Below are 288,358 nucleotides of genomic sequence, written 5' to 3'. Positions count from 1 at the left end.
CTGAAGTGTGGCGGGGCGGAGCGTGGTCCTGTTGGCCTCCCGGCTATTTCTTCTCCTGCGGCGACGTGGCTTCTGTGTCCTCTCTCCTCTCCTGGGGCGGCGACGTAGCTTCCGTGTTCTCCCGCTGTACGCCGAAGTCCTCCCGAGGCTCACTGGACGCTTCCTCCTCTCCTGTGCCGGTCGCGGCGTTCTCCTCAGGACGTTGCGTTATCAGTGCCTCCGTTGCTCCCGATTGGAGGAACAAGGATGACATCACCGGCGGAGCTCCCTCCTCCGGGTAAGCCCAGGCTGCCTTAAAGGGAGCGTATCCGTCCTGTGTATACCGAGGTGGAAAGGAATAGGGGTTAATGTCGGTACCGAACTCGTGGCAGGCAGGGACCCCCTGACACATCCCTCCCCCAGGATTTCCCCGATCGTGGGAAAGAGGAAATCGGGACAGAAAGTCAGCGTTCCCCTGTTCCAGACCTTTGCAATGACGGACCTCAATTTGGAAGGGTTGTAGAGCCAAAAACCACCTGAGGATACGGTCATTGTGACCACAGCTCCGTTGAAGCCACGTCAGTGGGGCATGGTCCATATATAAAACAAAGTGCCTTCCCTCCAGATAGTACCTGAGTTTGTCTACACTCCAGCGGACCGCCAAACACTCCTTCTCTATGGTAGAGTAGGCCAGTTCTCTGGGGAACAATTTACGGCTGATAAAAAGAACCGGTCTTTCCAACCCGTCTGAGTCCTCCTGGGAAAGGACTGCCCAAATACCAACCCCTGAGGCATCAGTCTAGAGGATGAAGGGTTTTGTGAAGTCCTGAGAAGTCAAGACAGGTGACGTGGTAAGGACGGTTTGTAGTGTCTGGAAAGCATTGGTTTCTTTGGGAGTAGGGGCTGGTAATCTCGGAGATGACTGTTTTTTTTAACAAGTCTGTAAGAGGTCCAGCCATGTCCACGAACTGTGGAATAAACCTCCTATAGTATCCCACCAGGCTCAGGAATGCTCTCAGATCTCCTTTGGTCTTGGGATAGGGGACTTCTAGGATAGCCTTCACTTTCTCTGTTTGTGGTTGTATCATTCCATTACCTAGGACATAACCTAGATATTTCACCTTTCTGAAGGCTACTGTGGTCTTTTTTGGCATTTATATGAAACCCTGTTGCCCTTAGACTAGCGAGGACCTTTTCAAGATGTTTTGTATGGTCATCCCACGTTTTCTGTAGATTACAATATCGTCCAAGTAAGCAGAGGAATATTGTTGGTGGGAAGACAAGACTGTGTCCATTGCCCTTTGGAACGTTGCCGGAGCGCTGTGCAGACCAAACGGAAGAACGGTGAAATGATAGTGGCCTGAGGGGGTAGAGAAAGCTGTTTTCTCTTGGTCTGCAGGGTTTAGCGGAATCTGCCAATACCCCTTGGTGAGGTCTATAGTTGTGATATACCGAGCTTCACCAAGGCGTTCTAGCAGTTTGTCCACGCGAGGCAGTGGATAAGCATCTTGTTTGGAGACCCTATTTACTGCTCTGAAGTCTATACAAAAACAAATACTGCCATCCGGTTTGCTGTGTGAAGGTACAATTACCCCGGAGCGCAACATCTGGTTGATCTCGTCTTGGAAGGCACTTCTTATAGCTTCAGGGACACGATAGGGCTTTTGTTTAACTACAGTCCCGGGAGTAGTAGGTATGGTATGCATCGCTATGTTTGTTTTTCCTGGTTGGTCTGAGAAGACGTCTGAGTAACGGAGGAGAAGAGATACAACTTCTTCTCGCTGTCCTTCTGTTATGTCTGGATTTATAGGAGTGTCATGAACAGTATGAGGGGCAGTCGTGAGGGTATGGACCGCTTGAGGGGGTTTCCCCAGCCACTTTTTAAACAAATTTATGTGGTACATTTGTGTCTTATTCCCCGTAACTCGCAGGATGTAAGTGGTTTTACCAATTTTCCGGAGAACCTCAAAAGGTCCTTGCCATTCTTTTCTGAGTTTGTGCGTAGAGGAAGGTAACAACACCAAAGACCAGTCACCAACATCAAGTTCCCTCCATTTTTTTCCTTTGTCATAAAACGTCTTTTGTTTGTTCTGGGCTATGGCGAGATGATCATGGGCCAAAGTCCTAAGTTTATGAAGTCTAGTCTGGAGTTGTCGTGTGTAGTCTAGTAAGGCCTCTGCCTCGTGTGCTCCTTCCTTTTCCCAACTGTCTTTGGTGATTTCTAAAAGGGTTCTTGGGGTCCGACCAAACAGCAACTCAAAAGGAGAGGTGCCTAAACTGGCTTGTTTTTGGCTCCGTAGGACAAAAAGAGCCAAGGGTAGCAACTGATCCCAGTTCTTACCATCACCAGACAAAAGTTTTTTCATGGTGAGCTTTAGGCTACCGTTATATCGCTCGACCAACCCATCTGTCTCGGGATGGTAGACAGACGTTTTAATGTGTGTGATTCCTAGTTGTTTACAAACCTGGGCCATTAAGCGCGAAACAAAAGGTGTTCCTTGGTCTGTAATGATTTCGCGAAGAAATCCCATTCTAGAGAAAACCTCAACGAGCTTTTGAGCAATGGCTGAAGAAGTAGCTGCCCGGAAGGGATATGCCTCGCGGTAGCGAGTGGCATAGTCAACTAAAACCAAGGCATATAGATGACCTCTCGCAGATTTAGGCAACGGGCCTATAAGGTCCATTCCTAATCTATCAAACGGTTTCCTTATGATGGGTAACGGATTCAGAGGAACCGCAGGGGGAATATAGGGATTTCGCCATTGACAGATCTGGCATTCCTGACAATAGCGTTGTATTTGTGCATACACTCCCGGCCAGAAGAAGTGCTGTAAAATGGCCTGCCCTGTCTTTTCTGCACCTGAATGTCCTGCAAGTAAATGTGCGTGTGCAAAAAAGAGTATTTGGTCCCTAAAGGCAACAGGTACCAACAGCTGGGGAACTGCATCAGGTTTAGCCAGCCTGTAATCAGGCGTCGTAGCACACCCGGGACATACTAGGTGTCACTGGGTGGGCCCGATGATGAAGCATACCACCAACTAGGTTGGTGGGTGAGGGCTTCATGAATACACCAACAAGGTGCCCGTGACAGAACTAATTTGAGTACTGTAACACTTTGGTCAACTTAAGCTAGTCCTCTTTGTTTAATCACATATAAACCCTCGGGGACTCGGACTAGCTAACTAGTCCTCTCTCTCCCTCTTGTTACACGCAGCTAATGGATACTCCCTAACGTCCCCATGGACGCACCTTATGTGAACACTTTTCCCTGGCATTAGGCAGGAGGAAGGAACCAATTCTTGTCTTACTACCGAATGCCTACATCCAGAATCTAGTAAAGCATTAACCACCTTCCCATAAAGGCTCACACTCACACAGAACACTGGTCCTGTCTCCTGGGTGAATAGAAGAGAATTTGGGGTGTAGCTAAAGTCCATAGGTTCTTCTTCTTTCTCCTTTTGTTTTTTTCTGCAATACCTTGCTATATGGCCGCATTCACCACAGTCATAACATTGAGGACCAGGGTTGGGCTGAAAGTCTGGTTTGGGTAAACGTGGTCGTGGAGGTTCTAGCAGTGGTTTTGGGTATTTCTTCTCGAGCTTTCCGGGTATACTTTTACTAGGTTTCTCTGGTTCTCTTACAGGGGGGCGTCCTTGGGCCCGGGCATAGGAAGTAGCCATTTCAATGGCGTGTTCAAGAGTCAGGCCTGCATGTTGCTTCAGCCAACGCTGTGTGCCATAGGGTACCGCCTCCAAAAACTGTTCAAGATAGATTTTATTCATCACCTCTTCCATATTCCCTTCCTGTGGCTTAAGCCAAAGGTCAGCAGCAGCTTTTAACTTATAAAAAAGGGTCTTAGGAAGGTCTCCTGGGATTCCACGTTCCTGTCGGAATTTAAGTCTGTGGGTATCTTCATCCACACCCAGACAGTCGAGGATATATTGTTTAACCACAGCATAAACAGAGGTGCCGTCCTTATTGACCATCTGATAGGTGGCTTGGGCCTCTCCTGTTAAAAGAGGGGTGAGGTAAAAAAGGCCACCCATCACCAGGCCAAGCACTGGCCCTAGCAGCCCTCTCGAAATTCAAAAAGAAGGCCAAAGGATCGTCCCCTGGCGTGAACTTTTGTAGAGGGACTACCGTTCCTGGGGGTGGGGCATTCGTTCTTCCTTGTCCCAATACCGCCATGAGTTGGTTTTTACCTTCGGCCAACTTCAAAAGACTGTCTGACTGAGCCTGTATGGCACTGGTAAACGCCGTGCTGTCCACTTCAGCCTGAGTGGAAGTTTGTCCAATGGCCCACTCAAGTTTATCCTGGCCCTCCTTCATTTGTTGAATGAGGGCTTCCATCTTGTATCAGAGGATAGTTTGGCTCCTATCTGGCTCGCCACTAGTAAAGGATGTACTCGGGGGGAGGGGGGGCAACCCGTAGAGTGAAAGGAGGGTCACCCAGAGAGAGTTCATGTGGTGCAAACGTTTTTTTATTGGGTTGTACTTCAGGGGTTAAGAAAACAACAAGAGTCTTGTGTTTCAAGATAGCAAAAAAAGTCTTGTTAGGTCTGGAGGCTATTTATATCCGGACAGCTTTAGGTCCTCCACTGTAGGCTCCCAGGGTGTAATCCAACAAAAAGGCTTCAGGCTCCGAAGGCACTCGAAAGAAGGAAAGAAAGAATACCCTAGGTTACTGGCGTGACCGATACTCTGGTTATGACAGAAGGGGGGCGGGGAGTGAAGGGGATCACCAGGGACCGTAACCGACTTGTGCAATGCAGCGTTCGTATACATTCGGTGAAGTGACACGATACAACCTGAGAGAAAGGTTGCTTAAAGACAATTAAAATCTGTGTGTTTTATAATTTTGCCTTTTGTTCGAAAAAAGAGAAACATTCCTTCTCCATTATCCATCAAGTTGCCGGGTCACAATAGGAGTCTTAAGCTGTGACCTGAATAGTGACTAGGTCAACAAGACTTGCAGTGTCATAGGACGGCTAACAATCACAGCTAATTGATTAAGGAAGATTATCGTGAGCAACGCCTTTAGAGTAATGGATAGCGCAGGAAAAGAGAATGATGTTAAGATAATGAAAATAAATCATTATAAGAAATTATTATTCAGTCGTTGTGGCGTAGCATTATGTATTTCAGTATGTTTATGCAGTTTATTAGCATGTGTAGGATGGATCGTACACAGTATGCAGCCGACACCTGTCCCTACTTCGACTTTGATTTCCTCTACTACTATTTCTCCGCATACATTTTACGCACTCCCAGACCATGAGCAGATGAGAAGAATGGAGTATTTCAACAATTCATTTATTCTATTGTTACATCAACATTAATTGGTAGTGAATACTACTGATTGTTGGGTTTGTGGGCTTATACCACACAACACGGAGAGAGGGATGCCGTATTTAGTCCTTCCATTTACGTATGAAGGTTCTGCTTGGGCTTATCTGGCTATGTTTTCTAATGCATACCAGAACCTACTCCGATATTCTCCTGGTGGGTCCTATAATGTGGAGTGGATTTCAGTCATAGCTCTTTGATAAAGGGAATAGTGACCATGGCAAAAATCGCTGATATTATTAAAATTCAAAAAGATGAAAAGAGAGCATACGATGGATGGAATGTGACTCGGTATGTCACTAGTCTCACTGACAAGGTTAAACAGAAGAGATTTGCACCAATTTAGGTTTTACCCCAGAGAGGTAACTTGTGTTTACAAATAAATGGCCAGAATACCAAAATTAAGCAAGAAAGGATTAATTGTTCTCACATATATGTCTATACACCCTTGACTCCTTCACCGTTAGTGCCATCTCAGTGTACATACTTTATCTGTCATTACAAAGCTTATACATGGCTTCCCACACATTTCTCGGAAACATGTTATATAGCTTTTCTTCTTCCTCCGACATATACTTCTCCTGCAGATCACCATAGAAAGAGATTTGGTAGAGGGGTTATTGATGCAGAAGACACAGCCGGACAAGAGGTAGGAGATTTTTTGAAAGGGTTTCTTCCTTTTTGGGGTCCAATGATAAATAGTAGAAACGTCAGACGCCTAGTTTGTGTGGTCGATGCTACCATAAATATAACTTCTGGAGCATTGAATAATCTGACAGCTGAACTTCAGGTGGATCGCCTTATGACTTTGCAGAACCGAATGGTTCTAGACAATGTCCTTGCAGATAGAGGGGGAGTCTGTAAACTGATTGGGTCAAGTTGCTGCGTTTACGTTCCGGATAATGCCCCTACAGTATACCAAGCCATTTCTAAGCTACATGTCATCTCCGAGTCCATTCATCAGGACACTGGAGACTGGTCTGTAATGGGATGGTTTTGGGGACTACTGTCCACATGGGGATGGAAAGTGTTAACTTTCCTTGGAGCGATTCTAGCGATCATCTTTTCTTCTTGTCTTTGTTTACAGTGTGGTCCAGTTATTTGCAGACTTTGTGCCACTGTGTGTGTTTCTAAGCCAGTAACACAGGAAACAGAGAACATTAGAATGATGTTGCAGCAACACCTCAATGACCTCATGACCATCGATATCGACTCAGACTAACATGAGTCTTTCGTGCTTTGCCTGAGTATGGCAAAAGGAGGGTCTGAGGTTACGCGGTTTTCGACTTCGCTTCGTATCTAGCCGCCATTTTGTATTTAACCGCCATTTTGTGTTGCTTCACTCAGGCAGCACGGTGGACGTGGTGAACGCGATGTTTTTGCTTTTTCAGCTGCTACGTGTCCTTCCCGTTAAAGAGTAACTCCTGCCCATGTTTATGAAACTGATGTCAGGGTCTCCCGAGTTTTGTAAATCCATGTCTAGACTGATTAATCCATGTCTTACTCCACTGTTTGGGTCCCACCATTCTTCTTGACTTTATCTTGTTTAACTGACCTTCGCTATTCTCTTCGTGTGTTCTCCTGTTACATAGACTGTTCTTTGAAGCATTCAAACATGTTCTACCACCTGCAAATTGAATTACGGGCACTAGTGTTGATTAACTTGAGGGGAGGAGAGCACACAGGGTCTGAAAGGAGGGTGTGTTTTAGACATTTGATAACTTGTTTTCAAACTATTCCTATTTGTCAGTTTTGGAGTTGGCATTGTAAACCTGTATAGTATAATAGACCACCACGGAATAAAGTGGCAGTCTCTTGATAACCTACCAGTTGGTGTACTTACAGGACTACTGTGCTTAGCTGCAGCTAATAAATCTGCTTTTCTACGCCTAACAGAGTGTCACGTGTCTCTGTCTGCCAAAGCAGGTGAACCCGGAGATCTTAGGCGTGCCCTGCGCCGCCTGGCCGATAAGGTCAGGTTCTCCAATCCACCGTCAACAGCACAGCTGGTATTTTGGCCAACAACACTGGGGAGCTCCAAGCGGTATGCCTCGTCACTCTACAAAACTGCATGGTCCTTGATGTCATCCTAGATGACCGCGGAGGAGCATGCTGCATCATCGGCGTCAGCTGTTGCGTGTACGTTCCGGCTATTTTCACGCTTCATCAAATCGCCTCTGATCTCCATCAAGAAACCGGCCCCATGGTCCCTTGGTTACTAGATATGGCAACTTCTACTGACATGGGGATGGAAGGTCCTAATGATTATCCTAATACCTCTTGCATTGATCTTCTTTTGCTGTCTTTGCCTTCAATGTGGTCCCCCACTCTGCGGCCTATGCGCAAATACTATCAAGCCAGTCCCAGTAAATGCACATGTCGAGAACGACAAAATAATGATTGAAAGCGAGACACAGCTATTGATGAACATTGTAATTGACTAAAAATGGTTTCGCTAATGGCAAAAGGAGGAAATGTGGAAAAGTATGTCTGTTATCCTGCCATTCGCTCCATCATTTTGTGCTTCACCCTTCATCACTGACCTTCTCTCTGTATCACAAATGCTCTGGGGCTTTACTCTTGACTTGCCTCATTCCTGCACCGATACCCACACCCTGTTCGTGCCCTGGGCTGCCAAAAAATGACCAATTCATGCTCATCCAGTCGGACAGGGAGTTTCCCAGATTTCACCCTGTGCACTACACCCTGCAGGCATCCAACAGCTACCATCTGCGGACTTTCGGATTGACCTCTACTTGTTGTGTAATTATGCTTTTCGCCTATGCCCTGCAGGGGCCCCACAGCTACCTTCTGCGGACTTATCAGATTGACTCTGCGTGTTGTCTAATCATGGTTTTCGCCTATACCCTGCAGGGGCACAACAGCTATCACGTGCTGATTTTATCAGACTAACCACTGCTTGTTTTGTAAATTATTGGTTTTTGTTATTGTTATCCTTGCACGCACAGGGTAGGGATGAAGGGTATATAAGATGCGGAACCAAAGTACTCAGCAGATTGACTCCTCAGACATCTATGGGTGTCTGCTGCAGATGCTCTCTCTCTCATGAGATTGCAATAAATATCTTTTCTCTCCGTGCTCCAGTGTTGGTCTCATTTTGTATTCCGGACCCGTGGACCTTTGGGTGGTCTTCCAAGGAAACCCCCAAATCCACACACCCAGACCAGTCCTGTGGGATGCCGGGTCGGCAAATCACAGACAGTCTAGCCCTGGTTCCACACAATTGAGTATGTCAAGGGTTGCAAAGTTCCGACAGGCTTGGTCAGCCTGGACCTAGAAAAGGTGTTTCCGACCGCATTTGCCATGACCTCATCTACCGGACACTCAGAGAACTGGGGCTGGGAGACTTCTTCTCTGATGTGGTGACCACAATGTATTGAGATATCTCTAGCACGGCATTGGTCCTGTCAGGCTTCAGTCAGTGAGAAATGTACAAATTTTCCACTTGCAACAGTCATTTCCTTGTTGGGCAGAATTAAAATGTCATCCTGGAAAGCCAAGGCACCAGTTACATCCTGAACAATGAACTCATTAGTTTCTGGGAAATACTGGAAGAAAATGCAAATGCTAAACAAAATGGTATGCGCCAACAGGTCTTATGAATGTTGTTAGAATTTGGGACTCCTTAGCCAGTAGACCTTGGTGATCAGTAGCTTCTAAGTCTATGGTTGTAAAGTATTATGCCTTTCCTAACTTGGCCAGCATCTCATTGATTTTTGACAGAAGGTAACATTCAAAGACAATATTTTTATTTCATGATCTTAAATCTTCACATAATCTTACCTGGCCGGCATTTTTGTGCTATAACTGATATAATCAACTTGCTAAAAGATACATTCACTGCACAATTTCTCCATCTACCTTCTCATGTCATCCCTGACACTTAAAGAATTACTTCTTACTTTGTGTCCAATATGTATAGCATTTTTCTTTAGTATGATTTTATGTTCATAACCAGAAAATAAGTTTTTCCAATAAACAATTCAATTCTTCAGGTATGTGTTGTGTTCGCTCAATCAAACATCTGGGCATGCTGGTGCCGGGTCTTACATACCAAACTTACCTTGATTTCTTTTTTTAACAAACTTTATTGCGATTTTCTTGTCAACACAGACATACAGTGTGTTAAAGTTTGTTACACAATACTTCCCAGTGGAGTCGATGTTACAATCATGTATTGCAGAGTCATGCAAAATGAAGTCTACTATGCATGGCATTAGACCTCCCTCTCAGTTTTCAAGGCAAAAGTGGAGAAGTGATAAGGACAAAATCTCCTATCTATTACAATCCCGTGGTGCTTGTCTCAATATGGCTTCAAATCATATCTCTAACTAAACTCCCTAACCTCCCCACACCCATCCTTCCCCCCTAGGCATGTCACTTTCAGCTCTGCATAGGTCGTGCAGCACCCATCTGTTACACATGGGCTTTACCAACCTTCCAGGGATATCAGTGTACCTAGTTACGCACTGCTGCTGTTTGCTCATATGTCATGGTGTTACTAGGGGTATTAGTTCAGCGTCACCTGGGTGTGATCGGTCTAATCTCCTATCACTGGCACAACAATCTCAGAGTCTTCATCATTGTCAGTGTCTGGGTCCTTTAATATTCCCACTAACATTTCCCATGCGTTTGCCACCTCTAGCGCCTTTTCGCTAATGGCTTTCTTTGCCAACTGCGATCGCACTGTCCCATCACACTCCATCCATTTAATGAACTCCTTCTTTCATCTAGTTATGCTGGGGCCCCTCTGTGCTTTCCAATGCATCGTGATTTCCCTTTTGGCTAGCAAAACACCCATATCTAGGACTTTACTAGTGACCTTGTTTTTAGCCGTATGGGGAAACCAATGCAGCATACACGGCCCTATTGCCAGTTCCAACTCTCTGTCCATAAATGCATTCAACAAGGTCACTACTTCAATACAATAAGTGTCTAGTTGTGGGCACTCCCAGAACATGTGATGGAAGTCCGATCCTTTCCCCTGGCAACGCGGGCACTCATCTGAGCCAGTATCGAAGCAGGTTTTAATTTACGCTGTGCAGTATATAAAAGTGAACTAACTGCAAGCGGGCGTTCCTGGTGTGCTTCCATGCTCTTTCTACTATGTCAGCCCAGGCCTAGTCTGGTATTTCTTCCCTTACATCCTCCTCCCACTTGCGCTGCAATACACTCAGGGGCAACAGCTTCTCCTGCGTCATACGCCTGTACAGGCATGTGACCGCCTTAAATTGTCCCGCCACTATCACTATGTATTGACATCCGAATGAGGTTTTTGGTTCAACGAGGCCCTCCTTTCAGTGTTTACAGATAGCTGCAGTGAGCGCCGCATGGAGCAAAATGTCCCCCCCTCGTAAATCGATAAGTCATTAAAAGGTAGCATGTTGCCATCTTCATAAAGATCCCCTATGGTAGTCACACCTTTCTCGCCCCAGTCTGCTAAATCCCTCCACGTACCTCTGTGAGCAATGCCTCACACATTGATAGTGGTATATCAGGGGCATATGGCAACGCAATTCTTGCCCTTTTTAAACTACGTTTCCAACACTGCCTTGCCGCTTTAAGGTCCCCTGGGAGGGTACCAGTGCGGATGGGAAGATCCAGTACAATTTGAGAAAGTACTCTCAGAGCCGGAGTTCTATCTCTCACCTCGTCGGACCCACGCAGCTGTGCTGCTATGCTTTGCGTAACCCATTGCAGTTGAGCTGCTAGGTAATAAGTTTCGAAATCAGAAACTGACCATTCCCCCTCTGCTCTTGGATGCAGCAACACAGTCGAGCAAACCCTCCGCCTACCGGTACCCTGTAGGAAACCTGTGATCATGGATGTAAGCTGTTTAACCCCTTCGCTGCTAGGCATTTCCCCCGCTGAGCTAAGCCTTTATTTGGCTATTTAGAGTAGTGCACGCTTAGGCGCCTGTAACTTTTTGACCACATAAGGTATCCATGCCAAATTTGCGTCCTTTTCTTCCAACATCATGGAAATTCTAAAGGTACCCAGGGTTTGTGGATTCCCCTGGAGGGGTCCCAGAAATTAGCCAAAATACAGCAAAACATTTTTTTTTTAATGGGAATAACGGGCGGCAAATGAAAGCGTTGGGTTTTTCCCTGCAAATGTTATTAAAAAGTGTTTGTGGGCTGAAATCACCATTTTCCAGATTTTAGGAAATGACAGACTTTTATCAAAAAATCAACATTTATTACACAGTTTTGGCATTTTTCTGGGACATAGCCTATTTTTGCTATTTTTTATGCTTTCAACCTCCTTTCAGGTAATGGTAGAAATAGGTGTGAAGGCGATAATGGATCCTGGAAAGCTATACATTTTAGAAAAGTATACAAAATTCTGAATTTAGCAAAGGGTCATTTATGCACATCCATCAACGTTTCTCTATAGAAACTAACTGTTAAATATAGGAAAAATTGAAAATTAGTTGAAAAAGACAGCCTTTTGTGTCAACGTTTTCACCTGTAACTTCTTGTAATTAGGACAGCTCTTTGAAAACAATATACTGTTACATCCGTTGGACTTTCCTGGTTGTTGGGAAATATTGTACTTGTAGGTTCACCAAGAACCAGACAAACCCAGAGTCAAATACTGAGCAGCAATTTGCAATGGCTTTTTATTATGTACCGGGTAGATAGCAATTATGGTAAACAGACAAAATATCGACTAGAAAATATCGAATGGACATAATATCGAGTACAAGATATAGGCTGGACAGAATATGGAATGGACAGAATATAGACATGAAAAATATCGTTTTGAAGGTAAGTAATGTAATATCAAATTTTAAAATGTAGATAGTCAAAATATCGAAGTACATAATATAGGTTAATAGAAATATCGAACATTTAATAATATCAACATTTTTATAGTGTATTTTTTGTGTTAAAAGTGTTTATTTCTGTTATAATGTAATTTAATTAATGATTTTAATAATATTTAAATTTTGCGTAATTTAATTCTGTAGTGGGTTGTGGGTTTATAGGGGAATAGGGTGGGAAGTAATTTAATTATAATTAATTAAATATGTAAATTTATTTATTGGTATTTGTTCTGAAGTGGGAATAGTCATTTTTACCTCTACACTGTCCAACGCTTTCCCTACTGTTGCACTCTCTTGAGTGGGAATAGTAATTTGTACCCCTACGCTATCCAACCCTTTCCCTACTGTCGCACTCTCTGGAGTGGGAATAGAAATTTTTACCTCTACGCTATCCAACGCCTTACCTACTGTTGCACTTTCTGGAGTGGGAATAGTAATTTTTACCCCTACGCTATCCAACGCTGTCCCTACTGTTGCACTCTTTGGAGTGGGAATAGTAATTTTTACCCCTACGCTATCCAACGCTTTCCCTACTGTTGCACTCTCTGGAGTGGGAATAGTAATTTTTACCCCTACGCTATCCAATGCTTTCCCTACTGTTGCACTCTCTGGAGTGGGAATATTAATGTGTATCCCTGCGCTATCCAACGCTTTCCCTACTGTTGCACTCTCTGGAGTGGGAATAGTAATTTTTACCTCTACGCTATCCAACGCCTTATGTACTGTTACACTCTCTGGAGTGGGAATAGTAATTTTTACACTTCCACTATCCTACGGTAATAATATTGGATATTTTTAAATTACATTATGTTACTATATATATATGTTTTAACAAATATGATTGTAAAAAATGTTTTTATAACTTTAATTAATTATTTAATTATTATAAGGTAATTTAAGTATTTTTTTTTCTCTTTTTTTTTTTAAAGAATTATCTTTATTATTTTCACCTGGTATTAAGTTACAAAAACATTCAAATATTATTTCAGATTAAACAAGTTTGTCACATACAGACATGATCTGCTCCCAAAAAAAATAATAATAAATAAATTTAAAAAAATGGAAAACAAAAATTTAAGTATTTTTAAGTATATTTTAGTAATTAATTTTTTATATTAATTTAATTTAACATTGTTTTTAATAAAGTCGATATTTTTATAAACTATATTTTTGTAAACGATATTCTTTACTCGATATTTTTGTACTTACCTGTTTGTAGATACAAAGTCGATATTTTTGCTAGTCGATATTATGTCCCTCGATATTATGTCAGTGATCCAGCAATTACTGTGGGGAAATGTATACATGGAAAAATCGGTATGAAAGACACCTATGTATTTCTAAAATGGGAACAGATTATAGAGTTTAGAAACAGTACATATTTGCACATTTTCGAAATTGGGAATACTCATACTAGCATGAGAATTATCGGTCATTTGGGGGCGCTAGAGGGCGCACACGCGGAATGGCTGCTTAACACTGCTGCTCCCGCACCTTGGCCATCGATCCTTAATTATCCTTTGCCACAGATGTCCGACATCGCCCCTGACCCCGCCACTTGCAGCATAACACCGCTCTCTGCACTCGTCCCGGAGCCCGTTTAATTATCTTCACCGGAGGCGGAGATCTGGCCGGGTGAAATCTGACCGGCAGGAGCCCTGGTTGCTGCAGGGCGAGGAGACCGGCTGTGAGGTCCCACGTGAGGTCAGTGCTCGCCATGCGGCCCTAGGCCTCGCCTACCCTGGTGCTCGCGATCCCTGTGTGCACCCCATCTGATCCTTGGTCTGCTGTGCGACCTGGGGGCCCACTAGTTCCCCACTGCGGACGGGTGCTGGGTGTGCCTGCGTCGGACAATTGGATGGTGGACACCCCCGAGGAGCTGCTCGGCCTGGCGGAGCGGAGGCCCACTACTAACGACTGCCAGAGACTGCCGCTGCAGTCCCGAGCTCGGTGAGTGGCACTTCACCTGTGAATCCTACCTCCCGCGATTGCCCCACGCCTACTGCCTGCTGCAGCCGGAGCGGATCGTGGGGTCCCGCGTCGCTTCTGGGCTGGTCTGCTCAAGCCTCAGTGCCTGCCGGCCCGCCTGGTCTCCCAGGGCGCTTGTGGGGGCCCCTGGACACCTGCAGCCTCATCGCCACACGAACCCTACTGCTGCTGCCTGCTCGCCCAGCCTGGTTTGCCTGCTGCCTACGCTACAACGCCCCGCATCCCTCTGCAGGCCTGCGGGCCGTGTATACTACCCTACGTACTGTCCTAGCACCGGGCCCACCTCCCCGGGGAGCCCTCGTGCTGCTGCGGCCCTGCCTGCACCCGCTGGTGCTACTACTTCATCAGACCCGCGAGGCGGACAGCCTGGACCTCCGGCCTGGACCCTCCCGCTTGCCACCACTGGGACCACGTGTACTGCATTGCCTTCCTGCGCTGTGGCTGGACACCCCTGCTCAAAGTTGTTTGTGGCGGACTTCTCCACGTGCTTAGCCCTGCCTACTTGGCTGGTCCCGGCCTGGACCCTTCTGCTTGCCACCACTGGGCCCACGTGTACCGCATTGCCTTCCTGCGCTGTGGCTGGACACCCCTGTTCAAAGCTGTCTGTGGCAGATTTCTCCACGCGCTTAGACCTGCCTATTTGACTGGTCCCGGCCTGGACCATCCTGCCTGCCACTACTGGGAACACGTGTACCGCATTGCCTTCCTGCGCTGTGGCTGGACACCCCTGTTCAAAGTTGTTTGCGGCGGATTTCTCCACGCGCTTAGACCGACCTATTTGACTGATCCCGGCCTAGACCCTCCTGCCTGCCACCATAAGGAGCACGTGGACCGCATTGCCTTCTTGCGCTGTGGCTGGACACCCCTGCTCAAAGTTGTCAGTGGCAGACTTCTCCACGTGCTTAAACCTGCCTATTCGACTGGTCCCGGCTGGTGCTGTGCTGGTGCGGCCTGGGCGGGCGGCGGCGCCGATCTGAGAAGCCAAGATGGTACGCCCTGAGAACCGCCAAACGAAAATCAGCTTCGACGGCACCAAGAAACCCACGAAGGCGGTCCCTGCTGACCCTAACTCCGGCGCCGCTTCCACCTCCACTCTTCCCTCCCCTGCCAAGGAGCTCGACCTACACCATCTCTTTCAAGAGATGCGACAGGGATTCGCCACCGTGGTGGAGAAGGTGGATGGTGTAACCGCTAGACTTGACGCTCTGGCCCACAAGGTGGATCGGCATGAGGAACGACTCACGGCCACGGAGCAACGTATCTCCGATGCAGACGATGTTGCTTCCACTCATACCAATCAATTAGCCCGCATGGACAACCTTCTTAGGATTATAGCGGCAAAGAATGAAGATTTGGAAGCCCGTAGCCGACGCAACAACATCCGCGTCACGGGTGTTCCGGAGTCCACCAACACGGGCAGGATGGAGCTCTACGTCGAGAAGATCCTCAAGGGATCCATAGGCGAGGATGCCTTCTCTCCGCAGTTCATTGTTGAGCGAGCACACCGGTCACTAGCTCCTGTCCCGAAACCTGGCCTGCCACCTAGGCCAATCATCGCTAAACTGTTAAACTACCGTGACCGCGATGTGGCACTGAGAGCTGCTCGCACTCAATGATCCCTTCAGTACGATGGCGTCACTTTTTCTACCTATCCGGATTTCACCCCCATGGTACAGGAGGAACGGCGTAAATTTCTCCCTGTGAAGAAGAAATTACGCGAAGCGCAACTGGATTATGCCCTACTCTACCCAGCGAAGCTACGGATCACTCATCAGGGGAAGCAACGTTTCTTCACAAATCCCCAAAAAGCCGAAGACTACTTGAAATCACTCCGCAGGGCCAGAGGAAGTGACCATGCTGCTGCTGCTGACTCAGGGGATGATGATCCTTCTGCTGCGGGGAACGAACACTGACCATGAACGGTTACCTGAACTAAACCTTTGACTATCCAGAACAGGCATGCTGCCTATTTGCCCCACGTGCTCTGAAGTGACTGCCTCTTCAACATGACATGGCGGTGTCTGGCTGTATCTGTGGTAATGTATACCAAGTTCCGCTTGCCTAGCCCTGGCCTCCACCGAGGGCGGTATAGTTTTGGAGGCCATCGGCGGTTAGAGCGGCTGTGCGCCCTTGATGTCGTTACCCCATCGGGTGTACCCCATGACTGTTAATGTGTTAGAATTGGATGTTGGGGGTGGGGGTGGGGGTGAGGGTCTGAGGGCGGGAATGGATGGCTGCAGACAAGTTTGGGGCGCTGTAGTGGGTGGGGGAGGGGGTTCGTTGGGGGGGGAGGCCTACACACCGAAAGTTGTTTTGGACTATGTCATTTCATATTGCTCACATGGATTCGAGTCAGTTAAGTACGGCTGCCTTACTCTGCTCGAGAAGCGATGTTCCAATATACTACACTAAATGGCGGTCTTAGGGTCTGCAACACAGCTACACTGTATGTCGTGGAATGTCCGTGGGCTCAATAATGCAAGGAAATGTTGTGATGTTCTCGCATACCTCACCAGGCATAATGTACATGTTGCCATGCTCCAGGAAACACACATGTCACCACAAGGGCGGGCTACCTTTGCATGTAAATGGGCTAACACTCGCACCTTCTCCTCCTATTCCACGTATGCCAGGGGGGTTGCTATCCTACTCCGGGGCACTGTCCCGTTTCACAAATGCGAGGAGCTGACAGATGGAGGAGGTCGTTACACTTTACTTTGGGGGAGAATGGGTCACGACACTGTCACCTTTGTTAATTGCTATGCACCTAACGTGGACACACCCACCTTCTTCACTACTTTTTGGGGTAAAATCCTTGACGTGGGTTTCCGCCATATCATCTGGGGCGGGGACTTCAATTTGGCATTAGTACCCAACATGGACAGAGCAGATGGGGCTGCCCACTATAAACCCAAGGCAAGGGAGGCCCTCGAGGGTATCATCACGGAGGGGGCTCTGGTAGACATATGTCGGTCCTTACAGCCGGTAAGACAGGAGGGAACTCACTTCACCTCCCAGACTGGCACTTGGGCACGACTAGACTACTTCCTTGTCACCCCTGGAGTCGTACCTGGAGTATCGACAGTCACACACCTACCGAGGATGTACTCTGATCATAGCCCTGTCCTGCTGCACACTAGACTACCTGGATGGGATTGCCCTAGACCTCATTGGCACCTACAGCCGGCAGCCCTGTTGGATGCCTTGTTCCGCTCTGAGCTGGGGGAGGAAATAACGGATTTCTTTCCGAGGAACAAGGGGTCGGTCGAGTCGGTGGAACATATCTGGGAGGCTTTTAAGGTAACTGTCAGGGGATATTGTATAGCTAAGAGTTTCGGGGTCCTCCGGGACATACGGGCCACTATCCGTAAACTTCATGGGGAGTTGCGAGCGTTGGAGAATCGTATGGTCGACGAGGCTGATCCTACATTACATGCTGAGTTCAGGGTCACATTGACCAAATATGAAGAGGAAGCTGACAGGGAGGCGAAATTCAAGGGAAAGCACTGGCAGGCTCGGAGATATTGTGAGGGGGACCACCTGGGTAAGGCTCTGGCGGCCTTGACACGGGTCCCCCGTGATCGCAATGCCATTCTAGAGCTCACTGATGACCAGGGTCACACGGTCAGGGATTCGGAGGCACTACTTGCCACCTTCACCTCACATTACCACAATCTGTACACCACCAAGGCTTCGGCGGAGATGCCCTACGCCGACTATCTGAGTGAGGTGGCTCTTTGCTGGCTTAGTGATGGCGACAGGGCTTTCTTGGCGGCTCCGTTCGAACTGGACGAAATTAAGGAAGCCATTATGTCCCTTAAAAATGGTAAGGCGCCTGGGCTGGATGGCATACCGGCCGAATTTTATAAAACATATATGGACATCATGGCCCCGGTCCTCCGTGATGTGTACGAGGAATCGCTTGCTGATGGCATCCTCCCAGGCTCTATGCGCGAAGTAGTTATCACCTCCCTCCTTAAACCTGGCAAAGACCCTGGATCCTGTGGATCCTACCGTCCCCTTTCCCTCCCGAATTGCGACGTAAAGATACTAGCCAAGGTTCTGGCTACTAGGCTGTCCTTGCTCATGACCAGGATTGTACTGCCAGACCAGTCGGGGTTTGTTCCCGGTCGCTCCACATCTCATAACCTACGCACCTTATTTTCGCTCCTCCGCACGGTTCATCCTGACCTCCCACTCGCTGCTGTCTTTTTAGATGCTTCCAAAGCATTTGATTCGGTCGAATGGCCCTACTTATCTTCAGTACTGTCGAGTATGGGTTTCCCCAAGCTATTTCTTTCCTGGATTCAGCTCCTCTACACACGACCGACGGCGAGAGTTCTCATCAATGGTCGTCTTTCCCAATCGATAGCCATCACAAGAGGTACACGTCAGGGGTGCCCTTTGTCCCCCCTCCTTTTTGCGATTGCTGTTGAGCCTCTGGCGTGCCGCTCAGACCTTCGGTACCTAGGCATACAAATCACGCGGGATCGGGAAGAGACCCTTCGCTCCAATTACGGAATGGCAATCACGTCCCTTGCTGCCACGGTCGACCGTTGGGTCACGCTGCCACTCTCCATGGCTGGTAGGGCCTCCCTCATTAAGATGGTTGTGTTGCCCCGTTTCCTCTACCTCTTTCTCAACGTCCCGAATTACCCGGGTGCTTTCTTCTTCAAGACCCTGAAGTCGGAACTCTGTCACCTGTTCTGGGGGGGCAAGGCCCCGCGGTTGAAATGGTCTACACTGATACTGCCTTACGAGGCCGGAGGATTCGATGTCCCTGACCTTGAAGCCTACTACCTCTGCGCGCAAGCCCACTATGCATTTCATTGGATGGTTCCCACGCCCTTCATGCTGCAACTCGCGGTGGAAGACTGGATAGTGCATCCCATACCGCTCAATGGCTTACTTCATTGTCCGGAGTCGATGATCCAGACTCCGAACACGTCAGTCTCCTGCACCCTGGACGCTTGGCGCCGCCTGGTCAGGAGACTCTCCTGCACCTTCCCTTACTCTCCCCTTCTTCCCCTGACATTTCACCCCTCGCTCGCGCTCTTACAACAACGTGGTTTCCAGCTGCTCTGTGACCGGTTACATATTGTCACCTGGGGTGATCTCTTCGCGAATAAAGTTATCAAATCCATGGAAAGCTTCTTTGCCACTCAAGACCACTCCCCACTCGACGTCTTTTACTACCTTTGCCTCCGACAGGGGATGAAGGATATCCTTCCAGATTATCCCCGTGAGCCGGAACTCCTGTGCCCTCTACACTTTCTGCTTAGCTCGCAAGATGGGGCGCATTTAGTCTCTGGCTTGTACCGCCGGCTCCGGTCAGACATTAACCCTCTTGAGACAGGTGCCAGGGCGTCCTGGAATGCTGAGTTGCTTATCACACTCACTGATGAACAGTGGCAATACTGCTGCGCACTCACAGCCAGGATATCAGCTAGTAGCAGGCTTAAGATGATCCACTGCAGGTTCCTCCAACGGCTCTATTATACTCCGGTCAAAAAACTCAGGTTCCAACTTGCCGATACTGACAAATGTGAACGCTGCCGCGCTGATCATGCAGGTTTCTTGCACCTTGCCTGGGAGTGCCCGGCTGTTCGGACATACTGGCAGCAGGTGACCGAGGCTCTCACCGCGATGACCAAGATCACTGTGGAAGCGGAACCGCTTAACACTCTGCTGGGGCACACGCCGCATTTCCCAAAACCCAGCAGGAAATTCATAGACACAGCTTTGCTCCTGGCTAAACGACGAGTGGCATGTCGTTGGGGCCGTGGCAGGGCGCCGAAGTTTAAGGACTGGCTCTCGGATATGACTCACTGTCAGGTCCAACACGTCACTTATTCAGAACTCCTACCGCTCCCAAGCAGGCCCAAAGACATCTGGGATCCACTGGTTTCCTACCTGCTGCGTCAGGGTGATGAAGACACAACCTCGAATTGACAGCTGGGGGGATATCCGACCGGGCTATCTACCCTGGTACCTAAGAGACCTGAGTTCCTAACGCTCGCATATCCTGAATCCTTCATCTCCCATATGTCCCCCTCTCGCCTCACTACTTGTGCCGATACAACATACAGCGTGACTAGCTGATTCTCCACATTTCAATACGCACCACGCTCCCATCTTTTTCCTTAAGAATATCACTTCACTGGGATACACCACACGACCCTGACCTTATTATTTTCCATGCCCATCAGATGCCATGACCACCACCATAATCCTGTGTTGCGACCTATGACTGTTATTCCGTGAGCAACCATATTGCATTGTACTTTTTCTCTTCACTCAGACATGTGTACAAAGCCTTTCTTATCTCTTTTTTTTTCTTTTTTTTCTTTTTTATTCTTTCTTGTTACCTGTTCCGGGTTGTTAAGAACTGGGGAGAAAACAATGAAAAATGTGTTCTGCTGCTGTAAATCCTGAATTGCACATGCCTCTTTTCCCCCTCCCTCCTCCCCGTCAACCTCCCCCTTCTCTCTTTTCTAGCCCTCCTCTTCTTTCCTCCTGTCTACCCTCTCTTTCCCCCCCCCCCTGTCTACTCCCTTGCCTTTCCCTCCCTTACCAAATGTCCTTTCCTTTCCTTTTATCTTAGCATGGTTTATCGCCACCGGGCCTCCGGGATGCCGGTACTAAGGCTGTTTCTACCACTGTCGCTATTATATACTGTGTCGTTTTAACTCTGTAGCTGCCGGCCCCCGGGTTGTGGGCATACACAGCAGTGTAATTCCCTAATTATGCAATAAAGCAGTTTGAACACCAAAAGAAAAAGAAAAAAAAAAGAATTATCGGTCATTTTTCAAAATGACTTCTTTTTTACACAATGTCTTTCATTTGGAAGGCGGAAATGCACCAAAAATCAATAGGTAATAACAGTTGCTTTACAAATCTGAATTTCCCTAAGTCTCCTGATAAAAATGATACCTCAGTTGTGTGGGTAGGCATAGTGCCCATGGCAGGAAATGGATCAAAACCCAACGTGAATACACCACATTTTCACAATGCACAATGGAAATGTACCCCTTTTCTTCAAAGTGTCTAGCTGTAGTTTTTGAACACTAGCTCTGCCGGTACCTAGGGAAAACATGCAAACCTATACATTTTTGAAAACTAGACACCCAGGGAAATCCAGGATGGGGTGACTTAGCTGCCTCCCACCAGGTTCTGTTACCCAGAATCCCTTGCAAACCTAAAACATTGTAAAAAAAACAAATTTTCCCCACATTTCTGTGGTGGAAAGTTCTGGAATATAAGTGGATTCTCACATTTCCACCCACCCCGCGTTCCCCCAAAGTCTTACGAGAAAAATGGTACCTCACTTGTGTGGGTCGGCCTAGTGCCTGCAACAGGAAACGGCACAAAATGCAACATGGTCACACCTCAATTTCGCAATGAAAAATTACCCTTCTTTGGCAAAGTGCCTAGCTGTCGTTTTTGAACCCTAGCTCTGCCAGCACCTTGGGAAACCTAGCAAACCTATACATTTTTAGGTCTCTGCCTGATCCAGCGCATGCGCTGGTCTCGGCCGAGACATTTAGTAGGTCTCTGAGAAATGCTACTTTGCCGGCGATCAGCTTGCTAGAACGCGCACAAGAGCGCGAGCACATGCGCATTATAGCAAGCTGATCGCCGGCAAGGTAGCATTTGCGGTGACGCACATGCACACCACGCGCATCACCACTCTCAATTTTTTGTTTGTTTTTTGCGATCACGCTAGGCGCATTTGCTACGCGTGCACACAACTCCCGCTTCTCTCCCTCCACCACCTCGTGCGCGGCCATTGCTTGTTTCAGATGCTAGATGACATCTCTTTCATAACAGAATTATTTTGCAGCAATGTGGTTTGTACGCCACGAAAAATAACACATTCCGAGAGAAAAGGGCAGTTTATACTTCATTAAGCCATGCTCTAAAGCTGCTGCAGCTGTAATTTCCTTCCATGCAAAAGTGAGGTTTGACCGTGAGAGGGGAGGGAAATTAACCGCCATTAATGCCAACAAGCTGCACTCAGTAAATCAATCAAGACGAGCTTCTTCCAATCATTCTGTTATCGCACCGTCTCATTATTTTCTCAAAATAGTTTACCATTCCAGTCTTAGATTTCTATTTTGGAATGGAAAATAATATTGCTTTCAGGGTTGCTGACTAATAAATCCTCAAGCATTCCTAATTTTTGAACTGTTTTCCCAGTGCAAGTTCCTCCAACTGAAAACTGGACTGAAATGCGCTGGAAATACCCCTGGATTGAAGCCCAACTTGTTGAAAACTAGACACCAAGGGGAATCCAGGATGGGGTGACTTGACTGTCTCCCACCAGGTTCTGTTACCCAGAATCCCTTGCAAACCTAAAAAAAATTCCAAAAAAAACCCACATTTCCCCACATTTCTGTGGAGGAAAGTTCTGAAATCTGCGTGGATGCACAAATTTCCACACACCCCCCGTTCCCCAAAGTGACCCCCTTGCAAAACCAGGTGGTTTTGAGATAGGCAATTTTGATGTTGCCTCACTACGTTTTGGGCCCTTGCCTGTCGCGGGTACTTGGGCCACCCACACAAGTGAGGCACCATTTTTATTGGGAGACCTGGGGTAACGCTGGGTGGTCGGAAATTTGTGTGAGCCCGGTGATTCCTCACTTTCCCACACACTGTTTGATTCTATGAAAAAAAACGTTGGGGGATCCACCGAAGCTATACCTTCCTGGAAGCCCCAGGTTGTCTACTTTGCAGAAATGTGTGGGTTTGGTAGATTTCCCAAAATGGCCACCGAGCACGGGGCCAAAAATCCAGGTGACCCCCCTTGCAAAACCAGGTGGTTTTGAAATAGGCAATTTTAATGTCGCCTCACTACGTTTTGGGCCCTTGCCTGTTGCAGGTACTTGGGCCTTGTGGTATTCTTTCATACCTGCAATATATAGTTGAGTTATTAATGTTCTTTCTTTCATTGGAATGTTGGTAGTTCAATCTAGAATGTTTCAGATGAGTTGCTTAGAGCTTGGTCAGTTGATGCTGGATGTCCTGTGGATGGGACCTTGTATTACCTGTTACCAGAATAAAGACGACTATACTACTACTACTACCAGAGTATGTACTTCTTGACACTGGCGACGATGCGCGGATGACTGAATTCAAGTTTGGGACCATCTTCAAGGCACGGGTGACAAAAAGAAAAATCAAGGTCCTAACACAACCTGACCGTTCCTCAAGGTATTTTCTACTCTGAACTTTCTTGGGATAAACTTCCTCTAAAATCTCTCATGGATTCCTGTCTTTCTTCAGCTGGAAACTAAATATTAAATCTATTTCAGAAGGGCAACTTGTTGTGCGTGCATAAGATACTGCCATTAACTGATCTTGCATATCTCTTTATATGGGCTTTTCATCGACCGTTTTCTACTGTTGAAAGTCACTGTATACCGACATAGTAGCTTGTGGCCCTCGAACATCGACTATTTTCTGCTTTTACAAATCACTGTGTGCCAGCAAAGTAACTTGTGCGTCTCAAGCATCTTTTAATAGATTAAACGAGGAGATTTGTGTGCACCCGGTGTTGCCACACTTTCCCACACCAAAATGTGTAAAAAAGTGATTTTTTTCAATTAAAATTGAGGTTTGCAGGGGATTCTGGGTAAGGAAAAGTTGGGGGATCCATGCAAGCCATACCTTCCTGGAAGCCCCACGGTATCTAGTTTTCATAAATGTATGGGTTTGGTAGGTTTTCCTAGATGGCCGACGAGCAAAGGACTAAAAACCCAGGTGACCCCCTTGTAAAACCAAATAGTTTTGACATAATTATGTGTTTATTTCTGCAGCGTGAGAATTTTGGCACAATATTGCAAGGAAAATGTGGCAGACATTTTTAAGTTTGCAGGACATTGTGGATAAAATAACTTGTTGGAATTCACAAGAGAGACATCACCATGTACTCCCATGGGTTAACGACAATATCTACAGTTGGTAGGTTAGTCTTAGATGGAATGTACACCTTGGCAGAGAGACTAAAAAGACAAAGATTCCTGCACAGCCATCTATTTCTCAAACTCACACACATACTGGTTGGATTTGGCCCGAGGGTGAGTGATGGTTCAGTATATAAAATGTTATTAACAAGAGATTTCACAAAAATGAAATGCACTGTCAATAATGAAGTGCACAAAAAACCGAACCAGTGACTCACAGCTCGTGAGCTGTAAAGCCACGGCAAGGCACCAACCGTTTTACAGGCCATTCACACACCTTTCATATGTGATACTCACAAGACCATTCATACCAACAGGCACAAAACCAACACATCCAAACATTCACAAAAAGGGAGAAGGTACTCCCTACTTCAGAAAGACAAAAAAGACAAATATTACTGCACAGCCATCTAATCCTCAAGCACACACGCATACTGGTTGGATTTGGCACTAGGGTGAGTGATGGTTCAGTACATACAATTGTATTAGCAAGTAATTTCACAAAAATGAAATGCACTGTTAATAATTGAAAGGAAGAGAAACTGAAGCATTGACTCACAGCTTGTGAGCTGTAAAGCCACGACAAGGCACCAACTTCTTTACAGGCCATTCATACACCTTTCATACGTGTGACACATACAAAACATTCACACCGCCAGCTGGGGGCCCATCCCATTACAACACTCACACCAGCAGACAGTGCCATTCAAGGGCCCATCACTTTCACACGCCCACATTCCTGACACAGCAACTACACAAACTGATGGATTGCGTGGAGTGGTGCTCAGCTAGCAGTGTGTGTAGTGACCAGCAGCAGGTCACTACTCACACACCGCCAGCCGAGTGCCAGTCCACGCACACCACCGGCCAAGCACCAGTCCATGCACACCGCCAGCCAAGCGCCAGTCCACATACACTGCCAGCCAAGCGCCAGTCCACACACACTGCCAGCCAAGCACCAATCCAACCATTCCGCAAGCCAAGCGCCAGTCCACGCACATGCCACCAAGTGTAAGTCCACGCACAACACCACCCAAGCGCCAATCCACGCACACCACCAGCCAAGCGCCAGTCATCGCATACCGACAGCCAAGCACCGGTCCGCGCACACCGCCAGCCAAGCACCAGTCCACGCACAGCGCCAGACAAGCGCCAGCCTACACACACCGCCATCACATTTAGGATTTTTTAAACAAAAAAAAACACAAACAAATTGCAAATAGATACAAATCTACTAACATAAAATCTGAAACTAAATACATTGCAGTAATGCCAACCTTGACACCGAATACACATTTTTAAACAATACAGACCAATCAGTTCACTTTACCACTCATGGATGCACCCAAAAATTATTTTGCGTGTGGTATGCTCTAAAACAAACAGGCACACACAGCCCAGGGTTAGAAGGACACCAGGGTCAGAAAAGACGATTCTCCTTCCGCAAACCTCTTCGCCAACAGACTCTATATATCCTAGTGGAAAAGTCTTTTGAAGATGTGGGAGGAATGTAATTAGGAAAGTGGCGATCTTTCAATCGAGCCACATCCTCCACCACTCCAAATCTAGGAACACTTGCCTGTTCCACAACAACAAGGCTAGCTATCACAGAGTGCTGAAACTGAAGAAATGCCAGCTTTGATGCAGGAGAACACTCCTTGAACACAATAAAAGCATTTAAAGTTGCTAAGTTGAAGAAATGGATGGCCAACTTCTCATACCAAACATAAGCCTCCTGTATAGCGGTGTAAGGTTCCAACCTCTGATCTACTCTGTCAACACCACCCATGTGCTTATTGTAGTCTAGAATGCACATAGGTTTGCGCACTTCAGGAACCTGACCCCAAACAGGCACAGGTGAAGTACTCTCATCGTAGATGGTAGTCAGCATGTACACATCCCTCCTGTCCACAAATTTCACAGCTAGAAGTTCATCACTAGGCAAGGAACAGCACTGACCCCTCTGAAGTTTTTGGCAAACAAGCTCTTTTGGATAACCTTTGAGGTTAGAGCGGATTGTGCAACATGCAAAAGTGTCCACTTTAAACAATTCCTTAAATAATTGTGCAGCAGTGTAGAAGTTATCAAGGTACAAATGGCGGCCTCTGTTAAACAATCACCTAGCAAGAGTCCACACAATTTTTCTGAAACTCCAAAAGTGGACGGACAACCTGGGGGGTCAATGGTGGAATCTCTAACAGTGTACACACGTATATTAACCCCTTCACTGCGGCGGCTATTCCGTCGCGGTGCTAAGGGGGCGGGGCGGAAGAGCGGCAGGAGCATGCTGGTGATGGATCCGCTCCGTCACCAGCATCGGTTGCGCTGTGCTTAAGACGGAGCGGGTCCATCATGGCCCTGCCCACTCAATAGAAAGCCCAGCGCAGGCGCGGAATTCGCGCCGCGCAGGCGCGTCGGGCGGGCCATGACGGAACCGCTCCGTCATCAGCACAGCGTCACCGCGGCTGATGACGGAGCGGTTCCATCATCAGCAGGGGAGGGGTTAAAAACATATCCTGTCCTACTCTCAGACAACATATACAGCTTAATTGCATAGTGTGCCCTCTTGCTAGGGATGTACTGCCTAAAAACCAAATGACCCTTGAACAAGACCAAAGTCTCATCAATAGATATTTCTTTCCCTGGAGTATAGATCTCTGAAAATTGATCCACAAAGTGATCAAGAATCATTATAAAGAAGGTCACAGTCAGGGTGAATAAGTGGCAACGCCAAAGAATTATCGACAAAATGCAGCATACGAAGCAAAAGTAAATACTGATCACAAGTCATAACTGCAAGAAATATGGCTGTTGTCATCAAGGGGCTGGTAGACCAATATGAAGCCAGGTTCGGCTTCCTTATGAAACCCATCAATAAAGTCAAACCCAAAAACTTCTTAATCTCTTCCACATTTGTGGGAGTCCACCGGGTAGCTCTAGAGTAGGGCCTAATTTTGTCACTGTTGTCCCTCAAAAACTGTTCACCATACAAATTAGTCTGCTCAACAATCTCACCCAAAAATATATCATCAATAAACAACTGAAAAAACAGTATAGGCAAAGAATGTTCACAATCTACTCTGCACCCTGCATCACCGCTAAAGGCAGGCAACGCCGGATGCACCATGTTTGGATCAACCCAGAGTCCAGCACTTCCAGTAGGAAGCCTAGCAGCCTCAGGCTGCAATCCAGATGCCTCTTGCACCATCGGCACAGCAGTATCTTCCTCTAAAACAGGCACTTCATCTGCACTGAAAGAACCTTCATCATCCGATGATTTCATGTGGAAATAAAATCATTGCCAGAATCTTCCCCTCCCTCCTCTCCCACAGACGCACTGTCAGTCTCATAATCCGGCTCAAAGGAAGATTCAAGAAGAATACCAACCACCTGCTGAGCAGTCATTCTACGGCTAGCCATAATGATTACTAATAAAGGTAACTTGTCAAACAAGTCAACAACAGCAAACACTTTGTAAAATAATGAATAAACAAAATGCACCTTTATCAGAAATACCTATACACTCCAAAACGATACCACTCACTTGCCAGAAGCAGCTAAACTCACCACCACCTACTCTGCACAGACACATTATGGTTCAACAATATCCCACTAAAAAGGAAAGAGAAAAGAAAATTACACATAAGACAATGCAAATCACATCACAAAGATTTTCATGCTCAAAACTCTAACTAAATATGCAGCCATTATGATACCACTTACAAAAAAAATTCATTCATATATTACAATATTACTCATTTGGAGTAAATACAACAAAAATGTTTTTCTTTCCAAAAAAATGCAACTACGCAAAACTGCAGAACAACCACTGTCGAAACCGCAAACAGGAATCAAAAGCTTTACACTAGATTAAAAAGGAGAAAAATCATTACAATCACATATGCAAATAATGCACAAGTCCACCAGCCAAACTAAGGTGTAGGTGGGCCTAAGTGTATAAATTAAATATTCACCCCCGTAAAAGGGGAGCAACCATTGCCCTTGAGGCCACTCCCCAAAGCAAAAATTTTAAAAACTCTGGTGTCTAGTGGCTTCTGCTCCCCTTGGGGGCTGATGGGCCTAAAAACATACTGCTATTCTGCCACCCAAAGAGGGCAGAAATAGCCACATAAAGGAGAGCAACCCAACATTAAAAAAACCCTGGTGGCCTAGTGGCCATACAAAAAAAAAAAGATCAGCCGATCTGCCCCTCAGGGTGATACCAAAGCGGATGATGGATGGAGCGCTTGAGCAAATCAAACACCCATCCTCAGTCAACTGATCTGGGTTTAATCCATCATCATTCTTTAACTCACTCCACCACCCCAGTTCAGACATGGCCATATGCAAATCAGTCTGACCCTGTGCCTCATGGAAACAGTCCAGCCCGAACTGCCAAGCCATGTCTTCCCCACGCCGGAAACAAGCATCCTGGGACCGGTTTCGGGTTCATAAACCTCATCAGCTAGCCTATCTTGAATCCAGTGGCAAAGTGAGCAAGGGACTAACGTCTGGGCATACCCTGCCTACTTAGGGTGAACAAAGCGACGATGGACGGAGCGTTTGAGCAAATCAAACACTCACCCCCAGTCAACTGATCTTGGTTTAATCAATCATCATTCTTTAGCTCACTCCACCACCCCAGTTCAGACATGGCCATATGCAAATCAGTCTGACCCTGTGCGCTTTGATCGCCCTAAGTTGGCAGGGTATGCCCAGACGTGGGTCCCTTGTTCACTTTGCCACTGGACCCAAGCTAGCCTGGCTGATAATGGCTGATTAGCCAGAAACCGGTCCCAGGATGGTTGTTTCAGGACCAGGGAAGACATGACTTGGCAGTTCGGGCTGGACTGTTCTCATGAGGCACAGGGTCACACTGATTTGCATATGGCCAAGTCTGAAATGGGGATCACTGACAGAAGATCGACAGACAAAATATCGAGAGGACAAAATATCGAGGTCAAAATATCGACTATAAAAATATCGACTTCCTATCTTCAAACAGGTAAGTACAAAAATATCGACTCCAAAATATTGAGTGTAAAAAATATAGACTGTCAAAATATTGAATTTTTTAAATGTCTTAAAAGTAAATTAAAAGTAATATAATAATAAATTTAATTAATTTAAACATATTTAAAATACTTAAATAAATGTAAAATTGAGAAATAATTAATGTAACTTTAAAAAAAACTATTTTAATACATATATATATAAATATATGTGTGTATATATATATATATATATATATATATATATATATATATATATATATATATATATATATATATATATATATATATATATATATATATATATACATATTATTTACAAAACATATACAATATTTTTACCGTAGGATAGCGAAAGGGTTACATTTACAGTAACGACTCCAGTGAGCGCAACAGTTGGGAAAGCATTGGATAGCGTAGGGGAAAAAATTACTATTCCCACTCCAGAGAGTGCAACAGTAGGGAAAGCGTGGGATAGCTTAGGGGTGAAAAATACTATTCCCACTCCAGAGAGTGCAACAGTAGGGAAAGCGTTGGATAGCGTAGGAGTAAAATATACTATTCCCACTCCAGAGAGTGCAACAGTAGGGAAAGCGTTGGATAGCGTAGGGGTAAAAATTACTATTCCCGCTCCAGAGAGTGCAATAGTAGGTAAAGTGTTGGACAGGGTAGGTGTAAAACGTACTATTCCCACTCCAGAGAGTGCAACAAAAGGGAAAGTATTGGATAGCGTAGGGGTTACAACTACTATTCCAACTCCAGTGAGTGCAACAGTAGGGAATGCGTTGGATAGTGTAGGGGTAAAAATTACTATTCCCACTCCAGCGAGTGCAACAGTAGGGAAAACATTGGATAGCGTAGGGGTAAAAATTACTATTACCACTCCAGAGAGTGCAACAGTAGGGAAAGCGTTGGATAGCGTAGTGGTAAAAATTACTATTCCCACTCCAGTGAGTGCAACAGTAGGGAAAGCCTTGGATAGCGTAGGGGTAAAATTTACTATTCCCACTCCAGTGAGTGCAACAGTAGGGAAAGCGTTGGATAGCGTAGGGGTAAAAATTACTATTCCCACTCCAGAGAGTGCAATAGTAGGTAAAGTGTTGGATAGGGTAGGTGTAAAAATTACTATTCCCACTCCAGAGAGTGCAACAAAAGGGAAAATATTGGATAGCGTAGGGGTTAAAATTACTATTCCAACTCCAGTGAGTGCAACAGTAGGGAAAGCATTGGATAGCGTAGGGGTAAAAATTACTATTCCCACTCCAGCGAGTGCAACAGTAGGGAAAACATTGGATAGCGTAGGGGTAAAAATTACAATTACCACTCCAGAGAGTGCAACAGTAGGGAAAGCGTTGGATAGCGTAGAGGTAAAAATTACTATTCCCACTCCAGTGAGTGCAACAGTAGGGAAAGCGTTGGATAGCGTAGGGGTAAAATTTACTATTCCCACTCCAGTGAGTTCAACAGTAGGGAAAGCGTTGGATAGCGTAGGGGTAAAAATTACTATTCCCACTCCAGTGAGTGCAACAGTAGGGAAAGTGTTGGATAGCGTAGGGGTTAAAATTACTATTCCCACTCCAGTGAGTGCAACAGTAGGGAAAGCGTTGGATAGCGTAGGGGTAAAAATTACTATTCCAACTACAGTAAATGCAATAGTTGAGCAAATAAATACTTCTTATTTAAATATAAATAATATAAATAGTAACACCAATTTAAAATTAATTAAAATATTTTACAATTGTGTAAAATATATTAAATAATCAATTAAAAAAACAAATAAAAATTATTTAATAATAAAAATTACCTACTAATAATAATTATTTACCTATTTAAAAAAAACAATTAACAATTTAAAAGTATTTTTAAAAATTAACTCAATAAATTATTTATTACAAAATGTAATTACTTACAATTAAATTACTTCACAAACTATTCCCCTAAAAACACACAACCCACTACAGAAATTAATTTAATAAAAGTAACATAATTATCAATTAATCAATTACAATAAATTTCTCAATATATTTTAATTAATTACAAATTAATAATTAATTTACGAATAATTCTAAATAAATACCAATAATTAAATGAACATATTTAAATATTTATAATTAAATTACTTCCCACCTTATTCACCTATAAACTCACAACCTGCTACAGAAAAGAAATTACTAAAATGAACATATTTATCAATTAATCAGTTAAAATTAATTACCAATTATATTTTCATTAATTTCCAATTAATAATTAATTAACAATTTATTCTAAAAAAATACCCAGAAATTAAATTACATATTTAATTAATTATAATAAAATTACTTCCCACCATATTCCCCTATAAACCCACAACCCGCTACAGAAAATAAATTACTAAAATTAACATATTTATCAATTAATCAATTAAAATTATTTACCAATTATATTTAAATTAATTACCAATTAAGAATTAATTAACAATTAATTCTAAATAAATAAAATAACATATTTAATTAATTATAATTAAATTACTTCCCACCCTATTCCCCTATACACCCACAACCTGCTACAGAATTATATTACACAAAACATAAAAATTAATATTAACTTACCTTAAATTCGATATTTTTGTTGTCCATATTATGTCTAGTCGATATTATGTCCATTCTATATTTTTGATTCGATATTATGTCCATTCTATTCGATATTAAAATTTTATAGTCAATATTTTGGTAGTCTATATTATGTCTAGTCGATATTATGTCCATTCTATATTTTTTACTCGATATTATGTCTAGTCGATATTAAAAACTCGATATTTTGACTCTACACCCTGAAATGGGGTAGTGGAGTGAGCTAAAGCATGATGATGGATTAAACCCAGATCAGTTGACTAGGGGTGAGTGTACATTTATTCTATTGGCCCAGTGGGCCGATTTTATTTGAAAACATTTAAATCTGCCCCCATAGGAGGCAGACAAAGCCCCCAAAAGGGCAGCGATCCTTGCCTAAGGGGCCGCTCCCCCAAACAAAACTTAAATACATAGGCTTTCTAAAATGGCTCCCAAAGGGGAGTGACCTTACCCAAGGGATCACTCTCCACTACATTTATTCCATTGGCCCAGTGGGCCGAATTTATTTTTAAAAAAAAAATCTGCCCCCCGGGGGCAGACAAAGCCAAAATGTATGCCCCCAAAAGGGGGGTGACCCTTGCCCAAGGGGCAAATCCCCACTACATTTATTCTATTGGCCCAATGGGTCAAATACTTTTTTATAACATTTAATCTGCCCCCTTAGGGGGGCAGTCAAAGGAAAAATGTTTGCCCCCAAAAGGGGAGCAACCCTTGCCTAAGTGGTCGCTCCCCCAAACAAAACCTAACATCATAGGCATACTAAAATGGCCTCCATAAGGGAGTGACCCTTGCCAAGGGGCCACTCCCCAGTACATTTATTACATTGGCCCAGTGGGCCGCTACAAACACCCGTATCGACTGCCCACGGGGGGAGCGCCAGCGATTCCCCCGTTGGTGGGTGTCATGACGCGCTGGACTCGTCATGAGCACACAGCGACTGTGCGCCATGATGAGTCCAGCTCGTCAAGAGGACACAAAGGGTCAAAAACTCTCGCTAGGATCTAAACCGGCAAGGTCCCAAAGTAATAGATTAGCCTTGGGAGGGCCACCATTTTGAGTAAAGCCACTCGTCCAGCCACTGACAGTGGGAGCGTCCCCCAGAATTCAAAGCTGCTCGCCAGGCCTCTCACTGCCCTGCCAATATTACCCTCCAGCATATCCGCTTGCGTATGATATATCTTTGCCCCTAAATATGGTAGACACCTGCATTCCCATTGCACCCCGGCTATATCTTGCGGTCCTTCTTTATCTCCTATAGTTGGGAACAAGCAGGACTTTGCCCAATTCACTCTAAGTCCAGCCACCACGCCCAGCTCCTGCAATAATTCCTTCGAACCTTGGAGCGCCTTTCCAGAGTCTACTAAAAACATTAAAAAATCGTCTGCATATAGAGCTTTATGGTGAATCTGCCCATGCACTTGTAGGCCTTGGTAGTGTTGTCCCGTCCTGGCCTTAGCCGCCAACGGCTCCATTGCCAACGCAAACAGGAGAAGGGACAGCGGACATCCCTGTCTCATGCCCCGGGTTACGTCGCAGGCATCAGATATCAATCCATTTCTAATTTACTTTGATCCACCCAACCGATGACAAAACCTCGTTTAGCTGCATATATCTTAGTGTATTTTGAGTGATCAATAAAAGTTAACTTTGACATTCAGTATCCCGGGGTTGTTATGTTATGTTATGTTATGTTATGTTATGTTATGTTATGTTATGTTATGTTATGTTATGTTATGCTATGCTCCAAGATCCACTGCATTTATATCAGAGACAATTAAATCAACTTCCTTCCAGCCTGTGTTATAGTTATACTCAAGTAACAATACTGGAGCGTTTTACATTAGCACTAGTTTTATTCCCAAGGTCACGTTCTTTTTTTAGGTATGGCATACATGCTAAGATTGCAGAAGTTTTAAAGTGGGAAATAAAAAAAATAAAAAAGAATCAGGAGAAAGTATTTCCCCCATTGACCTCTATTGAAGCAGAGGCAATTTCAGAAAGGAGACTGCCAAAATAAAGCACTTTTTGACTTCAAAACTGGGATTCCCCCACCTGAATCAGGTCTATTGGCATGTATGGTCTGAGAAGATTAAGTGAGCCGCCCGGAATCACAGGATGTTGACTCGATGGCAAGACTCCAACAGGTCCAGCTCCAGAGGGTGCACCAGATTCACCCAAAGGACAGCCCTGGCCCACCCAAAGCCATCCAGAACAGGAAAACCAGCTTTTGTTCATTTTTTTCCTAATGTTTCACAGGGCCTGCAGCTCTTCAGGCTCTGCCTAATCTTTTCATTGTAATGATTAACACAATTGCTTTTGGGCTACTTCCAGCCCTGGGGACAGGTTTGAATTAAAGTTTGAAGTTATCAGAGTTGGTAACTGCTATATCATTCACAAATGAGTAAGAACCCTTACACTTTCGTTGCAACGTCAGAAAGAGGCTGCAGGCTCCCAATCCAAGGTAAGTTGGAGTTGAAAACTGCGATTAAACAGAAAGGCTCTGCAAACGAGTTTGCCCTTCCTAGAAAAGTAAATGAAAACGTTTATTTTCTTTCTGCTCTGAGACCATTCAGTTGAATTCAAGTTTATTGTAATAATTACTTATAACATTACAAAACACATAAAACAGATAATACAAAATGGAACAAGTACACAATAGTGGGGGAGGAAAAAAGCCTCAAAGGTGCTGTTCCTCTTCAAAAGTGGATATAACTGACAATATATAAAATATTGTGCAAGAATAAAACAGAGTATCTTACTGTAAAAGACACTTCCGTTTTTTTTTAAACCGTAAAAGCACTAAATTGCATACAGTACAAAGTGGTTTCTAAAGTGCGAAAAAGTCATGCCGCTGTAAACAGATACCATCCCAAAAGTGTGCAATTATACCATAAAATGATTTGTTGAAGGGTAAATACAACCAATGGCAGGGCAGGGAAGGATCAGGTTAGGCATGGCTAACTCTCAAGTAGTAAAGAAGAGGGGGCTGCATAGCCCCAAAACCAAATGCACAGATCCGTGCCGCTATTTAGCGTGTACTTTTATTCAAACTCTTTTATCCTTTGTTTTTAATTCTCCAACTTTTAACCATCTTTTAACTCATATTTTCCACATGTTATTTCAATCATTTATCAAAAGGTCCAACAATCGGGATGTGGTGCCAATTTTCAGCTTTCTTGCATTCAGACAGTGCCAATCCAGGCCTCTTTGAAAGAATACGAATAGTGCAAAAAGTCCCTCACAAGCAGTCTTTTATTTTTCATGTTAAAAACCCAATGCATTTCGGGCCACCACGTGCCCTTCTTCGGGGGTCACTACAAGTAAATAACAACATAAATACATTATTAGCACTTCTCATCCTGGATAAATGAAGTTGCAACATGCTTTCATTAATTCACTCGCTTCAACATTTTCAAAGCAATACCCCATGGTGCATAGTCCCACTTAGTCTAACACCCTTTTTGCTAAACCATCATACATCAAATCCTACGTGCTCAGGGTGTAAACCAACATTTCCAATGTTGCTAGTGTGCAGTCATGTGATCCCTGTATTCCTCCTTCCCTTCCATTGTAACCGCACACTGACCCTCTAATCACATCGCTCTACCTTTAGAACATAAACGCTGTTTAAATCCGATCAACGAGCTTCTAAACATTTGCGGCACTGCATTAATCACTCTCTGTCATTATTACGTTTAGAGCTCCCTCCCACGCTTTTTCTAAACTCCATGAAAGCCTAGTTTCACCGTCATACCGCATACCTGCTTTGTTGGTTAACAAACGTCTAACGTCCTCGCCATGATTACTCCAAACTCTCAAGTAGATCATAGATTTTAATGTGCGTATTAACAGGCCGTGGTTGTAAACTGCAAAGATAGATCACGAACAATATGTACGATATTACAATGCATCGGTTTGAACACAAGTCTGAGACCCACTTGGTTTATGGCTTTTAAAGTTCAAGTAAGTTTGTGAATGGGATCTCTAACTCCAGGGCGTGCTGCACTCCACTGGAGTCTGATCACTTTTGCTGCTGAGTCTGTTGGGAATTCACATTATTTTATGCATTATTAATTTACCAAATATTGCCATTTCAGTCGCTGTTTTCAGGCAGTATAGAAGGGCGACAGCCTCCTTGCTAGAGCGGGTTCCATGCCATAAGAAGATGGGTCTCATAAGTGTTTGACAGACATGTCCTAAAGCTGGGCAGCAAAGTGATATATGTGCTAAGAATTCCCTTCTATAATCACACAATCTAACCACATAATGCTTTCAGGGGATTTCTATGATGGATTCAGTTCGCTGATTGGAAGCGGAGCCAATCTTGCATATAAATTCTGTTTGAGAGCGAGTTGTCCCACTGGAGATGTGGTTTTGCTGTGTAATTCAGTTGTGACGCTGTAAAAAAACACTCATGCAGGGCTTTTGCTTGTAATGCTTCTATGTCCAACTTCCGTGACCGGTTGTACAGCAGTTTTCTTATTTCAGATTTGATACTGGTGTAAATCATCGTGTTTGTATCCCATTTTTCTTTTTAAAGATGCAGGCGTTCTTGGGCTACCGCAAGCGTTGTGGACCAGGGGTTTTTGAAACTTGTCGGAATTCTTTTTATTATGGCCTTCATGGTGTTAGGAGGAGCAGCTGTTACCTGATAATGGAATTATGCAAGTGCTGCCAAGCTTTACTGTACATTCCCAAATTCGGATCTGATCAGGGTGTTATTCATGTGAGCGGGAAGATTAAATATCTTCTTGTAAGCTGAACAGTGGATCTTTTCTAAAGCAGTGCTGACCATTCCTGGAAATGCCTGTTGGGCATAATTGAGCGCAGGGAGTAACTTGCCACAAGCGAAACTGCAAATAGCAATGGTCATTGAACTGTGAAGCGTGTTGTTTAACTTGCATAAGGCGTATGTGACAATTTTGCGGAGTTAGTCCACCAGATTCGCATATTCAGGCACCCAGGTGGTTGTAATGTTGAACACAGTCAGGCAGGGCTGGCTTTAGTACTGGTGGCGCTGTGAGCAACAATGTTTGTTGGTGCCCCCCATAACCACCTTCGCCATGGATTCCCTCACTACCACCATTCAACAGTGCCCCTTAAGTCTCCACAAACACTCTATTGCACAGATGCATTTAATTAGGTTTATAGCGCTACTCACACCAGTGTTGGGTGTCTGAGCCCTTTATATCACATGTGTATAATCGAAAAGAATTGGCTCGTAGTTAAAGACTCAAGTTTTTGCTTCAGTGGGAAACTGTTAGAACTGGGGGTCTCTAGTTGGCAGAGGTAGGTACCACTGTCCAAACAGGGACCCTTGCTTCTAGTCAGGGTAAGGAGGATACACTCTTTAGATAACCCCTGCTCACCCCCTTGGTAGCTTGGCACGAGCAGTCAAGGCTTATCAAAGGCAATGTGTAAAGTGTTTGTACCTGCAAAACACACAAGATGATGGACGGAATGTTGCACAAAGGTATTTAATCTAAACTACACAAGACCAAAACGACAAAAATCCAACATACACAGTTGAAGAATATGGTTGCAAAAAGAGTTCTTAAGGTTGCGATAAAATAATCCACAGTTGCATGAAAAGTTAACAGTTGCGTCACGTTTAGCCAACAGTACCTTTAAATGCGACAAAGTTCCAAAGCAGAAGCTGGTGCGGTGGAAAACAAGCGATGCGTTGCTCCTGAGACCATGGGGAGGTGTCGGCGACAGCCCCGCTGCAGCAGCGGGTGTGTTGCGACGAATCCGGTCTGTATGGGGAGGAAGGCGATGACTTGTATGAATTCCTGTGCGTAGGTTCCCTAGAAGGTTTTCGCTCGCAAAGGTACGATGCGATGATCTGTAGGTGCTGCGACGATCTCAGGGGCAACGATGCGCGATCCAGCAGCGATCTTCCTCTCGCAGCTCCTCGATGCGATGGCTCTGCGACGGCTCTCGCAGTGACTTGATGCGGTCTGCAAGCAAGCGGTGCAGCGATCTCACTCGGCGATAACAGGCTCTGTGACGATGCTCGCGGCGATGGTAATCTTCCCGCAAACGAAGGGCGAGATGTCTCAGGCAGCGGCAAAAGGCGCTGCGACGATCTCGACCTCCGTAGCGGCGGAAATTTCCTCGCACTGTCGGGGATGCGCTCCGCAAACGAGCAATGCGATAACTTTCTGTAGCAAAGTCTCTCAAATGTTGGTTTCCAGCTTCCCAACACAGGTACAACTTTCAGAGGCACCACAACTGGCCAAGCACTCTAGGGCGGATGCTCTCAGCAGAGTTCAGGGAAGCTGGGGGTGAAGTCCTTTTGTTCCTGGGACTTTTTAACAGGGAGCCAGCTCCTCTCAGACCATTGGAGATTCCTTCGAGCAAGTGGACACAGCACAAAGCAAAGTCCTTCCCCTCTCCTTGGAAGCAAAACACCAGCAATTCAGTCCAGCAGAGCAACAGTCTTCCTTCTTCAGTTTCAGCTTTCTCCTTGGCAGAGGTTAGTTCTTGATTCCAGGATGATCTAATTTTCTGTAGTCAGGGGTCCTGTACTTATACCCCTAAAAGTCTTTGACCCCTTTGTGCAGGAGGGCTCTGAACCCGGTCTGAACCAGTTCTGGGTGTTCCTTGAGCACTTTGTTTTCCTGGCCTCTACTTTCCTTTCAGGGAGAGGGGCAGGGTCGTCAGCCGCCCAGCAGGAGGTGGAGCCGGCATTGTGGGAGGCAGGCACAGCCCTATTGCTATCCCCTACCACCACTCAAGATGCAGATGCAGTCATTCAGCCTAGGGATGACTCAGCCAGCCTCCTGGGGGCTCCCAGCCTCTGTCACTCTCAAACCAGACAGCCAATAAACAAACAGGCCGAGAGACACAAGAAGGTCAGACAAGAGAACAGCAACTTCCTAAAAGTGCTGTCCTCAAACACAGGATTTAAAAACAACCTTTCCTAAAAGATGTGTTATTAAATTCTGAGTTCAGGGATACCAGACTTTTATGTCCTATCTTGCTCCTATGGGAAGATATGCTGGTAGCCACTGTAGCCAGCATCCCCCATGATAGCCTATGGGCGTTGTTTACACTGCATGACCTTTACCACTCTGCCATTACAACTCAAGTCATTACTACGACTTGCGATGGCTGGCGCTGTTGGTTAAGGAATATTGTGATTTTCTATTCCAACACCTTCCCTACTGTTACGTGGGCTGGTGTTGGAATAGAAATTTATAATAATCCTCAATCTGCGCCCTCCAACGCAAGTCGTTGTAACGATAGGGGGAAACCACGCCAAAGATGCCAGGTCTAACAAAAACTGTTAGGTTTCTTAAGAAAACCCTCACCCACCAACCTAGTTGGTGGCATGCTTCATCATCGAGTCCTACCCGAGTTGCTGAGTGCACACTGGATATGCTACGATGCCTGAACTACAGCTGAATGGGTTTTTAGGTGTTGTGTGGTGCAGTGATTGTGATGCTAAAACTATCTATAGGCTCCCTTTTACTAATTAATTTTAACAGTGAGCCCTATGACAGGGTTAAAAATGAAGAGATGCGGATATGTGTAGAGTTTTAGGTTTAGACTCAACTATCCTAAGAGTAGGTCTACATGTTTCAGCCAGACTATTCCATATGCTGGCTTTCCTCAGGACCAGTTTGAAAATGTGTACACCAGTTAAGGTTAAGTCTTCCAGGCCGGATTGCAAAAAAGGGACTCGCCCTAAGGTGCGGTTAAAAAGTGGAGAGAAACTAGTTTTTCCTCCTATTACTTCTTGGATTGGTAGTGCCAAAGTGATCTGAATAGGAATTAAAGACAAAACACAAACAGAAATACATAAAACATTTAGTTATTTGAACATGAGACGTGCATGCACTCATGTGTGCCACACGCAGTGTCAGACTTGATCTGTAGTCGATCTATACGGTGGTGACAAAATGTTACAACCATGCGTGCATCGCAGTTTTTTATCCGGTTGTATGTGCTGCATTGAAAATTCTGCAGCTGCTAATATGCGGCTAGGTGTATGGCTTCAGAGTTTAATAAAATAATGCTTACTATGGTAGTTTAGTCATTAACAATATGAATCCAGCAAGGGGGCAGTGCCTGTAGTCACACGCTGAAATCAGAAAGTATAGGGTTACTTGGCGAGTTTCCAGTTGCTGTTCTCTGCATGTCGCAGTTCCCAGTGTGTGAGCTTGGGCTCTCTACTTACTTCGTCACGGTCCACTGCCCCCTGCTAGTACCTATTGCTGCCTTCATCTGGGATTCTATGGCAGGACCGGAGGCTTCTGATTATGCTTTCTCATTTCTTTACTGCACAAAACAGCAGCCAATGAAAGTGAAACTACAAATGTAAAAAACAACATTTCCCATGAGGCTTTGAACCACACCTCTCTTACAACAACCAATCACAATGGCAATAAGCATATAAAGTATAGAGACACTAATCTGGCCTTCTCTTTCTTTGCGCGAACAGTCTCTTTACATTGAACAAAAGTCTTAACTCTCAACGGAGAGAAACAGTTCCATTTTTGCTGCTCTGCAGCCCAGATAAGTGCTCTATACTTTATATACTTTTACTAGCTGACTCATGGCCTATGCCTAATGTATCGCCTTGGCGCGTTGTAATACAATGTGATTGCCTGTTTACATGCTTTTGTTACTTGCATTGTTTTATGATTGCCTGATGCACTGTGCCGCGATCGCGGACTGTTTACCGAGTCAGTTTACTGTTTTCTTGCCCCGTCTGACCTTTTAGCTTTGGGACCGAAGTTTCCCCGATCGGCGTCCCGACTCCTTTGGCGGCGCGTGTTGCGCCCGTAGGCCCCCGCTCTCTCCCTCTGTCTCGCTGCTTCCAGCGGCCGCTTGGCTTGCGGTTCGCGCTGTTGAGGGGTTTAGCCCCCCCCTCAGGGAGGGAGGCGCACGCCAAAGCCCGGGGAGGCCCTGCGTGCGTCTCTGAGGTCTTGCGCGCATTGGTGTGCGCGCACAGATCTCTGAAGGTGCCTGCTTGACGCTCTGCCCCCGGCTGAAGTGGGGATCTACGCAACATTGGCCAGGAGCCGAGGGCGATTTCTAAAAACTATTAGCAGTGTTCTTCCACCGCTTTGTGAACCGGAGCTTCCCAGCAATTAACCCTTTGCCTCCCAGTGAGTGAGGAGGCAAATCATAATTTTTGGAAACCCCTTTCTGGACTTCAGAAAGGGTTACTCCCTCCATTAGTCCTAGATTTGGGCTTTATACTTCATTCTTACCTGGTATTACCGGCTCCTGCGCCTGGCACTCCCCACTATCGACGCCCTCGCCTGGGCTGGTACCTGAGCTTCCCTCGGGGACTGGAGTTGGAATTGCTGATTCCTTGTAAATATGGCAGATACTGAGTACTGCGATGAGGAGGGTGCTGCGTGTGACTACCAGGGCGATGAGGAATTCTATGAAGAAGAATCCATGGAAGATATTATTGATAAAAAATTGGACGCTAAATTGGACAAAGCCCTTTCCTCCTTTCCTTGGCCAAGAAATTGGAACTATTAGTCCCTGGTAAGCCTCTTTCCCTTCCCAACAAGGAATCTTCTCGCCCCCCCCTCCCCTAAGAAGGTGGCACTTGACCCGGCCTGGCCCCATGCCCAGTCTTATGAAAAGATTTATAAATCTAAAGAATCCTCTTCTGCTGACAAAGCTTTGTCCTCCCACCCTCCTCCCTCCCCCCCTCCTAATGACACCACTACTGATACTGGCACCGATACAGATTCTTCGGATGCCGCTCCCCGCAAACGCACCAAGAAGCGTAAGCATGCCTCTCCGGTCACTTCCTCTCCCTTCTCTTTTGACCCAACTGACATTGTCCACCCTAGGTCCTCAGATTGGGTCCCTCCCCTGCTGTGGCGGAATACCTGGAGGCCCACCTCCGTAAAGGGTTTGATAAAGAAGTAAGATCCCGCCTTAAGTCCGAGTGCCCCCGTCCCGATTTACCTCACAAGGTGGCAGTTACCCCGGACATCGACCCCTCCATGACCACTTTTCTAAAGAAATATAAGAAAGACCCCAAAAAAGGGATTGATCGCGCGCTCAGAGAATGCCAAGATAAGGTCCTTGACCTTTCAGGACCTTTGGCCAAGATCCTTGAGTTGGCCCTTCAGGCCCAAGAGACTGGGGATGCCATCCACCCGGAAGTCTTAGCGGGTTGGGCTCAACAAGCCATTTGCATGCTGGGAAACGCAAACTGCGCTCTTGCCTTGGAAAGACGGAAATCAGACCAGCTCCGGATCGATCCTCAATTGGTAGAGTTGGCTTCCTCAGAGCCGGGTCCTTTGGTGGAAGGACAGTTGTTTGGGGACAACTTTGTGAAGGACATTGCAAAATTTGTCAATACGTTTGCATCCCTGGATAAGTCTCAAGCCTCCTTGAAGAGGATGTTGCATCAGGTCTCTAATAGGGCCGGACGTGGCAGAGGACGCTCGACCGGCCGCTATTCAAATTCCAGTCCTCAAAGAGGGTACGCCCCTAGACGTGGCAGAGGGTACACGCAGGAACCAGACCAAGCCGGTTTATACCCGTCAAGATCCCGCGGCTTCAGGGGCCGCTATAATCGAGGGGTCAACAGAGGCTACAAAAATTTCGATAATCAGTCCTCTGGTAAGTCACTTGTTTCCTTTGGTCCCGCTAGGGGGAAGGTTGCGTCATTTTGTCATGAACTGGACGAACCTCACTGCAGATGCTTGGGTCCTTCAGACCGTCCGGGGCTACGAGATAGAGATGGTGGACTGCCCCTTGCAGCCTTTTCCCCCGCAACCTCTCCTTTTTTCCCGTCTCGAACAGAGTTTTATAGACTCAGAGCTAGACGAACTTTTGACAAAACAGGCCATTGCTGTAGGACCCTTCATTCCAGAGGGCTTCTGCAGCAACGTCTTTCTTGTGCAAAAGAAGGGAGGCGGTCAACGCCTTGTCTTAAATCTGAGGGACTTCAACCCCTTTGTTACTTATCGCCACTTCAAGATGGAGGGTATCCATCTTTTACGAGACCTTCTGTTGGAGAACGACTGGATGGTCCGATTAGACCTAAAAGATGCCTATCTGACAGTCCCCATCTGTCCATCTCATCAAAGATTTTTGCAATTCCCTTGGAAAGGGCGTTGGTTTCGCTACAAAGTGCTTCCCTTCAGTCTGACTTCAGCCCCTTGGGTGTTCACCAAACTTCTCAAGCCTGTGATCTCTCGCCTTCGGGAGATGGGAGAGCGTCTCATTGTCTACCTAGATGACATGCTCATCTTGGCCCAGGACCGGTCCCTTCTTCTCACTCACCTGGAGTGGACGACGTCCTTGCTGCAGAATCTGGGATTCGTGATCAATACCAAGAAATCGGTGATGATACCGAATCAGCAGATGGAATTCCTGGGTTTCCTGATAGACTCTGTTCCAGCTCAACTGCTCCTTCCCCTTCACAAGATCAGGTCCATCAAGAGAGAGATAAAATCCACCTTGACCAAGGAGAAGATTTCCTTGCGGGTGCTGGCGCGGATTGTGGGCCTTCTGGCCTCGTCGATCCAAGCCATCTTTCCCGGTCCCTTACACTACAGGGCCCTGCAGAGACTGAAAATCTTTAATCTTCAGAGGAATTTTCACTACGATCACTTAATCCCTCTTTCCCCCGAGCCTCGGGAGGAACTTCAGTGGTGGCCGGATCAAATGCAGCCTGGAATGGCCGAGCAATCTTCGGCGCAGCCCCAGATGTGGTAGTCGAATCGGACGCCAGTCAATGGGGCTGGGGCGCTCGCTGTGGAGAATATACCACAGGAGGACGGTGGTCAGCAGACGAACTCTCACTACACATCAACTGTCTAGAGTTGTTGGCAGGGTCTTTTGCCATCAGGTCTGTCTCACTGCTGAAGAGCAATTGTTGTATACTCCTTCGGATGGACAATGTCTCCGCGATGAGATACATCAACCGATTAGGGGGAACGAAGTCCCGAATGCTGGTCCGCATTGCGAAGGAATTTTGGCACTTCTGCCTGGATCGCAAGATCTCTGTGGTGGCGGAATACCTTCCGGGGAAATTCAATCAGGTGGCGGATTGGAATTCCCGATTTCTCCGAGACTTCAGCGATTGACGACATGCTCATCTTGGCCCAGGACCGGTCCCTTCTTCTCACTCACCTGGAGTGGACGACGTCCTTGCTGCAGAATCTGGGATTCGTGATCAATACCAAGAAATCGGTGATGATACCGAATCAGCAGATGGAATTCCTGGGTTTCCTGATAGACTCTGTTTCAGCTCAACTGCTCCTTCCCCTTCACAAGATCAGGTCCATCAAGAGAGAGATAAAATCCACCTTGACCAAGGAGAAGATTTCCTTGCGGGTGCTGGCGCGGATTGTGGGCCTTCTGGCTCGTCGATCCAAGCCATCTTTCCCGGTCCCTTACACTACAGGGCCCTGCAGAGACTGAAAATCTTTAATCTTCAGAGGAATTTTCACTACGATCACTTAATCCCTCTTTCCCCCGAGCCTCGGGAGGAACTTCAGTGGTGGCCGGATCAAATGCAGCCTGGAATGGCCGAGCAATCTTCGGCGCAGCCCCAGATGTGGTAGTCGAATCGGACGCCAGTCAATGGGGCTGGGGCGCTCGCTGTGGAGAATATACCACAGGAGGACGGTGGTCAGCAGACGAACTCTCACTACACATCAACTGTCTAGAGTTGTTGGCAGGGTCTTTTGCCATCAGGTCTGTCTCACTGCTGAAGAGCAATTGTTGTATACTCCTTCGGATGGACAATGTCTCCGCGATGAGATACATCAACCGATTAGGGGGAACGAAGTCCCGAATGCTGGTCCGCATTGCGAAGGAATTTTGGCACTTCTGCCTGGATCGCAAGATCTCTGTGGTGGCGGAATACCTTCCGTGGAAATTCAATCAGGTGGCGATTGGAATTCCCGATTTCTCCGAGACTTCAGCGATTGGAGACTCCATCCATCGCTATTCTCTCAGATCATGACTATGCGAGGCCCATGCCAGATAGACCTGTTTGCCTCTCGCCTCAATGCCCATCTCCCCCTATTTTACAGGTGGAGACCGGACCCAATGGCGATGGGAACGGACGCTTTCCTTCACCATTGGGGGCAACAGAGGAATTATGCGTTTCCACCATTTGCGCTGATTCCGAGAGTGGCGGCGTTGATACGCCGGCAGATGGCGACAGTAGTGTTGGTGACCCCATTCTGGTCGACTCAGTCGTGGTTTCCCACACTGTTGGAGTTATCAGTAGATCTCCCCTTCCGGCTCCCAGACTTCCCAAAGCTTCTGCAGGACCCAGTGGGAGCTTGCCATTCATTGGTCCTGCAGAACCAATTGACTTTGATGGTGTGGACGCTCTCCGGAGACATGAATGCCTTGCAGGCCTTTCACGAGAAGCTTCCAGCTTTATGCAGCAAGCGTGGGCTCCTTCCACCCGGAAACAATACTCTGCATCTTTGAAGAAGTGGGTGGGTTGGTGCCTTTCAAAGCAGGTGGATCCCGTGGGATCAAATGTGACGGATGTACTATATTTTCTGTCTGAACGTGCAGCTTCAGGCCTGGCTTACAATTTCAGGTCTGCAATTTCTGCTGGTCACGACCACATCGACGGTAAGCCTGTGGGGATGCATCCCTTGGTTTGTAAGTTGCTTAAAGGTGTGCACGTGGCCAACCCTCCTCGCCCCAGGTATTCCACAATGTGGGATGTTACTAAGGTGCTTAATTTGTTGGAATCCTGGCCCAATAATGGTGATTTGTCTTTAAAACAGCTCTCTGCCAAGCTCACTATGCTGTTGTGCCTCATTTCATGTCGCAGGGTTTCAGATGTTAGGGCTTTAGATTTGGCTGGTAGGATGTTTTCTCCTCAGGATGTTTCCTTTGTCATTACACGGCGCACTAAGACCATGTCACGTTCAATAGAGTACCCAGCCTTTCCACACAACAGCAAGCTATGTGTGTTGCAGTGTCTCAAATGTTATGAAGAGCGTACTATTGCACACAGGATTGATCCTTTGGGGCAGTTGTTGATCTCTGTTCAAAAACCCTTCAAGCCAGTCGCTGCGGCTACTTTAGCCAGATGGGTTAGATGGATCATGTCGGAAGCCGGCATTGATATTTCTGCTTATGGTGCTCATTCAGCTAGAGGTGCGATGGCTTCTAAAGCCTATTTACTAGGTTTCCGCTTAGAGGATATCCTGAAAGCGGCTGATTAGTCTTCGGATTCGATGTTTAGAGTGTTTTATTATAAACCTATTCCTCATGTTTCTGATGCTGTGATTGATGAGCTTTAATTGTTGAGCTTTGAACCAGCATAATCAGAAGCCTCCGGTCCTGCCATAGAATACAAAATTTTCTAGCTATCGCAACAAGAATTTTAGATTCTATTAAGGACACGGAGGCGAGGATTATCCCACCCGTTGGGACAGTTATATAACTGTTTTGTTGTTGTGAAATGATGTTGTTTAACAACTTTGTACCCACCCTCTGAAAAATATTGTTTGTGGGCTTCTTTTCTCAAACTTCCTTTTCTGTTTCAGGAAACGACTCCAACAAGAGTTAATTGCCTCCTGTGGATTTGGCTGCTGTCCCTTCCTGTTGGAGGATGATTCCTTATGGTTCTGGATTTCTCCGTTGAGAATTGCTGATGGAACTGTTTCTCTCCGTTGAGAGTTAAGACTTTTGTTCAATGTAAAGAGACTGTTCGCGCAAAGAAAGAGGAGGCCAGATTAGTGTCTCTATACTTTATATGCTTATTGCCATTGTGATTGGTTGTTGTAAGAGAGGCGTGGTTCAAAGCCTCATTGGAAATGTTTTTTACATTTGTAGTTTCACTTTCATTGCCTGCTGTTTTGTGCAGTAAAGAAATGAGAAAGCATAATCCTCGCCTCCGTGTCCTTAATAGAATCTAAAATTCTTGTCGCACTAGCTAGAAAATGTTGTTTTCCGAGGGTGTTTGGCCACTTGGGAAACCTGCAATAAATGCAGAGTCTTCCGGTGTCCGTTCTCGGTGTCCGCATAATCGCGTCATCACGCAGGGGAGTGGTTTCATAGAAATCGAGGAGAGACTATTCCGATTTTCTCAGTATTGCAAGGACATGCCCGCACCTTATGCATGATACAAAAACTGGTTTCGAAAAGTCTGTATGCAAATTGTAATTTGCTTAATGTTGCAAGATTGTCTGGCACATAAAATTAAATATTTGGTGATTTTGAAAGAATTGTATGCAAATTATATCTATTGGGAGACCTGATTGATTTTAGTTGTAAAAGAGTTTTTACGCAGACTATCAGGGATGTACAGATACCTTATTGGATCTAAGAGTGTCGGAAATCCTCAGAAAACAGGTATAGACAAACATTCTAGGTGTTTGTGTAGTATTGTTATTGTAGAATTTAATTAGATACCAGGACCATTTTAGGGATGAGGAATGCTTTTTACCCCTTTGGGAGTTACTCATTGGGGTTTTTGTGCTCAGTATTATGTGTACAGCACTTGGGTGACACCCTGTGTGGGGTGTGTTTGGGGTACTGAATTTTTGCCTCAGACTTATGTCCGTACATCTGAGTGTCCCCAGTCAGGGTGTGGAATACTGTACCACTTATAGGGTCTTGTGGCAAACCAAATATTTCCATATTCAAAAACGATGTATTATTTAGTGCATTCCATGGGATGTTATCCTTCAACCTGTTTTTATGAGTTGAAAGTCGGTAGATCCAGCGTTGTTCCTTGTGAAGTAGCAGGTTTCCCATGCCCCAGATGTGGCCTCGATCTGCTCTATGATGACCCATTGTATATCATTTGGGGTATATCCTGTTTTAATAAAGTGATCGGTCATTCTAGTGGTGTTTCTATTGCAGCGGAAATTGCTTCTGTGCTCTACGATTCAGATTTTTATTTTTCTGCTGGTCATGCCGATGTATCGGAGACCGCATGGGCACTCAATCATGTATATGACGTGTGTAATTGCAGTTGGTGTGTTTCCTCAAAGACCATGTTTTGCCTTGTTCCAATTCCAAGGTTTACGTGGTTGTCGTTAGGTGGCATATGCTGCAGTTTCCACAAAGGAAATGGCCTGTCACACTGGGAAGGCCCCACACGTTGAGAACAGAGGTGTCCCATGATTTGATGGTCTGTTTTGGGCGTGTGGTGATCAGGCGATCTCTCAGACTGTCTGCTCGTTTGAACGAAAAAAGTGCTTTCTTCCACTTTAGTTTCCCAATGTTTTAGATTTTCCAGTGTTTATTAATGATTTTAGTCATTTTGTTTGTGATGGTGTTATAAGTAATTACGCAAGTCAGTGGAATTATCGTGTCTGTTCGCTGGTTCTCTTCCAACAGCACCTCCCCGTTCTGGTTCTGTGCTCTTTTTTTGGATGTGTCTATTATTTTTTTTGGGTAACCTCTGCTTCTTCGTTTTGTGGCTAGATTTTTCGATTGTTCTTGGTAATCCTCCATGTCCTTCTAATGCACAGGAATTGGCCATATGGCAAGTTCTCCCTGAGTGATCGTGGATGGAAGCTGTCAAATTTGAGAAGAGTATTGCTGGCGGTAGGTTTATAGAAGGTTGTGGTTTTCAAAGTGAGTTTCCTTTAGTCCGCCATGCTGGTGAAGCGCAAAAAAGCCATGTTCCTCCACCTTTGTCTGCTGGTTTGATGGTGATTGAGTCATTATTTTTTAGTTTTCGCAGGGCTTCCCAATCCTCATTGTGCAGGTTGTTAAAAGTCTCATTTTCCTTGGTTTCCTCTATCTCACTGAAGATTGCCTGTTCGAAGGCGATTAGCTCCACTGGTGTGGTGGATGGTGGAGGGCAGAATGTGGATTTGATTCTGAATACTGTGCACTTGGATTCCCTGTGTTGTCAGTTAGTGTCTGATTTTCACAGAACGCCTTAAGTTTAAATTTTCTGAAAAAATCTGCTAGTTTGCAATAGAGTTGAATTTGTCCAGGCGAGCAGTTGGTACAAAGCTGAGTCCTTTGTTGAGGACTCTCTCTTCTATCAGTGTGAGGACTGTCGAGGATAGATTAAATACTAGATTTTGTTTGTGACTGGTGTTACTCATGTTCTCTGTCCACTCGGTCCCGGTTGGGACTCCTTGGACTTGCTCCTGGTATTCGCCCCCACTGGTCCTTCTTCCTCTCCCCAGTGTACCCACTGTCTGTCTCTTCTCCTGCCTCTCTCTAAAAAAGGCAGCCTTTAATTTTGTGTGAAGCTGTGCTGGGGAGCCGGGTGAAACTGGGGGTTCCATCCAAAAAATGGGTGTGGGGCGGTTGGTTGAATTGAGTGAGAAAAACCTTTGGTCTTGGCTGGGAAAAGATTCCCACTGGTGTGGCCATTGGTGGGGCATGCCCCTCCCTCATTGTCTCGGGTTGCTGCCTGTGCTTGTCCCGATGCTCATTGAGGTATTATCCCAAGAGATTTCCGACAGGGTGTCCTGTTTATTGGGTGGGGCATAGTTCCGTTCTGCATGTGGGTAGAGCTTGGAGTACGAGAATCTCTTGAGATCTTTTTGGAAGGTGGAGATTTTTGACTGTGTCAAGAATTCTTGGTACTCGTTCATCTCTTTGTTGGTCTCATCCAGCTTTATCTTGAAGGAGGTGATAGTAGTTTTAAAGTGGTTTTCTGTGGTTTGGATTTCGATAAACATGGCACCTGACAACCTTTTAGCTGTTTTGACCATTAGGACTATCCAGTCCTATAGGTCCCCTTTTACTAATACATTTTAATGGTGAGCCCTATGTCATGGTTAAAAATGAAGAGATGCGGATATGTGTAGAGTTTTAGGTTTATACTCAAATATCCTAAGAGTAGGTCTACATGTTTCAGCCAGACTATTTCAAATGCTGGCTTTCATCTTTTCTTAGAGTATCGCCCAAAAATAACTTTTGTTTTATTCATATTGGCCACAGGCTCATTCCGGAGATTGTACCTATTCAGGGCATTGAGGGCTTATTGCCGACCGTTTTTTGTGTGGTCTAGCAGCACTAGACTGTCTAAATACCGCAAAAGTGTAATCCTCTTGTCGCCAATTTTTGGGGTGACTAGAGTGGCTTCATCTAGCAGTGATGGAGCAAGGATTCGCACATAAAGCGACTTGCTCTCATTCAAGAACCTCGTCTAATGTATAATCATATTAATCCAGTTGTTCGTCATTTGTTCAGCGTTTTCCCCAATACGCGGGTGTCCCCAGGATGCTTGCTTGTGTGTCTTTTCATACTAACAAAGCTTGCACTAAAGAAATGGCCGCTTCGCTGAAATTCAGTCTGCGCATGCGTCGGTCATACCCATGTGATGTGACGCACTCGCATTCTGGAGGGAATAAGTTGCTCATGCGCACTGTTGCAAACATGGCCGCTTGTCTTTCACCACGCACTGTGCTTGCTACAGCTGCTTCAGCCTATCTGTCTTTTCGCACTAAACTGTAATGCTATAGATATTATAAAGTAAGGGATGTAGTAAAATCTACCATGGTATACAGTGTGATCAGTTTTATGTATGATTCTAATTTGTTCTCGCTTACTTTTCATGTACCGCGTCTCTGGGGCTGGGAAAATCGGGAGCGGAGCCATACTTGAGGCTCTGCTGGGCACCAACATGTGACCGGGGAAAAACTCTACTGCGCAGAAGCTGAAACAAGCCAGCTGGCTCCTGAAGCACAATGCGCCTGAGAAACTTCTCTGAGAGACCAAATCTTACCTTGGAAAGATGCAATACTGTTGCTACCTGCTATGAATTATACTGTTTTGCTGTATTCTTATGCCTGGGAACGTGAACCCAAGGGGCGGGTAGGGAAAAATTAATATGTATGATGGGAACACTGAATTTTAGGAGGTGACAATGATCACATCTCTTCTCCTGACCAATCGTAATGTGGGAAATTGTCACTTGCAACATTAGTGGGTGGTCTGAGGGACCCCAAATAGTATAATTGACCGGGTATTCCATAGAGAAATTGTCCGACTTGTCCGAGTAGCAGACCTGTCACTGACCCTACGAACTCTATAGGTGCTCAATCTGAGAGTGCTGCGGAGCACTCTGTCCATACTTTCCACAAACTCCTAAGGGGTGGAAATAATCCTAAGTGCTGGCGAAGCACTTTGCTGGGGAAATTCGAAAACCCAATCGGGGTTGCTGGCGGATTACTTGCAGGAGAGGGGTAACGCAGGCGTTGCATCCGAAGCTGTAGGTGTTGGTCGTACCCTGGGAGGCCCAGTCTTGACCCAAACCTGAGGGGTATCCTGTCCTGAACTGTCCTTGAGCTGTACCTGCTCGCATTCTGGTATTCCAATCCTTGAGGGTCCTTGTCCCCGTCTTTCCAAACTGACCCGTGGCCAGGGTTAGTCCTCACTCCTATCTAGGTAAATATAAGCTGTGGGTTTGCGTTTTCCCATAGTTCTCTCTCTTCTCTCTCTGTCCCATTCCTTACTCTCCTTTCTTAAATAAAGCAGTCTTGCCTGTGATATTGTTTCCTGAAATGCCAATCATATCTGCAATTGCTTATTAGATTTGTTCCACATCTCTCCCTTCCTTTAGAACATTGTTGAACTATCAAATTTATTAGTATGTTCCTATTTTTCCCTTCCTTTAGTATGATTGCAGTGAACTTAGCAAGAATAGCCTAAATAGTCTAGGTCAAGTACTTGTTTTAGGTCCCATTAATATCCCATGTTCTAGTATAAAGTTGCGGTGAACTAGTTCTGTTCTTAAGATTTTACCTTTAGTGTTCCCATATACTCAAATGGTACTTGCTCTAATTCACAGCTATATTGTGGTTTTGATCTTAATGATTGATGTATTACTTTGCATATCGCTTTTTGCTTTGGCATATTTTCTTTGAAATCTTTATATAAAAGTTTAAACTCATCAGGTGTCTGTGGTCATTTTACCAAAAAAGTCGTGGATAAGTATGTTCTGATTATAAAGTGTATTTTCTAGGTCCCTTGTCACCTATTCCCTGCTAGCTCCTGGTCTGTCAAGAGTAATGTGCCTGTGGTAAGTCAGGTACATGGTCAGCAGAGGCGTAAAGTTAAACTTTAATTGCTCATAGCAGCGTGTAGGATTTCACCCGGTTCACGCAAGTCATTGATTGTATGGATGCACGCCAGGGCCCAGTGCGTGTAAGAAATTGGTAACCTCGGTGACCCGGGTGAACTGCGCGCTCTATCAGTAATTTTCTGGTAACCAGAGGATGGTTAGGACTAGTTAAATTAGGTAGACAGGATAGCTGATAAATAAACCGTGAAAATAAAATGTGCTGCTGAAATTTCTATGCTGCTGATTTTTTTTTTTATTACATTGATTCAAAGACTTTGAAATGTTTTAAGGATATATATGTGTCTATGTATATGAATTTTGCATTGCTGCTATAAGTGTTGTATGCAATATTAACAAAAGTATTGTTTGTAAGTGTTCAGTGTAGTCCGAATCCCCGGGGAGGTATTATAGCTAACGGTGAACAGAATCCGGTTAGCTGCTGAAGTCACTTGTTTGAGTCATTAGTGCAGGGTTAGGAATAACTGGAAGCACTAATTAGGATCTTTTTGTATCTGAGTAAATGATAGCTACGAGTCCTTTTATAAAACTTTCATTGCGATATCACCTAGTAAGGGTCGCATACGGAAGGAGTAGTAGGGTCTCCGAGGCTTGAATGGTAAGTAAATTAGTCCGCTGGTGAAAGCCTGACTTAGTATATATCCCAGGAAGAAGTGGATGAGTCAGGGGAATAACAGGTTCTATTTTACGCGTATGAGAGGTTAGGCAAAGAAGTCTACCCCGAGTGAATGAAAAGTAGACAGAAGTGGTTTACTAGTAGCGAAAGACAATTTTTCTATCTGTTTAGAACACTCAGACACAGTGGCAAACGTTGCGTGTTGTTGACTAAGATTTGCATTCGCACTTTAGGGAAAGTAAAAAGTTTCCGTTACCTTGTGAAGGAGGGAGTCGGTCGGAAGACTGCTCTGACGTCACTACGCGCCGCGCTGGTATTGGTCAAGACCGCGGGTGTATAGTGAAGCCGAATTTGTGAAGGAGGGGTGAGTGCCGAAGCGTGAGACTCTGTCTTGCGAAAAGGCCGCGCACCCATTGGTTAAGGATTTCTTGTATTCACTGAGTTGATTGGTTACTACGAAATAGAAGTCGCGCTAGCATTGGAAGCACAAAGGTAAACAAAAATTAATCAGGCCGAGTTAGAAGCGAGTCTGGAAAGTTGTATGTGGTATCCCGATTTTATACCGAATCCAAAGTACCTAGGATTTCATAAGGATCAGATTTTACGAGATAGACCGCACATGATGTATGGAATAAAAAGGAAAATGTCATTTACTGAGAAAGTAAAATAAATTTTTAAAACAGACAAGCCCATTAGAACGAGGGAAGGCGTGCTCATTCCCCCACCAAATACTCCTGCCTCTTTCATGATGTTTGACAAAGGGTATCATACCTGTGTATGGTTAGAAAACTGGGCAAAGTATACTGCAGATGACGGAGTCCTAGCATTCCCTATTGAAGGCACATTTAATGGTCGGATCCTGTTTAACTTGAGGACCCGCATGAATGAATTACACCCCAGACCTAGATTGACCCAGTACGAAGCCCTGGAAGAATGGGAGATTGAGGCGCTAGAAAGAGATAGACCCAGGATGGACAAGGGATTAAGTAAATGGTATCCGAGGGTGCAAGCGCAAACCAAAGAGCAGAAGATGAAACAGTGGAGACAAAACATGATGACAGAGGGATTGTTTCCAATGATGGGGGTATTAGAAGAAAAGAAAGGAAAAAGTAAAGAAAAGACCCATCATATCATGCCCGTAGGGGACTCAGAGGATGAGCACCTAGAAGATTTGTTAATGAAAAACCCACCTCCCTATGTTGCAGAATCAGAACTTGTGCAATCACCAAACCCCTTTTCAAAGTATCCCAGATGTCGGAGGGATAGTGATACAGATGGAACGGGTACAGATAGTAAAACCAGTAACGGGGATGGGTTTTGCAGACCTAGATCCACGGTCCAAAATTATCAGCCGTTTGGAGAAGGTCCACCTCGATTGGTCACTCCGACTGCTCCAAGTATTTATCCTCCCTTGGTACCTCAAGTATTGCATGACAATTCCGCAGAAAAGGCTTTACGAGAAAAAGAGAAAGAAGCCCTGGCTAGACAGCGAGATGATTTAGTTCGAACCATAGCCCAGATTCATCCCCATCCAGATTCCCTGACTATTCCAGTAACTATTGGTCCTGCTATTCCCCTGTATAGGGATGGCCTGACTAGTCCTCGTCCTCCTGTTATCACCCCAATTATGCCAACTCCTAGCATTCCACTCCCGAGAAAAGAAATGCTCATAGATGATGATCAAGAAAGTGAATGCGAATCAGTGGTCCTGATGGATATGCCCATCAGGGAAACCAGAACTAGCATGTCAGGATCCAGAAGTCAGAATAAGACAAAGGAGGTTCTGATTGAAAGCACGTCTGGGGTTAGAAGTGCCACAGTAGTATCCCCAGAAGAATTAGACAGATGGACCAAAGAGCTGGAGAAAGAGATCACTCCCCAACCCAAAGCATTAGAAATATATAAATTGAGAATAGAAATAGAAGAGATGATGGCTGGAAATGTGGGAGTGGAACGCCTGAACTCCTTCAGTGAAGAAGAGTTACTGTTCATCAGTAAAAACCTTACCCGAAACTCTAGATTGCTCCATGAAAGATTAATGGACACTGCCACAGAAATGGGGATAGATATCAGTCGCTCCAAAATTCTTCAGAAACCCTACAGAGTAGACTTTTCAGACAAAGACTTAGAAAGCTTGAATGTGATGGGAAAACAGATCCAGATAAAGGAATTACTGAAACTCTTACAGAAATGGGGGGATGTAGGAAAGTGGAAGCCCCGGTGGGCAAAGAAAAAGGAAGACAGTAGAGCTAAGTCTCAGGTTTCAGAATATGTGCTAAAAGAAGTAACACCCACAGAAAAATTGTGTCCCATGAGAGAGGTCCCCGGGGGAAAATATGTCCATGTCCCCTGGTCCCGACAGGATATTGTGTCCTTTACCAATGATTTCCCTAAACTCCGAGAGAAGCCAGTCGATTGGTACCGACAGGTTGAGCGCTTCATCAAGGTTCAGAAATGTCTCCTGAAAGACCTGGATGGGTTTTTCGACATTGTAGTTCCTGTAGATTTATGGACCGATTGCAAAATTGAGATTGATTGGCCTAGTGAGGAATTTGCGAGAGACGAGAAAACAGGAGCTCCCGCACCTGAAGTAATGAGGAAGTATGAGCAAGTCATACAATACCTCAAGAAAAAGGTACCCGCAAAGGAAACAGATTGGACCCAGATAGATAGAACTACCCAAGAGCGTGATGAATCTGTCCACTCCTTTTATGAAAGGTTGCTGCAAGTGTTTAAGACTTACAGTGGAATCGATAATGTGGACATGAAGGACATGACCCATTTCAGTTACAGATTTGTGCTAGGATTAAGGCCTGAAATATCCCAATGGATTCGAGACAATAAAATCAGTTGGCAGGGAAAACCTATAGACGATGTCTTAAAATATGCCAAGTATTGCGAAGATGAAATTGAAAATAAAAAGAAAGCTCTCAAGGAAAAAGTAGTGTGGGCACAAGTAAAGTTGGCCGAACAGCAAGAAAAGCAGTTAAGTAAATTGAATTCTAATAATAATACCCAAAGTACCAATGCTGGGGGAGGAGGGAAGCCCCGAGCAAAATTGAGTCGGGAAGAGGCTATGAAGAAGTTTCCTTGCCACGGGTGCGGCCAGATAGGGCATTGGAGAGACGAGTGTCCACACCTGCAGGCCGGTAATGCCCCTGTAAATGGTTTAAATCCACAGGTGCAGAAAGAGGGGACAAGGAAGGACCAGCAACAGGTAAAATTACCTCCAGTACCTCGCGCTCCTAGACAAAATTTTAAGAATCAGGGTCAGCAGAATGAGAGGGCGGAAGTATGGGAAGTCGAGAATGAAAGAAATGCAGCCATTCCACAGTATTTGTTAAATGATTCCTTCCTCTGTGAAGATCAAGATTGACGGGGCCTGAGAGGGGAGGACCAGGAGTGCGTGCTTGGCGCCTCCTTACCGGTAGACCAGACTGGACCATACATTGAAGGAAAGGTTGAAGGAAAAGACGTCACCTTTCTGTTGGACACTGGTGCTACCAGATCCACTGTAAGAACCGTGGATGTTCCTAACCTACCCCTCTCGGGAGAAGCGATCCAAGTAGTGGGTGTCTCCAATCAAATAATAAGTACTCCAGTAACTGAACCAATGGAAATTTCTATAGGAAATTTCAAAGAAATGCACAGATTTGTGGTCTGTGATTCCAGTCCTGTGAACCTGTTAGGACGTGATTTTTTGTGTAAGATGAACTGTACCATCTATTGCACACCAAAAGGCGTCGAAATTCAGACCCCCGATGAAGATGGTTTGTACAAACTGATGTTGGTCAGACAAGATTCTGATATTAAACCCTTGTCAGTTGAGGATTTACCTGAAGAGCTCCAGTTGAGAGTAGTACCAGAAGTGTGGGATTTCACAGGAAAGGATGTAGGCTTAATGGCAAATGTGGACCCAATTAAAATAACCATAAAAACGAATGCTGTATACCCCAGAACCAGACAGTACAAAATGAGTGCAGAAGTGAAAGCAGGCGTCGCAATTGAGATTACCAGGCTGCTCGAAGCGGAAATAATAGAGGAAGTGATGAGCAGTCCCTGTAATTCACCTATCATTGGGATCAAGAAGCCTAGTGGAAAGTACCGGGTAGTGCAAGACTTGCGCAAGGTAAACCAAATTGTTGTGCCTTGCTGTCCTGTTGTGCCCAACCCTGCAGTGATACTATATCAGATTCCATGGAATGCAGAGTGGTTCACTGTCATTGACCTGTGCCATGCATTCTTTTCCATCCCATTGCATCCAGAAAGCAAGTTCCTTTTTAGTTTTGAATTTGACAGCCATATCTATGTCTGGAATCGTGTCCCCCAGGGGTACACCGAAAGTCCATCGATTTTCAACCAGATACTAAAGAAGTGCCTTGAAACTCTAGTGCTGCCGAGAGAGTCTGTTTTGGTGCAATACATAGATGACCTATTAGTGGCGTCTAAAACCCAGAAGGACTGTGTCACCGACATAATTGCCTTGCTGAATCACCTAGGAAAGGGAGGACATAAGGTGTCGCCTGACAAATTACAGTTTTGTAAGAACTCAGTGAAGTATCTGGGGCACCAGATAGAAAAAGGAATCAGGAAAGTCACTACAGAGAGGATCAAAATAATTAAAGCAATGGAATTACCCAGAACTCAGAAAGAGGTGAGAATGTTCCTAGGAGTTGTGGGTTACTGCAGGCAATGGATTGTAGGATTTGCAGCTCTAGGAAAACCTTTAATAAAAATGACCAAGAAAGGAGTGGAAGACCCTGTCAGTTGGGACAGTGAGAGCATGAACGCGTGGGTAACATTGCGAAACTGTCTATGTACCGCTCCTGCATTGGGTATGCCTGATTATTCCAAGTCCTTTGAACTATTCTGTGACACAAGAGAAAATTGTGCTCTTTCAGTCCTGACCCAGGAGCATGGACTGGTCAGACGTCCTGTGGCCTATTTTTCGGCCACCCTAGATCCGGTGGCTGCTGGATTACCTGGATGCCTGAAAGCAGTGGCTGCTACTTGCGTCAGTCTGGAACAGAGTGAGAACATTGTCATGGGACATCATGTCACTGGATATGTTCCTCATTCTGTTGTAATCCTACTGACTAGAACTAAGACCCAGTACCTCACGCCTAGTCGGCTGACTAAGTATGAGAGAATTTTGATTGGTGCTGAAAATGTAACCATTTCCCGGTGCAATGTCCTAAACCCTGCGACACTGTTACCTGTTCCTCTTGATGTAGAGATTGAAGAGGAAGGGGAACATAATTGCATCGATTTAACCGAATTCAGTACTAAGCCCCGTCCTGACATCCGCGAGATAGCTTTACTTGATGGAGATCTTACCATCTTTGTAGATGGCTCGTGTTTAAGACATGAAAGTGGAGGACTGTGTGCTGCATATGCTGTGGTCACATTGACGCACACCATAGAAGCATCTTACCTATGCGAAGTGAAGTCTGCACAAGTGGCAGAACTCATTGCGCTAACCAGAGCATGTAAGAGGGGTAAGAACAAAAGAATAACTGTTTACACCGACAGCCAGTATTGTTACGGGGTTGTTCATGACTTCGGCCAATTGTGGTTGCAAAGAGAAATCATGACTTCCTCAGGTACTCCTATCAGAAATGGAAAGGTGGTACATAACTTACTGGAAGCTATCCAATTGCCCAAAGAATTGGCTGTGGTCAAGTGTGCGGCTCACAGATCAGGAAATGATGATGTGACAGCCGGCAATAGATACGCTGACCAAATTGCCCAATTTTGTGCCCGATACCAAATGTCCCTCCAAATTGGGTTGTGGGGTGGAACCAGCTGCCAACTTATGTTGTTTGAGAATGTGTCAACTTGGGAAGAATTAAAAGATTTGCAACAGGCAACAGACAGGCAAGAAAAAGGCAGGTGGTCAGAAGATGGATGCAAATTGAGAGATGATGGTGTGGTGGTAAACTCGGCTGGGGTGCCTGTGCTGCCTGACAGCTGGATAGACCCCATGATCAGGATGATACATGAACCAACACATATGGGAAGGGACGCAATGTGTCGGATGTTTGACAAGGTGTTCTGTAATTCAAAATTCAGGAACCAAGCAGAAAGGCTTTGCCAGAGGTGCCTAGTGTGTCAGCAATTCAATGCAGGAAAAAGGACTGTAGTAGAACAGAGTACTATTGGAAAGGCAGTAGGTCCCTTTGTCAGACTGCAGGCAGACTTTATAACAATGCCCATGTGCAAAGGGTATAGGTACATCTTAGTCATAGTCTGCCTATTCTCCCGGTGGGTGGAGGCCTATCCAGCAAAGAAAAATGATGCCCTAACTACAGCCAAATTATTGCTCAGGGAGTTGATACCTAGATACGGAATTCCTGAGACAATCGAAACAGACCAAGGTGGGCATTTTGCCAACGATGTCCTAGAGGAACTCTGTGCAGCATTTAAAATGAAGCAAAGACTGCATTGTGCCTACCGTCCAGAGGCTTCTGGGGTAGTGGAGCAAATAAATGGCACCCTGAAGTCCAGATTGGCAAAAATGTGTGATTCCACAAAGATGAACTGGATAGAAGCTTTACCCCTTGTGCTGATGAGTTTGAGAAGTATCCCGAACCGAAAAACTGGCCTGAGCCCCCATGAAGTGTTAATGGGAAGTGTGATGCGGCAGGCATGGGTACCCGGACACAAACTGCTAAGCATTTTTGATGATATGGTATTAGAATACTGCAAGCAGCTGGGTGACCAAGTGCGTTCTCTCTCTCACCAGATTGGAGAGACAGCTGACGAATGGCCAAAGACTCCAGCACATAAACTGCAACCAGGAGATTGGGTGGTGCTAAAGAAACACACCCGGAAGAGTTGCCTGAAACCGAAGTGGGGAAAGCCGAGACAAGTGATCCTCGTCACTACAACTGCTGTAAAGTGTGCTGGTGTACCGAAGTGGATCCACGCCAGTCACACGAAGCGGGTAACTGGAGAAAACGCGACTGGAGCTGAAGGCAGCGCAGCTGAAGAGGCCCCCGAGGAGGAGAGCCCGGAGCTAGCTGACATCGAACTGCCGAGCACAAGTCGAGACGTTGATTGGTTCCCCGCCGACGATCAGGTTCATGATCCAATACGAACCAGAAAATATTCCTACCTAGACAGTGAGTGGGATAGTCCAGGTGAGCTAGAAATAGAAGAAGAAGGTCAGGGCGGCGAGACTCACATCACACCTGATCAGGAAATAGGCCAAGTAGGGTCAGATCAAGGCATCGAGACCCCTCCTGAAACTCCGGAGTCTGGAAAGGGACAGATAGTGATTAAAGCTGACGTTCATGCGGAAGAGAACAAAGAGATCGAAGAGCATGAACAGGAACAGATAGAAATAGACCAACGTGTTCGGGCAACAGAAATAAAGTCACCCGAAAACAAAAGGCAAGTGCGGTTCGAACCTGAACAGAATCAGATTAGGGACCAGGCAGAAGAAATAGATGAAAGACCTGGAACTAGTCAGACAGGTAGGGAAGCAGAGGTGCCACAACGAAGTGAAATAAAAAGAGTGCACGATTATAAAGTGTATTTTCTAGGTCCCTTGTCACCTATTCCCTGCTAGCTCCTGGTCTGTCAAGAGTAATGTGCCTGTGGTAAGTCAGGTACATGGTCAGCAGAGGCGTAAAGTTAAACTTTAATTGCTCATAGCAGCGTGTAGGATTTCACCCGGTTCACGCAAGTCATTGATTGTATGGATGCACGCCAGGGCCCAGTGCGTGTAAGAAATTGGTAACCTCGGTGACCCGGGTGAACTGCGCGCTCTATCAGCAGCTCCGCTGTGTAAAAGTTGAATAACATTGGGGCCGGCACACAGCCCTGTTTTAGTCCTCGGTCTGTGTTAATCTTAGCAGTTGATGTTTTCCCTGTGAGTTTTACACCTACCCAGGTTTTGGTATAAGGACATGATTGCTTGTAGCAATTTAGGACAGATGTTTTACTTCTCAAGCTTCTTCCATAAGATGTTCCGAGCAACTCCGTCAAAGGCAGCTGAGCAATCGATAAAACATGCAAACAGTGGGAGTGAGTTATGAATTGCTGCTTCCTGGGCTAGATATGAGAAGAAGACGATGTTGTCCACTGTTGATGCTCCTGCGCGGAACCCTGTTTGATATGAGGGTAGGCAGCCTGCCTCGCAAGCCCACTGTGCTAATTCCTGAAGTGATAGGCTGGCCTATGCTTTGTCCTCAATGTCTAATAGAGTAACTAAGCGATAGTTTCTTGGATCAGTATTGGGGCCCTTCTTGAAGATGGGTTGGAGGATGGATCCATTCCATGACTCCGGGACATTTCTTTGAGCCAGCATTCAGCATACAGTGTCACCAATGCAGAAGCTCAAAACTACTTGTCTTCCCAGATTAATGAGCCTGGGAGCCCATAGGCACCATGCTTTCTGATCTGTTTTAGGACTTTACAGATTAAAGGTTCCCTTGTGGGAGATAATACTTTCCTGTGTCCCCTGCATTTTGTCGCAGTAAAGTACTTTAACAGGGGGCAACCAAATCCTTGCTTGCACGGAGTTCCCCTGTTTTTGTTCTCGTAGCATATGGCCATAATGTACTGCCAAAATTGCTGATGTTTGTTTGAAGCAATCAAGTCAAAATGTGTAATCTATTTAGCCTCCTACGCATTCTTCTTGAGCTCCCACCCCAGATGTTTGTGTTCTCAACCCATGATATGTAGCTGCTCTTTTGTGCAAATGGTGTTCACATCCTGTGCGCCCTTTGTATGGCCCCTCAATGCTGCACACTTTTCTTAATTTCCATTGCCAGTCCATGTGTGTAGGCGTTTTTTAATTTTAGTGCATTCTGGGGTTTCCCTTGAAGGAATGTACATAAGTCGCAGGACAGCTTGGACCAGCCTGTAATTATCCCTGACTTTCGGGACGAGGTTGGCCACCGCGCCCAGTTTGTTTTCCAAATTTCAAACTTTCTTGTGGTCATAGCCACCCATTGAATCCTCCTCATGGTTCTGTGGCATTTTTCACTGTTAGTGATCTCTAACGGGTTCTGGCTGACATGTCTAGTCCGACCTGTAGGGCGGCATGATCATTGTTGTTACATGCTATCATATCATAGGAGGTGAGGCACTTGCTTAGACCCTGTGACAGGAAGACATAGTCAATAGTGGATTGATTGTTAAAAGAGGGGGGTGTAATGCCTGTGAAATGTTTGTAGAGGCTATCGGCTCCCCAGAGTTGAGATTGTAGGTGTGTAGGAAGGTGTTGAACATGGTTGTTTCGCTGTTGGTCCTGTAGTTTGCTGCATCCTCTCCCAGGCAATGCAGGCCTCGAAAAATTAACTCGCCCACTCGCAATTGCGAGTAAATTATTTCCAGGTGGGGCTATTTTTAACACCTCCTAATCCCATCTGGCGAGTAAACTCAGGCTGGAAAGGAACAGGTGTTCTGTTCATTCAGAAAGTGAATGAGCAATAAAGATGCCATTAAATCTTGTTTTTATCTTGATACATTTGCTGTCTGTTCAAGGAAAGATGGCAAATGTCAGTTTGTCTTTTATTCTAATTGCTGCTTGGAAAAGGAGGTTTATTTTTTCTCTCTTACTAGAGTTAGAGGATTTTGTCAAGTGAGCTGTCTGAAGATGTCAGTTCTTTTTCTCAAACACATAACATTTAAATAAATAGCCTGTAAATTAATATTACAAATATCTTAAAATATATCAGTAATTACAAAAGCACATTTTTTGTAATTAAGAAGTGTGATACAAACAAAAAGTTAAACAGGAGCAAAACAAAACAGAACACTTTACTTGGTGATGTGCAAGTGATGCATATTTACAGAAACTCTATTTCCAAACATTGCTGTTTGTACACTAAAAAGTTTTGTCAGTAAAGCTGCATGTCAGTGGGAAAGTGTGTGGCCATTTCAATGTAAAATCTTCTGATTACAAATGACAGCGTGCTACCACTTTAGTTATGTATTTATTAAACATGATTTCAGAAACATTCCTGCCCCGCCCTGATGAAAATGCTGTTGATAAACTAAGAGGCAAGTCAGGGGTCATACGTATCCTATATGTAGCTAGATTTGTATTATATATACAAAGAAAGTTTAGTCTATTAAATAAAAAAAAGAGATTTGTGTACAACAGACATGCGGAACTCGCACATTTGAAGGTGCTCTCATATGTGATAATGAAGAAAATGGCAGCTCAATGAATTAAATTATTTGCCTACGATCACATCATTTGAATCCAGTGTGTGGGTGAAGAGCATTACAAATGGATCAAGTAGATTATTCAAGTCACTAGACCGCAGGTTTAGTAAACATTTTATGATTTTTTGAGGCCTGTGATGCATATTAAAATCCCCCAGGCGCAGATATTTTGAGGATGTATACTGTATTACATTGATACTCAAAGTACGGCCCGGGGGTGCATGCGGCCCTCCCGGCATTTACATGTGGCCCCTCATGTACTGCGACCAAAGAAGGGTTTGGGCTCAATGGCAGTAAGGACAAGCCTCACTAACCTATCTGACAATATATTTACCAGTACTGCCTAACTATTCAACCTTTTGCTTAGGGGAAGAATCGTATTGAATTAAACAATGCGTTCCATAGACCTCTTTTTCCGTCAAAAATAACTTAATTATTTTAATTTGTTTTCACATCTCAAGTCACATTTTGACAAATTTCACAAAATCTACAAGTTTCACATGTGTTATTTTCAAGTATCAAAGACAAAGAAAAATTCACATCCAAATTCTAACATTCATCACATTCATTCAATCATCCATTCAATCACTATACAGTTCAATACGATTTACATAAGTTCTATACAAATAATTACAAATATTTACAAAAACAGCTATGGGAATTGTTTTAGCCTTTTTTTCTAAATTGTTTTTTTCATCGTGATGTTCCTAAAGCTGTGCGAAGAACTGGTCTACGCGTTTTAAACTCCCTTAAATAAGGGGAGTTCTCATCAGGACTACATAGCTTATTATAGTTTTTACCTCTTGTGTGGCCACCAAATGGCCGTTTTCTACATGTGCCTTGAAAGTGGGGCGATGTAAATGTCTTTCCTCGTTTTTTTTAGGCGGGTTATGTTAAAGACGTGGCTTCAATGGTGACGGGATTAATTCTTTCGGTATTTGAGCCTTCCGCATTCGGCTTCCCTTGCGCTGAAAAAAATCACGGTGGCAATGTCCGGAACTGATCATAGCGTTCAGTTCCGGACGTTGCCACCGTGATTTTTTCAGCGCAAAGCAGTACTGGTAAATACATTGTCATATAGCCCTCATGTGCTGCAGCACTCTATTGGTCTCTAGAGAAATGCTAACAATAAGAACAATGTTAAATAAACAGGCAAGCATTTATTTAAAAGTTAATTGGTTTTAAAGAAAGGAAAGTAACTATTGAGCCCTGCTCCTCTTAAATTTAGGAGCTATCAGCCTGATTCATCAATCTCCCGTTTTGCGAGGCCCTAATAGCGAATTATAGCGATTCGCTATTAAGGACTCTCAAAACGGGATTCATGTAGGATTAGCAAAATTTATTGCGATTCCTACTGATTCCTTATTTGCGATTAGCAAATTGCTAATCGCAAATAAGGAAAAACTCCCCATTCATTCCTATGGGCCAAAAGGCCCATAGGAATGAATGGGGAGTATTCCTTATTTGCGATTAGCAATTTGCTAATCGCAAATAAGATTGCGATTTGAAGGGTGCCAGGGGTGTCCAAAGGACACCCTGTAGCACCCCTCAAATGCACATTTGAACAGGTGTTGCGCACACACATGTCCAGAGGACATGTGTGTGTGTAACATGCAAAGAAAAAAATGCACTAAAGTGCTTTTTACTCTTTTTTCGCAATTTACCACCAAGTCAGACTTGGTGGTAAATTGCGACCAAATATTGCGAATTCGCTATTTCCAATTGGTTGATGAATTGGATTTAAGGAATCTCTATTAGAGATTCCTTAAATCCAATTCCTCGCAAATATGCGATTTCGGTAATAGCGATTTTTGCATTTGGGATGATGAATCCCAAATGCAAAAATCGCACTCGCAAACGGCCAGATTCTCAGAATCTGGCCATTTGCGAGCGCAATTCATGTTGATGAATATGGCCGTATATTTTTAAAGCCATCTTTCAGCAAAATTATAAAAAATATGATAGTCTCTTCAAGATTCAAAAGTGCATATCTTTTCACTTTAGTACAGAAGATAATAAAAGGGCATTGAGAATTATTTTTGTAAAGTGCAACATGTTAAGCATGAATTTTAAAACATGAATTCTTCCCCCCACCCTGACAACAATGCCAGTAGTGAACTAAAGAGGCAAGTTAGTTGTTATGTGCATTCTTTGGGTGACCTGGGTTCCTATTTTACAAGTAAAACATTATAGTTTATTAAATCAAGCACAGGAGAAGTTTTTGTACAGCGTGCATCCTGAAGTCATGTATTTCGAGGTCCTCGTATATGTGATAATGAAGAAAAAGACGGGAAAGTGAAATAAAACTATTGCCTAGGACATGGGTACTCACAAACTTTCCCTCGGGGGCCAAAATTACACTGTGGTTTGTGTCCGAGGGCCGCACCAATGGGGGCGGGGTCAGTGGGGGAGGGAGCGGGGCTACAGCAACAAACAAAAAAACTGACCATGAGGTTGATCACTGGTCCCTTCAGCCGACACCTTCGTCCACAGAGCCACCAGACCCGGCATACACACATCTCTCTCTCTCTCTCTCGTTTTCTTTCTCTCTCTGTCTCCCTCCCTCCCTCTCACTCTCCCTTACTCTGTCACCCTCCCTCTGTCTCCCTCTCTCTGTCTCCCTTTCCCTCTCTCACTCCCTCACTCTGTCTCCCTTTCCCTCTCTCACTCCCTCACTCTGTCACTCCCTGTCCCTCCCTTCCTTCCCCTCCCTCCCTTTCCCTCTCTCACTCCCTCACTCTGTCACTCACTTTCCTTCCCTCCCTTTCTCTCCCTCCCTTTCCCTCTCTCACTCCCTCATTCTGTCTCTTTCCCTACCTCACTCCCTCACTCTGTCTCCCTTTCCCTCCCTCACTCTGTCACTCCCTTTCTCTCCCTCCCTTTCCCTCCATCCCTGTCCCTCTCTCCCTTTCCCTGCATCCAGTTCCCTCTCTCACTCCCTCACTCTGTCTCCCTTTCCCTCCCTCGCTCTGTCTCCCTTTCCCTCCCTCACACCCTCCCTCGGTCTACCTTTCCCTCTCTCACTCCCTCACCCGGTCTCCCTTTCCCTCCCTCACTGTCACTCCCTTTCCCTCCCTCCCCCTCCCTTCCTCCCTCCCTTTCCCTCCTACCCTTTCCCTCTCTCACTCCCTCACCCAGTCTCCCTTTCCCTCCCTCACTCCCTCACTGTCCCTCCCTTTCCCTCCCTCACCCTCACCCTCCCTTTCCATTCCTCTCTCCCTTTCCCACCTTCCCTCTCTTACTCCCTCACCCGGTCTCCCTTTGCCTTCCCTTTGTCTCCCTTTCTTTCCCTCTCCCTCTGTCATCTCACCCTGCCTCTGTGTCAGCCCGGGCTGAGACAGCTTCGGAGCACACACACATAGCCGCACCGAGAATATTAACAGGTCTTTAAAAGACCATTAGCATGTTAATGAGGCTGTGTTGTTCACCTCTTAGCGCCCCTGCAGCTCCACTCTAACTATGGCAGGAATCGCCCGGCCGGCCCCCACAGAGCAGCAGAATCTCCGAGTCGCGCTGCTGTAACTTAGTTTGCAGACACTCTTTAAAAAAAATATATATTAAAACACTGGTATGATGTGTGCAAGGTCCTCGGGCCGCCAGGGAAGGCTTGCCGGGCCGCCAGCGGCCCGCGAGCCGTACTTTGAGTACCCCTGCTCACACAATTTGTTAAAGTGGGGAAGCTGGGATTAATCCCATCTTTTCTGGCTTCACATTGTGCAATTCAGCAACTAGATTGATATGCTTTGATTCCACTACACTGATCTTACTTACAATGCCCCCTCCCCGCCACCCCACCGTACCTCGCTGGCATCAATGCAGCCCTCGGTCACATCACAGACCACACCTTTTGGCCCCTGGAAAAATATTTGTGAGTACCCATGCTGTATTATTATGTTTTTCCAGGTGTCGTATCATCTGGTCCACTTTTCCATAGTGCCCGTGCCATGAGTATTAAAATGTTGATTATACTATGGCCAAACGGCCATCTGAACCCATTAAACCTTTTAGAATGCCTGCTTCAAACATTTCGGAGTGACTATTTATTTCTATAAAAGTCAAGTTTGCTAAATGCCTAATGTTAAGTTGAGATGCTACCCGAGGGTTTCCCAAACAGATGTCGTTTTTTTGCAGGCTTGTGAAATTCTTCATAGCCTGTTAGCAGCGTAGAGCTTAATGTCTATGTCTCCTGTAATCAAATGATTTGTGCTCGATCAAGAAGTGTGAGCGCACCCTTACTGTGTAAAATCTTGCTAATACCAGCCACATTCCATGTTATTATATTGATGTTGTTAATTTGACTTAACGTTTTGGTTCTCTTTGTGCTAGGAATAGGTTGGCTTTATTTGTGCCAAGCTTGTGGCAACCCAGTCCCAGTAGGCAGTGTAAGATGTCTGCTGGGTTGCGCTGCTAGGAATAGAGATGACCTGGCAGGCCAATTCCTGGCCATTTAGTCTGCACTGGATTTGAAAATTCTCATAGCTATTTGGTGTTAGAAATGGGGTTTCTGGTTGTTTCGGGTATGCAGCTAAGCCAGGGGAGTTACACATTCAAGATCACCCCCGGTCACCCCCTTGCTAGCTTGGCACGAGCAGTTAAGCTTAACCCAGAGGCAATGTGTAAACCGTTTGCGCAACACACGCCAGTAACACAATAAATACTTCACAAAAGAGACTCCACACAATAGTATATAAAAATACATATCTGTATTGCGTATAAACATAGACCAAAAGCACATAATATAATAATCACTCTGCCAACTAGGCAATTGTCAAACCATCACAGTTAGTGCAATAAGATAAAGAATTATAGGTACATTCTCTGCAGATCCTGTCATTGCAGGGCCTAAAACGACTTATATCATAACATCAGGGCTGGAAATACAGCAGTTAGGATAGAGGGAGGAAACACAGGAGTCACCATGTATCTTAAGTACACAAATTACTAAATCACCAGAGGTACCGACATACCCTCCATACCTCATCTACCATAAGCCCAGGTAGGCAAATGATGGGCCTACTGTAATCTGTCTGAGCCCTGTTGAGACAGAGAGTTTGCTGATGTAAACGCAGGCCGCAGAAGCATCTACAGGCCTACTATATATATAATACTATATATAATACAGTCAGTGAAGGGATTCCTTTGATGGAAGAATTCCCCAGTGCCTCAGTTGAGGTTTCACCCCATAGCATCAAAAACAATTAATATGCCCCCACAAGGTACAAGAAGTAGCTGGAGGGGGCGCATTCACACGGCCCACCTCAGTAGGGAGGAACCTCACAGGACAAGTACTCCTCAACAGCTGCCCGTGAGCAATGGTGAGCCGCTCTACGTGCAGCGTGTCCAGGCTCTCTCGGACTGCTGTTTGAAAAAGCCTGCAAATGGAGTCACCCATGAAGGTGCGGGCGGCTGTTTTCTGGAATTCCTCTCTCAACAATGGTGGCAGGTCTTGGGAGCGGAGCCTCGCTAACAGCCCACTTGCTCCCAGATGGGTCGGGCGGTAGGCCCCGGCATGGGCTAACTGACTTGTGTCACCCAAGCAACGCATCTTCGGTGCGGCAGAACTCCGCAAGAGGGGCCGTGCCAAACTGCCTTACAAGCTGCTCTGTTGGACGAGAGCTCACCACGCAGTGGGCTATGAGAACCCCCTGACCAGAGCCCACACCTTAGAGCAGACAAAACCAAAAGCTCAGTATGTACTACTCCGTAGGACCTAACCTTCCAGTTGCCCCACAGAAGTACAGACAGAAGCGGACAGCTCGGTCTGATCCCAGTGCCCAACATGCACTGATTACTGCACCACAGGCAACAAAAAGAATGGGAAAAAGAGAATAGCTCACTATGTGCTAGATGTGGAGAAAAACACTAATACACCCTGACTTCAACAAGCACTCCACATGCAATGGTTGGGAAATATTGAAACACATAGCACTCTGCACGTGCTGTATAAGAAATTCCCAACACACGCTAGTCTGAAGAATAAAGCGCTACGTCTTTAATAACAGGGCACGCCACCAAGCCATGGGAGGTAACGGGGGGCAACAATGCAGGAGTGTATGCAGCAGTCCCGCACACAGGGTTCTCTGTAGCTGAAGATGCAGTCCTTCTTAGCAGGTCAGCACAACAGAGCAAAGTTCAAGTGGTAGTTTCTCCTGACATCCCAGCAGTTCCTCCTGGCAATGTGCAGAATGTAGAGTCAGCAGTGTCTGGTTACAAGTCCCATGCAGTGTCTAAAATTATGGGGTCAAAGCCCCTGTGCTTATACTCAAAATGTCTTTGAAGTGGAGGTAACTTTAAACAAACTTTAGAAGCGCACAACACCTTCATTCATTCCCAGCCCTCGCTCCAGACACACTACGGGGGTGGAGACAGCATTGTGAGAGGATAGGCACAGTCCTGTTCAGGTGTCAGTGACAGCTCCTCCCAATACTCTAGCTCACGAAGGCCCATCAGTCGGGTGATGGGCCATCAGGATATGCAGGAAGGACACACCTCAACTCCCTATGTGTGACTGTTTAGAGTGAATGCACAAAGCAGGCCACTGTCAGTGGAAACCAGACGTTGGTTGGAGTCAGGCTACAAAGCACATAAAAACGCCCACTTTCTAAAAGTCAGGTAAAGATGCCTACAAGAGAATTCTTTTATAAACTGTTTCTTTTTAGTTCTTTGACAAACAAATTCTGAGGACCCAAAGTGGTTGCCTCAATCAAATAAATTGTTAAAGTTAATTCAAAGAAATTGTGAAGAACTAAATCAGAACAAAACAAGCAAACATGACCAAAAAAAGCCAAACAAAATAGGACAAGCGGGTGTAGTCAGGGGCAGCCAAGTGACACGAACATGTATCTCTTCTCAATGAATGAGTTTGAGCTGTTCAAATCCAAGGAAGGAGGAGAGAGAGGGTATGGGGAGACTAAACAGGGTGGGGAAAGTCAATAGGTTTCGCTTATGCAACATGACTAAAAGTAATGATTACTGTATTTATATAGTGCTCACTACCCCAGATGAGTGATGAGGCATTGAAGCGCAGTATAACTAGCAGCACGCTTTTAAGACCTTCCATTTAAAACTAGAAACTAACAATACATATTTAAAGTTATGTATACGTTCAATTGCAATAATTAAGACTGGCAAATCACCCGATTGCCCGCCTGCAGCTCCAGAGACTTTGTCAAGTTGGAAAACACTCACTTTTGAATACGTGATGAACAGTGTGTCGACCCACACTTGCAAACGCCCCACTTGTACTTCACAGCATGGTAGGGTAAAATCCGAAATATGAGGTACACCATTTCGGTGATCTTCTGCTAGTTTGTATTTCTAGGATTGAAGTAGCATAGGGTTGAAAGTGAGGCTTGGAGAACGATGAGTTCCAATCCTTGTGTAAAGAATAAAATTTACAGTGTGAGTCAAACAGAAATCACTTAAACTAATTAAAGACAAAGGATCAGATACCAAAATATATTGAACAGAAATGCCAGTACCTTAAAAATGAAAAGAAGCACAGCACAAGCACTGTGCAGACAAAATCCAACAAAAAATTGTTCCACAAATGTGGATGGAAGCAGTACTTGGTCACCGGGATACTGATAAGAGAAGCACAGGAACAGGCAACGGTAAATGCAGGACAGTGCAGGCAAGCTGAAAATAAATGGCGTCTGGATTCCTTACCAGAATACAAAACTCAATACCGAAAGCTACTTAAAGAGTATAAAGAACAAATCAATGCCAGCCAAGCCGCATATTTCTCTAAAAAAATCATCTCAGCCAAATCTAAACCTAGAGAAATCTTCCAGATCGTGAAAAGTCTCACTAAACTGCCACCTAGCCTGTGTGAGACCAAGTCCACAGAACACTGCAACAAGATGGCAGATTTCTTCCTCCAAAAAATCACTAACATCTATGAATCCTTCCCTTCCGTGCCCACCACCCCCTCTACTCAGACCAATTCTAACCCGACACCCCCTTCTTCTCAGCCTCTTCCCACACTGGACCACTTCACCCCCCTCAACCTTACGACTCTGGAATCCGTGGACCGGAAAGTCAAAACAGGGTCTCCTGACGACCCAGCCCCGCCAGACATCGTTATGTCAGCTTCCCAAATCACCCTGCCCATCATAATGGCCCTCCTAAATTCTTCCATCACTACCGGCATAGTCCCGCCGGAATGGAAACGAGCCATGGTTCGAGCCTTATTAAAGAAACCTAGCCTGGATCCCTTAGACTTCAGTAACTATCGGCCAATCTCTCTACTGCCCTGGCTGAGCAAAATCTTGGAGAGACATATCAACAGCCAGCTGGTCGACTACGTAGAAAACCATCATTTACTGGATCCCACTCAAACAGGCTTCAGACCAAAACATGGCACTGAAACCGCGCTCCTCATGGTTACCGAGGAATCCAGAACCATCCTGGATCAAGGAGGACCAGTGGCAGTGATCCTCCTTGATTTAAGCGCGGCTTTCGACACGGTCAGCCATGACATACTGCTGGACCGTATGTCGAACATCGGCATAAAAGACAAAGCATGGTTTTGGTCTAAATCCTTTTTGAAGGACAGATCCTTCCGGGTATTTGATGGAGAATCATCATCTACCAGCAGACCATTAAGATGTGGAGTACCACAAGGCTCCTCATTAAGCCCGGCGCTCTTCAACATCTATATGAGGCCACTGGCTGAGGTTGTTCGTCAGTTTGGAGTTAAGATCATTTCCTACGCTGACGACACTCAGCTGGTGGTCTCATTGGCGCAGGAAGCTAACTTGACAACGAGAGGAGGGCTCAAGAAATGTCTAGAGGAGGTTAAGAGATGGATGTCCTCCTCATCACTCAAAATGAACGGGGATAAAACAGAGCTAATGCTCCTGGGCCCTGCCGACCCCAATTCTTTCAATGCTCTATGGCCATCCTGCTTAGGTATCCCCCAAGGACAATATCAAGAGCCTTGGAGTATGACTGGACAGATCTTTGTCTTTTGGCACCCAAGCCACCAAACTCGCAGCTACCTGTTTTGGCCTCCTTAGGATGTTAAGGAAGGTTCTCCATCTTCTACCTATGGAGGCAAAACAGGTAGCCATCCAGGGCCTTATCCAGTTCCGACTGGATTTTAACAACGCCCTCTACCTTGCTGCCCCAGAATATACGCTGCGGAGGCTAGAAACTGTGCAGAATTGCGCAGCCCGCACACTACTTCAGCTCCCTCGGCGTCAATCAGCCAAAGCCGGGTTGATTAAATTACACTGGCTACCTATCCGCCAAAGAATCCAATTCAAAGCCCTATGCATCGCGCACCAGGCCTTCTGGAAAACGGGCCCCCTCATCACCCTCAACCTAGTCTCTCACTACCAACCTACCAGGAATCTCCGCTCAAACCAGGCCTATATGGCCATAACACCTAGAATAAAGAAATCCTGAACTGGCGGTAGGACCTTCGCTCGCAATGCCTCCAAGTTATTGAACACCCTGCCCCCTTCATCTGAGAGCCAACCCCAATCTCTCTTCATTTCGGAAACAGCTTAAAACATTCCTCTTCAACTCCCCTCAGTAAATCCCCTGGCACCATTCCTCGATCTGTTGGTTCTTAGCGCTTGGACGCCCCCGGGCAGCAATCGCGCTCTATAAATCCACATACAATACAATACAATTATGCCACAGCCAATAGAAATGGAGGAAAAGTAACCAATGAAAAGCAAGGAGCCGGGATATTACCCGTTTCTAAGATTTATATTAAATACATTAGATTTCACAAGCACAGCGCAAGCACTGTGCAGCCGAAACTGAAAAGGGGAGTTTCAGGCTTGGCAAGTAACTTGAAATGCCATTTTAATGTGGCACTAAACTCCACAAGCAGGCCCTGCCGTGGCAGGCCTGAGACAGGTTTGAAAGGCTACTTCTGTGGGTGGCACAAGAAGCACTGCAGGCCTACTTGCAGCATTTTATTTACAGGCCCTGGATATATCGGATACCACTGTACAAGAGACTTACAGGTCAATTACATATGCAAAACAGGTGTAGACCAATCATTTCAAGTTTAAAGAAGACAGCAGAGCACACATATACAGCACCATAGCATCAGCAGTGGTAAAGTGTCCAGGCTCCTAAAGGCAGCAATAACAGGTCAGAAAAAATACTGGAGCAAAAAAAGGCCAGGTCCAACATTTGAGGCCTCATGTCTTTTTGTTCCCTTTAACAGGCCTGGCTGCTCCCTTTAACAGGCCCGGCTTCCGGAAGATCTTAAGCAGCGCCCTTTGGATATGTGGAGATTTTTCTTCCTCCATTGGGCTGACAAGTATTCCAAATTCTGCAAACTGTGCTTTTTCCTTCTAGACCTTTCAGGAGAAGTTGATTTTCTTCCTGAATCCGTAGTAATACAAGCAAACTGAACCCAAATTATATTATTGGTAGTAATTGAACCCAAATGTGGAATATTTCTTAGCAGCATGAGAATATTTGTTCTGTTGAGAATGTCCATATTGCCTCTAGATATGTACTGTGGGGTGAGGATTGTCCCTTCATCTATGATGCCACTCATTATTTTAGGGCAAAATACAGATTTCCTTGATGGTTCCTCAAGATGGAGTCGCAAGATGCCCCAGTTCTGTGTTAGCGGAAATGCATGAGGCATTCCTTGGTTGCTTCCCTTGTTCCAGATGAAGGCTGATTCACCAGGCCTGCTCCACCTGCATCAAGGCTGGCCCCTTGTTGATTATGCTGCCTTGTTTGATCTCATATGGCGTTTGTTTCTCCTTCAATCACCGTATGGGCAAACGATGTCAGGCCTGTGTTCTTTGAAAGTGGGCCCAAGGGCGGCTCCAGGTAGCTGCTTGAAGTTGGCCTGGTACCGAAGTCCATTACTTGCGATGAATTGGCTGCTGGCGAGTAGTTCTGTTTTGAGGAGCAGATCTGAGGCCCTGGTCCCTGTGCGGAGCCTAAGCAGGGAGTCCGTAGTGACCCATGAGGGTCCTCTGCTGTCATTGGGAGTCACTGGACTGTGGGGGGAAGGGGGAGCATGCACAGCCTGAGTGTGAATCTGCTGATGTATAATTGGGGAAGGAGTACTTGAATCCTGTTCCCTGGATGTGGAGTGGGAGCCATTCTGTTGCTCGGTGGCCACTAGATTGGGTAGCCGGGCATCTATTTGGTGAGCTGTGTTCCCTTAATTTGAGGAAGTCCGAGTCTGAGCTTCTTTACAAAATATTGGATACAATCTTGGAGTCAGGCGGAAAGGTTTGGTAGTTGAGGTTCTTCCTGCGTACTATTAGTGTGAACCCCTTCCTGGGTTGTTAATGCTCCACAGTGTGATGGTGTTGTAGCTATGGGGCTTTAAAACGCTGGTGTGGGGCATCGAAATGGGAGCGGAGAGCTGGGCAGCAAGCTGCACCACCCCTAGGATGGCCGCTTCGGCCACCGACCGCTAGCTCCTTTTGACCACTAGGAACTTGTGTGGGGTCACGCTGGATTGCTCTGAGTTGCTCTGTATTGGCCGCCCCTTTAGCTGCTCTCCGCCAGTCTCACTCTTGCCTCCTGCGGCCGTGTATCACCCTATCAGTCCAGTCTGGGCCTGGTAGGGAAGACACAGGTGTGTGTGTTAGCAGCATCTTGAGGGCCCTGCTAGGGTATGCCAAGGCGGAGGGGCAGCAAGTTACAGCACGATGCTATGGAGCAGGTATGCAGGCAAGAATGAGGACGCTGTTTGGCAGACGAACAGAGGAGCAGGACTCCTGTCACAAGTCACCAGCATCACTGGGGTCCATGGAGGCAGTCGATCTGTAGCATCACTGGGGTCCATAGAGGCAGGCGATCCGTACCCATACAGGAGCTCCCAAACTGAAGGGCTGAAAGCAGCGGGGAAAAGCCAGACCAGACACCAGAGCCTGCTGTAATTGCTGTCTCACCTCCGGGGGAAGGACAGTGCAGTGACAATGGCAACTGCAGCGTCATAGCGTCTGAGGAGACGCTGATCTGGACGCCCAAAAGAAGACACCAGACAATCAGGCAGGCAAGTCGATCAGGCAGGCAGGCCAAGGCTTGAGGGCCGCTGCGGGCAGTAGTGCAGATGGCTACTACAGGCAACAACGACAGCGCTGCGGAGCCCGCTGCAGCTTATCCTGCCTCAGGAACTCGAAAACGGAACTTGGACACAACATGTGACGTCAGCCGGATCAGGAAGCTGCAACCCTGTGAGGAAATACCTAATTTTCACTATATGAAAATAAATGACTGGAAAAGCCAACAAAAGAAATGTTGCATCCTATCATTCGATTATGTAAAGAACAATCTACACATCATTCTATTAATTCACTTAACATTCATGTGTATATAGATGGTTACTTGCTACTGAATGGTGCATTGTACAGGCACCTATATATAACCTGCAGGGCACCTTTTTGATTCCCAAAGGGTTCATCTCATGATTTCATCCTTCTGAGGCTGATAACATAGATGTCACTTGGTTAACTAATAGGAACACGTTGCCTACAGTGCTACCAAATGCCAAATAATGCAGTAGCAGGTTCCACATAAAAACAAGTGATTATTTAACTATATTACGATTAAAAAAAGGTTTCAAAAGATGTTAAAGTTACATTGGCAACAGGCTACACACATAGGGGCAGAATCCAAAAATTACTGAAGCACATCAGTTAAGGTCCTTTCAAAAGGAAAATACATTAGGACACTACAAAAACACCATCATTATTCTTAAATTATGCATGAAGGTGTATCCTTTCATTGTGATGATCATTTACAATCAAATTAGTATTTTGTAAAGCGGAATTATGTTTTTTTTAATTAAGTTAAGATATTTGTCTTACAGCTCACAGTGTTCACCCATTGTAGCCTTAACTATTGTTGAAATATATATATTAAAATAGTAACTATGCAGAGATAAGTAGTGCACAGTATGGTGTTGTTTAGTCTGAGCATGTACGTTTATATGTTTGTTTAGTATAGACCATAACAATATTGGCTACCTCAATGAATAAAGCTTCTTTTATTCTAATTTCAGTTTGTACATTTTAGGACCATTTAACTAACTGCAAACCAAATTCAGGTTAGAAAACACCCAGGGTTCAAAATACTAGCACACTGTTACATCTTGTATTAAGGGGCTGATAGGAACGCTAGAAGTATACCCACTAGAGGTTAGGCTACCAGAGGCTAGAATGGCCAAAATAGCAATATTGCTGACATTTACCACCCTAATGGTCCACACACGAAAAGAAACGGACGACCTCAAAGCCAGATGGAGAAAACCATGGGCCCAACAGAAAATGGGTTGTGGTAGCAAGTATTTGCATACACAAAAGAGTTATTAACAAGATATAGTTTCAGCTTGGTCTAATTGAAAATTCTCCACAGAGTGTATGACACTTATTTCGGGGAACTAATACCGAAATGTATTTAGAAGGTTCGGACCAAGAGGGTACATTTATCCACACATTGTGGAGTTGCTGGGTTATAGAGAATCAATTGCTTAAATGAACATAACAAAATTACAAAAATATATATTTCTAAAAAAATCTTTAAACTATTAAATAGTTGATCATGGGTTATTTAACTTTGTTTGTGTAACCTCATGTACCTCCCATGATGCTATCCGAAATTTAGTAAACTTTAGTCAAGTATTTCAAATGGTTAGCCAAAAACATAATCCGAATTCTAAGGCAGGACCGGAGGCTTCTGATTATGCTTTCTCTATTTCTTTACTGCAAACACAGCAACCAATTAGAGTAAAACTATACCAATAAAAAAAACAATACCCATGAGGCTTTGAACCATGCCTCCTTTGAAACAGCCAATCACTGTAATATCAAGTATACAAAGTAGAGAGACACCAATCTGGCTTCCTCTTTCTTTGCTGCTCCGCAGCCCAGATACGTGCCTCTCTACTATGTATACTTGTCTTTATCTGAAAATGTGTGTTTAATTGATTTGGCTAAAAATCGCTGATTTTTATAAGTTATTTGCCATATTATTGTTACCTCATTTTACTGCGGGGTTTTTGTGCTGCCTGTAACGCGCTACGTGTTTTATGCCCTTCGTGACCGGAGCGAGGCCTTCAAACCTGCTCCGCTCTGGGTTTTCCTTTCCCCGCTTCTGCGCGTGTTGCGCTTTCTGCCCCAGTGTGTCTCCTCCGGCTGCCAGCACCTCTGCTCTGAGCGCGGTCCACGAGCCGGAGGGACTTGGCCCCCACCTCCGGGAGTGGTGCGCATGCCGGGCCTTCGCGGATGCCCGGCGTGTGTCTCCAGGGCTCGCGCGTGTCTATACGCACGTGCAGCCCTTCCACAGTGCCAAACATCGATGCTCCACCCCGGGCTGAACAGGGGTTTACCGCAGATGACAAATAATCACAGGGAAAGGATCACTTGTCCTGCAATAACCAGGGTATGCAGGAAAAAACGTGGGGTGTCTCAAGATAAGAGACCCTCATGCACGTGATGGTATGATCGTACTAGCGGTATATGTTGATTCTCCGCTCTTCATTCACGTGTGTGCATAATCATTGGGTCAGTATGGTTATGCAGCCTCCACCCCGAGGATCTTACCCATGGTTAAAAACAGTAGTGATCAGGTGATGTGGATAGTGCTAAGGTAAGAATTAAAATACCCGGACACCCAGATAACAATTTTATTAGGTCTGGATTTGGGTAACCCGTAAGGGAAGAATTAAAGTCGTGCGTTTCTGTGAATGTATAAGGGGTTCTAAACGCACTCAAAAATAGTGAACTAAAATCTGGCCGACATGTTTCAGCCCAGTCTGCCTGGTTAGGTCTTATAGGGCTTTCTTCAGGAACAAAAGGTGCAAAAGTGATTGTGAGTGTTTATAAAGAATACTTTTCCGTTATAAACAAGATAAGAAAAGGAAAAAATTCAACCTGTTTCTTGTTGTGGGAGGTCGCACTGAACCTGTAAAATAAAGACAACAATGTGCACACAATGAAGGGGTTGAGGGAATGGAGACACACAAAACGATACAGTACATTCATTGTATTTCAAAATCTCTTATTGATTTTGACGCATAAAATGGCAATACTTTTTGGACCTCACAGTCCATGGCAGTGTCAACTCTCTCATAATCCGTCTATTTGTGATACATGCTGGTGACGTAATACATTGCGCTATGAATCATCTATCTCACCAGTGATTCTATTCAGCATGCTGTGAGAATATAGTCGGTATAACCGCGTTTTAAAGCAGCATTTCCTCGCATGCTTGTGACTCATGTGGGTGTTGCCATGTGTCTTAGTGATATTTAGATCGTTTCATTGAGAATGCCCATCTCATTTTTATAAGAAATGTGAAGTTTGAACACTCACTCGTGGAAGATCAAGAACATCCATTCGAATCGCTCTTGCTATCAACACGTAATGCCCCGCTTATTATGCCCGTGGTGCATGCGGCTTTCATCGAAGAACTTATCTTAATTGCCGGCCTTCATAGAGACATACCTCAAGTGTTCGAATTGGACACTTCATCAGATATTGGGGAAGTGGGGCTGTAACTAAAAGAGTAACGGACAACTTTGAGTCAGCATATACTTGCGGTTCCGTTAACTTGGATGTGGGGTGTGTTTCTCTCGGTTTAACGCAGATGGCCAGGAGCCAAAATTGGGGCTTTCACACTGCCGGTGGCAGCGTTTTTCGACCGTTTGAGATGCAGACATTTTAAAATCATTAACCCATGATTTACCAGGCCTTGTGGGACATAATTTTTACTGACCCTTCTGCTGGCTGCAGATAAGGGTCTTTTTCCCTCCATTAGTCCTAGATTGGGGCTAAAGTGAATGTGAGTGACTTTTTGGTATTGTTTATTGGCTCCTGTGTCAGGCACTACTCCCAACTGACGCCCTTTTCAGGGGCTGATAATTGAGCTTCCCTCTGGGGAATTTTTGATTGGAATTTTTTCCTGTTCTGAGGATGGCAGATTTTGATTGCTATCAGGAGGAGGTTGAGACATGCGGTGAGCAGGGTGACGAGGAATATTACGAGGAAGAGTCCATGGAGGACATTATTGATAAGAAGCTTGACGCTAAATTGGATAAGGCCCTGTCTTCTGCCCTGTTACCTTTGGCTAAGAAATTGGAAATGCTTGTTCCTGCTGGTCTCAAGGTTCCCCCCCTTCTGGTTCTGCTCAGACCCCTGCCCCCCTGCCCAGCGAGCCTGCTGGATCCTCTTGGCCTCATGCCCACTCCTAGGCTAAGCTGTACAAGACCAAAGACGGGGCCAAGGACGCCGGCACGTCCCTCCCATTGCCGCAATCCTCCCCCTTTGATGTTGTGGACACTATTACCCATACTGTTACCGACACAGATTCCTCTCAGGTCTCCAAGCCGTGCAAAAGCGTAAAGAAGCGTAAACATACTGCCTCCCCGGTTATCCCTTCCCCGTTCATGTTTGACTCCTCTGACATTGTCCACCCTAGATCCTCGGATTGGGTCCCCCTCCTGCGGTGGCAGAGTACTTACAGTCCCACCTGCGCAAAGGTTTTGACAAAGAAGTCAGGGCTCGCCTGAAGTCTGAATGTCCCCGTCAAGACTTAGCCCATAAGGTGGCTCTCATTCCCGTGATTGATACATCTATGACCACCTTTCTTAAGAAGTATATGAAGGACCCCAAGAAGGGGATTGACTGCGCGCGCAGAGCGTGCCAGGATAAGGTCCTTGACCTTTCGGGCCCTTTGGCAAAGATCCTTGAATTGGCCCTCCTAGCTCAGGTGACGCCATCCATCCCGAGGTTCTGGCGGGTGGGGCGCAAAGAACTATTTGTATGTTAGGGAACGCTAACTGCGCCCTGGCTTCAGAACAAAGGAAATCTGTCCTGCTTCGGATTGATCCACAATTAGTGGAACTTGCCTCATAAGAACCGGGGCCTTTGGCAGAAGGCTAATTATTTGAAGACAAATTTGTTAAAGATATCGCCAAATTTGTTAGCTTGTTCGCTTCCCTCGACAAATCTCAGGCTTCCTTGAAAAGAGTTCTACATCAGGTCTCTGGTAGGGCCGGGCGTGTCAGAGGACGCTCGACCGGCCGCCACTCAAGCACGAGTCCTCAGAGAGGATACGCCCCAGATGTGGCAGAGGTTACACCCAAGACCCGGACAAGGCTGGTTTCTACCCGTCCAGATCATGCGGTTTCCGAGGCCGCTTCAACAGGGGTGTCAACCGAGGTTATGAGAATTTCGACAACCAATCCTCTGGTAGTCCTGTGTGCCCATTGTTCCCCTAGGGGGCAGATTGTTACATTTGGTGGTAAATTGGACAAATCTTACTTCAGATGTTTGGGTCCTTCGGACCGTACAAGGCTACCAGATAGAACTTTTACAGAGTCCCCGTCAGATTGTTCCCACTCGTCCTCTCCATATTTCCCATCTAGAACAGAGTTTTATTGACTATAACTAGAAGAGCTTTTGGCCGAACAGGCTATTGCTGTGGGAGCCTTCACCCCCAAAGGATTTTGCAGCAACGTCTTTTTGGTTCAGAAGAAAGGCGGCGGCCAGCGCCTGGTATTGAACTTGAGAGATTTCAATCCCTATGTTGTGTATCGACACTTCAAGATGGAGGGCATCCGTCTTTTAAGGGACCTCCTGTTAGAGGGGGATTGGATGGTCCGGCTGGACTTGAAGGACGCTTACTTTACTGTCCTGTTTGCCCCTCTCATCAGAACTTCCTACAATTTCCTTGGAAAAAGCGATGGTTCCGGTATCGAACTCTTCCATTTGGCCTGTCCTCAGCCCCTTGGGTGTTCACCGAGCTCCTCATACCGGTGGTTGCCCGTCTCCGAGAAATGGGGATGCGTATCATTATATACTTAGACGAAATGTTAATCCTGGCCCAGGATCGGAAACTCCTTCTCACCCATTTAGAGTGGACGATGTCCCTGTTACAGAATCTAGGTTTTGTTATCAACATCAAGAAATCTGTGATGATACTGAGTCAACGAATGGAATTTCTGGGATTCCTGATAGACTCGATCTCTGCGCAACTCCTTCCTCCAGTGAGCAAGATCAGGTCCATAAGAGGGAAATCAGATCCACATTGTCCAAGGAAATGATTTCTTTGAGTGTTCTAGCAAGAATTGTGGGTCTTCTTGCCTCATCGATTCAAGCCATTTTCCGGTTCTCTTGCATTACAGGGCCCTTCAGAGACTCAAGATATTTTATATTCAAAAGATTTTACCACTGGAGGATGGTGGTCAGCAGAAGAACTAAAGTTACACATAAATTGCCTAGAGCTGTTGGCAGAGTCCTTTGCCATCAGGTCTATCTCACCCCTGAAGAGCAATTGTTGCATCCTGCTTCGAATGGACAATGTATCAGCGGTGACATACATCAACCGTCTAGGGGGGACGGGGTCCCGTATGTTAGTCCACATAGTGAAGGAGTTCTGGCATCTCTGCCTGGATCGCAAGATCTCTGTGGTGGCAGAATATCTCCCAGGGAAGCTCAATCAAGTAGCGGATTGGAATTCCAGGTTCCTCCGAGACTCCAGCGATTGGAAGCTTCATCCCTCGCTTATTGCTCAGATCATGGATATGCGAGGTCCTTGCCAGATAGACCTGTTTGCCTCTCGCCTCAACGTCCAACTTCCCCTGTTCTTCAGTTGGAGACCGGATCCGATGGCGATGGGAGCGGATGCGTTCCTTCAACATTGGAGGCAAAAGAGGAATTATGCTTTTCCTCTGTTTGCTCTGATCCCGAGAGTAATGGCCTTTGTCCAGCGGCAGAGGAATTCTTTAGTGTTGGTGACACCGTTTTGGACGACTCAGTCGTGTTTTCCCACACTGTTGGAGTTATCGGTTGACCTGCCGTTCCAACTTCCTGTGTTTCCAACTCTACTCCAGGACCCAGTGGGGTCCAGTCATCCTCTGGTCCTGCAACATCAGTTAGTACCGATGGTGTGGCACTCTCAGGAGTCATGAGAGCATTGCAGGACTTCACAGGCGGCTGCCAGCTTTATGAAACAAGCGTGGGCTCCTTCCACCCGTAAACAATATTCAGTGTCATGGAAGAGATGGGTGGGTTGGTGCCTTCCAAGACAGGTGGATCCGTGGGATCAAATGTAACTGAGATTTTGAATTTCCTGTTGGAATGTGCAGAGTCAGGCCTTTCGTACAGATCAGTTATTAATTTCAGGTCTGCTATCTCTGATGGACTCGATCATTTTGATGGTAAGCCTGCGGGGATGCATCCCCTAGTTTGTAAGTTACTTAAGGGGGTCCGTTTGGCCAACCCTCCTCGGCCTAGGTATTCCACCTCATGGGACGTTTCTAAGGTTCTATCCCTGTTGCAATCCTGGCCAGATACTGTTGATTTGTCTTTAAAACAGCTTTCTGCCAAGCTTACTAGGTTGTTTTGCCTCATTTCATGTCGAAGAGTATCTGATGGTCGAGCTTTAGACCTGGCTGGCATGATGTTTTCTCCTCAGAGTGTCTCTTTTGTGATCACACGAAGAACCAAGACCATGTCTCGTTCAGTGGAGTATCTTTCCATTCCTCATAATAATAAGTTATGGGTTTAACAGTGTTTAAAGTGTTATGAAGAACGTACTTTGGTTCACAGGTCTGATCCTTTGGGTCAGTTGTTGATTTCTGTCCAGAAGCCATTCAAATCCATCTCTGCTGCCACCCTAGCGAGGTGGGTTAGATGGGTGATGTCGGAGGCAGGTATTGACATTTCTGTTTATCGGGCTCACTCTGCCAGAGGGGCCATGGCCTCCAAAGCTTACTTGTTAGGATCTCGTCTGGAAGACATCCTAAAAGCAGCCGACTGATCCTCTGATTCGATGTTTAAAGTGTTTTTTATTATAAACATATTCCTCATGTTTCTGATGCTGTGATTGATGAGCTTTGAACCAGCATAATCAGAAGCCTCCGGTCCTGCCATAGAATATAAAATTTTCTAGCTATTGCGACAAGAATGTTAGATTCTATTAAGGACACGGAGGCGAGGATTTTCCCACCCGTTGGGACAGTTTCTGCAACTGTAAAGTTGTTTGATGTTATAAATGTTTTAACAACTTTTGTGCTCACCCGCTGGGAAATGAAGTTGTGGGCTCCCTTTTACAACCTTGTTTTCTGTTTTAGGAAACGATTCCAACAAGAGTTGAGTGCCTACTCTGGATGGAGCTGCCTTGCCTTCCTGGAAGAAGAGGAAGTCTTTGTTTGCTATGGATTATTCTCTGTAGAGAATTCTTAAATGAACTGTTTTTTCTCTCCGTTGAGAGTTTAAGACTTTGATTTGTTTTTATTGGACTGAGTTCGCGCAAAGAAAGGAGGAAGCCAGATTGGTGTCTCTCTACTTTGTATACTTGATATTACAGTGATTGGCTGTTACAAAGGAGGCGTGGCTCAAAGCCTCATGGGTATTGTTGTTTTTTATTGGTGCAGTTTTACTCTAATTGGCTGCTGTGTTTGCAGTAAAGAAATAGAGAAAGCATAATCCTCGCCTCCGTTTCCTTAATAGAATCTAAAATTCTTGTTGCGATAGCTAGAAAATGTTGTATTCTCCTTACATTCACTACAAAAGACACAGTTAAAAGCTGAACAATGGTTCTGGCCTAAATGCGGAAAATTACTGAAATTCACCATTTATGGTTAACAATGCACACAACACACATAACACGTGCCAGTGCCCCCGCCCTGTTGTTCTCTTGATAGCTCTTTTCTTTAATTTTGTTCTGTTGGCAAATTGGTGGTTTTTGAGTGATCATATTAGTAGGAAAAAAGATAAATTAGAGCAAACTGCTTAATATGGTATTCGATAGGAGTATGCAAAATACTTACAGGGCTTAGTGCATCACATTTGTAAACATAAATTCTTTGCAAAAGCCCAACCTGGCAAAGTTTCGAAGAAAAAAAATGAAAAGCAGCAAAATGCCTTGTCTGGCTACAGGTTCTACGGCTGCTTAAGACCATGAGCAGGCTGCATGCCTTCTGCATCTTAAAGTTCTGGCAAGCAGTACTCCCTCCCTTTTTATCAAAGGAAGAAGACGCAGTGCAGGAATTCATGCGACAGGGATCACAATATAGCTCACTGGGTGGTGTGTATTGTTAAAAATGTCAACATTGGGCGGATGACAGCACATAAAATTTCAGATCGCAGAAACGCCAAGCCTGGACTCAAACATGGTTCCCCAGTTTCAAAGTCGGGCAAGAGATAACACAACGCTACTCGATTAGCCGGTGTGAGGGTCCAATTGTACTGTGCCCCAGTACAGACATACCAACCCTCCCGATTCAGGCGTGAGACTACCGATTTCAGGGCGAGTCTCCCGCCTCCCGATTCCTGCAAGCAAAAACCCGATTCCTCAGGGGTTTCAGCTGACAGGGCTCGGTATTGTGTAACGTGCTAATTCTTCCAGAAAACGTCAGATGGGCAATGCAGGGGCTAGGAGGAGTGAAAAACCAATTAAGCCTCATTAACATGCGCATGGTCTTTTAAAGACCTGTGAAGTACTCGGGGCGGCTGTGTGTGTGCCCGCGCTGTTTCAGGGGCGGCGTGGGAGGGGGTGGGGGTGGGGTGAATGCACTGCCAGCAACGTGCCAGGCAGTGTTCAACACTTGCATCACCCTTTCTCTGCCTGCCATTGCGCGCCATGCTTCGGAAAGGTAAGAAAAAGAACGTGCATTTGCGTTTGAAATGTCTGGTCCTGCAGCAGCACACTTCCAAAGCCCACACGGGACAGTAACCGGATTCAAGGCCCCATTCTCCCGATTTTTTAAAAAAAATCTCCCACTTTGCTCTTCTGAAATGTTGGCATGTATGCCAGTACACTAGTGTGATCAACTGATGTAAGGGCAGCAACTACTGACTCACCGGTCCCCTAGGAAACCGGTTGTCAACAAACTGGATAGTAAAAGCATAGACAATCTAAATAGAGGCCAGCCCTCTCTTCTACTTTGCATGAAGAGAGGTCTTATAGAACCATCTCCCGCAATGAGTAAGGGAGAGTAAATGATACAATCAGAGGGAGAACTTGTAACCCAAAATGAGTCAATGCATCTGCCGTCTTGACTGAAGTTCTTTCTGCGACGCTACGTCCCAGTCGCTGAGACTCACGTTACGTAAACAGAAACGTTGAGTCCTTTGTTTATGTCTATGGCCAATGTCAGCGGGTCGCGGTACGTCACATCTACGTGTTGCTTTCGGAGCCACAGAGAACCGTCCTCCATCTTATGCTGAGTGGTATACAGAAGTCTCTAGTATTGAAAGTTCCAAGAACAATAAAAGGTTCCAGAGTTTTGTGCGCGGCCGCCCGCCGTTGCCAGGAGAGACCAGAACAGCGCGTGCCCCCGCGCGGGCGAGGAGGAGAGCCGTCCTCGGGCCTCGAGGGGAAATAACAGCAAGGGGCTGCCGCCATCTTAGACAGCACAGGGCCGGGAGAAGCGGCAGATACCAGACCCGACATGGCGACCAACCTGGGGGATCCGCGGGGCGCAGAATGGTGAGAGGCTGGTCTTTTGTGAGGGTGTGCTGTCTGCTTCTTGGTCTGTTCGCTCGCACCCGTGCTGCTTGCTGGGTATCTTCCACTCAGCCCGGAAGTACACGGGAAGCAGCCTGGAAATCGGCCCATAGTATATCATGTACATATCATCCATTCATATAATTCATGTAAATATTCATTTTCTGAAGTACGGTGAATTAACTCTGTTAGCTAGAAAAATCCCGTTGTTAGTTACGGTAAATCTGCGCCCCCAACCTCACTGAAAATACATCCCTGGCAATCTGCCCACCACCCCCTAACCATCTATACTATCACGTATCTTGAGTTTAAAAAAAAAAAGCGCCCCGAGAAACGTCTTTGGATCTGTCTGGAAGGGATTCTGTGGGTTGTTTTGATAACAAATGTTAACAATGCGAATGAAGCCGAGAAAGCTACGTCGTATTTCTCCCCCCCCCCCCCGACTCCGCCCGAAATACGTGCTTGAACTCTTCGTCCTCGTAGAGCGTAGACAGCCGAATGACATTCTTATTTTTTGTATCGTACGTTATGCTGCCATGAGTGCTCCCAAGACAGAAAAGATTGTTACTTAACCGAAAACAATATCACGAACATAATTGATACGATGTTCCAACAGTTTTTTGCAATTACTTAGTACCCCATTGCCTTTGGTCCACCCTTTCCGTTAAGTCATTCCGTTTTACCCTTCCTTTCCCAGTCCATACAAAGTTATTTACCTACCTCTGATTGTATAGAATGACCTGGGTTTTGGCCACCACACAGAAAGGGAGTTGGTGCGAGAGGTTACCGACTCTCTGAAACTTTATTTCGATTCGTAAAAACAGAATCATAAAAGTATAGCATAGTATTGTACAATTTAAAATACCTACAATGACTTCAGACCATTATAAATTTAGTCAATACATCATTTACAGGTTGATTTAGGAAATAACATATTTTTAAAAAACAATTTTCCAATACAAATACAATGAATTAATAATAGTGCCAAACTATGAGCTAATTACATTTATGAGGGTCAATAGTCCATAACAGTAGTTAATTAATATCGGTTTCTAATACGGAGTGCTACTCTGATAAAACTAAGAACAGCATTGCATATTACTGGAGTTGATAATGAGAGTAAATGTTCATATCCTTCTTTAAAGTTTCGGGATCCAAGCGATAACAGAATTGGTCTAATAAATCTATACCTTGGAACTTTGTACAAGGAACAAAAAAGTATTAAATGAAGAGTGTTTTGAGAAACTTGATTGTTACAAGCACACATAGGTAAACTCTCACACCAACCCACCTGTTGTGGGAATGCAAATAAAAAGTGTAATGTGTTCAGACGAAACCTAGTTAAATAGAAACGCCATTGTGTCTGCCCTATATATGAAAGGTAAGGTTGCTGATACAGCCTCCCCCTATGGTAGACCGCACTCTCGCTATTTCGCAACATCCCTAAGTCTAAATGGTACGCCTCTTTGGTTACTTGCTTTGTTTCAGCGCCAATGGTCTCCACTTTCGAGAAGATATGGCCCAAGCCTATTCTAAAGAAAGTATCCCTAACATATGATAACCATGGGATCTTATCATAGTGTTCAAGGTTAAGACAATCTAGTAGAATTTCCTTAGTAAGTTTCAGGTCGTCAGAGCGCCAAACCTTGATCCAGAGCAGCAAAGGGGAAACATGGATAATGTCACTCACAAATTCCAAGCCTAATTCAGTGTGACAAAAGAGATTAGAAGTGCTTGGAGGGACACATAAGAGGCGCTTTATAAACTTATTTTCCATAACTTGGATATTATTGCAGGATTGAGTACCCCATACACCTGCACCGTATGTTACAACCGGGATGCATTTAGCTTTGTATAGGGATTTCAATTCTGCAACCGGCCTCTGCCCCAGTTTACTGGAAAAACGAAAGATGGCTTCAACAGTTTGGGTAGCATTTTGTACATGCGCGGACATTAACAGATCCCAACTTAGGGTTTTGTTGAATAAGTTCCCCAGATAGTTGAAATTATCAACTTTCTCAATAGTCGAGTCCCTGGGGTTACCGACTCGTTTGTCGAGGCCTCCTACTTCTGGAATACTACAAGCTTCCAGAGTCACAGATGAGCCTTTTGCAAGGTGTAGACGGTTCGGCCAAACAGTTGCAGCGACAGTTGTGGTGATTAGGACTAGGTTTTTCGTGTGTTTCCTCTCTCAGGGTTGCCTCGCCAGATTTCCCCTGTAATTTCTTTGCTCTTAGCCCTTCTTCAAATATTACGTTTGAGTTTGTAATGTAGCATATAAAACAGTACAGTACCCCTTTTTGTATCTGCAACAATAGGATTGACATTGTTAAGCGTGGTTCTAGTTGCAAGCGTGATATAGGCACAATAGTGACAGTCTAGCTTTTCAGGACAGCACAATCAGAAATCATTTATAGGCAAGGAAGAATCAGACATGTTTAAGTGCTTGAGATATCTAAAATGTTGCATAAATGTTAATGGTATGCTGCTCTTTTAGTGTTTCCTTTTAAGTCCTAATTCTGTGCGGTCGTCACCTACCCAGCCAGATTTGGGCAGACTTTCCTTCAACTCTGTCCTTTCCCCCTCCTACCCTTCCCCCTCTACGCTCCCTTCTTCTCTCCCTCTTTCCCTTTAATGTTTTTCTGTTGAGGCCTAGCCATTTGGCCGATGTCCGGTGGAGCTACCTGATAGTTGAAGAGGAGATGGGCCACGGATTCCCCCTCTGCCGTCACCTACCCAGCCGGATCTTGGACAAACTTTCCCTTTGCATCCCGCTGTACCTATACACTACCCCTTTTGCCCTCACACCCTTGCCTTTCCTCACCCCATTTTCCTTTTCTGGTATGCTCCCAAAAAGTTGTTTTCTGGTATCTTTTGTAACTATTTTCTCCTGATCTCTATGTCCTGTCTTAATCCTACCCCTTTATCCTATCCCCTTACCCTTCCTGCTCCATTCACCTTGTCCGCTGTGTTCTTTACATGCTTTTCTTGATCCTTATGTAACTTTTAACTGATGTAATTTGCAACATTATTGTCCCTCATGTAAAGCGCTCTGATTCTATCGGGTCGAGCCAGCGCTATATAATAACTCATTAATTAAATTTGTTCCCATTTAGTACTCTTCCGCCCTAGCTCTTAGCTCCTATCCACTCTCCCCTGAATCTCTCACCTTGCCTGCTAGTCTGCCTAGCCCCCTGTCCTTTGTGCCCTTTGACTAAGGACTCCTTCTCCCCTTGTTGGGGAAAGATCCAATATTTATAGCACGTTCTGCTCTCACTATAGCAGCCACGCCACAAAACCTTTTTAAATAAATTTTTCGCTTTGAGGGAAAACTCCCAATACGTACTTTCACTTTAATGTTAGCCATGCCTCTTTCTTTAGCCACTGTTCGCTGTAATATGCATGCGGAGAGCAGCGTCTAAAGAAAGGGGTGCAGCGCCATTAGAGTGGTCTCGCATTTGCTAGAGTTTGAGCTATTGGCATTAAAAATGACTGCCTTTTATGTATGTGTTGCATTAAAAACACAAAAGGCATGTCATTTACAATGGCAATAACTTAAACGCTCGCAAATGCAAGACCTATTGCATTGAAAATGCATGTTCCTTCAGGCTCTAATGCTCAGATCAGTCACTTAGTGTTTAAACTTAAAAAATAACCTGAAGCATTTGTCCGTGCATGGCGTTTGTTCTGTCTCTGAAATTTGACTCAATTTAACCAAATAGACACTTCCTCAGATAGCCCTCGCATCTCTGCATCCTGGAACTGTCAACTAGTATTGATAGAAGTGTGGTGCAAAGAATATCTGCTTTTGAGTTGCGTACTTGTAGCCTCAACAGAGGCTGTACCTGTAGCCTCAACAGAGGCTGTACCTGTAGCCTCAACAGAGGCTGTACCTGTAGCCTCAACAGAGGCTGTACCTGTAGCCTCAACAGAGGCTGTTGTTACTTTTCATTTTGTGAACCTCCTCAGTGCTCACCCTTTGACAGAGTAGCGGGCTAGTCATGCATTATTCATCCATTCCCCAAATACCCTTATATGTTGAACAGGTTAGGGGATGTATGTGTTGTGATTCTTGAAGGGCAGCTGACTGAGCTCTTCGTCCCTCTTTTGAGCCCCAGTGCCATCTTTATAACTGGTTCGCTGTAGCGGACATCTCTTTTTTAGGTTTCGACCTGTGGCTGGAGCACGCAGTGCTCCGCCCAGGCGAAAGCTTTTGTTTCCTACAGTTTGAGCTTAGTCCCGCCTCTGTCTTTCATTGGCTAGCTCCATAAATGGAGGCTAGCCATTGGAAGACATTGGCTGTCAATCATTCTTTCCCCTCGGAACGCGATTCGGGGGCGTTTCCGTGACTTTTTTTAAGTCCCGCCGCTTTTTCGTCATGGCATTCGGTGGGCGTTTCATCTGGCAGCTTCCAGCCCTCACCTCAGGTCAATTTTTAATTGTATTCACAGTTGACAAATGTAGACAATTCGGAGCCATCTTTGATTAATTCATTAACTTGCTATAGAAACATAAAACGTTTTGTTGATGTTACTTAAATGTTCAGCAAACCGAAAAGCAAAAATCTTAAAAAAATACTACGTTTACGTTTGTATGGCTCAATTTTTAAACGTTGTTTAATTAAATGACTTATGCGAGAAATATTGTTGGCCCGTAGCAAAAGGAATATTTTCCTTCATGTGACTCGGGCTGCGGCATTTCACAGTAGCTGTTGAACTCAGTATGAAAACGCATAAATAAAGTATCACAGTGTTTCGCTCTGTGCAGGAGTCCTTTCACTATGTCTATGAAAGCCAGTTTCTATTGCCCTGGGGAGAAGTAGAGGAAGCCAACATCTCGCCATCGCTACTAACCGGAGGTGCACGCGGATTCGGCAAAAGTGACTTTTCAAACCTAGGAGGCAGGCGCGAGGTTTCATGTTTGAGTTCGTTTACTTACTGAAGAAAGGGGTTTAGAGGACGACCGTGCGGGGCTGGATGTGAGAACAGGGGAGCGAGCGAGCCGGCTGCAGAAACGGACACCTGACCCGGTGCTCCTGGGGAGGGGGGGGGGTGAGTTGTGTGTGAAGCCTCGGAAGATTGTACTACATGTTGGGTTTTTGAATTAAACTGTGTTGTGGCGAGCTGCGGGAGGAGGGGCGATATGACATTCACAGATTCAAATTAGGGAAGCTGCGTTCCCTCGGACTCCTTTGAGTCAGCTGTGGCTTCTGTTAAAGAATCCAGTAGAACAGCCTGCAGTTTATGATTTATTTCAGGGTGGGAGGGAGGTTGGGTGTTCAACTGAACTACTGATCCCATAATGCATTGTTCGAGAGTAACAGAACCAGCATAGCTCCCATTGCTCCTTGTTAGCAGCAGGGATGTCCCCAGCCCCCCAACTGTGCATTACCGCCAGTCACTGAGGCATCACTCACACTGGAGAGACTTGGCAAGATCGCTAAATCGGTCATCGATGAATCCAAAGGGACAGTCCCCATACTACTGTCCTCGTCATGACTGGGAGCCGAGACTTGGGCTGGTACTGGTGAACATACAGGTAATCCCTCCCCCTCCTTCACAAGACGGTGTTTAATCACTTTCAATGGATCAGCCAGCTTCTCTCCCACTCGGATACCACTGACCTCGGGGGGGCACTTTCCCTTTCAAAGACCGCCAACGTAACAGCTGCGGGACAGTCCGCTTGCCTTTCAAAGAAACCGCAGAAACAGGCTTTGTAGTGCCGATAGGCACCGCGACCTTCTCAGCACCCCCGCTGGCAGCTGACGGCTCCTTTCCATCGGAATCACCGGGACCGGCAATGCGTGTGATACCGCGTGTCTTCGCTGCTGCTGATGCAGTCTTAGAGGCTGTCCTTGGGGCCATATCGGGGGCAGAGCAAAATGTGAGGTCGATACACCTGAGGGAGCAGGAGCCGGAGGCGGAGCGCACGTAGACCCAGAGCGACTTGGCGGTAAATTTCGCTTGCAACTGATTAAGTCTGTGGATCATGGCCATCCAACTATGCAGCAATAGTCACCCGAGCATTGGCTGGCCAAAAGTCAAGTCTGCATACTGCCTACAGCAAACACCACAGCAGACTGAAAAGCGGACAATCGCCTGGGTAAGAGGAACAGGGGGTGGTCGAGGTAAAAGACGATAGGGGAGGAATTCACCATGGGAGCACTGACACCAGTCTATTCAGCCGAGCAAAATCCTAGATTCGTTCCCACTTAACGATGTGTTGGCTACTACATTTCGGATTGTCAACAACACTCTTAATTCGAAAGCAGAACTATGAAAATCATAATGCAGCAGTACTTAAATCAGAAACCTGTTGATGACTGGACTGCTCGTCTTTGAATAAAAAATGTATTCCTTTTATGGATATTGATTCTATCCAAGCAAGGAGCTGGGTGTGGTTACTTTTCAGTACAATGCAAAATTGTAATAAAGAAAAGGATAATGACAAACTACCAGCCGTGCCCACGTCATACGAGTCCGCTTCCCCCACGCCGCGAGGCTTACGCAGGCAGGGAGGGGTGCCTGTTTCGCGGCTTGTCCAGCCCTGACTGGCCAATGAGATGCCGAGCCCGCCTCCCTCCTACAGGTGAGCTCATTAGGCTGCTTTAAATCACTGAGCCTGACACAGCTTCTGTTTGTTGGGTCGGGAGGCGACAGGGGAAAGAGGGTAGTTTTGGCGGTGCATATTGACTCCGAGATGACTGAATGAACTAAGTTGTTTATTTTTGTGAACAGTTCGTGAGAAATCGTTTTTCTTTGTCCTCGTGAACGGGTTTACTTTAAAGCGCCATTAAATGTAATAATATGCAATTATTTAGTGGTAGGCCTTGAAAGTGTTTAGAAGTTTCGTTCTCTTTGCCCCCAAAAATGTTGCTTTTGAATAAATACTTGCTGGAAGAATAGCTCTAACTTTTCCATAGGCGAAACCGTTGCATTGTAAATGCTTGTTTAATGTTACAATTTATTTTTGATATTTTTAGATTGCTTTAAAAATGGTTGTCCATGGTTTGGTTTCCTCCAATGCCGTGTCTGTTTTAGCTTTTCCATTAATTCACATACTTCACTTTTTGGGCATGTCGTCATCCTCCATTTCCTTGTAAGACCACTGCAAAGCAGTTCTAGATATTTGACTAGTTCACCGAACTCAGAGCACAGCCAATGTTATCATGTATCTAGCAAATACCCTGTCATCATTTGTCTGTATTCTTTCATAGTCTAGCAAAGTCAGACCGTGGCCATGTGGGTTATAACTTATTCCAGTTAGGCTTTCACCCAGACTATCGGCTAGTGCTTTCATAGTGCAGCTTTTTAGGTTTTGACTGGCGATGCGTACTTCAGTACGCATGCGCCAAAAAACCTTTTGATGTGTGTGTGTGTGTGTGTGGGGTCGGGAATACGCCCTCTCCTCTCATTGGCTAGCTCCATAAATGGAGGCTAGCCATTGGGAGAGGGCTCCGTCCGTCAATCTCGGACCAGATTCGGGGGCGTTCCCGAGAATTTTTGGCTTTTGGCTACGTCAGCCGAAAGCCTGTTCTCGGGAACGCCCCCGAATCTGGTCCTGCATTGAACCGACACCTGCCTTCCTGCCGAAGGAAGCAGCCGTCGGTCTACAGCCAGGGCCGCGCTGGGATTGGCCCAGCCGGCCGAGCCTCCGCCATGTCATCGGGAGGAGGAGGAGTGGAGAGCAGGTCCCGCCTCGGCCCCGGAACGAAGTCCAGGTGAGTGCTTTGTTTGCTGGGGCTAGGGGAGGCTCCCTCCCTCTACCCGTGTGTCCGTTCCCGCCCCCGCACCCCCCCCTCTCCGTGTGTCCGTTCCATATGAGTCAGTGTTTGCTTATTTTGTTATGCTGCTGTTCTTTGGTTGCATTGATGTCACTGTGCAAGCGTGTTCCTATGCGGATCGTTATCATTCAGCAGGGCGTCCATTCCCGCCCCCGCCCGTGTGCTACAAAACCTTTACGACCATTCTGCCTTCCCGCCGTCCATTCCCGCCCCCCCCCCCCCCCCCCCCCCCCCCCCCTGTCCGTGTGCTACAAAACCTTTCCGACCATTCTGTCGCTTCAAGTTGATTCCCTCGATCCAGCTGCTGCACATGAAATTGTCTCCTTTGCTGGTTATCGGTCTGAAGTTATAAATGGCCATTAAACCTACTTTATCTGACGTTCTAGCTGTAAACGCTACCTGTGTGTCCGTTCCCGCCCCCGCACCCCCCCCCCCCCTCTCTGTGTGTCCGTTCCATATGAGTCAGTGTTTGCTTATTTTGTTATGCTGCTCTTCTTTGGTTGCATTGATGTTACTGTGCAAGCGTGTTCCTATGCGGATCGTTATCAGTCAGCAGGGCGTCCATTCCCTCCCCTCCCCCCCTGTCCGTGTGCTACAAAACCTTTACGACCATTCTGCCTTCCCGCCGTCCATTCCCGCCCCCCCCTGCTACAAAACCTTTCCGTCCGACCATTCCCTCCCGCTGTCCGTGTGCTACAAAACCTTTACGACCATTCTGCCTTCCCGCCGTCCATTCCCGCCCGCCCCCCCTGTGCGTGTGCTACAAAACCTTTCCGACCATTCTGTCGTTTCGAGTCGATTCCCTCGATCCAGCTGCTGCACATGAAATTGTCTCCTTTGCTGGTTATCGGTCTGAAGTTATAAATGGCCATTAAACCTACTTTATCTGACGTTCTAGCTGTAAACATGCTGTGCAGTATCGTACTTTGCACCAGACTGCAAACTTGTGTGTGTCACTGATGAGTTTGTTCTCTGTGACACCGACTTACATGCTTGCAGAGATAGTCCTAGCGCCACTCATCCCTCCACGCTGGCACTCATCACAATGTCAAGAGAAGAGCCCTTAACGTGGTTGTAGGTGGTAGGCAGGAAATGAGAATGTAGGAGGGTCAAAGGGCTAGTAGAGGGTATATGAGGGGGCCGGAGGCGTCTCAATTCTGTGCCAACAATCAACACGCTCTACAATATCAAATGTATAGCCTGTGTTGCCACTCTTAACAAAAAGACGTAACGGAAATTAAGTCCTAAGTAGAACTTGTACGATTTCTCCTTTGTCAGCCCACGGTAGTAGCAGTGGCGTCACTTGGGGGGTGCGGACCGTACCGGGTGACACCAATACGCTGTGTTGTCCAATGTCCAACTTTGCAGCCTCGCCTCTGCCAGGTGTACCGAGGCTTTAACAGCGAGCAGCTGGACCACGTGTACCAGAATGCACCTGTGATATGCGAAGCTGTTGCTGCCTCAGAGGTCCTGGTGCTGGGCAACAGAGGAGGGAAGATAGACAGACGCAACGTGGCCTCCTACTGAGCCTAGTGCAACGTGGGACGGGGCACAGGAGGACAGACAGTGGGCTGACCTCTTACTGAATCTCCCCAGCACGGAGGAGAAGCCGGCCCGGCGGCCGGTAACGCCCCAGTGAAGCTCAGCAGGCAGAGAGAGGGGGAAGAGGGTGATCCGCAGGGGTCAAAACTCCTGCTGGCGCTAAGAGCAGCCGGGGTAGGGCAGGCGGGTGAAGCGCGGACAGACTGATGCAGTCAACTGAACTCCCTCCACGCACTGGAATTTACCGGAGCATCTGTGCCTAGTCGAGCTCCCTCTGCTGCTCCAGGAAGAGCAGGTGAGTGTCTGTTGTTACTGCTGAGGTGTGTAATGTTCTGCTGAGTGTCTGTGATCCTGTCTTGAACCCTACGCAGCCTCCTTTACTCCGTACAGTATCAGGAACACAAGGGTGTAATTATGGTAGTATGCTGACGTTTGTGAATAACCGGTTGCTACTGATGTCGGCAGCCTTGAGGTGCTTGGATGATACTAAGGTGGGTGTACGTAGCGCACTGCGGGGCTTTGGTTCACCTCACTGTCTGTGTATTAATTGCTGTGGGCTTTACCTCGCTTCCTGCTTTTTTTAATTCCCTCGCTTTGGGCTCTGTGTATTATCTGCTTGCACAATCCATAGCGCCCCCATCGTTACCTTAGCGCTTTGTACCACTAGAAACTTGTGCATTATTTGTCCCCTGAACGCTCCATCTTGGCCAATTTCGACGTGCCCCTCGCAGCATTTGTTATTGTTGCTGCCATTTTGTCTGCTGTGACGTCCCACACCACCTTCCACACCTTGATCCCGCCCCCCAGCTGACCCTCCCACGCTCCGCCCCCTCCACCATCCATTTATGGCCAATGCCCCCACGTGCAGCGTCCACGCGCTTCGGCCGCGCCGAAGGTGCGCCAAAGGTAAGCCCGTCTACGCCCGTCCGCGCCTGGACCGCGCCCAGCGCCAGACCCCCTGCCCCTCGCGCTGCCCAGCCCTCCCGCATTACCTACGATGCCGCCACCCTCCTAGCCCTTAACCCCGGTCGCGCCCTCAACTGCGTCCAAGCCGCTCCTGGACACACCCATGGACCTTTCTCTTGCTACTCCTGCAAATTCAGCGGCACCGACAACATCTCCGCTACGACCACACCACAGATTCCCGATCCCAACCACCTACAATGCATCCTTCTCAACACCCGATCGGTCCACAGACACGCCATTGACCTATGGAATCTACTAGACACCATCTCTCCAGACGTCGCCTTCCTAACAGAAACATGGATGAACGCTTCCTCCGCCCCAGACATCACCATTGCCATCCCTGAATAATATAAGATCACACGCAAGGACCGTACCGGCCACACAGGAGGAGGAATCGCTATCGTCCATAAAAAATCAATCCACATCTCAACCAGCTCTGACGTCAACCTCGCCAACTCTGAACACCTTCACTTCCAGATCCACATCGACCCCAAGACCACACTCAGAGGCACCCTCCTCTACAGACCACCAGGACCCCGCGCAAAATTCAGTGAAGACGTCACGGACTTCATCACTCCACACGCGCTCCCCTCCAAAGATTACATCCTTCTGGGAGACCTCAACTTTCACCTTGAAAAGAACAACGACCGCAACACCACCATCCTCTTGGACAACCTCGCCAACCTCGGACTTAAACAACTGGTCACTTCCCCCACCCACATCGCAGGTCACACACTCGACCCTATCTTCACCTCCAGCAATCATGTCTCCTTCAGCCACACTACGGATCTCCTCTGGACTGACCACAGCTGCGTTCACTTCACCTACAACAAGCCGAAACCCATCAACCACCCCCAACCAACTCTGCAAAGAAACTGGAACAAAATCACCATCGACCAGATCTCCTCATCGCTCCTTCTAAACACCCCAGCCCACTCTTCTAACCCAGACCAAGCCGCCACCAACTTCACCCTATGGTTATCCAACACCGCCGACATCCTAGCACCACTGAAAAAACGTCAACGCAAACCTGGCAGCAAGAAGGCCTCCTGGTTCAACGATGACCTTAAGAAGTCCAAGAAACTCTGCCGCTCCCTCAAAGGCCTGGAAAAAAGACCCAACCACTAGCACCAAGGACGCCTTCAAAAACGCCACCCGCACACACCACCAACTAATCCGAAAGGCCAAGAAAACAGCATTCAAGGATCGACTAGACAACAACGCTCACAACAGCAAGGAACTCTTCAACATCGTCAAGGAATTCACCAATCCCTCGGCCAACTCCAATGACATCACCCCCTCTCAAGCCCTCTGCGACTCCCTGGCTTTATTCTTCCACAACAAAATTGCAGACATCCACAACAGCTTCGACAACCAACCCGGAGACCATCCCACCCAACCATATGCTGAACATTCTCCCCCCTTGAACACCCTTAACGACTGGAACCCAATCTCCACTGAGGACACCATCCGCCTGATGAACTCCATCCACTCAGGATCCCCCACAGACCCATGTCCTCACCACATCTTCAACAAAGCAGACTCCGCCATAGCACCGCACCTCCGAGACGTCATCAACTGCTCCTTCAACTCCGCCACCTTCCCGGAAAGCTGGAAACACGCTGAACTCACCGCCCTTCTGAAAAAACCCACAGCGGACCCCACCGAACTCAAAAATTACCGCCCCATCTCGCTCCTTCCTTTCCCGGCCAAAGTCATCGAGAAAGCTGTCAACAACCAGCTCGCCGCCTTCCTCGAAGCCAACAAATCCCTCGACTCCTCACAGTCTGGCTTCCGAACAAAACACAGCACTGAGACCGCCCTCATCGCAGCAACAGACGACATTCGAACTCTACTGGACAATGGAGACACAGTCGCACTCATCCTCCTCGACCTCTCTGCAGCCTTCAACACAGTCTGCCACAGCACCCTTTTACAACGCCTCAGAAACATCGGAATACAAGGAAAAGCACTTGAATGGATCACCTCGTTCCTCACCGGAAGAACCCAGCCTTCCACCATTCAAGTCCGAGGCCACTGAAGTCATCTGTGGCGTTCCACAAGGATCCTCACTCAGTCCCACCCTCTTCAACGTATACATGAGCCCCCTCGCGGCCATCGCCCGCCAACACAACCTCAACATCATCTCTTACGCGGATGACACTCAACTGATCCTTTCTCTCACCAATGACCCCAGCCCTGCCAAAACTAACCTACACGAAGGAATGAAAGAAGTTGCCGAATGGATGAAACACAGCCGTCTGAAACTGAACTCAGATAAAACAGAAGTCCTCATCTTAGGTACTTCCCCCTCTGCATGGGAAGACTCTTGGTGGCCGGAAGCCCTTGGAAAAGCACCCATCCCGACAGACCACGCACGGAACCTAGGCGTTATCCTGGATTCTTCACTTTCAATGAACAGACAAGTCAGCGCCGTATCCTCATCCTGCTTCAACATTCTTCGCATGCTCAAAAAAACATTTCGCTGGATCCCCACCGAAACCAGAAAAACAGTCACCCATGCTCTGGTCACGAGCCGACTGGACTACGGAAACACCCTCTACGCAGGTACTACCGCTAAACTCCAGAAGAAACTCCAACGAATCCAAAACGCCTCAGCCAGGATCATATTAGACATCCCGCGTAACGAACACATCTCTGGTCACCTGAAAGACCTCCACTGGCTACCCGTCAATAAGAGGATCACTTTCCGACTGCTAACCCACGCACACAAATCACTCTACGACATCGGACCAGAATGCCTCAACTCACGACTGTCCTTCTACACCCCCTCCCGCCAACTACGTTCTTCCAGCCAAGCCCTCGCCACTGTACCTCGCATCAACAAGACCACCATGGGAGGCAGATCCTTCTTATACCTGGCAGCTAAAACATGGAACTCACTCCCCACTTACCTTCGCCTTACCCAGAACCACCTAGCATTCAGAAAGCAACTTAAAACGTGGATATTTGACAAGTAATCCTCCTCCCCTCCCTAAGCGCCTTGAGACCCTCTGGGTATGTAGTGCGCTATATAAATTCTTTGACTTGACTTGACTTGACGTGTGATGGAACATCAGATGCATTCGCTACAATCTGCGTTTGCATCAATATTTTCTTAAGGTCGGTCCTGGCAGTGTGTGTTTTGAGTACTTGGGGACAGGGGGCGTAATCTCCCAACGCATGTGACCCCGCCCTGGTTAATTTGTAAAGCAAAGTGTATGGAGAGAAGATGGCCACGTGTGTCTCTTGGGCTGCTGCGTCCAGTTGGCAGAGGGGGTGGGGGAGATCCCCCTCCCTTCAACTCACGTTTAATGCCTCCTCAACACAACCAAGTGCGTCTAAAGAGGCGACAAGTGTGTGCATGCGGGTTAGATGCCCACTATTATATGCGGCGGTGCCAGTGAACCTTTTTAGCCTGTAGCATTTTCGCATTTAAATATTGACACAGTGCGATGTTAAAAGCGAAACTACAAGTCCCAACATGCAAAGTTCTGTTGACTACCATATCAGGATTGATTAAAGTTATCACACATGGACACTTTTTGACCGTGTTTCCTTCTGTCTTCCTTTGTGTCATTATAGTCCCTCTTTTCTCTAAAACTCATACATTTAAGGAATAAAAGCTCAAAGAGGGTGGAGAAGTCAGAATCGTTGAAACCTGGCTTTAGACACATGGAAGCAAACGACCCGAGAGGCAAGAAAATTAGGCAGGAAAGCTCTTACAGAAATGCTAAAATAAACATTTAGCAAATATTTTCCCAGTACTTGTATACATACGCCATTAATGTACTTTCTCTGTATGCTTGAAAACAACCGCACACTGAGCCATTTCTTCTAAACTCTGTAAAATAAGTGTAACTTTCTGTGATTGAAACAAATAACGTTTTGTCTAATGGAATTATCCCTTTCCAAGTTCCGCAGCAGCCCAATTTTGGAGGAAAGATCTATATTACAAAAATGTATGCAGCGGGGTCAATGCGCCTCGAGTGATGGAAACAGGAAATCCTTATGTGAGGCTGGGCTGCTGATTATTTTTCTGCAGCACGAATACTGTCGAGTCCTTCCGTGGCGCTTGCAATGTTAGTCAACTTAATTGAATTTGAAGTTTAACGAACTATAAAACTGGCCATACATACAGTTTGCTGCTCTTTAGAATTGTATTACGTAAAGCAAGTACCTTTGATCAGATATGCAAGAGTAGCATGTTTACGGAATTAATAACTTTTTGTTCGGGTGATATATTTTCATAACCTGACAATTTATATTTTACTTTGGAGGACATTGTGTGAAAGTTCTATTTTTCTCTGGTGAAGGATTTTGTGCATTTTTAAAACTCAAATGAGGCCGAACAAATTATGATAATTCTCGCCTTTAGTACTCTTTAAAGGAAAACTTCGGCATAATAATCCAATCTGTGCATTTTAAAATAATACATCTTCAGCTGCTGTGTATTTACCGGCGCCCGGTTGAATTTTTGGGTAAATTGACAAAAGGAATGTAACGCCCATATCCTGTTGAAAAAGGCGCAATACATTAAGGAACCGGTTGCTACCGATTTTGCGTTCTTCATGCACCCTGCAGTATGTGAATATAAATTAATCACACCATTGTATTTGGGCCCCCTCCTGTCCCCATACGTTTTTTTACATTTGCAATGCAGTGGGTGTGCCCTCGACCACCTAGGGTATTTTCTTTATCAAGAAGTTGCCTCTTTCCTTTGTTGTGCCGAAATGGTTGTGTTTGGAGGTCCATTAGCTGGGAAAATGGGAGAGCGCTTCCGCCGGTTTGTACTTAGCATGAAACAGCCTTATCTTTGGGGCAAGCAAGATTGCATCATAGTCCTCCACAGGCCGACTTTAGCCTGGGTCCCATACCCCGGCACTGATGGATTCTCAAAAGTTATAATATGCAGGAAAACATATAATGACATTTCCTAGGAGGAAGCAAATATTGGTTAGGCACGTACACCTGAAAACATTGAAAACATATGGTTAATCCCTATTTATCATATTTACCTAGATCAGGGTTCGGGAAGAACTTCAGACATGGGAACGCTCAGGTATGGGGACCAGATTCCGGGAAGGGTACGTCTACACGGGACACCACCTGGGACTGCTACTGGGACAGGACAGGGGGGCTCTGTGTGGGTGTGGGGGCTCTGTGTGGGGGGGGTCTCTGTGTGGCTGTGTGTGTGGGGGGGCTCTGTGTGGCTGTGTGTGTAGGGGGGGCTCTGTGCGTGTGGGGGGGGGCTCTCTGTGGGTGTTTGTGTGTGGCATTTGCGAGAGATTAAGCTATTGGCATTGTAAATGACAATGCCATTTATTTATGTTAAAAAAACATAAATAAAAATGTCAAGAGCAATGCCAATAGCTCTAACTTTAACAAAGGCAAAACCATTGCATTGTAAATGCTTGTTTATGGATGCTTCCACAGTACAAGAGACAGTTGGTTACCTTTGACGGCCTGCTCAACAGATTACGATCGGGTGTGTCCCAGGGGGAAATCAGTGTGTAATTGACCAAATGCAGTTTATTGGCAGAGCAGTCGTTGCATCTTGATCAACATATATTTAGTCAGAGTACCTTTTTATAGCCCCCTTCAACAAAGTATGAATACATCACTTCTCGATTGTTCATATGGGATTTGGAAACTGACGGCATGACTTTCATGCATGGAAATCTGAAACCAAGAATCTTATACAGTCCGTTTTTTAAATTAATTCTGATAGCCTGTAGAAATGGACTGTCATTGATTTTGATTATCTTGCAGTCATGTTTTCTACCCTGCTGGAATTTTCTATGGATTTCCTGGTTGTTGTTCACGATTCAACCACCACTGAACTAGGAACATCTATCGGTTATGCTGGCATTGAGTGTTTCAAGGAATAGTGGGAGACACTGGTGTTTTGCATCTCCTCCCCACAGATGCAGAACTGTGAATGTCTAGCCCCTCAGCTTTACACATGAGCTAGTTTACATGACTTGTTCATTAGAACAGAGCATTCATCTTGTTCCAGCAGATCTAGTGCAGCTTGCCCAATTTCCCTCTCTTCGGTCCTTGGAGAAAGTCCAACGAAATGAGCATATCACAAGGTCCTTGCATTCAATCGTCCTTTAGTATTGGGGCTCCTAAAATCAGTCTACCAGGCTTGTCCTTTGATCCTCATACATGTGTGTATTGGGGGCATGCGCAGAATGTTTGTAGGGTAGCCTGATCACGAGTCCTTCTCTCTTACTGCTTCCTCTAAAGTTATGAATGGGTCTGTATTTGATTATCTTAAAGTGTAAGCTTTGAGAAACGTAGACATTTCAGGCTCAAGGTTGTTCTGAAGAACCACCAGCATAAGTATGATTTGGTTTCGTATTATCCTTTACTGTGTGTGTGTGTGTGTGTGTGTGTGTGTGTGTGTGTGTGTGTGTGTGTAGATTATTCAGGTGAGTTTAGAACATGTTGAGAGTATGAGAACATGTGAATTCAAATCTAATCCGTGCACCTCATGTAATTTATGATTTAAACCAGCAGGCCCTGGTTTTACAGTAGAATCCGTATTTTTCAAATCAACGTGTGAAAGCCTAGATTCTAGTTGAAGCAGTGTATGTAAACCCTCCACTCTGTGGTTACCTCATGAAAGATTTGCTTAGTTAAGGGATGTGTAAATATTTTCAAAGGTCTGTTTTATTGGAGAAGTTTGACATTTTGATTCGTATGTTCCTAGGGATACATGAGAAATGTTGTTTTTTTGTCATCTGCATCTTATTTCTAACCCTGGATATCTGTAAAATCTGACTTCCTATTATGTGCTGACTAGGAAACTCTAATCTCCGAAGGCAATATTAATTGCCAACCCTTTACCCAATAGATGTCTGGAGTCCTGAAACACTTCATACAGGAATCCAAATTGTGGATTTTCCCTGTAACTGAGCTAAAGGCCGCTTGATGAGGGACGATCTGAAACGAGAAACGAGAGCAAGTTAATGATAGTTGGGGAAAGTTTGTGTGATGGAGTTGGTAATCTACTATTTTTTTTTCACATAAAGGCTTCAGCATTATAATTTGGGAAATGGTGCCTCCATGGAGAATGGAATGGATGCTCAGATGCAGGAGAATCCGGAATGGGAAAAAGCCCGCCAGGCTCTGGCAAACATCAGCAAAGCAAACTCTACTGCCGGTGTTAGTAACGAATCCTGTGAAGGCCAGGAGAACGTACAGGTAAAGTGGAATGTTTTTATCTTCAAGGGGTTGCTTTGCAGCGATGAGGTACACGATGGATCATTAGACCGTCTCAGCATTGAATAGCAGTAATTTTCTAAACTTGTCACTGAAACTTGCTGCAGATATGTTAATCAATACATCATCAAGGATGATTAACACAATGCAAAAATGTCTCTGGGACCACTTCAAAGAAACATTTGTATTGAAACTGAGACCGACATGACCACATCTTAATTTTTTTTTAAGGAGACCCTTTTATTGCTTGTAGAATTATATTGTTTTCATTTCATTATTTTTTATTTGTTGTATGACTTCTTGGTTTTGAGGGCTGTTGAGTTGTCTGTGGTAGTCTGATGGGTTATTTGTTAGATTATGCTGTTCTTTAGTGGGCTGAGATCCTTGAACCCCAATATATTTATTGGTGCATGAAGTTCATAATACGTTATAGCAGTTGTGAAACTGATAAGAAAGTTAGTCTCGGCCCAACTCTATTTGTATTTGGAAAATACTATGGTGTACAGGAAGGTTTTGTAACTGAACCAGTCATCACCTCAACCACAGACAATATTCATATGTAGCTGATGACTGCTATTCAGAAGTAGTGATACTAATGGATTTAATTTTCACCTTTGGCACTACATGAAAATATTCAAAAGTGATGGCTTTGCATTATTAGAAATGTAACACTTTGAACGGCTGATCTATTTGGATGCATAGCTTGCCTTAGCAGCAGGTAGTGCTCTTTCCCACAACCATACGTAAACTGTCAGCCGCAGGGCAGGGATTTGTACTCGTTTGCAGCATAATTATATTTCAAATTGCCACATAACCCATAGCATGCTGCAGATTCTAGATCAAATGGATCTAAAGTTACCAAGAACGTGGGAAAGTGTTGCAGCGCTGTGAAAGACCCATTAACATAGGTTGACCAGTCCACTTTCTGTTGCTTATTGCTGTATTTGGGTATTAAACTGAGACCAATTCGATTAAATCTTTGCCCAGCCAGTTTTAACCCGTTTAAAATTACAAAATAAGTAATACTGTCACAAAATGTGCTCTCTTTTGTTGCTGCATAATTTAGCCAAGTCTGCCACATAATTTGGTCTTCTCCTGCCCCAAAATTCCAGTGGCCCTGACCTAATTGGCATTGTAAATGACAAAGCTATTAATGTAGCTATTTTTTTTTGTTTGTATCTGCTGTTGTAAATATGCAGCGTGTTCTTCTGAAAGCTGGCGCCATGCCAGGGTCATTCTTTGGGTGCTTTTTTTATTCACTGCAAGTGTTAAAAGCCTTAAAAAAGGACTTCCCTGGCTGCTTTTAAACAGCATGTTTTTGGTGCAATATGGCGCCATGCCACGTTTATTTATTTCATGCTTTAGGCTACAGTGTGACTGTTAAAAGCTTCACAAAACAGCTCCTTCACGAAATATCTACAATTTTTTGACCAATTTAAACTATTACTCAAGAAATATTCATTGAATGTTATGACTAAAATGTTGACTATTCTCACTTATTTACTAAACTTCCTTCTTTAACTACTTGTTTGCTTTTGCAGCGCTAATATACTGCTCTTTCAACCGCATACTTCTTTAGATACCTATTCTATTCTCATGTTCTAATCAGTTATTTGTACTATCAATACATCTACATCATGTAAATACAACACATATTGCAATACAAATGCTATAGGTGTTACATTTGCACAAGTTATTACTATTGCCATTGTAAACAACAAGCTAATAATGTACCGATTTGCAAACCCAGCACATAAATAAAAAAATTGTCATTTACAGTACCAATAACTCCAACTTTTCTAATGCGGGACCTATTGCATTGCAAATGCTTGTTTTTTTTAAGCAAACCTCAGATTTCTTTGCGCCCAGCTGTGGTTGTATAATTTCGTGATATTAGATAATGGATTTTTTTCCCCTATGGTACACTTTTTTTTTTTTTTGTCTCCCCCTTTTTGATTAGTCTCAAATAATGGTGTCTTGCCGTTCAATGCAGTGTTTCATTGAAATTGGGAATATGTCCAAAGTTTAATCTATTGTGCTTTTTGCTGTTCTTCTGGTGATCCAGTGAATTTGTCTTGAATGCCTGCACTTAATATTCGGCAAGTTGCGATTGAGAAGTGTGGCTCAATGATTAGAGCGGCAGACCCTGATGCAGAGGTCTAGCCCGGGACCAGGGTTCAATTCCCCGCCTCGGCGGGTCTTGGGCTCAAAATTCCACGGACCTGATAATTCTCGCCTCGGTGCCTATTCCAATCCTGGAGTCCCACTCTACAACTCTGGGCAATAGCTTGCTTAATCTCCACAACGGCCCCCACAACGCTATGGATGCCTGGCCTCCACCTTGGGGGTGCCCAGGAGTGGACGCCTCACAGGGATAGCCAGGATGGGTTCCACAGCGGTATTCGTACAAGCGCCTTGAGGCCCTTGCGGGTGAGTAGTGCGCTATACAAGTATCAATTTACAGTTGATGGTGGTGCAGACTGGACATAATACCAATTCAGAAGCCTTGTAATAAAAGGACACTTTTCTTAGGCCTAGGAGGCTTCCTCGTTCTGTCTTCTGCAAGTCGACATATCTGAAAATGTAAGAAGATATTACTCTGTTATTATTGACCTAAAGGATTAGGTCAGTACAGTCAGTCAAGGGTTACTCTGGTCCTAGGTACTACAAATCTAAATCGTATTGATCAGTTGCTGAGTGCTGGGACTTTTTGTATCGTATTGCTGGAAGGCAGTCATAAGTCTGTCATTATTGGGGTGGGAGTCTTCAAAGCCAGCATTCAGACTGGTAGAGGAAATGGAAAATGTTGAAGAAATGAGTCCTGTGCCAAAGGCTGTCTAGTTTCTAATGGTTGTGGTGATCCAGCACGTGTAAAGGGCAGTTGCTGCAGGGTGTTACATCAAGTAGCATCCATTCACCATTTGTCTGCTGTGTAGCTGCTATTCAGACACCTAAACCTGAAGCCGAGACATCCCACAATTCTGGAGGAACCCAGACTACATACTAGTGTGATTTTCTGATCTGTGTCCATGAGAAAACGTTCCTCACAAATCGAAGGCCTGACACCCTGGTTATGGTGAAGGGACAGACCTTCAACCAGGGAAGCTAGAAGGCAGTCTCGCAACACAGTAAATGTAAACGGGCATGTTCTTTTTGACTACAGATCCCCGCTACCATTCAATGCGTAGTATGGGTTGATAGGGCAGTAGCCACCACAACTCAAGTTGATTCACTTTGGGTATCTTAACCCTTCGAGCACAACTATGAACACAATAATAAGATGGAGCACCTCCAGTGGACTTATGATTGGCACGTTCATTGAAGGGCAACACCGGCTTAATCTCCAAAATAAAGCTGAATGGCACAAACTTTCCAGGCCATTCAGAAGCGTTTAGCCCCCGTTATTTTATTTCTATCTAGCACCTCAGTTCATTAACTCCCCTGCTTTTACATACCTCCTAGTAGAAGTCAGACAAGTCCCACAGTCCCAGGATTGACAGTTGTACATGTCACAGCAACATTGTCAACGTGGCTTCTGATATGAAACTATTTAAATATAAGTGGAATGTCAAGAACTGTGGGGCAAACTTATTCAGAGCAGAGGTGCTAAAAATAGTGAAACCATCCAGGAGTGCCCACTGGCTCCACTTGTATTTAGATATGTAGGGCTCTGCATTAGGCTTTCATTTTTCATATCTTCTTTTTGGCCTGAGGTTAATGGTCCATTGTTTGTTCTTGTTAAAATCCATTAGGCTGTCGCGTGCTGCTTTCTCAGCAGGATGGGTCCTATACTCTCCATTTCACATATGTTTCGTCTTTATTGTTTTGAAATGGCTTGTGTTTTACTACATTGCCCATGGTGAGGTATTAGAATTGTATATCTGTTCTTTATTTCACCTATTTTCTTACTGTCAAAAATGTAATATCACCACTTCCTTTGCCTCCTTTTCAAAGTATCCAGTTGGAGATCCGGCAACTATGCAACAGCAACAGTATTACCAGTGGTACCAACAGTATAACTACCAGTATCCATACAACTATTACTATCCCATGGTGAGTAATTTAGTCCTTTCCAGTGGTAATATGTCTGTCTTTGTTGGTGTGTTTTGATGGAGCATTTATGTGTTGAAAACCAGTGGGCACAAATGTGACCATTGTGCCAACATCCACTGTATAGATTACTCATTTGCAAAGCTGTGCTCTCATACCCTCCACACGCCTAGTATAATACTGTTGGAAAATGTTCTCTCAAAGATGGTCCAGAGAAATTCTGAATTGGAAGCCCTGGTCATGAATATAGGCAAAACTATTGTTGTTTGTGTTGGCAGTTTTTTCTTTAAGGTAACTTTATTTAGGCAGTATGTTACTTTTGAAAATGTCAAGTTTTATATAGCGCGAACAAGATCTTTGCAGATATCAGAGCGCTTTACAGAAACAGTAGGTAGGAAAACAAACTGTTGAAAACAGTGTAATATTCGGTAGGGAGTGAGTTGCAAAGTAGGGTAGTACTCGCACAAGAGTATGCACACTAATAACAATCAAGAAGCAATAATATTGAAGCCATGCAATGACGATTCAAGTAAGATTATAGCACCCCAGAGGGTGAGTAAACACACTGTTGAGAACAGAATAATAGGCAGTAGTGAATGGATTGCAAGTTAGTAAGGCACTCAGGTCACAGTGTACAGCCCTAGTAAACAATCTGGAAACCAAATAATAAGGCATCCGTGCTATGATTTTGGTCCAGTAGCAGTCGTAGAAGAGTCTAATATAGATAAGCAATCAGGTAGCCGGTAGACTAGGAGCCCTGTACTGTCATTGATCCAGTAGCAATAGGGTTCAGGTGAACTTAGCCATAAGGATGGCTTTTACCTCTTTCTTGAAAAGTACAGAGGAGGGGATAAGCCTAGTTTCTGGCGGGAGTGCATTCCAGATCCTGGGTGCCATTCCTGAGAAGGAGCGTTTGTATGTTTTTTCCTTCCGGAATCTGCGAGGTTTCAGGAGGAGATTCTTTGTGCTTCTGTTGGATCTCGAGCCTCCTGATATAGTCAGTTTGTGAGTGAGGTAGTTGGGTGACTTGTGGTGTACGGCCGAATGTGTCATACAGGCAATTTTCAGCTGAACTCTGGCTTCAAACGGCAGCCAGTTCAGGGCTTTTAAGTCAGGGGATATGTGCGAGTGTTTTCTTGAACCAGTGATGAGCCTTGCGGCCGCGTTCAAGGAGGCTCGTAGGGGCGCCGTTGTTGTTAGGGGGAGCCCGCTGAGAGCCACAATTCCGTAGTCTATGCGAGGAATGACTAGGGCTTGTACAACAGTTCGGAAGTCCTTGGGTGGTAGGAATGGTTTGAGTTTTCTCAGCGTGTTGATTTTGAAGTTGGCACCCTTGGTTGCTTTGCTAATATGCTGCTGCATGTCGAGATTGGAGTCAAGTGTGATGCCAAGGGATTTCGCCGAGTCCACGATGGTGGGCTGGACATTTAGTGCGGTTAGATGATTGAGCCAGGTTTGGGTGATGGCCTTTTTCGCAGGAGGTGAGATCAGAAGGAACTCAGTTTTCAGAGCATTTAGTTTAAGGTGATTGTCGGCTAGCCATGCTTGAGTGTTTCTTAGTGTGGCATTCAAAAGTTTGATGTCTTCAGGGGATTGAAGTTTGAGGTAGAGCTGAGTGTCATCTGCGTACATATGATGCTTGAAGCAAGGTGGTGAGTGGTTCCATGACGAGGTTGAACAGTGTGGGGGATAGGGAGGAGCCTTGTGGGACGCCTAGTGTTACGGGCACAGGCGAGGACAATGCGTTGATCTTGAACTTCTGAGACCGGTTGTGCAGAAAGGAAGTGAACCATTTGAGAACCGTCCCAGATATGCCCATTCTGTTGTTTAACAGCTCCAGTAGATTCTCGTGTTTGACCGTATCAAATGCGGAGGAGAGGTCAAGGAGGATGAGGAGGCAGGACTCGTTGTGATCAAGGATTTGGAGGGCGTCATCAATTATGTGTGTCATAGCCGTTTCCGTGCTATGTTTTGCTCTGAATCCTGATTGGTGAGGGTTGAGGAGGTCAAACTGCTCAATGTGTTTTGTCAGTTGGAGTTGTACGCATTTTTCTAGCAATTTGGCCAGAGTGGGGATATTGGTGATAGGTCGGTAATTGTTTAGGTCGGCCGGGTCAGCTGTGGGTTTCTTGAGTATAGGCGTGACCTGCCCTATTTTGAGGGAGTCTGGGATGAGTCCTTGTTGCAAGGAACAGTTGATGATTTTAGTCCAGAGTGGGAGGATCATGGGGGTGAAGGCTTTAACAGCGTTGGCAGGTAGGGGGTCTGTGAGGTGATTGGCGGGTTTCAAGTTGCCGAGCAGCTTGTGAATTGATTCTTCAGTATAGGTGTTACTAGAGTATTTAAATAAAAAAACGCTGGTAAGGTCCTGAAATTTTTGTGTAATGTCGTAGATCCTTTTTGAGGTAGAGGTTCATAGAAATTGGTGAGCAATGCCCGTTTCAGATTTTTATATAGACAGAAGTATGTATAAGGAATACTGTCGTCCAAAACAAGTTGATATCTTCATGCCCAATCAAGGTATGCTGTTTTCATACAGAGATGGTGAATCCCAGTGACCATCAGCAATTAATCCAACTTGCCACGTGCAAAAACGTTGATTTGTAATTGGAGGAAGGCGAACAAATACCTGCTGTGGTAAAGGCATTCAAGCAGTGCATATTGGCATGGTTTGAAAGGCAAGCCATGCCTAAGACTGTACCCAGGATATAGTATTTTTTTAGGCTGAGGTTTGTGTTGCTGGTAATGTAGTAGATTATGGTGTCTTTGCATCCACGTACATTCTAGTCTGCTTAGTTGATTCAGTAAGGAACTTACCTTCAATAACATGTTACAATTGAGAAATCTTATTACTACAGTAGCGTTGCCTCAAAAGCATGTGAGATAATTTTCCCTTCCCAGGAGAGCTGTTCTCAGTGTTCAGAAACCATTCCATAATGTCCATCCACCACAGTGGGTGGGAGATATGGTGAGTGGGTAGAAATATTTTGCTATCCCTCGGTCATCACCATATCAAATTCAAAATAGGGCTATTAAAAAACTTGCCAGTCTTCTGCTGTGATCCCAGGGTTTGTTTTTTAAACAGTCCACTTTACTGCTTCCACAAGGAAACCGCACCAAAAGGTCAGGTGGTGCCATTATCCAGCTGCAACCTACTGACTTCCGAGGGCCGCCTCAAAAAGTAGCATCTGTGAGCTAGCTTGGCCTCTTGGCATTAGCATACATTCCAACTCCTGAGTAGAGGCGATGAGCAGAGCATATTGGACCATCTGCCTTAGGCTGTTCATATCAACTGTCTGCAGGGGCAGAACTGTATTAGATTTTAGCTTTAGATTTGAGGTTGGTTGGGCAGACTCTGTAAAACTCCCAATTGCGATTGCAACACCCTATGTGGCACAAAAGATATTCTTGGGCTTTGTGAGTTGGTGGTGTTGGGTTCATTGCAGTCGTATATGGACCCAGTTATACCAGGCATTGGCAAGGAGGAGCCTTAAACTATATAGTGACACAGACAACCCCTTAGAATTTTTCTAACTCTGGTAAAGGGCGTCATAAAATGAAAACCCCTCTGCCACGCTGAGCAAAAGTGTGGATGGTAGTTGTCCTGGATGGTAGCAAGAAGAATAGTGAGGCACCTCTCTTCTAGCCAGAGGTTTGTTTCCTGCCCTGTTTCCAGTGTAGTGGAAGGTCTACACTTCCCCTAGGTATATTGTTCAACCCCCTCTGCATTTCTGGTATGTTGTCTCCTCCAAGGGGCCTCCTTTACCCCGGAAGAAATCGCAAGGCATTTCCCAGTATGGGCGAGGGTACATCTTTCAGCACAACCAACTTACTTCGTGGGGAATTCCAAAACCTATTTTACTCGAGATACTTCTCCGGGAGAGGGGCCAAAGCATACTCTAGCTACTTTCTGGTAGACCGAAAGGATCTGCAGGAAAATGGAGCCCCATAGTAGATCAAATATGTCTCGGCAGGCTCATTTACCAAAATAAGCTCAAGGACAAAGGTGTCCGATCCGCAAAATGTTTTTATTATATCTATTTACATACACTGAATTCACTTGAAACCGTTAAAAAAAAAAAAAATTACATTGTTGGTATATAGCACGTAACATAACACAGAATTGCCATTCTAAACTCCTCATATAAAACGAGCCTTGCAAGGAGGAGAGACTTTTCTGGATTCGAATGAGTGACCTGCAGGTCAAATAAAAGCAGGAGGCACATTCCCTTCTAAGCGATCGTTTCAGACCTAAAGTATGGGGTGTTTTTTATTTCTGTTAGCAAAAACGTGTTTCTGGGGCATTTTTTAGTATTTGAAGTGATAATATATCACCTGTGTGCGATTCAGAAAATTGTGTTAATTGCATTAAAACAGTTGTCGGGTAAGATGCTTTTTCAAGAATTAATTTAACTTTTCATAGTTTTTAAAACCGGATGCCTTTTACATATTTTTCTTTTAGATTTGACTAAATGTGGCACCGCAGTTCTTCTAGGTTCCACTATGAATATTACATGCCTAATGGTATTACAGACCGGATGCAACTAAGCGTACTTAACTTGGGAAATACATTGCTGCCAAACAGCTGATGCATGGGCTTATTCACTAGGTCTGCCATTATTGTTTTAATGCGTTCAAACGCAGATATGCACAAATGTGCACAGATTTGTTGTATGCCTCTTTGCAACCTGTTTATAAGGCGTGGTCCTATGAGGCACAAAAGTATGGGGGTTACAGAAAGCAGGGCATATATTTGTACTTGTCTGTGTTCGTACGTGTAAGTATATTCAAGCCGGACTTGTTGGATTTGCCAGTGGTTGTTTCTGTGTGAGGTCTGTTGCTCTGGCCGTTACGTTTGTGGTGTGGACTTAAAGATATTTGCATCCAAGTGTTGAGAACTTGGAAATGTACTGTTAGGCTGCCAGGATCTCAAGTTTTCAGTGGTATGCTGCAGCTTCCTACCCAGTGCAAGTACTATGATCTCCCTGATCTATGGTGTTGTTTCTGTGGCAGGTCAAGCAGCCATGTTTTCATGTCGAAATAAATTGTTTTGGTGAGTACACATTTTGAGGTATAGAGTGCATTGTATAATTCACATGTATTTGTACTTTCTTTAGAATGTGTATCCTGGGTATGCAGCCCCAGGTCAGTACAGTTTGCCCGGATCATACCCACCTTCCCAGCAACCACAGCAACCGCCTCCGGCACATGGACAGCACCAGGGAAGTTCCAACCAGGTAAATTGGGTCTTCGCTGTGCCGACAACTTGAAATTGCTTAGTTTGTGCTCTAGTGGTTAAAGAGTGTTGGTATATACGCACAAAAAGTACAACACTTTCTTGCTACCTATTTGCTGACCTTTATAATTTTGCTGTTCTCTTCTGTCTAAACAGGCAGTACTCTTCCATAACCTTCTATTTTGTGCTCTTCTATTTTTAACTCAAGAATACTTCATTTACACTAGAATAATGGCTGCTATTTCAGTGTAAGGATATTTCCCTACCCCATAACAAATTTGTAATGAAGTTCATTTGATTAAGCTGTTTTCATCTTTGTTCTCTTGTCACTTTGTATATGCACCATTAACAGTGTCCATATACTTCACTAGAGTCAGTAAGTGGATTTGTAGGAAAGCGAGTTTATGCAGCCGTAACAGTAAATACCATGCATTTTTCTTATGCATTCATACTTTTTCAGCCCCCTGTACCTGGCATGGAGGAGGCCATGCCCTACTCTAATATTCAGCCACAGATAACTGCACCTAACCAGCCCACACAACCCTCCCAGCAACAGCATGGAAACCGCTCGAAGGCACCTACAGTTCAGCAAGGAGGAGGGTCAGGTGGGCCGCACCCTCAGAAGCAATTGCCTGCAGCCTCTTCTAACTACAACCAACACTCGTACAACGAATCGGCAAAGGCAAAAAAAGGCCAGCAAATGTGGAATCGTATGAAACGTATGTTGTCACCTTTCTGGCATTTTCTCTGTCATTCAGACACAAAACAACATAGACCTGTGCTTGGGCTAGAATGACCTTTACCAGCATCGGGGTAGGTCAACTCCTTTCCAAATGCTATGCCCTGCTCATGCTTATTAACGCAAATACACAAATGTACTTGTTAGTGTATGCCTTCCTTGCTTCCTCATTACCCCATCCCCCCCAGCTTAGACCACCAACCAGCCCTGGTATCTTAATGGATTGGCATTCTATTTTTGCCATATTTCATCTGTTTGTCATTATTTAGTCTTGTCTTCATTAGTTGAAAGAATGTGCTGTTCATGTCGCTTATTACGGAGAGTGTTTTCTGACATAAAAAGCATTTTGTTATCCATGAGCACTTAAGCTAAGCTCTGTCACTTAATTGCGGTGTCCCCTCTTTTAATTATATTAATGTCAAAACTACCAGCAACCATGACCATGGCTAATCTTTGTTTACAGAAGCTCCTGGAACTGGGGGCTTGAAGTTCAACATTCAGAAACGTCCCTTTGTCCTAGCAAGCCAGAGTTTTGGATCCTCTGAGCATCAGACTAATGAAACTGACCGTCAGCAGCATCAGCCGCAGACAGTGCACCAGCAACAGATGACAAACAGTGAGAAGCGGAATGATCACGGGTAAATATTTCTCACTGGTGTACTTCCATATCTGTAGGCTACCAGGTGCTTAACATTTGGCTATCCATTTTTGTAATAAGATTGAAGCAACATGAGTGATTTTTCATGAATAGTAAATCAGAACCCAAGAATTCTGTTCCTCTTAAGCGTTGCAGTTTTGATGTCTATCCCCTTGAATTACAATCTAAAAAATTCTGTGAATATATGGTGACCGGCGTCATCTGGAAATGTGAACTTGTGCTAATGCATCATTTTGAATGTGGCATTGTTTGGGCCGTAATTGGTTGAAGTGTGGGTGTATTCTAAAATTATAACCTTCATATTGGAAGCATCTGCTATGTGTGCAGATACTTTGTGCCAGAAAAATTGCTCTTTCTACGCTTTGATATTCACAGTTAAAATCATGCATTTTGTCCCATTGCCACTTAAGTCTTCCAAATAGATGACATCAAATGATGAGCATTCTGATGGGGTGCATATTGAGCAGTCGTGGCTTTTTAAAGAGAAATATATTTTTTTTTGTTCCATTCTTTTTAAGTCCATGGAATTAAAAAAAAATTAATAGGTTTTTTAAATACTGCAATTACTGTAGTTGGTCCTACGCCCTCTTTGACCTGCAATCAGTACGTTGTTTATGAATCTCAAAATCAAGTAGTACGACACTAGCACTGTGCCTCAGCTCTACACATCTGTGCACTTTAAAATGAATTATCCTGTTTCTTTGAGTTGTAGCCTACGAAAGAATACCTAAATGTGAAACCTGTCCCTTTCTAACTTTGATATCCAGAGTTTTTCCCTGGCTCTATTAATAGTTACAATTTTACAAACAGTTGTGAATATGGGGTCTGGGTCTATCAATCAAAACCTTGTCTGTAAAGACTTACGAGTCCTTTAAAAAAAAAAAATCTTAAAATCATTAAATCTTTTACATGTTCAAAGATTTGCATAACAATTTCTTTTTAATACTTTAAAAAATGGGTGACAATTGTTGCTTTTCCAGTTTGTAATACATATAAGTAATTGAAACCCCTCACAACTGTTCTAACAGTTCTGTCTTTAAGTTTGAAATATGTTTTCCTGTCTTGTATTAGAATGACCTCCCATCACTAAGGGCATTAATTCATTCGATCCCCTTATCACACAGTGATTCCTTCACATTTTTTTTCCTCTTCTGCTTGATTAAAAAGAGCTGGAGTCCAAGCAACATACAGTTTTTATCTTTGGACATGGTACAGCATACTATTCAGCAAACACAACAAGATGATGGACGAAGTGTTGAAACATTTCAACCACTCATGCCCCTGCAAGATATGAGTTGAGTCCATTGTTCTTTTGCTCACTTTGCCACCCCAGTTTGGACCCAGCCATATGCAAATAAGCCTTTACCCTGCTCCTCATGGAAATAAAACAGCCCGCGCTGCCATTTGCTACCTGGACCCAGAAACGGGCATCCAAGAACATTGTTCTTTGTGATGTTTCTTTTTTAGTCCTGCCTCATATTGAAGCGGTTTCAATCCATTATGAAGGAGAGGGTATTAAGAACCAAATGGAAAACTTAATTACCATAAGTATTTCACAGAGAAAATATACTTTTTGCACTGTTTTACTTCCCCATTCACTTTTAGAAATGATAGGGTCAACTAAAGAGTGGAGTACTTTTTATAATCTAGATCTGTAATGCCAGTGGGTTATTTTAATGTTTTATGCAATTGCTAAATACAGAAATAAATGATGGATTGCTAGTCTTTCACTACTATGATAATGAGGTAAAATAATGCTTAATGTTTGCCCTGCAGAGCTGAAGGCAAATTCACTTTCCTGATTGTAGTAAATAATGCTTTATTTATTTGAAAAGTTTTCTAAATCACGAACATGACCCTGCTGGGTATCGGAGCGCTGTACAGTTGAGCCCGCTTGTTAAGCTAGAGCAGGAAAACATAAGAGATAACTTCGCATATACAGCAGAAGCACATCTGAGACACAAATAGACCCAAACAGTTAACAAGATGCAGATTGCATAGTAGATAAGGGAAGACAGGATTGTAAGAGCAATTCAAATAATTTGAAATGCTGCATTACTATTAAGATAAATTATACTTCCTACGTTTTAGCGAACTTAAGCCATTTAATCCACATATTTACAGTTATACTAAAGTTTAGTTGTTCTGCTTTCTTCACCGTGAGCGAAGCTCCTCTCCTTCCACTCAGCAGTAGCAATGTCTGTGAATGTGGCTGGAAGCATGTAGGCAGGAAGCTGAATAGTGGCAGTGTTTGATGGTGAGCTGTATAAAGAGTGATGGTGACGACTACTTGGGGATGTTGAGGACTGTATGTGGAGGTGATCAAAGTAAACTTTTAACTGAGATCTTGAGTATTTCAATAGTTTAGCAGCATAAGCGTGAAATTTGATGCAGTCACATTTTCATTATCTATTTTAGAAAAGTGACTGCAGCTCGAATGTTTGTAACTAAAATATTGTTTAATGGGTAGATGTGGGTTTGATGTGGAATTTGACGACTGTTTTCATTTGTAGCAGCAGTGCATCTACAAAGACAGACGACTGGCCCCAGGCCTTAAAAGAATATGTTCAGCGCTGTTTTACAGCTTGTGAGTCAGAAGAAGACAAGGATAGGACTGAAAAACTACTAAAGGAGGTGCTGCAGGCCAGGTTACACGATGGAACTGCCTATACTATAGACTGGAACAATGAGCCACTTCCAGGGTAAGTAGAAATGACAGGTACATTTTCTGTCCAAAGTTGTACAGAAAGAGAGGGGACGAAAGCAGCAAAGAGACATGTTTTAAATGTTGTATACATACTGTATAGAGTACTGAAACAAAAGAAACCTAGCAAAATACTGGTGGTTTGTTACAACGCTTACACAAGGAGATGATGGATGGAGCAATGAAACTTTTCAGACACACACACCCAGTCACAGATCTGTGTTGAATCCATCATCGTTCATTAGCTCACTTCGCGGCCCCAGTTCAGACACAGCTATATGCAAATCAGTCTCGACCCGGTCCCCCATGGGAACCGTCCATGCGGAACTGCCAAGCCATATCTTCCCTGGACTGGAAACGAGCATCCCGGGACCGGTTTCGGGATAACCGCCCTCATCAGCCAGGCTAGCTTCAGTCCAGTGGCAGTGAGAAAGGGACCCACGTCTGGGACTACTCTGCCCACCTAGGGCGAACAAAGCAAACTAAAGGTGATAATGGATGGAGCGCTGAAACTTTTCAGACATTCACCCCCAGTCACAGATCTGGGCTGAATCCATCCTTGTTCTTTGGCTCACTTCGCCACCTCAGTTAAGACCCAGCTATATGCATATCAGTCTTGACCCTCTGTCTCCTGGGAACAATCCAGCCCGAACTGCTAAGCCACGTCTTCCATGGCACGAAACAAAGTATACTGGGACTGGTTTCGGGGGAACAGTTTCAACGCTCCGTCCATCATCTTCTTGTTTGCTTTATTACAAAGCTTACCGGACTTACGTTGGCCCGTTTGTATTTGATCACATGGCTAAGTCTGTCTGTCACAAGATGAGTAAATCACTTAAAGTTAACAAGTGTGTGTACATTCAACATTCCCAATGTTTTCTTGCACAGTGCCAGCAGAGTGTGCAGGCAAAAATCTCCCCTTTGGAGGGTGTGCAGAATGAGTCAAAGAACATAATAAAATAACAGGGTGAGTTGTTAGGCAACAGTAGCTGGGCAAGGTACTACACTTGTCAGTCATTGTGCGCACTGCATTGTCTCTAGCCTCCTAACTGCTTTTCCTGCATAATATAGTTGATCTTAGTTTGTATTGTTCTCTAGAAGCACTCCTTGGGTAATAGAAAGTGTCTGAAGTGAGTAAAACATGAAAACTTGTTGCACTTGAACCCAACCAATATGTCCTATTCTACGGCAACTGGAATTCCCCACCACTGCTCTTCTCAAATATGGATATAGAGGAGGTTAGCACTAATGATTTAAAGTAGCTTCAAGTCATAACAGAAGTATTTTTCTTCATCCCATCAGGCAATCTTTTGTTATGGATTATCTTAGTGGTCAAGGCTTTCTCCAAATCCCAGGTGGACAACAATGCTTTTTACTAGTAATGCACAATAGTTTCTAGTTTTCTTATCGCATCCTGAGAGCCATCAACGAGTTTGAATTTCAAACTGGATATTCTTTTCAAACACCATTTGGGTACGACTGTCTCACTTCTCATCTGGCTAAACGTTCTACCCTAACATTCACTGTTTACAGTTAAACAATGAGAGGCTTACGTACGGAGTAGGTGATGGAATTTTTGGAATGTGTTTTCAAAAGAGGTTTCTGTGTGGATATTTAAAGAGTACAGACACTGAATGCCTAAGTGTCAAACAACTACAGTTTTCTTCTTCATACACATTTGACACCACTTATCTTAATAGCGAGACAGTATGAGGCACATTCAAACATTGATCATGGGTGCAGGGATTCCTCTGCATAGCGCCTTTTTTTGTCTCTCCAAGGGTTGAGGTTCTGCAGGAGAATGCACCCAGATCCCCCGTTTCAGCGCTTCTTCCCTAAAAGAACATCCCCAATTGGTGCTTCTACCCTATGTAAGTCACTAGTAATTGGTTACCTGGGAGCTGAAGAGGGCCCCTAGGACCATACTTCTCAGGCAGCTATGCCACCCCCAGACCAGTGGTATGGTGCACCCTGCCTTTAGGGTGCACCATACCACTAGAGGGGTGACTTGTCTATGCCACACGCAGTTCTGGTGGGCTAGGCAACCAGGGATGGGTGCCATGTCGACTAGTCCGTTTAGTCTGCACCAGATTATGCAGCTGCAATGACCGTGTGGGGGTGTTCAGGTGAGCGGTCTCCTGAGGGTGGTATAATAAATTCTGCAGCCCTTAGATGCCCTCTCTGGTCACAAGGCCCTTTGTACCAGGGTTACCTACCTTTTACATTTAACTTGCATGTAGCCCAGAGGTGTGCCAATTGTCGGAACAAAGGTACAGTTTTGGGAAAGAACACAGGCCCTGGGAGCCTGATTGCCAGAGACCCAGGCCACACTCCAAGTTGGCATCCGGTATCGGGCAAAAAGTTAGGGGGTAACCATGCAAAAGGGGCACTTCCCAACAAGCTCTGTCCATCATCCCCTTTGTTATAACTCTGTTTGCCCTAAGTTGCAGGGTATGCCCAGACGTGGGTCCCTTGCTCACTTTGCCACTGGATTCAAGATAGCCTGGCTGATGAGGGTTATGAACCAAAAACCAGTCCCAGGATGCTTGCTTCCGGTCCAGGGAAGACATGGCTTGGCAGTTCGGGCTGGACTGTTCCCATTAGGCACATGGTCAGACTGATTTGCATATGGCCATGTCTGAACTGGTTCCAGAGTTCAATGGCGTGTCTGTGGACTGAGCGGGTGTTGAGCAGGATGCACTTTAGGTGATTAGTTTTGGAGCTCTGTTTGCAGTTTGTGGATTTGGTGTGGGTCCTGATGCAGTCGAACTTGCAGGAGAGGCAGGTGAAGGGTCCATGGTTGTGTCCTGGCGCGGCTTGGTAGCAGTTTGGGAGTCGGCCGGGGTTAAGTGCTGAGAGGGTCGCGGCATCGTATGTAATGCGGGTGGAGTGGGTTTTGCGGGGGGCAGGGGGTCTGGCGCTGGGTGCGGTCCAGGCGCGGACGGGCGTAGACGGGCTTACCTTTGGCGCGATTGCTGCGCGTGAACGCTGCGCGCTAAAGCATCTGTCATAAGTGGATAGTGGAGGGGGCGAGGGAGGAGCAGCTGGGAGGGGTGAGCGGGGTGGAGAGCCGGGCAGGGAGGCACAACAACAACAAACAACAAAATGGCAGCAAGCCAAAAGCGAAACAGGATTGGGGCACAGTCGAAATGAACGCGGTGAGAATGGCAGTGGGCACCGGCACATACAAGCACAACTGAAGTATTCAGGCAAAAGGCAGCGCAGCACAATTTAAATCTGTTGAAGGCGCACTTTGGCAATAGCGTTACAATACCAAAGTAATATGCAATCAGGCACGATTAATAGCGCTACAATAGCAATGTAAAATGAACTCAGACACTGATTATTGTGGGAGCAATGCGAGGTAGCACAGAGCAATCTGGGAGAATAGCGCTGCTGTCATAGCAAGGTCTAAAGCAAAATGGCAACATCCTCCTAGGGCTGCCCAGCCCGCTGACATACTCCTTGAAATCCCTGAGGGACCGTCTTATCGCCATTGGCCTAGGGGCAGCCACTCAGAACATACTTGCACATTGGCGCTCTCCTCAGGCTCCCCCACACTTGGGCTGGCTCCAGAGGCTGTGGAGGGTGCTGGGTATGGAGAAACTATCCCTCACACTGGCGGGTAGGGGGACCTTGCTCACAGTGGAATTCGGGTAACTGACTTGCCCTCGATACCTAAGGCTCCTCCGCCTAGCCGACATGCAGATTCCTGAAAAGCACCCATCCCGGCGGCCACGGTGACTCACATAGAGCTGGCATTAACTCTGATTTCTCCTTTTTAGCTTATGGTTTGTGGACCGGGGCGAGGGAGGGAGGGGGTGGGGTAGGGGAGGGTTTGTTGTTAAGTTCCTTTCCCCCTTTTTTTCTTCTATTTACTTGAGATTCTCTCTTGTTGACCCGCTCCCAGCATATATTCATTATTGCTATTACTGCTGACACTTGATGTCTGAACCGCATTGTCTTTATGGAGCAGGAGGTGGTCCTGTTCTTCTTGCGATGTTTGAAAACCAATAAAAATATTTAAACTTTAAAGCAAAATGGCAGGCTCTGGGCAAAGCTGTGGCAAATTCCTTCTGCTCTCATTAAGAGTACTTGATTGTGACTCACTTCGAACCACCAGGGGCCCTGGTTCCTTGTGCTGTCTGGGCACATGCAGCCATCCCTTTGGCGCAGCATGTCCACACTTGCATGCTCCTTAAGTAGCCATGGTAGGGAGGGAGCGCTAGTGCTCTGACCTCCCAAATGGTGGCCTAGGACAGGAAGTGAGTCCAGTATCTCCAGGTATCCTCCCCTTTTCGCACAATCAGATTCTGTGCGTAGGACTAAAGAGCAGGAAAGTGTAAGCTGTGCAAAGTTAACTAAGAACACACACATACTTGTGTTAAAATATGGCAAATTTCAACATTCAATGCAGAGTTTGAAAAAACTAACAAGTGTCATGTGGAGTGCCTGTACCTTCAAATTTGCTTAGTTCGAAATTATCTTTTCATAAAAGACCTTGACATATTTGTAGGGCTATTTTTATGAACGTGTCCCAGGATTCTGCGTGGGCTTTATTCTTCAATGCTCAAGACTTGACTTGAGATTTTCCCGATAGAGGAAAAGGATTACAGTCAAGCCACTATTCCTCTTATTTAAGTGACCTATGCATACAACTTAATACTTTCATTGGTTTCTTCTGTTTTTTGGAGTACACCCCAGTACTTTTTATTTATTTATGCTATTAAAAAGGTTAGATGGCGTCTAGAATCATTAGATCGCTCTGCGTCATAAAGAACTAGGAAGCAAAATTTCAAAGGTGTCTCTACTTTAGGTCTAAGTCGAAACCTGGTCTATACCTCAAGACTTGAGCCAGTGTTAATCCTTTGACTACCCTATTTGTGAATAATTATTGAACAAATTGTTTTCACTACCATTTTCCTTTCATTTAGTTTTAATATAATATAATATTTTGCAGAGATTTTTGCTTTTCAAAACTATGCAATATTCATAGTTTCTTTTAGATCAAAACAAGACCTCACATATGAGAAATGGATAAGAGTTATAAAGATTTGCAATAATAATATTAGTAAGCTGCTTTATAGTCCAATATGAACACATCCCTATCCTTCAATATTTGATTTAAACAAGTTACAATTTGGACCGGTGTGTGTGCGCACTGTCGGTGACCTGGCCAAAGATCGCATAAAAGGGCTGAAATTGGATCATTAATCCAAAGCTGTTCTGAACAGGTGCCCCAGAATTACATTTGCCCTAGGGCCCCCAAAATCCTTAAGCTGCCCTTGTGCATAATAAAGTACTTTGTGCTTTAAACAGTTGTTTAACTCCCTCATACTTATTTGTTTCAGATGTGCTAAGGAAGAAGCAAAAGAAAGCCCTAAGAAGAAGAGGTGGGAGCCACCATCTGTACAGACACAGAGGGGAACAAACCTTTCACCTCAAGGCACAATAACAGTCACCCAGTCTCAGCGAAGCATTGCTCCGAGCACAGGAGGTGGAGCCCTACGTGGCCGTGGGAGCAGCTTTCCCACCAAGTTTGGCAACCGAAATGTCTTCATGAAGGAATCCAGCTCGTCTTCAAGCACTGGGTCCAGATCCCGGTCGCGATCCCGCTCTGTTTCGAGGTCGCCACATCGCCGCTACAAACGAAGGTAATTCAAAATGTCCTATGAGCCAGAGAACTTGAAGAGCCTGTTTTGGTTCTAGACTAGCATGACTGCACAGCTTTTAACTGTGCTTTGTTGTAAACAGTTAGGTAATGCACATTTTTCAAAATGAATGCTTATCTTTTATGGCCTAAATTCATCAACCACTGCCTACCATGCCTGTTTCCCATGTGTAGGAAGAAGAGACCCTATTTTCATATATATTTGGTGTAAAGGCTGTATTCACTGATAATCCTTTGCATCATCCTAATGTCAATGAGTTTTGGAGGTGGACACGTGAAATACATTTTGTTATGTGTGATTTTTACAGGTTACTGTGAGTCTATGTAAAGACCTCATGGTCACTCATACAACTTACAGTGACCATAAAATAATAACACTCTTTATAGACGTAAATCCTCCTCCCGCGGATCATTAGTCCTTGGACAGTAATCTGGTCAGCTTTGGAGTTCAAACCGGAAGATGTTTTTTGAATTTTAAGGCTTCGGTTCAAGAGCTTTTATTAGATTTGTAAAACAAACCATACAAGCAGAACAAATACATATATTACATTAGTTCCTAAAATTTCATCAGAATGCTAAATCTAAAAACCAAAATAAACATGATATTTATAAACTCAAACTGACCAATAAAAATTAGGATTTGGATGATGCCCAGTCTGTTTCCTGATATAGACAAAGTTTATTTGTGGTGCATACAGATATACGAACAAATCCACAGACAGGAAGCCATGAATATTAACAAAACACGATCAAATGTATCAGAGAACTATGGCTTTCCTGGCAGCTGTACATTTTAGTATATATGATGCTACGAAAAAACAGATATCCAGATCCTTTAGGGAGCAAAAAAGTCTTAAAGCGTTCTTCGTAGAACGAACATTGTTTTTTAAAAAGATGGGTTTTAAATATAATACCCTGTAAGAATTATAAAATTTGCAAAATAGAAAATGCCAACAGCTCTGGCGTGAAATGTTATCGCAAGGGCATGCGGTATCAGATCTGGCTTTCATTATAGGGAATGCAGCAAGATGATGTACGATTCCCAACCTTAGCCGCGTTAGAACAAACCGATGAGAATTGCGTGTAACACCAGAAAGGTAAGGTTGGAAACCGGAAGTTAGATTGCTGTCCCGATAAAACATCACAGATTGTAGCGTTCCAGACACCCTATCGTGACACTCCTTCTTATAACTTAGAAACCTGTTTTTTATGTCTTTTTTGGGAATAGAAACAACAGATTTAGGGTTGAAGAGTATATCAAACTGGAATAAAAGATGAAACCAATAGTATATGTACTTAATCCACTTGATACGTGGGGAATGGTCCAGCCTGAGTCAATCAAGGATTATCTCCTGGGTAAATTGTATTTCAGTTTTGGCCCAGATTGAGCGCCATAACAGCAGGGGACGCAATGCAGCTAGGTCCGAGATGCGATTGATTCCGACTTCTTCGTGAATCAGTTCTACTGATGCTGAAGTCGGTACACATAGCAATTTTCTCAAAAACTTATTTTCATCTCTCTGTATGGAAGAACCAATGCAATGTCCCCACACCCCCGCACCATACAGAGCTGATGTAACTCACTTTACATTGTAAATGTTCATCATGTCCTTGATGCTCCTCACCCCAAGTTTGGAAGAAAATTAAAAAATACTATTGGTAGACCTCGTTGTTTTTAGACTAATGTTGTCAAACTCGGATTGCCACAACCCGTTACTTGCATAGGTGATGCCCAGATAACAAAAGGTTTTGACTTGAGTCATTTTAACTTTTTCAATGAAGAAGCTGGTTTTTGCTTTCTTGGCTTTCATCCTGCAAGACATTACAAAGGTTTTGGTTTTGTTTACTAATAGTCTCCTACTTTCAATAAACAACATAAAACTGTCAATAAGACGCTGTAAACCAATCTGTGTGCCGGACAACAGCACAGCGTCGTCCGCATACAATAAAATTGGGACCAGATTTCCTCCTATCAACGGTGCATCTGCGGGGATCTGGCACAGAATGGAATCAATTTGGTTGATGAAAAGAGAAAATAAAAGGGGGGCCAGTACGCAAACCTGGCGAATGCCTCTTGAAACTTTGAGGAAAGGGGTGCATTCGCCTAGGGGGCCATAACGCACCTTGCATGACAGCCTATCATAAAGCCTGGCCAAAAAATGTACAGTCTCCTTAGGTGCGCCCAGGTCTATCAGGACCTGCCATAGTATAGAGTGATCAACCAGATCAAACACGCTGCTCAGGTCCGCAAAGCAAAGAAACAAGCTACCAGTCTTGACTTCCGTATATTTGTTGATTTAGGAGCTCTAGGTTTACACATTGTTCTAGTGTCCCCATGCCTTTCCTGAATCTGTATTGGACTTTGGTTAAAATAGCCTTGTCATTTGCCCAATTTTCCAGTCTCTTCAGCAAGATACGACTCATTACCTTGACTGATGCATCCAGCAGGAAATAGGACGATAATTGCACGCTTCCGATTTACTGCCTTTCTTGAATAGCGGTATAATAACCGGCTGTCCCCAGGATGGTGGAAGGCGGCCCTCTGCTGCTGCATTAAAAACCCTCACAGGTTTTTAATGCACAGGTTAATTTCGGTTTTGAGTAAGTCTATAGGTACTCGGTCCAGACCCGGAGCCTTTCCTCCTTTACTGTTGAGCAGGCCTTCATAGACCTCATCCAAACTTATACCTAATGGTAAAGACAGCCAAACAGAATCCTTGATGACTTGGGTTTCTAGGGCCTTCCCCTCAGGATTAAAAATGTTAGAAAAGTGTTCTATCCAGGCGTTGCATGCAACGTATGAGGTTAATTCCGGAATGCCATTTGTATTTAGAAAAGGGCTATTGATGGTTTCCCAGTAAAGTTTACTGTTTAGTGTTTCAGCTGCTACGTTTAGATTGTGCCATGCTTCTTCTTGCAGAACCTTTTTCCTGTTGGAAAGAGCCACCTTGTAATTAGCACGCAATATTTTGATGTTGATGATATTGCTGGGTTTATTACTTAGTGCTTTTTTAAGTTCGCGGAGGGACGAGGTGCAAGGTTTATCAAACCAACCCATCCTAGTAACTTTGGTTTTAGGCTGGTTCTTTGTGAAGATCCCTTCGATGTTTACATTCATCCTAATCAAGCTCGAAAGTAGGGTTGTAGGATTGATGACATCTCCCAAACAATAGGAAATTTCATTTCTACACCTATCCACTACCTCCTTGTGTTTTTTTGCTGGATCAATTCCGGCCCATTTGATCTTTGGGCCGTTCGGTCTCGTGGTGGCTATATCCGTGGAGCAGGATTCTTTAGTGGGAGTCTTTGTACCCCATCCCAGTAGAATCAAGGAGATACTATTATGGTCGCTGAAGGTTTCTTCCCTAACCCACAAATTGGTATATTCACTATCATTAGACCGCAGAATGTGGTCTATATTGGTGTTGGCATTCCTAACAGTGAATGTGGGACAGGTGAGATTGAACTTATTTTTATTGCAGCAAAGCAGATCTAGGTCTAATTTGACTAACAGTTTGTTTAATATCGTGCCATAGTTACAGTGTGGAAAATGCAAACAATCCTAACTGTCTACCACACCGCCGTTACCCATCTCTTTTCTAAAACCACAGGGGTTACCCAATGCTAGAGGACATGGCTGAATATTAAAGTCGCCTGCCCATAGAATGGATGCCAGTTTACATGATGATGCCAATACCCTTTTGATTTCACTTTCCAGTGGGAATAGAATGTTTCCCCTGGAAGCGTCAAAATTGTTATTATAAAAATTTACAAGAATTAGGTCTCTACCCCTGTTAGATTCCAACCGTAACACCTGACTGTGTGTTCCTACAGTAGAATATTTTATAATTTTAAAGTTGGTCAACTCGTTGGAGATTAGTAGCAGTAGGCCCCCCTTAGCTCTGCCTGTTGGGGAATTAGAAGCATTTAAACTAAAAGATAAGTAGCCTACGTATATAGGTTCTTGACACCATGTTTCTTGGAGACAGATTATGTCATGACCGGCCCCAATAAACTCGTTCCAAAATGGGGTATTCAATTTACCTGCGATACCGGCTATATTCCAGGTAAAAAGTGTGTACCCCACAGCTACAGCTGAGGTTAAGATAACGCTTTCTCGTTGCTGGTCATCATTATATCCGGGGCTCCCAACTTGACGCCTGTAAACACTACCAAAGACTCCTGTTGGTCCACTGATAGAACTTCTTCTATATCAGATGTACTACCTTGATTTGGAGTGCCCACTGTCTGTATAGTGATGTTTAGGTCATTAGGTAGATTTGGTTCTGTGGGGGTTTCTGAAAAAGTACCCGAGGTACACCTAGGCTTCACCTCTCGCCCTGGAGCCCCATGGGTCGAGTTATTACTATAGGGGATAACTAACGGTCAATCGACCATATCCAGGCAATTGTCTCTATTGCTAACCGGAATACCTCTCCAAACCCCAGCCCCCTGCTGTATGGTGGTCACTGCTGGGGTACCGTGGATGATGTTCCCAGTCACTACTCCTGTTCCCCTGAGTATGACAGGAACCCTCATAGTTCCAAGGGCGCTCAGATGGTTGCACCCAGTTTGGAGCTAGCGGGTACTGGCGCTCAAGTGGATGCTCCCAGTTTGGAGCTATCGGGTGCTGGCGCACTGGTGGTTGCGCCCAATTTGGGGCTATCAGCTGCCGACGTTCAGATGGTTGCACCCATTTTGTGACTATCTGGTATTGGTGGCTACGCCCGTGTGGATAAAAGAAGGAAAGGTGATAGGCATCTATCCCCCCTTTCTTGTCCAAAGCAGGCCAAGAGCAAATATGGTCCACAATATCTGGGTCATCACAGGTTACAATGATGCAGTCACCCTGAATACTTTTGGGTTCAGCCCCGATCCACGAGGCTCTACGCGCTGCTGAAATACGGCTTGTATGGGTGGTTGTAGGGGCCTATTTATGCTAAGCCACTGTGAGACTTTATTCCTAAGGGACCAGGACGGCTCCTCTTTGTCTTTAGGCAATTCCGGGACCCCAGTAAGAATAACAGTGTAGGGGGATGCTTCCGGGGGTAGGTGGACAGTACGTTTGGACTTGGGACCCCTCTTTCCCTCATCCGGTCGGTTCGATGATGGGTGCTGGGGCATTGATGGGAGAGTGGGCCTTTGGTTCAGGAGCTGGGTTGATCCCTTATTAGTACTTGACTGAGTGGGTGTGGGCTAGGAAATGGTAGGCCGAGTAGAAGAATTGGTGACCGTGGTCTCGGCCGCAAACCCACTCCCAGGAATAGTTGATAAAGGGGTTTCTGGTTTTTTGGGCTTAGTTTGAATAGGTTGAGCTTTTGTCGCCTTAAAGGGTTTGGCTCCACCATCTAAAGGAGCCCCTTGTGTTCCTGCTCTGGAGGGGTTTGTTATACCTGCCCCAGGGTTGGTTTGACCCAGGCTATGTTGAATCGAGGGCTTCTGGGAAAGTGTTGCAAGTTGTTTTTCAATTGACATTATACTCCGTTCTAGCGGTTGCAAAAAGTGCTTTAATAGTTCCCTGATGTTTGCTAAAAGATGGGAATTAGCAGTACATGAACTACAAATACCACCCTCCTTACCCGTAGTTATTAGGTTTACCGAAGGATCTAATGAGTTAATAAGTGAAGTGATAGAATCACTTGGGGCACCCAACGGCAATGGAGCAGTTGCCCCCTTCTTGTTTGTAAGTATATTTTGGGGTTTTTTGATGTTGCCCTTCTTCTTGTCTTTGCCCTGTTTTGGTATAGCGCCACCCTTTGCCCCCTTAGGCAAATTCTCAAGGCATTTGTCTTCAGATAGAATTAGCTGGAGGTCTGGGGTTTTCTCAAGATTCCCCGTAGAGTCAAAATCAGAGGTAAGGTTAGTAGCTGACAAATCAACTGATTTCGGGATAGAGTGGACCTCTGCCGTAACATTTGGAAGCAATAGGACCGGAATGGGTGATACAGATTGGAGTGGGGATATTGCAAACGCTAAGGGACCCATGGAGGATCTCCTAGCAATTGCCAAGTCTTGTGACACCCTTCCTTCCAGCAGGGAAATACTTAGGTCAATAGCCTCATTAGTTTTGGTAATAAATTGATCAATTGGTCCAGTGATTAATGCAGTTTTCATTGCTGTTCTACTTCGAGACCCCCTTGTCATGATTGATTGTTAAACAGAATTCTTGGCACAAGAATTATGGGGAACAAGTAACGAAGTTTCCAAAGAAATAACAGTACCTTTAATGGGAAACTTGCCAACCGGATCGTAGAACCAAGAGGGGCGGCCCAGCCCAGCCTAGCTCGGTCTAGAACGGGCTAAAACGGGCCCGCCCTTGGCCCGGGCTTTGCTCGCGTCCCGCGAGACGGGTCTGACGCTCTTTTTATGCGCCTCCTGGCGCCAAACGCTTCCGTCGTATGCCGCTAGGGCTGCTGGGGTATGTAGTTTTTCCCAGGGCCCGCCCACGCTCCGCGGCCCTACTCCGTGAAGGCAAAGGAGTTAGGCGGCGGGAGGCGGGCAGGCAAAGACCCCAGGCGCTGCACTTCTCTCTGTGTTGCTCGGCTCACTCCTGGCAGAACAAGGTAAATGGCGAGTTTAGATTTAAGGCAATTAGAGGTATTGGGAGACTCCTAGATATCGCAGTGAATGATCTGATCAATTGGAAGGGTTCTGAGTTAATATGCTTTGCTGACTTCTTGAGCAAGGTGTTATTGGTTGCAAAAAAAACGTTAAAAAAAGCTCAAACTTAAAAACTTCCTAGTTCCCTCCGGTTGCTCAATTTAGATATAAATAACCTTGTAAGAGAACAATATCTGAGTCACTGTCCTTTAAGGTATCATAGATTGGCTCTATTAAAAAGGAGGAGAAAAAGGCTGAAAATAAAATTAAAAAAGGAAAGCGAGGACTCAGTATGGATTAAACTACGGGAGGCTGCCTTCAGCGGCCAAACTAGACTATTCTGGTCGATCATTGGGGAAGGTTGTGGTGTAAGATCTAGATCCTTACCAGTCCCGATTGAAGAACGAAAATGGGTAGAATACATCTTGAATTCGTATGCCGGAAATGGAACGGTAGTAGTTTGCGATAGAACGAAAGAGAATAATTCCGGGCTTGTCCCGCCTTCCGAAAGGATTATTGAACTGGCTATTAAGGGCATGCGCTCGTCGGGAGCTATGGGCCCGAACGAGCTACCTATCTCTGTTTTAAAACAAAATAGTGTTACCTGGAGTAAGATTCTCTTCCCTGTGTTTAAGTTTTGTTTTTTGCACAACATAATTCTTTCCTTCTGGAAGGGTAGCATACTGGTCCCCCTGTATAAAATGGGAGACAGAAATGCTCCCCAAAATTACAGTCAAATTGCCCTTTTGGATGCTATTGGCAACGTTTTTGCCAAATGCCTTTTGCAATTAATTAATGATTGGGTAGTGGAGAATAATATACTGCCCCTTGAGCAGACGGGGTTTCGGCAAAGGCATGGCACCATGGACAATCTGACTGCCTTGCAAGTTTTATTGGAGAAATACATCAGAATCCGGGGAGGGAGAATTTATGCAGCATTCATAGATTTCTCCACAGCGTTTGACAAAGTTGATCGTCCCCTGCTGTGGAGAAAACTATCGGACCTAGGTATGCCAGCTGAGCTCTTGGACATGGTCCGAGAGCTTCATTCCGATACATGGTGTAGCGTGCTTTTGGGAGGGGAAAGAGGCCTCTCTCAAGCTATCCCGTCTGCCAATGGGTTGAAACAAGGCTGCCTGTTGGCCCCATTACTGTTTTCCTTATACCTATCAGATCTTCCCCAGACTTTATCGGCAAGTGATGGTATTGCCCCAGTACTGGGGGGCAAACCGATAGTATGTCTGTTATATGCAGATGATATACTAATTTTGGACTTGATCCCTAGTGGATTGAATAATCTTTTGCAAGCACTCCACGGATTTGCAGAGACACACCATCTAAGGATAAATGTATCCAAGAGTAAAGTTATGTGCATTGTTGGAAGGAAAAAGCCAAAATATGGGAGTTTCTCCTGGAATATAGGGGGTCATGGATTAGAAGTGGTTCATTCTTCTGTTTTTCTGGGGAAAATAATTTCTAGTACGTTAAGTGACGAGGCCCATATAGCTAATAACATTCGGAAGGCAATGGCTCATTGGAAGGGTCTAAACACCCTTTATAGATCTACTGGCCAGAGACATTTTGCTTATTTGTTGGAGGTCTTTAGAGCTAAAGTCCCGGCCTCCCTACTATATGGTATAGAATTACTTGAAGTGGGGAAATAGGGTTTCCTGAACACCACGGAAGAAAAAAATGTACGGAATTTGTGCATGGTTAATACCACTTGTAATATAGCGGCTCTTAGGCTGGAATTTGGCGTACGAAGTGCTTGGGTCCAGGGCCTTGCTGGGGTAGTACGGTGGGTCTCCAGTTTGGCAAAGGGTGATGAACCAGGCACTTTAAGATATTGGATCCAAAAAGAACTTCTTGGAACCCTAAAAGAGTACTCCTTAATTATAAAGAATTTTAGATTAGCAGTTGATCTCTTGAAATTAGATGAATCTACTCTTTTTTTTCTCTATCTGTATACCAGTTAAAATCGACCCTAAAACTGGCTTCATGGAAACTAAGCTTTGTAATGGATAAGGAGGCTCTCATTGTAAAAAGAGGTCCCCTACCAGTTATTAATTCCTATCAAATTAGGATTATCCAACCTTATGTTTCCTGGAATCTTCCCCATGGGGTACATAGTTTTTTGATCCTTCTGAGGCAGGATCTACTTCCTTTAAATAATTTATTGTCAAGATGGTATGGCTCCTCGGTAATGTGCAATTTTTGTAATACCTCAAAACAGGATGTTAAACATGTATTATTTGTATGTCCGGCTTTAAAACAACACCGTCTTAAATGGCTGAGACCTGCTTTCCTAGATGCTATTTGTAATCCGCCAAATGAGAGGTTTTGTTGTACAATTTTTAACTTTTTTAAAAGTTTCTTAGATATATATTAGTTTCCTTTTCTGTATCACTTCTTCTTTTTGTAATATTTGCTGAAAATTGTATAAATTTCATTGTTTGGTGATTTTATGTGGACCTCTGTCATGAGTTCCAAAACATAAATAAATAAAAACTTGAAACTTGTGCTCTATTTGCAGCAATTCTCATTCAGATTCTGAGAGTGGCTCGATTTCTGGCAGCGAAGCTAGGCCCAGTGGGCAGCGAAGCACCCGTAAAACCCGTGACTCCGGGGCACACATGGACCGTGGGCATGGGAGAATGCAAAGGGGGAAAAGGTATAATGCTGTGCTAAGCCAGTACTTCTGTAGGCCGTATGTGTGAATGAGAGCTTGAACACCTGAAGGAATGTAGTCTTGTTGCGTTTGTCTGCAAAGTATCACATTTAGCTATGTAGTTACCAGCTCTAAAAAAACTGCAGTATAGTGGATGTAGAAAGTTTTCTTATTTATAACATGCTAAATCTATTGTCTTTCTTCAGTAGGTACGATCAGCAAGTTGTGACCAAGCAGCGCAGCCGAAAGAAAACTATTTCTCTAGACTATGAAGAGCCAGAGAGAGACTTCAAAAAGCAGAAGCGAGCTGCCCGCTTCCAGCACACACACTCCAAAAAGCTACGCGTAGAACCACTTGTCTTGCAGATAAACAGCGCAGAACCCAGTAATTCAGATTCGTTGGACTGGAACGAACTCAAAATTAGTGGCACTTGCCAAGACATTACGAAACACTACCTGCGTCTGACTTGCGCCCCAGATCCATCAACAGTCCGCAGCGTTCCGGTGAGTTACTAGCACCCTCTCCATATCCGTTTATCCCCCAAACTTTCCAGCTTCAGCTCCTGATGTAAATACTAGTGGTTTCAGTGCAATTCCTGTTTTAGAGGAACGGGATAGGACTTCTATGTCACTTAGGGCTCTGCCACCAGAATTGTTTTTTCAGTTGTATCTTTCTTTTGCTTATGTGCTACTGTGATCTATTTTCTGGTGTTGGCTGAGAAACTCTGATATGTTAATTGGAGCTACTTTGTCAACTCTGTAATGGCATACTGCAAAATCCATCTTCTCCCTACCTTTCTTGATACCTTCTTCTATTCCTTTGTTACTCAGCTTCATATTGAGCACATTTGCGATCATGTTTCTCCTTTTCATACTTTGTTTAACTTTGAATTTCTTTTTTTCTGTGCCGTTGACAAAAAATGTATTCTCTTCATGCCTACCAAAGGGTGCGGTGAGGTTTCTCTCATAATTTCTAACTTTCCTCAGAGAAACCTGCAAACGAGTTATTGGTCTAAAGGACAATACTGCCGGTTATGTCACATGACTGTCATGCAGCTGACCCGTGTCTAGTGGAATCAAGTTAGTTAACCCTTTCGGCGCTATTGACGGAACCGTTCCGTCACGCCCTCGGGTGGGCTGTGCTCATGACGGAACAGTTCCGTCATGGCCCGCTCGCCGCGCCTGCTCGGCACTGATTTCGCTCCTGCGCGGCACTGATTTCGCGCCTGCGCGGTGCGTTTCATTAAGCGGGCGGGGCCGTGACGGAACCGTTCCGTCACAAGCACAGCTCACCCGCGAGCCATGACGGAACGGTTCTGTCACCCGCGCAGGTGAGCTGCGCCCCGCCTCCCCCCCCCCCCCCCCTCCCCCTCCCTACTGCGGTATAGCCGCCGCGTCAAAGGTATTAATGCTGTTAGAAACCTGAAACCATGAGTAGTAAGGGAAATTTAATTTCTAATGCTTCTCTTCTGAGTTGGTGTTCTTTATACTTGTACTGTAGATATCAAACTCCTTGCACTTCTGAAGACTTTATCTTGTTTTGCTGTCCATCCATAGGTTCTGAAGAAGTCTCTCGTCATGGTAAAATCCCACTGGAAAGATAAACAAGACTATGCCTTCGCCTGTGAGCAGATGAAGTCCATCCGGCAGGACCTAACAGTATGTTTGTTTGGTTTATTAGTTTGGCAGGGCTTGGTTCGAATCCAGTATTTAATTCAGGTCTCTGCCATTCCCACACACAAAATGCGATTCTAGTTTGATTTATTCAGCTAATTGCTTTCCGTAGACCAGTAGCACGCCGTTCATGATGTGTGTCCTGGGATGCTAAGAAATTAATTGACAATAGCAACTGAGTGAAAAGAGAACACCGTTGAAAAAGTTATATTGGGGGCCACTTTGTTAATGGCTCTGGAAAGCGTGAGGTACGTAACCAGGGTAGAAACTGATGTAATGTCACTCAATCTTCCAGCCAAATGATCATTGCTGGTGATCTGGCTGTATTTCAAATTTGGAAATCAATTTTGAGACTACCTCTTAGTTCTCTTAATTCCGTTCTCTATTTACCACGGCCACAATAGCGGGACCTCGCCTCATTATATAATTAGTGCAGAGCTTTATGCGCTTATGGATGACTGGAGTAGTTCCCCCTTTACTTTACCAGGAAACAGGCCATGTGTGAATGTTCACCAGTTCCCATTTTCAGCTGTCTTTGTAATTAGCTCTTTGGTGCATAGGGTCAAAATTCTTTTATTTTATTCCTTTGCTCCTTTCACTGCAAATCTGTGACTTGCCACATGGTTATCTTATTTTGTAGCAGGTATTTAACATTCCCCCTGAATGTCTTGATTTGGGAATAGACCGCCTAGTAATTAATGCCTTGCTCTGTGTAGCCATGCAGGATCAATCTGACAAATTACATGACTTGTATGCAGAGCAAGGGAGACACCATATGAAAATGTTCGGCGTCATGTCGAAGTGCAAGAGTTTGCAAAGGTTTTGTTCAATTAAATTTAGTGTCCGTGAATAAGCAACCAAAACACCTTTTCCAAGGGGTACTACCTCTCACGTTTAAAAGGGCTCTCTATTGAATAATACATTAGATTACCTTTCGGTAGGTGAAAGTGTAGAAACGTGAAAAATCTCTAAAACCCAAAATCATACTCAGTCATAACCCCCAGTGAGATAAAGGAAATGTATTTAACGTGCACGGGAGCCTCAGTTGGGTGCCAAGTGCTCGAATAAGCAGAAGTAAAACATGAGCATCTATAGTCCCAATCCGCAACATTTCATTATCTGTCTGCGTAACAGCTCATGTCCCAGCAGGTGGTGAAGAAACATTTTGTGCTCTACAATCTACAGTACATCGTTAAACAAGAATAAGATGGTACGGCCCTATATGTACTTGACAAGCCCCCGTATCTAAAGCCAGACATTTAACTATTCCATTTACACCCAAAGGCAATCACAATAGTCCGCATTAGCTGATGTGACTGAATACACTTTTGGGCCCTATAGGGCCTGTTGCAAGAAGGCAGAATGCAGTAACATGGAACTGTACTGTTTGTGCAAGCCTTTGAATGTGTTGAGTTACAGGCAACTTACTAAAAGCAAAGTGTAAACTCTTTATTTAAGACTGTCACATGAGGTCAAGCAATTAATATATTGTATATAATTCCCATCATCCTTGAATTATCACAATGTCAAATTATACAAAATGGATGCAACCATTGTTATCTAACTTCACTAGATGCGCTACCCAGATGCTTTTGTGGAAGCTGTTTTCCACACCCAGCTCATCCACAATGGGAGGGAAATGCATTGTCACTTGTTCTTGTTGTATGAATGACATTGATACCAAGGCAATACTCCAGGTTTGCCTTGCATTGTTAGCAAACAGTAGGGACTCTTTATCTAGGATACTGTTTCAAAGGCATTACTTTAATTTAACCACCAATGTTACATAAGGATGCATCTGAATCCAAAGTAGGTACCCCTAAATATAGTCTAAACCAATTGCATCAAAAACGTCTATCTCAAGACCCACTATCCAAACAGGATTCACATTCACGACTGGCCATTAGGGACCACTAGGGGTCAGTTGAGGGCCAAACAATTCCCTTAAGTCTTTACGCCAGTGGGAAAGTAGAAGACCACGGTCTTTCCCACAGTTGAATTACTCGTTCAGGGCCCTGTATTTGTAGGATTTGTTTTGTCATATTTTTTCATTGGCTAGGCACGCGCATGTACCAGGGGAGCTCCCAAAGAAAAAGCTAGTCAGTGGCAATGGGTTGACCACAGCAACATCTTGGAACCTTAAGATCTAGATTGTTTGTTCACACTTTTCCAGGTTCGTGATCATCTTCTCAAACCAGTGGCACAGACACTACTCTATGGTACAGCTGGCAAAGAAGGGTAGGTAAAGGTACACCGAGGGTCAAGAAGGGTACTCAGTCTTCTCTCTTCTCAGTCAGCCATGCCTTTGCTCTCATCCCATGTTACTCCTCATGCGTGCCGTCTAGCATCTTGGCTGGTTCTGTCCTTGGGTCAAGCAGCAGTTCTGCAGGTTTTTAGATTTAGGCCCTAGTCTGAAAGGTGATTGTCTATTCTAGCTCTTCATAAATACTTGTGACAGACAAACACTGATCCTCCTCTAGTGGTCAAAGATTGCCAGACCACCACAAAGAGTATGCTCTTTTAAAGTCCAAAGACTTCTTCTGTCCCGAGGTAAACCTTTACCCTCTGTTGCTGATCAGATTTCCAGAGCTTTCAGTCCAGAATCCACACTGAAACCAGATTGGGTAGATATAGATGGGAGATGGCTATATTCCAAGATATGAAAGACAGGGGCCATGGTGATGATTCTGCAGCTTCCCCTGCAACTGTCACCTTTTGGGATTTTACTCCTGCCTTCTCACATCTGCTTGGGGAATAAATGCCACTTGAGAAACTGCTGCAGCGTAGCTGGAGCAAAGCCGTTACTACAGGACATATTATTTCAGGACACTTAGTGTGAAAGTCTGTTCTTTGCTGGCTCCTTCTCCTACTGCATGCTGAGGCTGGGCCTCTTACAGTGAAACAGACTCCTGGGCTGTTTGCAGCATAGGCTTGGCTTCTCTGAGGCCGGAAGAGCTAGGGGAGGGCACGGTCTGTAAGACTTTAGTTAAGCAGGCAGTTCTTTTTCTTAACATTGTGCAGAAGCGGTAGTTCTAGTTTGATTTATTGAATTTCTGAAGTCAGTTTAAATGTGTTTGTAGAAACGATTGTTTGTAGATTTGTTAAAGTATTTTAGAGAAGTACTCTATCAAAAAATCTAATTTTGAAAAAGGTAGTGAACTGCAAATCTGCAATAAGCCCCCAATTATATAATGGCCTCAAAGAAAACAAGCATTGGCAAAGCAAATAGATCTCTCTGTGGCAATCCGAGGGCTGTTGGTGCTGCAATGTGCGAGGGCGGCTAATGCAGGAAATATCGGCAGATACCACCACTCTTCAGCGTGGCCGCGGGGTAGCAGCGTCTGGGACCGCTGCAGGCAGCCAGTGCCCAGCTACGCCACTACTTTTAGCCATGCTGAATAGCAGCACGGCTGAAAGGCATGTAAAATGCACTGACCCAGCCTGCGCTGTATAATGCAAATAGAATGTGATGGACTATTGTGTGGGATATTCAGTTTTCAGAGACTACAGCATTGGTCTTCAAACTGTGTTATACATGGCCATCCTTGAGAAAAATGTTTTGGAGTTGGGCCCCCTAAAACCATTGAAGGGATTGATCGAGACAAGGGTAAGGGCGCTACTTAACAGAGATAGATTTATTGATAGTAAAACCTTTCAAACAGAGGTAAAAGGGGTTGGTTTGTTCAGACCTAAGCCTATGCAGGTAACTTGGCAGTAAATTGTTTGCTTCTGGGATATTTTTTTTTAATTTGTATTTTAGAGCACTTAAAGCATGTGTGCCGTCAGTGTATGATCTTGGCATCAAAACAACATTAAGTGCAAATAGTATTATGGCTTTAAAATGGAAATAGCAATGTTCGAGGCATATGAGCTGCAGATCCTACATTTAGCAATAGATCGCCACCTGGTGTTGGGCTCGGATGATTGCAGGTTGTTGTCTTCTTGGAAGAAGTCTTTTGTAGTCACGAGATAGGTGACTCCTCCCTTGGACAATACTGCGCATGGTCATAGACTCCATCCTCAGATTGTTTTTTTCCTCACTGGGTTCGGATGAAAGTTTTCCGCTCCGGCTAGAAAAATACTTTTTCTGCTCTTTCGAAGCGAGAAACTTCAAACAACCTTCTTTCGACATCGAACACACTTTCGACATCTCCAGCTACATTCCGGTGCGTCGACGCGGGCCTTTGGGCCTATCGGCGCCGTGCGGCCTACGCCTCATGGAAAGAACTCCATTCAAGAGATGAATAAAAAGTGGCTTTGGGTTGCAGACCTCTAGAAAGAGGTCTTCCAGAGCCTTATGGTAAAAGCAAAATGTAACACTTTAGCAACTTGATGAGTTTGCAATAACTCTGAATCGAAAATGCTAGTACACTATTTTTTATGTATGTACAATTAATAGTTTCAACATTCCCTTGGAAAATAGTCAAAATTCTGAGACGATGATGAAATATAATGACCTCAATTCTGATACGATAAAGATTTGTCCAGTTATTATTTGGCACTTTAATAGAGTAAAACTGGCTTTTAGCATTGCCTGGACCCTCCATTAGTCTGCAAAGGAAATTAAACAGAACTTATACAGTGACCCATTGTGAATGGCAGACCCATTCATGGAGTACGGACTTGAAATTTACACAGTCCTTTTAATGGAAATATACAAGTGCAGGTACTCTTTAGCAGAATCCCTGCTTGCTTTTGTGAAATGCTGGTTCACTCCAGTCAAAAGTATTGCACCCGTGTTAAGAAGTGCTGGTACTGTCCCACTCAAATTAAAGTGCTGGCACTCTGTACCAGCCCACTTAAAGTGCATAGCTGCCAAGTTTCACAGGCCCATGCGTGATGTAGTGCTTCAGTGCAGAGTTTATGTTCTCGCCTAGGCAGCGCTTGTGCTGTCTCTTCGAGACATGGTGTATTCATCATAAGGACACGAAGCTCTGCCCACTTTCCTTTTAATTGGCTCCGGTCCCTGCCCTTTGTAAATGGTGTTTTTTTCATTGGTCAATGTACTTTGTAGTCCCTCCTTAGTACAGCCTTTTCTGTTCTTGTAACCTCCCAGTAGGACATCCCCTGTTACATGTGCTACTCATCAGGCTCTAATTAAAGCCTCAGAACAATGTTCTTAAATAGGTTTGTCCTGCCTGCAACACAGGGAGGACACCCCCCCCCCCCCCCATGCTTTTTTTTTTAAATCCTATATCCATTGCGGCACGCCTCAGCAAGAATTATGGCAGCCACGCTCTTCTTTTGTTATATGCTGGACAAACTTTTTCTGATTTGTTTATTTTTACAATCATGGCACCAGAGCTTAAAACCTCTAATGGGCGCGGGTGCTGGAAGTGCTTTTAAAAGTAAACAAATTGGGGGGGGGGGTACACCACTTTTTTTTTTTTTTTTTTCTCAATCGCAGCACCCACCCTTAGCTTAAGACGTTCAAAGCGAAAGCGCGGGTGCCGCCATTGTAGCTAAAGTAAATAACAAAACAAAAAAATATGGCCACCATTTCTTCCTATTTATTTACTTTCATTACAATTGTGGCACCCGCGCTTTAGCTTTCAACATCTAAAGCGTGGGTGTCGTGATCGCTTCAAAATGAAAGAAATAGAAAACACCCTTTTCTTCTATTTCTTTTCAAACACTGGCGGTGCCCACGCTATAGCTTTCAACATCCTAAGCGAAAGTGTGGTGCGCGATTGCTTAAGGTCTCTCATTTGAGATAGTTTGAGCTATTGGAATTGTAAATGACCATACCTTTTTGTTTGTATTTACAAAACCTGTAAGCGGTCCTTATGTACCGCTTGCAGGTTTTTGTAAACGCATAAATCAAAGGCATTAACATTTACAATGCCAATAGCTCAAACTGGTAAATGCAAGAACTATTGCACTGCAAATGCTTATTTTTTTAATTCTGAGACTGGGTCCCATTTTATAATTAACTAAACAAGACTACAAGTTCAGAATTTATTTATTTTCAAAGTTTTATATAGCGCGAACAAGATCTTCGCAGATATCAGAGCGCTTTACATAGAAGGGTACATGAGGGAACATAGTCAAACAAGTAAATCAATAGATCACACAGTACAAATAGGTGACTGCAAAGCCAATCATGTGAGTAATAAAACAAATCATACAAATAAGTAAAGGGGTCAAACATGTAGTACAGATCGGTGCAGGGTGTTAACAGAGTTCGAGATAGTAGTTCAAGTGTATTTAGCCATGAGGATAGCTTTTACTTCTTTTTTAAAGAATGTAGTGGAAGAGATAAGCCTGGTTTCAGGCGGGAGTGAGTTCCAAATCCTAGGCGCAATTCCTGAGAAGGAGCGCTTGTATGTTTTTTCCTTCCGGAATCTTCGAGGTTTCAGCAGAAGATTGTTTGTGCCTCTCGTGTTTCTAGTTCCCCCAGAGATTGTCAATTTCTGAGCGAGGTAGCCGGGTGAGTTTAGGTGTACCGCCTTGTGTGTCATGCAGGCGATTTTCAGATGTATTCTGGCTTCAAAAGGCAGCCAATTCAGGGATTTCAAGTCAGGGGTAATGTGGGAGTGCTTTTTTGACCCAGTGATGAGTCTCGCTGCAGCATTTAGAGAAGCTTTTAGTGGTGCGGTTGTAGTTAGGGGGAGTCCGCAGAGGGCGGTGCTGCCGTATTCAATTCGTGGGATGACTAGTGCTTGTACTGCGGTTTGGAAGTCTTTGGCTGGGAGGTAGGGTTTAAGTTTCTCAGAGTATTGATCTGGAAGTTCGCTCCCTTTGTTGCCTTGCTGATATGTTGCTGCATGTTGAGATTGGTGTCGAGTGTTATGCCTAAAGATTTTGCTGAGTCCACGATGGTGGGTTGGACATTGAGTGCGGTTAGGAGTTTAAGCCAAATTTGAGTGGTGGATATCTTCGCTGGAGGTGAGATTAGAAGGAACTCTGTTTTCAGGGCATTGAGTTTGAGGTGATTATCGGCAAGCCAGGATTGGGTGCATCTGATCGTTGAGTTCAGGAGCAGGATGTCATTGGGGGATTGTAATTTGAGGTAAAGTTGGGTGTCATCGGCGTACATGTGAAAGTGTACATTGGATGCTTGTAGCAAGGTGGTGAGAGGTTCCATGACTAGGTTGAACAAAGTTGGGGATAGAGAGGATCCTTGGGGGACGCCTAGCGTTACAGGTATTGGCGAGGACATCAGGTTGTTGCTCTTGAATTTCTGCGACCTGTTGTGAAGAAAGGAAGTGAACCACTTTAGAACAGTTCCAGATAAACCCATTCTTGTGTTTAGTAGTTCTAGTAGATTCTCATGTTTAACAGTGTCGAATGCTGAAGAGAGATCAAGAAGGATGAGGAGGCAGGTGTCGATTTGGTCTAGCATTTGAAGTGCGTCGTCAATTATGTGAGTCATAGCAGTTTCTGTGCTGTGTCCTGCTCGGAAGCCTGACTGGTGAGGGTTGAGGAGATCAAATTGCTCAATGTGTTTAGTCAATTGTAGTTGTGCGCATTTCTCCAGCAGTTTGGCGAGAGTGGGGATATTGGTGATGGGACGGTAATTGTTGAGATCAGAGGGGTCGGCTGTAGGTTTCTTTAGTAGAGGTGTGACCTGACCAACTTTGAGGGAGTCGGGTATGCTTCCTTGTTGGAGAGAGCTGTTGATAATTTTAATCCAGAGAGGGAGAAGCAAAGGGGTAAAGTCTTTTACTGCGGAGGCAGGGAGGGGGTCCGTGAGGTGATTGAATGGTTCAAATTCAAAGTGAAAACCTGGACTAGAGCAGCACATAGAGGATGGACCTGGGAAACTTGGCAGGGCTGCTGACTTTACATTGTTATGCTTGTTTCTTTTTTCACTACAACTAATACTAATGGAGGAAATGCATGCATTGGCAGCTGGAAAAAACACCAAATAAGCCATACATTAATACAAAGTTGGGTAAAAATGTTTTACTTAATAAAAAATATCAGTACTTGATGGCAAACCTTAGTTACATGGCTCAATAATAGCGCTTTGTAATTAACTGTAGATGGTGACCAATATCATGATGCCAATGCCAAATGTATATTGTCTTTTTGTTAGTGGAAACCTAAGTCTGCAGAGTGCTTAAATAAAAAAAATTAATTGCAAAGTGTTTTCTGACGCACTGCTCGGTGTCCCTTCACACCCTTGCTTCCTTACTGTGCTCCCAGTGTTACTGCAGCATGGTTTACGTTGAAATAGAACATTTGGATTTGAAGCCCAACTGCCTTTAAAAAAGAGGCCACAAAATACAAAACTAAGAGAATAGATTACAAAATATGTTTTGAAAACTGCGTACACGTATGGGACTCCAGAATTACTGGTGGTGTGTGGGGCGGCATCCCCTTCTAAAGACTCTACGCACACCACCTCCCTCCCCTTTAGCCCCAAGTGGTGTGCCCTACAGTTTGAAGACCTCTGCACTAGAGACCCACCAGACTGTAAAACAAAGCTCTAATTTAAATGCATGACACTTCATGCACGTATTAAGATATAGTATATACATTTTTTAACATGGAATGATATTGTTTAACTAGCAATGGTCTTTTTACTTTTGTTGGCTACGGTGAAATCCAGCTGTTTAAGAAAGAGCCCACAGGTGGGGGGAGGGGGGGTGGGGGGGGGGGTGGAAAGGGAGCAGTTCAAAATGAAGCTCGGGTGGGCGGAGACAGAGCTTCTAAAAATACGAGCACTCTTGTGAAGTGCTCCAACACAAATTCAAAAGTTGCTACTGAAGCGGGAGTTGTAGATATACAGAAGTACTTGGTCCATGCTCTCGGGAAGGGCTAAACCGAAGAGGAGGCATGAAGCATGCATGCCACAGACCAATGATAAGAGTCCAACGATGAAGTGAGGAAATGGTAAGCCTATGAGTGGGCTAGTCCCACAGATTAAACACAAGGTCTTCGAGACCAGTCATGTGCCGTCTAGCCAAGACTTAAAAATGTAATGAAATGAGGAATAAAATAAATGAGTTTTGTGGGGTGAAGTTTGGCTTGAGAGACCGGATTCTAAATAGTTTTGCAGTGTGAATCTTTCTGGATTCACTATGCTGTGCATTATTCCGCAATCTAGTGGTTGGGTCTGGAATTGTAGTCTTTTTTTTTTTTTCATTTTTTTTTTCCCCCGTGACCCAGGTGGGCATAGACATACCACGGTTTGGTGTCCTTCATGATGTCGCTGCACTTCCTCCGGAAGCTCCCTCCTTAGGTCGCCATCTTCAGATTATTTTTTATTGTTGTCGGAGTTCCAGAGTTTTGGAAGACGAATCAACGGAAAAATAGACAAAATCTGAGACTACTAAGGAGCAGAAAATTCCGAGAGAACTCTGCATTCACACAAGAATGCACACACATGAGCGCAGGAATGGACAAAACCCCCTTAAAGTTTTGCACCAATTGCTACCACAAATACGCCCAGAAGGACCTGCATCCAGTCTGCATCCTCTGCCTGCCGCTCGACCACAACAGTGAGGACTGCAACGCGTGCTCGGCGTTCACACCCAAGACCCTCAGGGTATGCGAGGCAGAGCAGGGCAAAACACACCACACCACGCATGGGCCACCTCCATCGCTCCAAGACTTGGGCCTCTCCAGTGGAGAGGAGGACAACATTGCCAAAGGACCAGAGGACAGCACGGTCGTTGAGTCCATAAGAAAACATCAAAGGAGGTATGAGTCACACACCCCCAAACACTCGACAACACTCGAAAGAGTGAGACCAACTCCTCTAAGGGAACAGTGCAGTCGAAACACTCGACAAAAGTAACTGAACCCAAGGACAAAGAGCCTAGCGGATTCTTCAAAAAGGACTCCCAGATGGCGAAGACCCACGAAAAATCAAGGTTGTCGAAGGAAGCCCCCAAAAAAGGACTCCTCTACTCCGAGAAAGGAAGGGTCGACGACCGCGAATAGCTCAAGCCCTCGACGCTGAACAGGCTGCCGAGATGAAAAGGAGGCTCGAGGCCGAAATGGCGAGCATCGTGTAGCGGAAGAAGGACTTCATCAACAAAAAGAGTCGGTACACCATCCTGCTGAAGGCCGAGGTCGAAAGGGGCTTCGAAGACCATGAACCGCCGAACTCCTGAACCGGTCGAAGAACAGGAGGAACAGGCCCTGTATTACTTCGAGGGAGAAGCAACCCATACCCTTTGAGACCTTCACCACCAGACGATATAGGGATTACAATATGGTGGTCAAGAATGCTGCACAGACATATAGGATAACATTTGAGGGGGAGAAACTAGAGGCTTGCTTTCTCCTGGAGACTCTCTTACCCACACAAACAAGAAGTCAATTCCTGCCTGTTGGACCTGGGGTCTCCAAGTCACATAGGGTAGCTTGGCACAGAGTAGGAAGGCCTATCTCAAAGGTACATGTGTTAAGTCTGCGTCTCACCCACTCAGTAACTCAGTGTCCATCCATCCAAAAATGACACTACACCTTAATTTTTATAAAAGTAGAAAAGCTTTATACTCTCAAGGTAGTTTCTTGTCTTTCTTTTAGTCGCCTCTAGGACCACGTTTACAATTCAAACAGTGCATTTACATTACTTGTTTTACTATTCACCAAAATCATTCTTGACTCTGTGGATCACTATTTTAACTCCACTCGGGTGGTATTAAGTCCTTTCTGCTTTAGTTTTCAATCTACCCAAGCATGAACAATTTACATTTGTTAGATTGCACATTCATAGTTATCATTGGCATTAATGACACATTTGTCCCTCAGTTGTAAGGAACCCAGTGGGAATTCCCAGGCCTTTAGCTCACAATAGTTATTCTACAGATTTCCGTGAAGCAGGTAACAACTGGACAGGATGCCAGCAAGGTAGTCAATTCACGACAAAACCCTTGGGTACTGAAAGGTCAACTGGGCTGGTCACCCTATCAAATAATTTTGAATAGACAGGACAATGTGCTCTAGATAGAATTCTATACCCAGGTGAGAGATTACTAGCATCAATTACATTTGAAATGGTTAACAAATTATTCAGTAGTTATGCAGGTTTCTGATAGATACATCTGCCGTGTGGATTCCTCACCTTGTGAATATCCCCCTTGCGCCAGCAACGTTCGGAAAATTCTTCGTAGCACGCCGGCGTGGACGACGTCATAGGAGCACGGCCTCGCGCGCGACTCCGTCTGACGTCACCGACTCCATATAAGGCCCACGTCGGCGTGATGACGTCAGTTCCCTTTTTTCCGCGTCGTCGACGCTAACGGTTTCTGGGATCTTCTGCGATACTTTAGTATCTTTTCGCTGTTTAGCTGTTATAGTTTCTCTGTTGGAATTCACTTCATCGCCGAAGATGTCGTCGAGGAAGACGGGTTTCAAACAATGTCGTTCCTGTTCCCGGATGATGTCGATCACCGATCCGCATTCCGACTGTCTGTGGTGTCTTGGTTCGGGTCACGATGTTAAGAACTGTCGTTTGTAGGAGAGTAGGGTCTGCAATCCTATGATCACCCAGATTTTTTTGCTTTTGTTTCACTGGTTTACGACTTTCTCTGGCTGTGGGCCTGCCAATCAGACCCACAGCCTGGCTGTTCTCTTTCTAAATTACCTCATGTACCCTAGGTGCATCTACCAATTGGTACTGGGCCACCTTATCAGACCCTGTAACTCAGGGCATAGGTGTACCCAGGGCTGCCAGGGGCTGCAGCATGTATTATGCCACCCCTGGCTGGCCTCCTAAATTTGACACAACTGGCTGCATGACAGCTGGGGCAAAGTCGTGTAATCACCCTTTGCTGTAGGTGTAGTATACCTATACCTAACCCTAAAATGGACACACAGATTCCTATCAGTCACTCCTATGGCAGGCCTTGACAATCCTGAAGGCAGAGTGCTTGGAATCGTGTGAGATGGTGCTCTGGCATGAGCTGAGCCTGTCTGCAGCTTGCGGAACCAAGTCCTAATAGCTGTTCCATGATATCGCATACCATATACTCTTAAGTGCATTATAATCCTCGCGGTTAAATGCTAACTTTGGTATTGCTTTATCAAAACATGTCGAGTAAGGTGTCATACGAATTGGAATACTAACCCCTCGCCAATTCTGGCGACGGGGTTAGCATTCCACCCTTCTAGAGGGACACGACATGTATGTAACTGTGAACCCCGGTTAAAGTTAACTGAAGCCTCAGCTCCACAAAATGGATGCTGCCACCACAGACACGAGTCTGACCTCCTGCTGCTGGGAGTCCTTCCAGCGAGGGAGGCCTGGACAAAGGGTTTCCTGTCCGGGGCGGTGCTAGCACCGTCCCAGACATGGTTTTGTGTATCCTGGGTAGGCAGGGCTTTTCAGGAAGGTGACTGCTGAGTGGCACCCCGGTGCTCACTATGCATAGGCCAGTCAGAACCAGTTCCAGGGGCACACCAGCCCCTGGCCTGGGGAAGTCCGGCAGGGGAGAGGGGTGTAACCACCCCCCTCCTGGTCCCACCCATAGGCAGGACCTAGTCACCGGGTCAGCCCCCTTTTTTAGTATAAAGATAGGAGCGGGCCCCCTGTACAAATTAGATCATCTTTGGAATCAAGATACCACTTTCTTCGAAAGGACTTCACGATTTCTTCTTCAAGATTCTCCCTTGTGGCTAAGGAGTAGTCACCCTGCATCAAGCGGGCACCATCCTAAAGAACACTGCGGTCTGCTGCAAGTCCTTCATCACGAATCCGACGACCCAGCTCGACGAGACCCGGCTTCCCTGGCACCTCTGACCTCTACTCACCTCTACAGCAAAGCTGAGAACCGTGAGTGCGACGAGACCTCGAGGGACCGACGATCGCCAAGACTGCACGACATCTTTACTGCAAGCCCCCCGTGTCCTCCACTGGTGAGTGCTTTGGGGTCCGAGAAGCCCCGACCCTGCGCAGCTCCAGCACCCAAGGTCAGCCTCCCTGCATCTCCACGATCGGCGTGGGGCCCTTCTGCTGTTTGCTGTGCACCGCGTTGTTTGGCTACTAGCCGGCTGGCTTGTGGCCTTCCGAACGACGCCCGACAACAACTCTTCTGCTGGTCTGGTTGCTCCAGGCTGGCCCTTGCTTCCTTTTTCAAGAGAGGCACCCCGGACCCTCCTGGTCCACTCCAGACGCCATTTTAGGTCCACCGCGTGGGCTTGAATTTGCCAAGGCTTTGTTGCCCAATCCTGGGTCCAGCGACGCCGACAGCTTCTATCTTCGTGGGACAGCTCGATCCTCCATCCTGGTCGCCGACAACGCCTCCTGGTCCGTGAGATCTTCGAGCTCCAGCGTCACCCACTCACCTTGTCGAGGTGGCTACCATCCGGTGCCCTCCTGGTGCCCACTGACTACTGGCTAGTAGTCTCGAACTTGGTCCCCTCTGCTTTCAGGTGTCATCTATCTTCGAGATCCAGGCTTGGATCCAACTGAACTTTCTTCACTGGTCACCGGCCAGCATCTTTTCTTCCGGCTCCTGGTCCGTCTACGAGGATTCCCGACGTCTTTTCAGACCTATGCAGCTGCAGCCCCTGGGCTAGGTAACTTCGGCATTTCGGTGCCCCAGCATAGCCTCACTATCCAAGGGTCAGAATCTACTTTCGTTTTCTCCCTACCAGGTCGGGTTCGCCCGAGAACACTAACTTTCTATTTCCTAGCTACCATAGACTTTTGTCCGCATCTCGCGTGAGAGTGCACACACTGCACCCGAGTCCCCTAGGCCTCCTAGTCGTAATCTAACGATTCCCTAGTCAAGTCCTAGCGATTCCAAAAGCTATTAGTACTGTACTTACCTGCTAGGAATTTCACATTCCACTTTTAGAGTATATGGTTTTCCGTGCCCCTCGGGCATTTGTATATACTGTGCTAACTTAAGTATTTTGTAAGAGTTTTTGGGTTGTGCTTAGTACCCTGTCCTCATAAAGAGTACAGGGCTGTTGTGATCTTTAATAAATAACTGTTTATTTTCATAACACTTGTGTGGTGTCCTTTCACTGGGTATTCAAGGGGTATATGTGTGGTAAACAGCTGGCTTAACGCGCCCTCTCGAGTCTTTAGCCTTAGACTGCTCGTATCCATGCTACTAGGATAGCTGGTCTATAAGGTTGACTTACAACCAATCATCAATAAGGGTTGCTGGACTGATACATAGTGGGCACTAGAATAGTGACCACTGCATATCAGGCCACCTTCTCACATTGGTGGCAGCGGTGGGATTTGAGCTTGCTGTTGTTTTACCACACGTATCCTAAGAATATCTTGTTGAAAGATCACATAAGTACTGTTAGGTACATATAACTAAAGCTTAGAATACTCTGAGTTCTACTGAACCAGCTGTTGTAGCTCCTCAAGGCTTAGCACACCTTGGCTGCAACTCTAGCAAGGGATCAGTAGATAACACATAGTGTAGGTAGGTGCATCACTTACACCACACTAGAATCAGCATGTCAGACAAAGGAGGAAACACTGAGTCTCCCCTTGTGTCAGTTGACCCTCCACAGGTCATACCTTCAAGATATGCTGTGCTTAGCTTCCAGGAGTTACGACAAGTATGTACCTCTAGGAAGATTAAGCAGGGGTCTAACCCCACAACTGCTTTTCTGATTGGTCTCTTAGAGACTCATGATGCAAGAAGGGCTGGTAACCCAGACCCTTCTACTTCAGAAGGCAACATGCCCTCCCTACGGGGTCCCTTTGATAGCCAAGACCATCCCCTTCAGGAAGCAGATGATGCTGATGATGAGGATGATGACTTGGAGTCTAGGGGTGAGGCAGACCAGGGACAGGTAGAAGTCGTTAGACTAACCCGGACCAACTTAAGCAGACATGAGAGGGACTCTAGGGGAGCCCTGGGGCCACTCTCAGGTCAGCTTAACATTGGGAATGGACGAGTTAGGTCTCTATCTAGAGGCTCTAACAGATCCCTTCATACCAATGGCTCTCAACGTTCCTCTCAAAGGGGAATGACATCTCCCCAGAGGAGAGTGTATGAGGCAAAGGAAAAGGCAGCCAATCTGAGGATTGAAAGGGAAGAACTTGCCCTGGCCAAAGAAAGGCTTGCCTTTGCTAGAGAGCAACAATTGAGTGGGGCAGTCCCCACTGGTGGCAGCATTGTACCTAGCAATAGGGAAAGGAGTTTTGATACAAAACACCTTGGTAAGATAGTGCCCCCCTTTAAACAAGGGGATGACATCCACAAATGGATTACTGCTTTGGAGAGGGCCTGCACTGTGCAAGGTGTTCCCCCTAGTCAGTGGGCAGCTATCTTGTGGCTCTCCTTTGAGGGTAAAGGAAGAGACAAGCTCCTCACCACAAGGGTAGAGGATGCTAATGATTACCAAGTCTTGAAGAATGCACTGGTTGAAGGGTTTGGCCTAACCACTGAGCAGTACAGGGTGCTGTTCAGGGATACCCAGAAAACTCAGTCTCAAGATTGGGCTGACTTTGTAGATTGTGCCACTAAGGCTTTTGAGGGCTGGTTGCTGGGCAGTAAGGTTACTGATTATAAAGGATTGTACAATTTGATGATGAGAGAACAAATTTTAAACAATTGTCAGAACCAGTTGTTGCATCAGCATCTTGTCGACTCAGATCTGACCTCTCCCCAAGAATTGGGAAAGAAGGCAGACAGATGGGTTAGAACAAGAGTTAAACAGAACCAGGGCCAGAATCAAGGTGGTCAGAAGAAAGCAGACCAGAAGGGTAAGGATTCAAAAGGGGAACAAAATGACCAGAAGTCTTCGACAGGTCCCCAACAACCCAAAGAGGGTGGGGGTCAGGCTCCCCAAAAGAAGAAAGAAGGCCAATCTAAAAGGTGGTGCCAATACTGCAAAAGTAAAACTCACTGGTTTAGTGAGTGCACCAAGAAAGGAGGAGGGCAGACTCCTGCCACTGCAGCCCCTAAGGCACCTGTGCCCCCTAGTACAGCCAGCAGTGGTAGTGCACCTCCCAAGGGTTTAGTAGGGTTAACCCTGGGTTCTGAGGGGAGTGACAACTTAGTTGGCACCCTTACTCAAGCTGTCCTTGTCAGTACAGGGGATATGGATATGTCCCCTGACATCAGTCCCAATACTTTGGGCAAATACAGACAGACACCTTTTATTAATGGAAAAATGGCTCAGGCCTATAGGGACACTTGTGCCAGTGTCACAATGGTGACACCTAGCTTTGTGGACCCTGGACAGATCATGCCAGGTACAGAATTCCTGGTGACCAATGCAAGCAATGTCACTACCAATCACAGTATGGCAATTGTAGCTTTCTCCTGGGGAGGGGTAACTGTCCAAAAGAAGGTTGTAGTTAGTTCAGACCTCCCAGTGGATTGTTTGTTGGGCAATGATTTGGAGTCATCACAATGGTCAGAAGTGGAGCAGAGGACTCATCTGGAAATGTTAGGCTTGCCAGCACATGTGTTTGCTGTGACCAGGTCACAGGCCAGAAAATGCCCCACTGAACAGGTGCTGGATCCTGGAACAATGGACCAGGCACCTTCCAAGAAAAAGAGCAGTAGGGTTAAGGCTGTGCCTTCCCCCTTGCCCCAGGTTGTGGATCAAGTCTCAGAGGAGGCTGACCTACAGGAATTGAGGGAAACTGAGCCTAGGGAGTTTGAACTTGATCAAGTTGAATTCTTGGGCTCAGGGGGACCCTCAAGGGAAGACCTGGGGAAGGACCAGTTAGACTGCCCTTCTCTTGAACCCCTCAGACAGCAGGCTGCTGCTGAGGCTGCTGGGAACGCCACAGGTACCCACAAGGTATACTGGGAAGATGGACTCCTGTACACTGAGTCAAGAGACCCCAAGCCTGGCATGACCAGGAGGCTGGTTGTAACCTTGTCTCAGAGAGGTTTCCTACTTACCTTGGCCCATGAGATTCCCTTAGCAGGTCACTTAGGCCAGACAAAGACTTGGGACAGACTTGTCTCACACTTTCACTGGCCTCACATGAATGAGGATACCAAGGAGTTTTGTCGCTCCTGTGTCACTTGCCAAGCCAGTGGTAAGTCAGGTGGCACAACAAAGGCCCCCCTTATACCAATGCCTGTGGTGGGGGTGCCCTTTGAAAGAGTGGGGATTGACATTGTTGGTCCAATGGAACCCCAGACAGCATCAGGGCACAAGTTTATACTGGTGGTAGTGGATCATGCCACCAGGTATCCTGAAGCTATTCCACTTAGGACCACCACAGCACCTGTGGTGGCAAGGGCCCTAGTTGGAGTGTTCTCCAGAGTGGGCTTCCCTAAGGAGGTTGTCTCTGACAGAGGTGCAAACTTCATGTCAAGCTACTTAACTGCTATGTGGAAGGAGTGTGGTGTCAATTACAAATTCACTACACCCTATCACCCACAATGCAATGGGCTTGTTGAAAGGTTCAACAGGACCCTAAAAGGGATGATTCATGGACTACCTGAAACACTCAGGCGTAGATGGGATGTCCTGATGCCCTGCCTTCTGTTTGCTTACAGAGAGGTCCCACAAAAGGGGGTTGGCTACAGCCCTTTTGAACTTTTGTATGGGCATCCTGTGAGAGGCCCCTTGTGTTTGGTGAAGGAAGGATGGGAGAGACCTCTCAAAAAGCCTGCAACCAACATAATGGACTATGTACTTGGTCTCCGCTCCAGGATGGCTGAGTATATGGAGAAGGCATCTGAAAACCTTAAGGCCAGTCAAGAACTTCAAAAAGCTTGGCATGACCAAAAGGCTGTCCTAACTGTTTACCAGCCTGGACAGAAGGTGTGGGTGTTGGAGCCAGTGGCCCCAGCAGCACTCAAAGACAAATGGTCTGGGCCCCACACAATTCTTGAGCAAAAGGGAGAGGTCACCTACCTGGTGGACCTTGGAACTCCCAGGAGTCCCCACAGGGTACTCCATGTCAACAGGCTCAAAGCATATGTCGACAGGAAGGACATGAGCTTGCTCATGGCCATAGATGAGGGACAGGAGGAGGAGAGTGACCCTCTCCCAGACCTGCTCACTCAGAATCCTGATGATGGGTCAGTAGATGGTGTTGTCTTTTGTGGCAGCCTCTCTGAACATCAGCAGAAAGACTGTAAACAGGTTCTTCAGTCTTTCAGACGTATGTTCTCTCTGACACCCAGTCAGACCAATTGGTGCACCCATGAGGTTGACACTGGTGACAGCCTACCTGTCAAGAGTAAAATCTACAGGCAGCCTGATCATGTTAGAGACTGCATAAAAACTGAAGTGCAGAAAATGTTGGAGTTGGGAGTCATTGAACCCTCAGATAGCCCCTGGGCTAGTCCAGTAGTTCTAGTGCCAAAGCCTCACACCCAAGATGGTAAGAGAGAGATGAGGTTTTGCGTAGACTACAGGGGTCTCAATGCAGTCACTAAGACTGATGCCCACCCAATACCAAGGGCAGATGAACTTATAGATAGATTGGCTTCTGCCAACTACTTAAGTACATTTGACTTAACAGCTGGGTATTGGCAAATCAGGTTAGCTGAGGATGCCAAGCCCAAGACAGCATTTTCAACCCCTGGTGGGCATTATCAGTTTGTGGTAATGCCCTTTGGTCTGAAAAATGCACCTGCCACCTTCCAAAGGTTGGTGAATCAAGTCCTTACTGGGCTGGATGACTTCTGTGCAGCATATCTAGATGATATTGCTGTCTTTAGCTCCACCTGGGAGGATCACCTGGTCCACCTGAGGAAAGTGTTAGAGGCTCTGCAAGCAGCAGGCCTCACTATCAAGGCCACCAAGTGCCAGATAGGGCAGACACAGGTTGTATACCTGGGCCACCTTGTAGGTGGAGGCCAGGTTCAGCCACTGGAGAGCAAAATACAGTCAATCAGGTACTGGGCTCCTCCAACCACCCAGACTCAGGTTCGAGCTTTCTTGGGCCTGACTGGATACTACAGAAAGTTTGTCAGGAACTATGGTTCCATTGTGACACCATTAAATGAACTGACAAGTAAGAAAATGCCAAAAAAGGTTCAGTGGACAGCAGGCTGTCAAAAAGCATTCGATGACCTAAAGCAGGCCATGTGCACAGCACCTATCCTTAAGAGTCCAGACTACTCCAAACCATTCATTGTCCAAACAGATGCTTCTGAGTTGGGTGTGGGAGCTGTTCTTTCTCAACTGAATTTTGATGGTCAGGATCAGCCCATTGCTTTTATAAGCAGAAGGCTGACCCCCAGAGAGAAGAATTGGTCAGCTATTGAGAGGGAGGCCTTTGCTGTGGTTTGGGCCCTGAAGAAGCTGAGGCCATACTTGTTTGGCACTCACTTCAAGATTCAGACCGACCATAAGCCCCTCTTGTGGCTAAATCAGATGAAGGGTGAAAACCCCAAACTGCTTAGGTGGTCCATTTCCCTACAGGGGATGGACTTTACAGTGGAACATAGACCTGGTACTGATCATGGCAATGCCGATGGGCTCTCCAGATATTTCCACTTAGAACAAGAAGACTCACCTGGTCAAGGTTAGCTTATTGTCCCAAAGTTTGGGGGGGGGTCATGTAGGAGAGTAGGGTCTGCAATCCTATGATCACCCAGATTTTTTTGCTTTTGTTTCACTGGTTTACGACTTTCTCTGGCTGTGGGCCTGCCAATCAGACCCACAGCCTGGCTGTTCTCTTTCTAAATTACCTCATGTACCCTAGGTGCATCTACCAATTGGTACTGGGCCACCTTATCAGACCCTGTAACTCAGGGCATAGGTGTACCCAGGGCTGCCAGGGGCTGCAGCATGTATTATGCCACCCCTGGCTGGCCTCCTAAATTTGACACAACTGGCTGCATGACAGCTGGGGCAAAGTCGTGTAATCACCCTTTGCTGTAGGTGTAGTATACCTATACCTAACCCTAAAATGGACACACAGATTCCTATCAGTCACTCCTATGGCAGGCCTTGACAATCCTGAAGGCAGAGTGCTTGGAATCGTGTGAGATGGTGCTCTGGCATGAGCTGAGCCTGTCTGCAGCTTGCGGAACCAAGTCCTAATAGCTGTTCCATGATATCGCATACCATATACTCTTAAGTGCATTATAATCCTCGCGGTTAAATGCTAACTTTGGTATTGCTTTATCAAAACATGTCGAGTAAGGTGTCATACGAATTGGAATACTAACCCCTCGCCAATTCTGGCGACGGGGTTAGCATTCCACCCTTCTAGAGGGACACGACATGTATGTAACTGTGAACCCCGGTTAAAGTTAACTGAAGCCTCAGCTCCACAAAATGGATGCTGCCACCACAGACACGAGTCTGACCTCCTGCTGCTGGGAGTCCTTCCAGCGAGGGAGGCCTGGACAAAGGGTTTCCTGTCCGGGGCGGTGCTAGCACCGTCCCAGACATGGTTTTGTGTATCCTGGGTAGGCAGGGCTTTTCAGGAAGGTGACTGCTGAGTGGCACCCCGGTGCTCACTACGCATAGGCCAGTCAGAACCAGTTCCAGGGGCACACCAGCCCCTGGCCTGGGGAAGTCCGGCAGGGGAGAGGGGTGTAACCACCCCCCTCCTGGTCCCACCCATAGGCAGGACCTAGTCACCGGGTCAGCCCCCTTTTTTAGTATAAAGATAGGAGCGGGCCCCCTGTACAAATTAGATCATCTTTGGAATCAAGATACCACTTTCTTCGAAAGGACTTCACGATTTCTTCTTCAAGATTCTCCCTTGTGGCTAAGGAGTAGTCACCCTGCATCAAGCGGGCACCATCCTAAAGAACACTGCGGTCTGCTGCAAGTCCTTCATCACGAATCCGACGACCCAGCTCGACGAGACCCGGCTTCCCTGGCACCTCTGACCTCTACTCACCTCTACAGCAAAGCTGAGAACCGTGAGTGCGACGAGACCTCGAGGGACCGACGATCGCCAAGACTGCACGACATCTTTACTGCAAGCCCCCCGTGTCCTCCACTGGTGAGTGCTTTGGGGTCCGAGAAGCCCCGACCCTGCGCAGCTCCAGCACCCAAGGTCAGCCTCCCTGCATCTCCACGATCGGCGTGGGGCCCTTCTGCTGTTTGCTGTGCACCGCGTTGTTTGGCTACTAGCCGGCTGGCTTGTGGCCTTCCGAACGACGCCCGACAACAACTCTTCTGCTGGTCTGGTTGCTCCAGGCTGGCCCTTGCTTCCTTTTTCAAGAGAGGCACCCCGGACCCTCCTGGTCCACTCCAGACGCCATTTTAGGTCCACCGCGTGGGCTTGAATTTGCCAAGGCTTTGTTGCCCAATCCTGGGTCCAGCGACGCCGACAGCTTCTATCTTCGTGGGACAGCTCGATCCTCCATCCTGGTCGCCGACAACGCCTCCTGGTCCGTGAGATCTTCGAGCTCCAGCGTCACCCACTCACCTTGTCGAGGTGGCTACCATCCGGTGCCCTCCTGGTGCCCACTGACTACTGGCTAGTAGTCTCGAACTTGGTCCCCTCTGCTTTCAGGTGTCATCTATCTTCGAGATCCAGGCTTGGATCCAACTGAACTTTCTTCACTGGTCACCGGCCAGCATCTTTTCTTCCGGCTCCTGGTCCGTCTACGAGGATTCCCGACGTCTTTTCAGACCTATGCAGCTGCAGCCCCTGGGCTAGGTAACTTCGGCATTTCGGTGCCCCAGCATAGCCTCACTATCCAAGGGTCAGAATCTACTTTCGTTTTCTCCCTACCAGGTCGGGTTCGCCCGAGAACACTAACTTTCTATTTCCTAGCTACCATAGACTTTTGTCCGCATCTCGCGTGAGAGTGCACACACTGCACCCGAGTCCCCTAGGCCTCCTAGTCGTAATCTAACGATTCCCTAGTCAAGTCCTAGCGATTCCAAAAGCTATTAGTACTGTACTTACCTGCTAGGAATTTCACATTCCACTTTTAGAGTATATGGTTTTCCGTGCCCCTCGGGCATTTGTATATACTGTGCTAACTTAAGTATTTTGTAAGAGTTTTTGGGTTGTGCTTAGTACCCTGTCCTCATAAAGAGTACAGGGCTGTTGTGATCTTTAATAAATAACTGTTTATTTTCATAACACTTGTGTGGTGTCCTTTCACTGGGTATTCAAGGGGTATATGTGTGGTAAACAGCTGGCTTAACGCGCCCTCTCGAGTCTTTAGCCTTAGACTGCTCGTATCCATGCTACTAGGATAGCTGGTCTATAAGGTTGACTTACAACCAATCATCAATAAGGGTTGCTGGACTGATACATAGTGGGCACTAGAATAGTGACCACTGCATATCAGGCCACCTTCTCACATCGTTCCTGTGACAAGATGAACCCCAAAGCCTTGCGAGAGCGGGAGGCGAAGCTTCTGCTTGCAAAGGTGGAGGAAAGAGAAGCCGGAAGGTCTTCGAGGTCAGTGTCCAGGCGCTCGAAGTCGAGACAGCTGTAGCGGTCGAGGTCTGCTTCGAGGGCCAAGTCGAGGTCGAGAGAGAGATCAAGGTCCAGAGGGAGGTCGAGGTCCGGATCCAAGTCGACCTCGGGCCATGCTTTGGGCTCCTCGAGAAAGAAGCATAAGAGGAGTAAACATCACTCCAGACACCACTCTGGCAAGGAGTCTTCGGATTCAAGGAAGAAGTCACGTAAACATCACAAGGACTTTGTGTCTCCTTCTCCTGCTCGGTCTCACGTTGGTTATCCAGTTCAAGAGCCGGAACAGGATCTGGAGTCGCACCATTCATCGGTGCATGAAGAAGAGGTTCCTCGAGCACCAACTCCGGTTGTGGAGCCTGAAGAACAAGAGGGCCAGGGTGCACCTTTGCCGGATCAGCCTCCTTCGGAGCGGCCGTTGGGTTCGTACCCACCCTTTCCAGGTCCAGGTCAGGATCCCTCGCAGTTTTTAAACGCCATGTTTGGTGTTTACTCGAGGGCAATGTACCCCGCTGGTGCGCCTGTGGGTCCCATGGGTCCTTTGTCTTTCAATTTGGGTGTGCCCCAAGCTTATGCCCCGGCCCCCTTTATGCCGACGCCTTGCACTCCTTGGCTCGGTACGGCGCCGCCGAGGTCGTCGACTTCGCATGCGGCTTCGCCGACTCCGGATCGGCTTCGTGGTGATTCGGATCGTGGTGCTTCCCGTCCTCCGGCTCCTCGCTCGACGTCGGCTCCGGCGCCGTCGGAGTCGTTGCCGGATCCATCGACTTCGGTCCGTATGGAATGGTCGAGGCGCAGGGCTCAACGCCTCTTGGAGGAGAAGGAGTATATGGACTCCGAGGTTGAGGAAGGAGAGTTGCAAGATCAGGGGGATTGTTTTGAAGACCTTCAAGACGCAAGTGGCCTGGAACTTTCTCCTGAGTGGGGTTTGCCAACCGTTTCTGACACTCCATCTAAGGACTTGGCACCCTATCATGTTGTTATTAAGAAGGCTGCAGAGTTGCTAGGCTTGACTTTGCCCACAGTTGAATACAAGCCCAACATCCTTACGGAGGTTTTGCATTCGCCTTCTTCAATTGTGGAGCCTACACTTCCTTTTACAGATGCATTGACTGAACCAATAAAGGAGGTCTGGAAGAGACCTTTGTCTGCTCCTGCGGTTTCCAGGTCAGTGGCAAGGCGTTACAGGGTGGCTCCTGTTGACCCTGAATTTCTTTCCTCGCATCCTGCACCGGAGAGTCTGGTAGTGCAGGCCGCCTGTTCCAGCAGGGCTGCGGGCTCTTTTCCACAGGCGCCGGCAGACAAGGACTCTAAGAAATTGGACCAGTCTGCTAAAAAGATTTTCTCCTCGGGTAGCATGGCCTTGAAGTCCACCAATGCTACTTGCCTTTTGGGGAGGTACGTTCATGCTTTAATGGACTCTGTTAAACAGCTTTCTCCTAAGCTTCCGGAGGACGATAGGAAGAACTTTAACGAGGTGGTTGCTGATACTCAGGCTGCAGCTCGTATGGTTATACAGAGTGGTATGGACACGGTGGACTCTGTTGCCAGAATTATGGGCTCTACTGTTGCTACAAGAAGGGCCGCATGGCTTAAGTCCTCCGATTTTTCATCTGACGTTCAGTCTACTTTGTTGGACTTGCCATTTGATGGGACAGGCAGGCCTCTTTGGCAAGAAGGCTGACGTAGCTCTGGAGAGATTCAAAGACAGCCGGGCTACGGCGAAGTCTTTGGGCCTTCAGACAAGGGGCTCTGCGACTACGAAGTACAGGGGTTTTGGCAGATCCAATTTTCGTCCCTACAACCAAGGACAGCAGCAGCAGCAGCAGCGTCAGAATACTCTGTATAAAACCTACAGAGGAAAGCAAAGGGGCCGTGGTCGTGGACGCCAGGCCTCCTCCTCCTCCTCCTCCTCCTCTTCCTCTAATAATCAACCCCCTCCCCCTGCAGCAAAGCAGCCCTAGATCCGCCATTCTGGATCATGTGGCTCCGGTGGTGGGTCGGCTTACTCATTTTCTACGGGATTGGGAATTGGTTACATCAGATCTTTGGGTTCTCAATCTAGTAGAAAATGGGTATGCTCTTCCTTTCCAGGAGTTCCCTCCCAATTACCCTCCTTGCCAGGGTTTTTGTTCGGAGGACCACCTTGTTCACGTGCAGGAAGAAGTCCTGGCTTTGTTCAAAAAAGGTGCGATAGAGGTGGTTCCAGAGCAGGAAAGGGGTCAGGGGTGTTACTCCCGGTATTTCCTGATCCCCTAGAAGGATGGCAGGTTACGTCCAATCCTGGACCTCAGGATTTTGAATCTCTATCTCAAGCAGGAGAAATTCAAAATGCTCACTCTTGCGCAGGTTCTTCAAGCGCTGTTGGAAGAAGACTGGATGGTGTCGATCGACTTGCAGGATGCGTATTTTCGCATCCCGATCCTGAAGTCGCACAGGAAGGATCTCCGATTTACGGTGGGATCGCAACACTACCAGTTTGCGTTCCTTCCGTTTGGTCTTACTACTGCGCCTCGAGTTTTCACCAAGGTGATGGCAGTGGTGGCTGCACATCTCAGGAGGTCGAGGATACCTGTATTCCCGTATCTGGACGACTGGCTGATCAAAGCGGAGTCGCCCGAGAAGGTGCTTCATCACCTGCAAGAGACATCGCAGCTGTTGTTCAGGTTGGGTTTTTCGATAAATGTGCCCAAATCTCACCTGGTGCCCTCCCAGCGCAACCTGTTCATAGGTGCGGTACTGGACACTACTGTATGTCGTGCATTCCCTCCTCCGCAAAGGATTCGCGACATTCAGGAAATGATTCCTTTGTTTCACAATGGAGCGGTTGTTCCGGTCCTGAAGGTCCTTCGCCTGCTCGGTCTGATGGCTTCTTGCATTCTCCTGGTCAACCATGCACGCTGGCACATGAGGGCACTCCAGTGGTATCAACACAACGGAGATCTCGGGGAGTCAGTGAAGATCTCCAGAGAAACTGCAGCGGATCTGTCTTGGTGGGGCGTGGAAGGCAATCTGTCTCAAGGAAAGCCTTTTCAGCTTCCACCATCGGTGGCCACGGTGATAACGGATGCATCCACTCTAGGGTGGGGTGCTCATCTGGGGGATCTGGAGGTCAAGGGTCTTTGGTCTCCAGAGGAAAGGTTGCTTCACATCAACCTTCTAGAATTGCGGGCCATACGTCTGGTGCTCAAGGCATTCCTCCCTTCCCTTCGCGGTCGGTCGGTCCAGGTCCTGACAGACAACACGACCGCGATGTGGTACATCAACAAGCAGGGAGGAGTAGGGTCGCTTTGTCTTTGCAAAGAGGCTCTGCGTCTCTGGTCCTGGGTTCAGGACCACCAGATTTGTCTGATGGCGAATCATCTGGCCGGAGTCCTGAAAGTACGTGCGGACATTCTCAGTCGGCAGTTCTTTGCCGACCACGAGTGGAGGCTTCACCCGGAGGTTGTTCGCAACATCTTTCAGATGTGGGGGACTCCTCGGTGGATCTGTTCGCCACTTGCGAGAATGCTCACTGCCCGTCATTCTGCAGTCTCCAGTATCCGATGCAAGGAGCATTGGGGGATGCGTTTCAGTTGAGCTGGGGCGGTCAGCTCTTTTACGCGTTTCCTCCCATACCCTTGATTCCTCGGGTTCTGAGGAAGATTCGCCAAGACTGGGCCCAAGTCCTATTGGTCGCCCCGGATTGGCCAAGAAGGGTGTGGTACACAGATCTTCTCCACCTCTCCTCTCACCCGCCGCTCCGTCTCCCTCTCAGGGCAGACCTCCTCTCTCAGATGGAGGGGCAGGTTCTACACCCCCACCTCCAGACATTACACCTTCATGCCTGGAGATTGAACGGGGCAATCTGAATTCTTTCTCTCTCCCTCACGATGTGGTGGATGTCATACTTTCTGCCAGGCGTGACTCCACCAAGTCCATTTATTCGTATAGGTGGTCTAAGTTTGTATCTTGGTGTAGGGAGAGGGATGTTGACCCGTTAAAGGCTCATTTATCTGATATCTTGTTGTTTGCTCTTTCTCTGGCTCGGCAAGGGTTTGCTGTTGCCACTGTCGAAGGTTACCTTTCGGCCTTATCGGCATTTCTCTGTTTGCCGGATCAGCCCTCTCTTTTTAAATCTCCTGTGGTATTGAGGTTTTTGAAGGGGCTCACTAATAGGTTCCCTCCTTCTCCCTTCATTGTGCCTCATTGGGACTTGAATCTTGTGTTAACCTATCTGATGGGTTCGCCGTTTGAACCCTTACACAAGTGTCCAATGAGGCTTCTTTCTTTTAAGACGGTCTTCTTGGTTGCAATTACCTCGGCAAGGAGGGTAAGTGAGCTTCAAGCTCTTAGTTCCAAGCCCCCGTTTTTGTCCATCCATGCTGAAAGAATGGTTCTTAGGACCAGGGCTGCTTTTCTGCCTAAGGTGGTTACTCCCTTCCACCTAGGTCAATCCATTACCCTTCCTACCTTTTTATCCTCCCCCTCACCCTTCCAAGGAGGAGGAGAGGCTTCATCGCCTGGACCCGAAGAGAGCGGTTAGTTTCTATCTTGATAGGACTAAAGACTATCGAATAGACGATCAGCTCTTCGTGGGTTTTGCTGGCTGCAAGAAGGGCAGATCGGTGCACAAGCGCACACTTTCCAGATGGATTATTCTCTGCATCAAGATTTGCTACTCTCTGGCGGGTAGGGACCCTCCTGAGGGTATTAGAGCTCATTCAACTAGAGCGAAGTCTGCTACTTCTGCATTGTCTAGAGGTGTTCCTGTTGAGGACATTTGCAGGGCCGCGACTTGGGCCTCCCTCCACACTTTTGCGAAGCACTACTGCTTGGATGCTGAGGTGAGGAGGGACGGCCACTTCGCGCGCTCTGTTCTCCAAGATTTCCTGGTGTAGCGGAGTGGACACCCTCCTCCGGGAGTGGGGACTGCTGTGGGACTCTATTCACAAGGTGAGGAATCCACACAGCAGATGTATCTATCAGAAGAACAAGTTACTTACCTTCGGTAACGCTTTTTCTGGTAGATACAATATCTGCCTGTGTATTCCTCACTGACCCACCCGCCTCCCCGTTGTCCACTCTGCTATACCTGGTTTTATGTGCAAATGTATTTATGGTTTTATCTGATTTTGTATAGTTTTGCACTTTAATTGCTTTTGATTTGCATGTGCTGTGTACATTGTGTATATATATATATATATATATATATACACACACACACAATGTACTCGTTGGTCCGTCCGGGTGCCTCGAAGGCACGGAAAAAAGGGCGGAACTGACGTCATCACGCCGACGTGGGCCTTATATGGAGTCGGTGACGTCAGACGGAGTCGCGCGCGATGCCGTGCTCCTATGACGTCGTCCACACCGGCGTGCTACGAAGAATTTTCCGAACGTTGCTGGCGCAAGGGGGATATTCACAAGGTGAGGAATCCACAGGCAGATATTGTATCTACCAGAAAAAGCGTTACCGAAGGTAAGTAACTTGTTCTTTTGAGCCAGACTTCTTACTCTCCTACTCATTATCAGTACATACAGTTTCATGGGTTAACTTCTTCTAGCGAAAAGTTCCTGTTAGCATATCATTTCAGCCTCGTGCCTGAAATCAGACCCAACTCTCACTTTCAGCATGAGTCAGCAAGTATAACGCTTTGGCACATTCCTATGCGACAGACATTTACCAAAGTAGTTATTCCTTAGCTGCTAGGAACAATCTCGGTCTTGATTCACACCTTGAGAGAAGGAGGAACCGCTCCCTCATTCCATCACAAGCTTTCGCTAAAGCGCTGAATCTGTACCTCCGCTCCAGCACGGGTTCCAAGAGCCTCACCTGTGGGTTCCTTTACTCGCTAACCCGCGGCAGGCCCTCACAAGAGTAACACGTTCTCACCGGCACTGTCGCCTCACACGCTGACCTCTCCCTGGTCCCTGTGGTACTCTGAGCCAGCAGTGCGGTGGTGGAAGCTCGGCACACAAGGGCGGAAGCCTCGGTCTCAGTTTCCTGTCAGCCTGAATCACCTTCCTCTCGCGCAACCAGCGCACTCGCACCGGTATCAGGCCCCTCAGCCGCCACACCACAGAACCCTCTTCCGGCTTTCCGCTCTCTAAGTTGCTCGGGCGTCCCTGTGGTGAATGTTATGGACTGATTGTGTGGGAAAAGGGGGGAGTAAGGGTTAAGATCCCGAACTGCCTGTGTGTTTATACAGAAGGCCTTCAGAGTCCCGAGCGGAGCCCTGTGATCTTAAAGGCTGCGCCAGGGTCAGTCGGACTCTCCGTTTCTCCAGGCCACCGTAGGGCATTAAGGGTCAGTTTCCCCAGGCTATCCTCCCAGCGGGGGCAACCGCACTCACCGCCTTGGGTAATGTCCTGACTTCCCTCTCACGTCCTGATTAGTGCAAACTCCCTCCTGTGGAATGAACAGGGGGAGGGTCCGTAACTCTAATCTGAATTGGGTCAGGTCAACAGAATGAAGGGCAGCATCAGCCGGAGAAGCAGCAGCCCCTGGAGACAGTCAGCCTCTTCAGTGTAACAACCTCCTCGTCCTGCAGCCTGGACTCCAGTTCCCTTCAGTGTCCACTAACTCTACAAAATGGCCGCCCCACAGTCGGCCTTTTATAGGCTCCACTCCAAGGGTCCAGCAGGGTCCAGAAGGTTCTGGAATGTCCCTATTCTAACCTATGGGTCTTTCTCCTGAGGTGTCCGTTATGGCAGTTACTGTCCACCATTTTAGGCATCTAGGCTTTACCTCAGAAAAGGAGGGATTTCTGGGTCTGAGAGGAACCATGGGGTCAAGGAGCACCTAACCCCCTGGTCAACACCTGAAAAATTCCCAGTGGACATAAAAAAAATGAAGGTTATGAGGGGCAAAAAGGGGACAAAATAAATGATGACAGGAGGGACCACCCAAAGGGCTGACAGGTCTAACACTGCCCATACACCCTAGTGTGCTGGACCAGGGCAGAGAGGCTTTCAGGGAGTCAGCTATATGTAAATCTGTGACCCCCCCCCCCCCCAAGAGCAGAGAAGTACAAGCACTCCTCAAAGGACCCTGCATACACTCAAGGATCAGTGCCAGCCGATTCAATAATTACTGCAACGGCTAGGAAAAGGGCCAATGTGCCAACAAATGCAGGACCACCTCCTGACAAGGAGAGTAGGAGAATGGACCTCACGGGGAGGGAAGTGAACGGAGTGCGACAATCCAATGGCTCATCGCCAACTCAAACGCCCTAATCACCAGACATGCATACCAGCACTGGGAAGAAGTAGGGCAACTCCTGAAGCACCTACCCTAACAGTACCAGCAAAGGGCAACCCACCTGGTAGAGGAGGGGAAAAACATGGAAACACATGTTTAAAGTCTGCCTTGGAAGCAGCAGAGACATCCTGCAGGCAGATGATGATCAGGGTGACGGAGAGAAGACACGCTTGGCTTAGAATTTCGGGATTCAAGCCTGAGGTACAGAATAACATCCTGAACACGCCCTTCAACGGAGAACAACTTTTTGGGACACAAGTTGACAAAGTTAACTTGCCTTAAAGATAACGAAACTGCAAGGTCCATGGGAGCACTGAAGTTCAGAGGAATGAGAATGGGTACGCCCTCAGAAGGCCTAATGGTAGGGGAGGCAACCAACAAAAGTACCTCACACCAAACTTTCCAACAAGGTTATCTGGGAAACAGCCAGGGACAGCAGCAACCAGGATGTCCGCAGCAGCAGAACTGGCAGTACCAGCCACGTGGCCAGTCCTTTCCAGGTCACTCAAACGGACGAGGACAGGCACGGAGAAGAGGGCAGCTACCCACCTCCAAGTGACTTAACCAAAAGGCAGACGTCCACCCAAATAACAGCTCCAGGGGGGCATCCAAAGAGGGAAAAAAAAACCAAGAACAGGTTTCCTAAGACCAACAGTTCTCCGAACATATGACACCAGTAGCAGGCAGAATAAGGGACTTCCTCCAACAATTGAAGGTCACAACGGACAAATGGATACTAAACATAATGCAATACGGATACCGTATAGAACTAATAAAACATTCTCCAAACAAGAAGCCAAGCAACAAGTTGTACTCTGCAAAATAACTTTCACTCCTACTAGAGGCACAGGAACTGCACAGCAAGTAGGCAATGGAAATAGTACCGTACAGGGAAAGAAACCAGGGTGTTTATTCCAGCTACTACCTTGTACCAAAGGTAGACGAAACAAAAAGACCTACCTTGGACCTAAGGTTTCTAAACAAGTTCATAAGGACATAAAGATTCCAAATGACATCTCTGCAAGAAGTAATACCCCAGGTACAACTATGTGTAGGAAGGTACCTCCTGACTATGGTTGCCCCCAACTTTTTGCCCTGTGTTTTAGCTGGTTTTTGACATAGTCGACCTGGGATCCTGCCAATCAGGACCCCAGGCCTACTGCTCTCTCTTTAAAATGGATTCCATGTACCCTAGGTACATTTCCAATTGGGACTGGGCCACCTTATCAGACCCTGTAACTCGGGGCATAGGTGTACCCAGGGCCTACCAGGGGCTGCAGCATGTATTATGCCACCCCTGGCTGGCCTCCTAAATTTGACACAACTGGCTGCATGACAGCTGGGGCAAAGTCGTGTAATCACCCTTTGCTGTAGATATAGTATACCTATATCTAACCCTAAAATGGACACACAGATTCCTATCAGTCACTCCTATGGCAGGCCTTAACAATCCTGAAGGCAGAGTGCTTGGAATCGTGTGAGATGGTGCTCTGGCATGAGCTGAGCCTGTCTGCAGCTTGCGGAACCAAGTCCTAATAGCTGTTCCATGATATCGCATACCATATACTCTTCAGTGCATTATAATCCTCGCGGTTAAATGCTATCTTTGGTATTGCTTTATCAAAACATGTCGAGTAAGGTGTCATACGAATTGGAATACTAACCCCTCGCCAATTCTGGCGACGGGGTTAGCATTCCACCCTTCTAGAGGGACACGACATGTATGTAACTGTGAACCCCGGTTAAAGTTAACTAAAGCCTCAGCTCCACAAAATGGATGCTGCCACCACAGACACGAGTCTGACCCCCTGCAGCTGGGAGTCCTTCCAGCGAGGGGAGCCTGGACAAAGGGTTTCCTGTCAGGGGCGGTGCTAGCACCGTCCCAGACATGGTTTTGTGTATCCTGGGTAGGCAGGGCTTTACAGGAAGGTGACTGCTGAGTGGCACCCCGGTGCTCACTACGCATAGGCCGGTCAGAACCAGTTCCAGGGGCACACCAGCCCCTGGCCTGGGGAAAGTCCGGCATGGCAGAGGGGTGTAACCACCCCCCTCCTAGTCCCACCCATAGGCAGGACCTAGTCACCGGGTCAGCCCCTTTTCTTAGTATAAAGATGGGAGCGGGCCCCCTGTTCAAATTAGATCATCTTTGGAATCAAGACACGACTTTCTGCGAAAGACATCAAGATTTCCTTCTTCAAGATTCTCCCTTGTGGCTAAGGAGTAGTCACCCTGCATCAAGCAGGCACCATCCTAAGAACACTGCGGTCTGCTGCAAGTCCTTCCTCCGGAATCCGACGACCCAGCTCGACGAGACCCGGCTTCCCTGGCACCTCTGACCTCTACTCACCTCTACAGCAAAGCTGAGAACTGTGAGTGCGACGAGACCTCGAGGGACCGACGATCGCCAAGACTCCACGACTTCTTTGCAACAAGCCCACCGTGTGCTCCACTGGTGAGTGCTTTGGGGTCCGAGAAGCCCCAACCCTGAGCAGCTCCAGCACCGAAGATCAGCCCTCCAGCATCTCCACGATCTGCGTGGGGCCCTTCTGCTTTTGCGTGCTCACCGCGCTGTGTGGATACTAGCCGGCTGGCTTGTGGCCTTCTTCATGACGCCCAACGACATCACTGCTGCTGGTCTGGTTGCTCCAGACTGGCCCTTGCTTCCTTCTTCAAGAGAAGCACCCTGGACCCTCCTGGTCCACTCCAGACGCCATTTTGAGTCCACCGCGTGGGCTTGAATTTGCCAAGGCTTTGTTGCCCAATCCTGGGTCCAGCGACGCCGACGGCTTCATCCATCGTGGGACGGCTCGCTCCTCCATCCTGGTCGCCGACAACGCCTCCTGGTCCGTGAGATCTGCGAGCACAGCGTCACCCACTCACCTAGTCGAGGTGACTACCATCCGGTGCCCTCCTGGTGCCACCTGACTACTGGCTAGTAGTCTCGAACTTGGTCCCCTCTGCTTTCAGGTGTCATCTTCCTTCGATCCAGGCTTGGATCCATCGAACTTTCTTCACTGGTCGCCTGCCAGCAACTTCTTTCTTCCAGGCTCCTGGTCCGTCTACGAGGATTCCCGACGTCTCTTGAGACCTATGCAGCTGCAGCCCCTGGGCTAGGTAACTTCGGCATTTCGGTGCCCCAGCATAGCCTCACTACCCAAGGGTCAGGATCCACTCTCGTTTTCCTCCTACCAGGTCGGGTTCGCCCGAGAACACTAACTCTGTGAAATCTAGCTACCATAGACTTTGTCCCGCATCCCGCGTGAGAGTGCACACTCTGCACCCGAGTCCCCTAGGCCTCCTATTAGTAATCAGAAGGTTCAGTAGTCAAGACCTAGCGATTCCAAAGCCTATTAGTACTGTACTTACCTGCTAGTAATTTCGCATTCCACTTTCAGAGTATATGGTTTTCCGTGCCCCTCGGGCATTTGTATATACTGTGCTAACTTAAGTATTTTCGTAAGTTTTGTTTTGTGGTTAGTACCCTGTCCTCATAAAGAGTACAGGGCTGTTGTGATTTTTAATAAATAACTTGTTTATTTTCATAACACTTGTGTGGTGTCCTTTCACTGGGTGTTCAAGGGGTACATGTGTGGTATAACAGCTGGCTTAACACGCCCTCTCGAGTCTTTAGCCTTAGACTGCTCGTATCCACGCTACTAGGATAGCTGGTCTATAAGGTTGACTTACAACCAATCATCAATAAGGGTTGCTGGACTGATACATAGTGGTCACTAGAATAGTGAGCACTGCATATCAGGCCACCTTCTCACACTATTGTTCTGTAGTAGGGGGCTCTCTGTTATAGTCCTAATCTTGTGAAGAGATCGACGTCGAGGAAGGAAAGGTCGACGTCGAGGAGGCGTTCTAGGGCCAGGACGGTGTCCTCTGCCTCAGTAGTCAGCCTGTCTTCAGCATCGACGAGTCCCCGGTCACGGCGGCGCCGGCGCTCGGCTGACAAGAGGTCTGCCTCCAAGGTATCCTCTTCAAGACCTGCGCAGAAGAAGAGGAGAGTGATTGGGTCTTCGGAATCTGAATATTCTCGGACTTATTCGCCTTCTAGGCCCAGGACGCCTACGCCTCCACCAGTGGCTCCGCCATTGCCTCCGGGGATGCCTCCTCTGCTACCTCCTTTGCCTCCTCCTCCAACTTCTCTGCCTCTTACTCCGCTTCCACAACTGCCTCCTCCATCTCTGCCACACCTTCCGTCACCGCCTACGAGGGCTCCACAGCCTAGGACTCCGGTTCTGCCTCCGCAGCTCCCGCCTCCTGTACGGCCAGTGGATCGCCTAGGCGGTCTAGATCACGATCTAGAAGGAGACCTCTATTGCGGAGTGACCGTCTGTCTTCGACACGGTCCCGTCATCATCACCAGAGGGATAGGTCACGGTCCGGTCATACGGACTCTTCAAGTGGCCGGAAATACTCTGCCACCTTATCGGATTCCTCCCATACGAGGGTGTCACCGGTGGATGACGTTGTTACATTTCAGGAGGTGCTATTGAGAGGGGCAGCGAAGTTGGGGATCACTTTAACGGTACCCACACCTTCTACATAGGTGATATTTGAGACCTTACACAAGCGGCATTTGTCTCGCCCCTTGTTGCCAGGACTGGAGGAACCGACTATGGAGCTTTTTTGGACTCCGGCCTCAGTGAAGTCAGCTCCGTCCCAGCTGCAGAAAAGGTACAGGCGCCCGGATTCTGATCCGGCGTTCCTGAGATCAGATCCGGTTCCGGATTCTGTTATCGTAACTGTGGCCAAAAAGCAACATGCTACTACCCCGTCTTCGACGGTGCTGCCGGATAAGGCAAGTCGTCAGATGGACGGAAAGTCTGCGGGACGGCGGCAACCTCCATGAAAGCAGCGAGTGCCTCGGCGCTCTTGGGTCGCTATGACCGCTCCTTGTGGGAGTCCCTGCAGAAATTCCTGGAGCGACTCCCGAGGGATAGGAGGGAAGACTTCCAGGAGATTGGGAATGAGGGCATGATGGTCTCCAATCAGGTCATCAGCTCTGCGGCGAACGCCTCTCTCCTAGCGGCTCATGGCTACTGCCATAGTATCAATCTACGACTGCATGCCTGGTTGCGCCTTACATCTCTCAAACCAGAGGTGCAACAGAGTCGTGAATTTACCATTCTCTGGATCGACTCTCTTTGGATCACATGCGGACGAGATGGCCCGCATGCAGGCAGAGGTAGTGACACTTAAAGCCGTTGGTTTGGAGAAACCAAAAGAGCAGAAGTCCTTCCGCCCGTTCCAGAGTCGGTATGGTTCTCAAAGACGAGGACAGGGTCGTCAAGCTGGTCAACAGCAACAACAGCAGCAGTACCAGCGGCAACCATTCCAGAAGTGTCAGAGGGGCAGAGGCGGACAGCAGTCCTCGGCGAACAAGGGCCCGGCTGGGTCTAAGCCCTGAGGTGCTACTTCCCCCTTGTCCATTACCCACTCCGGTGGGGGGAAGCCTACAGAATTACTTGGCAGAGTGGAGAAAAATTATTCCGGACAAGTGGGTGCTGAATATTGTTTGCAATGGATACAGTCTTCGTTTCGTCAGCCCGCCTCCAGCGATTCCACCAGTTTGCTCGCAGTTCCAGCTGCTCGAGCTCCAAGCAGAGAGCGATACCCTGTTAAGAAAAAGGGCGATAGAAGACATTCCTTTGTCTCAAAGGGGAAAGGGTCTTTACTCTCGGTTCTTTTTGGTGCGCAAGAAGAACAAGAACGAGTTCAAGCCCATTCTGAATTTGCGACAAGCAAACAAATGGATTCGCAGGGAGAAGTTTTGCATGCTATCTCTGCAACAGATTTATCCTCCACTGCAAAGGGGAGACTGGCTTTGTGCAATAGATCTGCAAGATGCGTACTTCATGTGCCCATTGCACAGAAACATCGGAAGTTCCAGCGATTTCTGGTTGGCACAAATCCCTATCAGTACACCGTACTACCGTTTGGACTGAAGTCTGCGCCCAGGACTTTTTCAAAGCGCATGGCAGTGGTGGCGGCTCACCTGAGAAAGAACAAGGTGTTTGTCTACCCGTACCTGGACGACTGGTTGATCAAAGCCTCCACCTTCCAGGAAGCACAATTGCACTTCAACAGGACCGCTGTTGAGCCAGCTGGGGTTGCACATAAACATGTCCAAGTCTGTTCCGACTCCTGTCCAGTGCCTACAATACTTGGGAGCCTCCATCGATACTCTTTCAGCAAGGAGGAGGGACGCTTATCGATCCTTCGGAAGGCTCAGGCTCTCATGGCGGTTCCATCTACGACAGTGAGGACGCGGTGTTCTCTACTGGGGTCGATGACCTCTTGCATCTTCCTCACACCACACGCAAGCCTTCACATGAGGCCGCTGCAGGAATGTCTGGAGGATCAGTGGGACCAGAAGCGGGGGAGCTGGGACGACCGAATTAGTCTGTCCCTTCACGCTCAACAGTCCCTGAAGTGGTGGTGCTCACCAGTGAATCTCCTCAAAGGGGTTCAATTCCACAAGGACATTCCCACTCAGACTATCGTCACGGATGCTTCTCTCCAAGGCGGGGGAGTGCATTCAGAGCATCTACAGATCCAGGGAACGTGGTCCCCGGCGAAGTCCACGTATCGCATCAATTTCCTGGAACTCAGAGCTGTCCACTTGGCACTGAAGGACTTTCATCCGTCCTTCCAGACCAACTCCTTGCTTGTGCAGACGGACAATACGACCACGATGTATTACCTCAACAAGCAGGGGGCTCGAGATCGCGCACACTGTCGCAAGAAGCGCAGACGATCTGGCACTGGCTGCTAGCCAGAGGACTGACTAGAACGGCTACCCATCTGCCAGGTGTGCAGAAAGCTCAGGCGGACGCACTCCGCAGGCTGGTGCAAGAAAACCACGAGTGGGTTCTGGACGACGAAGTTCTAGGAGACATCTTCGACAGGTGGGGCACTCCAGACGTAGATCTGTTTGCCACCGCCGAAATCAGAAAATGACGAGACTTCGCCTCCAGGTATTACCAACCGGGGACTCTGGGGAACGCGCTATGGATCAGCTGGTCGAACAGCTTTCTGTACACTTTTCCACCCATTCCCCTGATTTCCGCGGCACTCATCAAGCTGTCTCAGTCCAGAGCACAGATGATCCTCATGGCTCCAGAGTGGCCCCGACAGTGGTGGGTAACGGACCTGCTTCACAGGTCTCTCCTACCTCACCTGTGGCTGCCGTGTCGGCCGGACCTTCTCACAAAGTTCGGGGGGCAGATGGTGCACCCCAACCTCTTATTGTTGAGTTTGGCGGCATGGCTCCTGAGAGAGTGCAGTACGGACACCTGAATCTGCCTGAGGATTGTATGAATATTCTCAAGGAGGCGAAGCGGCCTTCCACTAGGACGTCCTACGCCTACAAGTGGAAGAGGTTCTTCATCTGGTGCGCTTCCAAGAATTATGATACGGCTACCTGCAAGGAAGATGTCTTCCCATATCTCTTGCATTTGGCTCAGTCTGGCCTTAATTTTCATTCTATTAAGGTTCACCTCGCAGCGTTGACTGCGTACAGGAAATGTCCTTCACAGACTTACTTCTTCCAGTTCCCTGTGATTAAGGATTTTTTGGAAGGACTGTAGAAAGTGTTCCCTCCTATTCGGAGTCCTTCGCCTTCCTGAAAGTTGAATGTGTTGCTTTCCAGATTGATGAAGGAACCTTTTGAACCCATTCATAAGGCTTCACTGCAGCACTTGTCGTGGAAGGCGGCTTTCCTCATGGCCATTACATCGGCCCGCAGGGTGAGTGAGATTCAAGCATTGTGTTGTCAAGAACCTTATACGGTTGTAATGCGTACTCGCCCTAAGTTCCTTCCTAAGGTGATTTCTGATTTCCATGTCAATCAGACTATAACTTTGCCTACGTTTTTCCAAAATCCTTCAACTCCAGCGGAAAGGTCTTTACATTCCCTGGATGTCAGAAGGGTGTTGAAGTTTTACTTGGATAAGACCAAGGACATTCGTAGGTCAGACAAATTGTTTGTCAATTATGGGTCGGTCAGGACGGGTCTTGCCATCTCTAATCCGTCTATCTCGAGGTAGATTGTGTCCTGTATTCTGTTATGTTATCGGAAAGCTAACAAATCCTTAGGGGGTAAGCATAAGGCTCATTCTACCAGAGGCAAAGCAGCTACAACAGCTTTGCTTCATAATGTTCCCATTGCAGAAATCTGCATGGCTGCCACTTGGAAGTCGGTCCAAACCTTTTCTAAGCATTACGGTCTGGACTCTGACGCCAGAGCAGATGCTCAGGTTGGGCAGGCTTCATTGAGAAATCTGTTTGCACACTAGAGTTGTCTGTTTTTTCTCCACCGCCGGGTTGGTTTGTTGGGATGGGCTCGACATTCTATTCACAAGATTATGACTATACACAGAGATCCCCTACTACAGAAGGAGTAGTTTATTTTCTGTGACTCCAGTTCTGTAGTAGGGGCATCTCTGTTATGGGTCTATATTCTTTCTTTCTCTCTGCAACACATATACACATATATATATATACTTCTCTCTTCACACTACTTAATGAGTGTTAAAATAGGTAGAGTTCTTTGAGACCCTGGCATTCCTTGTGTGTTGTGCATCTCTGTTATAGGCATAAGCACCCGCCCTCCTCCCCGGTGGAGAAAATGGTACTGTAATGTGTGCTACAGGCCTTGCTTTATACACCTTCGAAAAGAACTGAAAGCAAAAGGACTTTGGCTGTGCATTCTGGGATACAGAGGGTCTCTGGAGAGTTCCTTGAAGGCACGGTATCCCTTTTCCAGACACATAATGGCAACCTATGGGGGCTTGTCTGTCCAACTCTTCATCTCTATCATTTCAAGGATCTGACATTGTTTTCACTGTTTAGATGAAGTGGTGGCCTTTGTCTTAAGTGTCTTTGCAGGACTGCAAAGAAGACATATTAAGAGATTATTTTGATTGCTCCGGGGTCCAAGCACATGAGCGGGACTATTCACAAGATTATGTCTATAACCGAGATACCCCTACTACAGAACTGGAGTTACATAAAAGAAACTACTCCATTTAAATGACGAGTACTTGCACGTCCCCATCAACAGAGGACACAAACGCCTACGAAGGTTTGTGATCAGCAACACTCGCTACCAGTTCACAGTGCTCGCATTTGGGCTTACATCAGCGCCACTGGTGATTACAAAATGCTTAGGAACAGTAGCAGTGCACCTAAGGAGACGGGGAATACATGTATACCCCTGCCTCGACGACTGGCTCGTGAAAGCAAGCTCCTACAGCCAGTGCAAACAACACATCCAGCAGGTGATACAAACACTAATCCAACTGAGTTTTTCAATCCACTAGGGAAAGTAGTCAATAGAACGGGAACAGATATCCTTAGGGCGTATATCCACACCATACAAGGCAAGGTGTTCCCCAGCACCAAGAGGATTTTGGAAATACTGAAGGAAACCAGTCTATACCGCATAGGGCAAGTTCTGACTGTGAGGAAGGTGAGCAAACTAATGGGAATGATGGCGTCTTGCAAACACCTGGTCCCAAATATTCGACTTCACATGAGGCCTTTCCAGGAATGGATACAGCAGCAATGGTCACAGGCAACAGGGAGTTAGGAAGAACTAGTTGTTGTCACACACACAGTGCATCAGGAAATAGCATGGTGGAATAAGGAAAACCTATCACAGGGAAACCATTCACACAACCAACTCAAACAGTGACCATCACAACAGACACCTCCCAGATGGGGTGGGGCGCGCACATGAACAAACTCAAGGTGAGGGCTTTATGGTCGCAGCAGATTGCGATCAGGCACATCCACTACCTAGAGCTAAAAACTGTGTTCCTAGCCTTAAAAGCCTTTCAGAAGGAGCTGTACGGAAACAGGGTGTTGATCCAAACGGATAACACAACCACCATGTTATACATCGACAAACAAGGTGTAGCACAATCAGTGGCACTATCTGGGCTTGCACAGGAAATATGGACATGGGCATTCCACTAAAAGTAGATCTAATAGCAATACATCTCCCAGGGAAGGACAATGTGTAAATGTAAATGTATAGGCATTTATATAGCGCACTACATACCCGGAGGGTCCCAAGGCGCTTCGACCGCTGCGAAACCCTTCCTGGCTTCCCTGAGAGATGGTCCCTTAATGGGTATCTCCAGGGTGAGACCAGGCATCCCCGGCGGTCTGGTGGGGCCGTTAGTGAAGATGAGGCAAGCTAATGCCCAGAGTTGCCGAGTGTGAACGCTGATCAGAGTGGGCACCGAGGCAAGAGAATTATCGAGTCCGCTGACCCTGGTCCAGAAACCTGCCGCGCCGGGAATCGAACCCTGGTCCCGGGCCGTCCTCTGCTCTCGGGTCTGCCGCCTCTAACCAGTGAGCCACACTACGTGGAAGCAGACAGACGCAGTAGGCAGATGTCAGCATCCCACGAATGGGAGATCAACCAACAAGAAATACAAAGGGTATTCCGGAAGTGGGGGACACCGCAAATAGACCTATTTGCAACACACCAAAATGCCAACACTGCGCATCCAGATAACGGGTCACAAGGGAATGCGCTATGGATAAGTTGTTCAAAGACATTTGTATACGCTTTTCCCCCGATACCACTGATACACAGGGTACTCAGCAAATGCAGGATCCGCAACATATCTCTAATACTAATAGCACCTCAGTGAGCCAGACAGTCCTGGTTTTCACAAATAGTGGAAATAGAGCAAGCACCAGCACACAGATTCCCAAGAAGCAGGGACCTGTTAACAATGCAGAACTGAAGGGTGCTACACCCAGAGAGCCTAGCTGCATGGCTCCTGAAGAACTTGAATTTGCACACCTCAGACTACCAGCAAGCACAATGGCAGCGCTCGGGGAAGCGAAAAGACCTACCACAAGAAAGTGCTACGTAGCTGTTAGAAAACGAGGCAGTATCTGTGAGGCCTGCACAAATAAAATGACTACATTTGTCCTTCACTGGAAACCAAACACCCAATTGTAGCGCCTGACTCTGAGGGTAGCGTTGCAGAGCAGTCTGAGGCTTGCTCAAGGGAGGTGGTGTGGGCTAGTAATTGCCATTTGCAGGTGCGCAAAAATAACACTCAATAATTGATTGTCCAGTCTGTACTTTGGTTTAAAAAGTGTGAGTACATTTATTAAACACACACACTACTCAATACTATGCAACAATTTACAAATATACATAAGCTGTTTGAATTACTTTGGTACATTGCATAACATCTCCACCTCTCCTGCAGGGGGGTGGGGTCTAGTACCACCACTCCCATGTATGCACATCATCTTGTCCCCAATGCAATTAGTTGAACATATCCTGGAGCGAGGGCCCTGCGCACTGGCACCATCCCAGTGGCGTCCCCCTCCCATTACCTCAACAAGCATTAAACCGGGATACACCTGCCTTGGTGACACATGACCCTGACCAAGCATCTTCTACTGACCCTAATGTATACACCTCTACATCTTAAGGGCTAACAGTCGGGGGTCTTCACCTAACCGCAGCAGCAAGACTACATGTTTACGCACACTTAAAATGACAGTACTCAGCACATTTGGATATCATTAAAAAGGCATTGCAATTACAGCCCCTAAAGGCATCACAGATGATCACAGGATTAAGTTGTAAATACCGTTAGACACCCTAGCAGGAGTGTCTAGCCACTTAAATCCACTTGTTGCGACATCACCTTACACCAGTACTTCACATTGAACATCAGTCCCTCTAAAAAAATACCCATTAATAAATGCATTTCAGTGCAATTACACCATTTCACCTCCAGGGGATGCCCTTCTCGAGACATCTCCAACTCAGCCCTTCAATCTTTGATGCACTTCTCAATGAACCCCCAGCTGTAGAACAAATGTTCCAGCCTAGAAGGTGTTGCAATCTTTGCTGAGCGTTGAGGGGTTATTCCTTTTAAATCCTCAAGAAACTTAAGGTGGGACTTAGCTTTGTGCTGGTGGCGAGACTGCGCTTCTCCAGCTGCTCCCCCTGCACCTTTTCACACTCAAGGGTGACCCCTCTCCTCTGGGGAACACCAAAAGGCCCAAAACAATCCATTCCCCATGCCTTGCAGGGCATTATTGGGGCGCTTCACGCTCCTGCTGCTTAATAATAGATGAGCGGCTGTCCCGCTGTGCCGGGGAGAGCTGCGCTGGCGCTTCGCTTCTTTCTGGGGCCTCGGTGGTGGGCCCGGTCCAACGGGTAAGGGTATGCGGCGCGGGGAGCCACCCCTGGCCACTATGTGCTATGTGCATGTCACCACCCAATTCTGCATAGGTCCTGCCACACCATTCAATTTGTACCTGCTCCTTGACTGCATGCTAGGAATCTCCCCAGTGCAGCTCTACATGTGTGCACACTCATGTACACATGTGTCTGCATGTAACCAGCCCGGTGCCCCATACTCCAGCTCTGCTGCGCAGCCGCCTGGACAAGCCAGGGGGACACCAGTAAAATCTCCATGCAGTCTCCTTCATTATGAGTCCACTGTGGATGAGTCCCAGATTAGGAGGCTCCCCCACAGTAAAAGCCCAACAATTAGGTGCTCAAAAAGCGAAAAATCTGGTCGGCCCCTCGTGTCAGAACCACCTTCTACCAGTAGCAAAGATGAAAAGATTCTCCGAATGGTGCATTAGGGAGAAACTGCAAAGGAGAATCACAAAGGCATCAACAGTACTAAGATACTTAACAAATCTACTACAAAGTAAACTAAGCTACACGTCCTTAACCCTTCGATGCTCATGACGAGCTCAGCTCGTCATGAGGTACACCTCTCGTGTGCCGATGACGAGCTGAGCTCGTCGTGTAAAAGGGCATTCTGTAAATTTAAGCACAGGAGGGGAATCTGCTTAGCAGCCCAGGGTGCCCTTAGCGGCGATAGTGGCTTACACGAGAGGAGAAACAGGGAAACGTTTCCCCACCTCCCCAAGTAGTAAAAAGATTTCTAGAAGGAGCAAAGAGAATCACAACTCCAAACAGAATGCCAGCACCAGCATGGAACCTCAACGTAGTGCTAACTGAATTGATGAAGGCACCATTTGAGTCTATTCAGAATGCCTACACTGGACATGCTCACGCTAAAGACAGCCTTCTTAGTGGCTATCAAGTCACTACGATGAGTAACTGAATTGCAAGCGCTAACACTTCAAGAGCCCTATCTGCAAATACATGAGGATAGGATTGTAATGAGAACAGACTACACTTCATGCCAAAGGTGGCGTCACGGTTCCACATCAATCAAACAATCCAAATACCTAGTTTTTTCCAAAAACCAGCCACAATCACAGAAAGGGTGCTACACACACTGGACCCCAGGAGGGCTGTAATGCACTATATGGAAAGAACAAAGGAGTGCAGAAAGACAAAGCAGTTCTTTGTTCCCTTTGCCAGCAGTTTTTTGGGATGACCAGTTACCAAAAATACCATTGCACAGTGGATTGCACAAACCATACAACTCTGCCACAAACAAGCAGGACAACTGTTACAAGGAGCAGCTCATGCTCACTCAACAAGGAAGAAAGGAGCAACTATTGTGTTTCTAGCTAACACACCAATTAAAGACATTTGCCTAGCTGCAACTTGGTCTTCAGTGCACACTTTCACTAAGCACTACTGTGTAAATATGCAAACGAACAAGGATGATCTAGTGGGACAGAAGGTCTTATCACATATTCAGTAACCAGAGCTCATCTTTCACCCGGCCACCACAAGGACAAACCGCTACAAAGTCTATGCACAGCAAAGTGAATCCAGAAGATTCACGCTGCAAAACATATAGATTTTTACCTGTCTGTGTAGTCTTGCAGCTTGAAGACTTTCTGGATTCAATAGCAAACCCACCCTCCTCTGCCAGAAAGATTAAACAGGGATTAAAACAGGAGAAAGACTTTAAAAGATTAACAAGGCAAGAAAAAAGAATCTGAAGATGGCAACCAAAGGTGGGAGCTTCCGGAGGAAGCGCGTCAGCATTACGAAGGACACCAATGGTGGCATGTCGACAGCCACCTGGGCCACGAAAAAAAAAGCAAAGACTGCAATTCGGCACCCAACCACTAGATGGCAGAATAATGCACAGCATAGTGAATCCAGAATGTCTTCAATCTGCAAAACCTATACCGACAGGTAAGAAACTATACGATCTCTCGAAATTATTTGCAAGCAAAGGAGACACTAGTAGTAAAACCTGAAAAGGTTATCCCTACTTCCAATGAGTATGAAACTAGCCAAAATCTCTTTCGGAGAATTGGGTGATAGTTGATGACATCATAGTTGATAGTGGGGAATATCTAACTCTGGGCTAAAGGATGAGCGGCATGATTATTGTTACTAGTTTAGATGAATATTTAAAAAGCTTGTCTTCACTGATGCACTCTAGGAATCATGAGTGAGCAAATCACCATTGGCGAAGACCCTGTTTTCTCTTATTATGACTGTTAGACCTGTCTGGCTTTTTGCGTAGTCCCTCCAATTTATTATTTATTTTGTCCCCTTTTTGCCCCTCATACCCTTAATAATTTTTGTCCACTAACTTTTTCTAGGTGTTGGCCAAGGGGATAGGTGTTCTTTTTCCCCTCATAGTTTTTCACCTCAGGCCCAGAGGCCTGTTCTGATAGGAAAAGTTGGAACCACAAAATGGTGGCTACCAACTGCCCTAACTGTCAAACCCAGAACTTGCCCATAGCCTAGTATAGGGCGTTCCAGAACCTTCTGGTCCTTTCTGGACCACTGAGGGTTAGCCTATATAAGGCGGAATGCGGGGCAGCCATTTTGTCTACCTGAGAGTCAGCTGGAGGACAGGCTATCTTGTAAGGTGGAGGTAGACTAGTGAGAGGGTTGATCTCCTGGACTGGGAAGCAGCCTAATTAATCCACTTCTCTACTCCTCCTTTGGGATCCTTGTCTTGTCCCCGCTGTGGAAGTTTAAGGGAGACCCTGGGCGCCTGACTGACCCCTAGCTTCAAAATAGTGGGGTGTAAACAGGAGAAGGAGACTGCGGCGCTGTGGAGCGCAGTCCTCTGCCCAGTGGTAGGAACTGAACTAAAGAGGACTCCTGTGCCCCGTTATCTGTCCAGTAAGGAGGGCTGGTGTTCTAGTGCTGAAAAAGTGCACTGTGGCTTTATCCTGAGGAAGCCCCTTTGATCCCCCCTCCCTTTTGAGGGCAAGAAGTAAGCTTTTGGCCTGGGTGGCACTGGGCACCTCTTACCTGTGTCAGGACTGGCGGTGAGCCGACACTCTACTAACTGACAAGGTGTTGGAGATTGGAGGAAGGTCCCATTAAGCCTGGGCAGTCTTGTGAGGCCATCGCCGTGAACGGGACCCCGGGGGCGCCTACCGCGCTCTGTGTCAGCGCCCGGTGGAATCAGGAGAGAGAGAGCGTAGTGCTTATGCCCGGCGCCAGCGCGCTAATTCCCCACTGAATTGGGGACTGCCTTGCAGGAGGGGCCTAGGACCGAGCAGGCCCGGTGCGGAGACACTATACCTCCGCGCATGCGCGGGAGAACCCGTGTGTGGAAATAGACGACGTCCGCCGCTGAGGAGAGCTGAGAGGAGGAGGCGGCTTCGTCGAGTGGCTGGGGACCGATTCGAGCGCCGAGGGACAGATCCTTGACGGTGAGGAGCAGCCCTGTTGAGTGGCTGTATCACCGTGTCAGCGCTTCGGTTTTGCTCCTGGGAGGGCCTCCGCTCCTCTGTGAGGGGGCGGGGAGACCGAGCAGTGGAGGAGAAGCGTCTTGAGGCACAGAGGGTGAGCGGATCAGCGGAAGATCAGCAGGGAGGAGTGAGGGGTGGCGAGGGAGAGCTGGTTAGGCCTCCTGATCGTCTGGCTTCCTCCCCACACTGTCCAACACTGAGTGAGAAGAAAGAGGGTGGAGGGCCTGGAAAACGAGGGGCATAACTTTTAAAAACTGACTGATTCAAGAAGCCTGGTTACCTGTGGGGTGCAAGTAATATAAAAGTCTCAAACCCCTGGTTCTCGACAATTAGTGTCAGCTTGCCCCCCTCTGATGGAGTAGAGTTTCTGGGGAGCAAAGCAAAGCGCAATGCATAGTTAACTGTCTTATGAAAGTAGAAGGGTTATCTACCAGACATGGTTATGGTGCATGTTTAAATGTAATGAACTATTGAAATTAATTGATAACTTGTGTAGCAGTTTAAAAGTATTATTGCTATTTCTGAGACCAACTGTAGAGTACAGGTCATATTTAAACTAGCCTATGGAAGTGTAAGTGTTACCTGCCAGACAAGGTAATGGAGCGTGACTAAATGTATGGTACTGTAATTGCTGGTTGCTAAAATGTGTTAGTAGTTTAAGAGTATAGTAATTGTTTCCAAGACAAACTGAAATGCCTAAGTTGTAAATTTTGAAACTAAAGAGCAGAGATATTATTTTTATAAACCAGTACATATTTTCCTAACAAATTGGTGTAGTGTCCTTTTTAAGTGTTATTGCGTGGATTTACTGCTGGGTGTTCTGCAACCTTCACACTTGTGCCTCTGAAATGCATGTCTTGCCCTAGGCCAGGCTACCCTAGGTGACCTGACATCCCAGGTTCCAACAATGACTAACAAAAGGATGCAGCCCATCGAAGATAATATTCAAAACATTGAAGCCAGAATCCAGAGACATGTTGAATATAGCCAGGAAGCAGGGGGTAAAAAAAGTTGTCTGGTTCCAAATCTCAAATTATACCCGCGATAAGGAAAACCATACTCGACGAACCCTAGTACAGAAGTGAGGGAGGTTAGCTCTTTTAATAACAGAGTTGTTCATAGAGGTTCTTAAGCATAGAATAAAGTCATTTTAGGGCCTTAGTGATAATTCGGGTGATACATAGATTTCTGAACGTATTGTGTGTTATACTTTCATTAGGGACTATATGGTGACCAGTGGAAGAATTCCAGATAGGAGTGAAGATTGACGCTAATGGTGGGGCAGACTATAACTGGTGGCAGCCTGTAAATTAGTATCATCATTATACCCTTTAATGGAGAATGTATATTGTAAAATATGTTTGTGTGTTGAAGGCAATGGAGACAAACGCCTGTAAAGATTAGGGTTAATAAATCTTCTTTGTTTGCATGCAGGTTCAGGGTATTCGAACAGAGTTCACGGTTGAAGTGTACGAAACACATGCACGCATTGCACTTGAAAAGGTAAGTGCCACAGATCCCTTCACCATTAAGCATTGGCAATGACAATAGGTGTGGCTTATGAGTGTCTCCTCTGTCACTAGCTTTAGTGTGTCAGTATGTCATACATGCGCCCTGCACTCTTCATTGCACCATGTATGCATTCATTCACTCACTTGACCACAATAGCGCAAAAACTCAGCTGGTAACCATATACTTGCAATAATAAATACAATTGAACATAGCAGTGAATGTCCATCTTGCATTGGTATTATGAATAGTATATTGTTTTAATGTTCAATCATGGGTACAATGTTTAGAACCCACGTGTTGGCTATCATGGAATGGTAAACAATGATACACTATGGACAATAAAATTCAATGATTGTCAACTGGTTAAGGGAAATACTGCGTGCGATGTGCACCCACTGATGAAATGAGCGATTAGCCCTCTCCGGGGAGGTGTAGTAAGTAAAAAAAAAAAAAAAAAATTAGAGATGGAAGGAATGCAAAGGAGAACATAGAAAACTAAAGGACGAGCCCTTTAGTCCTGGCACTGAGGTGCACTCATTTTCAGACAGAGGCATACCTATGATCAGAAAAATGCAGTCATAGGGCAAGTGGGCTGACTCCTTTCCCCCATCAATTCACAAAGGGGCAATATTTTCTTCACAACACCAGGCACCTACTCTTCCTCTTTCTCAAGAAGGATGGCTCCTTTGTGCCAATCCTGGTCCTCGTGCCAGTCAGAGCATTTTAAATAACCCTGCAGGTGCCACCACATGACCGAATTACTGCAAAGATACCTACTTTCATATACCCATCCAAAAAATACTACTTTTCGGGGTTACCACTTCTCCAAAGGTGTTCACAAAATGCCTGCCAGTGGTGGCCACTCTTCTGCACTCATTTCTTCCCCCTGCCGCCACGATTCCTTGATTAAGAGGCAGGAAGCCTATCCCACACTTGTTGCTATCTCCCTGCTACAGAAGCTTGGAGTTAACCATAAATGCCAACAAGTGCGACCTTCAACCCCTTCTGATTCAGCCCTCTCTAAACTCGGTCACCAGGAAAGGCTACCCCCGACCAACAGTGTTGGCATTTCAGCAGCTGCTGCACCTTTTTCAGCCCAGTTGTTGGCTTACAATCAGAACTGTAATTCGCCTCCTAGGAATGATGGCCTCCTGCATTGCCATTGCACCCCATACCTTTCAGCAGTGGTCATAAGCAGAGCCTCGCTGTAAGTGAGAGTGCTGGTAAAGGCCAGTGCTCTCACCTATCTTCAGTGGTGGAACAGCAACAATTTCTATGGAAACTCTGAGGACCAAAGCCTTAAAGAGGGTTAGAGTGCTCCACAATTTGGGCCCAAGGTGTGTAAATAAAAGGCTTCACTGTCTCCCTTAGATTGATGCAAGGAATCGCTACTATATTCTGGTTGCCAGAACTTAATTTTATTTTTATTTATTTGCAAAGTTTTATATAGCGCTGGCTAGACCCGGAGGTATCAGAACACTTTACATGAGGATCAGTGAATTACAGGTTATATAATTACATAGATAAGTATAGACATAGGAGGACAAAAAAACAGGACATTACACAATAATGTGAGTTATTAGCGCGTGTACACGTCTTATGGAGGGTGAATCGAAAGATCTTCTAACGCCCCTAGAATCGATCCCGGACGTTATGAAAGAAAGATTAGACTTTAAACAGAAGATTCTATATACTAATCTAGATACTAGACACATTTTAGCTAAAGCACCTTCCTAAAGGAAAGGCAGTTCAGAGGACACTGGTTGCAAGATTCCTCTCAAAAAAGACATGGCTACAAGACCTATTCACTCTACTTTGCCATCCCCTCCACAATCTTCAACATTACTACAACAGCCAGGCTCAGATCCACTACACATAACACCTCAGGGGTCTCCTTATACACCGCCTGATTTACAGGATGATGATGACGACGACAATGGTCATTTATTAGCAGATCCATGTGATGCCTATAATATTGACCCATCCATGGATAATGACCCAGATTTATACCCTGCAAAGCCCTCCACTCCAGATGAGTATGTAGCTTATCAAGAGCTCATTTCAAGGGCCACAGCCGATCATGGAGTTGCATTACATATTCATCGGATGAAGATTTGTTATTTGAGACATTAGGGTCTTCACATAGGACTAGTCAGTCTACCCATGTTAAAAGGAATGATGAGATATTTAAGGATCTGGTTCGTGCCCGCATTTTAATACCTTGGGTTGACAAAAAATATATAACCCTCCACCATCTGATTCTGTGTTTATTTATTAAAGGACAGCTTCGCTTAGACTCACTAGTAGTCTCGAATGTTCGTTAAAGAGCGAACTCAAAAACCTCAGCAGATGCACCGCCCCCAGACAAGGAGTCCAGTAAAAGGGTGGCCGCTTAAGCCGCTAATCACTGGCGCATTGCTAACACTCAGTGCTTACTAGCTAGGTATGACCGGGCACACTGGGACGGGATGGAAGGTCTACTTTACCACCTGCCAGAAGAGCACAAACCAAGCAGAAGAGTTGGTTCAAGAAGGCAAACTCGTATCTAATTCCTCCATTAGATGTTCTGTAGATGCAGCTGAGACTGCAGCGTGGGGAGTTATGCTTTGCTTAGAATTTCATGTTTTAATCCTGAGGTCCAGCACTCTATTTTTAATACCCCTTTTGACAAGCAGCATCTTTTCGGACCTTAAGTAGATGAGGCCTCAGAAAAGATTAAGAAAGAGACCGGCTTGGCGAAATCTTTGGGGGCGCTTCAATCCCCATCTAACAGAGGCTTCTGTCGCTGCTCATTTTATAGGTGGGGTCCAAAAGTGCCTGCTCAGACCCCAACGCTTCCTCATCTAAGTTAAACACACAATCCTCTTCCTCTAGAGCATAGGTCTTTAAACTGTGGGAGGGCACAGCATCCCTCCACGGGGGGCGCGCACTTAAGCCCACCACTTCACCTTCTGTTGTTGCTTCCAGGCGCAAGTTGTGTGTCTCTGCCCGGGCTGCTGCAGCTCCAGCTGCTGGGGGCTCGGCTGAGTGTGACTTGAGTCACATGTTTTTAAAGGCCATAGGCGCAACAGTTTTGGGGGTGGGGAGGGGGGTTAATTCTTACAGCAATAAGAAGAGTGGAAATGTAGGGGCTCTAAGAATGGGTGACAAAACAAAGCCTCTTTAACGCGTAAGGTCTTTTAAAGACCTGTGAAATACTTAAATGCGGCTGGCAGCTCCAAAACTGTCTGTGTGTGCGCGCGCCTGGGAAGCTGTCTCAGCCTGGGCTGACACACACGACGAAGCCCTTTGAGCTCTATGGGCGTTGCGCACCTGATCTGAAGGCATTTGTATCCCTCCGGTCTTAAAAGCCTCTTTATGGTGGCACCCTTATCTGGTCAAAATACACCACTGGGCCCAGCTACCTCATTCCTCTGGTCTTCTCAACTGCGTATGCCTTTGTTCCGGATTTCTCTTATCTCTGATCCTGACTTTAGGGATCCTCCTGCACCCACAGGGTGTGTCCGAATTGCGACCCTTTGCAAGTCTAAACTGGTCAGACTGGAGGTCCTGTGTTTTTTTTAAAGGCCTTTGACATGGCTGCCGCCACCAATTCAGATACTGTCAATTCTCACATGATGATAAAATCTGTGTCCATAACATAACTCACTGTTGTGTCCTGCCTCACGTACCCATGCTCTTCAGCCATGTCTACGTGGAGGTGAGTGACAACGGGGGACTACGGATTATCAGTGTTCAGCAATACAATCAGACACACAGCCCTAGCTGCTGTTGAAACTTGCAGGGAGGGCAAAGATTGAAATGGGAAAGCTCAGAGGGGAGACTGCCCACTGGAGCTCTCATCGACCCATGTGACTTATAAAACCGGAAGCGTGGCCTTCTGCTGCAAAATGTGTTGAAGCAGTGGCACCTGCGGGGGGGCGTGGCTTGGACGCCGATCGGGATGGCGGCGTGAGCTCGCAGCTCCGCGCGGAATCCCGCTAATTCTCCTGTTTTTCGGGACCCTAGGCGACCCGGAGACGACGTTCCTGCCCTCTGAAGTGTAAGGGGACAGCTGGACGTAATCGGTGAATCGCTGGGGGTCTGCTGGCCCCGAGGAGATCGAGGAAGAGGCGGCCGAGGTGTAGTCCGGGGTGTGAAGAAAATGGCGGCGAGGAGGTCGGACGGTCCCGAACTTCAGCCCTGAGTCCGGCTGTCGCCGAGCGGAGAGGGACCCTGCACCCGGCTGCCCCACGCACTGGGATTGGCGGCGCGAAGCCCTGAGACCGGGGGACGCTGCCCGATTCACCCAGGAGATCAGGGGTTCTCGTCGACCACCGCCCTACGACTCATCCTCCCCCCACAGGCCCAGTGGGGGTGACGGAACGGAGCTCGTCCGCCTGGTCATTGCTCCTGAGACCATTGGCGGTGACATAGCACTGCCCGGTGCCCGGTGACCGGCACGGACCCACGGGAGAACCCGCAGTACGGGTGGCCGGACTTGTGACGCAGCGCCCTGACATGGCGGCGATCGGAGGGCCGATGCCCGGGCGCCGCGAGGGGGACTCGGCGACATCGACCCAGCTGACTGAGAGTCCCTCCCCGGAGCTTGACCAGGAACAGAGGCTGAACCGGCGCTTGGATGCCATCCTTGAGGCGATCACCTCCACTAAGGAGGCGTTGCACAATGACATTGCCCAAGTGGCCACGGGCCTGGGGCTGCTACGCGCGGATCACGCGAAGCTGGCGGATCGGGTCAAGGATCATGACCAACTGTTGCTGGACCTGAAGCCATCGGTGGTGACCGGAACACAGGATTACAGACATTTTGGCCCGACTGGACACTCTAGAGCGGAGGGCGGAGGATGCCGAAGGCCGCAATAGGCGGAACAACGTGCGGGTCGTAGGCCTGCCGGAACGGATTGAGGGGGAGGATGCGGTGGCCTACATGGAGAACTGGTTCCGCACTGTGGTGGCGCCGGAGGGGCTTACTCCATTTTTCACTCTGGAGCGGGCTCACCGGGTGCCCGCTCGCCCGCCGGGGCTTGGCCGCCCCCCCCGACCAATGGTGGTGCGGCTCCTCCACTACAAGGACCGAGATCTCCTCATCCAGCGGGCCAGGATGTCGGGCCCTTATGAGGTGGAGAACAGCAAGGTAACGATCTTTCCGGACTATACGCAGGCGGTCCAGAAGGACAGGGCATCGTTCCTTGCTGTGAAGAAGGAGCTCAGGGAGGAAGGCATTCAGTACTCCTTGCTCTACCCGGCCAAGCTGCGGATTATCATGGATGGCACCACACACTTTTTCCAGACTCCGGACGAAGTTTGGCAATGGCTTGAGTCGTACAGAGCAGGGACGGATAGGACGCACCAGAGTCGGCGAGACCAGCCCAAGCAGCCCCTGGTGCGGCAGTCACAACGCATCAGGTCCCGCAACAGGCGCCAGCGGGAGAAGCGGGAGGCTCAAATGGCGGCGGAGAAGAGGGATGCGCTCGCGGCGACGGCGGCCATTACAGGGTCGCAACAGAACAGTGAACGGGCCGAAACGGACTCGGGCGGAGAAGGCAGCAGAACAGGAGAGGAACTCTCGGAGGCAGAGAGCCAGAAGGGGCCGACGGTGACCCCACAGACTTCGGATCATATTTTCTGCGGCTGAGATAGACTTTGGACTAGTTCGGGACTTCATGGTAGGGTGATATCCTGTTGTTGGAGGGCGGGTTGCCGGGTGGGGGAGCTGAGTGTATCAGAGGGGATGAAGGGCGGGACGCGGGCTCCGCTAGCTGGGGTTGGCGGCGACTCACCCCCCCTAGGCCCTTAAGGTCGACTGTGGTGGAGACCACAGAGTAAGTGTGCGAGAAGTTGGATCAAGGTTTGGATGGGGGCGGCCACTGGGTTCGTGTGCTCTGTCCTGGGGAGTGGGGTTTGGGGAATGTTTCAGTTTTGGGGTTGTTTGGGGGGGGCAACTGCATTGGGGGGGTCATGGACTGTTGTTGTTCGATTCGGACTGTACGGAATTGGAATGGGGACATTACCTAATTTGAAATGCCTAACGTGGAATGTCCGGGGGCTGCGGACTATGGTGAAACGTCACAAAGTACATGCATACCTGGTACGCAGGGGGGTTCAAATAGCTATGCTCCAGGAGACTCACCTCACCAAAAAAGAGTGCGCTGCCCTGCAGAAAAGATGGCGGGGCCAGGTTTTTGGCACCACTTACTCAGCGTATGCCAGGGGGGTCTTGATCTGGGTGAGGGCGGGGATACCCTTTCAAGTGCTGAATCAGGTAATAGATCCGGATGGCAGGTTTGTAGCGGTGGAGGGGAGATTGTATGGACGGGATGTGGTTTTCTGTTGTGTTTATGCACCGAACACTGACCAAGGCCGATACTTTGATAGCCTCTCGGGGTCCTTGGCCTCTTTCCTGGCGGGTCCGATAGTGCTAGGGGGAGACTTCAACTCGATTACTGATGTGGCTCTGGATAGGTCCCATCCCCCCCTAGTAGACTCTCCTGTGCGCAGGCTGGCCGCGCACAGGAAGGACTGGCAAGAACGATGGGGGTTGCTGGATGTCTGGAGGGAAAGGCACAGGGGAACCAGGGATTACTCCTTTTATTCCGCTCTCCATGATTTACATGTCAGGATTGATTCGGTGCTTTGCGGGAGCTCCCTAGCCCCATTGATTACCCATGCTGAGTACCTTGCTAGGACGATATCCGATCATAACCCCCTGTTGGTGCATGTTCAATGGCAGAGGGAGCGCTCAGTAATACCAACATGGCGGCTTCGTCCGGAGACGCTAGAGGATTCTGTGTTCGACGATGCGGTCCGGCAGGGCATTGATAGTTATTTCGGTGTGAATGAAGGAACGGCGACGAGTCGGTCTACTGAATGGGATGCGATGAAAGTGGTGGTGAGAGGGGTGTGCTTGGGCAGGTTCTCGAATGCTCGAACGACTGTGCTGAATGACTTAAGGAAAGCGGAGGAAACTTTGAGGGACCTGGAGCGCCGCAGGCCAACTAGGCCAGGTCTACAGGCCCAGTTATTGGAGGCGAAGGAAGTGGTGGCCGCGGAGACGGAACGTTTGAGATGTTATGACTATAGGCAGTACATCATCAGGGCACACGCAGAAAGGGACAAGGTGGGTACCCTCTTAGCTAGATTAGCTAGCCCGGAACTTAGGGATTGCCCGATCCTCAGCATTACTAACGCGCAGGGAGAGATGGTGTACTCCCAGGCAGCTGTATTGGACCGCTTTAGGGGTTACTATGAGGAACTGTACCGGAGTCAGTTGGGAGTGGGGGTTCGGAACATCGTGGAGTACCTGGGGGAGAGGCCGCTTCCGGTCTTGGACGAGGACGACGCGAAGGATCTGGGGAGCCCGATCACGCTTACGGAAATTCGAGTGGCTATCAAACATATGGCCCGTAACAAGACGCCCGGGGTGGACGGACTCCCAGTCGAGTTCTATCAGCACTATGTAGACGCTCTGGCGCCCAGGCTGCTGGTGGTGTATACGGAGGCCTTCGAGAAGGGGGCATTGCCTGGCTCCATGCGGGAGGCCTTGATAGTACCACTCCTCAAGCCTGGCCGGGATGCCGCGGACGTGAGGTCTTATCGCCCGCTGTCCATGCTGACGGTGGACTATAAGATCCTGAGTCGCATCCTAGCCACTAGATTGGCCCCGCACATGACGGGCCTGGTGCACAGGGATCAAGCAGGGTTTATACCCACGAGGAGCACGGCGATGAATATCCGCCGCCTGGTGGGAATAATGGACGCCATCTTGGATGGGGAGGGAACGCCGGCGGTTCTGTCCGTGGATGTCGAGAAGGCCTTCGACAGTTTGGAATGGCCTTTCTTGGATGGAGTGCTGGAACGGTTCGGCATGGGCGATGGGTTTCGAAGGTGGACGAGGGTCTTGTATACCTCGGCGACGGCGAGAGTTCGATTGGGCGGCTTGGTATCTGCCGCGTATCCGGTGGGCAGGGGAACACGACAGGGATGCTCTCTCTCCCCTCTGTTGTTTGCCCTGGCGATGGAACCCTTGGCGGTCCATGCGAGGTCAGGCGACTGATACGCGGGAATAGTGAGTGATGGGCAATGGCATTATATATCGCTCTATGCAGATGACCTGCTCCTGTACCTAGCTGATACTTCGGGGGCATTGGTTGGAGCGATGGATCTGCTGTCCAAGTTCGGCCGACTGTCGGGCCTTAAGGTCAATTGGGCAAAGACCTGCGTGTTTCCGCTGAGAGCGGGATCGCCAGCCCCTAGCAGCGACTTGGGTGTGGCATGGGAACCCTCCTGCATCACCTACTTGGGTGTCCGCATTTACCACTCGGCTGCTGACCTTTTGGAGGGTAACATTGGCCGTTGTGTCCGGTCACTGCGGGGTAGCTTGTCTTTCTGGTCGACCCTCCCGCTGACAGTCCTGGGCAGGATAGCATTGTTGAAAATGGTGGCGCTCCCTCGCTTCCTTTATTATTTCCGAACGCTACCTGTCTGGATTCCCCAGGGGGTGTTTAGGGAACTGCGGTCACTGATTATTGGCTTTCTGTGGGGGCATGGCCGTCGCAGAATAGCCTTGAGCACGCTACTTCGCCCCAAGCTGGAGGGGGGCATGGCCGTGCCCGACCTTGAGCTGTATTACCTAGCGGCGCAGTTGCAGGTCCTTACGCAAAACGTAGCCAGGGTGTTCCGGGGGCCGGAGGAAGACCGGGGTCGGGGGATACAGCGCCACGTGCTGTCGTACATCATTATGCAGCAACGGCTCGAGTTACGGGCCCTCACCATGGAGGAGCGGACGCTCCGGTTGTGCTGGCAGAGGAGCCTTCGGAGAGCGAAGGTATCGCGGCCTTATGCCCCGGAGATCCCGATAGGGATGTTGACGGCTTTGCCGCACGGAGGGGATTGGTCCCCGTTGATGGACTGGGAGGACGCGGGGTTGCAGGTGGTAGGTGACTTGTATATAGATGGGGCGTTGGCGCCGTTCGACGTGCTCCGGGACCAGTTCGGACTGCCTGAGGGGGGCTTCCTACTACACGCGGCTGTAGTGGCTGCCATGCAAAAGCACTGGAAAGAGGGGCTCCTGGAGCCCGCGACGACTATGGCATGCCAATATGTGGTGATGGCGGCTGGTACATTCAAAGCTGTGACGTGCCTCCATAATAGGATGCTGAACAAAGGGCTGGAACCACTCAGTGGGCTCAAAGCTAAATGGGAGGGGAGCGTTGGCCGGCCCATACCGGATACGGCATGGGGCCATATCCTGCGACGCACGTGGAAGGGCACCAGGAACGCGCGCTTTCAGCAGGTCCATTTTTATGTGCTCCATAGGGCCTATTTAACTCCAGAGAAACTACAGCGGCACTTTCGGGTGCCGGATGCCTGTTGCCCCCGGTGCTCGTCCCTTGGGGCGGACATGGACCACTTGTTTTGGGGGTGTCCACAACTGGGAACTTATTGGGCGGAGGTAGGGGAACTCCTGAATGAAGTGACTGACAGGGAGGTAGAATTCGACATGGCGGCGTGTCTATTGCTCTGGTTCCCGCATACTAAGCACACCAAGGTGACAAGTAAATTCATAGATCTGGGCCTGATATTGGCTCAAAGGGAAATATCGTGGCACTGGAAGGCCAGGGGGGGTCCCTCACTGCGTAGATGGAAGAATGAGTTGCTGCGATGGTCTGACTGCGAGAGCGTGCTCCGGATGAAGCAAGCAGTGAAGTTGGGGAATGAGAAAGCTCTGGATGCGGCGCGTGCATGGGAGTTAGTGGTACAGGCTCTGCGTGATGCTTTGGTTGAGGATGAGGACGGCGAGAACTAAGCCGCTGGACACCGCGGGGCGAACACAGGAGTATCTCACTACGCACTGTAGTGGAACCATCCAGTTCAGTAGAGCGCAGCACACACCTTAGCAGTTGCCAGGGGGGGGGGCGTTGGGGGGGTTAGTTGTAGAGGGGCTTGGGGAGGGCCGGAAGCCATTGGAGGGTTGCTGGTGGAGGCCTTGGAACTACTGGGACAGGGGGTATTGAGTGGCGGGCAGACTGATTGGGTGGGACGGCCTGGCACGAAGGCCCGAATAGCCTAGAGTAGGCCCCGACGGGGGCAATTACGTTGATTCCACGGAGATGGCTGACGGGAATGTTGTTGCGGGTGGGGGGGTAAAAGCAGATACGTAAAACGACCTTCCGCCAGGGTCCCAATGGGACGTACACTGTGTTGTGTTCCTCTCGAGCGATTTGATATGCCGCCCGGCCTCCGGGATGCGGGCTGAATGGCTGTGTACAATTGTGAACTGTCATTGGACGGGGGGAGCCCACAAGTGCACTGGCTGTTTACTTTTTCCTGCTGTTTATAACTCTGCAATAAAAATATAATTTAAAAAAAAAAAAAAAAAGCAGTGGCACCTGCCACAGGATCACTATAGCAAACCACAGTCGCACCCACACTGGCTCCACGTCAAAGCGGGTGTTGCACACTACCCACAATGAGATGCCAACAGATTGTATTCCAGAGTCCAAGATAAATAATAATACATTTATAGCTGAAACCTTAAACTAAGAAAATAAGGAATGGCACTTATGCTGGCTGACACAAGCAGCAAAGAAAGAGGACTAAAGAATGACGTCCCAATCTGCTTCTTTATGGATATTCATTTGTTAACTTTGATCACATTTGTGGTAACTATCACACTGGAATGCTGGGTATTGTCGTTTTTACTTGCGGCTGTGAATTCGAAGAAAGTAAAGTCTAATCTGAGCCTGTGTCAGTCATAAACTTAAGGAAAGGCTATCTAGTTAAAAAGTTGCGAATTGCGGTCAAAGTGGCATTCAAAGTTAAAAAATATTTTTCTAAAAGTAAATTGGAAAAGTTAACACAAATGATCCACACCAGAGGCGCAAGTAGAGCCAAACATATATTTGGGCGGGGTGGGGGAGGGGGGCGGGGCTAATTCAGGGGTCAACTCATTCTCTCCCTTCACTTTCACACTCACCCTGCACTCACAGGGATCACAATGTACTCACACTGATCACTATGCACTCAACCCACCCGCTCACCCTGCACTCAGTGACCACACTGCACTTATTTCATCATCATGAACTTACACCGTTCTCCCTCCACTTCCCTGAGGTCACATGAGCACACAGCACACTCTGCACTCAGTGATCACTGTGCACTCACAATGCTCTTGCACTGTTTACTCTGTACCTCACCCTGCAGTCACACGAGCACACTACTCACCCTGCTCATGCAACACTTCACTCAACGGTGCGATCATTGTTAGGGCCAGCCCTGGCTGGGAGTCTTAGTCTTACCCCCTGAAGTTGGGGTCTAGTTGCGCCCCATGTTGCTTCCCACGTCGAAAGTACATTTCACTGCAGGAATTTACAACGTTTGCATCCTTCCTGAAGATTCCATTCTCTGGCAGGTTAGCGTGAAGAGCTTTTTGTAATATTTTTTTAAAGCCTCGCTCCTATCCCCTGCGTCCCACTACTACTGGGAACATTGGATGTTTCAATAAGGAGCGGATTAATGCCATAGGTGCTAACTTTGGTTCTGGGGACCCAGGTTCGAGTCCTGGTATCGGCTCAACATCTTGTGATCTTGAGCAAAATCACTTAATTTACTAGTGACTTATGAAAAATGAGTTTGACCTTGATTAAAGTCGCTGGTGCTTGTTTAACATATTACAATCCCTAGAGCTGAGTCCACAAGCCTAATATAACAAATATTGTGGAGAAAAACATGCACTCCCACACCTGCTTTGGAGTTGATGCAGGGAATAGTTCAAATCTTCCACTCCAGGTCTTGGTTCTTTATTGAAGGCCGCAGTCCTCCCAGGTTTTGGAGGCACAACAGCTGCAGGACGCGAAGTCTTTGGTGCAGTTTCCATGAGAAACAGCAGACAGACCGGTAGGGCTGGGGCCAAGTCAGTTTCTCTTCAGTCTTCTACTTTTGTGGCTCTTCAGTGTCCTCCTTCGTAGGTCGGAAGGACAGTTTTCTCTGGTGCCAGGGGCTCCTCTAAATACTGAGTTTAGGGGAGTGTAGGGTAGTAGCCAATGGACTACCGAACCCTCGGATCACTATGCCCCCATATGACCACTTCCTATAGGAAGTGGGCATAGCCCTGTCCCAGAATTACTAAGTTTGCCATCACAAAGATGGCTACATCTGATAAGTCGTTTCCACCTATGTTTGGCGCAACGTAGGGGTGGTACTAGCCTGGAGGCAGCACGCCTGCATGACTTGTGAGTTTTCCCAACCGTCTAGGTTCCAAGGGGTGTCTGTATCCTTTCCTCTGAGGGGAGCCATAATCGCATTACGAAGGCGGCAGCTCTTTGAAGTGGGAGCGACCATGTCAAAAAGGGCTACTTTCCTACACATAATATACTTCCTCGTTCCCAAAAAGGATATCGCACTAAGGATAAGGATATAACACTAAGGCCTATTCTAGACCTCAGAACTCTTCAGAACACTTTCCTATGGTCACACTACAGAATGTAATACCATTGCTGCAGCAGGAAGATTTTATGTCGGCACTAGACCTCAGACACCTATTTCCAAATAACTATACCTCCATCACCCTGGCGCTATCTCTGCTTTCAGGTCAACAGGGAGCACTACCAATTCAAGGTGTTAACTTCAGATTAACTACAGCTTCAAGTGTATTCACCAAATTCCTTGCTGTGGTGACAGCCCATCTCAGAAGGTGGGCTTGACATACAGTGTCTACAGGACAAACGGCAAGTAACCAACCTTCTTCATAAATTAGGGTGTACACTCAACATAACCAAATCTCACCTTCAACCATTGCAAATACAGCCATTCTTAGTTGACACCTTAAAGCCTCCCCTAGTCCAGAAAGAGTGCAAAGGATCAAGCTTGCATTACCTCTTTTTCTCCCACATCACAAGTCAACGTAAAAACAGTCATGATCTTCCTTAATTAATGGCATCCTACATAGCCTTGTTTGCTATGGATATAGCCTTTGGTTCACCAGCCCGCCTCCATCAATTGCTCCGGTCAGCTCGCAGTTTCAGCTGCGCGAGCTCCAGGCGGAGGCCGATACCCTGTTAAGGAAAAGGGCGATAAAAGACGTACCTCTGTCTCAAAGAGGAAGAGGTCTGTACTCCCGGTTCTTCCTGGTTCGCAAGAAGGACAAGAACGAGTTCAGGCCCATTCTGGATTTACGACCAGCAAAAAAGTGGATTCGCAGAGAGAAGTTTCGAATGCTGTCGTTGCATCAGATTTATCCTCAGTTGCAACAGGTAGACTGGCTATGTGCTATAGACCTACAAGATGCGTACTTCCATGTGCCCATTGCACACAAACACAGGAAGTTCCTACGATTCCAAGTCGGCGCAAATCATTATCAGTACACAGTACTGCCATTCGGACTGAAGTCTGCGCCCAGAACATTCTCGAAGTGCATGGCGTGGTGGCAGCACACCTAAGGAAGAACAAGGTGTTTGTCCACCCGTACCTGGACGATTGGTTGATCAAGGCCTCCTCCTTCTCGGAAGCTCGAGCACACTTCCAGAAGACGTGCGTTCTCTTGAACAAGCTGGGGTTGCACATCAAATGTCCAAGTCTGTCCCGACTCAGGTCCAGTGCATTCAGTACTTGGGAGCCAACATCAATACGCTGTCAGCAAGCGTGTCTCCGTCGGAGGAGCGGCGATTATCACTCCTTCGGAAAGCTCAGTCTCTTAAGACCACTCCATCTACAACAGTGAGGACTGTGTCTTCTCTACTGAATCGATAGCCTCCTATATCTGCCTAACGCCACACGCACAACTGCACAAGACCGTTGCAGGAGTGCATGGAGTATCAGTGGGATCAGAGGAAAGGGTCTTGGGACGACAAGATACGACTGTCTGCATGCTCTTCAGTCTCTGAAGTGGTGGTGTTCAGCGGAGAATCTCCTTAGAGGGGTTCCCTTCCACAAGGACATTCCCACTCAGACTATCATGACGGTTGCTTCTCTCCATGTCTGGGGGGCGCATTCCGGAGACTTACAGATTCAAGGAACGTGGTCCCTGACGGAGTCCACGTATCACATCAATTTCCTGGAACTCAGAGCTGTTCACTTGGCACTGAAGGCCTTTCATCCGTCCTTCCAGACCAACTCTCTGCTTGTACAGACGCACAATACGACCACGATGTATTACCTCAACAAGCAGGGGGGCTCGAGATCACGCACTCTGTTGCAGGAGGCGCAGGCGATCTGGCGATGGCTTCTGGCCAGAGGACTGACTATAACGGCAACCCATCTACCAGGTGTGCAGAATGTTCAGGCGGACAAACTGAGCAGACTGATTCAGGGAAACGAATGGGTCATAAACGATGAAGTACTAAGAGAAGTCTTCGCCAGGTGGGGGACTCCAGCCATAGATCTGTTCGCCACCGCTAAAAACAGCAAATGCCGAGACTTCGTCTCCAGGTACTACCAGCAGGGGATGCTGGGGAATGTGCTATGGATCAACTGGTCGAACAGCTTTCTGTATGCTTTCCACCCATTCCCCTGATTCCGGCGGTGCTCATCAAGCTGTCCCAGTCCAGGGCGCGGATGATCCTGATTGCCCCAAAATGGCCCAGGCAGTGGTGGTTCACGGACCTGCTTCACTGGTCTCTACTTCCTCATATACGGCTGCCGTGCAGGCCGGACCTTCTCACGAAGTTCGGGGGGGCAGATGTTGCACCCCAACCTCTCGTCTTTGAGTTTGGCGGCATGGCTCCTGAGAGAGTGCAATATGGCCATTTGAATCTACCTGAAGATTGCATGGACATACTGAAGGAGGCTAAGCGACCTTCCACTCTGACTTCCTATGCTTACAAGTGGAAGAGGTTTTGCATCGGTTGCAATTCCAAGAATTATGACCCGACGACGTCTAAGGAAGATGTCGTCATTCCGTATCTTCTGCATCTGGCGCGATCTGGCCTTAATGTCCATTCCATTAAGTTTCATCTTGCTGCGCTGACTGCCTACAGGAAATGCCCTTCACAGACTTCCTTCTTTCAGATCCCTGTGATCAAAGATTTTTGGGAAGGCTTGAAGAAAGTGTTCCCTCCTGTCCGGCTTCCTTCGCCTTCATGGGAATTGGATGTGGTGCTGTCCAGATTGATGAAGGAGCCTGTTAAACCGATTCATAAGGCTTCGTTGCAGCACCTGTCCTGGAAGGCGGCGTTCCTCGTGGCCATCGCATCGGCCCGTTGTGTTGCCAAGAACCTTATACTGTATTTCATGCTGCTAAGGTTGTTATGCGTACTCACCCTAAATTTCGTCCCAAGGTTATCTCTGATTTTCATATCAACCAGACCATAACTTTGCCTATGTTTTTTCAGAATCCTTCTTCTCCAGCGGAAAGGTCGTAGCATTCCCTGGATGTTAGGAGGGTGTTGAAATTTTATCTGGATAAGACAAAGGATATTCGTAGGTTTTACAATTGTTTATCAATTATGGATCAGTCAGGACGGGTCTTGCCACCTCTAAACTGTCCATCTCTAGGTGGATTGTGTCCTGCATACAACTGTGTTACCAAAAGGCTAATAAGACCTTGGGGGGTGTAAACCTAAGGCTCATTCCACCAGGGGCCACAACGGCTTTGCTCCGTAATGTTCCGATTGCAGAAATCTGCAGGGCGGCCACTTGGAAGTCGGTCCATTCCTTTGCTAAGCATTACTGCCTGGACACTGATGCCAGGGCAGACGCTCAGGTTGGGCAGGTTTCGCTGCGAAATCTGTTCGCACAATAGTAGTGGTATTTCTCGTTTCTCCACCGCCGCTTGCCATTCTATTCACTAGATTATGACTATACACAGAGATCCCCTACTACAGAAGGAGTAGTTTCTGTCCTGTAACTCCAGTTCTGTAGTAGGGGTATCTCTGGTTCGAGGCATGTGGGCTGCTGACATTCATATCTGTGCATAGATCGCCGCCTAGTGTTGGGTCCAGATGATTGCACATTGTTGTCCTGGAAGAGTCTTAGGTGGCTCCTCCCCTGGACTACAGTGCGCATGGGCATCGACTCCATCCTCAGATTGTTTTTTTCCGCCATTGGGTTCGGATGCCTTTAATTCCCTCTTGTCGGAATCAATAGAAAAACTTTCTTAAGACCAAAAGGTCTTTAGTCTATACGTCTGTATTGTCTTGCGTTCGGCTTCACTTCTTCTAGCTCGGCTCCGAGCCGGTTTCTGTACTTCCGCGTGCTCTCTGCGCCGAAGGCCTAGTCGACGCTCCTGACTAATCGACCATCCATCATGGAACGAAGTCCATTCAAAAGATGTCCGGTCTGTAACTCGAAGTACCCACACATCGACGTCCACCCGGTGTACAACAAGTGTCTGTCGCCGGACCACGATGAGGCCAAGTGTATGGCCTGCTCACGATTTAGGTCTAAGAAGACACTCGAGCTCCGACGAGCTGCGCGCCTGGAGGCCCAGCAATCTGCTCCGGCGCCTACGGACCTTTTCGATGCTGGGGATGTCAAGGAAGAATATATCCAGGTCGTTTCGGAATCTAACCCCGCGTCGGACGTCGAAGAAGACTACGACGCTGATGCTGAGGTGTTCGAAAGCGAAGAAGTCGTCGAGGAGGTAGGAGGCGACGACGGTGCCCTCTGGGCCATGGAGGATAGCTCGGACGAGGAGCTCCCTCAAACAGACTCTGGGGCCGTGCCTATCTATAAGGCCCAGGTCGCGGACATTACCCAAGACCTTGATATGGGTTCCACGGCCCCGCCTTCGGGCCCGGCCACGGACATTGTTACCGAGCCACTCCCGGTCAAAACGCAACCGAAAGTGAAACCTACGGTCTCAACGCCAGATACTGCGCAGGTGCAAGTATCGAAACCGAAAGTGCGCATCGCATTGGTCGGATCAAACTTCTGAGGCCTCGGCGCCGAAGAAACCAAAGATGGCGGTTGAGCCGAAAGGGCAGGTCCAGGGCGCCGAGACAAAGTCTGCCGCGCCGAAGACTAAGGCGGAGGTGCTCGATACGGGCGCGTCGGTGCCGAGGACGTTCGACGCCGGCAAGGGCCTTGTCGACCCGAAGAAGGCTGTCGACGACCAGAAGAAGCGGCCCGATGACCCGAAGGTCCTCTCTGCCCCGCGTCCACACGACAAAGCCAAGGGTGCTGCGCCCCGAGAGTTGACTCCGAAGGTGGCCTCAAAGGACTCGACTCCTAAAGTGGCCTCAAAGGACTCCGCTAAACCAGCGCGTCCATCCGCCGCATTCACCAAAAAGGTCACGGACTCCCTGCAACGCATCAGGGACGGCACCGCGGCGGCCGAGCCGAAGGACCCTCCGCCTGCGAAGCCTGTGGAGAAACCGGTTAAGGCGTCCACGCCGATCCTCTTTACCTTGCTGCCTAAAACGGCGCCGAAGGCTTTCGCTCCTAAGCCAGGGGCTGGCGTGCCCGAGAAGGTCTCCGAAGGAGTCGTCGGTGGTCCACAGCCCGCGACCTCGACACCCTTCGGAGGATGAGCGTCAAGAACACTTCATAGACGCCGAAACGGGCAGGCTTTCCCTTCTGAAGCGGAAAATCACCCCAGAACCTCAACTGGAGTCTTACAAGATCCCTCTCAAGAAGAAGGACTCTACTTGTTCTCCTGTCTTGGTGGAACCCCTTTCACCACACTCCGATGTGGACGCTGGTGAGGGTGATGACGAGGATGAATACAGTTATCCAGTCTATACAGACCCTGAGGATACAAATGAGCCCTGGGCAGCTGGTGGTGACCCTGGGGATCCTCATTCGGGACAAGACCCTCAACTCTTTTCTGCTAAGACTTCACCTACTGAAGACTCTGCTGCTTTCAATGCCCTCATTGAACGGGCTGCTAACAATCACAATGTCCAGCTGCATGCTGACCCTGTGGATGTGGATTTCCTCTTGGACACTTTTTCAGTATCGGAAAAGACTGTGAAAACTCTGCCTATGCTAAAAGGTGTTTTAAAGCATGCTGCTGAGGTCTTTAAGGAACCTATCAGGACGAAGGTGATAAACCCTAGGATTGACAAGAAATACGATGCGGCACCTACTGATCCTACCTACATTAAAGGACAGTTGCCTCTGGACTCCCTTGTCGTCTCGAATGCCCGGAAGAGGGCCAATTCTCAGACTACGGGTGATGCTCCTCCTCCAGACAAAGAATCCAAGGTCTTTAAGGCTTCGGGGAAGAGAGTAGCTGCACAGGCAGCCAACATATGGCGCATCTCTAACACACAGGCGCTCCTAGCGCGTTGACAGGGCGCACTACGATACACTAGAGACCCTGTTGCAACACCTGCCTGATCAATACAAAGAAGGGGCTGAGATGCTAATTCAAGAGGGGAAGCTAATCTCCAACGCTTCCATTAAGTGCGCTCTGGGCGCAGCCGACACCGCTGCCAGAGCTATTAACACCAGTGTTATGCTTCGGAGAGACATGCCTGGCTGAGAATCTCTGTATTTAAGCCAGACATCCAAACCACCATCCTGAACCAAACGGTTAACCCAGATCACCTGTTTGAACCAGAGGTTGACACCACCCTAGAAAAAAATGAAAAAGGACACTGACACTGACACTGCAAAATCCATGGGTGCCTTGCGGTCGCAGCAGTTTCGGGGTGGGTCATTTCGTCGCTCCAACACTAGAGGAGTCTCAAGGGGTCAACTTTCCCAATCCACGCAATACTACAAGGGCAACACCCAGACTACTTATGCCAACAAGAGTCGAGGTGGATATCGCTGCAACAGCGCCAAGGGCAGAGGACGTGGCAACAACAGCTCCAGGTCCTCTACCGCCAGCAAACAGTGACGCCTTGTCACTGCCCCCGACCATACAACACCGGTCGGGGGGAGACTCCAGCAGTTCCTGCTCGTCTGGAAGTCCATCACCACGGACAGGTGGGTCAGAAAACGTATCCAATACGGTTATTGTCTGGAGTTAACGTCCACTCCACCCAACATGCCCCCAAAACACCGTCCTATGTCGGACGAGCACTTGCACTTATTGCAGCAGGAGGTCGCAGTCATGCTGCAAAAAGGGGCAATAGAGCTCGTGCCTGTGCAAGAAAGAGGCACAGGGGTCTACTCCCTGTACTTCCTGATACCAAAGAAGGACGGGTCTCTCAGACCCATCCTGGACCTCAGGCCACTCAACTTCTACATCCTGTCGGAGCACTTCCATATGCTGACCCTGCAGCAAGTGCTCCCGTTGCTCAGGCAGGGGGATTTTCTCACAACTTTAGACTTAAAGGATGCGTACTTTCACATTCCACACACCCTTCACACAGGAAATACCTCAGGTTCACCATCCAAAACCAGCACTACCAATTCAAGGTTTTGCCTTTCGGTGTCACCACGGCACCCAGGGTGTTCACAATGTGCCTGGCGACAGTGGTGGCGCATCTCAGGAGACAGAACATCCACGTCTACCCTTATCTGGACGACTGGCTCATCCAAGCGAAGTCAGCCCAGCAGTGTGCCGCCCACATGTCCCACACCATTCACCTCCTGCACGATCTGGGATTCTCACTGAATTACCCAAAATCCCACCTCCAGCCTGCCCACGTACGGCAGTATCTGGGTGCGACCATAGACACTCTGGCGGCCACAGCACAGCCAAATTCAGTGAGGGTCAGCAGCATTCAATCGCTGATACAGAAATTCAGACCTCAACACTTGCTTCCAGCAAGAGTGTTCATGCAGTTGATAGGCATGATGGCCTCCTGCATTTCCATAGTCCCGCACGTGAGACTACATATGCGCCCGCTTCAGGAGTGCTTAGCACGTCAGTGGACTCAGGCTCATGGGCAGTTGAAAGACCTAGTGTTGGTAAGCGGTCGGGCATACAACTCTCTGCATTGGTGGAATCCACGAAACCTTTGCAAGGGCCGGCCGTTCCAAGAGCCTGTGCCACAGATTATCCTGACGACGGACGCTTCTCTCCAGGGTTGGGGAGCGCATGTACTCCATTACACTGTGCAGGGCCTATGGACGCAACAGCAAAGGAAGATGCACATCAATGTTCTGGAACTGATGGCGATCTTCATGGCACTGAAAGCCTTCAAAGTACATCTGTGCAACAAGGTCGTGTTGATCCGGACGGACAACATGACGGCAATGTACTACATTCAAAAACAGGGAGGGACACACTCTCCGCAGTTGTCTCATCTGGCTCCGAGCATGTGGAAGTGGGCCATTCAGAGGAACATCTTCCTCATGGCAGAGCACCTCCCGGGCAAAGACAATCAGATGGCGGACCTGCTCGGCAGGCACAGCCACCAAATGCACGAGTGGGAGGTACATCCATCAGTTCTCCAACCGTACTTCGAAGGTGGGGTCATCCAGAGATCGACCTCTTCGCCACCAGGGAGAACGCAAAATGCCAAAGCTTCGCCGCCAGGTTCCCACACCCACAGTCGCAGGGCAATGCGATATGGATGAACTGGTCAGGCAAATTTGCGTACGCTTTTCCCCCAGCACCTCTGATACCGCTGGTGGCACGCAAGCTCAGGCAGCGCTCGATGACTCTCATCCTGGTTGCTCCAACGTGGGCTCGCCAACCATGGTACACCACGTTTCTGGAACTGTCCGTGGTACCGCATCAGAGGCTACGTCTCACACCCAGCCTTTTGACGCAGAGCCATGGCGACATTCAGCATCCAGATCCGCAACAGCTCAACCTGGCGATCTGGCTCCTGAGGTCCTAGAGTTTAGCTACCTGCACTTGCCTTCCGACTGTATGGACATCATTCGAGAGGCAAGGAAGCCCACCACTAGAGCATGCTATGCGGCGAAATGGAAGCGGTTTGTAATTTATTGTGTAGACCACAACATTAACCCGCTAGATGCTTCTATTCAGAATATCATCTGTTACCTTTTCCATCTGTACAAATGTAATCTGGCATATGCTTCCATTCGCATTCATCTATCTGCAATGGCTGCTTATCTCCAGAAAAGGCAGCACCTCTCCCTCTTCAGGGTGCCTGCCATTAAGGCTTTTCTGGAAGGACTCAAACGAGTCATTCCTCCGCGGACTCCACCAGCTCCGGAGTGGAACCTCAATGTGGTCCTCACCAGGCTGATGGGTCCTCCCTTTGAACCACTGCATTCCTGCGAGATTCAGTTCTTGACGTGGAAAGTGGCTTTCCTCATAGCAATTACATCGCTACGGAGGGTTAGTGAATTACAAGCCCTTACTATCCAAGAGCCATTCATTCAAATTCACTCCCAACAGGGTAGTGCTTCGCACCAACCCTAAATTTCTTCCCAAGGTTGTGTCTCAATTCCATATTAACCAAACTATTGAGTTACCTGTTTTCTTTCAAAATCCCGAGTCCTTGGCGGAGCGGATGCTCCACACCCTTGACGTCAAAAGGGCCCTAATGTACTACATCGATAGGACCAAGGATTTCAGGAAAACTAAGCAACTTTGTCGCCTTTGCACCACACCACAAAGGTGTAACCCTATTTCCAAGGCTGGTATTGCTCGGTGGATCGTTAAATGTATCCAGATCTACTATCTGAAAGCAAAACGTACCCTTACCATTCCACCAAGAGCCCACTCCACCAGAAAGTTGGGGGCCTCTGTGGCATTCCTTGGAAACATTCCTTTGGAAGACATATGTAGAGCAGCCACATGGTCTACCACACACACATTTACAAAGCATTACTGTGTTGATGTGCACTCCAAACAGCAGGCAGCTGTAGGGCAGGCTGTTCTCAAAACACTTTTCCAAACTGCTGCAGCTGGCACGGGCGGCCGCCGCTAATGGAGGGACTGCTATGTATTCTATGCACAGATATGAATTCAGCAGCCCACATGCCTCGAACCGAATATGCTACTTACCAGTATGCATCTGTTCTTGGCATGTAGGGCTGCTGACATTCATATCGCCCGCCCTCCTCCCCGGCGCCTGTAGCAGCTGCAGAATTCACATATACTTCTGGCATGGTCATCATTCACTGAGTTTCACTCCATCTTGGCCACAATGGCTAAAAACAATCTGAGGATGGAGTCGATGCCCATGCGCACTGTAGTCCAGGGGAGGAGCCACCTATCTCGTGATACTTCGAAGACTCTTCCAGGACAACAATGTGCAATCATCCGGACCCAACACTAGGCGGCGATCTATGCACAGATATGAATGTCAGCCGCCCTACATGCCAAGAACAGAGGCATACTGGTAAGTAGCATATTTGTTATAGTCATAAGCGCCCGCCCACCCTCCTCCCCGGTGGCGAGAGATATTCATGTAAGGAATGCTACAGGTCTGGCGTGTTACGCCTTCAAAAAGAACTGAAAGTAAAAGGGTCCTGCAGTGCATTCTGGGATACTGTGAAATTCTGGAAAGTACTCTTAAAGGCACAGTATCCTGTTTTGAGCTACATAATGGCAGCCTATGGGGCTTGTCTGTCCATGTCTTCCTCTCTATCATTCCAGAGGGTTTTTGCTGCTGAAGCAAGGGAAATCTGGACAGACTTTGATGTTTGTGGATTTTTGGTGGAATTTCTAGTTGAATACTGGACAGTGTAGCCTGGTTATATAGGCTGCATTATCTGTCTTTAAATTCTCTCTTAAGTGTCTGTGCAGTTCTGCATTTTTCGACACCGTAAGAGATTATTTTGGATTGCTCCGGGGTCCACGCACATGGGCGGGACTATTCACTAGATTATGACTATAACAGAGATACCCCTACTACAGAACTGGAGTTACAGGACAGAAACTACTCCTTCCACATGCTCCTCTGCCTATGTGTCCTCTTCAACACACTTTGCAATCGCAATGGTCTCCAGTGGGGGGCATCTACAAGATCTAGTGTTGGTAGGGCCAGCGACCCATCGCTCTCTGCAGTGGTGGAACAGCAACAGTCTGTTGCAGGGTCGGGGCTTCAAAGCCTTAATTCCGCAAGTCACGGTGACCACAGATGATTCCGTTCAGAGGTGGGGAGTGTACATTTGCTGGACCACATAGTCCATGGTTAACATCACAACAACTCTTCTCTTCCAGGGGATACTCATTAGTAGTCATAAGCACTGAATAATCTCCGCCCATGAACGGGAACCCGGAACACATAACTAAATACATATATATGTGTAAATATATAACAAAAGTACAAAGTACTAAGGAAATTATACACATATACACTAATAATATGCAGCCCAACCATAGCCTAAAGGCTAATAAAGCCATAATTACATATTTTCTGCAGAATGAAAATAAACCATAGAAACAATGCAAGAAAAAGGCTGGAGCCTAAAATGCATTCCACAGACTGAAAAACCTTTTATTTTCATCAAGGAAACTGTAATAAAAGGCAATTAGCCTATGTAGGCTGCATAAAAAAAAATCATCCCTGTACAGAAAATCAGACTGACACCTCGCCTTTAAAGCCTCAGAGAATCTGAACACTTTGCCTTTGAGGCCTCCAGGGGGAACTCTGCTTCCATCATGCCCCACAGGTGACAGTTAGGTCAGTTCTTTTTTTCCGGCTTGTTCTGTGAGGAACCTGGAACTTGAGCTCTGCTGAATTTGATTATTTTTCGGTCAGAATTTGTTTTTTTCCTGTCTTATTTGACAGTATCTGTTGCTGGTGATAATATTCCACCTTTTCTGACTAATTCTTCTAGTATTTTTTAGTCAGTTATGCCACCTTTATTCTACAACTGTCCTTCCTGGGGGAAGATGATGTCAAAAACAGATCCCCATTCTGTTTGTGTGGTGTCTACCTTCCACACATGATGTGGAAAAATGATATCATTGCCTCAAGCTTTCCAGAAGAACTTTAAAGAAAAGAGAGAAAATTCGACTTTTGGGACTTCTGGAGAGAGAAAGGCATCAGGAAAAGGAAGCAAGAAGTGTGTTGTCATCTGGAAGACCCCCCTCTTTGTCAAAACATCGAAGGTCTGCCTCTCCTGAGGGTAAAAGCAAGAAAGAACGACATCAGGAAGCGTCGACGTCAAAGTGAGTTCGACGTTGAAATCTAGATCGTAGTCAGGTATGTTGATGTTGAAACCAGTGGAAGTACATAGACGTCGAAGTTATCGCCGCTAAGGCACAAGTCGAGGCGTTTGGTGTTGGTTGCTGTGAGGACGACATCGAGAGGAAGAGTGAGATCGACGTCGAGAAAGTGATATCGACGTCTAGAGAGAGAGCCATGACATCGAGACCTGAAAAAAGGAGATTAAGGTCGCCGTCGAGACATGGGTCGATGTCGAGACATGCCTCAGGCTCGAGGCTTGAAAGGGCTCTGTCGACGTCGAAACAGCAAATGACGCCGAGGAAGTAGACGTCTAGGTCTCCGCCACCTGCCTCGCGGTCGGCGTCGAGACACTCTAGATCGGCCTCTCTGACCTCTCATAGGTCTTTGTCGAGGTCGGAGTCTGGGTCAATAGCTTTGGCTGACCCTCCAAGGTGTACGTCGAAAGACCTGACGTCTAGGACATCTGTGGACAGGTCTTCAGTTGTAAGAGCCTCTCTGCACAAAATCTTCTATTTGTGGTGCATTCTGGCTCGACGCCGAGAAATTCAACGTCAAGGGACAGACAATTGGTTCCCAGAGATCCGACTTCAAGATCTCCGCAGTCTATTCGGAATTCTTCCGCAGCGTCTTCTTCCTCAATGGGAATTCAGATTGTGCAAGTTACCCTGTAGGGCTCTCCGGTGCGTAGAACACCGCCTGTGAGCATGTCTCCTAGATGGCTGGAAAGCATACACCATTGAAAGATGCAGCCAGGCCTAATGACAGGCCTCTTACTTTGGCAGCTTCAAGGCCACTGGCGGTTCTCCAAGAAGATCTAGATCTCCGGTGCGAAGGCGTTCGCATTCTAGAGAGCGTAGTAGGTCTCATCGATCTCCTAGGCGAAGGCATAGATCTCCTGCCTCTTCCTCTCCATCGAAATCGTCTTACAGAGACTATTCACCCACGATCTCATCTACGCCACCTTCCAGGATCTCTCCGGTGGATGACCTGGGAACTTTCAATGAGGTATTATGCCGTGGGGCTAGCAAGTTCAATATAACTATGGCAGTGCCTCAGGTGAAGTCTTCTGTCATATTTGAAACGCTTCATCATAAATCGTCTGCTAGACCTCTTCTTCCGTTGGTGCCTGGTTTGTTGGAACCGGCAATGAAGACCTTCTTGACGCCAGCTACAGTGGGCTCCGGGCCTTCAAGAATTGCAAAAAAGTATAAAGCACAGGACCAGGATGCTCTGTTTCTGCGTACAGATCCACCTCCAGATTCGCTAATAGTGGCGGCGGCGGCCAGGAAGGCCCATTCGGCAACGTCTCTCATCTGCTCCGCCAGACAAAGACAGTAAAACATGGACTCCTTGGGGCGGAGGATGTGTAACACCGCTGGATCAGTCATGAGTGGCCAGTGCTGCGGCTTTACTGGGTCGCTATGATCGTTTCCTATGGGACTCTGTCTAGATTTGCGGGGAAGCTACCTAAGGAAGATCAGAATTACTTCCTTGAGATTGTAGGAGAAGGTGGGTTTGGTGGCAAACCAGAGTATCAGTGCGGCGGCTGATTCTACGGATCTTGCAGCGCATGGCTATGCCCACGGCATATGCTCTAGGAGGTCGGCTTGGCTGCACCTCATGGGCCTTAAGCCAGATGCCCAAAGGAAAATAGGTAATCTGCCTTTCAGTGGGTCAACATTATTTGGATCTCATGCCGATGATGAGATGGCCAAGATGAAAGCGGAGCTTGATACTCTAAAAGCGGTTGGCCTAGAGAAAAAGGAGTCCTGTCGTAGTTTTCGCCCCTACGACAAGAGGTCGTTTCAACAACGTGGGCAAACATCAAACTGGTCGACGCAAAACCAGGGGCAGTCTCATCAAAGGTCACAGTTTCAACAGAGCAGGCCTGGGCGAGGCAGAGGAGGAAATAGACAGCAGTCCTCTGCGGCGAAGCAACCTCAGAAGCAATGAGAAATAACTTCCTCCACAGCTGTGGTCCACTCCGGTAGGAGGAAGCATTGCTCTATACTTGGACGAGTGGAGAAAATTGACAAAGGACAGATGGGTCATCGACATAATCCAAAACGGTTATCTCCTCAAATTCAAATCACCTCCTCCTGCCATACGTCCAAAGAAGGTTTTTCATCAAAGTCAAAAACGTCTACAAAAAGAAGTAAACATCCTTTTGTGCAAAAAAGCCATAGAGGAAGTTCCTCTGTCACAGAGAAACCAAGGTCTGTACTCCCGCTTCTTCTTGGTGAGAAAGAAAGGTCCCAATGCAGACTTCAGACCTATACTGGATTTAAGGTTGTTGAACAGATTTATTCGAAGAGAGAAATTTCGGATGTTAGCGCGCCATCAAATATTTCCCCGTTACATCAGGGGAACTGGATGTGTTCCAATATCAGAGGCATCGCAAATTTCTCAGATTTCAAGTGTCTGTTCATCACTACCAGTATGCAGTACTTCCGTTCGGACTAAAGTCAGCTCCCTGAACATTCTCGAAGTGTATGGCGGTGGTAGCAGCATTCCTTCGAAGACAGAGGATTTTCATATAACCTTACTTGGACGATTGGCTCCTAAAAAGTCCATCCCCATCTCTTCTGGAAGATCATCTTTCAATATGCCTTCAGCTCATGCACAAGTGTGGTCTTCAAGTCAATGTCAAGAAATCGATAATGAACCCAACCACTATCTGGGAGCTCTTTTGGACACGGCAGAAGAAAACGTGTGTCCTTCGGAGGAGAGGTGGTTATCAATCGAAACGAAATGTCAGCTTCTTGTTCAAACCACGTCCCCAACAGTTCGCCAAGTATCCTCTCTTCTGGGGTCGATGGCGTCGTGCATCTTCATAGTTCCAAACGCAAGATTGCACATGCATCCTCCACAGTAGTATTAAGAGGATCAGTGGAGACAGAGGACGGGGTGTTGGAAGGATCGAATACTCCTTCATCAGTCCTCCAAAGATTCCATCCGATGGTGGATGAAGAGGTCCTACTTAATGCAAGGAGTTCCATTTCATCAAGACCCCCCGACTCAAACTCTGATCACGGACGCCTCTCTCCAGGGTTGGGGTGCTCATATGGGCCCTTGCCCTAAGCGCTATGGTCAGAATCCGAGAAGGTCTATCACATCAACCTGCTGGAACTAAGAGCGGTTCATCTGGCTCTCAAGTCCCTGTTTCCATCATTCCAGTCTCGGTCCCTCCTGGTGCAAACATCTAATACAACTACAATGTATTATTTAAACAAGCAGGGGGGTTCCAGGACTCTGTCCATGGAAGCCCAGACCATCTGGAATTGGCTACTGGCGAGGGACTTGTCAATAACAGCGGTGCATCTGCCCGGGTCCCTCAACTCGCAGGCAGATTTCCTCAGCAGGGACTTCGGCGAGGCTCACGATTGGGTCCTCAATGAGGAAGTCGCAAACAGTATTTTTCAAGCATGGGGAATTCCAGATATCGATCTGTTCGCAGACGTGGGAAACGCAAAATGCCCCGTCTTCGCGTCCTGTTTTCCCCAGGTCGGGTCTCAAGGGAATGCCCTTTTGATATACTGGTGTCAGAACTTACTGTACGCTTTTCCTCAAACCCCATTGATACCAACAGTAATCAACAGGATGTACAAAACCAAGTCCAGGATGATTCTGATTGCCCCTGAGTGGCCACGCCAATGGTGGTTTCCAGATCTCCTTCAGTTGTCGGAAGTGCCACACAGGAGGTTGCTGTGTCGCCCGGATCTTCTGTCCAAGCAAATGGGGAAGAGTGTTCCACCCCAACCTGTCCTCCCTACGCCTGGCAGCATGGCTCCTGAAGTCATCCAGTATGGACACTTGCAGTTGAATCCAGAGTGTATGCATATCCTTAAGGAGGCGAAGCGTCCTTCTACAAGGAAATCATATGGTTTTAAATGGAAACTATTCTTTCTGTGGTGTGAGAACAATGGTCTTGATCCTATACATCCTGCTCAACACCCGCTCAGTCCACAGGCACGCCATCGACCTCTGGAATCTACTAGACACCATCTCTCCGGACGTCGCCTTCAGAAACATTGATGAACGCCACATCAGCCCCAGACATCACCATTGCCATCCCGGAAGACTATAAGATCATTCGCAAGGACCGTACCGGCCACACAGGAGGTGGCATCGCTATCGTCCATAAGAAATCCATCCGCTTCTCAACCAACTCAGACGTCAATCTCGCCAACACTGAACACCTTCACTTCCAGATCCACATCGACCCCAAGACCACACTCTGAGGCACCCTCCTTTAGAGGCCACCAGGACCCCGCGCACAATTTAGTGAAGACATCACGGACTTCATCACTCCACACGCGCTCCCCTCCGAGGATTACATCCTTTTGGGAGACCTCAACTTTCACCTTGAAAAGAACAACGACCGCAACACCACCACCCTTTTGGACAACCTCGCCAACCTCGGACTTAAACAACTTGTCACTACCCCCACCCACATCGCAGGTCACACACTCGACCCTATCTTCACCTCCAGCAAACATGTCTCCTTCAGCCACACCACAGCTCTCCTTTGGACTGACCACAGCTGCGTTCACTTTACCTACAACAAGCCCACATCCAACAACCACTCCCAACCTACTCTGCAAAGAAACTGGAACAAAATCACCATCGACCAGATCTCCTCATCGCTTCTTCTAAACCCCCCAGCCCACTCCTCAAACCCCGACCAAGCAGCCACCAACCTCACCCAATGGTTAGCCAACAGCGCCGACATCCTAGCACCACTGAAAAAACGACAAATCAAACTAGGCAGCAAGAAGGCCTCCTGGTTCAACGATGATCTTAAGAAATCCAAGAAACTCTGTCGCTCCCTCGAGAAGGCCTGGAAAAAAGACCCATCCACCAGCACCAAGGACGCCTTCAAAAACGCCACCTGCATACACCACCAACTGATCCGGAATGCCAAGAAAGCCGCTTTCAAGGACCGACTAGATAACAACGCCCACAACAGCAAGGAATTATTCAACATCGTCAAGGAATTTACCAACCCCTCAGCCAACTCCAACGACATCACCCCCTCTCAAGCCCTCTGCGACTCCCTAGCCTCATTCTTCCACAACAAAATTGCAGACATCCACAACAGCTTCGACAACCGACCCGAAGACCAACCCACCCAACCCCCTACAGGACCCCCACCCCCCTTGAACATCCTCAATGACTGGAAGCCAATCTCCACTGAGGACACCATCCGTCTGATGAACTCTATCCACTCAGGATCCCCCACAGACCCATGCCCTCACCACATCTTCAACAAAGCAGACTCCATCATAGCACCACACCTCCAAAACGTCATCAACTGCTCCCTCAACTCCGCAACCTTCCCGGAAAGCTGGAAACATGCTGAACTCAGCGCCCTCCTGAAGAAACCCACAGCTGACCCCACCGAACTCAAAAACTACCGCCCTATCTCACTCCTTCCATTTCCGGCCAAAGTCATCGAAAAAGCGGTCAACAACCAGCTTGCCGCATTCCTCGAAACCAACAAATCCCTCGACTCCTCACAATCCGGCTTCCGAGCCGAGCACAGCACTGAAACCGCCCTCATCGCAGCAACAGACGACATTCGAACTCTACTGGACAATGGAGACACAGTCGCCCTCATCCTTCTCGACCTCTCCGCAGCCTTCGACACAGTCTGTCATAGCACCCTGCTACAACGCCTCAAACATCGGAATCCAAGGAAAAGCACTGGACTGGATCACCTCGTTCCTTGCCGGAAGAACCCAGAGAGTCCGCCTCCCACCTTTCAAGTCAGAGGCCACCGAAGTCATCTGCGGCGTACCACAAGGATCCTCACTCAGCCCCACCCTCTTCAACGTATACATGAGCCCCCTCGCGACCATCGCACGCCAACACAACCTCAACATCATCTCCTACGCCGATGACACTCAACTGATCCTATCTCTCACCAGAGACCCTAACACTGCCAAAACCAACCTGCATGAAGGAATGAAAGAAGTAGCCGACTGGATGAAGCACAGCCGTCTGAAACTGAACTCAGACAAAACAGAAGTCCTCATCCTAGGCACCTCCCCCTCCGCCTGGGATGACTCTTGGTGGCCAGAGGCCCTTGGAAAAGCACCCATCCCGACAGACCACGCACGGAACCTGGGCGTCATCCTGGATTCCTCACTCTCGATGAACAGACAAGTCAACGCCGTTTCTTCATCTTGCTTCAACATTCTTCGCATGCTCAAAAAAACATTTCGTTGGATCCCCACCGAAACTAGAAAAACGGTCACCCACGCTCTGGTCACGAGCCGACCGGACTACGGAAACACCCTCTACGCCGGTACCACCGCAAAACTCCAGAAAAAACTCCAACGCATCCAGAACGCTTCAGCCAGGCTCATACTAGACATCACGCGTAAAGAGCACATCTCTGGTCACCTGAAAAACCTCCACTGGCTTCCCGTCAATAAGAGTATTACTTTCCGGCTCCTAACCCACGCACACAAAGCACTCTACGAAATCGGACCCGAGTGCCTCAACACACGACTGTCCTTCTACACCCCCTCCCGCCAGCTACGATCCTCCAACCAAGCCCTTGCCACTGTACCTCGCATCAACAAAACCACCATGGGAGGTAGATCCTTCTCCTACCTGGCAGCTAAAACCTGGAACTCACTTCCCACTCACCTTCGCCTCACTCAGAACCACCTAGCATTCAGAAAACAACTTAAAACGTGGATATTTGATAAATAATTTCCCACCCTTCTTCAAGCGCCTTGAGACCCTCTGGGTATGTAGCGCGCTATACAAATTTATTGACTTGACTTGACTTGACATACATGGTCAAGAACAGGTGATTCTACCTTATTTGTTACATTTGGCGAGGTCTGGTTTTCAGTTTAGCTCTATTAAAGTCCATCTTGCAGCGATCATGGCCTACAGGAAATCTCTTACTCAGACTTCCTTTTTTAGTATTCCTGTAGTGAAAGATTTTCTGGAAAGTTTACGAAAGGTGTATAGGCCAGTCAGGTCCCCTTCTCCACCTTGGGAGCATAATGTGGTGTTAGCTAAGTTAATGGGTGCTCCTTTTGAACCTATACATAAGGCATCCTTGCAACACTTGACTTGGAAATCTGGACAGACTTTGCTGTTTGTGGATTTTTGGTGGAATTTCTAGTTGAAGTACTGGACAGTGTAGCCTGTGTATAGGCTGCATTATCTGTCTTTAATTCTCTCTTAAGTGTCAGTGCATTTCTGCATTTTTTTGACACTTTAACACCTTGGCTGCTAAGGCAATTCCCATCCTGTGCTGGAAATTGCTATTCTACTTTATTCATGACTAGCTCAGCTCGTCATAAGCACAGCTCCAGTGTGCCTCATGACGAGCTGAGCTCGTCATGAGCAGGGAAGGGGTTAAGAGATTATTTTTGAGCGCTCCGGGGTCCACGCACATGGGCGGGACTATTCACTAGATTATGACTATAACAGAGATACCCCCACTACAGAACAATCAATCAAAGCATTTGTATAGCGCGCTACTCACCCGGAGGGTCTCAAGGGGCTTGTGGAGGGGGGGCCTGCTACTGCTCTAACAGCCAGGTCTTGAGTTGCTTCCTGAAGGCGAGGTGGTCTTGGGTCAGGCGGAGGTGGGTGGGGAGGGAGTTCCACGTCTTGGCGGCCAGGTAGGAGAAGGATCTTCCTCCCGTTGTGGCTCTTCGGATGCGGGGGACGGCGGCGAGGGCGTGGCTGGTCGATCGAAGCTGGCGGGTGGGAGTGTAGAAGTTGAGGCGGTCGTTGAGGTATCTTGGTCCTTGGTTGTGGAGAGCTTTGTGTGCGTGGGTGGAGTCGGAACGTGATTCTTTTGTTGACGGGGAGCCAGTGCAGGTTTCTTAGGTGTGCGGAGATGTGGCTGTGTCGGGGGATGTCCAGTATGAGTCGTGCTGAGGCGTTCTGAATCCGCTGAAGTCTTTTCTGGAGTTTGGCAGTGGTTCAGGAGTAGAGGGAGTTTCCGTAGTCCAGTCGGCTGGTGACGAGGGCCTGGGTGACAGTCTTCCTGGTTTCGGTGGGGATCCACCGGAAGATCTTCCGGAGGATGTTGAAGCATGACGAGGAGACTTGTCTTGTCATGGAGAGGGAGGAGTCCAGGATGAAGCCCAGGTTGCGTGCGTGGTCCGCTGGTTTGGGTGTGCTGCCCAGGGCAGGGGGCCACCAGGAGTCGTCCCAGGCGGATGGCAACGATCCCAGGATGAGGACTTCCGTCTTATCTGAATTCAGTTTAAGGCGGCTGTTCCTCATCCACTCAGCTACGTCTTTCATCCCTTCATGTAGGTTGGTTCTGGCGGTAGCGGGGTCGTTGGTGAGGGAGAGGATCAGCTGGGTGTCGTCGGCGTAGGAGATGATGTTGAGGTTGTGTTGGCGTGCGATGGCCGCAAGGGGGCTCATGTAGATGTTGAACAGCGTGGGGCTGAGTGAAGATCCTTGTGGTACGCCGCAGATGGCTTCGGTGGCTTCTGATCTGAACGGAGGGAGGCGGACTCCCTGTGTCCTTCCAGGGAGGAAGGAGACGATCCATTCCAGTGCCTTCTCTTGGATACCGACGTTGCTGAGGCGTTGCACTAGGGTGTGATGGCAGACAGTGTCGAACGCCGCGTAGAGGTCCAGGAGGATGAGGGCCGATGTTTCGCCGTTGTCGAGCAGGGCTCGGATGTCGTCAGTGGCTGTGATGAGGGCGGTCTCGTTACTGTGGTTCGCCCGGAAGCCGGACTGCGAGGGGTCGGGGGATCCATTCGTCTCGAGGAAGGCGGCCAGCTGTCTGACTGTCTTCTCGATGACTTTGGCAGGAAACGGGAGCAGCGAGATGGGGCGGTAGTTCTTGAGGACGGTGGGGGTCGGCTGATGGTTTCTTTAGGGTTGCGCTGAGTTCGGCATGCTTCCAGCTCTCCGGGAAGGTTGCGGTGTCGAAGGAGGCGTTGATGATGTCCCGGAGATGGGGTGCGATGACTGAGTCGGCCTAGTTGAAGACGTGATGAGGGCAGAGGTCGGTTGGAGATCCGGAGTGGATGGAGTTCATCGTGCGTATGGTCTCTTCGGTGTTGATCGGGGTCCAGACGCGGAGGGTGGTGGTGGGGGGCGCTGGTGCGGTCGTAGGGTGCGTTGGCTGTGTGCTGAAGCTGTTGTGTATGTCTGCGATCTTATTGTGGAAGTACGAGGCGAGTGAGTTGCAGAGGTCTTGCGATGGGGTGATGTTGTTGTTTCTGGCGCTGGGGTTGGAGAGCTCTTTGACGATGTTGAAGAGTTCTTTGCTGTTGTGGGCGTTGTTGTCCAGTCGTTCCTTGAATGCTGTTTTCTTGGTGGTGTGGATCAGATGGTGGTGTTTTCGAGTGGCGAGCTTGAGGGTGGTCATGTTGTCTGGTGTCGGGTCTCTGCGCCAGGCTTTCTCGAGGGCTCGGCAGTACTTCTTGGAGCTCTTGAGTTCATCGGTGAACCAGGATGCTTTCTTGCTGCCGGGTCTGCTGGGAGGGTTCCTCAGTGGGGCGAGGTTGTCTGCGCAGTTGTTGATCCACCTCGAGAGGTTGATGGCGGCATGGTTGGGGTTCGCTGAGCTGGCGGGAGTGTTCTGGCTCGGGGATGCTGCGAGCTGGTCGGCTGTGATCTTGTTCCATATCTGTGTGGAGCCTATTGCTGGTGGTGAAGTGGACGCATCTGTGGTCCGTCCAGTGGAGTCCGGTGGCGTGGTTGAAGGAGATGTCCTTGCTGGAGGAGAAGACTGGGTCAAGCGTGTGTCCGGCGTAGTGGGTGGGTGTGTTCACCAGTTGCTTGAGTCCGAGGTTGGCGAGGTTGTCCAGCAGGGTGGTGGTGTTGCGGTCGTTGTTGTTCTCCAGGTGGAAGTTGAGATCCCCGAGGAGGATGTAGTTGGCGGAGGGGAGGGCGTGCGGGCTGATGAAGTCGGCGATGTCTTCGCTGAATTGTGTGCGCGGCCCCGGGATCTGTAGATGAGGGTGGTCTTGGGGTCGGTGTGGATCTGGAAGTGCAGGTGTTCGGCGGCTGTGAAGGTGTCGTCGGTGTTGGTCGTGATGCGGATGGTGTTCTTGTGGGCGATGCCTCCTCCCGTCTGGTTGACGCGGTCCCTCCGGGTGATCTTGTAGCCGTCTGGGATGGCGATGGTGATGTCGGGCGCTGAGGAGGCGTTGAACCATGTTTCCGTGAGGAAGGCGACTTCTGGAGATGTCGAGTCGAGGAGGTACCAGAGCTCCAGGGCGTGTCTGTGGACGGAGCGGGTGTTGAGCAGGATGCACTTGAGGTGGTTGCTGCTGGGGGTCGGCTTGGCGGGTGCAGTGCAGGTCCGGATGCCGGAGAACTTGCAGGAGTGGCAGGATAAGGGTCCGTGGGTGCGTCTCGGGTGGCTCGGTAGCAGGCAGGGTCCTGGCCGGCGTTTAGTGCGTAGAGGGTGGCGGCGTCGTAAGTCCGTCGGGTAGTCTTGCATCGGCGGGGGCCAGGGGTCCTGGCGCTCGGCGCGGACGGGCTTGCCATTGGCGCACAATCGCCGCGCGTGGGGGCGTCATAAGAAGGGAGCCGGGAGGGAGGGTCCGCTGGGTGGTGGGAGCCAATCGGCTGGCGGGGGGCTGGGCCGCAGGGAGGCAGCGCCGGGAAGATCGAGTGCGGGCTGGCGGGTGGCTCAGCGGCGGCTGGGGCGCCTGCAGGAAAATGAGGTCGGCGTCAAAAGAAGTCAGCGGCAAAACCAGGTGCAGCGGTGAGCAGGAGGCAAGAGGAGCGCGGTGGCGACCAGGCCGAGGAAGGCGCAGTGGTCGCTCTGGAGTTACAGGACAGAAACTACTCCTTCCCGCTCATGGGCTGATATTATTCAGTGCTTATTACTTTAATGATCTTACTAAAGCACATCTGGCATTGGGCCATACATCACCAAATCCACCTCTAACGGAATGCTCAGCAGAACACATCAGCAGGTACACGAGTGGGAAATCGACAACTTTCCTACACTCATACTTCCAACAGTGGGGAACCCAAGAGATAGGCCTATTTGCCACAAAACACAATATGCCCAAACTTCATCTCCAGCTTTCCTCACTGCCAATCCAAAGGCAATGACCAGTGGATCAGTTGGTCAGGGATATTTGCTTACGCTTTATCTCCTTCCACTAATTCCAAAAGTGGTGAAAAAGTGAACTCAAACATGCCACACCATAGCCCAAACGTGCGCAACCGATGTGGTACACAGCTCTACTGTGACTATCAGGAGTGCAGCATGAGAAAATGCCTCTTTGGCCACATCTACTAACTCAGAATCCGGCAAAGAAATGCACCAATGTCCTGTACAACTCAATCTAGCGATTTGGCTTCTGAGATCTTAAAGGTTTGAAACCTTAATCCGACATGGGAATATATGGACATTGTCAAACAAGTGTGTAGACCAACAACATCAGCTTGCTATGCAGCAAAATGGAAACGTTTTGTACACTACTGATTAGACAAGCAAATACAACCGCTATCACCAACAGTACAGGACCTTATTGGTTCTCTTTATTTACAGCAAGCATGTCTTGCTCATACTTCAATCAGGTAACATTTAGCAGAAACTATTGTCACTTATTAAAATTACAGTAATTGAAGCATTTATGAAACGATTAAAGAGTCATCCCACCCGTGCTTGTCTGAAAACTCAACATTTTGCTCACAAGGCTAATGGGTCGATCTTTTGAGCAACTTCATTATTTTGCCCTACAGTTCTTCATATGGAAAGTGGCCTTTTTAGTAGCTGTTACTTCTGTTTGAAGAATACGTGAGTTACAAGCACTTACTTACATTAGAGGAACTGGTCTTTCAAATATTTCCAACTAAATTAGTACTTTGTACTAACCCTAAGATTTTAACAACGGTAGTATCCGCTTTTTTTATGCAAACCAAACAAGCAAGTTAGTTTTTTTCCCTAAACTGGATTCAATAGCAGAAAGAGCTCTGCACACAAGATGTTGAAAATGCACTAATGTGCTACATAGACCTAAACCTTTTTGCAAAACGCAACTTTGTTGCATTTGCGAACCCAAAGCAAGGATCTCTTCTATCCAAAGCAGGAATAGCTAGATGGATTGTGTGGTATATTCAAACCTGCTATCTCCAAGCAAAGAGAAGACTAACTGTAACTCCTAGCGCTCACTCTACACGTAAAAAAGAAGCCTAACTGGCTTTTTTTTAGGGAGCATCGCAATGAAGGATATTTGTATGGCAGCTATGTGGAATAGCCCACATACATTCTCAAAACACTATTGGGTTGTCTTAGCTAATCAATAAGCTTAAGTGGGTCAAGCTGTATTTCGGACACTTATATAAATCTACCTCAACCAGTAGCTAAGCACTGCATAGGGATAGGACTGCTTTACATGCAATGCAAAGCATATTTATCTATGTCCAACACATGCTTCAAATGGAATATGTTACCTTGTAAGCATCTATTTGTAGCATGTAGTGCTGAAGATTCATATGCACCTCCCCTCCTCCCCTGCAGCTTTTGGTTGAAGTATGTAGTTATTAGTCAACTTTTCTACATTGTTAGAGCTTTTACTTGCATGCTCCTCTTCAGTCACTATACTGCTCCTAGTCTAACTCTAACCCAATGAGCTAAAAAACAAATCTAACAGGAGCTGATAAACTGGTGCAATACAGACTGACTATAAGAGGAGTCACTATACTTTGTGACTTAAAGGCCCTCTGTGGAGAAAAACAACTTGTAATCGTCCCAGCCCTATACTAAATGGCAGGAGTATGCTAAGCATATTTATTTATTTGAGTTTTATATAGCGCTGGCTAGACCCGGAGGTATCTGGGTGCTTTACATAAGGTTCCACAAAGTTACAAAATTACATCAGTTACTAGAAAAACATTTCCAGAGCGTAAAGACGAGATAAAAGGAGCTTAGAAGGGAGAGAGGGAAGGTAAAAGGGGTACAAGGGAAATAGGATGGAGAGACGAGGTAGTCAGTCCAAAGTCCGGCTGGGTCGGTGATGGCCGAGGGGGAAGCCAACAGCCCATCTCCTCTATAGCTATCGGGTAGCTCCACCGGGCATCGGCCAGATAGCTAGGTCTCAACATATGAATCTACTGCATCACATACGAAGAATAGATGCTTATAGGGTACGGTAAGTAACCTATTCCTACCAGGCAGTCCCATGGCCAGTAATACCATTTTAATCTAACTGAATAATGGATTATGTCCTATGGGTATTTCACTTCACAGTAGTGAAGTTGAGCAGTCATGGCTTTCCATAGGAGGTGGCAGAGGATATAACCTTAGTTTTTGTGTCCTGCTGTTATCCAACCTTCACGTCAAAGAAGCAGTAGAATTCTTAATAACGGACAGTGTACCTGGATATCACCTATAGGTCTACCTGATCTGTTGGCTTTGCAAGTGCTTTTAGTGATAGTTTCCCATCTGGATTTGAGACTCCTTGATAGAAGCCAATCCCTCCATGAGCAGGTCTGATTTGTAATTGAGTTCCTGTTTTATATGAAGCAAAACAGAGGCTGCTTAAATTGTATATTGGGATAATTGGTTGTCTTCCAACTATTACTTTCTCTCTACAGGGAGACCATGAAGAATTCAACCAGTGCCAAGCACAGCTTAAGTCTTTATATTCCGAGAACCTTGCAGGCAATGTTGGAGAGTTCACTGCCTACCGGATCCTTTATTATATCTTCACCAAAAATTCTGGGGGTAAGGAAAGTGCAGGATTATCCATGTATTTCATATGAATGAGAGGTTTGAATGACACTAATATAGCATGTTTTTTATGTTTTGTTTCCCACAGATATTACAACGGAGCTGGCATATCTCACAAAGGCTTTGAAGGCGGAGCCGTGCGTAGCTCACTCTCTGGCCCTGCGAAATGCATGGGCCCTCGCCAACTACCATCGGTTTTTCCGACTTTACCGCACAGCACCTCGCATGTCTGCCTACCTCATCGACAAGTTCGTCGATAGGGAGAGGAAGATTGCCCTCAAGGCCATGATTAAAACGTATGTGTAGGCAGAGCTACCTTTTAACCAACTTGAGCCTTTTTTTTTTACAGCACTTCTCGGTACCAAAGGGAAACTAAAAATGTGCATTGTTTTGCAACGCCATTCCCTCAGCAGACATCCCTTCTTTGGGGCCAGTTGCTACTGCACAAACTTGCCAGATGAGTTTGAGACATGGTCTTGACCTGTGAATCTTAAGTCAAACATGTTCTCCCTATGCAGAAATTGCATATTTGCAAGTGGTCATTGGCTTTTGTGTGCAAACAGTTTGTGCACCTTCACGTGCAGAAATGTGATTCTTGGAGGTACCCCAGTAAGCTAGCTTTACAGGAGAATCTTACATTTTGATTTCTGCGCAGGGTTTGAAATTTAAAGGAAATATAAAATATTTCATGTTGTAAATACGTAGGGATGCTATCACGTCCTGCACATTTGAAAAACATTTTTTGTTGACTGCAGATAACTTTTCTAATGGCTAGAAGCAGCTTATTCTTGCCACTTTAGACAGAATAGCATATATCATACTGTTAAGTCGCAGGTGGAGTTAAACAGGAAATCCTTCCACCATTTCAAATGTGTGTTTAGTGGTATTGTGACTTGTACTACAACTCAGGCCGTGGAATACAAGATTACATTACCTGTGCTGCCCTTTCCAGTGTTCACCTCCTCTGTCACGGTCTATTGCTGGTTTTCAAAGTTACCATTTTTGCATGGTCTTTTATGGTTCTGTGCTCCTTGGTTTTAGTGCGGTTTTCCACTTTGTTTTTTGAGTCTACATTTCAGACCTTGCTTTGCGATTTGGTACCTCCTGCTCATGTCTGGACATAGATTTTCTACCTATGTCACTTAGTTCCTTAAATATTCTTATTGCCTGATTCTGCCTTCCAAACAGAATCCAGTTTGATGGGAAGGTTTGGCAACATAATTCATTTTTTTACGTACATGAGGGCGTCCAATAATATTTAAACCAGGAAACACCGTGATGGGTGCTCTACTGTCTCTACCGCTTTTAACAACTACAGTTTAGGTAGTTTGCTTCCATTTAGCATGTAAGATTTGTTTCAGCGGGAAGGGATCCTTTTGTTTGACTTATATCCTGTATGTCCAAGTGTTTCGTTCAGAAACCAAAGTGGTGAGTCCCTCTCCAGAGATATGCTTATGCGGTGGAGCTATAGTTCAGATTACTCAGCCTTGTGTAATCTCCTCAAAAAAGACTGGGAACTAAGAGTAATTGTCACTAAGGTAGCTTATACCTTTCTTACTCCTAATCTCATCTTTTGAAGAATGAGCATTCGTACAAATTGTGCCTCTTCATGTTGAATATATCTCAATCTCTTTTGAAGTTTCGAGAGTACTCTAATTGATAGTTGGTGGGAACGATAATTACAAAATACCAATAACCTATCTTATTGGGCACTTATGTTTGTAACTCTGGGTTTGAAGCTACTTAACCAAGAAGAAGCTTTTAACGAAGGGAGTGATGGTCAAGCTGAGTCTTTCCTTGTAGGCTTGTCTTCTCTCAGTAAGAACTTTCGCTACCATTGCTTATCTGGTATTGTTTTTCATTCGCATTTGGATGATTGGCATATTCCAGAATCTTCCTGTTCATTTCCCTTTTTTTGCAGCTTCCTACATATTAATGGAGGCAAGTAAGAATTAAAGATCTCCTCTGTTCCCAGTAGCTGAATCGTTATGATCATTATGAGAAAAAACATGGTTAAATGTGAATGAGTTTTTATTCATAGTAGACCCATACATTAGTAATGTTGTGTGTTTCAGATATTGTACGTACTACACAGGTGAGTAACTTTCTTCTGATTACCAAATATAGATAATAGGCATGAGCTTTAATGTTCCTTGAAATGTTGTGCACTTTGACAGTTAAAAAGTACATAAGGCCTCTGTCCTACCTCTGCAAGTACTGCTGTGGCTGGCTTGGTTAAAAGTAACTCAGTTGTGATTAAATGGCTGCTGTGGTAGCAGGACATAGATTGTAGCCATCTGCAATGTGTGCTGATTGCAGCCCCTCGCCTTTCCCGCTGATATCCCCAGCTGAGTTTCACAGGCATACGCGCACATCCCTTTGGTACCGAAAAGTCACTTCAATTTAGTAACTTATCACTTACAGGTAAGTAAAACTGGTTTCTTCAGTGGTGGAAGATAACGCTTAATATTTGTGGTGCGATGCAATTGTTGGTATTTTCTTTCAGACTGGACTCTAGTCCTCTTTAACATTCTGATTATTTGCCCTGCTAATTGTGAGTTTTTGTTGTTGTTTTTATGTTTTGGAAGTGGAGGAGAGGCAGAGGTTTGTAATGCAGTTTCTGGGCTCCACATTCTTCTCCTTCAACTTCGGTAGCACTGTATGCAATATAAAATCTATTTGGATAGGCTTTATTCTTTGTGTATATGAAGTCCTCCTGAAAGACTGTTGGAGAACATGTGCTATAGCACGGAAGAGCACAGAAAACTTAGCTGCTAAAAGCCATATTTGGTCATCAAGCTCAAGTCATTTAAATTAAAAGTGAGCAGTCATTGCTGTGCCTAAACCGACTCCCATCTGTGTGCAGGAATTTTTCTAGATCCTGTATGCAGGCAGAGTTGTTCTATATTTTTTTAATTAATTTAATATAACAATCTTGGTGATTTTGCACAGAAGTATAAGGTCCCCGAAACTGGTGTTTAATTCTAAAATTACCTTCCGACCCATTAGAGAAAGTAATCTGAAGCTGTCCAAGCTCCAGCCCAAGAGGCTTGTCAAAAGACAAGTCTCCACTTGAAGTATCTCGCTTCATTGTTTTTCCCTGGTGTTTGTCTGTTTTTGTGTGTAGCAAATTTGGTACTTTCCTTACTCTAAATTCTTCTGCATTATTTGGTTCACCTGATTTTTGATTGCTGCTTAAACTGAAGTGGCATGGCATGGCTTGTGCCATGTATTTCAGGCCTGACACCATTCAGACTTCTCATTTCATACATCGAAAAAACCCTTAAAGAAAAAAACAATACATTGGTTGGATTGTGCTTAGATTGTTATTGGGCTTAGAACTTAAAAGAAACGTTTAGTCCTCTTGTCGTTATGAAGTGAAGACGTGTTTAGCTATTGTGCGATGTAAACATTTTAGTGAATGCTGTAATTTACAAACCTTAACAGAGATCTATCTATAATTTAAATATTTTACTTGGATCAAAGCCTTTTTGAAAGAAGGATTGCTCCCTTTCGAATGCTTTAGTCCCAGTAAAGAGGCAACCAAAGCCTCCATAGCTAAAAGTCACCTGTAGCACTGAAAGCTACTTTTTCTTTAGGGCATTCCTCCTTCAGTGGGGTTTCTTGTCCCAAGTAATTCAAATGCATTCTCTCTGTGGCTTATATGCAGTGGGAGCAAGTCGTTGTGAAGAATAATTTTGGCTATACTATTCACAGGATGTCATTCTGTGTCGTGTCAAAGCAACTCATGCTTGGAAATCTATCCATATAGTGGACTAAAGGACCAGGGGCATGTGCTGCACCTCTTTCAGTCCTGAAGCCCACTCTACTTTTAAGTCCTGCTCAAAGTGGTAGAGTCAACGTCTTTCAGAATTGGAGATGCTCTTACAATATGGTCAAATTTAGTTTGCCGGTGAAATGCCGCATTGAAGCATGCACAGTAGCGACTTGCTTGTTGAGATGCGATCCCGGGTGGAATCTACATTTTTCTGAGCAGAGTGGGGGTGCTAATTAACAGTGTGTAGAAGCCTGCATTTGTGATGTCTATTAAAATTGTCAGTGTTTCTTAAAGGATGAAGACAGAGAAGCTGTATTCCTTGGTAGTTCAGTTCCATCTGCATTCCTGCAAGCCTGTGTTTTTTTCTACAATGGAAATCTGTAAAATTATCCTAAAAACGTATTGCTTTAGAGGCAAGGCCACAAAGTATAAAATCTGTGGGTAATGTGGAATGTCTGCCAGAAGTACTTGTGTGTCTGTGGAAAGAGCAGATTGTTCATAATATGAATACAGAATCATTTATAGTGCACATGGTTACAATTAAGGCTTAAGGCAGTGACTGATGAGCAGAGACGGTCTTAAACGGTTGCTTCCTTTAATTGTGACCTTTACGTTTGATTCTCAAGTTTTGTTTGTTTTATAGATTGGAGACTTTTTGAGTTGCAGCCACAGTTGTTTTGGATGTTTAACGATTCCAGTGTAACTTGAGAATTAAGTAGTTCTGTGATACTGTGTGATCTCTTGAGCTTTATTTGGTATTCTTTGATATGGTATTTAGGTTCCCTTGTTTTAGGCTTTTTTTATGTATTGTTACGTTTTTGTGACCAGACAGATTATTTTGTTTTTAGGTGGTCTCTGGCTTTTGTGTGTGCTTCAGAAGTATTTGCATTAATGTAGGCTATTTTAATTGAAGAGGTGTATGTTCACTATCAGTGAATTCGTAGCTTTCCAGCTAGTTTGCCTCTAATAACTATCTTTGTGAAAGACTGGTTTGTTGTTAAGGCTCAAAGTTAACTTTTCAGACGTCACCTGGTTTCCTCTAACTGAAAATAATTTAATAATAGCTTGCCGTACTGCTGGAATCCAGATGGTTCTTGATATACTTAAGGAGTTGGACACATGTTGGGGTTTCTGGCAAGGGAGTACTAGAGTCAAGGAGATGAAACCTATTTCCTCGTTCTCTGAATTCGATTAGTTATCCCGCCTGAGATTACTCAGATTCATACCTTCAAAATAATCCTTTGTCCAATGAAGAAAATTCAGTTTATGAATCGAGAACTAAAATCTGAAGAACATTCGTTAGCAGGTAAGTTTCTTTTCCTTTGATCTTAATTTTTTCCTTTTAACGTTTAAAAGGCAGACCTAATCGGATTTAAGCATTAAAAAATCCCTTTTCATTGTCTGATAAGGACTTTATTATAAAAAAATAATCTGTTCAACTTTATTTGAAAAATCTATACTATTGTGAAAAGTTCTTTGGCGTTCAGTGATCCACTTCAGAATCTAAAAATGTTGGTTCATTACTGGTTTATTTTTCTTCATAAATTAACTCATACATAGATAGGTTCACTGCCTCCCTTCTCTAGTGCCAGAATACATACTATGATAGGGCTTTCCGAACAGTTAGTCTTTGTTCGCAAGAAAAGATTTGATATTTTGTTATATTCATATCAATACTATTTATCACTAATTAGCGGTCATTTGAATGGTGCAACTTGTTCCTCTGGTCTTCTTCCTTTCCAGCTGGCTGGTAATGTTTGTATGATTGGCAAGAATCACATAGTGGTAGCATATGCACGAACATCACCTACGGACGTCACCCTCCATTCTATCCTATTGTCACCAACTGACCCATCCAAATGGATCCTTAAGTTTAACTTTCTTTTTAAGAGTGTTCACTAAGGCCACTTTCTGTAGTGGCCATGTCTTTTATTCTGCATTCAGTTTTCAGACCTCAGGATGCACCTCAAGTTCTTTTGGCTTGCTCATGTGCAAGCTCTACAGGTTCAGGAGGAGAGGTTGATTCCTTACCATTGTTGAGATTTACACCGGTTTCTCAACAACTTACTGACGCAAACCATATTATCAAATATGCAGCCAAGACAATGCTGTTGTCAGTATAACATTTTTATATAGCACCAACTACTGCATTTCGGTCTACTAGCACTGTAAATTATCACCTTTGCCCAATTTATGAAGCTGAACCTCTGACCAACTGACTTCACCTGACCATCTTTCTAGCTTCATAAAATTCTTGAAGACTACAGATGCAGCAGCTTCGGGAATCCTAGCTGTTTTCTGAAAACAGGACGGACACGAGCCATATCTACTGACTGATAGATTAGGCCATAGAACGTTTGCTCTTGAAGAAGTGGGCACTGTTAAAGCACTTTTAGGTTCTCCTTTTATATGCAATTCCAGATTCTGCTTTGCATCTTTAATTTTCAAACTATTTGGACTTGCCATCTTGAGACATTGATTCTTTTTTTATTTATTTATTTTAATTCAATTACAGCCTTCATAGTTGTTATGTCCGGTAGGACTGTTGCTCTTCAGGCTTTCTCTTTAAAGGATTCACAATTATCCAGAAGTACAAAGTTGTACTGAAAACAACCCCCTTTTAATGAAATTTCGTCGGAATTGAGAATATACTATATTTCTTGGTTCGAGGAGACATGGAAGCAGGTTCCCAACCAGTTGATCAGAAGCAATACCACAAAGTAGAAAGAAAAATTCTCATAGCAGTAACAGTAATTTTGAGTTCCGATTCACTCCTTTCTGACGTCTGCACATATGCTGTATTCCATTTTTCTTTGGCAAACAAATGAGAACTTGGTTGTTGAAGTTGGTGACTCGTATGTAGGGCGAGTGACCAAAGAGCAGACGTTGGTCTTCAAAAAGAAAATAAAAAACATCTTTAGATGATGCAGCCATTCCCAGCCAGTTGCAAAGGATCGAGTGCTAGAAAAGTGTTTTTGCAGTGCTGTAAGGATGGATGCATGTTAAGTACAAAGTAACAATTTTTGCGTTGAATAGTTTTCATGTTCGACTTCAGTTCCTGTCAGAGTTGAATCTTTGAGATCTAAAGTGGGATAACCGAGTTGAGGGGGGAGGGGTGTCCCCTGTGCTTCCAAAAAAGTAAACACACTAAGGAATGTATCCCAAAACGATGTGCTGGCACCCTCCTTTAACATATTGTTGCCCTTTCTTTGACTGTTGGGTATGCTGTAGCCATTTGCGGTATTGCTCTCATAAATTGTGTGCATACATGTTTGCTTGCTGTTGGGTTCCAGGAAAGTTCAGTGTAAGTACTTATGATGGAATGTTTTACTTAGCAAAGGATGTTCTCTTCTGCTCTAACTTTGTTTTTGCTGGTTTTCCATTGCTGTTTTTATCTTTAGTTTTCGCCCTGTGCTCCCGATTTCCTACGTTCAGTCAGAGCTGGCCTTGGAGAGCGAGGAAGAGTGCCAGGCTTTCCTAGCACCTCTGTCCCTTATTTACGCAGGGAACGACATCAGCAAGATTGATTGCAAGCAGAGCTTTGTGGTCTTGCCAAACTTCTAATCCTAGCAACTGCAATAATAAATCTTAATCCTAAAGTCAAAAGGTGCTCTTTTGCCACCTTGCACACTCCTAAATGTGTGCGAGCTCAGGGTGTTGGTCCCCTCTGTGCCATCATGTGCCTCTGAAGGCTGAAGAGAGGGGACTGGGTTGTGCCAGGTATCCAAAGACCGATGGTGAAGACGTCGCACCTCCGTGGAAGAATGAAAATGTGAGCGATTCGATGCCAGCTTACCTCTTGGAAGTCCAACCAACCTGTGGAGTGTGATTGTTTTACCAGTAGCCCGTAATCTGCCACTTGCGCCTTGGAGTATGGAGTCAGTTTCCCCCTCCCTGCCTATGTAGTCGTTTTGTGTGTTTATCTAGTTTTTATTTTTGTATTTCTCCTTTTTGCCCATGAAACATCAGCCTGGTCTGCTCAGGGAAAATTATCTGCTCTTAATATTTATAGTCCCATGCAGATTTCCATAAGCTTTCAGAGTAGGAATACCCTTTTTCAGGTGTGGGCAAACGGAGTGCTGTAATGTCATTTGCTAGCTGGTCACAGAACTAGGTTTCATCTGGTACAGTTGCTTTTTTTTTCTCCATTTGAAACTGGCAAGGTTGAACCTCTTCTAGCTTGCCACTGCTGCTATTTCAAAGGAGAAAGGCTTGGATTCCAGAGGATGGAGGGTTCTTAAATGGTTAGCCTCGCACAGTGATTTTGCCCTTTGGCATTTAAGGGCATTTATTTTCTTGTTGTACATAATGTATATGGAAAATCTATACAACAGGCTGTAAATAGGTGTACATAAGGAAGATTTTTTGTAAAGCCATTTTTTACCTTTTTGTATTCTAATATGGACTCATTGTATCAGTATAACTGTCAACCCATTATGGTTTGAAACTAACAATATCTCAGTCTCTTTTCTCTCCCTCTCTCTCTGCTACGAGTTTCTGTCCTGATGCCCCATAAGATACCAAAATGGGGGTCTGGAATGGAAGGCAGAAGCTGTACTTGAAGTTCCACTTCAGAATACGTTGAGAGAAGAGGATGAATCCAAAAGCAAATGGCCACTGAAAGACTTTGGTTCACAACTGAAAGAGACTGTTCGCGGCTGTAGCTGTACCACCAGGAGGCCAAACCATTGCGTGCAGGAGACATGGGATGCTTCGAAGAAGACTCGGTTCAAGGTCCTGTCTGGAGTCTAAATTCACTGGAGTGCACTTCGGGAGAAGATTGAAGTTCTTGTAAAGTCTTGTTCCTTTTTCGTTTGTTAATTTTCTACATCGATTTTTTTTGTTTTTCATCACTGCAGGAAGCTTGCTTGCTCGGTTTTCTTTACAGGTAAATGAACTAAATGCTGGCTTGGGAGTCTCTACCATGCCTTCTCGTTTTGCGTCTATTTTGTGTTCCTCTATTCCATCCCTATGCTGCTTTTATTTTTACCTGCTCCACCTTACCCTTTACTTCGTTTGGATGTGTATTACATAAAATGTGCAATTTGGAGCAGCTGTCGTTAAATGCTCTTTTCTTTGCAGATGTTTATTTTTGGTTGCTTAACTCCATGAGTTACAATAAAATCAAAATATGAGAAGGAGCTTCAAATGTTCTGTTGAGATTGTTTAGAACGTGGAGAAGATATGTTTGGAGGCACTTTATTTTAGGATCTTTATAAATATTCATAAACAGTCTCTCCCTACATGAAGGATCTACAATACTTTTAAAACTGAACGTGAAATTCCAAATAAATGAAAAAAAACAGATTTTGTAACTTTACCATTGTCTTCATTTTTTTCGTCGACTGCAAAAGTAAAACAAAATGTAATTCTTTGAGATGAGATCTCATGTCTACATTATTATTTCTGCTTTCTTAATGTGAAAATTTAAGGCTATATTTTCAGAGACATGCAGCTATCTATTGAGGAAGACAGTGTACTGTCTCTTAATGCAGTCCAAGCATTCTTTTACTCTTCAGTTGGTTTTCCATTGAACACAGGGCTCTGTGTTTATCGCATTAACTTTTTTGTGACATTTTTAAACATTCCATAAAATACCTGTTCCTGATAACTGGGTATTTAAATGATTTTTGATTGGTTAGTTTTGGAGTTCAACTGCCCAAAGATCCCCTCAGATCCAAAGTAAAGGATACTGCAGGAGGGAACTCTTGGAACTGGCATAGATGCTGCAGAGTGAGCCGGTGAAAGGGGGCAGGACGATGAGTCTGGTACAAATCGCAACCTTTGCATAATGGAAAAGCTTGAAAAGCAAAAGAAATGCCTCAAGACCAAAATGTAGGCCCTACACTGAAAAAATGAGTTTGACTCCTTGAAGTGATACAGAAACCTTGGTGAGAAAAAAAGCTTGAGGTTGAGGAGCTGGAGCCTCCTGCAACACCAACGCTGGTTAAGGTAGAGTGAATCTTCTGGTTCGAGGAAGACTTCAAGGCAAAGTCTTTCCAACAAGTATTGTTAGAGGCCGACAGATCAAAGGCGGGATAGTAAGATATTTACATAGACTCCAGATAAGGCAATCAACACTTAACATTCAAGGCTCTCACAGCTAAATGACATTTGTGTACAACACAGTGGTTAAAAAGGCTACAGAATAGGTCATCCAGCTGGAAGAAGTTCAAACGGAACCATGTTTTCTGCTGGAAACATGTTACAAAGGCAAAGAAGTTGTTCTTGCCAATGCTACCAAGTTTGTTGGACCAGGGAAGAGATGCCTTTGCCAGCCAACGCAAAGGCAGTTGCCCCAAATGTCGATGTAAAAAATATTGATTGCCCCAGTATTGGAACTTTCATAGATTCCCATGCTTTGTATCCTTCCCCGTCGTCAGCCTGGGAGCCTCGGTAAATAGAAAATACCATAGCAGTATGTACAAAAGAGAAAGTAAGTCCTAGGCCTCATCTCATTTTTTTAGCCTATCTACCTCTTTTTGTAAAAGAGACAAAAACTTTGCAACAACCAATCAGATTAGCCTCACCCCATAGAACCCTCTTCAGAGCCTCAGATTTTCTACCGCACGTTGTGCTAAGGGAGTCTCCACTAAGCTCTGCTCAGTTTTCTCTTCAACTTTGGATTTCTACACCCTTTTCTCTTCAGGATGTCGGAAAAGAAAGCTTTATTCAAAGCCTGTGCTACTTGCTCAAAGAAGAGGCTATATGTCGAAGATAAGCATAAAGATTGCATTTATTGCTTATACCCAGATCACAAGGCCACTGAGTGCAAGATCTGCAGGACCTTCTCAACCAAGACTGAGACCTGGATGGAAGACTTCTGACTTGGCTACAGAAGATGAAGTCTCGAAAGGATGTTCTTTCTAGTGATAGTGAAGATTCCTCAGCAACATCTTCGAGGAGGTCTACAAAAAGGAGTAGGTCTTCCCCTTCTACATCTGCCGAACCTCCTGCTAAGACCTCTCAAAAGACCTCTGAAAGGTCTAAAAGGCTTAGTCCCAAAAAATCTCCTCACCATTCAAAGGAGAAAGAGCGACTTCTTCCTGAGGTGTCATCTGGAAAAAAGGCAAGCCAAGGCCTTTCTGTCACCTCTTCACCATCGGAAAAACAAAAGATCTTTAAGAAACCTTCAAGTACACCTCAGGAGGCGAAAGGAGAGAATAAAATCTGTTCGTCGACGACAATCTCCTCCGGTACATCGACTACGTCAAAAACCCAATTGGTTTCAATTTCTGCTCCGTCGACGGGCCCGTCGTCGAGAGCTTCGCCGACATAGACTGACTTCGACGATACATCCTACCTCTGTTTCGTTGATGAGACTAACAACGTCGACGGTGATTATGCAGACGATGGTGTCGACGACGATGGCTATGACTATTATTATTCTGATGCCACGATCAGTCCACCGTCGATGGCCACTCCACTGTCGATGACCGTTCTTTTTCCGGCGACGATTCCCTCGTCGACGACAGTCACCGATCCAAAATGTTAAAATTTCTATCAGGAAAAGACTAAATACTCCGGAAATGATATCACCCCATAGGGTAGCACCAATACCTCCACCTCTTCTGGAGGAGGAATATTCTGACGAGGGTGAAAGTCCATATGGAGATGCTTTTAGTCCTTCTCCACTTCAGCTGAAGTACCAGGACTCTGATTTGGATGATTATTACCTGGGTCAACGTCATTCAGAAACTCAATTCACTCCTTGTGATACACCTCAGGAACCATCAGGACAAGGTATGGTGGCCATGCCGTCTTCACTAATAAATGACCTACAGCTGATGTTGTTGCATTATAAAAAGAGGTTCCCATCCCAAACCTCCGAAACCATGCAACCTCTCCCGCTACCACCTCAGCAACCTCCTTCTACTTCTGTGGCATCAACTTCTGAAAGGCAGGGAGAACAGCCTTTGATAGAAGGACATGATGTGGTTACAGTGCCTGATGATTCTTCGTCAGATGAGGACCAGAATGTGGAACATATCCAAAATCCTGACGCAGAATGGGACGATTGTTATCCCAGATCCGCCTTCACTATCTCCGGACCCTGTGGATTCGCCTCCAGCAGTCAGGGGATTTCCATAATCTTATGGAGAGAGCATTTAAAAGATTTGGCTTTCTTGTTCCTGTTACAATCAGACTGTTTCCTCTATGATTTTAAAGAGCCCTACAAGGAATCTGTCCGTTCCATACCCATAGTAGAGCATGTTTGGAATGAGGGCAAGAAGCGATGCAGTCTCCAGCTACTGTAACTCCGGTTCTACCGCGGCTGGAGAAAAAATATAAGTCTCTGGAGGACAGTCCTGCCTGTCTTATTGGTCAACCTAAACCGGACTCCGTTATTTCTCAGGCGGCCCAAAGAAAATCAAGAACCCCGACGACACCCCTGACTGAACCACCAGAGAGAGGGCAGGCTCCTGGACAATGTAGGCAAGAAGTTTTCCTCTATTTCTAGCCTCCTTGTTAGTGCCTCGAACGCACTAGCAATTTTGGGACGATATGATCTCCAAATGTGGTGCGATCTCTCTCCTTTTGATAGAGCGCGCAGGTCACCCGACTAATTTTATTACCAAATATGCACACTTGGGCCCATAAAATATTTTCATTACTCTTTAATCCGGTAACCTACACTCTACTACCAACAATTCAGTTCCTTTCTGTTTATTCCCGTGTACCTGACTTACCAATCCTCGTCACAGGTACCTAAGATCACAATGGATCAAGGAGCTAGCTGTGGAATAAGTAGACAACACCATACAATATACAATTTCAATAATGTTTGTACTCTTTATAATAACCGCACTCGGGAAGTTTTGAAAACCTTTATCTAATCATCATCATCATATGCCATGAGCAAAAAATTAACACAGATCAAACTATCTATAACTAGAATTAGAAATATTGTATAACTATGAATGAGGCAAAGAATCATTTAGAAATGGGAAAATAAAGGGAAAGAGAAAAATAAGGAACATGCTATTTTAGTTCAACAGACTTTCACAACTTCACTAAAGGCGGGTAAAGAAAGGGAACATGCTAATCAAAGTAGACTTGCGAAATTCACTAACGGTTCAATGGAAATGAAACTTATGCAATTTGATTTATCCAGATGTGCTTATTCTCTATAGGGAGGGTAAGAATGGAACAAGATGTGCTTATTCTCTATAGGGAGGGTAAGAATGGAACATAAACTATATAAGAAAACGATTTAGCATTTGACTAAAGGTAGGTAGAAGAGTGGAACACGCTAATAGACAATTAATGCATGGAAATCTCAATTATAAAGGACGGGAGAAAGGAAAATATGCAATTATGCTTTATTTGAGACGTGAGGAAGGCAAGTTTAGATAAACAATCATCCACACAGACTTTATATTTACCTAGGATAGAGTGAAGACCAACCCTGGCCACGGGTCAGTTGGAAAAGACGGGAAAGGACCCTCAATGACTTGGGTTGCCAGTAGGCGAGCAGGTACAGCTCATGGACAGTCAGGACAGGATAACCCCAGAATTTTCGACCAGGACTGGGTTCACCAAAGGGTTCGACCAACACCCGCAGCTACGGTTGCAATGCCTGTGCTACTCTCTCTGCAAGGAATCTGCCAATAACCCTGATTTGGTTTTCGAATCTCCCAGCAAAGTGCTTCACCAGCACTTAAGGAACCCCGAGTGTGTCTGTGGAAATTCGGACAGTGCTCCGCAGCTCTCTGTATCAGTCACCTATAGAGTGCGTTGGGTCAGTGACAGGTCAGCTATTCGGACAATTTCTCTAGCTAAACCTAGGCTAGTTATACTATTTTTCGGGTTAGTGTATCACCCCCCAACGTTGCAAGTGTAAGGATCCCCAATTCTGATTGGACAAAGGAGGAGGTGAAGTCATCACACCACCTAAATTTTAGACTTTCTCATGCTTAATATTCAGTTTTCGTACCCACCCCTTAAATTCTAGTTTCCCATGGCATATGTTTTACAGAGAACAATAGAGTATACAGCAGTTTATTACAAATGTAACATTCAGGTACAGTTCAGCTTCTGTAGTAGGGGATCTCTGTGTATAGTCATAATCTAGTGAATAGTCTCGCCCATGTGCGTGGACCCCCGGAGCAATCAAAAATAATCTCTTAAAGTGTCGCAAAAATGCAGAACTGCACAGACACTTAAGAGAGAATTTAAAGACAGATAATGCAGCCTATAACCAGGCTACACTGTCCAGTACTTCAACTAGAAATTCCACCAAAAATCCACAAACCGCAAAGCCTGTCCAGATTTCCCTTGCCTCAGCAGTAAAAACCCTGTGGAATGATAGAGAGGAGGACATGGACATACAAGCCCCATAGGTTGCCATTATGTGGCTCAAAATAGGATACTGTGCCTTTTAAGAGAACTTTCCAGAACTTCACAGTATCCCAGAATGCACTGCAGGTCCCTTTTACTTTCAGTTCTTTTTTCTGGCTCCTGCAAGCAGGACCCTGGAGCATTGAGCTCTCCCTTTTTGAAGGGTTTTTGGTGATTTTTCACTGCTTTTTTCAAAGTCAAGTGCTTTATAGTACTTTGGTGCCTTTCTCCTTGGTTCTTGCACTCTGTTTTTTGTCGAATATGCCTGCATTATTCGATAAATGCCCGGAGTGCTCCAGGAAGATGGCCAAATCAGATCCACATGAGGTGTGTGTGATCTGTCAAGGCTTCTCTGGCAGGACCCTGAAGGACAGAAAGAAGATCAGACTTCAGGGCCTCGAGGAAAGAAGAATGAAGGCACAAGGTGGGTCTGGAGGGCTACATCTGCCCATGCTGAGGCCTCTGGGGGGCTCCCCAGGGGCAGGAAGACCAGCAAACGTCCCCATTCTCCGTCTGGGTGATTGCACCGACTACTTAGTCGAGAGGGATGACTACGGTCTGTTCCCCGTCGTCTGGGGCAAAACGACGTCGGCGTCGAAGGACGTTACAAGGCCACCATTGAAGTCTCCGGTGACTATTTTGTGATCGACGTCGAAAGGCCAGGCGTCGGTGCTCGCCGTCGAGGCGACACCACCGTTCGCCGTCGGCGAAGAGGAGACGATCGTCGTCTAGGAGATCCTAGTCGTCGGAGTGGATCGCCGTCGAGACGCAGATCACTGTCGAGGCGCAGATCGCCGTCGAGGCGCAGATCGCCGTCGAGGCGCAGATCGCCGTCGAGGCGCAGATCACTGTCAAGGCGCAGATCGCCGCCGAGACACAAGATCGCCGTCGAGGCACAGAAGACGCTTGACGTCAAGGGACCGACGCGCGCCGTCTGGTCGCCGTTCTTCGATGTCGAAGAGAAGTGGAAGGAGAAAGAAGGCGGTTCGCCGGGCTCAGTGTATTCTGAGGGGTCCCCCTCGAGGGACCCTCCTCCGTTACCACCACCTCAGCCTGGACCTCGGTTGGCAGAAAAGCCGCCTCCGGTTCCTCCAAGGTCGGTTTCATTGCCTAATCTTCCGACCCCTCCCACAGGGACACCTAAGCCGAATGCCCCGGCCAAGCCTAAGTCACCTGCTCCGGTGGAACCGGAGGATCGCCCTAGGCCGAGGAGGTCACAATCGTGCTCCGGACGGAGAGGAAGATCGAGTAGTCGACGCAGATCCTCCACCAGATCAAGGCATCGCCATAGGAGAAGGGGATCTAGGTCCCGCAAGGACTCCTCCAGGACCTGCTCCTACTTACCGACTTTGTCGGGCTCCCCAGGGACCAGAGTGTTTTCAGTGGACGACATAAGCACATTCCAGGAGGTTCTCCTGAGGGGGGCTGCAAAATTGGGTATCGCGGTGACGGCTCAGACACCTACGACGTCTGTGATATTCAAAACGCTTCACAAGAGGCATTTGTCTCGCCCTCTCCTGCCACTGGTACCTGGACTGGTAGAACCTGCAGAGGAGCTGTTCCTCACACCGGCGGTAGTGAAGGCCGCTCCCTCCCGGCCTTCAAGTACAGTACAGGGCCCTGGATTCGGACCCGGCCTTTCTGAGGATAGATCCGGTCCCTGATTCCGTGATAGTGACGGCAGCCAGGAAGTTGCACTCCACCTCCCCGTCCTCCACTGTGCCTCCAGATAAAGAAAGTCGATGGATCGACTCGGGTGGAAGGAAGGCTTGTGGGACTGCGTCCACGGCCATAAAAGCGTCCAGCGATGCGGCGCTGCTAGGCCGCTATGACCGGGCTCTGTGGGACTCCCTGCAACAGTTCGTGGAACTTCTGCCAAGAGACAAGATGGAGGACTTCCAAGAGATCCTCAAGGAAGGAATGCTGGTGTCAAACCAGGTCATTAGCGCAGCGGCGGATGTCTCCCTGTTGTCTGCCCATGGTTACTGTCATGGGATCAATCAGCGGCGCCATGCTTCACTCAAGCCGGAGGCCCTGCAGTGGGTGGCCAATCTGCCTTTTTCCGGGGAGACCTTGTTAGGAAAACACGCGGATGACGCGATGGCTCGCATGAAGGCTGAGGCGGAGACCCTGACGGCTGTGGGCTTGGAGAAGCCGAAAGAAAAGAAGTCCTACCGTCCATTCCAAAGACGGTTCGGGGCGCAGGGAAGAGGACGAGGGCCGTCTTCGGGACAGCAACAGCAGTAGCAGTTCCGGAGACCCTGCCAGAAGGGTAGAGGGGGACAGCAGTCCTCTACAGCGAACAAGGGCCCGGCAGGGCCGCGACCCTGAGCGGTTACTTCCCCTTCATCCGTTACCCGCTCCGGTGGGGGGGAAGCGTTCAATTTTTTCTGGCAGACTGGAGAAAAATTATTCGGGACAAGTGGGTGCTGAATATTGTTTGCAATGGATACAGTCTTCGGTTCATCAGCCCGCCTCCAGCCATCCCTCCGGTCAGCTCTCAGTATCAACTGCGCGAGCTCCAGGCGGAGGCCGATATCCTGTTAAGGAAAAGGGCGATGGAAGACGTACCTCTGTCTCAAAGAGGAAGAGGTCTGTACTCCCGGTTCTTCCTGTTTCGCAAGAAGGACAAAAACGAGTTCAGGCCCATTCTGGACTTGCGGCAGGCAAACAAGTGGATTCGCAGATAAAAGTTTTGCATGCTGTTGTTGCATCAGATTTATCCTCAGTTGCAACAGAGAGACTGGATTTGTGCAATAGACCTACAGGATGCGTACTTCCATGTGCCCATTGCACTCAAACACAGGAAGTTCCTGCGGTTCCAAGTCTGCATCAATCATTATCAGTACACAGTACTGCCATTCGGGCTGAAATCTGGGCCCAGAACATTCTCTAAGTGTATGGCAGTGGTATCGGCACACCTAAGGAAGAACAAGGTGTTTGTCTACCCGTACCTGGACGATTGGTTGATCAAGGCCTCCTCCTTCTCGGAAGCTCAAGCACAGTTCCAGAAGACGTGCGTTCTCTTGAACAAGCTGGGGTTGCATTCAGTACTTAGGAGCCACCTTCGATACGCTGTCAGCAAGCGTGTCTCCTTCGGAGGAGCGACGGCGATCGATCCTTCGGAAGGCTCAGACTCTTATGACCGCTCATCTACAACAGTGAGGACCGTGTCTTCTCTACTGGGGTCGATGGCCTCTTGTTTCTTCCTCACTCCTCATGCACGGCTACACGAGACCTCTGCAGGAGTGCTTGGAGGACCAGTGGGACCAGAGGAAAGGATCTTGGGACGACAAGATACGACTGTCTCTACATGCTCTTCAGTCTCTGAAGTGGTGGTGGTGTTCAGCGGAGAATCTCCTCCGAGGGGTTCCCTTCCACAAGGACATTCCTACTCAGACTATCGTGACGGATGCCTCTCTCCACGACTGGGGAGCGCATTCGGGAGACTTACAGATTAAAGGAACGTGGTCTCCGATGGAGTCCACGTATCACATCAATTTCCTGGAACTCAGAGCTGTTCACTTGGCACTGAAGGCTTTTCATCCGTCCTTCCAGACCAACTCTCTGCTTGTACAGACGGACAATACGACCACGATGTATTACCTCAACAAGCAGGGGGGCTCGAGATCGTGCACCCTGTCTCAGGAGGCGCAGATGATCTGGCACTGGCTTCTGGCCAGAGGACTGACGATAACGGCTACCCATCTGCCAGGTGTGCAGAATGTTCAGGCGGACGCACTGAGCAGACTGATTCAGGAAAACCACAAATGGGTCATAAATGACAAAGTACTAGGAGAAGTCTTCGAAAGGTGGGGGACTCCGGACGTAGATCTGTTCGCCACCGCTGAAAACAGCAAATGCCGAGACTTCGCCTCCAGGTACTACCAGTAAGGGACGCTGGGGAATGCGCTATGGATCAACTGGTCTAACAGCTTTATGTACGTTTTTCCACCCATTCCCCTGATTCCAGCGGTGCTCATCAAGCTGAATGGCCCAGGCAGTGGTGGTTCACGGACCTGCTTCACCGGTCTCTCCTTCCGCACATACGGCTGCCGTGCAGGCCGGACCTTCTCACGAAGTTCCGGGGGGCGGATGTTGCACCCCAACCTCTCGTCTTTGAGTTTGGCGGCATGGCTCCTGAGAGAGTGCAATATGGCCATTTAAATCTGCCCAAAGATTGCATGGACATACTGAAGGAGTCTAAGCGACCTTCCACTCGGACATCCTATGCTTACAAGTGGAAGAGGTTTTGTATCTGATGTGAGTCCAAGAATTATGACCTGACGACGTGCAAGGAAGATGTCATCCTTCCTTACCTTCTACATTTGGCACGGTCTGGCCTTAATGTTCATTCCATTAAGGTTCATCTCGCTGCATTGACTGCCTACAGGAAATGCCCTTCAGACTTCCTTATTCCAGATCCCTGTGATCAAATTTTTTTTAGAAGGCTTGAAGAAAGTGTTCCCTCCTGTCAGGCTTCCTTCGCCTTCATGGGAATTGAATGTGGTGCTGTCCAGATTGATGAAGGAGCCTTTTAAACCTATTCATAAGGCTTCGTTGCAGCACCTGTCCTGGAAGGCGGCGTTCCTCGTGGCCATTACATCGGCCCGCAGGGTGAGTGAAATTCAGGCGTTGTGTTGCCAAGAACCTTATACTGTATTTCATGCTGCCAAGGTTGTTATGCGTACTCACCCTAAATTTCTTCCCAAGGTTATTTCTGATTTTCATGTCAACCCGACTATAACTTTGCCTATGTTTTTTCAGAATCCTTCATCTCCAGCGGAAAGGTCCTTACATTCCCTGGATCTTAGGAGGGTGTTGAAATTTTATCTGGATAAGACTAAAGATATTCGTAGGTCAGACATGTAGGAGAGTAGGGTCTGCAATCCTATGATCACCCAGATTTTTTGCTTTTGTTTCACTGGTTTACGACTTTTCCTGGCTGTGGGCCTGCTAATCAGACCCACAGCCTAGCTGTTCTCTCACTAAATTGACATGTGTACCTTAGGTGCATTATCCAATTGGGACTGGGCCACCTTATCAGACCCTGTAACTCAGGGCATAGGTGTACCCAGGGCCTGAAGCATGTATTATGCCACCCCTGGATGGCCATCTAAATCTGACACAACTGGCTGCACGACAGCTGGGGCAAGGTGGTGTACTCACCCTTTGCTTTAGATATAGACTAGTATACCTATATCTAACCCTAAAAATGGACACACAGATTCCTCTCAGTCACTCCTATGGCAGGCCTTGACAATCCTGAAGGCAGAGTGCTTGGAATCGTGTGAAATGGTGCTCTTGCATGAGCTGAGCCCGTTTGCAGCTTGCGGAACCAAGTCCTAATAGCTGTTCCATGATAACGCATACCATATACTCTTAAGTGCATTATAATCCTCGCGGTTAAATGCTATCTCTGGTATTGCTTTATCAAAACATGTCGAGTAAGGTGTCATACGAATTGGTATACTAACCCCTCGCCAATTCTGGCGACGTGGTTAGCATTCCACCCTTCTAGAGGGACACGACATGTATGTAACTGTGAACCCCGGTTAAAGTTAACTCAAGCCTCAGCTCAACAAAATGGATGCTGCCACCAGACACGAGTCTGACCTCCTGCTGCTGGGAGTCATTCCAGCGAGGAGAGCTTGGACAAAGGGTTTCCTGTCAGGGGCGGTGCTAGCACCATCCCAGACAGGGTTTTGCGTATCCTGGGTAGGCAGGGCTTTACAGGAAGGTGACTGCAGAGTGGCACCCCGGTGCTCACTACGCATCTGCCGGCTAGAACCAGTTCCAGGGGCACACCAGCCCCTGGCCTGGGGAAAGTCCGGCATGGGAGAGGGGTGTAACCACCCCCCCTTCCTGGTCCCACCCCTAGGGCAGGACCTAGTCGCGTACCCACCCCTTTCTTTAGGATAAAGGCAGGAGCGGGGACCCTTCCAAATTAGATCATCTTTGAATCAAGAAACTACTTTCCACGAAAGGAACTCTCGACTCTTCTCAAGATTCTCCCTTGTGACTAAGGAGTAGTCACCCTGCATCCGCAGGCACCATCTAAGAAATCTGCGGTTTGCTGCACGTCCTTCCTCAGGAATCCGACCGAGCAGCACGACGAGACCCGGCTTCCCTGGTACCTCTGACCTTTACCTACCTCTACAGCCAAGCTGAGAACCGTAGGTGCGACGAGACCTCGAGGGACCGGCCATCATCAGAACTGCACGACTTCTATCCAGCACGACCGCCGAGGGATCCTCTGGTGAGTGCTTTGGGTTCCGAGAAGCCCCGACCCTGAGCAGCTCCAGCACCGAAGTCCAGCCTCCCAGCATCTCCACGATCTGCGTGGGGCCCTTCTGCTTTTTGCTGCTCACCGCGTTGTTTGGCTACTACCCCGCTGGCTTGTGGTCTTCCTAACGACGCCCGACGACATCACCGTCTGGTCTGGTTGCTCCAGACTGGCCCTTGCTCCCTTCCAAAAGAGGAGCACCCCGGACCCTCCTGGTCCACTCCAGACGCCATTTTAGGTCCACCGCGTGGGCTTGAATTTGCCAAGACTTGTTGCCCCAATCCTGGGTCCAGCGACGTCGACAGCATCATCCATCGTGGAACAGCTCGCACCTCCATCCTGGTCGGCGACAACGCCTCCTGGTCCGTGAGACTGCAGAGCACAGCGTCGCCCACTCACCTAGTCGAGGTGACTACCATCCGGTGCCCTCCTGGTGCCACCTGACTACTGGCTAGTAGTCACGAACTTGGTCCCCTCTGCTTTCAGGTGTCACCCATCTTCGATCCAGGCTTGGATCACTCGAACTATCTTCACTGGTCGCCTGCCAGCAACTTCTTTTCATCAGGCTCCTGGTTCGTCTACGAGGATTCCCCGACGTCTTTTGAGACATATGCAGCTGCAGCCCCTGGGCTAGGTAACTTCGGCATTTCGGTGCCCCAGCATAGCCTCACTATCCAAGGGTCAGGATCCATTGTCGTTTTCGATCTACCTTATCGGGTTCGCCCGAGAACACTAACTTTGTCTTTACTAGCTCCCATAGACGTTGTCCCGCATCCCGCATGGGAGTGCACACCCTGCACCCGAGTCCCCTAGGCCTCCTACTAGTAATCTGAAGGTTCAGTAACGTAGTCCTAGCGATTCCAAAGCCTATTAGTCCAGTACTTACCTCCTAGTAATTTCGCATTCCACTTCCATAGTATATGGTTTTCCGTGCCCCTCGGGCATCTGTAAATTGTGCAACTTAAAGTATTTTCATAAGAGTTTTGTTATGTGCTTAGTACCCTGTCCTCGTAAAGAGTACAGGGCTGTTGTGATTTTAATAAATACACTGTTTATTTTCATAACACTTGTATGGTGTCCTTTCACTTCGTGTTCAAGGGGTATATGTGATGGTATAACAGCTGGCTTAACACGCCCTCTAGAGTTTAGCCCGAAGACTGCTCGTATCCACGCTACTAGGATAGCTGGTCTATAAGGTTGACTTACAACCAATCATCAATAAGGGTTGTTTGGACTGATACATAGTGATCACTAGAATAGTGAACACTGAATATCAGGCCAACTTCTCACAAGACCAATTGTTCATCAATTATGGATCAGTCAGGACGGGTCTTGCTACCTCTAAGCAGTCCATATCTATGTGGATTGTGTCCTGCATACAACTGTGTTACCAGAAAGCTAATAAGACCTTAGGGGGTAAACCTAAGGCTCATTCCACCAGGGGCAAAGCTGCTACGACTGCTTTGCTCCGTAATGTTCTTATTGCAGAAATCTGCAAGGCCCCACTTAGAAGTCGGTTCATACCATTGCTGGACACGGATGCCAGGGCAGACTCTCAGGTTGGGCAGGCTTCGCTGCGAAATCGGTTTGCACAATAGTATTATTTCTCTTTTTCTTCACCACTGCTTTGGTGTGGGGATGGGCTTGCCATTCTATTCACTAGATTATGACTATACACAGAGACCCCCTACTACAGAAGGAGTAGTTTCTGTCCTGTAACTCCAGTTCTGTAGTTGGGGTATCTCTGTTATAGTCATAAGTGCCCGCCCTCCTCCCCGGTGGGGAGAGAGATTCATGTAAGGAATGCTACAGGTCTGGCGTGTTACGCCTTAAAAAAGAACTGAAAGTAAAAGGGACCTGCAGTGCATTCTGGGATACTGTGAAGTTCTGAAAAGTTCCCTTAAAGGCACAGTATCCTGTTTTGAGCCACATAATGGCAGCCTATGGGGCTTGTCTGTCCATGTCCTCATCTCTATCATTCCAGAGGGTTTTTACTGCTGAGGCAAGGGAAATCTGGACAGACTTTGCTGTTTGTGGATTTTTGGTGGAATTTCTAGTTGAAGTACTGGACAGTGTAGCCTGGTTATAGGCTGCATTATCTGTCTTTAAATTCTCTCTTAAGTGTCTGTGCAGTTCTGCATTTTTTCGACACTTTAAGAGATTATTTTTGATTGCTCCGGGCTCCACGCACATGGGCCAGACTATTCACTAGATTATGACTATAACAGAGATACCCCTACTACAGAACTGGAGTTACAGTACAGAAACTACTCCTTCGTCCTGCTGGGTTACAGGTCGATTCCCAGGAGCATCTTGGGCGAGGATGCCAGCTGGCTGGGTTCCACTGCTGCATGGTTTTCTTTCCCCCATCACGTGACTGGTACCATATGGGCTTCCAAGATGGGGTAGTAAGCACCTCCCAGGCCCAAAGAATACGATACATGAAAAGCAAGCGAAAACAATTTAAAAACACAGAATAAAAGATTACACTGTATACCATGACTGGCTATACTATATCCCTTGCTTTATAATAACTATAGGGTTATGAGTAAGTGCAGAACAAACAGCTTTGCAAAAGCGGCAATGCAAGCTTAGAGCATGTGAGAACACAGAGCAGCCATCTTAATTGCATTGAGCATGAGCAACAAATTCCCACCAGAACTGCGAGTACGTCACAGGAGTATGACCGACGCATGCGCAGACTAAATCCCCGCGTAGCAGCGGCCATTTTACTGCAAGCGGATTACAATTAGTAAACACATAGGCAAGCTTCACTGGGACACATGTAGTGTAGAAAGGTGCAAAATTAGTAAGACAAACAGGTTGATTTAGTCTATTAAGGTTGTTCGAGGTTCATGATTACAAGCAAGTCGTTTAATGTGCGAATCCTTGCTCCATCAATCCCCTCTTTGATGATATTTACTATCATCACCATTAATGGAACCAGATGCCAACTTTTCACATTTCACCCAATTCAATTTCTTCAAACTTTTTATTCAGCCTTTTCTCTACATCTTTATTTGGATGAGAATTTTTCACCCTTTTATGAATCTGATTATTCAGCTCTTCTAATTCAAGTTCATCAACATTTCGTTTCATTCCTCTCTTATTCACAGCATACTTTTTGTGTTTTCGACATTTGCAGCAAATTATTATGATGAGCGCGAATAAGCCTATTCCCGCTATTGGCATCAGTATTTTACTCACAAGACGTACCTAGGTTAGAACACCAATTACCTACAGAGAAGAGACCATCAGTTAGTCTCTTCCAGCTACTATCAACCTCCAGTGGTTTGAGCTCCTTTTCCAAATTTGTTATGTTTCTCACATATTTCCTAATTTCAACACTTTTGTCAGGACTGTACGTGCAACAATGTTTCGCTTTCAACATTCTACAGACTCCGCCCTCTTTTGCGCAAGTCTATTTTGTAAAACCATAGATCTGATCACAACCATTTCGGTATTGACCATCAGGAAACCTGCAGCAGTGTCAGTTGATAACCGATCTACCACTGTAGACAATTTGCAAATTCTGTGTGTATTCAGTTACTCCCACTGCAGGTATCAATGCACTAAATATATCACCTAGTATTTCTCCTACACTTTCTCTTTTACTGCGCACTAGTCCATTAGTGTTTTCATTGCTTCCAGCGATTTCATTCACATGGTATATTTTAGGGAAGACAATTCCAAAATAACAGCTTCCATACCAGTGATCTGGCAATTTGAAATAAGCCTTGTTTCCACATATATAATAAATTCCAGGAAACACAGGTTCGACCCATTTTTGAAACCCCAACTTCCAATTACCTTGTAATTGTGTTCGCATTCACTGGAACCAATGAATATGTTATTATAATAACTAGTCTTTTCTCTGTGAAGACAAAGTTTGCCTTTCTTTTCGAAATCCAGTAACAACGTAGCATTTGCTCCACCATTTGAGGTGCTCCCCATGTTTTCAGCCCACTTAGAAGTTTTTCGTCTTTTATCATTTGCTTTTCTTTGGAAACTTTCTCTTCTGTAGTAGGGGATCTCTGTGTATAGTCATAATCTAGTGAATAGTCCCGCCCATGTGCGTGGACCCCGGAGCAATCAAAAATAATCTCTAAAGTGTCGAAAAAATGCAGAACTGCACAGACACTTAAGAGAGAATTTAAAGACATATAATGCATCCTATAAAAAGGCTACACTGTCCAGTACTTCAGCTAGAAATTCCACCAAAAATCCACAAAAACAGCAAAGCCTGTCCAGATTTTCCTTGTCTTCAGTACAAACCCCTCTGGAAGATAGAGAGGAAGGCATGGACAGACAAGCCCCATAGGCTGCCATTATGTGGCTCAGAACAGGATACTGTGCCTTTAAGCGAACTTTCCAGAACTTCACAGTATCCCAGAATGCCTTGCAGGTCTCCCTTACTTTCAGTTCTTTTTTCCGGCTCCTGCTAGCAGGACCCTGGAGCATTGAGCTCTCCCTATTCAAGGGTTTTTGTTGGTGTTTTGCACTAAAATCGTTTTTTGTGTACTTTATCTGTACATTACAGCTTTCTTCTTGGCTTTTGGCACTCCTGGGTCCACATAATGCCTGCATTATTTGATAAATGCCCAAAGTGCTCTAGGAAGAAGGCCAAGACAGATCCCCATGAGGTCTGTATCCTCTGCCTTCCCTCTTCCCACATCCCTGAGGAGTGTGAGATCTGCCAGGACCCTGAAAGACAGAAAGAAAATCAGGCTTCAGGGACTAGAAGAAAGGAGACAGAAGGCGCAAGGTAGGTCTGGAGGGGCTTCTTCTGCCCATGCTGCGGCCCCTGGGGGGCTCCCCGGGGGCAGGAAGCCCAGCACACGTCCCCATTCTCCGTCTGGATCGGTGGCACCCTCCAAGATGTCGAGGGGGGAAGTCCAAGGCCAGCTCCCCTTCTCCCCAGGGCTCTGGGTCGAGAAAACGGCGTCCGTCGACGTCGAGGGACCTGCATAGGCCGCCGTCGGACGCGGAGACGGTCTCGTCGTCGCTGTCTTTGGCGTCGACGTCGAGCGATCGTCGTCGACAGGATCGGCGTCGACGCACGCCGCCGAGGCAATACAGTCGATCGCCTTCCAGGCACAAGACTTCATCGTCGTCGAGGGGATCCTCGTCGTCGAGCCCGCCGTCGACGCAGAAGCACTCGCCGGCGAGACGGAGGCGTGCCCCGTCTAGGCGAAGGAGGGCGTCGTCGACGTCGAGACGCCACAAGACGACGTCGAGGCGGTCGCTGTCGAGGCGCAAGCGGTCGCCGTCAAGACACAGGTCGTGGTCGAGATGGTCCGGGTCGACGTCGAGACACGCGAGTCGCTCGACGCCGAAGAGGAAGCGACGGTCGACGCCGAAGGGACGCTCGACGTCGAGGGACCGGCAGTCGACTCCTGAACACCGGTCGACGGTGCCGGATGCCCGTACTAAGCGGCCTGAGGCTGTGGGGGGCTCCCCTCAGCCCAGGAAGGTTGGTGGATCACCGGGATCGGTGCACTCGGAGGTTTATACTCCAAAGAAGTCCGTTCCACCTCCTCCTCCGTTGCCTAGGGGCCCGCGTCCGAGGATGCCTACGCCTCCTCCGTTGCCTCCTCTACCAGAGAAGCCTCCACCGGTCCCACCAAGGTCGGCCTCGTTGCCTCACCTTCCGACCCCTCCCAAGAAGACTCCGAAGTCTAAAGAGCCCAAGTCGGCCACCCCGGACAGGCCGGTGGACCGGCCTAAGCCCAGGAGGTCGAAGTCTCGCTCCAGACGGAGAGAACGATCGAGGAGCAGGCGTAGGTCCTCCACTCATTCCAGGCGACGCCATAGGAGGCACAGATCCAGGACGGATACATCTTCCAGGACTCGCTCCTATTCCCCGACTCTGTCCGATTCCCCGGACACTAGGGTGTCTCCCATTGATGACATCGGCACGTTCCAGGATGTTCTCCTGAGGGGGGCTGCGAAGTTGGGTATCACGGTGACGGCTCCTACACCTACGACGTCCGTGATATTCGAGACTTTGCACAAGAAGCACCTGTCTCGCCCTCTGTTGCCCTTGGTTCCGGGACTGGTTGAACCGGCACAAGAACTATTTCTTACGCCTGCGGTGGTCAGGGCCGCTCCTTCTAGGCTCTTGAAGAAATACAGGGCACCGGACTCTGACCCGGCCTTCCTGAGGATGGATCCAGTCGCCGACTCAGTGATCTTTACGGCGGCCCGGAAACAACACTCTACCTCCCCGTCCTCCACCGTGCCTCCGGACAAGGAGAGCCGCTGGATTGATTCGGCGGGAAGGAAAGCATGCGGAACTTCTTCCACCACGATGAAGGCTTCCAGCGACTCGGCGCTACTGGGTCGATATGGGACTCCATGGAACAGTTTGCGGACCTTGTGCCGCGCGACAAGAGGGAGGATTTCATGGAGATCGTCAAGGAGGGGATGCTGGTTTCGAACCAGGCCATCAGTGCTGCGGCGGATATTGCCTTGTTGGCGGCACATGGCTACTGCGACGGTATCAACCAACGCCGCCATGCATGGCTCAGGCTTACATCCCTCAAGCCCGAGGCACAACAGCGAGTGGCCAATCTGCCGTTTTCCGGGGACACGCTCTTCGGAAAACACGCTGATGACGAGATGGCCCGGATGAAGGCCGAGGCAGAAACCCTGACGGCAGTGGGCTTGGAAAAGCCCAAGGACAAGAAGCCATACCGCCAGTTCCAACGGCGGTTCGGTTCACAAGGGAAAGGCAGAGGACAGTCTTCCGGACAACAGCAGCAGCAACAACAGCAGCAGTTCCGAAGGCCTTTCCAAAAACGTCAGAGGGGTAGAGGTGGACAGCAGCCCTCTACCGCGAACAAGGGCCCGGCCGGGTCTCGACCCTGAGCGGTTACTTCCCCGTCATCCGTTACCCACTCCGGTGGGGGGAAGCGTTCAATCTTTCCTGGCAGAGTGGAGAAAAATTACTCAGGACAAGTGGGTGCTGAATATTGTTTGCAATGGATACAGTCTTCGGTTCATCAGCCCTCCTCCAGCGATCCCTCCGGTCAGCTCGCAGTATCAGCTGCGCGAGCTCCAGGCGGAGGCCGACATCCTGTTGAGGAAAAGGGCGATAGAAGACGTACCTCTGTCTCAAAGAGGAAGAGGCCTGTACTCCCGGTTCTTTCTGGTTCGCAAGAAGGACAAGAACGAGTTCCGGCCCATTCTGGACTTGCGGCAGGCAAACAAGTGGATTCGCAGGGAAAAATTTCGCATGTTGTCGTTGCATCAGATTTATCCTCAGCTGCAACAGGGGGACTGGCTTTGTGCCATAGACCTACAGGATGCGTACTTCCACGTGCCCATCGCGCACAAGCACAGGAAGTTTCTGCGATTTCAAGTCGGCGCCAATCATTACCAATACACGGTGCTGCCCTTCGGACTGAAGTCTGCACCCAGGACATTCTCGAAGTGCATGGCAGTGGTAGCGGCACACCTACGGAAAGGCAAGGTGTTTGTCTACCCGTACCTGGACGATTGGTTGATCAAGGCCTCCTCCTTCTCAGAAGCTCAAGCAGACTTCCAGAAGACGTGCGTTCTCTTGAACAAGCTGGGGTTGCACATCAACATGTCCAAGTCTGTCCCGATCCCGGTCCAGTGCATTCAGTACTTGGGAGCCTCCATCAATACGCTGTCAGCGAGCGTGTCTCCTTCGGAGGAGCGACGGAAATCGATCCTTCGGAAGGCTCAGGCTCTTATGACCGTTCCATCTACGACAGTGAGGACGGTGTCTTCTCTACTGGGGTCGATGGCCTCTTGTATCTTCCTCACTCCTCATGCACGGCTACACATGAGACCTCTACAGGAGTGCTTGGAGGACCAATGGGACCAGAGGAGGGGATCTTGGGACGACAAGATACACCTGTCTCTGCATGCTCTTCAGTCTCTGAAGTGGTGGTGTTCGGCGGAGAATCTCCTCAGAGGGGTTCCCTTCCACAAGGACATTCCTACTCAGACGATCGTGACGGATGCTTCTCTCCAGGGCTGGGGAGCGCATTCGGGGGACTTACAGATCCAAGGCGCGTGGTCTCAGGCGGAGTCCACGTATCACATCAATTTCCTGGAACTCAGAGCTGTTCACTTGGCACTGAAGGCCTTTCATCTGTCCTTCCGGACCAACTCTCTGCTTGTGCAGACGGACAATACGACCACCATGTATTACCTCAACAAGCAGGGGGGGTCAAGATCGCGCACCCTGTCTCGGGAGGCGCAGACGATCTGGCACTGGCTTCTGGCAAGAGGATTGACGATGACGGCTACCCATCTGCCAGGTGTGCAGAATGTTCAGGCGGACGCACTGAGCAGGCTGATTCTGGAAAACCACTAGTGGGTCATAAATGACGACGTACTAGGAGGAGTCTTCGCAAGGTGGGGCACTCCAGACATAGATCTGTTCGCCACCGCCGAAAACAGCAAATGCCGAGACTTCGCCTCCAGGTACTACCAGCAAGGGACGCTGGGGAATGCACTCTGGATCAACTGGTCGAACAGCTTTGTTTACGCTTTTCCGCCCATTCCCCTGATTCCAGCGGTGCTCATCAAGCTGTCCCGGTCCAGGGCACGGATGATCCTGATTGCCCCGGAATGGCCCAGACAGTGGGGGTTCACGGACCTTCTTCACCGGTCCCTCCTTCCGCACATTCGGTTGCCGTGCAGGCCGGACCTTCTCACGGAGTTCGGGGGGCAGATGGTGCACCCCAACCTCTCGTCCTTGAGTTTGGCGGCATGGCTCCTGAGGTAGTGCAATATGGACATTTAAATCTACCTGAAGATTGTATGGACATACTGAAGGAGTCTAAGAGGCCCTCCACTCGAACGTCCTACGCTTACAAGTGGAAGAGGTTTTGTATCTGGTGTGTGTCCAGGAACTTGGATCCTACGACGTGCAAGGAAGATGTCATACTTCCCTATCTTCTACATTTGGCGCGATCTGGCCTTAATGTTCACTCTATTAGGGTTCATCTCGCTGCATTGACTGCCTACAGGAAAAGCCCTTCACAGACTTCCTTCTTTCAGATCCCTGTGATCAAAGACTTTTTGGAAGGCTTGAAGAAAGTGTTCCCTCCTGTCAGGCTTCCCTTGCCTTCATGGGAATTGAATGTGGTGCTGTCCAGTTTGATGAAGGAGCCTTTTGAACCCATTCATAAGGCTTCGTTGCAGCACCTATCCTGGAAGGCGGCGTTCCTCGTGGCCATTACATCGGCCCGCAGGGTGAGTGAAATTCAGGCACTGTGTTGTAATGATCCTTATACTGTATTTCATGCTGCTAAGGTTGTTATGCGGACTCACCCTAAATTTCTTCCCAAGGTTGTTTCTGACTTTCATGTCAATCAAACTATAACTTTGCCTACGTTTTTTTCAGAATCCCTCTTCTCCAGCGGAACGTTCCTTACATTCCCTGGATGTTCGGAGGGTGTTGAAATTTTATCTGGATAAGACCAAAGATGTACGTAGGTCAGACCAATTGTTTATCAATTACGGATCAGTCAGGATGGGTCTTGCGACCTCTAAGCAGTCCATTTCTAGGTGGATTGTGTCCTGCATACAACTATGTTACCAGAAAGCTAATAAGACCTTAGGAGGTAAGCCTAAGGCTCATTCCACCAGGGGCAAGGCTGCCACGACAGCCTTGCTCCGTAATGTGCCGATTGCAGAGATCTGCAAGGCCGCTACTTGGAAGTCGGTTCATACCTTTGCTAGGCATTACTGTCTGGACGCTGATGCCAGAGCAGATGCTCAGGTTGGACAGGCTTCACTGCGGAATTTGTTCGCACAATAGTGGTGTTGGTTTTCTTTTCTCCACCGCCGCTTTGTTGTGGGGATGGGCTTGCCATTCTATTCACTAGATTATGACTATACACAGAGATCCCCTACTACAGAAGGAGTAGTTTCTTTTCTGTAACTCCAGTTCTGTAGTATGGGTATCTCTGTTAGTCATAAGCGCCCGCCCTCCTCCCCGGTGGAGAGAGATATTCATGTAAGAAATGCTACAGGTCTGGCGTTTTACGCCTTCAAAAAGAACTGAAAGTAAGGGAGACCTGCAAGGCATTCTGGGATACTGTGAAGTTCTGGAAAGTTCTCTTAAAGGCACAGTATCCTGTTCTGAGCCACATCATGGCAGCCTATGGGGCTTGTCTGTCCATGCCTTCCTCTCTATCTTCCAGAGGGGTTTGTACTGAAGACAAGGAAAATCTGGACAGGCTTTGCTGTTTTTGTGGATTTTTGGTGGAATTTCTAGCTGAAGTACTGGACAGTGTAGCCTTTTTATAGGCTGCATTATGTCTTTAAATTCTCTCTTAAGTGTCTGTGCAGTTCTGCATTTTTTCGACACTTTAGAGATTTTTTTTGATTGCTCTGGGGTCCACGCACATGGGCGGGACTGTTCACTAGATTATGACTATAGCAGAGATACCCCTACTACAGAACTGGAGTTACAGAAAAGAAACTACTCCTTTCATCTTGATTCTGGGTAGTTCTATCTATTCGAGTCCAATCAGTTTGTTTTGCAGGCACCTTTCCTTTCAGGTACAATATTACCTGGTCATACTTCCTCATCACTTCCCCTGAAGGAGCTCCTGTGTTTGGGTCTCTGGCATATTCTTCACTTGGCCAATCAACAGCCATTTTACATTCTGTCCACAAATCTACGGGAACCACAATTTCAAAGAACCCATCCAGATCTTTCAGGAGGCATTTTTGAACTTTAACAAATCTCTCAACTTGTCTGTACCACTCTACAGGTTTCTCTCGTAATTTTGGGAAATCATTTGTAAATGACACAATATCTTGTCTGGACCATGGAACATGTACATATCCTCCACCTGGCACTTCTCTCATAGGATACAATGCTTCTGCCTTGTCAGCTTCTTTTAGGACAGATTGAGAAGTCACTTGCCTGGATCTACTGTCTTCCTTTTTCTTTGTCCACCTGGCTTACAATTTTTTTAAGTCTCCCCATTTCTGCAACACGTTCAGCAATCCTCTTATCTGCACCTTTTTCCCTGATATGTTCATGTTTTCTAAATCTTTGTCAGAAAATTATGCTCTGTACGGTTTTTGCAATACTTTGGATCTGCTAACATCTATTCCCATGCTAGCTGCAGTGTCCATTAATTTCTCATGGAACACTTCGGTGTTTCGAGTAATACTTTTGCAACTGAATAGTAATTCTTCCTCACTAAGGGTGTTCAGCCTGTCCAATCCCACGTTCCCAGCCATCAGTTCTTCCAATTCTATTCTTAATTTGTAAATATCTAATGGTTTTGGCTAAGGATTTATTTTCTCTAGTTCTCGGGTCCATCGATCTATTTCTTCAGGAGTCATTACTGTGGCACTTCTAGTACCAGATGAGGACTCAATTTGGACTTCTCTTGCACCAATATGAATATTCTTTCTCTCTGAATTGCCTTCTGGTTCCCTTATGGGTAAATCCATCAGGGAAATTACAGATTCGCATTCACTTGCCTGATCATCAACTATTAAGGGCTCTTTTCTTGGCTGCACTACAGATGGAGTTACAACTGGAGTTTTTGGACTAGCCTGTTTATCCCCATACAGGGGAACAACTGGGCCTATAGTTACTGGAATTGTTAGAGCTTCAGGACTTGTATTTAACTGGGAAATCTTCTGGATAAGTTTGGTTCTCTGTTTAATTAAAGCCTCTCTTTCTCGGTCCTGCAAGACCTTTTCCATGGTGGTTTCATGTACTATCTGTGGGATTAAAGGAGGGTAAAGATTTGGTGCACTTGTATTTGCCATACTTGGTCCCTCATTACTGGAAGGCCTATAATATGGAACAGTCAGCTCTGACGTGCTCGACCCCTCATAACAGGGAGGCCTAAAGAATGGATTTTTCGTACTCAGGGACCTAGGTTCCTCATTATATGGTGGTGGATTTTTCATTATTAAATCCTCCAGGTATTAATCCTCAGAATCACCAGTAGTCGTTAAGTGTCTAGTTTTCTCTGTCCTTTTACCTCCCACGGGTTTGTCTACAGTTGGTACTGGGAACAGTCCTTCTACCATCATGTTCTGTCTCCATTCTTTTCTCTCGGGACTCTCTCTTTGCTTTTGGGTAAAATTTTGCTAACCCTTTGTCCATTCTGGGTCTGTCTCTCTCAAAAGCCTCTATTTCCCATTCCTCTAGGGCCTCATATTGCGTTAGTCTGGGTTTGGGATGCAAATCATTCATTTGAGTCCTCAAATTAAACAAAATCCTACCATTAAAGGTACCTTCTAAGGGAAATGCTAAAATTCCGTCTTCAGTGTATTCCACCCTATTTTCCAACCAAACGCAAGCATGGTACCCTCTGTCAAACATCATAAATGAAGCGGTAGTGTTTGGTGGTGGAATGATCACTCCTTCTCTAGTGCTGATTGGCTTGTCTTTCTTAAAATAATTCTTTACTTTGTCTACTAAAGTCATTTTTCTCTTGCCTCCGTACATTCCGTTCAGTCTACGACCTTTCCACTGATCTCTCACAAACCCTTGGTATCTAGGATCAGGTCGAGTATCGGGATGAGTCGGATACCACATATATTTCGCAAAGACTTAAATCGAGTAAAAATACGTACTCCTGTTTACTATATTCTTCCAATGCTAGCGTGTTTTTCAATTTTTGACAACCAATCAACACTGTGGTTGCAAATAGTTTCAACCAATGGGAGCACGGCTTTTCCGTGAGATGCGTTCTCACGCTCCTGTGCTCACCCCCCTTCACCATACCAGCCACGTTACACACCCGCTGTTTCGACCAATACCAGCGCGGCACAGAGTGACGTCAGCGCAGCTCCGCGACTGACTCCCTCCTTCACAAGGTAACGGACACTCTTTCTTTTTCTTAAAGTGCAAGTGCTTTATTTAATTTACAACGTGAAACATTCGCCACTGTACTAGAGTGTCTAAAAAGGAAAGATTTGTTTCACTGCAAGTAAACCTCTCCTGTCTACTTTTCATATACTGCGGATAGATCCCTTCTGCCTATCCTTCACACAAGCATTAGAGAACCTGCTACTTCTTTGACTCGTCCACTTCTTTTCGGGATATATATTAAGTCTAAAGTTTCGCTAGCGAACCCTTTTGCTATCACTCAAGCTCCGACAAACCTACTACTCCTTCCGTGTGACACTTACTAGGTTATATCACAATTGAAGTTTCATTAGCAAGCTCGTTGCTATCAATTATTCATACAGAAAACCCTAATTAGCGCTTCCAGTTCTGCCTAACCATGCACTAATTTTCCTCGAGCCACTGACCTCACTGCGAGTGGATGCTCCTCACCACCCGCTATTCTGCCCCCGGGGTTTCCAGACAACATATAACAATTACTAACTAGTTGTGTTAATACATGAATCAATATAACAGCATTTCATCAAAAATATTTCAAAAACATTTCAAAGCAATTTTGCATTTGATCGATCGATTCTTTTAGCAGCAATAACATTTTAGCAGCAATTTTATTTTACAAAGTTATCAGCAAGTAACCTATCTACCTATCTTAACTAGTCCTTAACCATCCTCTGCTACCAGACAATTACTGATAGAGCGCGCAGGTCACCCGACTAATTTTATTACCAAATATGCACACTTGGGCCCTTAAAATATTTTCATTACTCTTTAATCGGGTAACCTACACTTTACTATCAGCAATTCAGTTCCTTTCTGTTTATTCCTGTGTACCTGACTTACCAATTCTCGTCACAGGTACCTAAGATCACAATGGATCAAGGAGCTAGCTGTGGAATAAGTAGACCACACCGTACAATATACAATTTCAATAATGTTTGTACTCTTCATATTAACCATAGTCTCAGGAAGTTTTGAAAAACTTTTTATCATCATCATCATCATATGCCATGAGCAAATGATTAACACAGATCAAACTATCTATAACTAGAATTAGAAATATTGTATAACTATGAATGAGGCAAAGAATCATTTAGAAATCGGGAAAATAAAGGGAAGGAGAAAAATAAGGAACCTGCTATTTTAGTTCAACAGACTTTCACAACTTCACTAAAGGCGGGTAAAGAAAGGGAACATGCTAATCCAAGTAGATTTGCGAAATTCACTAACGGTTCAAAGGAAATGAAACTTATGCAATTTGATTTATCCAGATGTGCTTATTCTCTATAGGGAGGGTAAGAATGGAACATAAACTATATAAGAAAACAATTTAGCATTTGACTAAAGGTAGGTAGAAGAGTGGAACATGCTAATAGACAATTAATGCATGGAAATCTCATTTATAATGGACGGGAGAAAGGAACGTATGCAATTATGCTTTATTTGAGACGTGAGGAAGGCAAGTTTAGATAAACAATCACCCACACAGACTTTATATTTACCTAGGATAGAGTGAAGACCAACCCTGGCCACGGGTCAGTTGGAAAAGACGGGAAAGGACCCTCTGATTCTAACCACAGACGCCTCAATGGAAGGTTGGGTCGTTGTCTTACAGGACCTCCAGGTGAGCAGTCACTGGAACGCAGAAGAGCGTTTTCTTCATATCAATCTCTCGGAGCGATTCGCCTAGCCTTGCAGGCTTTCAGGACGAAGGTTCAAGGCGCAACCGTGCTGGTCAGGACGGACAACACAACGGCCATGCATTACATAAACAAGCAGGGAGGTACGAGGTCTCATCTGGTCTCGAAAGAGGCTCAGGAGATATGGGAATGGGCGAATCGCCACAATGTCGTTCTTTCAGCAGAGCATCTACCAGGCACTCTCGACACGACAGCAGACACCATGAGTCGTCTGAAATCGGCCTGTCACAAGTAGGAATTGGATCAAGACATTCTGGAGGAAGTGTTTCGACGTTGGGGAACTCCAACAATAGACCTGTTTGCGACTCCAGAAAACAGGAAATGCCGACTCTATGCAAGCAGGGATCACCATCAGGGTCACTGGGGAATGCTCTTTCGATGTCTTGGTCAGGTGCATTTGTTTATGCCTTTCCTCCAATTCCCCTAATCCCACGGCTTCTCAGGAAAATAAAGATGGAACCTTGCAGGATGATCTTAATAGTACCAGTGTGGCCTCGCCAATTCTGGTTCACAGAACTTCTCCTACTTTCTCAGGACCATCCATTTCACCTATGTCCCATTCCATCTCTATTAACAATGACCCAGGGACAGGTGGTACATCCAGATCTGAGCTCTCTCCATTTGAAGGCCTGTCTCCTGAGCACAGATCATTCCACAGCTTAGATATCCCTCAGGAAGGGACTCTAGGGAGGGGCAAGATGACGGCCGCTTAGCCAGTCGCACCACTGAGCTGGTGGACAGTGACAGCAGAGGTCCGGACCATTTACTGATGTGGTATTCGAGGAGAGGGACACTGCTATTCTTTCACTCTTCTACCACCCCACACCCCCGCCTGCCGGGGGTTCCCCCCCCCCAAAAAACCCAGTCGCATATGCTCTAGAAAATAAACCGGCGAAGTCCTGGCAGCTGCTCGCTCATAGCTCCAAGCTGGTTGTATCGCCAGGTCAAGCCAGCTGATCGTGAGCAGCGGAGGGCGTTCCATAGCGATGGCTCTGAAACTGATGTCGGCGGCAGCGATGGCAAAAGCAGCGGCTCGAAAGGCACGGCAGGAGGAGGTGTGGATTCAGCGGCAAGTTGGGAGAGCCCACCCACCGCAGGCAAACAAACTTCTCTCCCTTGAGGCGCCGGCTCCAGCGAACAGAAGGGGGAAAGGCGGAGTCCCGTTAAAAAGTCGGCTGGCAGCACCATCAATAGTGGAGTTGCTGCAGAAGGGGAGGGAGACCGCGGCCACTGGGACACCTGGTGCCGCTACGGAACGGGAGAGCAGTGCCCAGGGTGACAAAGTGAGCCAAGTATGTAATCAACAAGGAGCCCACAAGTCGTCGCTGATAGCATTATTAACGCTGATATACTGGGCACCGACAGTGTGTTAGAGGTTTACCCTCTTCTCCCCCCGGGACGATCACCTCTGAAACAGGGGGAGGTGTCAGTGGAAATGCCGGCGGAAATGTCAGTAATGTACAAGGGGGCCCCTAAAATAACGAGAATGGTGGTTAATGAAGCTGAAGCGCAGAATACTTGGAAATCGCAGGCGCAGGTCACTGAGCACCCCCGGATTCTTGAAACTGCTATACAGCCCCTGCTGGTGATCTCAAGCAATGACACAGCTGAGATGACAGGGCAAAATGGCAGAGAGGAGGTGAAAAAAGAGTCAAGCGACTGCATCTTTTCTCTATCTGAAGGGGCAGAATGGTCAGACGATTTATTGAGTGCTTTCCAGGGGGGCAGCAGTTTGGAGTCAGATAAATCAGATAGTGGTTCAGAGCTCCCCCAACAGCGGTGAAGTCCTTACAGCCGAGTCGCAATAGGGGTGAAAATGACGTTGTTGGATCACTCCTCAACTACCGCGCTGACAGGTTTTGCAAGAAAGCCACCTTTGTTGGAGGAAGATCTACCCCCACTCTGGACATAATACATCAGGCTATCTTGGTTCATAGGGAGGAGACTAGACAAGACAGCCGGAAAGCCCAGGCGGGGATGAGGAAAATGCAGGGGGTGGTGAGAAAATTATCCAAGGCATTCTCAAATCTGGGAGATATGGTAACCGACTTGTAGCAAAGGATTGTTGGGATGGAAGCAGACGCAGCCAATGCTGTATCGCTGGTGGAGGCCCAGGACGCTCAAATAAAAGACATCCAGTGGAAACTGGGGGAGTCTGAAAACAGAGACGAAACAACTTACGAGTACTGGGTGTACAGGAGGGACTCGAAGGGTCGGGTCCCAGACCGTATCTAATTAACCTCTTTAAGGCGGCCTTTCCGGAACTGTCGGAGTGGAACTGGGCAACAGAAATCCAAAGGGCACACCGTATCCCGTTAAAGCTCTGTGCACCAGCAAAAGAGGGGGACGTACCCCGGGCCCTACTTGTCTACTTCGGAAATTTCCTTCTGCGGCAAGCAATCTATGACAAGGCAAGGCCAGACGCTAAAAGATCAAGCGGGGGGGGTTCCTTTTTCGTACGACCTGACTTTTGTCATGTGACAGTAGAGAGACGCTGGAGGATGAGACAGCTCATTAAACCATTTCAGGGCAAGAAAGTTCTGGTGTACCTGGTCAATCCAGCACAACTTAAGGTGATAAATAATGGTACCACCTTATAGTTTGGGTCAGAGATTAAGGCCAAGGAATATTTGGAGTCCTTGGGTAAATGAATCAAATAAATATGACGACGTATGTTCCTGGAGGGCCAGGGGTGAAAGGGGTGGGGGTTGTAATTGTATTTTGTAAGAAAAATGCTGGGAAATTAAGGGGTTTAGGGGTTTCAAGGGTTTTGGTGGCGATGTAAGTGTTGTCTCTTTCGGGTAGAGATGATGTGTTCATAGATGTTATAAGGGTTAGTTAGGAATTCACAGGTCACAAGTGATAGTCACTGTCCACCTACACAGTGTTTTGTTTATCACATGCACAGACTAACGTCTGAGTGTCCCGGGGGGGGGGGGGGGGGGGGGGTGAAGGTCGTCCATGGTCAGGGGAGGGTAGGAGTGGGAGGGGTTTGAGGGGGAGTTGGGTGGGAAGGGAGGCAGGGAGGGCTCACTCTAGGGTGGGCAAAAACAAAAACAAGCATTTGCAATGCAATAGGTCTCGTATTAGGAAAGTTTGAGCTATTGGTATTGTAAATGACAATTTTTTTATTTAGGTTTTGTTTTTGAAAATAGCGAAATTAATAGCTTTGTTATATACCATGCCAATAGTTATAACTTTCGCAAATGTGACACCTATAGCATTTGTAATGCAATATGTGTTGTATTTACGTGACTTACATGTATTGATATTACAAATAACAATGCTTTTTCATTTTTTTTAATAATTAATACTTAAATAAACGTTATTGTAATTTATAATGGCAATAGCTTAAACTTTTGTAAATAACATTTGTGAAGATTATGTTCAGTGTATTTTATTGTGACGAAAATCCAAGAACATATGTCAAATATTAACATCTTTTTGTTAAATTTGTAATAAAGCTTGAAACATTGAGATAACATATTTGAACCAGTTGTTGTTGTATGGTTGCACAGATTGATGCTGTGGTGCAGATCAGTGATGTTGTGGTGCCACTGAGTGATGCTGTGGTGGTGCTGAGTGATGCTGTATGCTATGTTTAGTTTTGCTATCCTATGCTTTGTTTTGTTATGCTATGCTATGTTTTGTTGTGTTTTGCTATGCTATGTTTTGTTGTGTTTTGCTAGGCTTTGTTATGCTATGTTTTGTTATGCTATGTTTTGCTCAGCTATGCTTTATGCTATGTTTTGTTATGCTATGCTATGCTTTGTTGTTTTTTATTATGCTATGCTTTGTTTTGCTATGTTTTGTTATGCTATGCTGTGCTTTGCTATGCTATTATATGTTTTGTTATGTTTTGTTAAGCCATGCTATGTTTTGTTGTGTTATGTCAAGCTATGCTGTTTTGGTGTGTTTTGTTATGCTATGTTTTGTTATGTTATGCTATGTTTTGTAATGCTATGTTTTGTTATGCTATGCTATGTTTTGTTATGCTATGCTATGCTTTGTTATGTTTTGTTATGCTATGCTATGTTTTGTTGTGTTTTGCTATGCTTTGTTGTGTTTTGCTATGCTATGTTTTTTATGCTATGCTGTTTTGCTCTGCTATGCTTTGTTATGCTCTGCTATGTTTTGTTGTGTTTTATTATGCTATGCTGTTTTGTTTTGTTATGCTATGCTAAGCTTTGTTTTGTTATGCTATGTTGTGTTGTGTTTTGTTATGCTATGCTATGTTGTGTTTTGTTCTGCTATGCTAAGCTTTGTTTTGTTATGCTATGTTGTGTTGTGTTTTGTTATGCTATGTTGTGTTTTGTTATGCTATGCTATGTTTTGCTATGCTATATTTTGTTATGTATGCTATGTTTTGTTATGGTTTGCTGTGTTTTGCTATTGTTTGTTATGCTATGTTTTGTTATGCTATGGATTGTTGTGTTTTGCTATGTTTTGTTATGCTATGTTTTGTTATGCTATGTTTTGTTATGCTATGTTTTGTCATGCTATATTTTGTTATGCTATGTTTTGTTATGCTATGCTTTGTTATACTATGCTATGTTTTACTTTGATATGCTATCCTATGCTTTGTTTTGCTCTGCTATGCTTTGTTTTGTTATGCTATGTTTTGTTGTGTTTTGTTATGCTATGTTTTGTTGTGTTGTGCTATGTTTTGTTGTGTTTTGCTATGTTTTGTTATGCTATGTGTTGTTGTGTTTTGTTATGCTATATTTTGTTATGTTATGTTATGGTTTGTTTTGCTATCCTATGCTTTTTTTTGTAATGCTATGCTATGTTTTGTTATGCTATGTTTTGTTGTGTTTTGCTATGCTATGCTCTGTTATGCTATGCTATGCAATGTTTTGTTGTGTTTTATTATGCTATGCTTTGTTTTGCTCTGCTATGCTTTGTTTTGTTCCGCTATGCTTTGTGTTGTTATTCTATGTTTTGTTGTGTTTTGTTATGCTATGTTTTGTTGTGTTTTGCTATGTTTTGTTATGCTATGTGTTGTTGTGTTTTGTTATGCTATGTTTTGTTATGTTATGGTTTCTTTTGCTATCCTATGCTTTTTTTTGTAATGCTTGTAGGAAGGTACCTCCTGACTATGGTTGCCCCCAACTTTTTGCCCTGTGTTTTAGCTGGTTTTTGACATAGTCGACCTGGGATCCTGCCAATCAGGACCCCAGGCCTACTGCTCTCTCTGTAAAATGGATTCCATGTACCTTAGGTACATTTCCAATTGGGACTGGGCCACCCTATCAGACCCTGTAACTCAGGGCATGGGTGTACCCAGGGCTGCCAGGGGCTGCAGCATGTATTATGCCACCCCTGGCTGGCCTCCTAAACTTGACACAACTGGCTGCATGACAGCTGGGGCAAAGTCGTGTAATCACCCTTTGCTGTAGATATAGTATACCTATATCTAACCCTAAAAATGGACACACAGATTCCTATCAGTCACTCCTATGGCAGGCCTTAACAATCCTGAAGGCAGAGTGCTTGGAATCGTGTGAGATGGTGCTCTGGCATGAGCTGAGCCCGTTTGCAGCTTGCGGAACCAAATCCTAATAGCTGTTCCATGATAACGCATACCATATACTCTTAAGTGCATTATAATCCTCGCGGTTAAATGCTATCTTTGGTATTGCTTTATCAAAACATGTCGAGTAAGGTGTCATACGAATTGGAATACTAACCCCTCGCCAATTCTGGCGACGGGGTTAGAATTCAACCCTTCTAGAGGGACATGACATGTATGTAACTGTGAACCCCGGTTAAAGTTAAACGAAGCCTCAGCTCCACAAAATGGATGCTGCCACCACGGACACGAGTCTGACCCCCTGCAGCTGGGAGTCCTTCCAGCGAGGGGAGCCTGGACAAAGGGTTTCCTGTCAGGGGCGGTGCTAACACCATCCCAGACAGGGTTTTGTGTATCCCGGGTAGGCAGGGCTTTACAGGAAGGTGACTGCTGAATGGCACCCCGGTGCTCACTACGCATAGGCCAGTCAGAACGAGTTCCAGGGGCACACCAGCCCCTGGCCTGGGGAAAGTCCGGCATGGGAGAGGGGTGTAACCACCCCCCACCTAGTCCCACCCATAGGCAGGACCTAGTCACCGGGTCAGCCCCCTTTTTTAGTATAAAGATAGGAGCGGGCCCCCTGTTAAAATTAGATCATCTTTGGAATCAAGACACGACTTTCTGCGAAAGGACATCAAGATTTCCTTCTTCAAGATTCTCCCTTGTGGCTAAGGAGTAGTCACCCTGCATCCGCAGGCACCATCCTAAGAACACTGCGGTCTGCTGCAAGTCCTTCCTCCGGAATCCGACTGCCCAGCTCGATGAGACCCGGCTTCCCTGGCACCTCTGACCTCTACTCACCTCTACAGCCAAGCTGAGAACTGTGAGTGCGACGAGACCTCAAGGGACCGACAATCGCCAAGACTGCGCGACTTCTTTGCAACAAGCCCACCGTGTGCTCCACTGGTGAGTGCTTTGGGATCCGAGAAGCCCCAACCCTGAGCAGCTTCAGCACCGAAGATCAGCCCTCCAGCATCTGCACGATCTGCGTGGGGCCCTTCTGCTTTTGCCTGCTCACCGCGCTGTGTGGCTACTAGCCGGCTGGCTTGTGGCCTTCTTCACGACGCCCGACGACATCACTGCTGCTGGTCTGGTTGCTCCAGACTGGCCCTTGCTTCCTTGCAACAGAGAAGCACCCCGGACCCTCCTGGTCCACTCCAGACGCCATTTTGAGTCCACCGCGTGGGCTTGAATTTGCCAAGGCTTTGTTGCCCAATCTTGGGTCCAGTGACGCCAACAGCTTCATCCATCGTGGGACAGCTCGCTCCTCCATCCTGGTCGCCGACAACGCCTCCTGGTCCGTGAGATCTGCAGAGCACAGCGTCGCCCACTCACCTAGTCGAGGTGACTACCATCCGGTGCCCTCCTGGTGCCACCTGACTACTGGCTAGTAGTCTCGAACTTGGTCCCCTCTGCTTTCAGGTGTCATCTCTCTTCAAGATCCAGGCTTGGATCACTTCGAACTCTCTTCACTGGTCGCCTGCCAGCATCTTTCTTCCAGGCTCCTGGTCCGTCTACGAGGATTCCCGACGTCTTTTGAGACATATGCAGCTGCAGCCCCTGGGCTAGGTAACTTCGGCATTTCGGTGCCCCAGCATAGCCTCACTATCCAAGGGTCAGAATCCACTTTCGTTTTCCTCCTACCAGGTCGGGTTCGCCCGAGAACACTAACTCTGTGAAATCTAGCTACCATAGACTTTGTCCCGCATCCCGCGTGAGAGTGCACACTCTGCACCCGAGTCCCCTAGGCCTCCTAGAAGTAATCTGAAGATTCTATAGTCAAGACCTAGCGATTCCAAAGCCTATTAGTACTGTACTTACCTGCTAGTAATTTCGCATTCCACTTCCAGAGTATATGGTTTTCCGTGCCCCTCGGGCATTTGTATATACTGTGCTAACTTAAGTATTTTCGTAAGAGTTTTGTTTTGTGCTTAGTACCCTGTCCTCATAAAGAGTACAGGGCTGTTGTGATTCTTAATAAATATATTGTTTATTTTCATAACACTTGTGTGGTGTCCTTTCACTTGGTGTTCAAGGGGTATATGTGTGGTATAACAGCTGGCTTAACACGCCCTCTCGAGTCTTTAGCCTTAGACTGCTCGTATCCACGCTACTAGGATAGCTGGTCTATAAGGTTGACTTACAACCAATCATCAATAAGGGTTGCTGGACTGATACATAGTGTTCACTAGAATAGTGAGCACTGCATATCAGGCCACCTTCTCACATTGGTGAGCAGCGGTTGGGATTTGAGCTTGCTGTTGTTTTACCACACGTATCCTAAGAATATCTTGTTGAAAGATCACATAAGTACTTTTAGGTACATATAACTTAGCTTAGAATACTCAGAGTTCTACTGAACCAGCTGTTGCAGCTCCTCAAGGCTTAGCACACCTTGGCTGCAACTCTTAGCAAGGGATCAGTAGGCAAACACATAGTGTAGGTAGGTGCATCACTTACACCACACTAGAATCAGCATGTCAGACAAAGGTGGAAACTCTGAGTCTCCCCTTGTGTCAGTGGACCCTCCACAGGTCACTACTTCCAGATATGCTGCTCTTAGCTTCCAGGAGATGAGACAAGTGTGCACCTCCAGGAAACTAAAACAGGGGTCTAACCCCACATTCCCATTTCTGATTGGTCTCTTAGAGACTTATGATGCCAGGAGGGCTGGTAACCCAGACCCTTCTAATCCAGATGGGAGTATGCCCTCCTTTCAGGGTCCCTTTGATAACCATGACCATCCCCTCCAGGAGGCAGATGATGCTGAGGATGAGTTGTCAGGGGATGAGGCAGACAAGGGACAGGTAGAAGTCAGCAGACTAACCAGGTCCAACTTAAGCAGGCATGAGAATGGTACTAGGGGAATCCTGGGACCCCTCTCAGGCCAGCTTAACATTGGGAGTGGACGAGTTAGGTCTCTATCAAGAGGCTCTAACAGATCCATTCAAACCAATGGCTCTCAGAACTCTGCTCTGAGGAGGATGACCTCCCCTCAGAGAAGAATCTATGAAGCTAAGGAAAGGGAAGTCAATCTGAGGATTAAAAGGGAAGAACTTGCCCTGGCCAAAGAAAGACTTGCCTTTGCTAGAGAGCAAGAATTGAGTGGGACAATTCCCACTGGTGGCAGCATTATACCTAGCAATAGGGAAAGGAGTTTTGATACAAAGCACCTGAATAAGATAGTGCCCCCCTTTAAACAAGGGGATGACATCCACAAATGGATAACTGCTTTGGAGAGGGCCTGCACTGTGCAGGGTGTTCCCCAAAGTCAGTGGGCAGCTATCTTGTGGCTCTCCTTTGAAGGTAAAGGTAGAGATAAGCTCCTCACTACTAGAGTGGAGGATGCTAACAATTACCAAGTCCTGAAGAATACACTGGTTGATGGGTTTGGTTTAACCACTGAGCAGTACAGGATGCTGTTCAGAGATACCCAGAAAACTCAGTCTCAGGATTGGACCGACTTTGTTGATTGTGCCACTAAGGCTTTTGAAGGCTGGCTACTGGGTAGTAAGGTTACTGATTTTAAAGGATTGTACAATCTAATTATGAGGGAGCAAATCTTAAGTAATTGTCAGAACCAGTTATTACACCAGCACCTGGTAGACTCTGATCTGACATCTCCACAGGAATTGGGTAAGAGGGCAGACAAATGGGTCAGAACCAGGGTCAGGCCTAAGAACCAGGGTGGTGACCAAAAGATGGAATCAACCAAGCCTCAAGAGAAGGGTGGGGATAAATCCACAGAGAAGACTTCCCAAGGGCCCCAAAACTCCAACAAGGGTGGTGGGTCCCAGAACACTCCTTCAGAACAGAGGAAACCTTATTGCCATACCTGTAAACAGGTGGGCCATTACAAAAGTGATGCCAGTTGCCCTAAAAATAGCAATAAGGGAAATATACCCCCAGGTAATACTCCTAAACCTCCTGTTACCACTAGTGGTAATCCCCCAGGAGGTGGGAGTGCCCCCAAGAATGTGGTGGGCATTACTTTGGGCAATCAGGAGGACTATGGTCTAGCCAGGTCCCCTAACAACACTCTTGTCTGTGAGACTGGCATGGGGTTAGCCAACTTCACTACTGGACCCCACATTTTGGGAAAGTATAGACAAGAGCCCCTTATCAATGGTCAGAAAGTTGAGGCATACAGAGACACAGGGGCCAGCATCACCATGGTGATTGACCATCTGGTCCCCTCTGCTCAACTGACCCCTGGTTTCAGTTATCAGGTGACAGATATTCATGGAGTGAAAAGAAGGCATCCCATGGCAGTAGTCAAGCTCAGCTGGGGTAATGTCACAGGGCCCATGAGAGTGGCAGTGACAGATAACCTACCTGTAGATTGCTTACTGGGGAATGACCTGGAACTCTCAGCATGGGCTGAGGTGGAGCAGGAAACTCACTCCAGAATGATAGGCCTATCCAGACAAGTTAGTGGGGCAGTAATAGCTACAGCCCCAGTCCAAGCACCATTCCTCCCTGAAAAGGTTGGAAGAGCAGTGGTAGCCACTGCCCAGGCTCAGACAGACTTTCCTGAACAGGATAGGAGGGCTGTGACAGTCACAGCCCAAACACAAACTGAGTGCCCTCCTGAAAAGGTTGGCAAGGCTGTAATGGTCTCAGCCTCCACTCAAACAGATAATAGTGTTGTGAAGCCTGAAAATATTGATCACTCCACTCAGACAGAGAGTATTGAGGAGGAAGAGAAATCTCCCTCTCACCAGACTTTAGGAAAGGATCAGCCTCCTCAGGGAACTGATCTGACCCCTTGTGAAGGAACTGCCCCAGAGGTAGTCAGGCCTAGCCTGGCAGAGCCCCTGATGTCAGTGGACCCTTCCAAGGTGGGACCCAGTCTGGAGCAGGTAACCTGCCCCTCTCTACCCTGCCTCAGTCAGCCCAGGGCTGAAGAGGTCAGGGAGGCCAGTGGTGGACCCCAAAGGGCCCCCTGTCCAAAAGAACCCCTTAATCAGCAGATTAGGATCACTGAAGCTGGTAAACCTAGCCAAGTGAAAATAAGTCAGACTCCTGAGGGATCCCCCTTAAAAGTAGTTAGGGACCTCCCACAGCTGGACACTGTTGGGCACAGCCAAACATGGGGCCTAAAAACCCCAGACCTGACCTGTCCCTCCAGTAAGCCAAACAGAGGGACTCAGCCTCCAGCTTTAGGTAGCCAGAGGCTGACCCTGAGAGCTCAGTGCATCTCCGCTAAAGAAAGAAAGGCACACATGATGAATGGTGATTGGAGGAAGTTGAGCCCAAAGGTAGAGGAGCCTCACTTCAGTACTCCATCCCAGCATCAGCCTTCTTCTTTCCCAAGACACACCAAAGGCAGAGATTCCCTATGGTGGAGACCCTCAGATACCCTTAGGGTGAGGGGTTGCTTAGTGGACCATGACACAGGGGGAAACCAAGCCAGAGCTGGTCCTTCCCTATATGGCCACTTAGGTAATAGAGGCTTACCTGGACAAGGATAGCCTTATCTCCTTTCGTTTGGGGGGGGGGGGGTTGTGTAGGAAGGTACCTCCTGACTATGGTTGCCCCCAACTTTTTGCCCTGTGTTTTAGCTGGTTTTTGACATAGTCGACCTGGGATCCTTCGAATCAGGACCCCAGGCCTACTGCTCTCTCTGTAAAATGGATTCCATGTACCTTAGGTACATTTCCAATTGGGACTGGGCCACCCTATCAGACCCTGTAACTCAGGGCATGGGTGTACCCAGGGCTGCCAGGGGCTGCAGCATGTATTATGCCACCCCTGGCTGGCCTCCTAAATTTGACACAACTGGCTGCATGACAGCTGGGGCAAAGTCGTGTAATCACCCTTTGCTGTAGATATAGTATACCTATATCTAACCCTAAAAATGGACACACAGATTCCTATCAGTCACTCCTATGGCAGGCCTTAACAATCCTGAAGGCAGAGTGCTTGGAATCGTGTGAGATGGTGCTCTGGCATGAGCTGAGCCCGTTTGCAGCTTGCGGAACCAAGTCCTAATAGCTGTTCCATGATAACGCATACCATATACTCTTAAGTGCATTATAATCCTCGCGGTTAAATGCTATCTTTGGTATTGCTTTATCAAAACATGTCGAGTAAGGTGTCATACGAATTGGAATACTAACCCCTCGCCAATTCTGGCGACGGGGTTAGCATTCCACCCTTCTAGAGGGACACGACATGTATGTAACTGTGAACCCCGGTTAAAGTTAAACGAAGCCTCAGCTCCACAAAATGGATGCTGCCACCACGGACACGAGTCTGACCCCCTGCAGCTGGGAGTCCTTCCAGCGAGGGGAGCCTGGACAAAGGGTTTCCTGTCAGGGGCGGTGCTAGCACCATCCCAGACAGGGTTTTGTGTATCCTGGGTAGGCAGGGCTTTACAGGAAGGTGACTGCTGAGTGGCACCCGGTGCTCACTACGCATAGGCCAGTCAGAACCAGTTCCAGGGGCACACCAGCCCCTGGCCTGGGGAAAGTCCGGCATGGGAGAGGGGTGTAACCACCCCCCACCTAGTCCCACCCATAGGCAGGACCTAGTCACCGGGTCAGCCCCCTTTTTTAGTATAAAGATAGGAGCGGGCCCCCTGTTAAAATTAGATCATCTTTGGAATCAAGACACGACTTTCTGCGAAAGGACATCAAGATTTCCTTCTTCAAGATTCTCCCTTGTGGCTAAGGAGTAGTCACCCTGAATCCGCAGGCACCATCCTAAGAACACTGCGGTCTGCTGCAAGTCCTTCCTCCGGAATCCGACTGCCCAGTTCGACGAGACCCGGCTTCCCTGGCACCTCTGACCTCTACTCACCTCTACAGCCAAGCTGAGAACTGTGAGTGCGACGAGACCTCGAGGGACCGACGATCGCCAAGACTGCACGACTTCTTTGCAACAAGCCCACCGTGTGCTCCACTGGTGAGTGCTTTGGGGTCCGAGAAGCCCCAACCCTGAGCAGCTCCAGCACCGAAGATCAGCCCTCCAGCATCTCCATGATCTGCGTGGGGCCCTTCTGCTTTTGCCTGCTCACCGCGCTGTGTGGCTACTAGCCGGCTGGCTTGTGGCCTTCTTCACGACGCCCGACGACATCACTGCTGCTGGTCTGGTTGCTCCAGACGGGCCCTTGCTTCCTTGCAACAGAGAAGCACCCCGGACCCTCCTGGTCCACTCCAGACGCCATTTTGAGTCCACCGCGTGGGCTTGAATTTGCCAAGGCTTAGTTGCCCAATCTTGGGTCCAACGACGCCAACAGCTTCATCCATCGTGGGACAGCTCGCTCCTCCATCCTGGTCGCCGACAACGCCTCCTGGTCCGTGAGATCTGCAGAGCACAGCGTCGCCCACTCACCTAGTCGAGGTGACTACCATCCGGTGCCCTCCTGGTGCCACCTGACTACTGGCTAGTAGTCTCGAACTTGGTCCCCTCTGCTTTCAGGTGTCATCTCTCTTCAAGATCCAGGCTTGGATCACTTCGAACTCTCTTCACTGGTCGCCTGCCAGCATCTTTCTTCCAGGCTCCTGGTCCGTCTACGAGGATTCCCGACGTCTTTTGAGACATATGCAGCTGCAGCCCCTGGGCTAGGTAACTTCGGCATTTCGGTGCCCCAGCATAGCCTCACTATCCAAGGGTCAGAATCCACTTTCGTTTTCCTCCTACCAGGTCGGGTTCGCCCGAGAACACTAACTCTGTGAAATCTAGCTACCATAGACTTTGTCCCGCATCCCGCGTGAGAGTGCACACTCTGCTCCCGAGTCCCCTAGGCCTCCTAGAAGTAATCTGAAGATTCTATAGTCAAGACCTAGCGATTCCAAAGCCTATTAGTACTGTACTTACCTGCTAGTAATTTCGCATTCCACTTCCAGAATATATGGTTTTCCGTGCCCCTCGGGCATTTGTATATACTGTGCTAACTTAAGTATTTTCGTAAGAGTTTTGTTTTGTGCTTAGTACCCTGTCCTCATAAAGAGTACAGGGCTGTTGTGATTCTTAATAAATATATTGTTTATTTTCATAACACTTGTGTGGTGTCCTTTCACTTGGTGTTCAAGGGGTATATGTGTGGTATAACAGCTGGCTTAACACGCCCTCTCGAGTCTTTAGCCTTAGACTGCTCGTATCCACGCTACTAGGATAGCTGGTCTATAAGGTTGACTTACAACCAATCATCAATAAGGGTTGCTGGACTGATACATAGTGTTCACTAGAATAGTGAGCACTGCATATCAGGCCACCTTCTCACAATGCTATGCTATGTTTTGTTATGCTATGTTTTGTTGTGTTTTGCTATGCTATGCTTTGTTATGCTATGCTATGTTTTGTTATGCTATGCAATGTTTTGTTGTGTTTTATTATGCTATGCTTTGTTTTGCTCTGCTATGCTTTGTTTTGTTATTCTATGTTTTGTTGTGTTTTGTTATGCTATATTTTGTTGTGTTTTGTTATGCTATGTTTTGTTGTGTTTTGCTATGTGTTGTGTTTTGCTATGCTATGTTTTGTTATGCTATGTTTTGTTATGCTATGCTAAGCTTTGTTTTGTTATGCTATGTTTTGTTGTGTTTTGTTATGCTAAGTTATGTTATGTTTTGATATGCTTTGTTATGCTATGTTTTGCTATGTTTTGTTATGTATGCTGTGTTTTGTTATACTATGATGTGTGTTTTGCTATGTTTTGTTATGCTATGCTTTGTTTTGTTATGCTATGTTTTATCTTATGATATGTTTTGTTGTGCATTGTTATGCTATGTTTTATTATGCTATGCTTTGTTTTGCTCTGCTATGCTTTGTTTTGTTATTCTATGTTTTGTTGTGTTTTGTTATGCTATGCTTTGTTGTGTTTTGCTATGCTATTTCTTATTTTGTTATGCTAGGTTTGGTTTTTCTATCCTATGCTTTGTTATGCTATGCTATGCTATGCTATGTTTTGCTATGCTATGCTAGGTTTTGTTATGCTATGCTTGTGAGGGTGTGTGAGGGTGAGTGAGGGTGTGTGAGGGTTAGGGGGTGTGAGGGCGAGGGTGTGTGAGGTTGAGAGGGTCGTGAGGGTGAGTGAGGGTGGGTGAGGGTGAGGGGTGTGAGGGGTGTGAGGGTGAGGGGGTGTGAGGGTGAGGGGGTGTGAGGGTGAGTGGGTGTGGGAGGGGGTGTGAAGGTGTGTGAGGGTGGATGAGGGTGAGTGAGGGTGGATGAGGGTGAGTGAGGGGTATGATGGTGAGTGTGGGGGTGAGTGTGTGTGAGGGTGAGTGTGAGGGTGGGTGAGGGTGTGAGGGGGTGTGAGGGTGAGGGGCTGTGAGGGTGAGGGGCTGTGAGGGTGAGTGAGGGGGTGTGAGGGTGAGGGTGGGTGAGGGGGTGTGAGGGTGAGAGAGGGGGTGTGAGGGTGTGTGAGGGTAAGGGGTGAGGGCGGGTGAGGGTGAGGGGGTGTGAGGGTGAGTGAGGATGAGGGGGTGAGGGTGAGTGAGGGTGAGGTGGTGTGGGGGAGTGAGGGTGGGTGAGGTGGTGTGGGGGTGTGAGGGTGGGTGTGGGGGTGTGAGGGTGGGTGAGGGTGTGTGAGGGTGAGAGGATGTGAAGGGTATGTGATGGTGAGGAGGTGTGAGGGTGAGGGGGTGTGAGGGGTGTGTGGGGTGTGAGGGTGAGGGCTGAAGATGGAACACCGCCCCCAGCAGAGGAGCCAAGATTCTGTATGATCAGCCTGACTCACTTACCTCACAAGCTGACTCGCGAGTTATAGAGTCTGAGAATGAGTGTTAATGAGAGATAGGGGCAGAGGGGCTGGCACAGAAAGTGAGGGGCAGAGGGGCTGGCAAGGAGAGTGAGGGGCAGAGGGGCTGGCCCTGAGAGTGAGGGGCAGGCCCAGAGAGTGAGGGGCAGAGGGGCTGGCAAGGAGAGTGAGGGGCAGAGGGGCTGGCAAGGAGAGTGAGGGGCAGAGGGGCTGGCACGGAGAGTGAGGGGCAGAGGGGCTGGCACGGAGAGTGAGGGGCAGAGGGGCTGGCACAGAGTGAGGGGCAGAGGGGCTGGCACAGAGAGTGAAGGGCAGAGGGGCTGGCATGGAGAGTGAGGGGCAGAGGGGCTGGCATGGAGAGAGGGGCAGAGGGGCTGGCAAGGAGAGAGGGGCTGGCAAGGAGAGAGAGGGACTGGCACGGAGAGTGAGGGGCAGGCGGGCTGGCAAGGAGAGTGAGGGGCAGAGGGGCTGGCATGGAGAGTGAGGGGCAGAGGGGCTGGCATGGAGTGAGGGGCAGATGGGCTGGCAAGGAGAGAGGGGCAGAGGGGCTGGCAAGGAGAGAGAGGGACTGGCACGGAGAGTGAGGGGCAGGCGGGCTGGCAAGGAGAGTGAGGGGCAGAGGGGCTGGCACGGAGAGTGAGGGGCAGAGGGGCTGGCGCGGAGAGTGAGGGGCAGAGGGGATGGCAAGGAGAGTGAGGGGCAGAGGGGCTGGCACAGAGTGAGGGGAAGAGGGGCTGGCATGGAGAGTGAGGGGCAGAGGGGCTGGCATGGAGAGTGAGGGGCAGAGGGGCTGGCATGGAGAGTGAGGGGCAGAGGGGCTGGCATGGAGAGTGAGGGGCAGATGGGCTGGCAAGGAGAGAGGGGCAGAGGGGCGGGCAAGGAGAGAGAGGGACTGGCACGGAGAGTGAGGGGCAGAGGGGCTGGCGCGGAGAATGAGGGGCAGAGGAGATGGCAAGGAGAGTGAGGGGCAGAGGGGCTGGCACAGAGTGAGGGGCAGAGGGGTTGGCATGGAGAGTGAGGAGCAGAGGGGCTGGCATGGAGAGTGAGGGGCAGAGGGGCTGGCACGGAGAGTGAGGGGCAGAGGGGCTGGCAAGGAGAGTGAGGGGCAGAGGGGCTGGCGCGGAGAGTGAGGGGCAGAGGAGATGGCAAGGAGAGTGAGGGGCAGAGGGGCTGGCACAGAGTGAGGGGCAGTATGGCTGGCATGGAAAGTGAGGGGCAGAGGGGCTGGCATGGAGAGTGAGGGGCAGAGGGGCTGGCACGGAGAGTGAGGGGCAGGCACGGAGAGTGAGGGGCAGGCACGGAGAGTGAGGGGCAGAGGGGCTGGCACGGAGAGTGAAGGGCTGGCATGGAGAGCGCAGAGTGAGGGGCAGAGGGGCTGGCACGGAGAGCGGAGAGTGAGGGGCAGAGGGGTTGGCGCGAAGAGTGAGGGGCAGAGGGGCTGACACAGAGAGCGGAAAGTGAGGGGCAGAGGGGTTGGCACGGACAGTGAGGGGCAGAGGGGTTGGCACGGACAGTGAGGGGCAGAGGGGCTGGCACGGACAGTGAGGGGCAGAGGGGTTGGCACGGACAGTGAGGGGCAGAGGGGTTGGCACGGACAGTGAGGGGCAGAGGGGCTGGCACAGAGAGTGAGGGGCAGAGGGGCTGGCACGGAGAGTGAGGGGCAGAGGGGCTGGCACGGAGAGTGAGGGGCAGAGGGGCTGGCACGGAGAGTGAGGGGCAGAGGGGCTGGCACAGAGAGTGAAGGGCAGAGGGGCTGGCATGGAGAGTGAGGGGCAGAGGGGCTGGCATGGGGAGTGAGGGGCAGATGGGCTGGCAAGGAGAGAGGGGCAGAGGGGCTGGCAAGGAGAGAGAGGGACTGGCACGGAGAGTGAGGGGCAGAGGGGCTGGCACGGAGAGTGAGGGGCAGAGGGGCTGGCACGGAGAGTGAGGGGCAGAGGGGCTGGCGCGGAGAGTGAGGGGCAGAGGGGATGGCAAGGAGAGTGAGGGGCAGAGGGGCTGGCACAGAGTGAGGGGCAGAGGGGCTGGCATGGAGAGTGAGGGGCTGGCATGGAGAGTGAGGGGCAGAGGGGCTGGCATGGAGAGTGAGGGGCAGAGGGGCTGGCATGGAGAGTGAGGGGCAGAGGGGCTGGCATGGAGAGTGAGGGGCAGAGGGGCTGGCAAGGAGAGTGAGGGGCAGAGGGGCTGGCAAGGAGAGAGGGGCAGAGGGGCTGGCAAGGAGAGAGAGGGACTGGCACGGAGAGTGAGGGGCAGAGGGGCTGGCAAGGAGAGTGAGGGGCAGAGGGGCTGGCACGGAGAGTGAGGGGCAGAGGGGCTGGCACGGAGAGTGAGGGGCAGAGGGGCTGGCACGGAGAGTGAGGGGCAGAGGGGCTGGCCTGGAGAGTGAGGGGCAGAGGGGCTGGCATGGAGAGTGAGGGGCAGAGGGGCTGGCATGGTGAGTGAGGGGCAGAGGGGCTGGCATGGAGAGTGAGGGGCAGATGGGCTGGCAAGGAGAGAGGGGCAGAGGGGCTGGCAAGGAGAGAGAGGGGCAGAGGGGCTGGCACGGAGAGTGAGGGGCAGAGGGGCTGGCACGGAGAGTGAGGGGCAGAGGGGCTGGCGCGGAGAGTGAGGGGCAGAGGGGCTCGCACGGAGAGTGAGGGGCAGAGGGGCTGGCGCGGAGAGTGAGGGGCAGAGGGGCTGGCAAGGAGAGTGAGGGGCAGAGGGGCTCGCACAGAGTGAGGGGAAGAGGGGCTGACATGGAGAGTGAGGGGCAGAGGGGCTGGCATGGAGAGTGAGGGGCAGAGGGGCTGGCATGGAGAGTGAGGGGCAGAGGGGCTGGCACGGAGAGTGAGGGGCAGAGGGGCTGGCACGGAGAGTGAGGGGCAGGCACGGAGAGTGAGGGACAGGCACGGAGAGTGAGGGGCAGAGGGGCTGGCTCAGAGAGTGAGGGGCAGAGGGGCTGGCACCGAGAGTGAGGGGCTGGCACGGAGAGCGCAGAGTGAGGGGCAGAGGGGCTGGCACGGAGAGCGGAGAGTGAGGGGCAGAGGGGCAGGCACGGAGAGCGAAGAGTGAGGGGCAGAGGGGCTGACACGGAGGGCGGAGAGTGAGGGGCAGAGGGGCTGGCACAGAGAGTGAGGGGCAGAGGGGTTGGCACGGACAGTGAGGGGCAGAGGGGCTGGCACGGACAGTGAGGGGCAGAGGGGCTGGCACGGACAGTGAGGGGCAGAGGGGCTGGCACGGACAGTGAGGGGCAGAGGGGCTGGCACAGAGAGTGAGGGGCAGAGGGGCTGGCACAGAGAGTGAGTGGCAGAGGGGCTGGCATGGAGAGTGAGGCGGAAGCCAAGGTAGAGCGTGCCCATATGTCTAAGTGGCAGGAGAGAGTGCGGACAGAGTGAAAGGTAGGGCAGGGAATAACATCAGGATAGGTGGCAGGAGAGTACGGGAGAGTGAATGCCAGGGTAGGGAATAACATCAGGATAAGTGGCAGGAGAGTGCGACAGAGTAAAGGCCAGGGTATGGAATAACATCAGGATAGGTGTCAGGAGAGTGCGGCAGAGTAAAGGCCAGGGTATCGAATAACATCAGGATAGGTGGCAGGAGAGTGCGGCAGAGTGAAGGCCAGGGTATGGAATAACATCCGGATAGGTGGCAGGAGGTGGCAGGACAGAGTGCGGCAGAGTGAAGGCCAGGGTAGGGAATAACATCAGGATAGGTGGCAGGAGAGTGCGGCAGAGTGATGGCCAGGGTATGGAATAACATCAGGACAGGTGGCAGGAGAGTGCGGCAGAGTGAAGGCCAGGGTAGGGAATAACATCAGGATAGGTGGCAGGAGGTGGCGGGAGAGTACGGCAGAGTGAAGGCCAGGGAAGGGAATAACATCAGGATAGGTGGCAGGAGGTGGCAGGAGAGTGCGGCATAGTGAAGGCCAGGATATGGAATAACATCAGGATAGGTGGCAGGAGAGTGCGGCAAAGTGAAGGCCAGGGTATGGAATAACATCAGGATAGGTGGCAGGAGGTGGCAGGAGAGTGCGGCAGAGTGAAGGCGAGGTGAAGCCACAATGTAGGTGGTGGAGGAAGTGAAAGAGGCTTCGGCTTGTACCAAGTATTTTAATCGCTTCTTGTTGAGTAAAATGTCCTGAATGTTTTTTTTGCTCTGTATGTAAATAGAGGAGTAGATTCGCAAGAATAAAATATTTGATGTAAAGTGAGGTCATATTGTCTAGCATATGTAATATGTGGCTGAAGCGAGAACACAACATATACTGTGTCTGTGTCTAATCATAGAAGAATAGAAAGTGAAAAAGAAAGCAGTTCAAATTAGACAACCTAGTAAGTATTTTACTGTAGAAAGTATACTGAGCAGAGGGTTATTATGTGAGGAAATAAGACCTGGGTTCATCGCAGTACTGCTTAGCAATCACCGTAGTCGAGGCGCAGTCGAGCAACGCGTCTGGGCCGCAGCGGCTCCGGTGGGATGAAGGGTGGAGATGCTTCTCTTCCTGAGCTCAAGCAGAGGAGCAGGAGGCAGCCCTCTTATCTCTTAGGAGTAATAAAACATGGACGCAATGTAAGGGGAATGCAAGGACATGGCTCGGTGTCATTAGAGAGCCTGTGAAAGTCGTAAAATGCAGATCAAAGGAGCCTGGAAGAGCGAAATGTCTGGTGTGAGGTAGGAGAGATGTTCTCAAGTTCAGGGGGGAACGACCGAGGAGAATGCGGCAATCCTGATAGAATCAAAGAGACCTCTTCTATATGCTTGGAAGACGCCACTTACTTTTGGAGCACATGTCAAGAAGCAGAGGGATACTGAAGAGGGAGAAACTACCTCTAGGAGCCGCTTCTGTGCCTAAGCGAAATCAGGTGGTTATTAGCGGTTTAAGAACAAGGGGCTCCTTCACCAACTTCTAATCAAGGACAAGCGGTCTTTTCAGGATAGATCTTTGATATACCTGTTACCTACAACAGTTGGGGCTCTGGAAGTTCACATATATGTTTATACAAAACGCAATGTCATTTAGATACTAGTGTGGGAAAAACCGACCTTCCATGCACAAACAAGTGAGTCGGGGCCTGGCGGCCAAAGTGAAGTGAATAATTAGGGGAGGAGAAATGCCAGAGGCCGGCCGACGCACGCTGGGGGAGCCTTTGAAGTCCTGGGGAGGGAAGCCTGTGGGAGGCTGATGCAGGGGGGGATTAGAAATGCGAGTCTTGCTAAAACATTTTGCGCTGTAACTGTTTTTGGTGACAAAGTAATGTTTACAGCTACCTTGCCCTTGGAAAATGAAACCTCTCGTGCTAAAAATCTCAAGAGGTAGTATAGGTGGGTATTTCTCAATGAGATTGCGCGACTGCATCTTCTAAATCAATTTTGGAGTGTAATTGATCGATAGAAGGCTGCCTTGCATAGTGTTTTGGTAAGTTTATCTACTCCATTACAAACAAATAAAAGATATTGCCCCTTCGCTCGAGTAAACTGTCCTTATCACACAAACTAAGATTGTAAACACTCCATACGAAAATCCACTATAAAAGTGAATAACGCTGCCTCAATGCGTTTATAAGCTTTAGATTGAGAGTGTAATACGGGAGCCCTAGTGAATGCAAGACCCCGTTATTGTGGTTCCGATGGTTTGAGCTCAAGTGATAGATAAACTGCTTGTCACGTCCTGTGATCTCTGCATGCAGCCACTGGAGAAGCCTGCTTGTGGGGACTGGGAGGAAGGGTGACGAGACGCAGGCCCTGCAGTGAATAATTATGGGAGGAGAGATGCTGGCCTGAGGTAGAGCGCACCATATGGAGAGGGAGGGGGGTGGCCGAGTGCAGGAGAAATGCTGCTGGCAGGGGGAAGGCTCGGGCAAGCTCGTGCATGAGGAGCTTGTCACGTGATTCTATTCTCGTGAACTGTTAGAAATCCGCCTGTTAGAAATGTTCTGGTTTAGCAGTAATAGGTCTCTCTACGAGAACTAAAAATGAAGATAATACCAGGTGCTTTGTAGTCGATTGTGTGGATAGTTTGACTATGTTGATAAATGCAATAAATTGTGAAATGTTGAGACAGTGCATAGGGGAACAAGTCATTCGAGTTAATGGGGAAACTTAGGATCTGCTCAATTAACGTAGGGGGTTTAAATGACTGGTCTAAGAGACAAAGATTGGGTTATTTGGTTAAAACTAATCAGATATATGTAATTTGTATCCAGGAGTCCCATTTTCCCTGGGCAAAAAAACATTTACTCCGCATCAGAGGTTTTGAGCTTTTGACATGCTCCAAGCAAACATCATCCATTAGAGGGGTGGCAATCCTGGCAAAATAAGTCTGGGCGGTATGATGCGTACCCAGGCAGATGTGGGGGGGGATGGGCTATTGTGGAACTTTTTAAGATCGGGGTCACAGTATGTTCTATATATGGCTCAAACCAGGACGAGCCAGAGGTTTTTGATAATCTAGAATTAGAACTCTTAAACTGGCCGCCCCCCCCTAATCGTGTGTGGGGATTTTAATATCGATGCTGACCTTACAGATACCAATGGAATGACAAAGTATGCGTGTAGAAAACCAAGGGTATATAGAGCTTTATGCTCGCTCAATAACTTCTACGGTTTGTTAGATGTGTGAGGGTATAAAGAGCGGCATAATCTAGGATATACATATTTTTCATATCCTCACAAAAAGTATACCAAACTGGATTACTTTCTCGTCTCCTCTACAGAAGCCTCAAGGGTGGGTATTAAAAAAAACTCCTAAAACTGATCTCAGATCATAATCCGTTGGTTTTGATATATGATCAGGATAACGCTCCTAAACCTAGGTCCACCTGGACATTCAAGAGGAGATTTTTAGCAAATTCCAAGTTTATTGATCATCTCAAAGAATGGACAGAATTTCTTTGCTGCTAACAGATATAGCTCCTCTCGTAATTGGGTTTGGGATTCTTTCAAAGCGGCTCTAAGGGGGGAGACGATCCGTTACTCGGCTAGACAGAGAAGGGCGGCTCGGGAAAAACACGAAGAGCTAGTGGGGAAGTTGTTGGAGGCAGAAGAACAACACCTGAGGGATATTATAGGGGGAAAAGAGGCTGAGGAAAGTCTCCAAAAAAGCCTGATGTTGAAGGCAGAATTACATACATGTATAGCACAAGCAAATGCTGAGGAATATCAAATACATAGGGCTAGGTTATACGAGACGGGGAGCAGGCTGGGAAACTATTGGCTTTAAAAATAAAACGGTCAAAGTAGGAACGTAATAAAAATAAAAAATAAAGATATCCCTCAGAAATGTTGGGAGATATTAACTCAAGCTTGTACACCAAGTACAAATAAAACTTATTGTGCTAAATGGAAGCGCTTCTGCCTGTGGTGTCATCAGGAACACATCCATCCATTCTCTTCAGCTCCTCATCAGATACTGCCTTACATTCTATCATTGGCTAAATCAGGCCTTTCTCATTCTTCCATCAAAGTACAGTTGGCGGCTATTTCAAGATTCAGAAGAACAGCTTTGGGTCCTTCTCTCTGGTCGGCTAGAATTATCAAGCAATTCCTGAAAGGTCTTTTCAGAGTTTTTCCTCCAGTGCGGCCACCATCTCCAGCTTGGAATCTCAATCTGGTTCTGGCTCGTCTCATGAGACCTCCGTTCTGTAGTAGAGTAGGGTCCGCTATCCTATGGTCACCCCAAATTTTGCTTTTTGCTTCACTGGTTTTTGACTTAATGTGGCTGTGGGCCTGCCATTCAGACCCACAGCCTGCTGTTCTTCTCTAAATTTATGACCAGGCACTTTAGGTGAATTACCAATTGGAACATGGATCACCTTGTGAGCCCCTGTACAGTGTACCCTAGGTACCCAGGGCATAGGTGCATCCAAGGCCTGCCAGGGGCTGCAGCACGTATTGTGCCACCCCTGGCCTGACTATTTGACACAACTGGCTGATCACTCAGCTGGGGCAAGGTGGTGTAATCACCCTTTGCTTTAGGTATAGTATTTTTATATCTAACACATAAGAGGACACACAGTAACCTACAAGTCACTCCTATGGCGGGCCTTATCAATCCCGGAGGCAGAGTGCTTGGTTATGTGTGAGATGGTGCTCTAGCATGAGCTGAGCCTGTCTGCAGCTTACGGAACCATGTCCTTTAGCTGTTTCCTGATAGCGTCATACCATATACTCTTAAGTGCATTATGAACCTCGTGGTTAAATGCTAACTCTGGTTTGACATTATCAAAACATGTCGAGTCAGGTGTCATACGATTTGGAATACTACCCCCTCGCCAATTCTGGCGACGGGGGTAGCATTCCACCCTTCTAGAGGGACATGACATGTACAGAACCTGAACCCCGGTTAAAGTTAAACAGAGCCTCAGCATCACAAAATGGATGCTGCCACCACAGACACAAGTCTGACCTCCTGCTGCTGGGAGTCAAGTCAAGTCAACAAGACTTTATTCTGTTTTGATTCAAACCATAAAAGTGCATTTACAGTATTTAACAAATTAAAACATATTAAAACACACAATAATTAAAATACATGAGCAATTAGTGCAAAAGTGCAGGGTACAACAAATTTCATAAAAAGTAAATTCATTTAGTGCAGATATTCAAATCAACAGAGATACCATCTTTGGTCCAAACAATTTCTCATCTTAATGGACAATTTTTAAAAATTCAATAACTTGAAGAATACTGTCACTGTGCAAAAGCTGCAAGTCTAATAATGCTGGTCTAATTTGATTAAAATTAAGTTTCTTTAAAAGATTGACCAGATAGCGTTTACGGGGATATTCATAAAATTTACATAAAAATATAAAATGCAGAATATCCTGGGGAGACATACCGTCGCAGCCACAGGGAGCTGTAGGTTTAATAGAAAAAGCATTTTTAGGTCTAAACATCAGATGATGAAAAAGGTTTAATCTGAACCTCGTTAGCAGGAACTTCTCATGGGAAGTTAGCGATCCCATCAAATAGGGCTCCATCATATCACCTGTTTTTAACATGGCATATCTTCTTACACTTGGTTTCAAGTCAAGTCAGATGATTTATATAGCGCGCCACATACCCAGAGGGTCTCAAGGCGCTTGAGGAAGGGTGGGGAGTTACTTGTCAAATATCCAAGTTTTAAGCTGCTTTCTGAATGCTAGGTGGTTCTGAGTGAGGCGAAGGTGAATGGGAAGTGAGTTCCAGGTTTTAGCTGCCAGGTAAGAGAAGGATCTTCCTCCCATGGTGGTTTTATTGATGCGAGGTACGGCAGCAAGGGCTAGGTTGGAGGAGCGTAGCTGACGGGAGGGGGTGTAGAAGGAAAGTCATGTGTTGAGGCATTAAGGTCCAAGTTTGTAGAGTGCTTTGTGTGCGTGGGTTAGGAGGCGGAATGTTATCCTCTTATTGACGGGGAGCCAGTGGAGGTCTTTCAGGTGACTAGAAATGTGGTCTTTGCGCGGGATGTCTAGTATGAGTCTGGCTGATGCGTTCTGGATGCGTTGGAGTTTATTCTGGAGTTTTGCTGTGGTGCCGGCGTATAGGGTGTTACCGTAGTCCAGGCGGCTCGTGACCAGTGCGTGGGTGACCGTTTTTCTAGTTTCGGTGGGGAGCCAGCGAAATGTTTTTTTGAGCATGCGGAGAATGTTGAAGCAAGATGATGAAACGTCGTTGACTTGTCTGTTCATCGAGAGTGAGGAGTCCAGGATGACGCCCAGGTTCCGTGCGTGGTCCGTCGGGATGGGTGCTTTTCCAAGGGCCTCTGGCCACCAAGAGTCATCCCAGGCAGAGGGGGAGGTACCTAAGATAAGGACTTCTGTTTTGTCTGAATTCAGTTTCAGATGGCTGTGCTTCATCCACTCGGCTACTTCTTTCATTCCTTCATGTAGGTTGGTTTTGGCGGTGTTCGGGTCATTGGTGAGTGAGAGGATCAGTTGAGTGTCGTCGGCGTAGGAGATGATGTTGAGGTTGTGTTGGCGTGCGATGGTCGCGAGGGGGCTCATGTATACGTTGAAGAGGGTGGGGCTGAGTGAAGATCCTTGTGGCATGCCGCAAATGACTTCAGTGGCCTCTGACTTGAATGGTGGAAGGCGGACTCTCTGAGTTCTTCCGGTAAGGAAGGAGGTGATACAATCCAGTGCTTTTCCTTGGATTCCGATGTTTCTGAGGCGTTGTAGGAGGGTGCTGTGACAGACTGTGTCAAAGGCTGCGGAGAGGTCAAGGAGGATGAGGGCGACTGTATCTCCATTGTCCAGTAGAGTTCGAATGTCGTCTGTTGCTGCGATGAGTGCGGTCTCAGTGCTGTGTTTGGCTCGGAAGCCGGACTGTGAGGAGTCGAGGGATTTGTTGGTTTCGAGGAAGGCGGCGAGCTGGTTGTTGACAGCTTTCTCGATGACTTTGGCCGGGAATGGTAGGAGCGAAATGGGGCGGTAGTTTTTGAGTTCGGTGGGGTCAGCTGTGGGTTTTTTCAGAAGGGCGCTGAGTTCGGCTTGTTTCCAACTTTCCGGGAAGGTGGCGGAGTTGAGGGAGCAGTTGATGACGTCTCGGAGGTGTGGTGCTATGATGGAGTCTGCTTTGTTGAAGATATGGTGAGGGCATGGGTCTGTAGGGGATCCAGAGTGAATGGAGTTCATCAGACGGATGGTGTCCTCAGTGGAGATAGGGTTCTATTCATTAAGTGTGTTCAAGGGGGGGTGAGGGTACGGCAGAAGGTTGGGAGGGTTGGTCTCCGGGTTGGTTGTCGAAGCTGTTGTGGATGTCCGCGATTTTGTTGTGGAAGAACGAGGCTAGGGAGTCACAAAGGGTTTGAGAGGGAGTGATGTCGTTGGAGTTGGCTGAGGGGTTGGTAAATTCTTTGACGATGTTGAATAATTCCTTGCTGTTGTGGGTGTTGTTGTCAAGTCGGTCTTTAAGTGCAGCTTTCTTGGCAGTTCGGATCAGTTGGTGGTGTGTGCGGGTGGCGTTTTTGAAGGCGTCCCTGGTGCTGGTGTTTGGGTCTTTTTTCCAGGCCTTCTCAAGGGAGCGACAGATTTTCTTGGATTTCTTAAGATCATCGTTGAACCAGGAAGCGTTTTTCCTGCCTGGTTTGAGTTGACGTTTTTTCAAAGGTGCTAGGCTGTTAGCACTGTTGGTTAGCCATTGATTGAGGTTAATGGCTGCTTGGTTGGGGTTCGAAGAGTGGGCAGGGGGGTTTTGAAGAAGCGATGAGGAGATCTGGTCGATGGTGGTTTTGTTCCAGTTTCTTCGCAGAGTAGTTTGAGGATGGTTGTGGGATGTAGTCTTTTTGTAGACAAAGTGAACGCAGCTGTGGTCCGTCCAATGGAGAACTGTGGTGTGACTAAAGGAGATATGTTTGCTGGAGGTGAAGATGGGGTCGAGTGTGTGACCTGCGTAGTGTGTGGGGGTGTTAACAAGTTGTTTGAGTCCAAGGTTGGCGAGATTGTCCAGAAGGGTGGTGGCGTTGCTGTTGTTGCTCTTCTCGAGGTGAAAATTGAGGTCTCCCAGTAGGATGTAGTCCTCGGAGGGGAGGGCGTGTGGGGTGATAAAGTCAGTGATGTCTTCACTGAATTGTGCCCGGGGTCCAGGTGGCCTGTAGAGGAGGGTGCCTCTGAGTGTGGTCTTGGGGTCGGTGTGGATCTGGAAGTGAAGGTGTTCGGCGCTAGCGAGGTTGTCGTCAGAGCTGGTTGAGATGCGGATCGAATTCTTATGGACGATGGCGATGCCTCCTCCTGTTTGCTTGGTGCGGTCCTTACGGATGATCTTGTAGCCTTCCGGGATGGCAATGGTGATGTCTGGGGCTGAGGAGGCGTTCATCCATGTTTCTGTTAGGAAGGCGACGTCCGGAGAGATGGTGTCTAGTAGATTCCAGAGGTCGATGGCGTGTCTGTGGACTGAGCGGGTGTTGAGCAGGATGCATTTTAGGTGGTTGGGGTCGGATCTCTGTTTGGTGTTGGTGGAAGAGGAGTTGGTCTTGGTGCTGTCATACTTGCAGGAGTTGCATGAGAAGGGTCCATGGGTGTGTCCAGGAGCGGCTTGGGTGCAGGTGGGGAGTCGGCCGGGGTTAAGGGCTAAAAGGGTGGAGGCGTCGTATGTAATGCGGGTGGGGTGGGTGGGACGGGGGCCAGGGGGTCTGGCGCAGGGCGCGGGCTTGGCGCGGACGGGCGTAGACGGGCTTACCTTTGGCGCACCTTCGGCACACCTTCGGCGCGAATGGGGCGCGACCGCTGCGCGTGAACGCTGCGCGCAAATGCATCTGTCATATATGGATAGTGGAGGGGGAGGGGCGAGGGAGGGACTTCTCTTTCAAGTTTTCTATCCATAAAGAAGGCTCGCTTAACTGCATCCACATCGCCCTTCACTATCCCACTCGGGTGCTCAAACAGATCCAAGCGACCAAGCTTTAAAAAAAAATTTTTCAAATATTTTAAGCAGGGTGTACCCATTGCCTTATCCTGGGACAAGTAATCTTTCATAATCAGGTGGGTCAATGGTATGTCTTGGTTCAGCCACAGTTTTAACTAGCAGGTCAGCGGACGGAATGAAAAAATATCACAAAGATATTGCGACCCTAGCTCTTCGTGTACTACTAAATTGGATGTGGCTGCTGGAACACACAAAAGGCGTTTCATAAAAGAGTTTTCTGTAGCTGTTCACCGGCCACATAACCCCATATTTCACTGCCATAAACGGCAGTTGCCACAGATTTTGCATTATAAAGTTTCATCATGGCATTGTTAGGTTTTTTCCCCAGTTTTGATGCAAAGTTAAAAATAGTGGCATTTACCCTTACCAGTTCCTTTTTCTTTTTATCAAGGTGTGGGCCCCAGCTAAGTTTGGAGTCAATAGAGACCCAAAGATACGTAAACGTTTTTGTGATGAGGATTACTACGTTATCTAATTTAAATAAGAAGTTCCAAATTGGCTGTTGGCCAACATGCATAATAAAGGACTTAGAGTTGTTGAACAAGAGGTCTCTTTCTGTCATAAAATTCTTAAAAGCATTTAATAGAGCTTGCAGACCTCTCTCTGTTCTAGAGATTAAAACTGCATCATCTGCATATAAAAGAACCGGAATCCCTCGCCTGCCGACTCTGGGACAGTCAGCCTTTACTTCCTGCAAAACGCTATTAAGATCATTAATATAAAAGTTAAAAAGAAAATGGGCAAGAATGCATCCTTGACGCACGCCCTTCCCTATGTTAAAATCATCAGTTACACACAGCTTTTGAGAATACCTAACGTTAGCACTGGTGTTACTATGTAGATCCGCAAGGAAGTTTACAATCCCACTGTCAACACCCTTGTCCCCCATGGACTACCACAGCTTTCTCCTGTTAACACAGTCGAAAGCCGATGACAAATCCATGAAGGCAAGGTGCACAGTACCCTTTTGGGCAACGGTATACTTACTTAATATTAAAAAGTGGTTAAGGCACTGTGTAATTGTACAACGGCCACTGCAGAAGCCGTACTGGGAAATGGACATAATGCTATTTTCCTGCGCCCAGTCAGAGAGCCTCCGCAGTAGAATTCTACCCACTATTTTGACGATGGAATCAATTAATGAAATAGGTCTATAGCAAAGGGGGCTACCCTTGTCCCCCTTCTTGAAAACTGGGACAATTGTCGATACCCCCCATGATTTCGGGCAGCCGATGTTAGCAGCTGCGTTAATGACCGATTCCAATATTGGTGCCCAAAAACTGGGGTCAGACTTATATAAGTCTGGCGGAATCCCATCAGGTCCCGGTGCTTTCCCAGCTGTAAGCCCCATTATTCCCTCAATGACCTCACCTCTATCAAACCTAAGATAATCACCGCTGTTGCCTGGAGAGGAATTGGAGTTAGCATTCAACGTACCACCGTACAGTTGCGAAAAATGTATTACCCATTCCTCCTTTGTTATGCAGCATTCCAGTCCATCCCCTGGATCCTGGGTCAAAAAGGGTCTTTTTACTACCGCCCAGAATCTAGAGCTACACTTCAAAGTAGAGGGTTCAAGAATCTCATTCCATGCCTCCTCTCTTAAAAACTCCTTACCTCTATTAATAACAGTTTTATATTCCTTTCTTCACTGTTGAATATTTTCCTTAATTCTGGGTTTTATTGACAGGGCTGTCCTTAGATTACGTGAGGCCCTAGAGCAGTCATGAATAAACCATCTTGGTCCCAAGATCTCAGTGCGTTATACTGGTGCTGACATCAAATGAGACACCTTATCTGTAATACTTTGAAAAGCACTTAAAACCTGACATGGTTCTGGTCCTTCCTGAGTACATTTTGCAATTTCCTCTGTACAGTGTTTCTTAATATCTTTATACAACCGATCTGGTGTGATCGTAGTCCACTTCCTCCATCAGTGGTACTCAACCTGCCATTAGTACAGTTCCGTCGCTCTTTGGCCACCCAGGGGCCCTTGAAGTGTACAGTCAATGGATTATGATCACTGAATTCACTATGTTCAATTATAAAAGAGTCCACAAAAGTCTGCATTGACACAGAGAGCAAAATGTAATCAATGAAGGTGCCCTTCCCGTGACCCCTGAATGTAGGGATTTCAAAGTGCTTATGAGGAACCCTCAATGCCATTGCCAGTGATAAATCCAAGTTGGTTAATAAATCGTTGAAAACTTCTCCATCCAATGTGTGTTCCAAGTGTAATCCCTCGGAGCTTTCACAATGCAAGTCTGACAAGTTTTTAAGCAGGGGATCCCCACATGGATGGACATTAAAATCACCCATTATTACAAGATTATGAAGACATTCCTTCATAGAAGTGCTAATAAATACATGTTGTGCTAATATAGAGCTAGGAGCCAAACAAAAGTTAACTGCATTATAAAAATTAACAAGACCCAACAGACAGTTATCTCCATTTAGTACTAGACCAATGATACCAGGGTTAACTGTTAAAACTCTACGTGTTTTACAAGAGACTGCTACAGATATAAACGTTACCAGCCCCCCCTTAGGTCTACCTCTGCTAGATGCTATCGCAGGGACATAAAATGCCTTGTACCCCTCGAGAAAGAGGTCACAGTCCACTGACCAAGTCTCTTGCAGACAAATAATCTGGAACTGCTTAATGTAGGTCACCCAATTACAGTCTGTCATCTTAGTGCCCAATCCTGCAATATTCCATGAAATTACATCGTTTCCCTGCGATTTCACCTGGATATTTGCCATTTGTGCCACATCGCCAGAGTTACCATTCCCTTGGCCCAAAGACTCCTCCCGTCAATCACATGCCTCTAGGCCTGAGAGCAAGTCAAATCTATTCTGTGTTTCCACCATAAACCCATTACTGTTTTGATTGACAACATTATAAAGGTATTGAGGTTCCGTGACGGTTCCGTGACGACTTGAACCCGTGTTTTCAAGTTTGTCGGAAATACATAAAATTAGTATCAGCGAACCGCAAATGATCCATTTAGTATATCCTAGTGTTTTCGCTACGCTACGAGCAAGAGCACTCCTTCCACTGACACATTTCTGATATACACACGGCATCCATCTTAGATCATGGCCGCCATTTTGTGGTTCCTTGCCCTCACATATGCAATAGCCTCTGATCATTTCATTCACTTCACTTTGATTAAGGACACGTAGCCTTAGCCGGAGATTCACCTCTTACATGACACGTGCACCTTAAACCAGATCACGCTGAAGCTGCATGACTCGACAAAGGCTGCCTCCTCTGCCCGAGGCCAGCCCACCTGAACTGGTTTTCCTGTCCATTGTACCTGATCATGATTAGGCGGCCGAAGCCGGTAGCCTTGCCCATTTACAACCCACAAACATCTCTTATCCCGCTTTTCTATCTTCTGCACCTGGCTCTGCTCCTTTCCTTCTGGGCCTTTATTAGGGGGAGGTAACGAACTTTACGATGAGGCGGTCCGGGTCTTGAATGCAATATTGACAAGGGATTGTGATGGACTGGTGGGAACCCCTCTTCGTGATGTTTGGTATCAGATATTATCGACAGTTCCTGTGTAACGCCAAATATTTATTGTTTAGAGACACAAAGGTTTGGGAATGTACCGACATGTGAAATATTTGCCTAGAGCACAATTTTTAGTATATAAGGAGCAACCCACTTTGTACAAATCGAACAGTCTCCTAGATTCTGCCCGTGTGTAGATTCTGTGACTTCTGTGTCCCTGCAGTAATAAACCTTTGGTCTTTGACGCCACCATCGAGAAGCCCGTGTTTCTGTTCATTTGTGCACCAAGGCAGGTGGGACTCCGGGGTCTTTGGGTGTTGTACCCTGACACCTCTGGACGGAACCAAAAAGTCCAGAACTCCAATTGGCGCCCAACGTGGGGCGACGTCATTCGGTACCGGTCCAAAAGCCTGAAGAGTTCGAGAAGCTTCGTGTGAAGATTCCTGAGGGAGGCGCCCCACTTCATCGATCCCGGCATATCGCAAAAGTGGCCCTGAAGTTCTCTTCCACGAGGGTTCCCGTTCAGGACGGCTGCAGTGGGCCGTTGCCTTGACCGTCGCCCTGTCTTGGACCCGAAGTGGTGCAGTCCTTAGTACAGCGAAACGTGACGGGTTTCTCCTTGGTGACGTCTTCAGTGCCTCAGTTAAGTATTTAGTGATAGCTAGCTGGTTACTTTTGTGAGGATTGTTAAAAATCCTTGATCGGTTCTTGGTTTGGTTTGGTTTTGTAAGATTATCATTGGTTGTTCTGGTTACGATAATCTATTTGGTTCAGTTTTGGGTATCGATACATCAGTTCGTTTTTGGTAGGCCTAAGTTCTTGGTTCAAGTGCACAATTTGTTCCGTGTTTGTTTGTTTTGTGTTCCAGACTGAAAATGGTAAGTCGGAAAATGTTGTCTTGTTTTAGTTGCAACAGTGACTCACAATTAGAGGATTCCTGTCTGGTTCCTCCGATTGGGACTCCCCTATATGACCTATATTGTAAGTATGGTGTGGGTCCTATAACTTATAATGAGATATGGGTCCGTTATTGTAAGAAGGATGGTGTCCTTAGTTGGCCACTGCATGGTAGTTTTGAACAAGAGATTCTCGACAATTTAGAAGCGAAATTGTTTAGGAAGAAAGCCCGGCCGGCAATGTTTGACTCTTTTCGTTATTGGCGGAAAGAATCCAAACAGAGAGAAATGAAAAGGTTGAAGAAAGAGCAAAAAGAACTAGAAGAGTTAACTCTAGAGCAAGCGACTAAGCAGTTGCAGGCTGACGAGTGTGAGAAAGCCATAGATGTAGCCATTAGAGAGCGTAACTTAGCGATTGACAAGTGCTATCCTGCCTTGCCATCGAAAATGGCTAAGATACTGGAGGATTCCGAAAACGATCCTCTGCTATCTTATCTGTTACGGTCGCCTCCACCGTACGCACAAGGTGCTGCGGCTCCACTTATACCGGATGTTCAATTGCCGGTTGCTGGACAACCTGGTGTTCTTGTTCCTCAGAATCAAGTTCCTTTACCTCCTGTGGTGAATGTAAATGTTCCTACAGCTCCTCCTCTTCCTGCACTGCCCGCTCCTATACCTACCACTGTACCTATTGGTCCTCAAACTATTTTCCTCGATACTCCTACTGTTTCGTCATCTATTCCTACCTCTACTGCGTTCTCTATGTCTGCGAGTGTACTAACTCCACTTTCTGTTCGTCGAAGAATTACTGATTCTGTTACTAATATGCTGTCTCCTATATATAAAACCTTGATTAAGACTCCTACTCCTGACTCTGTTCAGAGACGGAGTCAGCTTCCAAGTACTGAGGAACGGGGAGTTTTAGACTCCACGGCTCTCAGATGGATTACAAAAGTTAGAAGATATAGTACGAGAGATGTGTTAGAGACATTTATGCAATGGGGAGAGCCAACGCAACGATACGTCTTCGACGAGATGTGCTCGTTGTTACGTGAAGAGATAGAAGAAGACGATGTCGAATCAGATTTGGAAGATTTAATTAGGGTTCAAAAGGAGTTTGCTGCTGGAATGATAGTGGGCGATAATATAAAGGAAGCGATGGAACTCATTTTGAGTTTTAGGAATGATCCATCTCTTCGTTCGCCGAGAGATTTAGAGAAAGGTAAAATGAAGCTAAGTCGCCAATATCCTATGAGGGAAGTTCCTCCAATTTGGCGCGAAGCAGTACAACGTGATGATAATGCGGGTATTGCAGCTGCTCCAGCGCAGTTCCAAAGAGTATGGATACATATTCCGTGGAAGCGAGCAGAAGTGTTAGCAGTGAAACAGGCCTTGCCAGATCCACGTAAGAATCCAGCCGGATATTACAAGGAATTGACACAGACAGTTGAGGCTTGTATAATGAACTTAGCCGACATTGATATGTTGTTTGGTAATGTAGTTCCACAAACAGTGTGGGCTAAAATTCGTAGAGAGGATCATCAGGCTGCTTTAGGTGGTGATTGGGCAGCTATCACTGCAGCAGATGCTCAACAAACAGGTGGTGCGAAACCCGAACCCCTAATTGCTAATCTTCCTGGCAGAATAATAGATTTAATGAAGACTCTGATGCCAGCATTGCGTGTTAATTGGGATAAATTATCCGCATGCAAGCAGAAGAAAGACGAAAGTGTCTCCGACTTCTTCACGAGGTTCGAAGAGACTTTTGTAGACCATAGTGGTCAGGATATGAGCACTGAAGGAGGACAGAGATTGTTTGTCGATAAATTTGTGCATAATTTGTTACCTGAATTATGCAATAAATTGAAAGACTCAGAAAGTGCGTGGGCTGTATCTACGACAGCGCAAATACTTGCGACTGCGCAGTACTACGAAAATAGGGATAAAGAGGAAAAGGAGAAATCAGAGAAGAAAACGAAAGATTTAAAGACTAAAGTTCTTTTACAGCAGGCGTATCCGCCTCGCACGAATCAGACTAATATGCAACAGAATTCGTATCAAAAGACAGATTATAATTCGACCAGGCCTCAATACCAGTGGAATCAGTGTGCGTACTGTAAGAAAGAGGGTCACTATAAAAATGATTGTCAGATTTTAGCGCAAAATAATGCGGCAGCAGCTCAGAGAGGTCGTGGTGGTTTTGCACAGAATTCTAGAGGTCGGGGACGAGGTGCTATGCCTCCACAAACTAATGATCGTCCTTCTAATCACTTTGATCAGCGAAATGTACAGTCAGCTCAACAGAATAGATCTCAGCAATATCTTGTTGAGGATTATTGTGAAGTTGAAGAGGGATTTCAACAAAATGGGTACTAGGACAGCCATGGACAGAAAAAGGGAGTAGTATCAGTTCCAGTGGATCAGAGTGGGCCTTATGTCGCAGTAGCAACATCAGGTGTAGTCGAACCGTTTCTGTTGGATACTGGTGCCGCAAAAAGTTCTATCATGCATGCGAAACTCCCTGGCGCACCTTTGTCTGGCTCAACAAATGTTTCCGTAGGTTTTTCAGGCGCCCCTGTGTACAACCCGATATCTGGTCCTTTGTCTATTTCTGTTGGACCGTGTCAATTGAAAGCACCCTTAATTTTGACGACAGGTTGTAATGAAAATCTGCTTGGTTTAGATTTGTTAAAACGACTATATGCGACATTGTACTGTTCTCCGGAAGGAGTACAACTTACTTTGGGTAAAAGACTCACCTCTCCGATGTACTTGTCAATGGACAAACTCCCGCCGGAGCTACGTTCACTCCCTGATTCTCTTTGGGCGACTGGTCCCAATGATGTAGGTCTACTAGAGATTCCACCGTATGTAGTAACTTTGAAAGCGAATGTGAAATTTCCAAGAATTCCTCAATATAAAATATCGAATGAAGGTGAGCGTGCACTCTTATTGATTGTGCAAGATTTGATTAAAAAAGGTGTGGTTGAAGAAACGCGAGGAAATGTTTGTAATAGTCCTGTATTGCCGATTTTGAAACGAACAGATCCTACAAAGCCTCCAGTCTATAGGTTTGTCATAGACCTTAGAGAAGTTAATAAGATTGTAATTCCGCAGTTTCCTGTAGTGCCAGACATTACTGCTTTGTTAACATTGATTCCTGCTACAGCTACATGGTTCTCAGTCATCGACTTGAAGAATGCTTTCTTCAGCATTCCGATAGCTGAGGAAAGTAGGGATATTTTCGGCTTCTGTTTAGGAGGTCGAAGTTTCAGATTTAAACGCGCTCCACAAGGCTACTGTGAAAGTCCATCTATTTATAGTCAAGCTTTAAAAAGTCAGCTAGATTCTTTTGTCCTTCCTCCAGGTTCTGCCCTAGTACAGTACGTAGATGATCTTTTGGTGGCTGCCGATGACAAGGAAACTTGCAAAGCAGCTACAATTTCACTATTGCATCATTTGTCTAATTTGAATCATAAGGTGTCACCTTCCAAAATGCAATATTGCTGCCAAGAAGTAACCTACTTAGGTCATCTCTTGTCAAAGGAGGGAAGGAAGTTGACCCCAGAAAGAATAAAAGCAATTACGCAGATGAGTGTTCCACGCACACAGAGGGAAGTACGTGCCTTTCTAGGTATTACCTCTTACTGTAGGCAATGGATCCCAAATTTTTCACTTTTAGCAAAACCGTTGGTAGCTTTGACTGGGAAAAATGTTCCGAGTCCGGTGCCATGGTCTGATGAATGTCAAGAGAGTTTTGCTGAATTACGAAAAGCTTTGTGTTCAGCTCCTGTATTGGGCACACCTGATTACAGTAAGCCATTCACGCTCTACGTTCACGAAAGAGAAGGTTGCGCGTTGAGTGTCTTGACACAGAAGTTTGGTGATAAACAACGCCCTTGTGCGTATTTCTCATCAACATTAGATCCGGTAGCTAGAGCATTGCCTAGTTGTTTGAGGGCTACAGCGGCAGCTGCAGCTTCCATTCGACAATCTGCTGGTTTGGTGATGAACAATATGCTAGTGGTCATGGTTCCTCATGCAGTGGACACACTCATGAACCGAACGAAGACACAACACCTTACTAGTGCGAGATTATCTGGTTACGAGCTGACGTTATTAGCGAGTCATATTCAGATCAAAAGATGCAATGTATTGAACCCAGCAACATTGTTGCCGACTGATCAAGAGTCGAGTGATTCTGAGCCACATGACTGTTATTTCAAAACGGAGGAAGAGACAAAAGGTCGTATCGACTTGAGAGATACTCCTCTATCCGACCCAGATGGTACGCTGTATGTGGACGGGTCATGTTTTAAATTGGAGAATGGTGATGTGACTGCTGCCTACGCGGTAACGACTTTGAAGACGATTGTGGAGACTGCAAGAGTGAGTCAGAATTCTGCCCAAGCTGCAGAGTTAATAGCTCTTACGAGAGCGTGTGTTTTA

General features: G+C 47.1%; 1 protein-coding gene across 2 annotated transcripts; it reads left to right on the top strand.

The window, feature by feature from the left end:
* The first annotated feature begins 84,683 nt into the window (after positions 1-84,683).
* Positions 84,684-225,793, top strand: LENG8 (leukocyte receptor cluster member 8). 2 transcript variants are annotated; one of them, XM_086930261.1, is made up of 15 exons: positions 84,684-85,014; positions 102,364-102,535; positions 106,508-106,606; positions 111,721-111,840; positions 112,300-112,558; positions 113,042-113,216; positions 115,750-115,938; positions 121,292-121,594; positions 130,745-130,882; positions 131,086-131,383; positions 132,437-132,538; positions 179,143-179,211; positions 216,738-216,867; positions 216,962-217,169; positions 224,053-225,793. In XM_086930261.1, exons 1-15 carry the CDS (start codon positions 84,977-84,979, stop codon positions 224,213-224,215), a joined length of 2,463 nt encoding a protein of 820 aa, XP_086786387.1. In that variant the 5' UTR covers positions 84,684-84,976; the 3' UTR covers positions 224,216-225,793. The 2 variants fall into 2 exon arrangements, with proteins under 2 accessions (XP_086786387.1, XP_086786388.1); XM_086930262.1 differs by having other exon boundaries at positions 84,699-85,014; positions 115,753-115,938.
* The last annotated feature ends 62,565 nt before the right edge of the window (positions 225,794-288,358 follow it).

Source organism: Lissotriton vulgaris, chromosome 7, assembly GCF_964263255.1.
Source record: "Lissotriton vulgaris chromosome 7, aLisVul1.2, whole genome shotgun sequence".
NCBI classification, from domain to species: Eukaryota; Metazoa; Chordata; class Amphibia; order Caudata; family Salamandridae; genus Lissotriton; species Lissotriton vulgaris.
The sequence above is the reverse complement of the archived record's forward strand: the minus strand, read 5'-3'. Positions and strand labels throughout refer to the sequence as shown.

Coding starts and splice junctions, on each gene's coding strand:
- LENG8 (XM_086930261.1), top strand. CDS start 84,977: ATGGCGACCAACCTGGGGGATCCGCGGGGCGCAGAATG. Junction 179,212..216,737: donor CACGCATTGCACTTGAAAAG/GTAAGTGCCACA, acceptor TTCTCTCTACAG/GGAGACCATGAAGAATTCAA. Junction 217,170..224,052: donor CTCAAGGCCATGATTAAAAC/GTATGTGTAGGC, acceptor TTTTATCTTTAG/TTTTCGCCCTGTGCTCCCGA.